Genomic DNA, 270,391 nt, shown 5'->3' with positions numbered 1-270,391 from the left:
GCCACTGAGCTGTGTTTTATTTGTTAACTTCATATTTTTCATTTCCTAAAACATTTATTTTCCTCTCATAAACAGTGTGGATCATTGAGACAGCGTGGCGTCCAGAGTCTTATCCCGTTTTCCCACTTCCTCTGAGGGACAGCAGGAGGGGGGGCATGAAGAAAGACCTGCACCAGCTTCATCCATGCTGGCGTTGCTGTTATCACTGGCTCAGTGTCATTTCATTTGACCAAATGTCTTTACATATACATTTAATAGATGTTATTATTATCCACCTTTTTGTTTTATGTCCTTTTATTTAAAACATTCTTTGAGACTTTATCTTCTGGTTCAAATTTCAATAAATGTAATTTGTATAATCACACTTTTGTCTTTATTCTACATGCAAATGTTAGAGATTCCATTCAAATATGTTGATTATTCATATCTTCCTCAGGCTAGGAATAGTATGTAGAGTTGTTAATGCTAAATGTATATACTTTTCTCACAGGATATAGAATGAAACAACACCGTTTTTATCCATTGTGTATGAATGCTTCAGCTCTTCAGACCAACATAGTAAGATGTGAGCATGTTCCTAATTGTGTTGGTATGCAGCCTAGGTCTGGTCTGTTTAATAAAGCAAATCTGCCACTTTTATATTGCAGAATTTGTTCAATTAAAGCAGTCTTTAATTGTTTGTCCTAAACATAGCAATATATGCTTTTGAAATGTAACATGTCTTTGAAAAAATAATAGTATACAGTTTATATTGTGTATCACCTTTAGCTTAAAAATACATAGATGTGTTTTTTTAATCTATAAAATAAATAGACAAACACTTTATCAATCCCAAATTGGGAAATTATTTAACAGCAGCAGTGTGTTCACGTATTACAATATTTAAAGTTGGAATAAAGTATGAACTACACAACACAAGTATAATGCACTGCAATCCATAAGATAAGTCCGATATGTTCATGAAAACTCCCCAGGAGACACCGACACTAACGTGGCCGAGTGGACTCCGGAGTTTGCTGCATGAGTTGCACTGTATGATCTGTGGTGTAGTGGGCTGTCACTCAAAAACTGAGTAACCAATGGGGACGCACCCCTGAAAGTCCCGCCCACCTGGGAGGTTTGTGTCAAAATCTCAAACAAAAAAATGAGGGAGCGCAAACGAGAGAGCTGCAGCGAGAGCAAAAGTCTGATCATTGAGAAAGAAGAAACAAGAACTGCAAACAAAACCTATGTTAAAACAAAGAAAAAAGACTTATAGTTTAAATAATTACACAAATGATTTGTTTGCAACTTATAGTTTTATTTTTGAAATTCATTTTATTTTGCTTGACTTAGTTTTTTTTTCTTTTAAACTCATAGTTTTGCTTTATTCTGAGAAAGTGTTGCTTTATCTTTATGATACAAAACTAATCCCATACAATAAATACCTGGGAATAAACCATCAGCAGAACACAGCTAGAAAATAACAAGTCAAATAATTAAAAAGTGTTTATTTCAAATTAAAGTCAATATCTTTGGAATTTCAACATTACATTACATGTTACTTGTTAGACGCTTTTATCCAAAGCGACTTACATACTCAATACTGTGGACAATCGCCAAAGGAGCAATTTGGGGTGAAGTGCCCAGGGACACAACGACATGCTGACTGCAGTGGGGTTTGAACCTGTGCTCCCCTGATCCGAACACCAACGCACTAGGTTACTGTGCCAGACACCTCCCTGTGCTTGTGTCAACAGACACAACAAGACATTTAAAATCATCACCTTGGACCTTGAGACATAGGGATTATTTAAATAATGTTCGGACATTTTATAGACGAAATAATAATAATAAATAATCCTGAGATTAGTCAATAATGGAAATGATTTTCAGTCATAATTTGAATCAAAATGGACTTATTCCACAAAACTCTTACATTTATTCTATCCAACTTTACCATGTTCAGAACCATGTTTTGTTTCAAAAACGTGTCCACAGTCATACCTTCCCTTGAAAGCTGTCATTTAAGCGCTGTGCTCATTGGTGTGATGATGTCGTAATTAACGCGCCGCCCCGAACGCACTTCCTGTTTGACATTGTGTCTGACATTGAATCTGGCGTAGACAAACGCTCAGAGGCATGTGATGAGGATGCGGGGAGAGGCTGGTCTAGACTCCAGGCGACACACCATATGATATTGATTATCTTTTGTTTGGCTATCTCTGCAGCTCCTTGCCCTAAAGGACTTAACTCACACTATTATTGTCTGGCATGAGGCTCCATTACTCCAATTTAGATCTCTGACCAGTGGTGAAGCGCTGCTGCTGACATGTGTCCTCTCTGAGGAGGCTGCTCAGGTTTATTGCTACAAACCTTTAGGAAAATGATCTTTAATCATTGAGAATAATGTGCCAGAGTTTGTCCAATAATGGGAAAACATAAACAAAAGGAATGTTGAGATGTAGGTCAGTGTTTACATACAAAACGGCACATTTTTCTAAAGGGGTTTCACCAATGGCACCACTTTTTTACATTTTGTATTTGATGACTATTTTTTACATCAAATTATAACTTCTTATATAATTATGAAAAAGTGATCCTGCGTTATTAAAATGTATGTATAATGTACTCAAAAAAAAAAGAAATTAGCTGCTTTAATAAAATAATCCCAATAAATGTTAGAAAATGTTGTTCAAAATGCAAATGTTTCCTTTATTTTTAAATATAATTCTACACTTAATTCATGCAACATTCTTTAACACTGAAAATATGATTCAAAAGGGATTTTCTATATTTACTTTTCTTACATTTTGTATGTATGTTTTGTGTGTTTCTTGCCATTACGTACGGGGTGGTGGTGGCGAAGTCCATAGGGACTTGGCTTGGCAACTGGAAGGTCACCAGTTCAAGTCCCGGAAAGACCAAGTGCTACCGAAGTGTCCCTGAGCAAGGCACCCTGGCTCAGTACTGCTCCCTGGGTGCCGTACTTAATGGCAGCACACTGCTCCTAACACTAGGATGGGTCAAATGCAGAGAAACCGTTTTGTTACATGGTACCTGTACTGTGTAATGACAATAAGTTGAATCTATCTATCTATCTATTACAGGTTAGTACCACACCCTAACAAATACTTTATATTTCTTCTTTGTGATTTTGATTTAGGTGTGCGAAACTAAGAGATAAACAAATAATAATATACTTGCACAAACGATCATGTTCTTACTTGTAATATAAGGCAGAATACGTCTCATTGACACTATCCATACCAAACAATAATCATCAAGGAAGTCATTAATATAGTTTGGATGCACTGTTTTGGTTTTGAACCTATTATAAAAGGCATGAAGGGGTCAGGACAGAAAATAAGGTTATTTATGATGAACAGAAAAGCAATATGATACACACAGCCTTCGTCTGTAGCTTGTCTTTTTAGATTTCCTTCTCTTCCTCTTTTAGCTGGGTTTCATAACATTATGTAGTGCAAGAGTTCAGCCAGACGAGAGTCTCTCCCACAGTGTTGATGTGTATGAGCGTGTGTGAGCCTTTGAGGTGATGAGAAGAAGCGTTACTGAGGCCAGCAGATTGTTTTCTTTCTTTTTTTCAGGCGACCCATTTTCTTTGAAACGCTCTGTGCTAGTGACCGAGGTCACACAAAACATGATCATAATCATGTCAGTGTAACATGCACTTTACTCACCAGTGCATCTGCCAAAAGCCATGAGAGTTCCAAAATAATAGATTTTACGTTTTTGACACCGGTAAATGATGACCTGCTTAATGTGCATTCACAGGTACAGAGATTGTTTAAGAACTGTCATTAGATAATATTATACATGAAAAAAATACTATAAAAAAAAAGAAAAATATATATTATCATTTTGTTAAAGAATATTTGTATTTTGAAAATAATACTAATGTCAATAAAAAAGGATTATGGATGCTGATCGAGGCCTTAAAAATGACGAATTAAGTGATGCCAGCAGGCTTTTTAATATCATAGTAAAAAAAGTCTACTTTATTAAGATAGACTTTTATTAATCCTCGTGGGGAAATTGTTTCTCTGCATTTGACCCATCCTAGTGTTAGGAGCAGTGTGCTGCCATTTTGAACGGCGCCCGGGGAGCAGTGTGGGGAACGGTGCCTTGCTCAGGGACACCTCGGTAGCACTTGGTCTTGCCGGAACTTGAACTGGTGACCTTACAATTGCCAAGCCAAGTCCCTATCGATTTCGTCACCACCGCCCACAAGATTGTGAATCTTTCTGTTTGTGTGATACCGACAGGGAGATTGAAATACTGTTTCTCACAATCCCGAGGAATACAGTTAAAATATATATAAAATATATATACATACATGCATACATACACACCTGTACACCCACCCATATTCCATGTTAGTAATGCATTGGAATATTATTGACCTTTTGCACATTAATATCCCTGTAGTGACGATTGTATTTCAGTATAATTAAGGTTAAGGTTAGTTTGTTTATATAGACACAGGCAATTCAAAGTTCTTTACATCAACATTAACACACAATAGTTAAGAGAGAAAACTAAAGAAAATAAACACAATAAATAAACACAAAGGAAAAACAGATTCATAAAGACCATTCATAAAAGAGATACAAAGAAGTTTAAAATCAACATTGTAAATACAGATGATGCTGCAAGAAGTGTAATGATAAAACAAGTTAAATGACTTCTGGTTAAGCAGCAGTGAAATCATTATTTTAACCTCAACTTAAAAGAACTTAGGGTTGGTGAGGACCTCAGGTTTTCTGGAAGTTTATTCCAGATGTGTGGCGCGTAAAAACTGAAAGCATCTTCGTCGTGTTTATGCAGGGTATATGCAGGAATCCTGAAGTCAAATGTAAGACCTTTTAAGGCCTTTTTTCAGACCCTTTCCATACATTTTAAGACCTCATCGCCACTTGGAGTTTTAACCGGTTACATTGGCGACACACTTTACCTCACATTTACTACAGTATGGATTGTCCTTCCTCCTTATCTTCCAACCATTTGGACGCAAACTTGCATTTCCCCATAACGATGTTGTTTAACAACCGGCGTAAACGGACTTTCGCGCGCTATCAAGCAGTGAGCGTGTGATGTCCTGTTCAGATGACGTCAAATCCAATGGGATGCCATAAGTAAACTACACATAATCACACTACACACCTACGCAATGATTACATTCAGGCACACTGTAGAATACAACCTCTTTGGACCATTTATATACTTATTGAAAACAAGCTAAAAAATGTAATACCTTGGAAAATGCAGTTTAATACCTTTTAATAGCCTTACATTTTGCTAAATTAATTTATCAACTTTTAATACTTTTTAAGACCCCGCGGACACCCTGTTATGTTAGTTAACAGTGAATAGTTATATCAAAGCTTTATTTACACCTTGTCTAATCCCCAAATAAAAGGTTTTTAAGGGCACATAATCTGATGGAGAGTTCACTGTTGGGTTTTAAATACAGGTGTAGAATGGAGATGAGCATGTGCCAAAACATAGCAGGTTATAATTTTGTAGACATTTAAAAAGTACCTGGGAAGAGTTAAGTTTAAAGTATGCACACAGACATGAGTAAATGTAGGTGACTCCTGGTGTCAGTATTTATTTTACTTTCTGTTTCACGACAAGCACTATTGACTTTCCATGCAACATGATTTCAGCTGAGGCAGCTATACAGACACTTATAACATCCAAAATAGTTCTCTATCTAAAACCTGCTTACACACCGACAGTACTCACCTATCCACTCGCCTCAAACACTCACTCAATATCTCACCCACCCCCACACTCCCTCTCTCCCCTGTCAGTACTGGGAAGGTTGAAATTGATATTGCCACTAGAACTAATAGCACTTCTGCTACTGTTACTGCTATTACTACTGTTGAAACTGACCGCAGTTTAATTGTTGATGTTTACACTGACAGAACTAACATCATTCACAAGGTCAATGTTGCACTATGGGAAACTTGGGCTGCTTGCAAGAGACACTTTAAATACTGATTGACCAAATAAAATCAGCACAGTTCAAGATACAGCGCCAGAGTTGGGTGTAACGCGCCACAAAGTAACGCGTTACTGTAATAATATCGCATATGTCGGTAACGGAGTATTGTAACGCGTTACTTTTATAATTTAGTAATCACACTACAGTTACTAACATTGCCCCGACACGCGTTACTTCGTTACTTTTATAAAATAATCACACTCACTGACAGACTAGAGGGGTTTCCGCCGCAGGTTTATATACATGTAGGCCTATGTAATCTGCGCGATTTGCGAGACCACATCTCCACGTGCAGTGCTGCATAAACATGGATGAGTCATCTCATCTGTAAACTCCCTCAACGGGGCCGCTCGCTCTCTTTTGTTGATCGCCCTCTCACGGGTGAACAGTTCAATGTCCCGCTTCATTGTAGGAATTATGCCATGTCTCTACCACTTTAGTTTGACCATCTCTGTTACTAAGTTATGGAATACTAAATAAATAAGTAATTAGATACCTTACCGTTACTGCGCTCATAAAGAATGATAAGAATAATGCGTCTTGAACTGGTTTCATTAATTAGTGTCTTGACGTTTCACAGACTGTTAGCTTGTTGTGGTAGGCTGGTAGCCTATTTTAGAGCATATAAAAAGAAATACTTGTGTTATGTCTTCCTTAATGCAATAGTAATTGTGGGTGCAAGTGGAGTCTCGCAGAGGCAAAACTGTGGCGCGCACACTGTAGGTGCGCCGCAGTCTGCGTGATCTGCCTGTAGGGAGGGGCGGGCCGGCCCTGCGAATAAAGTAACGAGTAAAGTAACGAGTAAAGTAACGAGTAAAGTAACGAGTTACTTTATGTAGAGAGTAACGAAGTAGTGTAATATATTACTTTTTTTTAAAGTAATATGTAATATATTACTTTTTTTTAGTAACGACCCCATCTCTGTACAGCGCTTAGTAAATACCTATATCAATTATCAACTTTGAAAGTCTACCTCCATATTGAAACACAGTTTTTTCTGTTATAATGTATCATTTTAGTGTTTAAGCCAAATTAAGGTTACCCTGATTAAATCATTGGGTCCTAATCAGCTATATTTATCAGCGTTGACAAAGCTTTGCTAAAGCCACAGAAGACCAACTTATAAATAGCCAAGCTACCATCAATAGCATCCGTCATTTTTTAATTCACTCGACGCAGATTTAATAGAATGGTAGCCCGGAAGACTACACAGCACAATTAACCACTGTTCTGGTTGCAGATTAGGGGTGTAACGGTATTCGTCCCGTACCGTCACGGTTCGGACGTCACGGTTCGGTGCATGCAGTGACAAATACGCCTTTTTTTACGAGTGGGGAAAAAGTCTGTCATTCAGGGCAGTATCCACTACACTATATGTAATCCAGGGGGCGGTATTGCGTCTAAAAGCTGTTTGCCAGCCGCCCTTAAACAACAAATGAAGAAGAAGAAGAAAACACAACAAAACCAGAGCCCTAGAGAGATAATCTCTCTTTTATATTATATATTTATATCAATATATATTTAATTATCTCTCTAGGGCTCTCAACAAAACGAACAAAATACAAGAAGAAAAGATCTGCCCCCCTGCCCGATCTGTACTGCGCATGTGCGAGATGGTCCGCCATATTGGACAACTCCGTAGGCAACCCAACTAGGACACTTGACACAGTGGTGTTTGGCAAAGCACACAAAGAAAACTAAAAAAACAGAGAGAGATGAGTTATTGTTATTACAATGTCACTTCACTATTATTTAACAACTCTTTTTATTGGGTTCTTTTATTTGGGGTTAAGTACATTGTCAGAATAAGTGAGAAATTGATTTAACTTCTGTTAGACAGCTATATGCCATACATTTTTGCATAGATTCACAGTAAATATTTATTCAGTATGATCTCTGACCAATTTATTTGAATACCCTCACACTCACGCAATTGTTTAATACTCAACAGAATTCTACAAAATAATCAGCTAACACAGAGACAATGGTCTTCTTTAGTATTCACTACGCACAAGAGCAGACAACAAACTAGTACAATTAATAGTTATTAAATGAGCAGCCAACAATCAAAATGATGAAGTTACTGTTTAAGGACATTACGGCTAAAATATCGTTTTCTCATGTACTGTACATTTTGGTCTATTTTGCTTCTATGTTTTCTTTCACTCTAATGGAAAGAAAACTTCCAAGAAACACATAAATGGTGTTTGTTTTACCATGTCTGATTTCATCTATAGACTTAAAGCTAATCTGCATGTAAACATAAAATGTAAGGGGGAAATACTGACTGGACGTAAGTAACTATCTGGGGAAGTTGTGAGGTGATGTGTTTTTTAGTTGTACCCTTTTCACCTGTGATGTCCTGGTAACTGCATGCAAATTAGCGCATTTGAATTAGGCCTAGTTAACACCTAATTTGCATATCAATGTAGCGATTGTGATGACGTTATTAGATACACATTTTACTGTATTCACTTTAAATGTCTCCTCTTAAGTACAGTACATTAGCCTGTTTGCCCATGATAAATTGCCTTAGCTAAACCTTGAGCTAACTTAGTGGTTCTCAAAGTGGGGGGCGCAGAGGCATGACAGGGGGGGCGCGAAAGACCAGGAGGAAAAATGGTTATTAAAAAAAAAAAGATTTAAAAAAAAAATCATATTTCGAAAAATTATTGAATCGAAAATAATATGATACAGTACAGTACTATTACGTCTGGGTCTCTGTGTTTCATTAAAGCTCGGCTCTGTGTGTGTGTGGAACGAGCCATTTTGTGTGTGTGCGCGAGCGAGAGAGAGATAGCGCACCGGTACCGGAGATCGTTGATGTTAGCTTCTGGTGCTAGCGAGCTACGCTAACAACAAAGTGGAGGAGAGTCCTCTCCTGTCAGACTGAGAAACTCAGTGAGCTAAAGGACTCTCTGTGTTATCTCAGTGGGTCTCAAACGTTTTGGTCACCATTAATGTAAACAATTATTTCCGAGGCACACGTTTATATGATCATTATAGTTATAAAAAAATAAGAGAATAAATTAAAAACAGGTATGAAATACTATATGACATTAAAAAATGTGAAAAGGGGAGTGATTTGTAAAATATCCATAAATAAATAGTAAATCTGTTTACAGTTCTGTGTTGAGAGATGTATCCATAGATCTCTTCATTTTGCTCTCAAAGTGCACCAGATTGATGCTTTTAACTTCAATATTTAAAAATAAATCTTCCCGGGGGAGCTTGCCCCCGGACCCCCTATGTGAGGTCCACACACCACCTATAAAAATAGCACTTTACCCCTGCTTACACCTATATGCCGTGAGCTGATTATCGAGCCTTCATTGTAACAGTCGCGGGTACATTGTGTATTTGCGTGGAGAATGTTGCAGTACAAAATTCAACTGTAGCGCCCGGTACATTAATGGGAAACCCTAAATGTTTGAGCACCCTCTATGAAACGTCAAGCTACCCCACAGTACCCCCAAAATAAATCTCTGGCGCCGCCACTGAGCCTGACTATTTGTGTTGGGGGGGCCCCGACTTTTTTTTTCCTCCAAAGGGGGGGCCTGACAGAAAAAGTTTGAGAACCTTAGGTCTAACGCCAAGCTATATGCCCGGTTAGTAGGCTACAATACTGAGGAGAGAGTATGAGAAACGCTTTCAGGAGGGACGCTCCGAAACTTCCAATGCACATTTGTCATGCTTTTAAGTGATTTACAAATGAGAGCCATGCTGGCTTTGTGAGGGAGACGGAGAGAGGGGAGTTTCAGTGAGAGGCTTTGTGTGTGACCCTGCCTACCCGCAGCATATAGATGGAGTTTGAAATTGTGTTTGTGCGTCATCAGTAGTCATTAAAACCATGAGATAGACCAGAGCCAACAGTTTGTTTATTACAAGACTGGTCATTTTATAACAATTATGTCTAAAGATGTTACCATCAAGTTCAAATGTAATATTGATACGCTTTTGTACTAGATGACAAATCTTATATATGCAGTTGGCAAATTTTACATACATACGGCAAGATTTCTAGGTCCTTCCTAAACTTTGATATTCTATTTCTACATAAAAACATGAACCCTAATGACAAACAAAGGGAACAAATCCCCTAATTAAGCGGTATTAACTTTATTTCTGTCAACTTGTTACGTTTAGGTACATCTTTTTTATAGTTAATTCATTGACTTACTCTTCACATATCATTTGATCGACATTTGACCTACTTTAACTGTGCCGAATGTATGTTGCTTCACAACGTTCAATAAAAAGACAAGAAAAATAAAAATAAAAAGTCATTTGAAGTTTGATAAGGGAGGGAAGGAAGGATGTTGGAGATAGTCTCTGTTTTTATTATTTCTCTATTGCACAAAGGGAAAAACAGCAGGTGATGAGGTATTGTAACACATTTCAACATCAGTTTTGCTTTTGTACAGCAGCGTATTGTTACTATGCCTGAAAAAGTTATTGTTTTAATATCATAACAAGATATTTCCACGTCGTTTTGACATACACACTTCATGTTATATCAAGAGACTTTCCTTGTAACAATTTACTATTTTTATATAAAGTTTTTAACAGTAGTGCAAGTTTCAGTATACAAATAAGGAACTCTAACATTTTGAATAATTAACTTTATTACACAGTTAAAAACAAACCACAAACAGTACCACACAGACTCAGATGGCCATATGATCTATAATGGCTGAAAAAAAGTTTCATCAAGCTGTAAAACTAAAAAGAATGTCTTGAAAATATTACAAAATAAATAATAAGATAGTGTTTCAATCACTTTCAATCACAATCAATAAAAGCCGGGGTCCTCTACTATTGCATACAGTAAGGGCGCAGCATAGCCATTTAAAAACATATGCCAAAAGCTTCCGTTATTTATTTTGGTCTCAGGCTTTCATGTCTATTGTCTTCTTAAAAACAGCAGGGATCAGCTGTTGAACTGCTGTTGTCTTTTGCCGGGCTCTGGTGATTGCCAAATCTGGGTGATACCTTCTGATATGATTTAGCATGTTTGGCGTGTGTTACCATTAGCATACCGCACCGCTGTCGAACAACGGCGACACACCGTCCTCGTCCGATCCACCACTAACACTCCATCGTTATTGTAGTCCACAGGGAACCCGAAATGTTCCCACACAGCTAATTTAAAAGAAGCAGGTGGGTTCTATCTGAACCATAGACTCATCTGAACTCGCAATACTAACTTTTCTTCTTCTTGTTTTTTGTTCGTTTTGTTGTGTTTTCTTCTTCTTAATTTGTTGTTTAAGGGCAGCTGGCAAACCGCTTTTAGATGCAATACCGTCCCCTGGATAGTGTAGTGGATACTGCCCTGAATGACAGACTTTTTTCCCACTCGTAAAAAAAAAGGCGTATTTGTCACTGCATGCACCGAACCGTGACGTCCGAACCGTGACGGTACGGGACGAATACCGTTACACCCCTAATCTCCAGTAAACACACTGGTGATAGTGTCTTTGCGACCACTTTTGACTCATTTATTATGACTGTGGCTCAGTGTGCAGGGGCGGCTTGTTTTAGATAGGCAGCCCTTGAACAAAGATGAGAGGGAAGAGAAAAAAGACAGAGGAAGAGGGAGGAGGGACAATCTAAAGAGCCACCCATCCCCCATCTCTCTTTCAAAAAAAAGAAGCCTGCCATGATTTCCTCTCTCACCTTCCTAAAAGAGGCCTGTGTTTTTCAACTCAAACTTTCCTGTTTAAGTCTCCAACATAATGCAAAACACTCAAGTGTATCCTGTTTCGTACAACTTTATTGAATCTGACCGAAATGTCTTTTGGCAAGTGTGCTGCTTGAAGCAACAGGTTTCTGTGTGTATAGGCAGATTCAATGTGCTAGTAGACCTACATATTTTTTTGTGTGGGATCCATGCAAACATGCTCTCCATGCGTACTCAATTCTTTTGGGATGAGGTCATAAACTAACACTTTTCAATGTCAGCTGTTTTGAACAAGGCTTCTGTGTCAGAGCTATTGTTACTGGCTGGAGGTGTGTGTGTGTGTGTGTGTGTGTGTGTGTGTGTGTGTGTGTGTGTGTGTGTGTGTGTGTGGTGTGTGTGTGTGTGTGTGTGTGTGTGTGTGTGTGTGTGTGTGTGCGTGTGTGTGTGTGAGATACAGGCTCGACTTTGCATAAGGGATATTGGGGGTGGGTAGGGTGTTTGTGAATTTGGATGGTGGTGGTGTTAGTTGGGGGGGGCTTTTGCTCCCCCTAACCCCCCCCCCCCCCCCCCCCCCTCCACCCACACACATTCGTCACTTCTGTAAAGTAAAACATAGATAGAGCTAATTACAAAGTGGGTTTGAGCACTTGGGGCAATACAAACAACAGCTGTCTGTGGCATAAGTAGCAAACACACAGTTGTGTACACACACACACCTTAGATATAATTAGCAAGATCAAGATAAGTGGAGGGTAGCTCAAGATGTCTGTGTGTGTTTTGTGCGCTGCAAAACTAGTATTTGTTAAGTTTCACGATTGCAGATGAATATGCACCAACTTTGAGGGGAAAGTGTTTTTTTTACCACAAAGCTGGTAAAAGCTGTATATGAAGTACCGGCACAAGGCTCTGTCACACTGACAACTACATTTGCATTTGTATATTAGTACTAACTGTCCATTTCATCGCCCAATGATGAATGTACAATATAGTGTACAAGGCCGACCATATGCATGTGTCTAACCAACAACCAATGAACAGCATGTGATAAACTCTTAAGCATACTTGGCATTATATCACATTTCAACACAGTATTTGTGGTCAGTAAGGAAGAGCTGAGTATGTTCCTACTACTGTTAGAGACTATTTGTTTTAGAGAGTTGACTACTCTCTGAGGACTACCAACCAATCAGTTTGGTAATCAGTTCTACATAAGCATTTAGAAAACTAATGAACATAAATTAAAATTAAAGGTGGGGTAGGTAATTTTGGAGAAACCAGCTTGAGTGTGCTAGAATTTGAAAATGCACAACCGGAAAAAATCAGCCACTTCCTCACAGAGCCCCTCCTCCAACATACATGCACAGATGGAAGACTGACAGGCAGGTAGGCCATCCAGTTATTTTAGCCAGGCCGGCTAAAATTATTAGTCGTGCTTTTTACAGCACTACGGCTTCTACAGATGAATTTTTTTTATGGATTTTTTGTCAAAGCACTTCAGATGCTAGGACTGTCTTAGGGAAGAAAGCTTTTAGATGTGCAGCTCCACTAACTTGGAACAGTCTGCAAAAAGAATGGAAAATTACCAAGCTAGTACCACTACATGTTTTTAAAGCTCGGTTGGATGCTACACAATCAGATGCTGTTGGTACCTGTACATGTGGTTAAATATGTAAATTGTAATCCCTGTACATTTTGCTGTATGATGTCCTTTTGTTGTTCTGTTGTTTATGTTTGTATGTCTTCTTGTGGAACCTACTGCTGCAGGTCTCCCTTGAAAAAGAGATCATTGATCTTAATGGGATTTTACCTGGATAAATAAAGGTTTTGAATTGAATTGAAGATATTCATTGCTATCGGGATGTTAAGAGCATTCCATGGAATATAACAAAAAGTGTATCTCGAGCCGGTTTCTCAAACTTACCTACCCCACCTTTAAGTTCCACTTGGTAGTAGGTGATGTGACTTGACTGATGTGGAACCATTTTTGTCTTCCTCACATTCTTTGCACTGCACATCTCAGATCTCTAAGTCTAAAATCCAAAAAGAGCCATCATTCAAGTAGGACATTATTGGTCTTAAAAGTAAGAAATGGAAAGTTAACAGAGAACTTCTGATACTGTAGAAAAGCTCTGGTGTTGAAAGCAAAATGTAATGATACAAATGGGATAATTTAAGCATTTTAAGAAAGGTTTTAATAATGTTTTAAGATCAGTTTGCCAGAACAAGTTGTTCTAGTTTTGAACCTGTTGTGGCCACCTGTGGAGTCTTCATGTTCTCCTTGTTCTGGCTTGTGTTTGATCAGCTTCTCCATTAGATTAATGGTGGACTCTAATGTGTCCTTTAATCTGCGTTTCTTCACAAGGCAGAACTCACTTTTGGTGGAAAATCATTTTGAGATATGGTTAGGGTTAGTGAAGCTGTCTTCAACGCAACACTTGTTGAAACCTATTATCTGCAACTAGGGGTGTAACGGTTCACATAATTCACGGTTCGGTATGTACCTCGGTTTGGGGGTCACGGTTCGGTACGGGTTCGGTACAACAAGAAAAAGCAAAAAAAAGTCCCAAATGCATAATTCCAGGTTTGTTTTTTATTTATTTTTAACAGTAGTGCAAGTTTCAGTATACAAATAAGGAACTCTAACATTTTGAATAATTAACTTTATTACACAGTTAAAAACAAACCACAAACAGTACCACACACACTCAGGCTCAGGCACGTGCACACATAGACATCAAAGTGGGCTTGAGCCCCTGCCCTTTTTCTTGCTCCAGAGAAAGTGCCCTTTTTCCCCCCTTTTTTGTATTTTTTATAAATGAATATATATCTACTGCTGTTTGCGCACAGTTTCCCTTTCCGAAAATATATTGATTGAATACAAATTTAAAATATCAGGTCGGGAGATTAGACTGTGAAGTTCCGTAGCTCTCCCTCCCTCCCTCCCTCCCTCCCTCCCTCCCTCCCTCCCTCCCTCCCTCCCTCCCTCCCTCCCTCCCTCCACGTCTCGCGCACAGAGGTGTGGACCTCGGCAGTCCCTTCAGACAGACAGGTAGACCTCCCACACCATGTAATGCCGGCTTTTCTTGGCTTGTTTGTTTGAGTGGCGATGAACACATTACTAAACTGCCAGTGCCTCGAGTTTACAGCTAATTAGCTAAAAGACAATAACAAATATAGTTAACTAAGGTAGGCTACTAGCTAATGGATAAGTTAACTCAGTGGTTCTCAAACTTTTTCTGTCAGGCCCCCCCTTTGGAGGAAAAAAAAAGTCGGGCCCCCCCCAACACAAATAGTCAGGCTCAGTGGCGGCGCCAGAGATTTATTTTGGGGGTACTGTGGGGTAGCTTGACATTTCATAGAGGGTGCTCAAACATTTAGGGTTTCCCATTAATGTACCGGGCGCTACAGTTGAATTTTGTACTGCAACATTCCCCACGCAAATACACAATGTACCCGCGACTGTTACAATGAAGGCTCGATAATCAGCTCACGGCATATAGGTGTAAGCAGGGGTAAAGTGCTATTTTTATAGGTGGTGTGTGGACCTCACATAGGGGGGTCCGGGGGCAAGCTCCCCCGGGAAGATTTATTTTTAAATATTGAAGTTAAAAGCATCAATCTGGTGCACTTTGAGAGCAAAATGAAGAGATCTACGGATACATCTCTCAACACAGAACTGTAAACAGATTTACTATTTATTTATGGATATTTTACAAATCACTCCCCTTTTCACATTTTTTAATGTCATATAGTATTTCATACCTGTTTTTAATTTATTCTCTTATTTTTTTATAACTATAATGATCATATAAACGTGTGCCTCGGAAATAATTGTTTACATTAATGGTGACCAAAACGTTTGAGACCCACTGAGATAACACAGAGAGTCCTTTAGCTCACTGAGTTTCTCAGTCTGACAGGAGAGGACTCTCCTCCACTTTGTTGTTAGCGTAGCTCGCTAGCACCAGAAGCTAACATCAACGATCTCCGGTACCGGTGCGCTATCTCTCTCTCTCGCTCGCGCACACACACAAAATGGCTCGTTCCACACACACACAGAGCCGAGCTTTAATGAAACACAGAGACCCAGACGTAATAGTACTGTACTGTATCATATTATTTTCGATTCAATAATTTTTCGAAATATGATTTTTTTTTTTATCTTTTTTTTTTTTTTTTTTAATAACCATTTTTCCTCCTGGTCTTTCGCGCCCCCCCTGTCATACCCAGACGTAATAGTACTGTACTGCAGGGTTGCCAACTTTGGGTACCTGGCTGGAGTGAGATTTTGATATCATGGGTTTAATTACACATACGCACAAAATGACTGCTATCGTGTCAGTAGCGGGACCTTAGCATATATACAGGATATATATACAATATATACAAATACACAATATTGGACAAAGACTATAAAGGACACACAGTTTCATTCACTAATGAAAGTCAAACACATGTTTGTTTCCACTGTTTTATTATGTGCCTGTCGCGATAAGCAATTAATTGACTTATCGTACGATAAATAAAAATGAACTCGATAAATTTCCATTTACATGAGGATGTGACTAGCAGTTTGAAAGGATGTACTTTTCTTATTATTATGTCAGTGTTCTAAAATGGTCATACAACGGTGCCGACAATAATTTCCGGGAAAATGTATCCAACAAAATTAATTGTCGTGAGAGGCCTATACATGAAGCACGCACACACACACAAACAAATCTACAGACTTACTCCAAACTGCCAAATATATTAATTAACACACTCTCACTCTCATACTCTTTGATCTATTTTGGCCTAGAACAATAAGCAGCAGACTTTTACTTTTTTTATAATTTCTACTAGATCTTAGATTTGCGCATGCGCAATACGGATAGGCAGTTGCGGCACAAGAGTATTTTTGTTGGGTAATCTATGGTAGGGCCCATACAGTGGTGGGGCTCAAGTCAGTATTTGCAATGTAATTACACGCTCCCCTTGACAGTGAAACGCCACGCGTGAGGGTTAGATTATTTCCCTGTCTCAATCCAAATTGAACTGTATGAAATAAAAAGGCACATTTGTCTTGTAGTAATTAAAAAGGGCGACCTGGAGCCAATCCTGCAATTTACCCACAGGTGAAAGAGTTAACATGCTGCAAATCCAACCCCTGCAGGGGGGTCTGGGGGGATTCTCCCCCAGGAGATTTTTTGAAATACTAACATAAAATACACATTCTGGTACTCTCTTGAGAAGAAAAATAAATAAATCTATTACTACCCGACATATTTAAAAAAAATGAATGCCATTTTAATGTTGTGTTACTTTGTTCTGAAAGCTGAACCTGCTGCTCCTCACAGAGGGAAGAGGATGTGTGAATTACTTTACATTTACATTGTTCTGTGTGCCAAAATGAAAGACAGCCCACACACCTATCAATCATCAAACCGTGGGGTCTTATTTCATTACGTGTTGATTTCTATCAACACGTAATGTGTATCGATGTATATAGAGATGTACTACAGCAAAAGTATTCTCCGTCGGGACTTCCTGCAACAACACCACGCCGTTATCTTGATTCTGAGAATCTTTTTTAATAACCATTTTTCCTCCTGGTCTCTCGCGCCCCCCCTGTCATGCCTCTGCGCCCCCCACTTTGAGAACCACTGCGTTAGACGCATGGTTATGGTCACTTAATAGTTATCAGGACGGTGGCAGTTCCGTGTGATTTGGCTGATTACAAAGTGAGCAGAAAGGATTTTTCTAGTTGTGAAATGATATGAGAGCAGAGAGAATGTCGGACTGAAATTCCAAAACAAAGGAGTCTTGTCCACAATACTAATCCCACAGGAACATTTTTTTGCCGTGGACTCGGAATTACTTTGTATTTCAGTCATGTGACGGGCCATCGAGCAGGGGGTTACAGCATTTGATTGTGTGTGTTTGGGTCTGAATGTAGTCTAAGCTGATGGCCAGTGGCAAGGAATTGACATCGCCACAGCCGTATTTTACAACGCCAGTTCTGAATGAAACAGTGTTTTGCAGCATGTTAACAGATCATCTCGTTTAAAGAAAAACATTTGGGGAAAGGGAAAAGGAGGGGGAGTTTATTTCTACCAATGTTTTCCATAGGTGGGAACAGTTTGAAAGGGTCACTAAGGAATCACCCAAAACATATTTGCTAGATATATCTCAAAATATCAACATGGCAAAAATATTTAGCTTTTTAATTAAAAGTATATTCATTCAAGCGATTACAGTGAGGTACTTACCATGAGTATTTCCATTTGACTCCATACTCGGCACATTTCAGATGACAATTGTTCTACTTTGAATGTACTGCACCTATTTGTCAGCTATAGTTTTTACTGGTTACTGAACAAACTAGGATTTGATCTGTGAGGTGGAAAACAATGTGTGTATCTGCCCAGTTATTGGATCCGCTCCAAAATTGAGTAGGATTTTCCTTGGACCGTGACACCATTTCACCTACTTAATGAAAATAGGGCTTGTGCTTTTTTTGTAATCCTGTTGACAAACAAACCAGCAAACCCAACTGAAAACATAACCACTTATTAAAAGAGATATTAAAAGAGTAACCCTTTGGTTTGCAACCTTTTTTTATGACCCCTTAAATATAAAAACAGTACAAAGCCTAAGGTCATGTCAAGTCTCATTAGATGTTAGCAGTTCCACTAAGAAAAGTGTTACAAATTGCATTCCCAAAATGTAATGAGTCCTTCCTCAGCCCATGCTACACCATTCCAACACTTTTCATGAAAACAGTTTTTACGTCATGCTGAAAAAACAGACAGTAAAAATAAACCGAACCTAAGACATAACCTCTAGGGTTAAAAATAAGTCTTAAAACTAATACACATGTGGGATGTAGAATGTATTTGTTCCCAATAATCATCTCAGACCTTTGTCAACAATTTGTCAACAAGCCTTGCACATTTAATTACATGATTAAGAATATTCAACCCTCCAATTTCAGAACAATGCTAGCTGTCAACACTGACTATATGTATGACTGTCTGCCTGCAGACTAGACAGTTATTACAGACACAAGATAAGACATTGGTGCCAGTTATCACATCACAGACAGTACACTGAGTAATCTGAGAAAACGGAACAAACTACAAAAAGCTGGACTTACTCTTTAGGTTTTTCTGGCCTATCACTTCTACTATGTGCTTATTTGTTACTCGTATTTGAACTCACACACTGGGTGTATGATCAAGCCTTAGATATCTGTCTACAGTAGGTTGTTGCTCTAACAGGAAGTTGTATTTTACTGTGCAACCTTCTGTGGCAAATACTTTCTTAAACACATTAGTGGGGTCTTTAGTGCTCAACAAAGAGTGGATCAGGAATGAGTTCTAAGTCCAGAAACGAGTCATCATTTTAGCACATCCTATGTCTCGAAACCAATAGATTTGTGAATAACTTTTTGGTTAAATGCCCAAAATAAGGTATGTGGTTAATACAAGCTTGCAAAATCTTTATGTTTTGTTGTTGGACAAAATATATGTAAATAAACAAACTACTGGTAAATGGCTGGTCATCACGCAGAACACAAGTCCGGCTCTAGCTTGCTGTTTCCATGACCGTGATGTAGTTTGTTTATATACGTACATTAGGTTAGCTTATTACTTCTGGCAATTGCATTTATGCTTCAACTGATAAAAGTGGTGTTAATAAGTGGAACAAAATGTGTAAGGATTCTAAATAATTGTTTGCCAAAGACCTTTTTTTGTCTGCAGTATTCCAAAATGCAATTGAAAAATCAGTTTGTTTTTATTCGGACTACAATAATGTGTCATACTACTCTATTGTCAGAGGTTCTTTTAAGTTGCTGCTCTTACAGGAAGTCATGTATTCTGTTACACTTTATTAGATACATTGTTGTGGTTTGCAGTGCTTGACAGTGCCAAGATGGATATAGCTAAAATGAAAACCTATTTGTGAAAAATACAAAATGTTATGTCTGCAAATTGGCTGCCAAGCAATTGTTGCCATCCTCACATAGAAACCTTGACAGAGGTGTAACACGTTGTCCGTGGAGGAATCATGTTACACAACCATTTACTATGCTATGAAACTCCCCGAGGACATGAAGCATGCTTTTTATTCTTGTGAGCCATAAAATACAGTGGGGAAGTCAGTGCTTTCAATTCACCTTTTTAGTGTTATCTCTGTCTTAATGAGACATATAAACACTCAATGCTAATGTTTCGTGTGTAAGAATGAGTCAGCTCAGCTTGCAAACTGCCAGGGAAATAAAGAGATACATCGTTCAGATGTTTTACGCCGTTTGATGAGGGGCGGTACTTCTTACACCTGACAATTGAAACTGATCCAGTGATCACATCTTCATAATTCACCCATAAATATGCTGCTATGAACATTTTATGGGGTATACTTTGTCAAAGGATACATTTAAATGTATCTCCGCACAAGGTTTCAACACCTCCATTAAGCGTCTGGCCTGCTCCCTGCAGGACTGCTATACTTCCACAGCACGCATAGTGAAAGCATTTCACTTTATTTCTCCACTTTGCTGTCTTTTGTCCCAACGAACGCTCACTCATAATACACATATGCACACCTCCGTTCCCACCCCCAGCACCACCACCCTTGTGTCTTTGTATGAGACCCCTGCTTCATCCCCATTGTCATGTTAATTGCCTGTTTGCTCTGTTTAGTTGGAGCCCACCATCCATCAAAGCGTCTCCCGGCCTTTCATCTCACACAGTGCATCTCCTACCTGTAATTAGGTTTGGTGCAAGAGAGGGAAGATGGATTTTGTTAGCACCCTGCAGAAGGAGAAGAAGACTTTAGGAAGTCTCCATAGCTGTTTTGGGAGCAGCCTTTAATGGTGTCTAATTGAAGTCCATGGCTTCTTGTGGCATAGAGCTGATTATCTTCGTGTGTCATCCTCGGTGCACGAGCATTACCTCAGGACTCTGGATTTTACAGTCCGATAAAGCATGTGTGGATACAGGTGTAATTATGTGCATCTGTGTAGGCAAATGTAACTGCACATCTGATGAGCTCTACACTTATTTGGCTAAAAGGTGGGGGATGGGATCCTTGTGTGCATTCCATTCAGGCACTCATAGATTAGCATTCACTGTGTTGCCGTGTGTACAAAGGGTGACTGCGTATGTGTGTGCTTTAAGAGTGAAGCTTGAGGGAAATCGATATGGACGATGAGTCCCAAGCAGGTGATGAGCATACTGTCATAATGCAGTAAGGATGGAGAGGGATTAATTTTTAAGAGTAATCTGGAGCCAACAGATGGCCGTTCATAAAAAAACGTTGAGGAGTGCGAGGATGAATTTATTTCCAGGCCAAGTGGTTATAATAACTGGTTGTATAGTCATCAATATAAGTTAATGTTATAACTAGTGTTTAGATTACAGCCTGTAAAAGTTATCTTACATTATTTAGGGAATAATTAAAATGCTTATTAGGCACTGATTATAAAGCAAGGAAAGAAGATAAATGGTTAGAATAGGGGGGAGGGGGAAACAGTTGTGTGTTTCAGAGGGGCAAGGAAGTACATTCCACTGAAACATGTTTTTAAGGTTTAATATGTGACATTTCTACAGTCTTAAAATGAATAGACCCATATCATATATATTTGGAGGCTGTGTTCTTACATTATCAAACATTTTCCCAACATGGTTTAGGCCTAAACAGTTTTAATTGTAAGTGCATTTCACTCTATTGCCTATTAATTTTGTGATATCCCCTTAAACCCTTTTAACTTCCGGGTAAACAAAGGAGAAAACCAGGTGATACATTAAGGATTGAAGAAAGTTTGCTCACTGGTGGTGAAGCACTGTTATTCTGTCTATTTTTTCAACTAAGTATCCAGTAGAGACCTAATTTATTGGCAGGATATTCAATATAGATTTAGCTAGCTCGGTGTGCTACAATACAATTGTCTAATGTGAGAAGCCACACGCAATGTAACATTAGACATTACACCAATGTTCAAGAAGCTCATTAAGTTTTACATTTTAAGTATAATTGTTTTGAACAAGGATAACAGCCATAGGCTAATCCTGATTGAACTGCCACATAGCGTTAGCTAGAGTAACTTTAGCCTATGCAAAGTTCATCCTTCTAATGGTTTGTATGCAAGTTAACATTATGTTAGCTAACATTAACTTTAAAATAACATAAAATGAATGAAAATGAATTAACGTAACATGACTAAAAATTGTATACATTACATTGTCCGTGAACATAATTTCTGCCGATGAAACATTGGATTGATTTAACTCGGCGGTTCAGTTGTCAACAGCTCCGATGATCACATGCTACTTCACATCAGCATCATAGTGCGTCTTTTGATATCGTTTGATTGATTTGATTAAATAGCTAAGGATCTCTTTTTAAAAAACTTTAATTCAATTATTTGTTGTTGTTGTTGTTGTTTATAACAAAAAGTTAATTGTGAGGTGTAGTTTCGTGCCTTTTTATGAAATAGCTGTTGAAAAGGAAGGACATATGCTATAATATGCTATAATTAATATGTGCTGGTAATTAATAATTGTACACCCATAAATGCCAGTGTTGTTTCCTTTACTTCACTTGTGCCCATAGGTGTCTTCTGTACACTAATGTAGGCTAAAGCAACACACATCATGTCATCTAAAGCATGTTATTAAAGAGATGAGCGATCAGATTACACCACTAGCTTGGAGCCACCCTGATTATATTACAAGCACTTAATCAGAAAATTCATGCCGATTAAAAGTGTCCCTTCGTGACAGCATAAAAACACAAACCTCTGTGGACGGAGCCAATGTAAAAAAAAAAGAAGAAGGATTTTCTGTTTACCTCCTCGTGTTATGTACTGTAGGGACGTCCATGCTGCTCTGCTGACCTTCAGCATGAAATGAAAAGTGTCTGATGCCTCTGGTGTGTTTGGAGGGGCTTTCTCTTTTTCCCGAAGATGGACAGCCATGCATTATTGATTACAAAACACTCCTGCAATGCTATTTCATCTTTCCAAGCACAACTGACTGTGAATTGGGCTTCACTTTATTTCAGATTGAATTTGTAAACATGTGCATACCTTTTCCTAATCAAGCTGCAAGGTTTTGTTTGTGTAATGTTTCCCCCTCACCCCCACCCTCACCTTCATTCCCTATATCGCCCAGTGGGAGGCTAAACGGTAGATATGCAGAAACAACTCCCTTATCGCCACGTCCCACTACACAGAGCGCTGACAGAGGATTGCACAAGACAAAAGACAAAAGGTAGGCAGAGACAATGTGGAACAATGGGAGGTGGAAATCACAACCTAATGATTATCACACCAACTGTCACACCTAAAAGCATTTAATTGACTTTATTTTGAGCTTCTCTGTAAGGCAGTTATTAATAAACGCATGCATACAAAGACATTTTGGGTGCATATCAAGCATCTGTCTGTGTACGTTCTTACCTCGTGAACATTTCATATGTTTGCATAGATTTAAAATCATTCTCTCCAACTTCTCTGTTTCACTGTCCTCATGTTGCACAACCTGCATAAACAAAAAATATCTCATTGAAATTCTTATTTGTTCTAGTGTCAATAACTGACTGTTAGATGTTGAATATTCATTGGCTGGCTTATTTATCTTTTATCTTTTTTCTGGCTTCCATTCGTAGATTCACAATTTCACAAGTTTTGAGGGTATTGTGTCTTGGATTTTCACAATAAAAGTAAGAAATCTTTTGTACAGTTAAAGGTGGGGTAGGTCATTTTGGAGAAAAATTTGAAAATACACAGCCGGAAAAAATCTGCCACTTCCTTACAGAGCCCCTCCTCCAACACACACGAACGCACACATGACCAATGAGGGCACGAGATAAGTTTGTGCACAGATGGAAGGCTGACAGGCAGGTAGGCCATCCAGTTACTTTAGCCGGGCCGGCTCAGATGATTGGTCGTGCTTTTTACAGTACTACGGTTTCCACAGAGGACATTTTTGTATGGATCTTTTGTCAAAGCACTCAAGATATTCATTGCTATCGGGATGTTAAGAGCATTCCATGGAATATAACAACAAGTTTATCTCGAGCCGGTTTCTCAAACTTACCTACCCCACCTTTAATTCGTATTTATTCTACTGTCAATTACTGACATTGAGATGTAAGATATTCATATGCTGGCAATTTATTCTTTCTGGCTCCTAATTTGTGGTCACACAATTTCATAATCAACAAGCATTACAGGTTGCATTACAACAAGCATTACATGTTAGTTTGAGTATATTGTGTCTTGGGTTTTCACAATAAAACGTAAGAAATAATTTGCGTTGGCAATTCTTATTCATTCTGGTGTCAATTACTGACTTTGAGATGTTACATTTTAATATGCGGCATTTTTTTCTTCTTCTGGCTCCTCATTTGTGGAGACACAATTTCATAATCAACAATGATATCAGGTTAGTTTGAGAATATTGTGTCTTGGATTTTCACAATAAAATGAAATATTTTGCATGGGTAAAAGCTTCCTTACTAAAGCAGAGCCCTGGAAGGCGGGGGAGTGTTGCCAAGCATGGCCTTACCTCCCCGGTCCCCCGTCGAGGTTGGTCACAGGGGAGGACGCCCATGGCGACCGCGGCTGTCAGAAGCTGTTTCCGTGATGCCGAAGAATGATTGGTTTCATGGATGCGGACGGTGCTCTCAGACAGCGCAGGGGGAGACTCTGCCACACCTGGGAGAAGCAGCACTGGCAGAATGTGAAATGTTACTGAGCAAGGTCATTCCATGGGGTCATTGTAAGACACCCGTCTCCCCACAACGTCATTGAGAAATTCTACCTGACTTGTGCTACGTATGGAGAATATTGTGTCTGAATTTATCCTTTGTTTCAGTCTGACTTATACAGACAACAAAGTCCTATTTTTTAAAAAGGAAACGTAAAAGCCAAAATCAGCAAGGACACCCTCCAGGCAATGGTTGTTTCTGTTGTAGCTGTGAATACTCATTAACCTGCAACAGAAGCTTCTGATTGCAGTTTTTCACCAGATACCTCATCTGCAAAGTGCTGCAAACAGGCACCACATTTTCAAGTCTGACTCATGTCTAGCCCTGTGGAAAAGTGCGACCAGTATCATTGATGTCTGTGCCGTTGGTGAGGCTTGTTAGAATGAATGACAAGACTAGAGATGTGACTCAACGACAGCAACTCTCACTCACTGTCGGTATGTTTTTCCACAACATGGCTCCTTCAGGAGGTGGGCTTCCTGACAATCCCACTCCCAGAGCCTGTGACAATTTGAATGATTGATCACCCTGCTCCTGACAGCGGTGAGAGGGAAGAGAGCCGAACCACAGAGAGAAAAGAAAAGGAGAGGGAGGAAAGAGGGGCGTGGACAATCCCACAAGGTCAGAGTGATGTCCAGTCTTTTGTTTCCAGTGGTGAGATCCGTGGCCTGTGTGCAGCCGCGAGGGGACGCGCGGAGTAACCGGCGGCCTGGCAGGAACAGATGTTCTTACACAATGAACATGAATGTGGTTGGCTGCTTATTCACTAGAAGTCTAGAGGCTGACTTCCCCTTTTATTGAAACAAAGAAAAATACAGGAAAGTGCGACGGCTTTCTACCTGTGTGCCTTTATCAGGCGAACATGTTTCTGAGGCAATGGGGCCCATATTCAATATGATTTATGTCCTGCTTAAGATACATGATAGGCATCTATTTATGGACATGATAATACAATACAATACATCTCTTATGTAATCCAGGGTGGAAATATGTCTGCGGCTCAACAAAACAGAAGACACAACAGTATATAAAAACAGCATGTCAATGTCTGCGGTTAGATCTCAGGGTATCGATGAAATTTGAGATAAATAAATGATACTTAAAGGTATATGTTTTTAGTGGCCAAAAGGACTCTATAGCACTGCCCGGAGCTCAAGAGCTCAAACTGGCTGAATAAAGGATGGGCGTTATCTGCCAGGATATACTCTTCTTGTCCTATCTGTTAACATTTGAGTCAAGGCCATTAAGGATTTACCAACTATTTTGCTTGCCATTGAGACAAATTTCAAAAATGTAATTCTTAGATCTGTGGTTTACATGTAGGTGACCAGGTAGGAGGGTTTAAAGTCAAAACACTCTTTAAATTGCACATAATCCTAAGTGTGTTTGTGTGTATTTGAATTTAATCATTCAATAAGGTCGAACTAGACATAATGTACATGTGTGGATTTGTCCTTGATGATTTCTTAAAGCATTACACTAAATACTGTATAAACAAGGGAGGGAACAAAATATTGATTTATGTTTTGTGATACAGTATGAGTTCTAAACTATTGACTTTTCATTAATAGTTTAGATTCAGAAAAATAAGTAATTTCAACCAATTCCATTTTATGATCGTTAGCAAATGATAATACTACTATGCATCCTCGTACAGGTACTTATACCAGTGTATAATTTGACAATATGATTACTGAGCTATGTAGGAAGGAGGTGAGCTTGCCATGGGAATTTCAAAAATATAGGCACCTTAAAGATGAAGATGGTGTCTATTAATGTATTCACTGTGTCGATGAATTTGGGTCGTTGACATATTTTTTAAGAACAATGTATTGTTACACTCCTAAAGATTACCTGACATTCTAGTTTTCCACAATCTAAAAAAACATTATAATATTTGACAAGTGACTTGACAAAATAGAATCAATCAATCAATACTAAATGAATATGCTCAGTGTCACTCTGGACGCCCATATACTGTACCCTCTCATTCTATCTTTATTTTAACACTCTGCCCTGCACCCTAATTGTTTGCATTCCATATATAGAGTAGGGCTGAACGATTAATCGATTTTAAATCGAAATCGCGATTTTAAATGATGCAATTATCAAATGCAAAGCCTGCGATTCTTTTTCTTTCTTTCTTGTGTGTCAGTCATCTTCACCAATCAGAAGTGCTGTGCTCCACATGTACCAGTCATTATTAACCAATCAGAAGTGGCCCATGATAGAAGTTGATAGACAGATTGATCCAATCACCTGCCAAGTATTTTTGAAATACTTTTCCAAATGGCTTCCAATGGAGCTTTCCTAGATGGTTTGGTGAAACAAACCATCTGAGTCAGGTTAGTGATGCTCCATCACATGTTTCTATTACAGGGTGAATCTTAAACTGAAGCTGGACTTTAAAGCAACCCAACGGAAGTTTCATCTAAGTTTAGTTCTTTCACTCGTAGCTCGGGCTGTGGGGGTGCTAGAGACGGGAGCACGTTGATACGACCTTCCTAGCCGGAGATATGGCCGCATTTTACAATAAACGTCTGTTGGGTCGCTTAAAAACAAATATCGCAATTAGATTATTTCCCCAAATCGTGCAGCCCTAATATAGAGTGCCTATTTGTGTCAATTGAAAGAATATATTCTCTTGGCTACTGTGTCCATATTACATTATAAACATCCAAGGCAAAAAATGATTTGAATTGAGTCAAGGATCTTATCTCAAACATTACCGAAGTCATCCTGTGTTTCTTTCTGTGTGTGAGCTGCCTGTGTGTCTTTCACTTGGAATGTAAGATCAGTTTCCAACTTTCCACTGAAGGTAGGCCATTCAACACATACCAATTTGCCGGGAGTAATTAACTCATTCAGATTCAGAGAAAATCGGTGTAAATGGTTCAGGAAGTAGAGATGAGTAGCACAATCCTAAACATGGAGGCGTGTGGTGCAGTGGGTAGAGAGCCTTGGTGTTTGGATCAGGGGGTCACAGGTTCAAACCCCACTGCAGTCAGCATGTCGTTGTGTCCCTGGGCAAGATACTTCATCCCAAATGGCTCCTGTGGGGATTGCCCACAGTATTGAGTATGTAAGTCGCTTTGGATAAAAGTGACATGTAATGTAATAATGTAATGGACACCACACCAGCACAGCTCAGCTTGTTGTCATCACCAGGAATATTGGCCCATAAATGACCTGAGCTATTCATAACTCATTGCCTCCCTCTGCTGGTGTTAATGGAGAGTAAAATCCTTTTAAAACGTTCTTCATACCCTCTTGAAAAATCAATATATTGCATAAAATGTATTATATAATATACTGTCTATGTCTCTCCGTTGTGGGTGCAAGACTAACATATAAAATGTATGTATGCATGATATGTTTATGTCTGACTTAAATTAAGGTTTGCAGAAGTTTATAGTCACTTTATGATACAGTATTTCATGATATATTTTTATTATCCTGGTAGGCCTATCTGTTATATCGCATGAATATCTCTAAAGGTACTTTGTGAGTCACTGGCAATCAATACTGAGTTTCATATAGTTTTTTTTATTTTCTATAGTATCCAGAGGATGTTACAACAAATTATCTTGATGCATTTCAGTAGGACTATAGTATGTTTGTAATAATATATAATCTGGTTTATTGAATGTGGGTTTTTTTGTTTTTGTTTGTGTGTGTGTGTGGTCTGGGACAGTGGTAAAATAAGGTGTAAAATAATTAATAAAAAACAATATCCAAACAAACTATGCTATATCATCACTTTTTTAGTTTTCTAATAGTTTGCTAGATTGTTACTTTTGGAATGATCGGTTTGCTGTTTTGTGTTGCTTTTTGCATGTCCACTTTCAAACGTTTACTTTTGTCAGTTTATTTAGTAGGCCTATTGTACCCCTACCAGGCTAGATTTACCAACTGGGTTTCAAAGTCAAATATGCTATCGGTTAATTTCCTGGTTAAACATAAAATGATTTATGAATGTGCACATTATGTTTAATGTATAGTAGATAGAGCAGGTGAATATGCAGCAATCATCTCTGGGGCCTTGTTATTTTAGTTATTAATGTGCTTGAGTTGTGCAGGTTGCTCAACTATTCCCTTTTTAATACCTCAAAACTAAAGACAAAACAATTTATGTGCAGGCCACATAATATTACACTGAAATGTAAAACAATTCTAAATAATGTAGGCTATATGTTCCTATATTAATTTACAATAACTGACAACAACAAACACAAGTTAAAAGTAATACAGCTAAACTGGCTTTGACGGTGTAGGCTTATATTTTAAATATTAACTGTTTGCCTAATAGTTTTTATCATAATTATGAAGTAACCCACTCCCTTATCAGTAAAACTGAAAAATTGTGTTTTTTGTGTGAACCTGAAGATGCATGTACAATGTACCTACCTAACGGTAGATGTCTCCCTACTCCGTGCAGCTGTGTGTCTTCATTGGGTACGATGCTGTCTACAGATGACCGAGTCGCCATTTTGAAAGGCAAACCGTTCACAGCACACCCGCCCTGAGTACTGGAACTATGCCGCGGGGCCGGCCTCGCAAACTGAGAGTTAAAAGCAACGACGAAACAGGTAATAAGTACCAAAATGCAACGAATAAAAAATACAGATAATGGCCTATCCAAATAACCGGCTATTATTTAGATAGGCATCTCTGTATCTTATATAATAACACTTCCATGCAGTGTATATAGTCCCCGGATATAGTATTGCGGGTGGGCTTTGCTTTGTGCGGCGAAGGAGTGATTGAGGCGGAATGATATTAATAAGGTTTCGGTGGCTCTTCTTATTGGCTTCCAGTCTAAATTTGGGTCCGCGAGGGGAAGAACCGCGGTCTCTTTCGTAGTGATAGTAAACGTACAATGTTGTCACTTATTTGTTTAATAGTAATTCGTCGTTAGCATGTTGTTGCTAACTAGCTCGCTCTGCTACTGCTAGCGTCAATGCTAACACGCCAACCTTTTGCCATTGTTATTTTGATAATGTGAAGCGTAGCGAGGCTCTCCTGCTACTGATGGATCCGTGCTGCATGACCAAAACAAGTCGTCATTTTCACGTGAAGACATGAAGTGTCGAAATGTGGTGTCGGAACGCATTCATGTGCTGGCATTTTGGTATTATCTTTAGAAAACTACGATAATATAGCCGAGGTACTGTTTTTGTGACATGTTAGCTGGATAACTTAAATGGTACGCTATTCAAAATCTCCCACAGATATATTTGAGCAACTACAATTCGGCAACTAAAACAAAACATTTGCTTTAAAACAGCGGTTACGTTTGTATTTCATAGTGGGTTAATATCAGTCAGTCACATACTGTAGGAATGCCTACGAGTGTGACAGCCAAGATGGATGTGTGGAATCAAACTGTTGAATATCAACAGGCTAACATGTTCACACGAACAATATTTAATATAAACTTTATTTACGTATCACTGCAAAAGCACGAGCTACGAGAGTGAAACCAAATTATTGAATACATACATTATCTTCTAGTGAGACAACTACAGTGAAACAAACTTAGAGACTAATACATTATTATATAAAGTACTATTTAAGAGTAAGTTAGGGGCTTTGTTGGTCCTAAGTTAGTTTACATTTGAGGGTTATCACTATTTTAATAGTCACATTTAAAATACTAATTAGGCCTATAGGAAAAATTACAGCAGGCCAAATTATAAACTAGTAGGCCTACGTTCATTGTTCTGTAATATGTTATTAATCCTTTATGTACACCCAATGATTGTAATAAACAACATAATATAAGTAAAAGTGATAAAATGAAAACACCTGTTCATGCATTCTTTGGCACTATTTCTTCATAGTTAAACTAGGCCATTCCACTTCTGAAATAGCCTGCCTTTCCCCCACAATGACAAACCATTCTACTATACCAGAACAAACATATTTTGTATATATACATGATATGCAATACATGTAGAAATAAGTATTGCATATCTAATTGAGTATGCCAAAAATACAGTAGCATTTTGCAGAAGTCCGCATGCTGTTCTCGCTAATCTCACCCAAAATCCTTTTCACAGTTGATATAATGAGCAAGAGGGTCATAGTTCAACGAGTGCAATGACTGAGTAGTATGTCCCAATTGTATGCATATACATACTGCATCTAATAGTACATTCAGTACTTTGTAAGGGCAGCTGTAGTACATAGTGGAAATCAAAATAAAATGTTTGCGATTTTCAAAACAGCGTATAGACTAGTACTATTCTTCTTTGGTATGTTCTAATGCTGAACTTTCTTAGTTTTAAAGGGAGTTTATTCACACAGTTATAGCTACCCTACTGTCTACCCATCATATGGGCAACATCTTCCATGAATATTTTTAAGCTTCAATAAAGTTAAAGGCCTATAATGTGCATGCCCCCCCCAAGTTTGATGAATGCTTGTTGAAGAAAGTTAAAGTTATATTGTCCGACACACAGAGGCTTCCATATTAAAATGTGCGGTTACTTTTTGACAACTCCGGGCACCTTTATATAAAAATACAGTCAGGATGAAAGTCTTTGGTTTTAGATTTTTTTTTTACATAAAACTACAAAAATAGTAGAAAATGCATCATATATTTATTCTATATTTGCACAGTAAAGCCTCTTTAACCAAATGAAGATACTTTATTGTTCTCTCTTGTACTCGATATGATGCAGATCCCAGTGGCGCTAAGGCAGATCATTTTGGGGAAGATGGAGAGCTCAAGAACAAGAAGTGTACAATTTGCGCCCAGATCTTTACCACGGAGAGCCAACTTCAGAAGCATCTCCGCGAACATGAAATCAACGATAAGGTACGTTCCGGCACCTGGTTAAGAGACAGTGAACACAGCTATTCAAAACAACATCAGTAGAGTATGTTTTCTCTCTATCATAAGCGTATTCTTACATTATTACACACACATATCTGGCAAGTATAACGAGTTCATTAGAACCATACTTTTGTATTATTGCTGTCAAAAAGCAGTTTCATATTATTGCAGTTTGGTACAGATGATTTGTGTAACAATGACCCAGCTACAGGTTGGAATTGGGCCAAGCAAGTGCCTTACCGTCAAAGCTCGAGGCGTCCTAGATTTTCAGCTCAGATGATTTTTCACAATGTGGAAGCTGCTGGTAGAGGACATTGTTTATTTGAAAAGTTCAGCACAGGTCTACCAATCACATTATTTGGTGGCAGCTGCTTCCAGAGCGTCTGCAATGTGCTATTACCAGCAGCATTGTTAGACATCCTCCTGGATTTCTAAATACAAAACACATCTGGCGTTATTTACTTATCCATATGCGACTTTGCATTAGAGCCCTAGACATGCTCAATTAACAGGGTTTTTGTTAATTCCGAAGATGTAAATGAGCACAGCTTCGGTTGAGCTGATTAAATAAACTGCACGGGAAATAGGGCTTGATGCTGGGCTGTTTAACTGAGCAAAAAAGCACTAAACATCGTCTGCTCCTGAACTTTGAACAGTGGAAACTATTGTCAAGACTCCATTCCGGATGAATGATAAATCAGTCTGTATGAATGGCTGCTTCTGTCATAGGACCATGTTTCTGGAAAAATACCTGAGATAGCTTACAGCAAGAAATTAATAATGTTTAAATCCCTTCTGAATTGTGCCATGAATACGATGTGAAAAGATAATTATGCAACCCAAGAAAGAAAGGGGATACAGTTGAATTCTAAGTCTGCAAATATATTTCACCCAAAAAATGAAATCCTGTATATTAAATCACTTTCTCTCGCTTATAACGATGCATGTGTGTTTCGCACCGGGATGTACTCACACAACAAAAGCGGCTTGCTAGACTATTTTAGCGCAGACTTATAGGGATATTGATCTCTTTTAATAGTCCTGGGAAAACAATGTGAAACGTGCCAAGGCAACTGCCACGTTGGTGTTGACATTGTGCGAGACGAGAGATGTAGAGTGTATTCACAGAAAAACTAAATGGGTGATGACAAACAGCGACTTTCTTGAAAAAGTTGAGTACCGTACTTTGCCTCTGTATATATATTCGATTGGACTTGCTGTGAGCCACTTTGGGGAAATATACATTTTCGTATGACAAGTATACGTACAAAATAATTGTGTTTTAATTCATGTTGAGTAATGCAGATTTCTGAAGTTATATTAGGCCTAATTGATGAGTTTTGATATTGGTCTTGTTACCCCTGAGTGCGCCCTCCTCTTTCCGCTCACCAGCTGCAAAAGCTTTTGCAACACACGTCTTTGCCCTATTCCCCCTTTTAAGATCCATTTACACTCCCTTTCTGTCTCTCTGCCTCTCCCTCTCTTAGCCACTCTCACACACACATTACACACTGAAGTGATGGGTGTGTCCACTCTGTTCTATTAGCAGGAATGTAAGAGTAAGGAAAACTTTGGTCATTTGATCCCCTCTCAACAGTCTCTTGGAGCATTAGCAGGCGATAACGGGACCCTCCGTTACCTGATTTACAGCTGCACCTGTGGTAGTGGTTCGATCTACATTCACTTAAATACGTACTCTCTCCAGGCTGAAGAGCAGCCGCCTGGAGGTCTGCCGCTCTGAGTCAGACTCACTGGTGTCTGTATTGCTCTAGGCCTTCATTGCAGTACTCTGAAATTAAGACAGTCGGCTACTCTAATATCATTTAATATTGGGGCCATTTCTTCCTCCCATCGGATATTCGTTAAAAAAAAATGCTTTTCTCCCTTTGTTGGTCTTTCTGTCACCCCCTCTCGCTAGTAAAAGCACAGAAATACAAAGATTATTTATCCCACCTGTTGTTTTTTGTTTCTAGGGGACAGTTAAGTTGGACGGGGGGAGGAGCATAGGAAGATAGCTTTACTGGTCCAAAATAAATGCAGTTACTTATCCACATACTGTAATTAATAGTGTATATGTCATGTTGAATCTCTTGGTACATGTTTTGGTCTTATCATAGTTGTTTTTTGTCTTTGGTTGTTTTTCCCTTTGTAGTCGTGTTGCATCTCTTTGAAGTTGCTTTGTGTCTTTTTGTGGTCATTCTGTGTCCCTGTAGTCACTCTGAGTGTCTTTGTAGTTGTTTTGTGTTCCTTTATTTGTAATGTTGTGATTAGTTTAGTTTATTTATGTATAGTGTCGTGGACAGTCCCCATCGATGAACTGTCACAAAAACAGTAAATGGTGCAGCTTTAGCCGACATGGCTAATTTCCAGCTGTTGTCCCCGGCCAGATGGTAATAGACACCCTTAAAATTACAATATATCAACAGCATTAGTTATAAGAAAATATATAAAATAAAATAAAACGGAGGAAGGTTGTTAAGCCGCTCTTAATAGTGGTTCCAAATCTCTTTGTAGATTCTTTGAAGCTATGTTTGCATCTCTTGTTAATTGTTTTGGTCTTTTTGAAGCCCATTTTCTTTGCATCATTTGTCTTTACAGATATGATGCGGGCCAGAGAGAGCCTTTATTAATGATACAGTGTTCAAAATGGTATGATATTGCCTTATACTTCCACGGGCTCGGGTGTCAACCACACGTACTTGGCAGCAGATACCGCATATGGGCCGCCAGCTGTAACCACTGAGCATTCTGCTGCCAGTTGTGTGTCTTTTCGTAGTTGTTTTGATCCTCTTTGCATCTCTTTTAAGCTGCGTTCCATCTCTTTGTAGTTGTTTTATGTCTCTTTGAATTGGTCTCTTTATAGTTGTCTTATGTTCCTTTGTGAGTCATTTGGAGTCTCTTTCAGGATTAAACATGCCTATTTGTATACATTTTTTTGAAGGTGAAGGTAAGTAGTACCCCACACAGTTAGACCCCTGGCATGTTCAGTAATTCATCCTTGTGCTCAAGTCAGCGAAGGTTGCACTTTAATTTACAAGGATTCCCGTCTCCACCAAAGAAACAGAATTGCCAACAAAAAGCATGATGCAGAGGGACACATTTGAAATCCTTAACATTCCCTTCCTTTCATTGAACTTTTCCTCTCTCTCTTGCAGCCTCATCGATGTGACCAGTGCCCGCAGACATTCAACGTGGAGTTCAACCTCACACTGCACAGGTCCACGCACACAACCTCTGACTTCACATGCCCCGTTTGCACTAAAAGATTCTCCCGCATCGCCAGCCTCAAGTCTCATATCATGCTGCACGAGAAGGAGGAGGTTAGTGAACTGACCCTTCCAACATAACACCATCTTTGATTTGATTTGAATTCACAACCAGTTACAAAGAAAGAATATATTTTTTCAGAATTTGATCTGTGTGGAGTGCGGAGATGAGTTCATTCTTCAGAGCCAGCTGACCTTGCACTTGGAGGAGCACCGCAAAGAGCTGTCGGGAGTCAAGGTCTACACCTGCAAGAGCTGCGACAAAGAATTCAAAACGTCCGCACACCTCAAGGAGCACATGAAGAGCCACGTCAAGATGAGGTCAGACAGGGCTGCAAGATGCCCATTTAGATCATTAAAGTGTGTCAGGTGGAAAAATGGACTCAAAGGGAAACATGAGTCTAACAGCTATCAAAAGTAACTGTCGGCCTCTTGTTGTAGGCAATTGACCACTCTAATATTGATATTGGGGTGTGTAGCTTCTATACCCACAAACATATCATATTATTTTCCAATTGATATGCCAAATGAATAACAAAGAGGCAGTGTATGTGAGTCACTGAGAAACAGCAGTTAGACCTGCAAGAGACAATCATTCTGCCAATAGAAAATATAAAAACAGCTATCTTGTAGGGGAGAAGATAATATGACAATTATTCATTCCACATTAATTGTTTTTCTGGTAATTTTGGCTGTGAAATATACTCACAAGCTGGAATGAACTTCAATCAAAAAGGATAAATTGATTTGCCATTCAACAGAGTTGGATTTTTTCTATTTTCATTGATTTCGCTAAGTGGAGGGCCACAGTCTTCAGTGCCGTGTGCAAACTCACTATAGAGTATTAATATTTGAAGGTTGACATTAGAACTAATGTACAGAAAGATCCGAGAAACAACAGCAGAAATAACACAGTTTGGGAGGATGTCTCTGGTGTATACAATGTAACCATTGTACTGCAATCCTGCAATACAGTACCTCTATTATGTGCAATGTAAAAGTTAAAATACATTGTGTAAGGAAGAATACTGAAAATATTATAAAAACACTGTGTCGAGGGAGAAATAACTATGTTTTTCTTGCTCTTTCATAACTTATGTTTTTATTTTAATGTTATTAATATTGATAATAATTTTAGTAATAAAACAAGGATGAATAGCCAAAACAATTATAAAACCAAAAGACAGTAGATGATAACCAACAAACTCAACTATAAAAGAGACTATTCAAAAAACGACAGGAATAGAGTATTATTAATTTAAAAAAAAAAATGAAATTCAATACAAAGAAATTGTGAAACTATCATCAGAATCAGGTTTATTGCCAAGTAGATTTACACATACAAGGAACATGCTAGAGTGTATGGTGGTACTTACACAAACATTGTATAAGGAAACAAGTTGTAAGAGCAGAAATATAACTATTATAAAAAGAAAATATAAAAAGAAAAAAGTAATATTTCTTCTACTTAATATTAAAAGAATAAAGATAATTATTCACCCGGAATATAAATATACAAAAAGCTATAAAAAAGTACAATGGAAATGTGAAAAACACAGTATATAACATGTTCAATGTTATCCAAAAATGTGCAGATATTCAGAGTGATACGCAGGGCTCACAATATTTAAATGAACAAAATCTTCTCACATGATGTGCAATTCATAGTGTCTATGTGGTGTGTATGTGACCATCTGTACTTGTATGTAAAACCAACTTGACTTCTGTTGTGTGTTTCCTCTTTCCACAGGCCGCTCAGCTGTAGTTCCAGAAACTACAAGAAGAACATCGACCGCAGCGCCTTCCAGAACAGCTGCCATCACTGCGGAAAAGCCTTCAAAAAACCCAGTCAGCTGGTTAGGCACGTACGAATACACACAGGTGAGTGAGGAGCTCAGAGAGGGGGTGACACCTTTTGGTAATGTAGGGGCACAAACAGAAGAGTTGGGGGTTCTGCTTCTCAAAAATGTAATTGATGTAATTATTAAGTATTATATAACTAGAGTCTCACATTTGTCTTTCTGAAATGGACTTACTCTGATTACATGTTCCTCGATTAGCTGTCTACATAACAAAGCACCTCTTACTTCACCCTCCCTTTCTTTCCTTTTTTTTGTTTAATACCTTTAATATTGATCAGTGCACATGAAAAGAGCAGATACCCGTTTAACGTTAAGTATCATAATAATTAAATTATATCTATAATTAAGATATAGAAAGAAAAGAACAATATAATGAAGTACTGTGCATCTGAATCGATCCAAAGAGCAACAAGCCATACTTTCTGCATTTCAAAGGCGTAATCAATCATACTCATCAAAGTTCAAAACAAAACAAAGCTAGATGGAAAAAAAGGTCTAATCAAGAAGATAAGAATTGAAATGTTCTCTAGCTTTAGAAAGGACATTTAAGCAGTGATCCACCGAGTGAATACATAATTATGGTTGTACTCTACTGGAAATCAAAATGAGGCAATATATAGACATTTATAGTTAGTCAGAATAAGTTTGTCATAGTATGAAAGCAGACATCATTATCTAACAATCATGCTTCTATTGGCTAGCACTACATCTCAAAGTGGTTGACCAATCACAACAGAGCCGGCCAGCTAACCAATCAGAGCAGACTGGGCTCTGGTTTCAGACAGAGGGTGAAAAAAGGTGCTGCAGTATGAGAAAAATGAAAAAGAGCTTTTTGAACATTAAAGCATGTAAACATGTCACAATAGACGTAAACTAACACAAATATGAAGATGGAAATGAGTAGGACCACTTTAAACAGTCCGTTCAAATGGCCCAGAGGCTGTGGGAATTTTGTGAAGAGCAGCATCTCACCAGTTATCCTCCTGGTTCAAACTCAGTTCACACTCCCAGGCAAATCCTTCATTTCTGAGGGATGTAGTACGCCCCCCACTCAGCTCTACCCAGAGTATGGGTAAAACAATTCTGTATTAATAAAACTAATATTCCAGTGTGGGTGAGCGCTTGTTCTGGTAAGCCTTCTGGGTTCAGGTTATATAGCCCGAAACTTCCACCCACATGTTGTTTACACATCATCCACTTGTTAATTTGTTTGGTAGCCTGGCTGGCTGCATGACTAATGACGGATGGAGTTTATTCCTCTGTGCTGCAAATCTCAAACAGCCCTCAAGCTGATGAGGTTAAGAGGCGCTTTGGGACACACACGCACGCACGCACGCACGATGCCTCATTCACTCACTCTCTCTGACGCACTCACCCATCAGTGAATAAGACTCGTCTTTATTTAGGCTAAATCCATGAATACAACATTTAGATTGATTTGATAAGTAAAAGTATTAAAGATGTCATGTGGGTGTCGTAAGGGTCTGGCGATATGGAGTATTTGAAATATCTCAATTTGTTAGACCAATTGTAGGGATGACTATTAGAACTTTGATAAAATATATAAACACACATAATGATAATTAAAACATCACATGACTTCATTGTAATGCAGCCTTAAAAAACACGTATGCCATATAAGTATATAACTGTATCTAAAATGTATTAAGATATCTAGTATCATAAAACAATGTCGATAACATAGAGATATATTGCCCTAGGTTTCATGTGTAATCATTTTACTATTTATATTACATTGCTAAAAATACAACCACTATGAAACTGCAATAGAACAAAATGATTTAATTCTGATATGTGTAAAATATAATATTTACAGTAAGTTATTGTCTATTTATTCAGTTTAAATAATGAAGAAAAGGTTTTAGTTTTTTTAATCAAAAAGAGTCACAATTACTTACTGGTCTAATGCTGTAACCTGCTTTAAAACCTGCTTTAAAACCTGCTTTAATGAATATGAGTAGAGTTAGATAATGATGGGTTTTAGTTGCCATCCATAGTCTTTACTATTTACCTTTTTTCCAAGTCATTCATATTGATTCCGGAAAATACCTTAGTAAAATGATCACAGGTCTTTGCCCTGACTTTACCCTTTCCTTTCAGGTGAGAGACCCTATAAGTGCTCACATTGCGGGAAGGCTTTCAACCAGAAGGTGGTGCTGCAGACTCACATGGTGCGGCACACCGGAGAGAAACCTCACCTCTGCATGTTCTGCCCAGCCTCCTTCTCCCAGAAAGGAAACCTGCACTCCCACGTCCAGAGAGTTCACTCCGAGGTAAGAGCACAGAGAAACACTCACACCGCAGACACTGTATAGGGAGATATCTCTGTGTAATGAGACACCCTATTTAATGAGCATGTACTCAAATAAACTACAAAACAGTGCTTTTATTTTATTTTAAGAGTGTAAAAGAGTTTTCCTATTCAAATTAAGCCGTGACAACAATAATGTACAAAAAAGACACAGGAAATTGGTGCAACCGTACAAACAATATTCACACATTCTTATCATTTCCGCACTTAAAAAGCAAACAAACTGACTGAATAAAAATACTCTCGCACCTCAATGTTATGAGCAGTCATGCTTATGAGAACTTATTGGAAGGCTGGTTTGCCCCATCCACCTGGAAACAATGTGTGTTGATAGATATTCATGTTCTCTTATGGGTTCGCTTCCTCTTATTTTACGAATGAAATTACAACTAATTGAAACATGGAATTTTATTTGTATTCTCCTCAACTTCTCACATCATTGTGTATTCCATACTAAAAGCCCATGATGGGGCCAGTTGATTAAATTACTTCTGGAAAGCCAAACAGCAGAGCCATTTGAATAATGCATCTAATTTTGACAAGTGTCCTTCAGCTTTCTGTTCCAGATAGAGTTAGTCCTCATGGTTTGACTGACTTTATGAATACATTATGGTCACGCATTATTCACAACAGATTTCATGAGCAGATGTGTACTCGGTAGCCAGGGGAGTAAAATGAACTTGTTTCCAATGTAATGAAGGGTTTTAGGTGTCTGTAGGCGTGTTGAGACAGCAATACTGTCTGCTCAAGAATTACACAAATGAGCTCCAGAATAAAAATCTAAAAACACCTCAAATGATTTCATGTGCTTTCAGTTATTTGAAATTCAACGATGACTCCTGTATATCTAAAAGTATTGTAACAGTTTTGGATTATTGCCTAAAATATGACTTTAGGCAAACATACATTTTATATACTTATACATTTTTTAAAGCAAGTTAATCTTCACAGGTGAACAGCACTTTCATGCTTTTTGTATTTTATTTTTGCAGAACACAACTTGAATCACTTAAGCTTGTGTTCACCAAAGAACGTTTTTAAATTTACCATCACCCATTCAAAAAGCCCATTAACTTAAATATACTATACATTCTGCCTTTGACTTTCTTTGAAAGAAAATATATTTCACCACTTTTTTAACACCCACAAATATCAATATCCGTCAACCACCAAATATGTTTCAAACTCACTCGCACAATCAAGGACATCAGAACCTTATACAAAAATCTTCTTCCTATTTATGATTTCCATCATTTCCCCCTCTCATATTTTTAGTTTAAAAAGGTTTCTAACTAAATTAAATTACCAGGAAGTATCTAAGTGCAAAGGACATATGCTTCAGTGCTCTTATCTTTCCTAGCATATGATACACTGGACAATCCTTTAAAGGAATGAATGCCATCGCTAAACTCCATGGCTGCGGTCAAATTTTCCAAAACAATTCTGGCCCTATGTCTTTCCCTCACCACTTTTCATTTAGCTCTTATCATTCATCCACTTAGGTTCTTCTGGCTCACCTCGCTCCGTTAGGAACCTGCCTAAGCAGAAAAAGCAAAAATAAACGACAGGACATTGTCTGAGCATAATTGGATTCTCTTCACACTGTAGTGGTCTTTTCCTAATGACATATTCAAAAGAAAAACTGGTTAGAAAAAGACATGTGATTGATTTGTTTTACTAGTGGACCGTAGCCATCATTTCTGTCTTGAACTTTTTGTTACGATTACCCCTTCAGTAAAAACACACGTCTTTGCCCCACAAGAAATGACCTTCTGTTCATCCCACACGCTTTCCCATACACACTCATTCTTTACCCTGTTGCCACATACATGTACCATCCTGATGGTGATTACTGGAGTTTCTTGATATGCCCAGACACCCTCACAAACTTGAAAGGCATCCTTTCCTATTTCAGCCACCTTTCCCTTACTTCCTCTTCTGCCTACTGACATCTTCCACTCACCAGTGGTTAGCCTCTCACGGAAAAGCAATCACCATAAATCGTGATTTCTTTTAGGCTCCGCACTCAACAGTCTCACTTGCTCGTATGGATTTCTCTCTGCTCCTACAGTTCTAATCAGTTTTTCAAGTAGCGTCACTTAAAACGTTGTTTTCCACCCACTTGCTGGCTTTTCAATCTTTTATGTCAGTGGTTCAATTGTCAAGTTAATTCCCCCTCTATAAGATCAGCATGTTACTCATCTCTGCTTAATTTCTAGGATTCTGTGATCATTTTAAAATGTACTCCAAATAACTAGAAAAATTAGCCAAACTTGATCATATTATCCCTGCACCTGATCTTGATATTTGCATCCCCCAAAGACAACAAACTCCACACTTTCTAAATTAAAAGTCAACACAACCTTCTTCCCATTTCGGATTCTGAATCAAATATCCACATAATCATTAAATACATCAAACAGAAAGCAAAATATTGCTAATGTCAAGAAACAGAGTAACATTCAGTGGCTGGAGCACTGTACACTACTGGAACTTAATACTTAGATTGGAGTTGGAGAATGATTGTTGGAGCCAATTAGCGCTCTGGGTTTAAAAGTAGGAACCAATGTTTAATCACTCGGGTTCCACCGGATGGCCAAAACGTTTTTGAAATGTCATTTTGTTTGGTGACGGAAGCTGATTCAAGTTTAATGGTAAAAAAAAGTGGAAAATAAATGGACTAAAGGTTCAACTAGAAAAAATGCTACCTGACTTTTATTCACCAGACGAGCTAAAGTGTATGTCCATTACGTCATCAAAGCAGCACCTCAGTGGCTTAAAGCATTGGCTTAGCTTCTACAATAATTCGTTTTGAACCCCCGATTATCAAAATATTATTGTACTTGAGATTGAAAAAAAAAAATACAACTCTACATGGCATTTATAAGGGCATGCCTGCTTTGCATTATCCACTTTGTGCTGTAATAAATCAGGAGCTATGAGGTAGTGACATTCACAAGAGAACACTTTCTTACTCCTACATATGTTATTATAGATCATAGTAAAAGACCCCCTAATGGGTGCAAGTACTCTAGATGTATACCTATGAAGGGCACACACAACAGCAGCATCATGCTTATGACTTATTGAAGTCAGACATACCAGTCGTATTGGATTATTGTTAAACAGAATACAAGGGAAAAGGCAATATACCCTCAAAACCTTTATTTCTTTAAAAATGTATTCAAATATATAAACAATAAATAAGCAGCTTGTATCATTACACAACAAACAAAAGTAAAGAACACCAAATGCAGTATCTTTCCATCTTCATTCTGAAATTATAATTTAAACTCATCACCGTGTGAAATGGTGCTCCGTAATCTTTATATATTATTTCCGAGGTTTGGCAAGCAAATAAATGATTCTAGAGTTCTAGCAGCTGAAATCAGCATCCCCGTCAAATTACATTAACAGATGAACACCTCTTACTCAATTCCCCCGGTACTGTGACAGGCGGGGATAATATCAGCATACATTTAATTGTGAAATGGAATACTTTCAGTGACTAGGTTGAGTCACTTTAGGGGAGCTTTAGCAGCAAAATAGCCTACTCAGCAGCCAGGGGTAATGTATTTGATGTGTTTTATATTCTCTTACAGACTAAAGGTGTACCGCTGTTCCCATGCATGGACTGCAGCTGTGTGTTCAAGAAGCTGGGCAGTCTGAATGCCCACATCAGCAAGATGCACATCTCTGTGATTGAGGTTCCCTCAGGCACTCCAGTAAGACACTGAATGAGCCCTGCTTTACTTTAGTATATTCAAGTTAATGTTAATTATTTTGACCCTGGTGAATAAGGTTAATACATTTAATACAGGTACACTTTAGACAGGTCCAGTTGAAAACTGAATCGAAAACCAGAATCAGGGTATTTGCCAAGTAGGTGTAACCATACAAGGAATGTTCTTGGTGTATAATGGTTATGTAATAATTAATAAAAGAACAGTGCAAGACTCTTTATATACACATAGCCGCATTTTGATTTATTTAATTGTCCTTGCTGCAAGATTAATGAAAGTATCAATGATTCAGACTGGTGTAGACACTACATTACATGTCATTTGTTCGACGCTTTTATCCAAAGCGACTTACATACATTCAGTACTGTGGACAATCCCTACAGGAGCAATTTGGTGTGAAGTGTCTTGCCCAGGGACACAACTACATGCTGACTGCAGTGGGACTCGAACTTGCTACCCCCTGTTTCGAAGTCCAGCACTCTATCCACTAATTACCTCATTCTTCAATAACGTCCTCTGATTTGTTCATTCATACTGCAGAGAGACCCTTCTAAATACTATTCAGCTCTACAATTTCGACCTGTCCTGATCTTGTGAAAAGCTCTATGTCTTTTTGCCCAAACCTTACTCTGTTCCTCTCCTCCTCCCCCCCTCAGGAGACAGAGAGCACAGGTCAGGGTCCCGGGGGGTCAGAGGCCGGCGAGGGGGTGACAGATGTCATCCAGCAGCTCCTGGAGCTGTCTGAGCAGGTCAGCGGGGACGCAGCGCAGCCCCAGCCTTCGGAGCCAGCTATCGCCATGGAAACTGCCATTAACCAGGACATCCTGCAGGTGAGCAAAGCACATTCAACCACACTACATCAATTGGGGTACAAAAAGTAATCAGGTCTTAAAGCTGACATACAAAACTAAAACATAACACAAAACTAAATAGATATCAAGATCGTACTTCTCATCTTCATACTTGGGTGTAATGATAGACTGTCTGCTATCCAAAGACAATTGAATATATCTGCAAAAATACAAACAAATACTTTATTTCCTTAACCACTTTTAAGGCGAGTAGACAAATTATTTTTGTTTTTAACATCTATGATTCCGATTACTCTACAGTATTACAATAATGCATGTTACAAGTGTTTGTCCACCGCTTTTAAATCAAAACTGCTCCACCGAATGAAAATCTCCTCAAAAATTTAAATCAATCAACTATAATTTCATATTGAGAAGAGCCAAAAACATTTTCTTGAACTATGTCCCTAACAGCTAATATACATTTTTGCCAATAAATCGGCGATCCAAGGACCCCAGATTTAATTAACTTAGACTTAGGAAGTCTCTATTGTACCAGTCCATAATACAATTAAATTGGAATTAGGACAAGAATCCTAGGATCCTGAGATTCTGACTTTTTTTCTATAAACTCTGACTTAAGTCTCAGAATTCTGTCTTTAATCTAAGAATAAAACAAATAAATAATAACTTTTGGTAAGATAAAAAAAATGTGGCACTCATCTTCTCCCATATAATTATTATCTAGCAGTGGTTCTCAAACTTTTTTCAATCATGTACCCCCTTTGAAAAAAAAAAGTACCCCCTTATCAGCGCAAAAACAATTTGTTAAGGAAAAAAAGCCTATATAAAGAGGTACAGCGCTGCACCATCAGTGTCTGATTTATTAAAACAACAACATGAGAAACACTTAAATGCTACATTTCAAATGTTTACAATCCATCACTAAATTCATGGCAAACCAATTTTAACATCATGCAATAACACTAAGACGACATTAGTTGCATCGAACTGATCTTTTTAATAAGTTGTACTTACAATGTAGTGAAACATGGGCTTGTGCTTCACTGAGGACCTTTGTCATTCTGACAGGGAGGCCACTGCAGTTATTACACTCTGCGTTTTGAAATGTGTAACTCTGTCAATATAAAACCCACACTGCTCAAACTTCGTTACTTTTCCTAAAATTGGTATATTTATTTATTTTGGGGCGTGGGGAATGAAGAGAAACATATATATGATCATTTTATGAGCATGGGATTTTGACCCCTCATATAAACATATGCATAATGCTGCGCTATACTTTGCGGCCACACGCCGTTGTCAAGCAACGCTTATTGTTTATGTCCTTTTGAAAAGCAGGCAGTCATATAATTAACTAGAACTAGCTAGATCTGATAGATTTGGACATAGACGCGAGTGAAGTATAACCGGACGCTAGAGAGAGATCAGAGCAGCTGCTGCTGACGGAGAACACGCAGCTCTGCATTATCACTGCTCCGCCGCTGTGACGGACCTTTGAGCCGAGCAAAATACACTTAGAGTTAGACCTAACACACTTAGCTAGTTTATCTACTCTGGAACTAGCTAAACTAGTTATCCATATACACTGAACAAAAATATAAATGCAACACTTTTATTTTTGCTTCCATTTTTCATGAGATGAACTCAAAGATCTAAAACATTTTCTATATACACAAAATAACCATTTCTCTCAAATATTGTTCACAAATTTGAAAAAATCTGTGATAGTGAGCCGAGATAATCCATCCCACCTGGAATATCAAGATGCTGATTAGACAGCATGATTATTGCACAGATGTGCCTTAGGCTGGCCACAATAAAAGGCCACAATGCCACAGATGTCGCAAGTTTTGAGGGAGCGTGCAATTGGTATGCTGACAGCAGGAATGTCCACCAGAGCTGTTGCCCGTGAATTGAATGTTCATTTCTCTACCATAAGCCGTCTCCAAAGGCGTTTCAGAGAATTTGGCAGTACATCCAACCGGCCTCACAACCGCAGACCACGTGTAACCACACCAGCCCAGGACCTCCACATCCAGCATGTTCACCTCTAAGATCGTCTGAGACCAGCCACTCGGACAGCTGCTGCAACAATCGGTTTGCATAACCAAAGAATTTCTGCACAAACTGTCAGAAACCGTCTCAGGGAAGCTCATCTGCATGCTCGTCGTCCTCATCGGGGTCTCGACCTGACTCCGGTTCGTCGTCGTAAGCGACTTGAGTGGGCAAATGCTCACATTCGATGGCGTCTGGCACGTTGGAGAGCTGTTCTCTTCACGGATGAATCCCGGTTTTCACTGTTCAGGGCAGATGGCAGACAGCGTGTGTGGCGTCGTGGGGGTGAGCGGTTTTCTGATGTCAATGTTGTGAATCGAGTGGCCCATGGTAGTGGTGGGGTTATGGTATGGGCAGGCGTATGTTATGGACGACGAACACGGGTGCATTTTATTGATGGCATTGTGAATGCACAGAGATACCGTGACGAGATCCTGAGGCCCATTGTTGTGCCATTCATCCACGACCATCACCTCATGTTGCAGCATGATAATGCACGGCCCCATGTTGCAAGGATCTGTACACAATTCCTGGAGGCTGAAAACATCCCAGTTCTTGCATGGCCAGCATACTCACCGGACATGTCACCCATTGAGCATGTTTGGGATGCTCTGGATCGGCGTATACGACAGCGTGTTCCAGTTCCTGCCAATATCCAGCAACTTCACACAGCCATTGAAGAGGAGTGGACCAACATTCCACAGGCCACAATCAACAACCTCATCAACTCTATGTGAAGGAGATCTGTTGCACTGCGTGAGGCAAATGGTGGTCACACCAGATACTGACTGGTTTTCGGACCCCCCCAATAAAGCAAAACTGCACGTTTCAGAGTGGCCTTTTATTGTGGCCAGCCTAAGGCACACCTGTGCAATAATCATGCTGTCTAATCAGCATCTTGATATGCCACACCTGTGAGGTGGGATGGATTATCTCTGCAAAGGAGAAGTGCTCACTATCAGAGATTTTTTCAGATTTGTGAACAATATTTGAGAGAAATGGTTATTTTGTGTATATAGAAAAGGTTTTAGATCTTTGAGTTCATCTCATGAAAAATGGGAGCAAAAACAAAAGTGTTGCGTTTATATTTTTGTTCTGTGTATGTATTCTTTACTGTCGGGTCACTTATTACAGGTTCAGCGAGCTGCACGAGACTGACGGGCTGTCAGGAGAGGGAGAGGAAAAGAGAGCACCCCGTTTACTTTTCCCATTTTATTATCCAGAATTACTGTAAACTTTTGAATAAAGTAGTTAATCTACTATTAGTAGTTTGTTTAAATGCATTAATTATGTTTTTTTTTTTTCATTAACATAAAATAAATCTCACGTACCCCCTGCAGTACACCAACGTACCCCTAGGGGTCTGCGTACCCCCATTTGAGAACCACTGATCTACAGCATATGATTCAATTATTATTTTATATTATATAAGAGCTCTTTATCTAGTGTTCTATTTTAGCTCCAATGCGACATGCACTCTTGAGGTTATAAACATGGATTAAAGAAATCCTTCTGGAAATCTATAGGTACTTACGTAACCCCAGTTCTCAGAGTAACATGAAGTGAGATGTCTCAATATGGGATGCGCCTCATCGCGGAGCAAACAGAAGCATCAATCTCATTACGCCAATCCTGATTGGCTGGTGATCTTGACGTCAGCGTCAGGGAATTCAAAATAAGCACCTCTTCTCGCTTCACCATAGCAAGGAGGGCCGTCTGGTGAGACATCTCACTTCATGTTACTCTGAGAACTGGGGTTACGTAAGTAACCTATAGTTCTCATTCATAACACTCCGTTCGATGTCTCACTATGGGAAATTGTAGCTCCCGTATTGTCAGACGAGCTTATCTCGAAAATCACCAAACCAACCAGAACTTAACAGGTAGAGCTCTGACTCAACCAGGTGCCCAGCACTGCTTGAGTCACACTGGGAGCAGAACGTCCAGCCTGTTAAGAGGCGGACAAAAGTGAGCGGCGAGGACCAGCCCGCCGCTGCACCAATGTCTTGGATGGGAGACATCCTGGACAGAGCCCTGGATGCAGCCAGACCCTGAGTCGAAAGAGCTCGCGGACCCGAGGGTGCCTGCGAACTCTGACTCGTATGGGCCCCAATGCAATTGCTTCCACAAACCAGTGGGAGAGCCGTTGCTTAGTAACAGGCTTGCCCATAAGGGTTAGCCCAGGACACAAGGGGTTGGTCATTATGACGAAGCACCCTTGATCTGTCCCTGTACGTGCGTAAAGCACGGGCTGGACACGGCAAATCCGGCCGCTGTTCCCCGGAGGAATACAGTGGCGGGGAGGATGCCTCAATGTCAAATGTGGTACCTGAACCAACCGCCTTAAGATAAAGGCAGGGTTGGGCTTCAACCACACTCTGTTTGCCCTGGGGCGAACTGAGTGCATGAAGACTGTACAGATAGTGCATGAGTGCCACTGGCTCGCTTGGCAGCTGCCAGGGTCAGCTTCATGTCACACTGTATTCAGATTGTACCACTCACGGGCCAGGCCCATAGAGCCAAGCGCTCTGGGTGTGCGTGAAAGATCGCCCCCCCCGCTTGGGACAGTATGTCCCTGCGTAGTGGGAGCTGCCATGGCTGCCCGCACAGCAGCTGATATATCTCCGCTAGCCAGTACATAGCTGGCCAGTGCGGAGCTATCAGGATAAGTGTGTGGCGTTGCTCTCTCACTCTGGCCAGAGTTGGGGTATCAGAGCCAGGGGTGGGAACGCGTACAGAAGGCCCGGGGGCCAATCGTGCGCGAGTGCATCCACGCCTAACGGTGCATTTAGATCGCGCATCGAAAAGAACAGCTGACACTGAGTGTTGTCTTTCGATGCGAACAGATCCACCGCGGCTCTGCCGTAATGCACCCACAGCTGGCTCACAATCCTTGGATGTAGAGTCCAGTCTGCATAAAGTGGTCCCGGTACGTGCGTCGCTCTCAGAGAGAGGAGACGTCTACCGCTCCATAGGATCAGTTTGCGCGCCAGTGTGTGTAACTGGAGAGAACGCAAACCCCCTTGGCGGTTAATATACGATATTGTGGTCGTATTGTCTGTTCTCACGAGGACGTGATGTCCCCTGAGGAAAGGCAGAAAGCGTTTTAGGGTGAGAAACACCGCTAAAAGCTCCAGGTAATTTATGTGTGCCCGCTGGAGGTCTCTGCTCCAGAGACCCCTCACCGGGCGACCTTCATAAATACCTCCCCAACCTGTCAGACATGCGTCCGTGGTGACCACTTTCCGTGAAAGGACAGCACCCATAGGCACACCTCGTACTAGAAAAGTCGGGTGCAGCCAGTGGCGCAGTGCCATTACGCATTTCACAGTAACCATCACTCTAACCCTTTGAAAACCCAAGCAGATGATGTGAGCATCTTCCACTGCATGCTCCTTAGAGCCAGTGGAGATGTCACGTCTCTTCCCCTCTGAGTCTCTATTTGTTGTGTTATGGGGCCCTCTAGTGTCTGAACACAGTGGTGCCCCTTTTCGACAATCCCCACCGACACTGCGCATGACGGTGGTGCCTTCACAACCCCAGCCGGCACTGCGCATGCGCGTGACGGTGGTGCCTTTAAAGCCCCAGCCGGCACTGCGCATGCGCGTGGTGCCTTCACAGACCCGCCTGTAATCCGCCTTTTACGAGATGCCGTAGCTGCTTTCAGAAGGGGAACAGTTGACGGGCTGTTTATTGGTTTTTATTGTTTTTTCTTTTCATTTATTTGAGCTGCGCCCTCGGCCTGAAGCCTGGATGCGTCAGCGGCAAATGTTTTATGACAGAAAAATCAACAAATGTGTGACATGTGTTTGTGCGGACTTGAGGATGGTGTTGAGGCATCTCTCGAGGCGGCGGGAACACATTTAGAGCTGGGGAACCATGGACTTCCAGCTCTGTCACAGAGGGGAGAAGGAGGGGCTGTCACGCCGCTCGCTTCTTCTTCCTCGACTGCTGGCCGAAATTATGGGTTGGCTGCGCCTGAGCTGCAGCCGGAACCGGAGATTTTCTAGGCCAGCTCGCCCTCGTCTCCTTGTCGATAGCGCCTCGGGCGTGTTCCAGCCCGAGGCAGGACGAGCAGACCTGGTGTGTGTCTGTGCCCGAGATCTTCAACCCGCAGCCGCAGAGTGTGAGGGAGAGAGGCGTCCATCTTGTTCGCCTCGTGGCGTGGAGAGGACCCGCTCTCAACAGGTAAATTGGGAGAAAAAAGGTGTTACCACTCTGTCCTTAATCCGGAGAAATGGACGGTGTGGGTCTTTTATTCCCGGAGAATACTGACTGGTGTGACAGTACGTATGGAGTCAGATTTGGGTCAATATTCTAGCGCGTAAAACAAGCTACTCACGAGCGGAAAATGTGCTTTTACACGCGCATAAAATGACCCTCGCGCGCAGATTAAACCCCCGCGAGCGGCTCTGCGCCCGCGAGCGGCTCTGCGCCCGCGAGCGGCTCTGCGCCCGCGAGCGGCTCTGCGCTCGTGAGCGAGAGAGACAGCCCTCTTGCTTGCTCGCGGGAGTGTCAGCCTCGCGGAGTCTGTCTACGTGCGCGTGAAAAGTTTCTGGCACTTTGGGGCGGAGCCACTGGACTTTGATTGACAGCTGCCAGGAAACCCGGGGTTGCCAGGTTTGATAAATGCCTGAACTACCAAGAGCCGAGCAGTGACGGCAGCAAAATCTAGGTGCGTACAGCAGACAGTAGCTAGCAGTTTTCGACGGACACAGCCCACTGAAAAATATATTGTTTTATATCAAATTAATGTATATTACATTACATTACATTTAGCTGACGCTTGTATCCAAAGCGACTTACAATAAGTACATTCGACCAGGAAGACACAACCTTGAAGAAAACAGAATCATATATATATATATATATATATATATATATATATATATATATATATTAGCTATACACTTTACGAATATAATAGTTTTTTATGGACAACTTTACCATTCAATCTCGTCCAACTGATTTTGCTGCCGTCACTGCTCGGCTCTTGGCAGTTCAGGCATTTATCAAACCTGGCAACCCCGTGTTTCCTGGCAGCTGTCAATCAAAGTCCAGTGGCTCCGCCCCAAAGTGCCAGAAACTTTTCACGCGCGCGTAGACAGACTCCGCGAGGCTGACACTCCCTCGAGCAAGCAAGAGGGCTGTCTCTCTCGAGCGGCTCTGCGCCCGCTCGCGGGGGTTTAATCTGTGCACGAGGGTCATTTTATGCGCGTGTAAAAGCACATTTTCCGCTCGTGAGTAGCTTGTTTTATGCGCGAGAATATTGACCCAAATCTGACTCCATAGTATGCTCCTTTAATCCTTTCCTCCTCCGTGGGGAAGAGAAAAGAAAAAGCTTCCTCGCTACCGTGGTGTCGATAGTGAGGGAGCGAGCTAGCAACACACCTGTTGCTAGCTTGAAAAAATCAGACCGACCTTACTTTCCGGGGAAAGAGAACGGCGAGGTCGATTTCAATACTAACTGGCGTTAGTATTACCGTCTTCCTGCAAAGCAGAAGGAGTAGCCGGCGAGCGCCCGTCGACCGAAATGGTTATATTTGGGTTCAGTCTGTGGACCATTAAGCTTGTCCGGCTACTATGGAGATGTGCTCTGAAGCGAGAAGAGGTGTTTGAATGACGCATGCGTCGTGGCGCAAGCTACTTATAGGGGGTGAGTTCCCTGACGCTGACGTCAAGATCACCAGCCAATCAGGATTGGCGTAATGAGATTGATGCTTCTGTTTGCTCCGCGATGAGGCGCATCCCATAGTGAGACATCGAACGGAGTGTTATGAATGAGAACTCTCCTCGTCTTTCTTTCTGTGTGTGTCTGAGCATACAAATCCTCAGCTCCACACACCAGCAGCTGCACCTCTTAAGACCTCAAGAAGTTACTGAAGCGATGCGGATGGAAGTCGGAGGACTCACAGTGGGAATAATATTAGAGGAAATTAAAAGATTAAAAAGTTTCTCAAAAAAGTCCTTGAATAGATATTTTCTTGAAGCTAACGGCCCGTCTACACTACAGGCATCAAAAAATCTTGAAGCTGGGCGTGTCTGAGGCTTGGCGATTTCTCGCGCCCAAGGCGACCAACAACCAATCCAGAATCTCCCGCCCGCCCCCGGCATACATTACATTACATTACATTGCATTTAGCTGACGCTTTTATCCAAAGCGACTTACAATAAGTACATTCGACCAGGAAGACACAACCTTGAAGAAAACAGAATACAAAGCAATAGCAATGTTAAAACGAAGTAAACTGGATATAAAATCCCCAAACAGGCGAAAACCTACCAGTTTCATCCACTGTCTCTGCCACCTCCCTCCATGCCTCGCTCCTCCGGTTTGTATCCCGGTAGATGAACAGAGACTGATCATACAGCACCGGGTGATTCACTACCGCTATAATGAATTTTCCCTCCATTTTTTTGAATATGAGGAAATGACCTGCTAGTCTCTCCCAGCATACACGCGGTTTGATTGGCTAGCGCTTGTACTGGCAGATTTGCATACGCAGGATTTGATTGGCTGTTGCCAAGCATCGAGCCTCAAAAGTTGAACATTGTTCAACTTTTGATGCTGATAGATGCTCGTGATGCTTGCAAAGCCATGCCATGCTCCCCACAATGCAGTTCGGCGAAGTTTAAAAATCTTCTACGTCACCCCATTCAAATGAATGGGCGAAGCGTTGAAAGCATTTTTCGATGCCTGTAGTGTAGACGGGCCGTAAGTGATCTGCGCATTCAAGTTGCCTTCCTTTTAAGGCCCGGACACACCAAGCCGATTTTGGCCGTCTATGGGCGTCAGGCCGACGATGAGCGTCGACACGCCCTACTCAGATTGGTGTGTCCCGCACCGTTGTGTCTTTTCAGCCGTGCCGACACCTTTTCGGCCGAAAACCCACCGATTCGACATGTTGAATCGGTGGGCAGTCGGCCAAAGGGAGAGATTGAAAGGCAGGATTCTGGTGCTTGTCGAAAAATAGCCCCACGCTGGGGGAACGAGAACCTTTAAGTTGAACACTACTGGAGAGTTTAATAGAGCCTTTGCTTTCATCCCAAGATGGTTTGATTATGACTGAGCTTTGTAACATTATTTCAAGCCATACCTCAAATGGTTGAATCTATAATAATAAATAAGAAAATATACTTAACCAGCTGTGTCTCCCTCTCCCCTCATACATAAACTCAATTGTCCCCCCTGGTATTGTGCCTAAATGTAGTGGGCCATAACATCGGGATGGAATTATTCTGCACAAGTTCTACTTGAAACTGAAAACAAACTTTTCTATGGTCAGTTTTTTGAGCCACTATACAAAGGCTTTGAATTGCACTGCAGCATGCCGAACACAAATACAGACTATAATAACACATTTAAATTTAAAGGCTTTATTTGTCACATGCACACAAGCTACAGAGCTGCTACTTCACTACCTCACACTGTAACAACCCTGTTGCTAGATGCAATTTATACTTTTTTACAATGAATTTATGTCATTAATGGCTGCTACTTTACTACTTTCATATGTTCACATATAATATGTTAATCTACTTCTTATTTATTTGTACTTGTATTGGCAATTTCTCTTTGCCATGACAATGTACATTTTCCCACTGTGGGACTAATACATGATTTTTGATTGTAGTTAAGGCTTGTTTTTAGCCAAGATGAAGGAAATAATTTGCAACCCCCACAGGCTGGTAAAATGGCGTGGCATAGGCCTGGCGGAGTTTATTATTCTTTAAGTGGTTAGTATTTAGGAAACATTCTATTGTAGGATTTGACCCGCATTACCCTTAATGTAGATTGTGTTACATGAAGGCGTTTTCAAGCTGTGGTGTTTGAGCAGTTTTTCTTATGTTCCTTTCGTAGCAAGCTCTGGAGAACAGTGGGCTGAGTGTGGTCCAGCCGCAGAGCGACAACACATCCAGAGAGAACCAGAGCACGGAGGGCAGAACCGGAGAGAGCAGGAGAGTTCAAATTCACGACAAACCATTCAGGGAAAAGAAAAGGAGCATTTTCAAGAAACCCATACAAATGCCAGGTAGGATCGGTATTACACGACATTCACAAAAGCATCTTATCACAATGACAAACTCAAATGAGATTTTGACATAGTGTTGAAGTTCAGTAGGTTTGTAGTTGCCTTTCAGTACAGTTATTAATTAATTCACGACTTGAAACTAAGACATTTTAAGTTAGATAACTAATAAATCAGTTCAGTTATTTATGAATAATTGTGTTAAAAATGTGCAGATAGAGTGAGATCATTTGAAGATGTGTTTGCAATATAAGGGTTTGATGTAATTATAAAAGGAATTTACTGTTTAAGGACTCTTAATTAAGTTATTTTACTAACGTTCAAAAATACAATTTAAACTGTCCTTTTCCTTGGAAGTTATTTGCATATATATGAAGTTCGTGGCATAAATGAAACATCAGTGCGATTAGCTGTATATAAATGAGCTTGCTTTTTATATAAATATAGTATTCATTGATTTATTCATATTTACAGTGGCCCTGAAGTGCAAGACACCACAGCATTTCACAAAACACAACAGCATTTCAGAAAACACCACAGCATTTCACAAAACACCACAGCATTTGTGACGCTTCGTGATTGGTCAACGCCCGACAGCGCAATATGTCCCAACCGGTCCCAACACATCAGCCGTTAGCACACACTCAGAGCTCACAGCTCCTCATATCTGTTCAGAAACTGGACAAAAGTTAAACATGTACAAACCACAGACTGTCTGTGTCATGGCGAATACAGTCGCTGCTTTATTTATGTCTGTATGACGTTGTTGTGAGTGTGGACGGAGCAGCAACAGGTTAGTTTAGCCTGATGGTTCCGATTCCATTCAGAAAACACGAATTTTAAAAGCTTTTCACTTGCCGTCTTGTTTGCAGACTTGTCAAAGCGTTAATTCATGGTTTTTACTAACCGTTATCAGTATGTAGTTACTTCGGCATCACTTTGAAACATGTATTACAATTAAATCAAGGTCAAATATGTTCATTTTGTTGTAGTTGGTATCTCCCTTAGGATTTACATGGAGATACGCCCCGCCCCCTCTCCAGCGCGTCTTGTTTGAATGACAGGAGCAAACACAGCTGACAGCCGCGGTGAAACTCGAGCGATTAGAGCGATGCGAATATTGAGTAGTCTACCATAGTATTTACATGGAGATAAGCCCCTTAAAAACCATGAATTAATAAAGCATTAATTCTGTGTTTACTCCTGTCATTCAAACAAGACGCTGGAGAGGGGGCGGGGCGTATGTCCATGTAAATCCTATCGGAATCGGATCGATCAGGCTAAACTAACCTGTAGCTGCTCCGTCCACACTCACAACAACGTCATACAGACATAAATAAAGCAGCGACTGTATTCGAAATGACATAGACAGTCTGTGTTTTGTATATGTTTAACTTTTGTCCAGTTTCTGAACAGATATGAGGAGCTGTGAGCTCTGAGTGTGTGCTAACAGCTAACGGCTGATGTGTTGGGCCAATCACGAAGCGTCATTTCTTGACTGGTAGCAAAAACAACCAATCACAGCAGTGCTTCTCTGGCTGGCTCTGTCCAATCACAAACAAGAAGTGTTCTCCCTAAGGAATACCCTTTCCGTCCAATGTGAAATGCTGTTGTGTTTTCTGAAATGCTGTTGTGTTTTGTGAAATGCTGTGGTGTCTTGCACTTCAGGGCCACCGTACATATTAGATGCATTTTATTCATAAAACTTTTTTTAATGTAATATCTGTATACATTGTCAGAGATTGGGTTGCGGATTAATTGCGGTTTAATGTTTTCAGGCTAGGTCTATTTCCTCTTCCTGAAAAAGTATTTTTTTATCGTCCCTGTTCATTTTCTTACTCTAAAAATCTGTCATTTTATTGACCAACGTTATACTAACTTGGTGATACATCAATGAAAAAGATGATCGATAATATCATCATTTAAAAAGCTTTAAGTTGCAGCCCCGAGCTATCGACAGTAAAATATGTCTGCTTCACTCTGCCTTCCCTCCAGGCTCCATCAGGGAGGAGAACGGCGTCCGCTGGCACGGCTGCCCGTACTGCTCCAAGGAGTTCAAGAAGCCCAGCGACCTTGTCCGCCACATCCGCATCCACACTCACGAGAAGCCTTTCAAGTGCAAACAGTGCTTCAGAGCGTTCGCTGTCAAGAGTACCCTCACAGCACACATGAAAACGCACACAGGCGTCAAGGCCTTTGAGTGTCAGTGCTGCCTCAAGTGCTTTTCCACTTCTGGCAGCATGAAGGTACACATGCGTCTGCATACAGGTGAGAAGCAGGTGCACTTCATGAAAGGGTTACACAAGAAGAAAAACTAACAACAATCAACATTTGCACTTTATTGGCTTTGCTGCATCTGAATGACAAACGTAATTTGTATCCATTAAAGGTGGGGTAGGTAATTTTGGAGAAACCAGCTCGAGTGCGCTAGAATTTGAAAATACACAACCGGAAAAAATCTGCCACTTCCTTACAGAGCCCCTCCTCCAACACACACGAACGCGCACATGACCAATGAGGGCACGAGATAAGGTTGTGCACAGATGGAAGGCTGACAGGCAGGTAGGCCATCCAGTTATTTTAGCCGGGCCGGCTAAAATGATTGGTTGTGCTTTTTACAGTAGGCTACTACGGCTTCCACAGATGACATTTTTTTATGGATTTGTTGTCAAAGCACTTAAGATATTCATTGCTATCGGGAAGTTAAGAGCATTCCATGGAATATAACAAAAAGTGTATCTCGAGCCGGTTTCTCAAACTTACCTACCCCACCTTTAAGTAGAAAAGAGGACGTACATGAGCTTTCAACATAATGTTTCCAGGCAGCCTTTTATCATTTAGTTATCAGCTATATGGTATAATAAATTATGCAGAGAGCGACAAAAGCTGCTAGACCTGTGTACATATATAGTGGTGCTGCTACAGCCAGATCCCTCATTTGCAATTATGTGTTTGCAATTATCCTGAATTTGCCTCTACTTAGTGAGATGGACCTAAACAAGCATCCCCATTGACATGAAATGTCAGCATTAGTGTGGAATAAAAAACTGTATCACTTCAATTATTATGTGCATCTGTGCATTAGTTGTTGTCTATGATTGCTATGTAATGGCACTTTTCTATGTTAGGTGTTTACTTTTTGTCACGTGTTAGCTCTAAGCTAAGACTTTTCTTAATGTTCTCAGCTGTGTTTCTCACTAAGGCTTGTGCGTATACAGTTTGATATCATTGTCACTTTTTCTTGTGCTGTAATTTTTCATAAATATATATTATATATATTGTCTCCTGCTAACTGCAAGGCTTGGGTTTTATATTATTTATCTAGATTTTCTTAGGGATAGCACATTCTAATATATTTAATTGTAGTTTATATCTACATGTCAGGATCAGTCTAATTCTCTAAATACTAATTCTCCAAAAGTTATTTTTCTTTCTTCCCAGGTGTACGTCCTTTTCCCTGTCCTCACTGTGACAAGATCTTCCGCACATCGGGCCACAGGAAAACACACATTGCGTCTCACTTCAAAAGTTTACAGCAAAAGAAGCACAAGTTTCCTCGCAAAGCCAACAAAGCCAAAGTGTCCAAGAGTAACCTACCTCTGCCCGACATCCCCCTGCAGGAACCCATCCTCATCACTGACTTTGGTAAAAAAACGTTATGTTAACGATTGTGAACAAACTCGCCTTCTAAATTGTTCTTGAGATGAAGTGAAACCCATTGTGCAGTTAACTACATTTCTTTTTTCAAATGGAACACATGTTTCTTGTTCACATGTTGCTTAACAGGCCTCATCCCATCCCAAAACCCCCGTTTGGCCTTTCAACAATACCTTGATGTGGTGGGCAGTGACCGGCCATACAAGTGCCAGTTCTGTAATAAGGCCTACAAGAAATCAAGCCATCTGAAACAGCATACCAGGTAAAGCTCTTTGAATAACATTGTCCAATACAGAATTTATAATACAAGTATTTTTTCTAATTCATGTACTGATAGTTGGTACAGTTCAATTATATTCTGTTTATAATATTGAATGATTGCTGTATAAAGATGGCATTTTTTTACTTTTAATACTTTGTGTCCCACTTGAAACTACTTATGGTCTCCGTGATGTTATCCTTTTATCATCCCAGGTCTCATACAGGAGAAAGGCCCTACAAGTGTCTGCAGTGCAGTCGGGGTTTTGCCTCCTCGGGAGTCCTCAAGGCTCACATCAGGACCCACTCTGGTTTAAAGGCATACAAGTGCCTGATGTGCGACACCACATTCACCACCAGCGGCAGCCTGCGACGTCACATGACCACCCACAGTGACCTGCGACCCTACATGTGCCCATACTGCCAGAAGACCTTCAAGTCATCTCCCAACTGCAGGAAGCACATGAAGACACACAGGTTTGGGCTTTCTCTGCACAGTTTTTTATTGCTGTTTGATCTTTTATACTTTTTTCCCCCATAGATCTAGGAGCATTCCTTGACAAGGAAGTCCACGTACAACATAATAACACCTCAATAAATAAAACTTATGTTCTGCCAAACCAGGTATGAATTGGCCCAGCAGCTGCAGCCCCAGTCATCAGATGACCACTTAGGAGGGGGCACGGTGGACCATGAAATGCAGGTGGAAATAGAGGGAGACTCACTCCATCAACCACCTGCTACCTCAGAAGAGCAGCAAAGTATGCTGGGACTGGAACAGACAGAGGTCGTGAATGGAAGTCAAGAAGTGACCTTGGAGGTCCCCCTGACTGACCAGACCCTTGTACAAGGAGAAGGTACGCAGACTCCGGGCCAAAGGGCTGGCCAGGAGTGGCACATCCCTGTCTGTATGGACTAACTGTTACCTTGCCTTTTGGAAAACCAAAACGAGTACATAGATGTGCAAAATAACTGTTAAGGGACGCAAAACAACTACAAAGCCATGAAAATGTCAGTTAATTAGGTGCAAAAAACTACTAGGTAGAAATGTAGAAGATGCTAATGACCATAAAGAGATACGAGGCATCTCATGTGGCCCTAACATTGACCTTTTTCAAGAATTCACAATTATTTCTTAAAGGTGGGGTATGTAATTTATTTCAGAAACACTTTTTGTTATATTCCATGGAATGCTCCAAGGAATATCTTAAGTGCTTTGACAAAAAATCCATTATAAAATGTCATCTGTGGAAGCCGTAGTACTGTAAAAAGCATTACCAATCATTTTAGCCGGCCCGGCTAAAATAATTGGATGGCCTACCTGCCTGTCAGCCTTCCATCTGTGCACAAACTTATCTTGTGCCCTCATTGGTAATGTGCGCGTTTGTGTGTGTTGGAGGAGGGGCTCTGTAAGGAAGTCTGAAGGAAGGGTCAGATTTTTTCCGGTTGTGTATTTTCAAATTCTAGCGCACTCGAGCTGGTTTCTCCAAAAGTACATACTCCACCTTTAAGCTCAGAGGTGCACTTTTAGTAGTTACTTATATATATTATATAATATATATATATATATATATTAGGGCTGTCAAACGATTAAACATTTTAATCAGATTAATCACAGCTTAAAAATTAATTAATCATGATTAATCACCATTCGAACTATGTCCAAAATAGGCCATTTATTTATGTATATTGTTGTGGGAATGGAAAGATAAATGAAAGAAGGCGGATATATCCATTTAACATACAGTATCTATGTTTATTATAACATTTTTCTGCATGTCAAAATGAAAGACAGCCCACACACCTATCAATCATCAAACCGTGGGGTCTTAATTCATTACGTGTTGATTTCTATCAACAGGGGGGGGGGTCGGGGGGCGCGGCGGCTAGTGGAGTACTTCGTGACCACAGTGTGAACGTTGTGATCAGCTGTTTTAGCGCAGTTCTCCAGTGAAGGGGGGGAGTCTCCCTCCGCCGCCGGTTGGCGTAGTTTTGGCACAATTCCGTTGTACAGACCTACGTTAACAGCAGCCCTGTCTGTGCACACAGAGACCGACTCTGTCGTCCGGTGATCTAACCGCCTTCTGGAAAAGCTTCACAAGTACGTCGGTACGCAAATGCGCTTTGTGACACAAGTGACGTTACGCATTTCAGATTACGCACATAACCTGCGTACCAGTTATGTGCACCCCTGTACTACAGCTAAAGTATTCTCCGTCGGGACTTCCTGCAACAACGCCACGCCGTTATCAAAGATGTTCTATTGAGAAGACGATCACTATGTATGTGACAAAAGTTTTCAAAACCGTGGCTACTGAAATCAATCTTACTAACTGCTGTCTGTGCAATTTACTCCGCGCGAGTTGGCGGACTATATTTTGCTTACTTTAACATCATTTTTCATGGTGGGGCTAAGCCATTTCTTGGTATGGGTGTAGCCTACCCCAGCCATACCCTGGCGCTGCCACTGGTGGCACGTATGGGGCGGGCCATTCTGCACATGCGTTAAATGCGTTAAATATTTTAACGCAATTAATTCAAAAAATTAATTACCGCCGTTAACGCGATAATTTTGACAGCACTAATATATATATATCATATATAGTTATCTAGATCTGAATTAAGCCTTCACTTTGTAATAAATTATGTTTATTATGTTTTAAATAATGGACCCCTTTTTACTTTGCAGTTGCCATGACAATGCATGATGGATTATGTAGTTAATATAAGCGATTATTTATATGCGAGACATTGTTTTTATGGATAATGACCCGTGGAAGTAAATTGGGTAAACACCACCAAGGTTCAGAAAAATAAGAGAATTATGACCAGAATAATTTAATTGATAGTTAAGATGCCATTCCTATCCATCTTAAACCTTGCGAGTTTAAGACTATCCTGCATCTTTTTTTTCTTCTGTTGACAGATTCGTATGTGACCACCCAACATGCTTTGCCTCAAAACATCAGCCAGTTTGAGACACCAGCACTTCCTCAGCCTTCCTTTGACCAGCAAGCTCTAACACAAGGTACAAACTGACATCTCACTGATTTCACTCATGCATGCTTTTCCCCCCAGAGATTACATTTGTAATCTATCATGTCTGTATTGCATGAAAAAAATCAATCAAATATGCGTTTATGTAGGAAAATGAAGTAAAAAAACGTGGTTACTTGTGCAACCCCTGTTTTCATGGTAGCATGAGTGAGATGTCTACATTGAAACAAATGCCATTAAGGAGAACTGTGCATACTGTCATCTCTCATTGTGTAAAACAAAGGTTTCTGATAGGAAAGCGACTAGACAATGAGCTGTAGAAAGTCCCTTTTCGTTCCAGTAATTTCCCCTTAGTTTTTTTTCCATTAAAAGTTAATTGTGCAATGTGCGAAATTGGCCTCAACAAACGACCTTAATAATAACACTTTTTAATTCAGATTATAATTAGAAAGACATCAAAAATGATTGATGAATTACATTTACTGTCAGTTTCACTCAATAATCAAAGGAGAAAAGTACTATACAGTTAATGTTGTAAAAGAGTTAGATGCTAATAGCCATTTTTTGTACTCTAGTGCAATGACAATTAAATATATATATAATATATAATCTAATCTAATCTGAGATAAACAAGAGATATAGAGGGACTTTCCCAGATGTTTTATGTTCTTTCTTCCCTTTCCATTGTGTAACTCTAAATCCAGTGTAGGGCTCTCAAATATATGGTTACTACTTTCACTCAAATGACAAACTCACAGAGTTCCCATCATGCCAACTGACTGTTTTGGCAGCCTGGATTGTGTGGATGAGAGCAGTGGGCATCATCGCACTCTGACAGCAAACATCTGTCTGGCAGATCTAGCCTTCCTGCTCTCTCCTGGGGCTCAACAACCTTGTTATCTGTCCAGAGCAGACCGGGTATTTCATCACTCTCATAAAGCAATTTCAATTTAATTTAGTATGGTCATAAAAGGCCCATTTGAAAAGGAAATTGTATCTTTGCATTTTTGTTTTCATCTACTTTAACAATGCATACCTATGTTGAAGATTATACTTTTGTGGAGTTACCTTTAATTTTCAAGTCTACATTATCATTTCAAGAAAGTCCCCTATGGCCTTCCATAGTTTGTGGCCTAATTGGTTATTTCAACCCCTTGGGTTTCATGTGCATAGTGTCTAGTATTCACATATGTGGAATTGCAAAGTTTAAAAGCTAAACACTTTTGAATTATTATTTGCCATTTGCCATTTTATTCTTCAATAAATTCTTCTTTGAGATGTGATGAATAGCTGGAGATACTGATTTCTCGTTGTCTTCTCCCCTCAGGCTTCACCATCACTGAATCTAGCTACAGTCAGGCCCATTTCTCCAGTGTCCAGCAGCTGCAGGACTCCAGCACCCTGGAGTCCCAGGCCCTGTCCTCCAGCTATCACCCCCCCAACCTGCTCCACGTTTCCAGTGCTGAAGTGGTGAGTCCTGGGACTATACCCAATAAGCCCTTACACTCACCTGGACTTAGAAAGCTGATCAGTAGCTGAGCAGTACACAACTATTGATAAAGACATGTTGGACTTATTTGTTTGTATGCATGCTTCATTAGGACAAGAAGATGAATACCACTCTCATATATGTGGGTTAAGTACACTACTGGAGATAGGGATTAATTAGCCTAGCTTAGCATACAAACTCGCAACTGGGAAAAAGTGCACCCAGCTCTCTCAAATGATTAAAAATACGCCTTAATAATGAAATACCCCCTGCAATGGTTTAATTGTTTCTCAATGTAATGTGCATTCATATTCTGGTTCACCTAGCTAAAACTGACCAAACTTCAACTCTAACTTCATATTCTAAACTGCATACAGGTAGGATTTCCCAAAATGTTGAAATAACCCTTTGAAGACATATCTTAAGCAGACATGAGACAGTTGGAACTAATAATGCCTCCTAAATATATTTATTTCTGCAATAAGGTGATTTTGTTGATTTATCTTGTGAAATCTAGACAAATGGACTTCTTCAGCAGAGCACTCAGGATGAGCTTCAGCTGAGCACTGAAACACAGGACTACCAGGATGACAGCGAGGACAACAGCAAGAGAGCCTACAGGTTTACTTCTGACTTACTTCTTGCTAAAACCTCTTCACATTTCTACTCCCAACCTTTTGTAAAAGCAACAGTAAGGAGAAAAAGATAAAAAGAGATTCCTCTGCCATCTATGCCCACCTTCATTTCTCAACGGAACTGTTATCTTATTTGCTTACAGATTCTTTTAGAATAGATATACATTACATTATTAAACTGCGATCCTTAGGTCTTAAGCCAGTGATATAATTGCTTTCACTACGCATATGCATGATGTCTGCTTGCGTCTGATCGGAGCGTTGGTTTTTACATCCTCAGAAATGAACACTACAGATCATCACACATAATCTGTAGTGCATTATGGCGATGTGACAGGATCAGGGGTCAGTAGGCACATCATCAACGACAACAATGGGGGACATTTTGGAAGAAATGCTACTGCTAATGCTAATCAAAAAAGCTGTTGACAGTATGATAAATAACATTTTATAATTTGACATAAAGGACGTAAAATGTAAGCAAAGTTTGGGGGAAATGGAATGTGGGCGGCGCCGATAGTGTGTTTTCCCCACCAGTCACAGGATAAGGTACCTTACTTAGCTAGGCATTTTATTTTTGTATCAATCCCCAGTTCACTGAGACACATTTTTCGCAAAATAATACTTTATGTTTATTGTTTAAATCATGCAAAACTGGAAGTTATGCAAGGTACAAGTTTTCTGGTGTCATTCAGTGGACATGTTCATCCGCATCTATGTGGACATTTCCGCTTAGGATGCTAGCTTTTATGTGAACTCGTGGTTAAAATAGCAAGCATAAGTCCAGCATTTACTGCGCCATTGAAGAACACTCTGTGACTTTGAGGAATCTGCTTCTGCTCTGTTCTTGCCTGATGGATTCTGGTTGTACTGAAAAGAGAATCTCTGCCTATTCTGATCGTGTTTACGCTTCCCTCAGAGTCCCCTGATTCTCACAGATCCTAAAACCTCCTTATGCCTTGATGCTGTCTTTTCTACATGATGCAACCATGCCATGCAAAAGTACCTGGTTTTCACCAAAGCGCTTGTCATTCAGGCCCAAAGAGTTCAATTATGTCTCTCCAAACCGGAATATATTTTTCAACATGCTCTCTACTACTTTGAGAGCAGTTCGGTAAACACCAGGTTACTCAGGAGAGGCACTCATTCCACCATTTAAGCTTGATTGCACTGCAATTGTATTCTGTCCGACAGGTCCAAAATCTGGACATAGAATCTGCTTGTCTGTTCTTTTATTTTTGTACCTTTGTCACGACCAAACAATCCTTTTTGCTAGTTGGTGCATTTTCTAATCATATTCCCCATTGATATCAAAACTGCAGAATTTCTACACATCTTTCGTCGGAGATGTAAAACCCACCTGTTTCCACTGCACCTTGGCCATTACAATCTTTAATACAAGTTTGACTTATTTGAAGGTACTTGCAGTATTCTTGCTGTTATGTATCTTCATGGTTAATTGCACTTATTGTGAGTTGCTTTGGATAGAAGCACCGTCTAATGTAAAGTTATATTATAGCTCAAATACCTATGAGAATTACTCTGTGATCATTGGTCACAGCCGCTACAATCTAGCAGCTCTTGGTATTGACGAATATAAAGATCAAATATTTATTGAAATGTATTGCTGCACAGGTCACCTTTAGCTCTCTTAAGAGATGGGTGATGTCATTTATGTACTTCATTATAACTAAGTACTTTTACTGTACTTACAGTAAACAGAGTTCGAGGTATCATGAGTATTTTCTGCTGTTTTATACTATATTTGAGTTTGTTTATCTGAACACCTTGTTTCTCTTGTGCATTAAGAACATGTTAGAGCATGATTTAACAATAAATAGGTTATATATACAGTATAAAATACCACGTACTGTCCGCCCTCCCATGCCACCCTGGCATGACCTCTTGCCCCCCCCCCCCTTTGCCACCCCATGTAAAATGTTCTAGAACCGCCACTGCCCAGGGATACACATTCAGGTTTGCCAAGGTATCAGGTCGAACCTACTCAAAACTTTTGTCAAAAGTAGAAACCAATTTGGCTTAAAAAAGAACCTAGTCCTCTGTATCATCCATCATTTCCACATTTTCCTTGCAGTCAGGATTTATCTCTTTTAATAAGAAGGGACCTTGGAGACAAAGCGCATAAAGAATTTAAATCATTCTCCCAGACTGTTTTTCTCTGACATCAGCTTAAAGCTGCATTCACATGACCAAATGTCTCATCTGACTCTACAGACTACTTAGCTGTTCTGGTCTCTCTGTTTATCATTACATTTGTTTCGTCTGAATTCAACAACAATAATGGGCCTTTCTTTTGCTCTTGTCAGGTGCAATTGGTGTAATAAGGGCTTCAAAAAGTCAAGCCACCTGAAGCAGCACGTGCGCTCCCACACCGGGGAGAAACCCTACAGATGTAATCTCTGTGGACGAGCCTTTGTATCAGCCGGAGTGCTAAAGTCCCACCTCAACACGCACACAGGTAAGCTTAGCAACCACCTCCTAAATTAATTAGCTTTTAAAAACCCAAAGCCTTTGTAGGTCATTGCCCCCATTAAATATGTTCTATTCCATTGCATTTAATTAATTTTTTCATCAAATTATTAAGATGCCAGGGGTACATTGTGATTTATTTGTATTACCTTATCTCCCAAAACCTGGTAATGCTTTGTATTCACACCACGATTACAAATGACTTAGTAATTCAAGATATTTAAAACAAAGGGGGGTAAATACCCATGGTGCCATGGGAACAAAATAGGCTTATGAGTAAAATGATTTATGAAGTATCTCAATTTCTTAACCCTCACATCACATATAAATGAATACGAAATGAAATTGATTTCTCTTTTCTACATTGCACCCAACTTACACTGTTATCCTACCCATGTTACACCATTATGACACCCTTATAACAACCTTCTTTTACCCATGTAAGACCCATATCACACACATGTAACACCTATACAACACCGTAATTACACTGTTGTTACACCCGCATTACATCCGTATTACACTCTTTTTACACCTATATTACAGTGTTATTAGACTCATATTACAGTGTATTTACATTGTTAATTACACCCATTTACCACATGGACACAGCCTGTCAAATGACTGTATCCCCACGATACTACTAAAACCATTCTGAGTCCGGGATGAGAACAAATTACAACATGTAATTTATGTAATTCAAAGCAGTAATAGGTGTTTTCGGGACTTGGAGCAAAACCAACAAATTAATTGGTAGTATCACAAAAATATATGGAAAGTTTTAGTAATACCTTATTCTTTAGTGAAATGGTATACAATGTTTCAAATGCAACGTCCTGAAACCCCTGCCTCTCCTCTCTCGCTGACAGGAGTGAAGCCCTTTAAGTGTAATGTCTGCGACGCCTCATTCACCACCAACGGCAGCCTGAACCGCCACATGATCATCCACATCAAGTCTTTCAAATGCTCCGTGTGTGATGACAACTTCAGGACCAGCCTGCTGTGTAAAAAGCATATGAAGAAGGAACACGCTGTGGAGGATCAGAGTAAGGAGGCCGATTACATCCCATTACTTAGAAATGCTGTTTGAAAAGTTTGAAAACAAAATATTCTAAAAAGATGAAACTTAAGGGGAAATGCTAAAATGCTAACAGATCGATTGTTGTATTTCAAATATTTGAAAGAAGCTGTTTTGTATATCACTGTCTAGAAAATGTACATTTCCCTTTGCCGAATTCTCTCAGTTATGCGTCTGGATGGAGAAGACATTGAGGAAGAGGAGGAGGAGGAAGAAGAAGAAGAAGAAGAGGATGAGGACGGGGAGCTGAAGTTAAAGAGGAAGGGTTTAGAAATCATCACATTCACCGAGGAGCAGACGGCCGAGCTGGCGAAAGATCCCGGCGAGGAGGCCTCGGTGTCGGAGCGGATCCTCGCCCAGTCGGCTGCGGAGAGGGATCGCATCAGCGAGATCAAAGACAAGGCCGTGGAGCTGGAGACAGAACCAAAGTTTGCCAACTGCTGCAATTTCTGCCCCAAGAGCTTCAAGAAGCCCAGTGACCTCGTTAGGTAAATATCACTCCTGTTTATTGGTCTTTAGGAGAAACATGACAGATTCTCACGTTCTCATCATGAAGCAAAAATTAAATGGAATGAAAGCGCTGCGTATTTTAAAACCATTGCTTTAAATTGGGTCTCTCAGGGTCAGGGGTTGGCAACCATTCTCTCGAAGCTGATCGGCCGACATCAATTAACACTTATTTTCATCCAAATATGTAATATAATGTATATTTCATTGATGATATTATTTGGAATAGTTTTCTTGTCCCACAAATTAATTTATTAAACTATATTTCATTTTTGTCTTATTTTATTCCACCTATATTAGTCCTTCTCGCTGTACATGATACTATAAAACTACTCAGATGTCATTTATGTCAATCTAGCTTTCCCCCACACCCTTAGGCTATACTTTTAACATTAATGTAGCCGTATAAATAACATATAAACCTCCTTGATCAAAGGTCAGTATGTTTTCCAAATTCCCCATTCAATTTGCACGTGCAATTATGTGTCAGACTTCTTGATTAAAGTGTGAAATGACAGACATCAGAAACACAATATATGTTTAAAATCTCTAGAAGCTGGCCCATGTTTTTGAAAGTGATTTTTGGCTGTTGTTTTGACAAAAAAGTGAGGCACATTTATTATTTAAGTTTTGATATTTGGAGTGACAGTGCATTTGCAATTTTTTTGCAAGCTCGTGTTACAACGGCACTGGGCACCAAAGGCATTAGATGGAAGAGTGCTCTTGGGCAGAAAACCCTGTCAATGCTCATGTGTCCTCTTTCAAATGTACCTATGTTGATCTGCTTCAATTTCTAGGCATATTCGGATCCACACGGGAGAAAGACCTTACAAGTGTGATGAATGTGGGAAGAGTTTTACAGTGAAATCTACCCTGGATTGCCACGTGAAGACACATACAGGTTCATGTTTGATCACTATATTTGGTTGCTTATTGTTGTTGAGGTTAAAATTGTTAAGGGGGATTCCTATGTTAGTGCAATTTTTGAAACATTGGGGTATTTGGATTAGTGTCTTTTAAACAAGGTTCTGGCAAAATTATTTCCCAAAACTAGGATAACAACTTTATTGGAACTTTGTTATGAATAATTGAAGAATAGTCTACAGTATCCACTGTTGTTTTAAACAACTAACTTTGATTATTGATTAGTTTTTTAGCTGTAGGAAGAGAGGAAGAAGAAAAAGTTTACAAGAACTCCCTGACCTGATTGCAGACTCTTTATGCGCTTTCCTTGAAATTTCAAAGCTGTTATGATTAGGACGGTTATATTACTGCCTTCTTACAAAATCCAAAATTCACAGAGAATAGAAGTAGAAGAACCCTCAAGTAACTTTCACTTTTTTTACTTTATCTTTGTAGGTCAGAAACTATTCAGCTGTCACATGTGCAACACCTCCTTCTCTACAAAGGGCAGCTTGAAGGTGCATATGCGCCTCCACACAGGCTCCAAGCCCTTCAAATGTCCCTTCTGTGAACTACGATTCAGAACTTCAGGCCACCGCAAAACCCACATCCAGTGCCATTTCCGTCCAAGCCTAGAAAGTCGCAGATCCAAGCGGTCTGCCTTGTCCTCTGGTCATGGTCAAGACCCAGGGAATGGGCAGGCTCTGGGGCAGGGCCTGAGCCAGCAGTCAGCCGCTTTAGATGCTCTTCAACCTGTGGGTCTGCTGCAAACTGGCAACTCTGACCCCAACATGTACCTCCCTGCCAGCCAAGTCCTGACAGGGCAGTTTGACCAGAATCTACTGCAACAGGGACTGGTGGGACAGGCCATTTTACCTGCCTCTATGTCAGGTAAGCCCTTTGAAAGGATCGCACAGAACAAGAAATACAATGAAATCAAAGAAGCTATTAAGAATGTTCTAAACAATCGTATAATAGACATCATTTTGTTAAGTAGACTGCAGTCATTCTGTTATTTGCAGGATGGCAATCTTTGGGCTCGGGTTTATCATGAGCCAAAACAGTGACATGATGTTGTAACCATATATTTTAATTGTAATAGGATTCATATCATATGTCATGTTCCTATATTTTGTCTTGGACCATTAGCTGCATGTCTTATGACCTTTGACCTTATAAATTGCAAATGCCAGATTCATAATGTATAGCTAAGGTACAGCTATACTGCTAACCTTAGCTTAGGTTACAGTTAGCTAGTTGGCCACCCCTGCCATGCATTGCGCTTGGCTAGTACAAATAAATGATTAGTAATGAGCTTTGCTTTGTTAGTATGATGAATCACGTTATCTTGTTAAGTAATTTCGCTGGCCAACTAACATCAACTCAGAAAGTGTGGTGCTAGCGATAACGTTAGCTAACAAGTAAGCTTAATCTACCCAGCTAGCTGCACAACCTTGCATAGATTGTTTTGTAACCTTAACTGATAAGGTAATTTGCTAATGGAAAGCTTACTAATTTACCAACAGGTACCCAAGAGTGTGGATACATTTGTTTATGTCCACTCAAGACAGTATTTTGCTACATTAGCTCGAACCGTGGGTTAGAGAGGCGTCCCGAGTCTCCTACATTGAAATTAGCCTACAGTCTATATAGGCAACCAAGAAAGTTCGGAATCTGTTTAAATATGATCAAATATTGGCAACACAAAGCGATTGACAACTATACATTGTTAAATATAGTACTTTACATAACCATGCAGAGTTGTAGATATGAACACCAAATGCATCGTTTTACTGCAATAGTTAAGAGCAGAGTAAGAAGAAGTAGTCTGGAAATCAGCTGTCTGTTTTCTTACAGAGCAAACCATGGTCTGCAGGCATAATTTCATGGGGATAGAATGACCCAACACCATGAAAGTGGAGTCACTGAATTGTATTAGTCACTATGTGTAATGGATGACCCAACAACACATTTTATTGACATTTGGCACTTACTCTGATCGTAATGTCACGCTGATGATACCAAGGTGTGCGTGTAGATGAAAAGCTTTACTTGAAATGCTTGCTTTGTAATCATTTGCCATTTGCTCCGGCCAAGATGAATGACATGGCCAGTGTTGGGAGATGAAAGGTGCTTTTTCACTTTCAGTGTAACCATTTTTCTCCAATCAAATCTACTATTTGATCATTTTGAACACAAATCAATTTTTCACAATATCAGAACTCCTCCAAAGAGGATGTTTATGATGTTTATATTCATCTTAGCTGCATTTATTGAGGCAGATAAAATATCCATGCTATAAGAATAACAACATTCAAGTACAGTACTTAGGGTTTTGAAACATGAGTTCACACTATAAGTCTGTCTTTGTGTCCTCTGTAAAATTTTGATAAAATGGTCTGGATGTTAAGGAATATACAATTGTTGAAGGAAATTAGATAAAGCATTGTAGAAAAAGGATTTTCAGAATTCCAGATTATTGATTCCTATCTATTCCTTTAGTGGAAGGTTCAGCCAACATTTATTGAAAAATGTGCACATTTACATACCATAGTTTTCTCAAGCTTGGAAATATATAGAGGAATATACCTTGTTGACAATATAGCTGAGTTAAACAACAACAGGAAATCCTATAAACACGGATAAGAAATATTAAAATTAATTATTTCAGCAGTTGTATCAGTCAAATAGAATGACATTACAAAATGTGTGTGTGTGTGTGTGTGTGTGTGTGTGTGTGTGTGTGTGTGTGTGTGTGTGTGTGTGTGTGTGTGTGTGTGTGTGTGTGTGTGTGTGTGTGTGTGTGTGTGTGTGTGTGTGTGTGTGTGTGTGTGTGTGTGTGTGTGTGTGTGTGTGTGTGTGTGTGTGTGCAGCTGCAGGAGACCTGACGGTGTCCCTCCCAGATGGCCTCACCACGCTGGATGGCATCCACCTGCAGCTGACTCCTGCCAACCTGGTGTGCCCCAACGTGCAGATCTCTGGCATTGACGCCAGCAACATCAACAACATCACACTACAGGTTACACACAAATACTACTGAATAAAATATGTAATTTTCCATGTGGGTCATCCTCTTGATGCTTAGGAAGATGTTATACATTAATGTTGATTGAGAACATTTTACCCTGCAGTTATTTCCTATTGAGGGGAATCAAATATCTCAGAGGAGCAACTACGAGTAGTAGTCTCCTTGTCATAGAATACTTCTAAAATACATGCTTTTATGAACCAAAAATAAATTGTGTAATGGTTAATAGTTACATAATATTTATAAAGAAACAGTTTATAGGTCAGAAACGTTTTAAGTACATTGATATTCTATGGACACATCCTGCCTCATTATTCTTACTTTAGTTTTTAATTAATTTCATTTCATTTCAAACCTTTATTTATACAGATAAATCCCATTGAGATCATTGATCTCTTTTCCAAGGGAGACCTGCTCAAGTAGTTCCACATGAAACATAAAAACATAAATAGAACAACAAAAGGACATCATACAGCATCATTTACATAATTATCCACATAAACAGGTACCAATAGCTTCCGATTGAGTAGCATCCAACCGAGCTTTAAAAACATTTAGTGGCACCAGATTGTTCAGTTTTCATTTAATTTGCAGACTATTCCAAGACAGAGGAGCTGCGCATCTAAAAGCTGTCTTCCCTAAGACAGTCCTAGCAGTTGGCACATTTAATAAACAGTTGGCACATTTAATAAATAAATAAATTAATCAAAATGGAATTTACTGCATGATTTCATTTTAGTCCTAAACTACTTTTAATTATACGCCTTCTACATCAGTTGTAATGTAAAGTCTGTGGCTTATTCCCCCAGTAACATCGGCAGGCTTTTAAACATTGCCTTTTCTTAATTTCCTTTAAATGAGCCGAGCACAATTTTAGCAGTCGATTTGGGGCGCATATCATTTTGTACCAACCATTTCATTAATTACCTAGTGTTTGCAAAAATTGTTTTTGGACTTGTTTATTCATCAGCTATAATTTTTGGCTAGAGTATTTGTTCATTTCAATACACAATTAGACATGTCAAACCACCCTTGTCGACATTGACTAATTAATTAGTCATTACCAACAGTGTTTGTTTTGTGTGGGAATGTATTCACTAAACGTAAACAGCAATGATGTGTTAGGAGGATTTCAACAACCATAAGTGAGTTGCTTTTTTCTGCAGCTGTTTTGCAATATAATGTATTTGCTAATGATGGTTTGTCCAGGGCTTAGCTTCACCATTCTAGAAGTCCATAAAGTTGATAGTGAGGGTATAAGCAATCTAGCGTAGGATCCTGCAATCCCAAATGAGCACCAAATAAGATTCAACAGAGCTTCTTTACATAAAGCCCATGATGAGTTGTCCATTTAGCTGTAAAAGTAATACAAAATGTAGTATTGACACACCTGATGTGCACACTAGGGTTCCAATCCAATTCGTTTTTTTATGGCTAGCTGAATCTTGATATTGGATTCTGTGTCAGATAGTGTTGTTTCTCATGGGCTCCATCTAAATGGTGAAACAACGTTTTTGTTCTCTCATCAGAAACTTGAGGCAAGGGGGGGGGGGGGGGGGGGAATGGTGGTTGATTCTCTAAATCTGAAACAATTCTACCCTCATGCCTTAAAGGGGCCCTTTTATACTTTTCTGTCGTGTGTCATATAGGTTTTGTGTGGTTTTTTGTCAAATGCACCCCCCCCCCCTGCCTGAAAACCCTCCATAGGACTCCTTTGTTTACTTCTGTAACATAGTGACATCAATATGTAACACTCACACTTCTATTGGCTAGCGCTTCAACACAACGTTCATAATAGGCTAATGGGCAGGACCTCTCTAAGCGGTTGACCAATCACAACAGAGCCGGCCAGCTAACCAATCAGAGCAGACTGGACTCTGTTTTCAGACAAAGGGTGAAAAGAGGTGCTGCAGCACAGGCAGTATGAGAAAAATTAAGATATTTTTAAACATTAAAGCATGGAGACATGTCACAGTAGAGGCACAACATACAAATATGAAACTCAAAATCAACATATTATGTCCTTTATAATACAAAGCACACATACTGTCTTTAGCAAGCAATCTAACATTGGCAGTACTTGAGATTGTTGGGTACTATTTAGAACACAGAGTAGTGAGTAGTGGTGCACTTAACGGCCACATTGAGTATTAAACAACACTACACACAACTACAATTTTTTTTTTATGTTTTCAACTGTTTTCCAGAGGAAGAGAATTTAGTTTTTCTCACTTGCCTCATGCCTTCCGTACAAACATTCACCCTAGAAAAGATTCAAAGTACCCTCCCTAAAAAGATATATGCATAGGAGGGGTCAGAAGAAGTATGCAGGCTAAGCATTTTATTACACATTTTCATCTTCATTCTTGGAGTATGTTTCAGTTGTGAAAAAATATCAAAGGGAGGAAACTTAACTTAATAACCCCGAAACAGTTTTCAAAAAGCAACCCTCTTGTGTTTTCGCTGTGTCTGTTTGATATACATTTATACATGCTACTCTGTTCTCTTTCCATCTGATCTAAAGTAATACTTTCTATTTCAGATCGACCATGCCCTCCTGCAGCAGACCTTTCAACAAGGTGGTCTCCTCTCTCAACCCCTGAGTGTTGACGCAAGCCTCATCTCCCACTCTGGCAGCCATCTCATGTCCACCTCCGACCCCTCGGTGTCTGCCAATGTGGTCCTCCACCCACTGACCAGCCTGGCCCTGCAGCCCTCCACCCTCACACAGGCCATCCTCTCTGAGCATGATGCTACAGGTTTGTTTGGCAGCCTGGAAACAGAACAAGAAGCTCTCTGTTAGGACCTGTATAACTGACCGTGTTATGGTTTCTACAGGTTCTCAGGACCTTAGCCATGTCATAAGCAGCTCAGGGCTGGTATCCGGAGGCCCCGGCGGTCAGGAGATCACGCTGACCATCAACAACTCCAGCCTGTCTCAAGCCCTGGCACAGGTTCATGCCCACGCTTCAGCTTCCAGCTCCAGCAATGCAGCAGGAAACCCTCAGGAGATCACGCTCACCATATCAGGTATGGTAAAAAAACATTCTGTGTTCAGTAAGCTAGTGCAGAAACATGCTATCCATAACAAACCAACAGATGAGATAGAAATCCCTTTGAGGTGTAATGCATTTATTGATTTCCTCACTCAGGCCATACTCTTGCACGCAGGAGAGACATAAAGCAGGCGCAATAATAACTCACAGGCGATAGATTCACTTTGAAGCAGCTTCCCAGATCAGATTAAAAGCAACAATGTTAGGGGTTATGAGCAATAGAGGCTCCTCACAACCCAATGTCTTCCTGTACATCATCTCTAGTACAAAGCCTCTCGTATATCAGCCGGGGAAATACATTGTATCCACAGCGTTGAGATTAGTTGTGGCTGTACATTTTTTTCTGAGCCTCTCCAGAGTCACTGTAAATCATTTCCTGCCAGCATGATGGTAACAGTCCGAGTATTTCCTCTCAGTTATTACTTGGACTGTGTTTCATTCAGCATTCTGATATATTTACTGGATTGGGTAAAAAGATTAAGGAGATAGCAAACCATTGTTATATATAGCATTATTTTTTCTCCCTTCCTTTTTTTTTTTCCTGTATGAAAACAAGGAGGGGAGCGTTTTTTCAGCACATAGAGGCAGTGGAAAAGAAGATCACAATGCATAACCCATGCATTGTGATCTTCTTTTCCACTGCCTTTTATGTGCTGAAAAAACGCAAAATGTTTCATGTGCTTTTCCCTCTGTATTAGAAATGTCTGTTTTTTTTTATCATCTGTGGGAACTATACTTAACAACAATAATCTTCTTCCACAAATGTACTGTAAAAAATCCACATTCTATCCTAACCTGATATAAGAAAAAAATACTAAAACATTTTCTTCTCCGTATTTATGCAGGCCAGGATCTACTCCCCCAACACAGCCACTCTAATGGAGTGGAGATGAACGGCAGCATCAGGCTCTCATCACCACTCAGCAGCCAGCCCAACAGCACAACCCTGACTATCATCAATGAACACCTCCTACCTCAGATCCCCGCCAACTCTGGAATGGCAGGTTAGGACCTCTACATGTTTGTCGTGTGATTAGGTGTAACTACATCTCAACTTAGTTGATTAGTCAGTGTATCAAAGGACTTCATTTTCTGATAGTAGGTTTCAATGGTAACATAAGTTGCCGGTGCTAACAGGACTGGTAGGCTTCCAATAACACACAAATTGATAAGGCTTTTTTTTATCAAAACCTTCCGTAAAATTGTAACAGACTTGCTTTTTTATTGTTTTCTTCCCTTTTGTCCCTATCTTGGAATTCACTGTCAACCATGCACCATCCCTTCTATGCTGTTGCTTGTATTATTTTGCCATTGCAATTACATACTGTACACACAAGGAAACAAACAATAGCTACTTCCATGAGCGTATTGTCAAAGTTAAAATGAACAAATGATTAAATAAACATAGTGACAATGTACATCGATTGCTGTTAAGGAGTTTTGTACTCTGCAAATGCATTAATATAATAATAATAATAATAATAATAATAAACATTTTGATGGGATGATAGAAGCTGATATAGGGTTGGCCAGTTTTTGGTTTAGTTTCTGTGCTTGAATTTTTAAAACAATGTGCAACACCATCTCCCTTATAATGAATCAGGAGTGAAATATGCCTGCCAATACCTGAAGAATTTTGCTTCGTCCCAGGGGTATATTAATTAAGTTATAATTTAATTTAATTACCATTTGATGACATCCCTTCCCTTCAAATATGATACTTCATCTCCTCAAGGCAACATTTGTTTGATATGCCTTCCATGACTACAAAGAAACCAATCTATTTTAGTCCACTTTGTTCCACAAACTTTCACTCCTCTTTGAGTTTTATAAATGCCCACAAATCCATCTTTGACCTGCATCAAGCCATCGTTAGTGACCTGCTCTACTCACTCATAACACCACTTGACTCAGGGACACCCCTTTAAGTCAGAAACATGGCAACAAAATAGGAGATTCCCTGCTAGCTGTTATCACCAAGATACGCCACTTGAGCAGAAATGGTTCAATTGTACCCCAGTGAGAGGACATCTTTGTGTATTTACCCCTATTGCAATCGCCCCCAGTCTCCAGTCCAATCTTGCTGGATTGAAAAACAAACAATGGATTGCAATAGCCCAAGTACTGCTAACCTTATAAATATAATTCAGCACAAGCCTTTTCTGTCTGTCAGAAATTACAGGTGAAGAGTAGAGATCACAGAATCTGTCGCTGCTTCAACTACAAAGGACATATGACCACTGAACGAGTGTTTGTAGTCCGCAATAGGAGCATGAATAGCACCAATATAAGGGTAACTGTAGTCCAAGTCCTCAGGTTCAAAATGAGCTTCTCTTGCCTCCAGCACTAGTGATAGATCCCAGAATAATACTAAAGCATTGATGGAGAAGCTCAAACAGTCTCCGGATGAATGCCCTTTTGATGAAATGGCATGGTGTGACCTCCCATTGTGGAGTCATCAAAGTGTATGTCAGAAGCTGAAATAACTTCAGGTTATTCAAGGTTCAGTAAGGCTCGTCCTGGTCCGCACATTTCACAGAAATGTCACAACCGCTTAAATGTCAAATGTACACAAAATGTCAGATTAAAAGTTAATTCAGTGATTCTGTATTGGTACTTAAACTTTACTTTTCACATATTTACGGCTGTTGTTTCGCTTGTAAAGCTTTCTAACTTGTACGCAACAGCTGTATACAATTGTGGTACATTTACCACTCGAAATTCATATTAATTTTCATACCATTTCTGGGTATATTAGTTAACACAGTAACGAGACAAAAAGTCCTCTCATTTCTAACTGGCAAGCGTCGATTTTGTCAGCCAAAACCCTACTTTTGGCCAGCACCAGTGTTCGCACGCTAACTAATTGACACTAACAATTAAGTTAGCTAACCTCTCTAGTTAATCATTTATTGTTTCATGCGGACTGTTTTTGTATTTGAACCCTGTAATACATATATGTTGTGGCTACATACATAACACAAATATAAAATGACAGAGGATTAAGCTACATTTTCCAGGAAATAATCTGTTATTCAGAATGAATTGCATGCTAACTTTTTCACTTCACTTTAAAGCAGCCACACACATTGTTTTCTCTATAAATCACAATTGTAAAAACTGCTAGAAAACAATACAACCCTAAAAGATGATTGTTGTATACTAAAAGGCACACTTGGAGAATCAATTGTTCGTGGAACGACAGATGGAAGATAATGAATGACTTGCTGTGGGCATAGAAGCCTATAAACAACACACCCTGATTTTTTATTTGGACCATAATCTGTGTTGCATGCATACTTTTAGTGCTATAAAACTAGTATGATGAAGTACAAATCATAGGTATAATGTATAGGCATCAATCAAGAAGATGTGCATTCAGAGTTTGAAAACGATATGTGAATAATAGTCACTTAAAAATGTTGCAAACCAATGTGTGAAAGTAAAGCGATTGTGTGAAGTGAAGTGAGCGAATATGATTTATTTTCTCAGAGATGGCTTCCTGATTGTTCTGTTTACTGGTTTGCTTTTCACCTGGAAGCTTAATCACAATTCTGGTCCCTCATACCTCTTCATTACCCTCCCCTCTCAACTCAAGGGGAAAATGTTCTCACCGCTCCGCAGAGAGCGCTTTTGTTGATTAGACTTGAGCATTCCAGTCACTCTGTATATTAATGTAGTTCAGCCTTTGCTCTGGCTGATAAACTGTATATGGGGTACATCGTGGCCTTCCTATAAAATATATTATTAGATATATTCACCGGTAAAATAATGAAGCTGCCTCCCTGGCTCAAAATTATAAATATGTCTTTATTATTTTTCAGTCAGTTAGCTAAGGGTTTTGGTACCAACGTTTAATGTACCAACAATTATTGGAATAATTAAACTGATGTGCTGTTGCTTCACATTCAAAAACACACCCACTGTTCTGTCTTTGAACTCTATGCTGTCTATCTCTCACTTATCAGTCTCTAGCCTGCCATGTAGCACCACCCTATCGCATAGTGCCGTGTCCCAGAGCCTAGTGATGTCACCAGGAGGCGTGGCAGGTGATGACAGCGTTACCCTGACCCTGGCAGATGCTCAGGGTATGCTGGAAGGTGTCACTCTAAACCTTAATACGCAGGTAAATGTGGACACATGAACAATGCACAACACTAATGTGGCATCATGTAGTTTGTCAGCTGCCTTACTAGAATACCTTGTTGAACTTTAGGGGTCAGACCTTTCCTGCAGTGCTGAATGACCCAGGACAGCCAACCAGCTCAGGCCAGCAGGTTATACTGGTCAGCCACCATTCCCAATCCACAAACGGAGCGTCTGACAATGGATACAATGGTGAGTGTGTTTGTCTTTTGTAGTAGTTTGCTACCCAGGGAGAAGAACTGTCAAACTAAGTTGGAAGTAGGTCGATGAATTGAGCAAATGCTTAAAAGGGCAACACGATAATCTACTATGATGGATCACTATCTTATGCAAGTTTCTACCAGTTGATTGTTATTACTTACTTAATCAGGGGCTGCCTCGAAGATATACAAAACACATGAATTAATCTCACAAACTTTCCAAGTGAAGTATGCACCATTAGTTTAAGATTGTAAAAGGGATAGTTGGTATGAGATACTTATCTGTAGTCAGTGGATCGATGTCGGTAAACCCAAAGTCTGCAGAAAACAACAGGGAGTACCAGCAAGAAAACTAAGCCATGTAATGCTGTGGAAAATGGCAACAGCAAAACATATTTTAGTCACATTAAAGAAAGTGCCACCTAACAAAATAATAATAATAGTTTTAGTGTACACTATATTTGAAATAGGTTGGCCTCCTAACCTTTCAGAGAGGGAACTGAAGCAGTTAAATCCATCTATGCTAAAGAAAACAGCCAGAAATATATGGTCTACTGCTGCATCAATTGTTTATTTGTTTGTGTTACTGTGTGACTTTGGTGACTTTGAGTCTGTACCCTTTGAAACACCAAAGTCACACAATACCACAAACAGACTAAGGCAGCAGTAGACCAGCAGCTCCTATGTTCTGCAAGATAAAATCAGTTTTTGTCAAAGGAGCCTGGTGTCTGAGAAGAGAGGTACTCTCTTAAAAAAGTAAAATGCTAATAGATACTTTCACAATGCTTGTGTAGTTGTGAGTTTTCAGAGTAATTGTAAATATGTTATTCACTAATCTTTGTGCGTTGATCCAGATTACTGACGATGGCCATAAGGGTGGGAAGGATGGCCAGATGGAGGCTGATACTCGGAACCAGTGTTACTACTGCAATGAGGCTTTCCAGAATGCCAACACACTGCGGCGGCACTGCAGACAAGCTCACGGCAAGGACCGCTGTCACGTCTGCACTCTCTGTAACAAGGCCTTCAAGCGAGCTACGCACCTGAAGGTAAAAACAATTTGTATGTCTAAATGAGTCGCAACTTATTCAATATTTCAGATTTTTGTATGAATAAATACAACTCCAGATTTCATTGGTGGGGAAATCACCTTTGAATGTTAGTCAGTGCTTCCATTTCAGGCTGGAAAATGAATGCTATCTCACAATATGAAGGGGGAAAAAATTGTTATTTGTTGAGTAGCATTTCAGAAAGTCTTCCACTCTCAATGTCAAAACAAAACACTTAGCAGCGGAATTAGGAAGAGGAGCATGTGTGCTTCTCTTTTCTGACGATCCTCTTGCATCTGTGTTTGAGACACTCATGCACACAAATGACGGCGCTCTCAGATCAGGAGGAAAAAGGGAGAAAGAGGATGGGACTTCTTTCACAAGCCCTTTTCCTACCATATGTAATATTTCTAACTAAAGGCCATTGAGCCTAAGGCTTTCACTTCTGTAAATGTGCCTCTGCATGCTGAACGGTAATTGTCTTTTCTGAAAGTAATGACACAGACATTATGTGGGTGTCAGAGTGAGAGTGACCAAGCTATATCCTCTCCAGATCCCCAGGCTGCTCATTAGTCTCAACAAGAACTCAGATGCTGAATTCGGCTTTTATAAAAAGCCCAGTGGTGAGAAAGCCAAATTGGTAGAGCTGTTATTTTAGATTTTGTTGGTCCGTGTATAATAATTTGCCATTTAATTATAGCCAGACAACCCAAAACTCTGGCTTTACAATTTTGAGAACATGGGATAAATATTTAATGATAACGTTTTATAATTGACTGCAGGCCCATCACTAGATGAGTTGGGAGAATCAGTAGACTTGCGCAGGGAAGGAAACGTATTATTTCCCCCATACAGCCTTCACAGCCAGATAAATGGGAGGGTTGGGCCATCAGCTACTTTGATAAATAACATAATGTACAGTAAGGAGACTTTCACAATTAATTAGTAACTTAAAAATACTATGTTTCTTATTTGTCGATGACATGTACAGTTTCTTTTAGGTATGAAACTTTTGTATATTCCATTTTAAAGGAATAGTTTAACATTTTGAAACTTTTTCTTGATGAGAAGAGTATTATAGCATAAAACTGGAAGCAGTGGGCTATCCTGGCTTGCTCTGTGGTTTATCCTAAGCTATACAGCGGCTGCTTTAGCTTTATGTTTAATATACAGACAGGTTGTTTTCCTCCTCTCAATTATTTATGTTCAGGAAAGCAATATAAAGTAAATAAATTGTTGAAGTATTGCTTTAAAATGACTACTTGACCAAAAAGCAACCTCTTCCACAACTCATCTAATTGCCAGCATGGGGCATAAGAAGCCAATGAAGAAAATCACCCTACTTCCCACTCTATTACTTTGAAAAAAGGTTTTCCTAATGACATTATGATAAGAAGTCATCTTTTATACAGAATGACGTTTTTTTGTAAATTATTTTCCCATTTAGAGTGAAATAGACGATAAAGCAGGGTATGCTGCAGGTGATAGACAGGTTCAAAGCCATAGTCCACAAATCAATGGCAAAGCTTGTTTTATTCAGTCTATGACCCTGAAATACCAATTTTCTGTGAGCATGAGGAATGAAGATTAGCCTTACTTTGCAATAGAAACTTCTCTTTTTTTTTTGTCCTAATGTTTTTCCTCAACACCTGGGGCACTTTTAACAAACACCCCTCTGTAATGAGCCCCTCTCCTTCTAGACTTTCTTATCTCCTTATAAGACTTGCCATATTTTCCAATTTACAGATGCTTTGTGTTGCAAAGTATCTTGTTACGGTTGAGTGAAGCAGGCAGGACCCAAATGCAGAATAATCGAAAAAATACTTTATTTCAAGGTCTAGAGGCACTAACACGGAGAACCAGTCAAAGACAAACAATGAACCAACAATGACAGACAGAAAAACCAGGAACTTAAATACACACAAGACTAATCACACAAACAAGGGCCACCAGGGTGGGTGGAGGGGGTCTGGAGGACGGGTTTTGGGCTGACAGCCCAGGAGCACAGCGGAGGACCCGGAAGGGATCTCGGGCGGACGGCCCGGGGGCAAGGCAGAAGCCGAGAAGCGGGACTCGGGCGGACGGCCCGGGGGCCAAGGCAGAAGCCGAGAAGCGGGACTCGGCGGACGGCCCGGGGGCAAGGCAGAGTCCAAGGTCGGGGGATCTCGGGCGGAAGGCCCGTGGGGCAAGGCAGAGTCCAAGGTGGGGGTCTCGGGCGGACGGCCCGGGGGCAAGGCAGAGTCCCATGGTGGGGGTGCTCGGGCGGACGGCCCGGGGGCAAGGCAGAGACCATGGAGGGGCGAAGGCCACAGCGGGCGAACTCAGGGGGCCGAGCATGAGGGCGAAGGCAGCGGCAGGAAGAGTCAGGGGGGCCGGGCCTCGAGGGCGAGGACCGCGGCCAGGAAAGTCAGGGGGGCCGGGCTCGAGGGCGAAGACCGCGGCTCTCAGGGGGCCAGGCTCGAGGGCGAAGACCTCGGCTCTCAGGGGGCAAGGCTCTCAGGGGGCCAGGCTCGAGGGCGAAGACCAGACAGCTCCAAAGGCCGGGCAGGAAGGCGCTGACGGGACAGCTCCGGAGGCCGGGCAGGACCCGGTGTCGGCCGGACAGGAACCGGAGCCGGTGGGACAGGCTTCGGCAGGATCCCCCACGGAAGAGGACCAGGAGTTGGCAGGACCCCCGGCGAGACAGGTGATGGCGGGACCTCCAACGGAACAGGACATAGAGTTGGCAGGACCCCCGGCAGAAGAGTAGTCGGCGGGACCCCCAACGGGACAGGACATGGAGCTGGCAGGAACCCCAGCGGAACCTCCAACGGCACAGGACATAGGGTTGGCAGGACCCCCGGCAGAAGAGTCGTCGGCGGGACCCCCAACGGGACAGGACACAGGGTTGGCAGGACCCCCGGCAGGAGAGTAGTTGGCGGGACCTCCAACGGCACAGGACATAAGGTTGGCAGGACCCCCGGCAGAAGAGTAGTCGGCGGGACCCCCAACGGGACAGGACATAGAGTTGGCAGGACCCCCAGCAGGAGAGTAGTCGGCGGGACCCCCAACGACACATGACATAGGGTTAGCAGGACCCCCGGCAGAAGAGTAGTCGGCGGGACCCCCAACGGGACAGGACATGGAGTTGGCAGGACCCCCGGCAGGAGAGTAGTCGGCGGGACCCCCAACGGGACACGACATAGGGTTGGCAGGACCCCCGGCAGGAGAGTAGTCGGCGGGACCCCCAACGGGACAGGACATGGAGTTGGCAGGACCCCCCAGCGGAACCTCCAACGGCACTTCAGTAGGACTTGGTAGGAACTTGAGTAGGGACTGGGAGAGGGAACTCGATGAGGGGACTTGAGAGGGAACCTCGAGAGGGAACTCGAGAGGTGACTTGATAGGGAACTCGAGAGGGAACCTCGAGAGGTGACTCGAGAGGGAACTCGAGAGGGAACTCGAGAGGTGATGGAGAGGGGACTCGAGAGGAACTCGAGAGGGAGACGAGAGAGAGGGCTCGAGAGGGAACTCGAGAGGTGACCTGGAGAGGGGAATCGAGAGGACTGAGATGAGTGACTGGGAGAGGGGAAATCGGAGGGAACTCGAGGAGGAGGACTCGAAGAGAGGGCTCGAGAGGGAACTCGAGAGGTAGACTCGAGAGGGGACTCGAGGATGCGTGGCTCGAGAGGGAACTCGAGAGGTGACTCGAGAGGGGAACTCGAGAGAGGGCTCGAGAGGGAAATCGAGAGGGCTCGAGAGGGAAATCGAGAGGTGACTTGAGAGGGGACTCGAGAGGGAACTTGAGAAGGGAACTCGAGAGGGGATTAGAGAGGAAACTTGAGAGGGGACTTGAGAGAGGACTCGAGAAGAGACTCGAGAGGGGACCTTAGAGGGAACTCGAGAGGAGACTTGAGAGAGGACTTGAGAGGGGACTCGAGAGGAGACTCGAGAGGGGACTCGAGAGGGAACTTGAGAGGGAACTTGTGTTGGTCGGTACGCCGACAGGACCGGGGGAGCTGGTGTCGGCTGGAGAGCCAACAGGAGACGAGGTGCTGGAGTCGGCCGGTACGCCGACAGGCCTCGGAGAGCTGGCGTTGGACGGTAAGCCAGTACTGGAGCCGAAACTGGAGTAGGGACCATGGCTACTGGGGCCGGCACTGAAGCCGGAACCATGGCTGCTGGGCCCGGTACTGGGGCCCGAACCATGGTTGCTGGGGCCGGGACCTGGGGCTGGAAACCATGGCTGCTGGGGCCAGAACTGGGTCTGGGACATGGCTGCTGGGGCCAGAACTTGGGCGGAACCATGGCTCTTGGGGCTCGGGCTGCTAGGCCTTGCGCCCTTGCGACTCCCTTCTTTTAGGAGCCGTTGGAGGCTTCGTGGACCTCCCAAAGCCAGACGAGGTTCCAAAGAACGGCTCCTGGACAGGAGCAGGACATGGGCAAGAAGCAGGGGTTGACTCCGGACGGAAACACACCGAGACGTTGTGTAGTCAGCAGGCTGGAATCACACACCCAGAGGAAGTTCAAACACATCCAGCCAGGTTAAAAATTCACCAAGCCTGGTTTCTCCATAGCCAACCGGTGGTCGCCTCTACCAGGCGGCCCCTTCTGCAGAACACTGGACTAACACGAGAGAACACAGTCAAAGACAAACAATGAAACCAACAATGACAGACAGAAAAACCAGAACTTAAATACACACAAGACTAATCACACAAACAAGACACAGGGTGAGGAGGGAGGAGAAAACACAGGGGGCACCAGGTGAACACAATCGGCGTAATTAGGTAGGAGGGAAAAACAGACAGACAGCAACAGGCAAGACAGGAGTTTGAAGACTTTTCAAAATAAAACATGAAACAAAGACAGAAAAAAGACAAGACCAAACACAACACAAGACAGATCGTGACATATCTGTCCTGAATACAGATCAACGCTGCGGTTTAAGTCTTAACATAAATATTCTGGGAACGTGTCTCTCTTTCAGTCCTTCATGAATTTCATAATTCAGTGTGAACCAAGGCCATTATTTTTTTCTGAATAATTCTCCGATTGAAAAGGATCAGTCTAGTCACTGAAAGACCGTTTCCGAGGGTCTGAACAACTACTGCCGGATTCTCCGTTTTTTTATAGTCCTTGAGAAAAAATGACCATTAATGGGTTTAGACCTGGCATTTTCTTAATGTAACTCTTAGAAGGCAGTGCCAATGCCAGTTTTTTATGTAGTATGTATCAGTCTCAAAAACTACTGATCTGCTGATTATATCAATCCGTTTTTTTGTGCATATAATTTTCAGAAAATGACACATTGTAATGTCCAATTGTCCAAAACATCAAATATATTAAGTTACCTATCATACATGTCTGAAATAAGCATCATTGCTTGTATTTTTTAGATGCTGGGTCTGGCAAATATGTGCTGTTTCGCTTGTTCAGTTAAATTCAAGTGTCAATATAGTTATTGACTATTCAAATAACCATTTTAGTTTTACAACACAGTACCAAAGTGTATAGCAGTTTTACCTGTTCTGACCTCTTGATCCACAAAGATTTGCTAGGTATCCCAACAATTACAATCTGAAGCCTGAAACAATTAGGAAACAAGACAGAAAAAAAATAAAGGTAGTCAATTCAATGTCTCTTTAGGAATGATTGCGTCTAGACCCTCCAGAATCTGTCTGTGTGGTTCAAAGAACCTGTGATTTCTGTAAGGAAAACATCTCTGTTCTATCCTATGCAGTAGAAGGACTTTGTGTGGCCAGACTGTAAACTGTGAAATTCATTTTTGGATCTGTCTACAGGAACATGAACGAGTGCACCAGCCGGGGCCCCTCACCCAGCTCCCCAGAAACCCAGAGTCTTTAACTGCTCTTCCTGCGTGAAGGCCTTCGCCAAGCGCAGCCAGCTGGAGAGACACAACCGAACACACACAGGTAAGAGGTTAAGGCAGTGGCTCTCAAAGTGGGGGGCGCGCCCCCCCCTGGGGGCGCAGAGAGGCATGCCAGGGGGGGCGCAAGAGACCAGGAGGAAAATCGTTATAAAAAAATAAATAATATGATGCAGTACACTACAGTACTATTACGTCTGGGTCTCTGTGTTTCATTAAAGCTTGTGTGGTGTGTGTGTGTGTGTGTGTGTGTGTGTGTGGTGTGTGTGTGGTGTGTGTGTGGTGTGTGTGTGTGTGTGTGGTGTGTGTGTGTGTGTGTGTGTGTGAGGTGTGTGTGTGTGGTGTGGTTGGTGTGTGTGTGTGTGTGTGTGTGTGTGTGTGTGTGTGTGTGTGTTGTGGTGTGTGTGTTGTGTGTGTGTGTGTGTGTGTTGTTGTGTGTGTGTGTGTGTGTTGTGTGTGTGTGTGTGTGTGTGTGTGTGTGTGGTGTGTGTGTGTTGTGTGTGTGTGTGTTGTGTGTGTGTGTGTGTGTGTGTGGGTGTGTGTGGTGTGACGAGCCATTTTGTGTGGCGGGCGAGAGGAGAGCGCACCGGTACTGGAGATCGTTGTGGTTAGCTTCTGGTGCTAGCGAGCTACGCTAACAGATATAAGGAGTTTTTTTCAACAACAAAGTGGAGGAGAGTCCTCTCCTGTCAGACTGAGAGGCTCAGTGAGCTAAAGGACTCTCAGTGGGTCTCAAATGTTTTGGTCACCATTAATGTAAACAATTATTTCCGAGGCACACGTTTATATGATCATTATAGTTATAAAAAATAAGAGAATAAATGAAAAACAGGTATGAAATTACGATACGACAGTAAAACAAGAATAAAGTTTAAAAGGGTGATTTGTAAAATATCCATAAAGAAAAAGTAAATCTGTTAACAGTTTCTGTTTCATATGGGTGTTGAGAGAGGTATCCATAGATCTCTTCATTTTGCTCTCAAAGTGCACCAGATTGATGCTTTTAACTTCAATATTTAAAAATAAATCTTTCCGGGGGAGTTTGCCCCCGGACCCCCCTAGAGGAGGTGAGGTCCACACACCACCTGTAAAAATAGCACCCCCTGCTTACACCTATATGCCGTGAGCTGATTATCGAGCCTTCATTGTAACAGTTGCGGGTACACTGTGTATATGCGTGGGGATTGTTGCAGTAGAAAATTCCACTGTAGCGCCCGGTACATTAATGGGAAACCCTAAATGTTTGAGCACCCTCTATGAAACGTCAAGCTACCCCACAGTACCCCCAAAATAAATCTCTGGCGCCGCCACTGAGCCTGACTATTTGTGTTGGGGGGGTCTCGACTTTTTTTTTCTCCAAAGAGAAAAAGTTTGAGAACCACTGAGCTAAGGGAACACATTTGCACAGTGCATAGTCATTACCAAAATCTAAATTGTATTTGATTATATGATTATCTTACTGTCCCCTTCTGTTTTAATGTTGAGTTTAATATGGATATGGATCAGCCTTCATAGAAAGATTTTTTATAAAATTGATTTAAATGCTTATTGATGAGATAGTTTCCACTTTAAAATAGTTAATGATAAAGGTAATTAGAGTCAGTTAAGATAGACTTGTCTTCATTATTTAATTTTTTGTTTTTTATACAATATGGTGGATGTAAATAGTTGCATGATGACATCATAAAATATACAAATTAAACGTAACGTAATTTATAGTAATGTAGCAACTTTACAAGCAGGCCATAGGTGCAGTCCAAATATTTGGCCACCTATTTTATCTGTCAATCACAGTGAGGCAAATAAAATCAACATGTATCCAAAATTATGTAGTTAGCTTCTTTTTTTTTTAGCAATTAGCCTGTTTAGCTCCCGTAACAATAAAGCAACTCATTCTGAATCAACCTTCAGCTGTTCAAGTTTTTTTGGTGATAACAAACAAATGTAACAAAGTAACACATTTACCAACACATGTTCTACGCCACTACATACTTACATTTAAATGTGTGCTGCGTCGGTTCAGCCATTCTCCGCAAGGGTTTTTTGAAATTGGTCCGTGCGCAAAGCATTGTGGGGATTTTAAGGACGCGAAGTCTACCCATGTGCAGCCTCGAAATTTCCCCCAAACCAAGGATGCGGCCTTGGTGGAATTCCTAGCATGCTGGAGATTGGAACAGTCCTTCGGCGGCACTCGATGACGTAGCATCCTTGAAATATTGGCTTGGAAGCCAGAATCCTCGAGATTGAGAAACGGCCACTGGGTTGCTACAGAAGTTGTCGAGGCCGTTGTACGTCATTACTCCCGCTAAGTTTGTTTCCCCCCGTGTTCTGCTTGAAAGCAAGTACCTGCCTCCTGCAAACTGTTCAAACAAACGCTTCAACTTGTACAATTTTGAATCTGTTATTTTGAATATGGATCTTAAGTTGGTGTTACGTTGAAGCAGCTACCCTGCTGTAGTTCATTTATAGCATAACATTAGCATTTTGCTTCTTGCGACTAGATTTATGATTGGAAAATTATAAAAGTAGGGTAGACATGTGGATATTATCCGGCTGAACAAAACGTGTCAACCACAGACCTTATTTCGAGCTATTTTCCAAAATCCTATTGAGAAATTGCATCGGTTTTTTGTCGAAGGAACCGGAAGGAGTTTACTTCCGGGTTTTAGGACGCGTCACTGTGGCACTCTATGGCCGTTTCTCAATCGCGAGGATGCTGGCTTGGTAGTCGCGTACTTCCAAGTCACTTCCTTCAGAAACGAAGCAAGTATACTTCCAAGCCACTGCTTCGGAAAACGAAGAAGAATGGAACAGGCTAACAAGTGTGCCACTCTCTCTAACGGTTTCAACATAAACTGTACCGAAAATAAATACCTCACGATGTCTATCTAATTATGAACTTGCTTTACTTTCACGGAACACATTTATGGTGGTAACAAATTTAACAAAGTAACACATTTACCAACACTACACATTTTCTACGCCACTACATACTATTTAAATGTGTGCTGCGTCAGTTCAGCCATTCTCCGCAAGGGTTTTTGAAATTGGTCCGTGCGCAAAGCATTGTGGGGATTTTATGGACGCGAAGTCTACCCATTTGCAGCCTCGAAATTTCCCCCAAACCAAGGACGCGGCCTCTGTGGAATTCCAAGTATGCTGGAGATTGGAACAGTACTTCGGCGGCACTCGATGACGTAGCATCCTTGAAATATTGGCTTGGAAGCCAGTATCCTCGAGATTGAGAAACGGCCTATTGCTTGAAATGTTAAGGGGAAGTGATCACCATAAATTATGGAGTCAGATTTGGGTCAATATTCTTGCGCGTAAAACAAGCTACTCACCAGCGGAAAATGTGCTTTTACACGCGCATAAAATGACCCTCGCGCGCAGATTAAACCCCCGCGAGCGGCTCTGCGGCAGCAAAATCAGTTGGACGAGATTTCCTCGGCTCTTGATAGTTCAGGCATTTATCAAACCTGGCAACTCCGGGTTTCCTGGCAGCTGTCAATCAAAGTCCAGTGGCTCCGCCCCAAAGTGCCAGAAACTTTTCACGCGCGCGTAGACAGACTCCGCGAGGCTGATACTCCCACGAGCGAGCAAGAGGGCTGTCTCACAGCGGTTTTAATCTGCACGCGAGGGTCATTTTATGCGCGTGTAAAAGCACATTTTCCGCTCGTGAGTAGCTTGTTTTACGCGCTAGAATATTGACCCAAATCTGACTCCATATAAATAAATACAATGTCACACACTCAAAAACTACATAAATAAATGCATAACAATTAAATGTTACACACTGATAAATAGATATTAATAAATGGTGACACACTATTATATAATAAAAACACATATTACATTTCTATAATTAAATTAATTAATGTCTAAATCATTTAAATAAAATGTTATGAAAACAAGCTTTACGGACTGATTATTTCACAATTTATTTGTTTATTTATTGGACCATCTTATATAAGTTATTCAAATACGTATTTTTTTTCATAATGTATTTTTTATTAATTTAATATTAACCATGAGGCCCCATCACTTTCTAGCTTGCTGTGTTATTGCTGTTATAAAAGCTGGTTTCATGCATCTGTGAAATGTGGGGACGTGAATGGAGAGAAACATTTGAGCACCATGGAAACATGTTGGTTAAATCTACAATACGTTTAACACTGCTGTCTACATGTGTTGTATCAGGGGTGTATGTAACTTGCTGTAGGAACTGCCTACTACTGTGTCAGAAATACCCATAGACTGTATATATAAATGGACGTAGGGTCCGTGACGTCACCCACAGGATTCTGCAGAGTTGCCGTGAAGCCCTTAGTAGGCGGAGTCGGCCACTAACGGCTCGACTGTGACGTCAGAGTCTAATCCCGCCTGCTCCAAATAAGGGCAAAGAGGCGGAGCCGAGGCGGGACCTGCTGCCTCCGAACTGGAAGTAAACAGAGCTAGCTCAGGCTAAGAAGCTAAGCTAACATGAAATACATGCATACCAAGTTACTGCTAACAGTGTAGTTCCCCTATATAAACGTTACATTCATAATCAAATGAGACGATCTGCAAGAGAATTAGCTATATGTTCTTAATGCTTGTCATTCACACGTTGAGAAAAGACGGACTCCACCGCCCGGAGCTAACGGAGCCGCAGTGGGCTAGCCCCCTGCGGCTCCGTTAGCTCCGGCGGCCACCACTGGGATAATCGGGTCCCCTATTAACATTTGCTCCCGTTTAGCAGTATGGGCGTCATAGCCATAGACTATAAAAGTCTTACCCAAGGCTGAATCATAAACTAAAATGTATATGTATGCATAAAGGGTTACGTCCTTAGCTGGCTAATAAGTAACAAGCTAAGCTACCAAGCACACAAACACCTGCGAACGAGGTTAACATGTATAATATTATCATTTTAGACTTCTTGGAATCTCTGTTAGTACATTCAAGCGCACAGCACGACATTTTAATTGTCTGGTATTTGTAACAATATTCCCTAAAAGGCACAATCACCACGAACACGGCTAAAGCTAAAGGGTCAAGTACAGTACTATGACTAACTAACGTTGTAGCCTCTATGGTTGTAGCCTAGCAGAGTGGACAAGTTGCTGTTAGCTGACAGTGAGGCATGTACGTGTCCATCAAAGTGACCACGCCCTAATTTATGCAAGAACTGTAAGACCTAATATAAATAAAAGGGTCGTGTTAGAAAACAATTCACTCACAGATTCATAATCATGAAGGTGGAATCTAACTATATCGATAATAATATTTATTGCATCCATGGGTAGAAACATGTTTTTTTCTGCTGTAAAGTTGGGCATTTTAACATGGGGGTCTATGGAAATTGCTCCTTTCTGCAGCCAGTCCCTAGCGGCCCATGTATGAACTGCAGTGTGTGGCACTTCCGTATTGGCGTCCCGGCTGTTCCCCAGAGTTTCAATATGGTCTAGCTGCGGCTGCGGCCGCGGCCAGTACACGGCGGTACACGACACGCCCACCTGACACTACGGTGGCTGAGAGGCATGGCAGATGAAAAGCGAATTGACGACAACTACGCCGCCTACGGTGGAGACCGTACATGGCATGTTATTGTAGCATTTTAAGCAACTAAATTAATAACCTATCCGTTTTAAGCAACTATTAGACACGCCCACCTGACACTACGGTGGCTGAGAGACATGGCAGAAGAAAAGCGAATTGACGACAACTACGCCGCCTACGGTGGAGACCGTACATGGCATGTTATTGTAGCATTTTAAGCAACTCAATTAATAACCTATCCGTTTTAAGCAACTATTACGCGTTTTAAGCAACTATTAGGCAAATAAATTAATAACCTATCCGTTTTAAGCAACTATTAGGCGTTTTAAGCAACTAAATTAATAACCTATCCGTTTTAAGCAACTATTAGGCAAATAAATTAATAACCTATCCGTTTGAGAACCCCTTGGAACCCCTTATCCCATTTTGATGGTTGACATCTCATTTGAACAGTGAAAGCCAGAATATTGTAAAAATGCTTACCAATGATGTATTAATAATGGGATATATATAGCGCCTTTCATGAGACCCAAGGTCCCTTTAAAAAGAAGAACAGGAGTAGAAACAAACATAACAAAAGGCAGTCAGACAAAACAACAAATAGATTTGGGGCCAAAGGCCTTGGCAGACAGATGGGACTTGAGGGCCCTTTTGAAGGCATCAAGCGTGGGGATGTTGCAGATCTCCGCAGGGAGAGCGTTCCAGAGAGTGGGGGCTGCCATACTGAAGGCTCTGTCCCCGAAGGATCGCAGGTTGGTGCGGGGGGCCAGAGTCTGAAGACCGCAGGTTCCGGGGTAGAGCATGTGGGAATTGTATTGATTGAGCCAGTGTTTCATTGTGTACTTTCAACTGCAGTATATGGTCAGGCAAGTTCAGCATTCACTGTGATGTATATAAAATATGACACTGATACCGTTTTCCTCAATGAACATTTATTGAACAGAACATCAAATGGAAAATCAGAGCTGGTCAACTTAAAAAAATATTGAATAAATAATAAACTCCTCGGAATCTTTCACAAGTCCTTCAGCCTTTGGTGCGCTTCCTCACTCATGTTCTTGGCGAGGTCATGAGAACAAAGTTCCATCTTACTGATAAGACTAGATGGTATAAAGAAGTCATATGTAATATTATAAAATCACATGCATCAGGGGTTGTACACTTTAATGTGTCCATTCACTAACCGACTCTTTAGGAAGGAAGCTGTAAGGCCTCTTGTTATAGGAGTGGTCCTCATCAGTGTCCAGGGGCATCTGTAGACAGTCAACCATTATTTTGACAGTGCTTTACATGCACGGTTTAACTCCTCCAAAAATGATCCAGGCTCGATTCAGAATGACACAGTACCACACAAAACAAATGTTGCATGTACCATAAGTTCTATGTAGTATGTGTTTTAGGAGTAGTAACCCATTCTGAAAACAGGCACACAGGGTCATAGATACGTTGAGCGATACACTGACCATGGTGCTGCTTGCATGTGTCCTTTACGACTGATCCTGAATGTACGTGGGACATTGTCGCTAAGGGTCGCCCTGCCTTCCTCACTATAGTGAGCAAACCTCTTTCCATACCTGCAATTAAGACACATTTTCTTCACCAGAAGGTTGAATTTTAGAGCCAGGTGTTCCCCCCAAATCTTCTTGATAATACAATTACAAATTCAAATGTTTTTGTAGCACTGCAGCATACCCTTCCAGTCCAAAGTTTTCCACCAGGATAACACACCACCTTCTCAGGAGAGACATGTCATGCTAAAGAAAGAGCATCAATTTTCATTAAGTTTGTTATAGCATTTTAATGTGACTTCTTTCCTTAATACTTACAATGCTGAAGTCAAAGCTGGCCTCCATGGCAAAATACCAGGCATACTGTAATGAGAATTTTATTAGCACATGCAAGACATAATGTACACGTGACGGCTGGGTGTGACCCGGTCCTTTCACAAAATGGACACTGGAAGGTGTCCGAGTCCAATTTGTTGAGCTCTGGGCGTGCTCCATCACGTAGTGTTGTGTTGTTTGTCTATAGGTGAATAAAATAGAATACAATTTAAGTGACTTTAATATTGGAAATAGTTAACTCCTTAAACAAGCAGCAATGGACTGGCCTGTATAATCCTATGGGACAAAGCTGGTCATACTTCCTCACTTTCAGAAGGTAACCCTTTAATGCACAAAACAACCTCTAGATTTCACTGTGGTTCGAACAGAAAGCCCTTCAGCTAGTTTAAATGTCAGGCCTACAGCATAAACCCCATCTAAAAACAGAGGCTCTGTCCTAATTACCTGATTGCATCCACCTGGGTTACTTGGCTCTACCCAATAACTACCATTTAACTTTAAACCACACTTAAAATAATAATTATACATATTTACATGTCTACAGTATAAGAGCTAATACATGTTTTTAAATAAAAAACATTCAAATGTGAAAGACACCTTCAATTAATATTTAAAACTTACATAAAATCAGATTCTTGTAAAAATTAGAGTACATGCATGTTCAGTTAGCATATATGCTAAGTTAACTGAACGTCGAGCATGTCAAGCTAAGATATATATATAGCAAAATAAACACAATTACACTGCGCTAAACAGCCACATCGACAAACAAACGAGAACCTAAATAGTATGTAATTATATCTAAAACCACAATACGTAAGTACCTGTACTCGGTGCGCCATGTTGTTTGTTGTCTCTAAACCTCACGTGTTGGGCGTGCTCTCTTCTGACCATATTTGGAAGTACAACTTTTCGCGGCCGCAGCTAGACCCTTCTCAGCCACCGTAGTGTCGTGTCAGGTGGGCGTGTCGTGTACCATCGTGTACTGGCCGCGGCCGCAGCTAGACCCTTCTCCAGAGTTTGCCGCTTGGAAATACCACAGTGAATGACTACATTAACATGCTTATGATAATATGTTTTGCTGGTTTGGAAAGAAGAATTGCAATTCTTCTGCACTCTGAGACCAACTACCCATAAAGTAGTGATCGACTAGTGCAGGGGTGGCCAACCAGTCAGAGGTTAAGAGCCACATTTTTTCTATGTTACTGCAAAGAGCCACATCAAACACACAGTCACTGATACCGCTTGTTTCAGTTTTTTGATTTCAACCACGTCACTTGTGCATTTTTGTGGCATTGGGATATTTTTTTTTTAAATCCTCTGGAGCAGAGAGAGGAGCTGTGGATTATTGTTATTGATTAATGCATCAGTGTTTCTTAGGGTCAAAAACACTAAACTCACAACTTAAAATGAAAGCGTTTAGTTTATTTAATAAAAGAGCACATGTTCAATGTGAAAAGTGACAGTAGTTATAGATTATTTGCAATTTGGTGCTATATATATATTAAAAAAAAAAAGTATATATATATATTTTTTTTAAACACCTTGAATTTCAGGGGGGCGCGGGGCTCCGTTGGCGGGGCTCCGTTGGCGGGGCGCAGCGCCCCTCCAAGACAATGGCAGGGGAAACACTGGATAATGTTTAATCAACGATAGGTTTCCCCCCCCCCCTCAAAGGTGATTGGTTCACTGCATCGCAGGTATTATTGTGATTGGCTCTTGGGCCACATCAAAATTATACGCGCTGTCATCCTCTCACACTGACACACAACATACATAACACGGGACGAAAGTAATGGAGCGATTTTATCCGAGCCCAAACAACTTTGACCGGCCAAATTACGTCAGAATTATCAGCATTCAATACTTAACAGATACTAAATATCAGGTTTAACTGTCAGGAGTAGCTAGTGTTGTCACGATACCAACATTTTAGTTTTGATACCAAGTCAAGAATTGCGATTCCGATTCTTTTTCGATATTTTCTTAAAAAAAGGGAAACGGTCTTAAATGTAATTATTGTGCTTTATTTCACACCAGAACCATAACACAAACGTTTAAATAATGAGAACAATAAATAAAATAAATGACAAGAATTCGTATTAAATACAATTAATAAATGTCTTACAGACAGGCCTCGTGGTGTCCGTAGGCTTGCCCTCACTGTCAGAGATATAGCTCAAATACTTCCAAATTTCGCTCCTGGCGTCTTTTTTGTCAACAAGCCGAGGCGCAGCGGCAGTTGCACTCCCACTTGCAGCCATGCTTCTCGTTTTCTCACATGCTCTGGCAGCTAGCGCGTGCACGAGAGAGGGGAGGCACTTAGAGCGTGCTTGAGAGGGGAGGGACTTAGAGCGTGCTTGAGAGGGGAGGGACTGCAGGCACGGCTGCAGTGCAGGGAGTGGAAGCAGAGTGCTGAACACACACGGCTCTTATTAAAACGGCGCTTTCTCACCGGAGTACTTTTCCCCGTCATTCTTAAAGTACCGATACTAATGAAACGGAGGAATCGTAACGTTTTTAACGGCAGGGTATCGCGGTACCTTTCAAGTATCGGTACACCGTGCAACACTAGTAAGGAGTCAGTGTCTCTCCCCCAAACTCACACATATAAAATTCGATATGAACTGAAGAGCCGCATGAAACTAGGCAAAGAGCCGCATGCGGCTCGAGAGCCGCGGGTTGGCCACCCCTGGACTAGTGAAACAAATAACTGTGTTCAAATTAAAGAGTTATGGAAAACAGAGTAAAATGAACAGAATATGAAAACATGAACACATAAGGTTTTTTTATAGCTTTCCCTGAGACGAAAAATAAGCATTCCTGAAATACCTCATATCTCTGTGAAATCCTAAGCACCCAGTCATACTTATTATCAGGTTTCAATGTAAATAAATGGACCATTATAATTTCTCCATTTAAAAACCATTAAGATACTTTTGTATTTTATCTCAAGAAGCAACATTTCATACCCATCATCATTCGGATTTTTTTCCAGGCATTTTCCCACCTTTATCTGTAGCCCAATGAATGTGCATTGAATACAAAATGGCCTTTAGCTGTGCAGCCAAGGATTACTTTTGAATAGGATCCCTTGCCTTCCTGGTGTATCTATAGATTATCAGGAATGGGTTGTAACGGAATACATGTAACGGCGTTACGTAATCAGAATACAAAAATCAAGTAACTGTATTCAGCTCGCGTTACATTTGAAAAACGAGTAATCTGATTACAGTTACTTTCGTAAACCTGAAGTGAATACATTTTGGATTACTTATTGGAATTATTGGTGGAAAGATTTCCTCACAACATTTAATATTCATTACTAAAGGTACAGCCGAATCATCACAGCCCACAAAACCTATTACCGCCGCAGATGGACCAAAAAAGCGTTTGAAAAAAAATCGCGGGTCCGCTCAGTGAAACAATAACAGCGAAACATGGAGGAACACAAGTCTGCGTTTAAATCGCGTGTGTGTGGTTAAAACACATCAGCCTGCGGTCGCTCTTTCTTTAGCCTTACTAATGATTATTTCTGAAGGTAAACACGGTGAAGGCGGTGCGTGAAAGGCACTGCGTGCTCGTCTTCTCAGAGGCTGAGTTAACCCTCCCGCTGCCTCCTGGTGCTGCAGAGATTTCATGAAGTGAAGGAGGTGTTCCTTCTATAAAACAGCTGCGGGCAGCAGATACTGTGAGAGTCACGGACATGAATTCATAGATCAAGGCAGACTGGTGCACACACTCTCCTGTTTTGCCAATCCGGTGCTTAAACAAATATAGCTCTACACCCCTGGCCGTAATGTCCTTAAAATGAAGTCCGAGTTTGACATTGTAATTCATGTCCTGCCAACACTGGCAGGACAGAAGGCGACACGCTCGTTCTAAGCCGTGTCCCTCACTCCTCACATCCCAAACTGCATCCCCAAAAAGTTAATTATGTTGTTACATCGTTTCAGATGTTGTGTTTCAGTTGTGCTCTTGATAAGCCATTAAAACAGTAAAAACACATTCCTTTTGCTTTTTGTGTCTCCTGTACACCAAAACATACCCATCTGTGATGGAAAAAGAAAGTAATCCAAAAGTAATCTAAAAGTAATCTGATTACGTTACTTTTTTAAGACACGTAACTGTAACTGTATTCGGATTACTTTCAGAGCCATGTAATCAGTAATCAGTAACTGATTACATTTACAAAGTAACCCTCCCAACCCTGTAGATGATATAGTAATTTTTAAACATATGATACAGATGAATAGTGTAGCTAAAGGTTCAAAGACAACATGAGGCAGTAGCAGGGTTTTCTCACAAAGGTAAAACAACAGAGGTTTGTGCATTTATGAGTAACACTGACACAGGAATATTTTTTTAATCAACACAATGTACTAAACGTGGATTTTAAAATGGAATAGCACAATTTCACGCAAATACCAACAGTGAATTATCAATAAACCTTTTTTTCTTTTTGTTGCAGGCGAGCGGCCCTTCAAGTGCAGTCAGTGCGACAAGGCCTTCAACCAGAAGAGTGCTCTGCAGGTCCACATGGTCAAACACACTGGAAAGAAGCCCTTCAAGTGTGAGGTGTGCAGCATCAGATTCACCCAGAAGAGCAACATGAAACACCACATGAAGAGATCCCACAGCTTCGGTGAGCAACTTGACTGGCATCGTCACTCAAACGACTAGAAATACTCCAAAAAACAGTAGTCATCCCTCTCTTGTCTACGGAATGGGATTAGGCCCATTTGTTTGTTTTTTAGATATGACCAAACGTTTTTTGTTCTTTTTTTAGTTCTGAGAAAAAGTCTAAATTAAGGACATAAAGTCAGGATTCGGAGAAAAAAAGTCAGAACTCTGAATGTAATCCTATACAGATTTGCAGAATAAGTCTTAGAATTCTTCCTTTTTCTCAAAAATGTCTCCCAGAAAAATGAACATGGCTTTTGGTCAGATTATAAAAAGAAAAATCACGTTGCTCTAATCCTCTTCCGTACTTGTCTCTCAATCAACTGAGTCCACTTGATTCCAAAAGTCTCAGGATGGATAAGCCTTTTATAATGAAGTCCACCTTGTTGTGTTTGTGCAGGTGTTTGTTGAGGTCTCGAGGGGCCATCACACATCCCTCATTACACAGTCCATGCACACGTGTCCCTGAGCACAGTGTTGAACGTTAACTATCTCTCTGTCTTAAGTCTCTTGCTGCTTTTCACTTGATGATCCTTTTCATTATCTGCTGAGAATGCCAGTCACCCACACACTCACCACTAATGTGCATGCACACACACGCTCTCCATCTCGATGATATTGTTGAAAAAGATGATGACATCGACTTTGATCGCCCTGAACGTCTTCCTTTTTGATGTCTGTAGAGGCTAATCATGAATGCAAAATCATTTCTGAGTGCTATGATTCAGGTTTAAGTTACGGCTCTCTAATGGTGCGTCCAACACACTCACACGTATTGTTATTTATTCCATTCTAACACCCAGCCTCGAGGCTGCCAGGCACTTACTGACAATAACCTGAGGAGGAGAAGATCTGTTGTATTTATTCAACACTTCGACAGAGGCTTCCACTCTCCCCCACTGGATTGGAGTACTTAAATTCAAAAAAGGCATGTCTTGAACATCAGCTTCTGTAAAGTCGATGGGAATAATGCCCAGATTTAGAGAGTTTTAGACACTTTTTCAGGGTTTTCTAAAGTCCTGGAAAAAAACAGCACAACCAAGAACTAATTAGAAAATCTTTGCATGATAACACGCTAGATGGAAAATTCTCCACTTTTCTTACAGGTTTTACAGCCAAGTACCTACCTCAGATTAGCATGATTAAACGTATAAAGGGAGGAAAAGTTGGTCATTAATGAAACTGCAGCGACTAAACCGTCTGCATAGTATATTTTTATAGTTTGAACGCTTTTCTTTACCTCAAACAAAAAAATATTCTTACGCACGGCTGAATTGTACAAAAGTCGACAAAAACACTGCAGAGGATTCCTGTTATATTACTAAGATGTAGCACTTTAAAGAGTTCCTATTATGCTTTTATGCTACGTTCACACCGGACGCGATGCGATGTTTGGGGGTGGCGCGATTACATGTAAAGTCAATGCAGAGACGCGGACAGATGCGAATTCGCTCCGACGGCGAGCATGAAGCGGTGGACGCGGCGCGAATCACGCGATTGAACTGTGCCGCGTCAAACGCGAGAGTTCAATTTTTTCAACTCGAGCGTCAAATTCACATGACGCGTTCTCGCGGAAGCCAATCAGCGGTGAGGATCTCAGCCTGCCGTTACTGACGTTCAACCAGAAAACATCAGCCATTAGCTGTTAGCAGTTAGCACACAGAGATCACAGCTCCTCATATCTGTTCAGAAACTGGACAAAAGTTAAACAAGTACAAACCACAGACTGTCTGTGTCATGGCGAATACATTCGCTGGTTTATTTGTCTGTAGGCCGTTGTTATGAGTGTGGAGTGAGCATTGGGTCGACCAGGCTAAGCTAACGTTTATATATATACAACGTTAGCTTAGCCTGGTCGACCCAATCTCCATTCAGAAAACAAGCATTTCAAAAGGTTTTTCGCCTGCCGTCTTGTCTGCAGACTTGTCAAGCATTAATTCATGGTTTTTACTAACCGTTATCAGTATGTTGTTACTTCGGCATCATTTAGAAACGTGTATTACAATTTAATCACGGTAAAATATGTTAATTTTGTTGTAGTTAGCTCCCGAGCCAGCGCGTCTTGTTTGAATGATGCGAGTAAACACAGCTGGCAGCCGCGGTGAAAGCGATTAGAGCGAAGCGAATATTCGCATCGCGTCCGGTGTGAACGTAGCATTATAGGCTTTCCTGGAGGGTGTTCTAAAGGTTCTGGTGCATGTAAATGGTCTGCAAATGGTAGAAATCCCAAAGTTCCCTCCACTGCCTGAAACACATCCATTTTAATCCTTTGTTCACTTCCGTAACATAGTGACATCAAACTTCTATTGGCTAGTGCTCCAACACTTTGTATGTGATACAGTAAGGGGCGGGACATCTCTAAGCGGTTGACCGATCACAACAAAGCCAGCCAGCTATCAGAGCAGACTGGGCTCTGGTTTCAGAGAGAGTATGAGAAAAATAAAGAAGTCTTTGAACATTAAAGCATGGAGACATGTCACTGCAATACAAATATGAACCTCAACATTTGCATAATAAGGCCCCTTTAAGGTTGGACTTTATCTACAATCATAGTCATCTTTCAGATCATGCAATATTCTTCTGTGCAAAAATGTACACAAGCACACACATGCTAAAACTCTAGGGATCGTGGAGGAATTTTTCCTGAGAAACTCAATTATGTTTTGACAGGAATTCCTGGGAAACCAGGATCTAAGAATTCCCTGTAGACTGCTCATGATTCCAGGCCCGTTTGTAATGTAGGATTTAGTAAAAAACATTTAAAGTAATCCTTCACATTTGTTGTATTTGTCTCTACAGTATGTTGCGTGGCTGTTCCGCTTACAGCTATTTCCCACACACTCATGTGCTTGCAACTTAAAGGGGACCTATCATGCAAAATGCACTTTGTGATGTCTTGTATACATAAATATGTGTCCCCGGTGCGTCGGGGAACTCACGCAGCGTCAGAAAATAAAACCCTCTCTCTTTTCCTCCGTACCCAAATCTTTTAAAAACGGGTGTACAACAAGCGGATACAGATTCCATCCGAACTGACGTGAATTTGGCGGCAGACCCACAAAAAGTTTCTATCGGAAACAATGCCTGACGTGTTTTGGACGTCTTTGTTTACATTAGCAAGCCTCGCTAACACTCAGAGCTAAAATGTACTGGATAGCACATGTGTTTTTAAAAAAGCAGGAAATAAAAAAAGGAATTCACCTTGTGATAAACCTGCAAGAGAAAAAACATTTGAGCTCCATACGGTTTCAGAAATAATCTTTGATGTGGTTTAAACAGGATGGCGCTTTATCACAACCGAATTTAACTTTATCTCCGGTAGAATTCTGATCAGGCATTAGCTCCGCCTCCTCTTCTTTATTTATTTCAAGCTAAGGACCCAAAATCTGCATTTCTCTAACAGGGCTTCAAAAGAGGGGTTTGAGCAGTATGAGGCATGGCTACAATGGGTGATCTGTTTGGGATTTTGAAAAAAAAACCTATATGTTTTATATAGGTATGGCCCTAAAATATATGTTTCAAATATAGCATGATAGGTCCACTTTAAAGACGGGTTTCAGATATAAGCAGCAACAGTAGAGGGAGATCATTAAAACACTCCCTCTGTAAAACTCTATTCAGTGCTTGGCCTGGAGCAGCAGAAAAAGATGTCTGAATCTCTCAGCCTTTTCCAAAGTGACTAATCGTGTTTTGTTCTCTCAATATTGTCAACTTAATAAGCACACATTATATTTTAAGCTCACAACGAGCATATTCCACAACTATAACGTCCTATTATGTAGTTTGTGTGTCATTTTCAGAGAACGGAAAATGTGAGAAATTAAAAGAAATGTTGGAAAACGAGGAGGGGGAATTGCTTTCTGAATAATGTTCTCATTTGGGTGACAGCCACTGGCAAATTGAATACAGAATCCGAGCTGCTGCACTGTAAATGCATTTTAATGGAATTGTTCCTTCTGGTTTACTAAGCACTTTTATTACATATCTCAAGGAGTGCACTCTTAGTGCACTCTTAGTGCACCCTTCTCATTCTTCAATTATTCCTCTTCCTCCCTCCAGGTCAGATCCATGATGTGACCCTGGGCGAAGAAGAATCAGCGTCTCAGGTGGAGGTGACGCCCGACCTCGACCTGGAGGTAGTTCCTGAATCATCCGGAGACTGGCACCATGTCTTCCCCTGACAACCCCCCCCCATTCACTGTTCAAACAGAAAAGCCTTGCCAAACATTGTCCTCCTACCAAAAGGCTTATTCGGTTAGAAAAATATTGAAGACTCCACTGTTTACCGTGGTAGCTGCCCCCGTTCTGTTCGTCCAAATTAGCAGTGGAGTGAGGGGAGTCTGGTTCCCTGTGGTGGGCTTAATGACTTTTATCTGTTTTGCTCTGATTGTCATCAATATGATAACCTCCGGAGAGCTTTAGCTCAACAAACAGAGAATTCTCCAGAAGAAGCAGGTCCCTATCGAGCTGACCCTATTGGACGGAGAGGAAACTCGATTCGGAGGAAAAGCTCCACATGGACAATTGTTTTTTTCATTTTGTATGTGCCCACAGGAACAAACAAAGCTACAAACAGCTATGTCTACAAGAATTGTGTCGCTTTTTTTACATATTTGTGCCGTACATATTTATATTTGAAGTAAAAGGTAATTTGCCGTTTGTTACGTCGTTGTTGCACATGTTGGTCGAGGTTCCCTGGATCTTATACGAGGTTTTTTGACTTGATGTCAGTTTGTTGTCTTGTTCATATCTTTACAACTCACAGCACTGATATTTTCTTTTGCTGTTGTTCATTCTGTAAAAAGTGTATTTAGATTGTTTATATTTTTTTGATGAACTGCCATAACATGGAGTGTTTGGAAGTATGTCATTTGAACATAATGTTGCATTTGTATTGAAGCTAAGCCAATGTACAGATGCTTTTTTCCCTTCTTGTTTTTGCAGTTGAATTTTCTATTGTTCATAATAAATTAAGAAGATTAAAGTAATTTTTCTACTAATTTCAACTTGCATTGGTTTTTATTATATTTTATTATATATATATTTTTTTTATTCCAGCCTGGAAGTAAGGAGAAACTGCGACCCTGACTCGGCACATGAAATCACTCTGAAACAGCCTTTCTTTCTCGAGTCGATACTCTCCCTTGCTCAACCATGCTGTAATTGTGTAAAGATATTTTACATAATATAAATAGTATAGTAAGTCTAAAATACGCAAAAAAGTAATTTTATATTATGTCAATATTTTTTGTTAAAACAACATAGTATATAATATGTCGAAAATATGCAAAAAACGACATAGTATTTGTAGCATGTATGGGCCTCGCACGTGGGCAACATATGTAGTATATATTGCTCGTGCAGATTGAATTATTTACGTAGTTAATATAACGTTTAATAAGGTTGGGGCACCACTCTACTAAGAGAGAAAATAGGATAGCATAATCAATTATTGTAGTCTCATAGTCTGAACAGGTGAACAGAGGCTGATTTACTTAACGCACACAACCACATAAACTGGTTCTTTATAAATGAAACATTTATTAATATATTATACTATACTATCTCGTTTTTTTAATATGTTCAACTTACTATACTTCGACATACTATACTTTGTCGCTTTTTGCATATTTTCATATATTAGTAAATATACAAAAAAACAATATATTATAATATGAAGAAAATATGAAAAAAATTACAGTATCGTTTTTTATGTCCTCAAAGTTGTGCATATCAAATACTACAATCTCTCCAAAAATCAACTAAAATGTCAGGTTTTACTGCATAAAAGCCAAAGGGGTGAATACTTTCGCAAGGTATTGTATGGGAGCCTAATACAAATGTGAAGCCCAAACATCTTATATTGATCTTATAACTTTACACAGTAATTCAATCATGTCTCAGTATTAGAACATTGTGATGTTTCTCAAACTGTCTTTTTCATCATGATTTTATTTCAAACCGGAGAGACGTGATGTAAGAATTACATATTTATTGTTTACACGTCATATGAATGAAATGATTGCCATGATAATACAACAGGAGAATGTAATGGTGTTTGGCGATTAGGCCCCGGTTTGCAGGATAATCATTCAGGAGGGAAAGCACCGCTCCGATGAAATCCCCGGGGTCTAGACACTGGTGGTGGTGATGAGTAGGTGAGACCGGTCTGAAGGAGGAAGGTTTAGCTTTGTCCTGAAGGAGACAGGAGGCGAGAGGGGTGGAGGCGGGTTGCGTGTGATCATCTGCAATGACAACTGACAGGGAGGAAGAGCAGGCATTTAAGGCATTTAGCATGTGCAGCGATTGGCTGCTGAGGGGTGACGCCCTCGTATTTCATGAGGGGGGAAGGGAGCCATAGAGTGACGTGTGAGTGACTCGAGTTAGGTCTTCCTTATTGAACTTGCGCTAAAGCTTTCATTTCAAACCGGAGAGACGTGATGTAAGAATTACATATTTATTGTTTACACGTCATATGAATGAAATGATTGCCATGATAATACAACAGGAGAATGTAATGGTGTTTGGCGATTAGGCCCCGGTTTGCAGGATAATCATTCAGGAGGGAAAGCACCGCTCCGATGAAATCCCCAAAACCAGTGAAGTATGAATACTGAGATGAACTGAGTTGCTTACCTTGTGGGGTGACTGGTGATCTGGGAAGGAGAGATAATAGATTAACACGTATATGAGCGACACTGTGCCGGAATCACTGCCGGAGCTTACTGGTCATGCTGAGACTCTGACTGCCGAAATCAGTGCCGGTCTTACCTGAAAACGACCTGCGGGTCGCATGCCTGGCCAGCAGGGCTTGACTACGCCGAGGAGCGAGCGGTTTCGTTTTGTAACGGTGGCCCAACGTCCACGACACCGAAGTGTACGGTAGCCTTCCGCTACGACACCGAAGTGTACGGTGGCCTTCCGCCACGCCTGACTTCGCAGGCTATATATATATATCTTTTTCTTTACTCTTTCTTTCTCTTTCCTTTGTTTTGTAACTGGCACCGAAGTGTACGGTGGCCTTCCGCCACGCCTGACTTCGCAGGCTATATATATATCTTTTTCTTTACTCTTTCTTTCTCTTTCCTTTGTTTTGTAACTGACACCGAAGTGTACGGTGGCCTTCCGCCACGCCTGACTTCGCAGGCTATATATATATATATATATTTTTTTTTTTCTTTCTCTTTCCTTTGTTTTGTAACTGACACCGAAGTGTACGGTGGCCTTCCGCCACGCCTGACTTCGCAGGCTATATATATATATCTTTTTCTTTACTCTTTCTTTATTTCCTTTGTAACTGACACCGGAGTGTACGGTGGCCCGAGTCCACGCGGACTGCAGGAAATACATTTTACACTGATACGTTTGAGCAAGGCCTGGGAATGAAATACCTGTGTGCCGGAGATGAAGCCCGTTACATGTGGTTGCAGCGTGAGACGAGACATTATTCACTGTGGGCGGGGCCCGCGGAATTAGGACAGGAATGCAGTTTTGAATATCGGGAACCTTAGTGAGACATGTATACTTGTGAATGTGTTTGAGCCACCACCAGTTATATGTATAACTACCATAGTTAGGGTCTGAGAGATCTTTGGGAAGCCCGTACGGCGCTGATGTCCGGACGAATGAAGGTTGTGAAGGCGGAGGAGGACCACCGTCCTAGTTGTTGTAGGGATGAGGTAGAGAGACCTTGATTAGCAGCAGAGGTGGCTGCACCTATCCTGAAGGAATGCCCCGGGTATGATATGGGTGATAGGCTGGATTTAGTGAGAACTTGCTTGAGGTAGAAATTGACGGGGCCATGACCCTGCGAACCACTCTCCCTGGAAGAAACCCCCCAAAACCCATGGATGGGCGGCATCCGTGAAGACCTCATTGAGTCAGAGGAACGCACGAGGCCATCGTAAAATAAAGTAATTCCGTTCCAGTGGGCGAGCAGGAGGGACCAGAACTGAAGGTCTGAGCGGCAGCCTTCGTCTAAGAAAACGCAGTCATGGAGGTTGTCGACCGCTGATGCTGCGTCCAGGAGGCGGGAGATGAACGAGCGCCCCTGGGGGATGACGTGCATGGCGAAGTTGAGGTGTACGAGAAGGGAGAGCGACTGTTGTTTTGTGATAACTTGTTGCTCGCAGTATGACTTGGTGATGTCCTGGATGCGCTGTGATTTGTCTGAGGGGAGAGACGCCTTCATGTCTATGGAGTCGAGGATGATGCCTAAGAACTCTAAGCGTGTGACGGGACCTAACGTTTTCTCTTTGGAGAGAGGGACACCTCACTCCTGAAGCAGTGTTTAAGCTTGGCCAGTGAGATCCCTGAGCTGTCCTGTGCGGGTTTATGGGGAGGAAGTCGTCCGGTAGGTGAAGGACGGAGGGGATTCTGACGATGTTCAGCAGGATCCAATAGAGCGCTTCCGAGAAAGAATTGAAGATGCAGGGGCTGCTTCTGCACCCGAAGGTCAGGCGAACGCGAAGATAGAGTTTGGACTCCCACTTAATACCGAACAAGTTCCACTGAGACGGATGAATGGGGATGATTTGAAGGCATCGGTAATGTCCGCTTTGGAGAGCCGAGCGCCGTGCCCTGTGAACTTGATCATCTTTATTGCATTATCCACTGAGGCATGGTGAAGGGAGAACTGATCTGGAGGGATGATGCTATTGACGCTGCAGAATGGGCCGGAGCAGGGAGCGGACAGATCGAAAATCAGCCTTTTATTTACGTGTGGCTATTCCGATGGGATTTGAACGGAACACTGAGAAGGGGGAGGAGCTAAAAGGACCGATTATATATCCTTTGAGAAGTTCTTTGTCGATGAGCTGGGAAACTATGTTGGGTTCTTTAGCGGCTGACTGTAAGTTTCTTGCTACGAAAGTCACTGTGGGAGATGGGAGGACCCCTACCCTGAAGCCTTGGGAGAGCCCTGACGGGAGATAGTCAACAAACACGGAATCTGTAGATAGCGCAGCTGCTAGCTGAGGGATGTTAATGGGAGTGGAGGGGTGATATTCCAGAATATTTTTTTTTTAAGTTATTTATTTATTTGTTGATGTTTCTGGCGCAGAGTCACTGTGACGGCCCGTCCACACGGTGGCGTGCGTTACGCTTCTGCCCATTCACTTTGAATGGGGTGACGTCACTTTTAGTAGAACTGTATTTTGGGAAGCGACGTGGAGCGTTTGCTGGCGTTGCTCGCTTCAAAAAGTTGAGCAATGTTCAACTTTTGGCGCCTCGGCGGAAGCCAATCAAATCCCATTTATGCAAATCTGCCGGTACAAGCGCTAGCCAATCCGCGTGTATGTTGGGAGAGACTACGCAGGTAATTCCTCATATTCGAAAAATGTGAGGGAAAATTCATTATGGCGGTAGTGAATCACCCGGTGCTGTATGATCAGTCTCTGTTCATCTACCGGGATACAAACCAGAGGAGCGAGGCATGGAGGGAGGTGGCAGAGACAGTGGGTGAAACTGGTAGGTTTTCGCCTGTTGGGGATTTTTTATTTATTTTTTCCAGTTTACTTAGTTTTAACATTGCTATTGCTTTGTGTGTCGGGGGCAAGAGATTCATGTGATTGGTTGTTGCTGCTGTGCGGACCAGTAGCGTAGGCAGAAATTTACTTTAGGGTGGGCCTGTAAAAATATAGGGTGGGCCAGATTTTTCTTCTGCGCATCGGAAACTGACCACGATCCCGCCGGTACCGGTGGCAGATTACTTTTAGAATACTTCCTTTCCTCTTCTTTTTCTTCCTGCCTCCTCTTCTTTTTATCTTTTCCCTCTTCTTTTTTCTTTCTCTTTAGAATACTTTCTTTTCCATAACAGATGGGTATATTTTGGTGAACGGGAGACACGTATTTTACTGTTTTAATGGCTTATGAAGAGCACAAACACAACATTTTAGTGTCATTCTGGACAGCTCTCTCTTCTGCACCACACATAAAAAGAAAAACTCACCCAGACTGCATTCTTTGTACTGTCTTAAAACCTTTCCTTGGAAAAGTTTATGCATTGTAAGGTGTCCTTGGGTGCTTTGAAAGGCGCCCCTAAATAGAATACATTATTATTTATTATCTGAAACGATGTAATCACTTTTAAAACTTTTCCCAGTTACTTGCCCCATGCATTCGGCAGCAGCAGGCCATTCAGTTAGATTTGATCCCGTTATGAATGTCATCATTTCGACAATAAATAAATGCTACATAAACGTTATCTTCCACGTTTTATCTAAACATCTCCGTTTCTACCTTCCAATATGTTTTGAAAGAGAACTCTCTCTCTCTCTCTCATCTGCGTGCGGGGCGGGGCCTCACGGACACGCTGCATCTCTCGCTCGCAAATACGCTGCAGCGCTGTGCACACGGTTCTGCCGGTAATGAATATTACATTGTGAGGAAACTTTCCACCAATCATTCCAATAAGTATTCACTTCAGGTTTACGAAAGTAACTGCACTCAGTTTACTCGTTTTTCAAATGTAACGCCAGCTGAATATACTGATTTTTTTTTTCTTTCTTTCTTTTTCTTCCGATTACGTAACACCGTTACATGTATTCCGTTACAACCCAACCCTGTGTAAGGGTCGAGTGCAAACGTTTTCGTTAAAACTAGTACCTGAGTGCAACGGAAGTTGAAGCTCCTGTGGCGGAGTCTTCCAGAGCCTGGAGGCGAGCATCGATAGCTATCGTGGAGCTAGCCAGGGATTGCAGGGAGCCGGCCGCGCTACTCTCCATAGGGGTGTGTGACGCTCCCGGACTGGCGAGCCTGAGAAGGGGTGGATTTTTTGGAGGGGGACGGGATCCTGGAGGGCTCGACTTCCTGCCCTTTTTTACCTCCGCGGCTGCGGCCTCGTCCTGCTCTCTGGGAAGCTGGCTGGAGCTGCTGCCCCGGACTGGGGAGCTACGCTGGAGACCTGGTCCGAGAGCTATCGCCGCTGAGAGAGAGTGAGGACTGGGGCTGTGGGAAAGCCCTGCTGCAGGAGCCGGGCGATGAGGAAGTCTTCCTCTGTTGATAAGCCGCTGTGGGGAGCCGAACCGGGATCGGAGACTTCCAGAGAAGGTTCGTGTTCCGAATTGTCCGAGTTGGACATCTTGAGCTAGTTGTTTCTTACGGTTTTTCTCACGAGAAGCAGTATTGTATTGCAACTACCATTGCGTGTGATCATCTGCAATAACTGACAGGGAGGAAGAGCAGGCATTTAAGGCATTTAGCATGTGCAGCGATTGGCTGCTGAGGGGTGACGCCCTCGTATTTAATGAGGGGGGAAGGGAGCCATAGAGTGACGTGTGAGTGACTCGAGTTAGGTCTTCCTTATTGAACTTGCGCTAAAGCTTTCATTTAAGTTGACCTCCCTGTGCTTAATTAGCAAGGAAGACAGTAATAAAACAAATGTATTTAAAGGGATCGTTGTTTGTGTTTCATTATCAGCTAGCCTTCTTTTTCATTTCCACATGCCATGAAAGTGCATATCCTTTATGTGATTGTACGTCAGCATGCATGGTGCTCCAACTGTTCCAGTCACGAGTCGCTCTCATAGCACTGCAGGAACAATGACCAAATGACTCATGAATTGGGGCTTTGTGAGAGAAACTACATGTGCCTGCTGTGATGCTGAACCAATAATATCATGTTCCTCCCCTTCCGTTTATAAAGCTAATTCCTTTGACCCCATGACTAAACACATACACAACATGAATAACGTTGGTTTTATCATTTTTTTATTCTCAGTTTAGTGGCTGGTCATGTTTAATTACACATACAGTAATGAAGAGGACCTTTACATTCATCCACCACAGGATCCATTCAGACAGAACATTTCATAGCACTCAGGAGGCTCAAGCACACACAGTGGGAGAGATGCTTTACAAGACATATGGACAATGGATGTTCTGAACAGCACAAGTGGTAGAGCTGAGCTTTTATTTCTGAGAAAACTTGCAACTTACACATTCCCAAAAAACACTTTATATTGTGTCACTCCAAAGTTAGTTACAGAGCACCTTTTTGAAATTGTGTTCTTTTATTTTACACAGGAAGGCAACACAGCACATTTTGTTGGTAGTCAGGAGGACAGGCACAAGGGTTTTTGTTGATTTAATTTACAGTTTGAGTGTCAGAAAAAAACAGCGACAACAAAGGAGAGACTAGTCCACACTAAAGCTAAAATAAAAGGTTCTGAATCTGACATCATGCTCTAGCAACAACATCACCTTTCAGAATAAGAGTCTGGCTAGTTGGACATGAAATTGTGGTTATACATGAAGAGGAGAGTTAGTGTATTATTATCTCATGGACTGAAAAAGAAATACATTAGAAATTACTAGTTTTTAACATTTAACCAAAGACAAACATAGATCGACATCACATTTAAGACAGGACACTTAACTACAGCTAAGACACAATGGTTTGAATGAAAACACATGGCTCTCCATGAGAATTGATTAATCAGTTCGGGTTCACAGAAAAGGTTTGAGGGAATGACAGACAGTGTGACGAGACATAAAATCGCTCTTAAAAAAACTAAAACACCCCAGACTTTTCGACAATCAGAAAGCGGCAATAACGGTCAAGTCAGTCGGACTTGCACCGGCCATAATCCTTCAACTGCTCTGGGTTTGCTTCAGTTTATCCACCTTATTTGTTAAAGAAACCATACAAGACGTCCACAATAAACTCAAGCACAAGTATAGAGAGCCATTGCAGATGTGGGGAGGGTCATTCGGGCTGCACATGTGAGCGGGATCAGCAAAAAGTTCACGCTAAGGATGATGACTTCACAGACTCAGCACAACGCATGCAGGGGGGGGGGGGGGTGGGCAACAGATTGTGTCGCTATCTACCAGCCAAAATGGGAAAGGGGGACATGAGATGAGGGGGTTAGCGAATGTTAGAGTGTTATCAGAGGTGGAGGGGAAGGTGAGTTTACGGTGTGACAAGATTTCCTCCTTTTCTTCCTCTTTTCCCCCTCTTTAGTGCCGTGATCTTGAACGTGCCATGCTGCTGTTGGAAGGGGTCCTAGAGGGGGGCTTCAGCGTTTCACTGGAGAAGCACTCCTGCTTCCCTGTTGACACACAAGACATATTTAATTAATATGTGGAAATGAAAGACCCTGGCATTTCAGGACCACTCTGTTTTTAAAAAAAAAGGCTTACCACTAGAACATGTTTGTATGCTCTCATGTTTGTAAAAAAGATGTTTCTAATACTGTCTGCTTTAATATGTATTCATCCTTCGTCTGAAATGCAAACTAATTTTGTCTTAAAAAGTTACTTTTTATTTAGTTTCTTTCATCATTATGACATTCAATCAATCAATCAATGTTTATTTATATAGCCCAATATCACAAATGTTACATTTGTCTCAGTGGACTTTACAGTTTGTACAAAATATCAGTATGACAATACGACACCCTTTTTAACACCATTAAACTTCATAATGTTGTCTTATGAAATCATAATCGTGATTTAAAACTTCTAACTTTGTTAGCATTTCGATGCTTACATCGTTGTTTTTTCTTGGCAGAAATGGGCTTCCAATGTTGCTCATAGGGGAGCTTTATTTTCTATAAAGTCTTTCTTTTCATGTACAGAACAATTGTCCCTAATTTATATGAATTCAATGTTATACATTTTTACCCAAAGTAAAGAGAAGAAGATAATTTGAAAGTTGGCGAGGAAACTCAGTCCATTTCCAATCTGTTTCAACAGATTGTGACTATATTATACTTTTTCCACCCCTCACTTTTATTCACATTGAAAGGAGACAGAAGTAAAGCGGGCTAGAGGCACACAGATTATACAAATGAGTCAAATCTTGATGGATTGCTTCAGGAAGATGAGCCATATTGTGAGATATTGAGACTGAGCCTTTGTTCTAAACTGTTCTATCAGCCATTTCAGATGAAATTCCTAATCTGTCATGAACGACAACAATATCTGAATGTGAAAGCTGAACAATGGGAAGAAACAAAGCATGAAACATTATTTAAAAGTTAACATGGATTTATGCTCACTTCCGTTTGGACTGTATAGCCCTGTTATGTTTGGTAGACGCGGATAGAGTGATGGCACCGTTTCAATGCTAATTAGCTGTATCAGAAAGACTTAAATAACATCCCAGAGTTTAGTGACAACAACTTACCCACTACAGATGAGGATGCAACCCATGGGAAATTAGAATTTCTTGTTCAGCATCAGTAATTGCTAAACTAAGTAATCTAAGGCACATTGAGAGGGTGGCAAATTAAAACGGGCAGAGCATACAATGCAACACTCTTTTTCATGACATAGAAAACAAATCAACTAAGAAGAGGAAAGTCAAGAAGTTGTGCAAACTGCAGTCTGGAGTAAGAGCTGATGAGTGTGTGAGGAACTGGGAGGATGCTAAACGGTATCAGATGGAACTTTCGGAGTGGGAGTTTGAACACCTCATTACACTGAGTCATACAGTACCACCTCTGCTCTGAGTAGGTTTGACATTAATTGTTTGGAGGCTTTTTTGGCCAGCAAAATAGTTTTTTGCGAGAGTGAGAAGTACTTCAGTAAACTGCAAAAAAAATATGTGTACTTCATTTTTTTTGTCCCAATTCTCAATGATTCTAGGGTTTATTTTTCACACACAAGTATGCTTTAAACAGAGAACCCATTATTTCAACACCGCTACAGCTGATGGATGCTAGCCAGTTTACTTTGACTCTCTTATGGTGACATTTGCACACTAGCGAACATTATGTAAGCTAGCATTAGCATACAAAATGATATTAACATATATGTAAAATATCAGAATTCCCAAAGACGTGACTATACAGCATTTATAAGAGCAAAATGGCACACTTTTGGCACAGTTGTTGTCAATGAATATAAGAAAGTATTAACATTTTTGTCAAGGTAACAGTTAGCAAATATAAGTTAAACTTCGGTAAATGGTTATGGATGCTTGAAACATGCAATAACATAGCTGTGATTGTATTTAAGCTCCTTATAGGTTGCCTATTTACATTTTGAACATTGATAAAGACCTGTCGTCTGACGTCTTGAACACACGATGAAGGTAGCATTCATTCTACTTTTGGCTCTGTTTTAACCTCCACCAACTCGGAAAATGTGTGTACCCATTAAATTATTCAGAATGAATGCTGGGCAGTTAGCAAGTGCTGTTGTTGGGGGGAAAGCCTATGCTAAGTGTATACTACTGCTCCAGGAAGATGCTCAAATGCTAGGTAGCACTAAAAGGAAATGCAGAGTTGGGAGTGATACTCGTTAGTCAATATGAGCCTCAAGTTTCACACTAGACAAAGTAATTGTAGGCAATGATATTTTGAAAGTAGTGATTACACCGGCTTTAAATGCAATATGTAGTGTGTAACACATTAATCAGTACCAGGATATTATTAAGTATTAAAATATTGTATTTAGGGATTATTAATAGATATGATGCTGCTATGGATGATAAGGATTGATGGCATTGTTATGTGTGCCTGATTGCAAGATGTATATTCTGCCAGCATTTGTGTGAGTTCTCCAAAGCAATCCTAGAAGTCAGTCATGCTTGATAAGTTATTGGCGATATTGCATAATAATGTTATATTATATAACGCGCAACCATTCCCCCCCCCCCCCCCTGTAAAGCAGATGAAGAATGTTAGCCAAAGCCCCACCGGACGCTCATCACAGCTGGATCTAACATCTTCGGCGTGATTATATCAGAGCGGGCACAAAGCTTGAAGCATGCACAATAATCAATGTCGTCTCTAAAAGCCTCTTATTATTCTGCTGCTGCCGCTGCTGCTGCAGGAGTAATGAGATTAGGATGTCTTCTCAGCATATCAATGTTGAACAAAAGCGAAGTGAGTTAAGCTCAAGTATCTCTCCATGACCAAGAAGTTACTCACTCTGCTGCTGATATCATCACTGAGGCAGAAGGAAGAAAGAGGGGCAAGAAAGTGATTAGGGAAATACAACTTGTTCTATTTGATTTGAGTTCCAGAAGAGAGAAGTAGTGTTAAGAAACCAGTGGGAATGAAAGGTGTTTGACATTCATTTATTTTACCATTTTGAAGATCCTAGTCAGGGTGCCTTTGCCGTCCCCTGCACTGGCCTTCTTGGCTTTAGCAGACTGTGACTTCTGGTCGCCCTGCCAGAGGGAGAGAAGGAAGCAGTGTGTCAAAAGAGTCTTAGAGACGTTCAGCAGGGGATTAACATGGGACTGACCTTTCTACAGCGATCCCCAGATTGTCATTATAGAGAGCAAGGAGACATGAGAAGATCAAATATCAGACCTCTTACTCCAGGGTGTACTCGGGAGTGACGGAGCGGCAGGCTTGACAGAAACCCAGAATATTGGAGGAAACCAGCTATTGATTACGGTGCAATCCAATTTGCCACATTTTTACAGTATATTTTTGTTGCATATCTGGCATCTTTTTACTCAAGGTTTTTGAGTGAATAATGCAGGAGTTGGACAAAAATATCTAGCCCAGCAAACTTTATCAAAAATATAAAAAAGAAAATGTCTCTGCTTGCATTTTTGTTGATAATTTAGAAACCACCAGTGGGTAATTTCATGCATAACCATTGACTTTTTAAATCTGGTTTTAGGTTGATACCCATACAAAAAAAACTCATATTTGACTTGAAACCTATGAATATCTAAATAATAGAAATTGGCACAATTCTATCTTCAAATAGTGGCCTAATTTAAACTATAATATATTCATGGAACTTCTTATCTGCGCCACCAATGTACAAATGAATAAAACTCAAATGCAAAGACAGAGCTGTTGTCTTTTGGGAATGCCAATTTATATGAACTATGGTGCAAAAGTTATTGCTTTTGTATTAGCTTTTGTGAAGGAAGGCTGAAATCAGATATAGACCAAAATAAGAAACAAAAGTCAGACAACTGTGCTATAGCCAAAAGAAAAAGATATACAGATTTTTCCTTTTTACATTTTGTCCTGCCCAAATCATTTCCACACGGTCTCTAGGAGAGTCTCTTTTTCTGAGCATAATCACACTTGCACACACATGCATGAGGGCACTAAATGAAGAGCTGATAACGTTGCCTATTGAAGCACAAGGCAGCCTCCCTTTAGTCAGCCACAGAGGATTTTTTAAAATAAAACTAGGCTAATTAAGAGCCGGACAATGCCTGTTTTTATCAGAAAATATACAATACAAGCACATGATATGATAAGTCAGGCTGCAAAGCTACAAAATGGGTATGGTTTATTTGGAAATGGACTGAAGTCGGAAGGAAATGAGGTCGTTATCGCTGATGTATGGACTGATTACAGCGGCTGAAGTGCTTGATGGAGACTAAATGAGAATAGAGGCACAGGCGTTACACTCGAAGGCTGTTGTTCGAGGGTGACCTCACTTGCCCCCTCGGTTTCATTAGGCATGATATGTGTTTCTTTTTAAAACACCTACCAGGCCCATCTTGGCAACTAGTCCTCTCCACTGGATGTGAAGCAAGAGACAAGAACAAAAGGTAAAAGGGAGAGGAGACAAATAGAAATGAGTGTCTTACTCAGCGCAAAGGCAGGATGGGATGGAGAGGAGGGTCCATCCAGGGGGGGGGGGAGGTCACAGGGTCACAGGGGGGCAGGAGCAGATGAAGAACAAAGGGAATGATGTGGGGGGGAGGAGAGAGGAGCGAGGCTCACATTGAAAGAGCACACATTTAGTGACATTCTGCAGACGTAGCACATAAAGAATGTATTTAATACCAGTCAAAAGTTTTAAATGCATTGTGTTCAAACATTCGGGTTAAATGTAAATGTTTGAATTTGAATGGTATTTGCATTCGTCAAACTTTATCCAAATGTGTTATTTTGTTTGCACATTTACAGTAAATGGGTTTCAAATAAAAAGTCTCATTACTTAATAATATACTCAAATCACAGTTACTGTCCTAGACCTGCAATATGATAATAATTAGACTTGTAGTCCTATATCCAAACATAATTTAGCATGGAATAGGATATGTTGCTGTTCAAAGAAATTAAGGAGTTTCAGTGCTATAAATGCTTAACTATATAAGGTTTATAAAAAATAAATTAAATAAAAATGTAGACATTTTAACTTTCTATAACACAAAATCCTGGAATTTCAGATTACACTATGTAAATTTGAGAAACCGGCTCGAGATACACTTTTTGTTATATTCCATGGAATGCTCTTAACATCCCGATAGCAATGAATATCTTAAGTGCTTTGAAAAAAAATACATACAAAAACGTCATCTGTGGAAGCCGTAGTACTGTAAAAAGCACGACCAATCATCTGAGCCGGCCCGGCTAAAATAACTGGATGGCCTACCTGCCTGTCAGCCTTCCATCTGTGCACAAACTTATCTCGTGCCCTCATTGGTAATGTGCGCGTTCGTGTGTGTTGGAGGAGGGGCTCTGTAAGGAAGTGGCAGATTTTTTCCGGCTGTGTATTTTCAAATTCTAGCGATCTCGAGCTGGTTTCTCCAAAATTACCTACCCCACCTTTAAGCTAAAAATCCTTGACTTTTGTTCCTTTACACATTTAATGTTAGTATTGAAAATACTGGTCTTCTATATTTTTGTTAGCCTAATTCACGTGTAAGAGAACATCTGGACTTCAATAGTAGCAGACTCACCCTAGACTTGGGAGGGGCAGGGGACACCTGAGAGGAGTTAACCACAGGGAGGAAAGAGATTTGACAGAGTTTGACATAGATCAGAGAAAGTGAAGAAACAAACATGGAGGGAGCAAAGGAGAGACTGGAGGGGGGGGGGGGGGTAGAGACACTGCAGATGCAGACTCCTCCTGTGAAAGCTATAGTGTATTATGTCTTGTATATTACTTACGATCGTGCGGAAGAAGCTGACCACAGCGTTCTCTGGTCCGCGCTTACGTGGGGCGGCGGCGGCTTTCTGAGGGGCTGGAGAGAGGGCTCCTCGGAAAGATCCCTGGGAAGGGGGAGGGGAAGAAACAACAGCCCATACGTGTTAATGCTAAGCTTAAGATAGCATCTGAATTCTTTAGAAATGAGTTTTTCCGCTTGTAAGAATAAATGCATCAAATAATACAGAAATGTGTGAAGGTCATCCTGTTGCTTGTCTAACTTACCGGTTCAAATATGATATCAAAATGATTCACTTTTAATAGAATTGTTGACAATTGTAGCTGGGTCACTTACCTGGAATATTAATAATCAGAGTTGAATAATGAATCTGTAGCTTATGTAACAGCTTCATAGTTATATTTAATTCATTTGGCCTACTATCACTCATGAAAGTTGATGCCAGTGTTGGCACAGAATAACATTTCTTTCCCCCTATAAACTCTGCAGTCAGTAGTGGCTGCTCAGGTGCAGATTTTTTTTGAAATGTGTCTGACTACTCTAAGTGGAAAGTCTGACTTCCATCCTGCTTCAGATATTTATTGAATTGGAAGCATTAACAGTAGCCTCACGTCCCAGACCACTCACATTTCACTCATCCCTAACCGGTAAAAACCTTTGGCCATGAGTCGTTGAAAACTAATTAAAATAAAAATGAGCAGTTGAGTTGTTGACAATGAACAAATCAATGCAGTTCATCAAAGAAAGACTTGACAAAGTGTGTGTGTTTCAAAAGGTAATTATCCTATACAAAAATTGCCTAGAAGTACAATATTATTCAAATGATTCGCTTAAAAAACCAAGGCAAACCCTTTTCAAATTAAAGAAGCTAGAGATCCTGACTGACTTATTATTGTACTGCAAAAGCCACAGATACAGGATATATATATATATATATATATATATATATATATATATATTTTGTTAACAGCATTTGATGTATTTTTTTTCTCATACTGATATTCTGAACAATCTGTGCTATTGTATTAGCTGTAAAGTGTCTAAATGCTATTTTTATTATATGTACAGCACTTTGGCTCGACCAAAAATCGTTTATAAATGTGTTATATAAATAAATCTTGATTTGATTTGATATTAATTGCTTTCCGGATGTAAAAAGTATTTTAGCAAATACAACCAAATTAATTCTAAAACACATCATGCGACCCGACCACGGATAAGCGGGAGAAGATGGATGGATGGACACATCATGCCACCCCAGAATCCCTTATTAACTTACTTTAGCACTGACATTAAAAAGGTGAAAAGTGTAATTATTTGAATACTGCAACCTCAACCTGCAGCCACTTAGTAACAGGAAATGGTGTTAGCTATTATGGTTTTAATCCATTATCTCACACCAAAGAACCTTAAGCTTACTAAAAAAGGGAAATGTACCCAATATGATAGATATGGTGTTGTCACCTTTACTGTCTTTTATGGGTTTTGTGAAAATGGACCACCGTGTAGGAGAGGAAAAGATACCCTTTTTATTTGACCTCATTTTGTGCATTTCAGCTCTACGACTACCACTGTGCGTCAACAGTGACCCTGTGATGTCCCGTTGAATAGGTGCGTGTCTCTGAGTGTGTTCTTGAATCTGTCATGATGTAAGTGATGGGAAACGGAGGCAGAAATGAGAAGGAGGGGAGAAAAATAGAGCAGCATTTGTGGTCGCTGTCGTGCCTTTGTTTGGGAAAAGGACACGAGAAAAGGAAAAGGTTTAGATCAAATAACGCTGGATGAATTCTGCTGGTACTGACTCAATTACCGCCAGTTGTCCCTTTGATGTGAGTGAGTCCCTCTGTAGGCTATGTTTCTCTTTTCATGTCGTGTTAAAAAAAGCTTCCTCTATCTTTATATTTTCCATTTCAAATAGCGTAAAAAAAGAGAGCTATCTCTTGTGTAACTGAACTCATGAGGTCATTTCCTGTGTCCTAATGCAAATATGGTTTCCATTAGCTCCTGGAATTCTGTAAATGATGATTTTCAAATCTTGAGCAGTGACACAGAGGCTTCTTTCAAGCCTGAGCTGTTATCAAATGTTTCTGTTCCTAAAGCAAAAGTTGTTCAGCTCTTTAACTTCCTCTCAAACTCTCACTGCAGGGTCTTTAAAAAACCAGAGGATCTCAATCAATGATCTTAGTTTGATGTCTGAGTTCAGATACAGTGTGCGTGTGCATGTGCGTGCTCTCACACTCCTGATGAATTAGAGCTTGTGTATTTTATGGAAATACACTTGTTTTGATGAAGCTATTAAACTAGGAAAAGGAGAACTTAGCTTAAAAGTAAGACAGAGCACCAAGGTAAAACAAATCTAACAGTATTACCCATGCCCATGCCATTACCCATCTTTGTAACGCTGTACTTTAGCAAAGCGGTGCTTTAAGCTACATGCTAACGCTAACATAGCAACATGCTTACAATGTGTCTAAATGTTTAGGTTTAAATTAGCACTAAGCACACGCTAAATCTGAGTCAGTTTTGTTGGTATGTTGTCATAAAACAACACAGAAAACTAGACAAATTAAAGTGATCACCCTCTGGGGACCATGAATATTTGTATACAAATCCATCCGAATGCCTCCATTTGTTGTTGAGATATGTTAGTCTGAATCAAGAAGTTCCAACTGATGAATATTGCTATCACTACAGCCATAAAGTTCGCAGAATAATATTACAAGTTTTAATTAATCTAAAAGATATTTATCAGTGACAGGCTGGCGGTTTTCCCTGGTTCCAGACTTAATGCTAAACTAACCTAAACATCTCTGCTCTCCAGCTTCGAAATAACCGCATATAAAGCAATAAAGAAGTATCCAGGGTCTGATCTTAGAAATACAACTAATAAGTGTGTTTCCTAAAATTACTTTAATTATTATGATGTCTCAAATGCTTAAGCTGTCATATTATGTTTCTTCAAGTGACATGGTTGGGTGAAATAAGGGAAAGTGAGAAATCCTGATTCAGAACACAGGAAGAGCTGCACATTATTCATGTGCTGGGGCTCATCCCAAAGGACTGGTTAATGATCACAACTATCTCCTCTGAGGTTAGAGGTCACAGCCTGGCCAGGGATCTGCGTTATTATGGATGATGTTTAATAATTCATCCTCAGAGGACAAGGCTGAAGATCATTTCTCTCAAGATATTTAAAAAATAGTCCCAACAAGCGTCAATAGGAGACTGGGAAGATTTGCGAGGAGATTTTGTAGCTAAACACTAGAAATCTGCACCCTGTAGCACTGAAAGAGAGGAAAGGTTTCTGAAATTCTGGAAATGTCAATACACAAACAGCTGCAGCTCGCTGTTCCCCTCCGAATCAGGTCCTGAGTCTTGAAAGATTAAAAAGGAGGCTGATTGAGCCATAATTGTGAGGAAAATTGTGGGGGAAAAAATACATTTTCTTAGGGAGCGTCAACAAATATATTATGGGAGAGCAGAGTTTAGGGAAGGGGAGGATTATGTTATATTTTGGGAAAGGGAAAGTAGTATGGCAATTGCTAATTCCACTTATATTAGAATAAACAAATATAACGTTTATATTGTACTATTTTGTTGTGCTTCTATCGTGGTAGCTGAACTCTTTATTTTGAAGGATTTGTTGGGAGTCAATTGTCCCTTTTTTCAAGTCAAGGAGAAGGTCCAAACATATATAATAATGTCCTATTATATTGCTCAGCCAACCTCCCCTGAAAAAACTTTCGTCAAGTCCTTTAAAGCCTAATTGCATCTTGTTTGCTTTGCAGCACATAACCCAATTTAAAAATGAAATACTTGAGCAGTATTTGTGCGTACATTTCTTTAACTCTGAGGCTATATCCACAAAGTTTCTGTCATGTATGACTGATAAGGCAGGCCTGGTTTTAATATTCAGGGTTAATCATTTGCAGCCGTCTTTTTTACATCAAATACAATTGTATCCCAGACTGTTTTTCATTTTGCAACAATTTTCTTTGCCGGGCTGACTTTGTTCTGGGTTAATCTGACGAAGATGCATAAACACATTTGTTATGCTTAAATAGAAATAAAAATAAGCCTGTGTCGACTGAACTTCTGATGTTTTTGCTTTTGTAATCCAATTGAACATGCTGCTGCTTTTTCAATTCACATATTCCAGGAAACAAGAACATAGGTCTTGTGGCGATTACAATGCCCTGCCCTTTTAGTGGGCAAACTGTGAGTGAAAAGAGTCAAAGGTAATTTATTTTTCTCTTCTTACCTTTTCACAGGCTTTCACAAACAAGTTCAGCCAGTCATACAGTACATTCGATTTTAATTATTTAGTGCACAACCATAGTACTGAATACTAACAGTAACTCTGCTTTCCTTTAAACCTTGTTTTCAAGTATGTATGACAGACTGTACTCTGGGATATATAGATTGGTTATATAGTCTATAACCTTAAAGGGTGGATAAACCCATTTGTTCAAAACATTTGTTTTACATTCTTGGTCACTTTTCAAAGTTCAAACAAACCAGTGGCTGGCTGTAACCAGTTGTTAGCAAAGCAGTATAAAGACACATCATACGTTGAGAAATATAACTAGTGTGTTGTTTTTAGACACAAAATCACTTGGTTAATAAAAAGATCCTGGTTAGGGCTACATTGAGTATGTAGGCTAAGTGACATAGTTATGTACCCAGAGTATGTTGTAACATGGTGATGTAGTAGCTGCAACGTTAGTAGTAATGTTGTTACGTACATAATTTAAACTAACAATCTTTGTTTCAAACTAGATATGAACACTGGTCTCGTGGGTGATGTTCTGTGTTTCTTTTTTTACCCAAAATGCTTTGTGGACTTCCCCACTCTGTAGAAAACTGACTTCCTCCTTTGCTTCGGCCATAATTACTGTGGCCACTAAAGGTCGCTCTCTAACAACAAACGTCAATATGGTTAGCTTTTTACTTCAGCCGATTGCATTTACGCTTCAAAAATCTTAAAATCCGTGTTAATATGTGGAGATGATTTCGCTGGACATAACATGTAAGTATCATAAACTATTGTTTTCCTAAGATCTTATTTTCTGCACTATTCCAAAGTCCAGGGAACCCCGACGATCCTAACATCTGGGTTTTCCTACAGACAATTCATCATCACTGCAGCACTCTATTAGCTTCTTTTTTGGAAAAGACAATTTTGTTAAAACAATATATTTCACTTTAACAAACAGAAAAAGAACCAAAAGAGACATGGAGCATTACAACAAAAACAAAGAGAGCCCTGAGGGTTGTTGTTAAAGAGTTTTAATCAAGCAGTAATTCAAAAAGCTTTAAAACAGGATTGGGTTAGGAACAGGTCGCCGGTCACAACAGGTCACAACAGATACAAACACTGCAAAGTTGAAGGCGTTATAAAACAGGGATCAGCACAGATCCACTGCTGGTTCAGACCAACTCTCTGACAGGTCGGGACACGTGAACCTGAGGTGAGCAAACTGATGTGAGGGGAAGAGGAGGGGGTGCTAACTCCCCCTCTGCATCCAAGACACTGGGGGTAGAGGACAGCATCACAAGACGTTTCACTGTGAGCTGAAGCCTGATCTGTACACGGTAATGCTGCACTGCATTTTAAACTCAATGAATAATAATAAAACACATGTTCTGTTCTTTATGAGTCTACATTTCTGCTGATGCAAAGTTAATTTCCCTCTAATTAGTATATCATCATCCAAGTAATTTGAAATAATCAACTTCAGAAAGCATTCCAATGGCGATTTGTTTTTGGGAGTTGTTTCATGTCCTGAGACTGGGGTGTTGGCGTCATCACAACTATTTATGAAGCACCTCCTGCTGACGTATTAGCACTTTCTCAAAGCCCTGATTGGGGCTTGGATTAAAGTCAAATCTGACAAAAGGACATGAATAGCAGAAGGGATGCGTTTGAATATGTCTCCACAGCTGCCTCAGCTGAAAACAACTCAGCCTTACGCAGATACACATGCATATTGAACAGAAAACACTGATGCAATCTTCTCCAAAACTACTGCCGCAAAGTTTACGTTAAAGGAGATTCTGAGCGCACTGACAGATCAGAAACAAAGCTTTGAAAATATCTTCATGATGTTCTCTTGCTGGAAAAATAAGCATTTGCAGCAGAAAGATAGCACAGCTTGATCTTTTGCTAGAGGCAACGGAGGTGGGGCGAACCTGTCTGTCATGAACACTCATCATTTGAAGGCAAACCCTTGGTGAATATACATAAATATATATATTTGTACAGCTTTGTTTTAGCAAACCTGTCATCAATATGCAGAGCAATGTACAATTTTATGGCATAAAGAATAAGAAAAATCAAACAAATACTGCGGTAAATTGTTCACTAGCCTAACGTTGAATGAAAGCTTCATAATTTCTTCTGTTGACATTATTCCCTGAACATTTCACGAGTAACATTTTCCAAAAGCAAAACAAACGTCTGATCAGCAGAAAGATTTGTAGCATACAGTATATATAAAATATGTTTTTGATCCTGAATCCTACACTGGACACCTTTTCATAGCGGACATAAGGCGAGGGGAGATGCATATTTCATGATGTTGCAGTAACTTATTTGCAATTACGTTGCTAAACCTGCTGATAAGAGTTCTACAGGGTTTGAACAGCGGGACAGAACCAAAAAAGCTCAAAAATCGAGGGGGGATATTTTTTGTCCTTCAGGATTTAGTGAGCTGTAGGAAACTCTCCATGTTTTTAATCAGAATGAGCAGAAAGTTGATATTGAAAAGAGAAAATGTTCCCTTTCAGCTTGTTGGGGGTTTTGGGATTTGGCTTCAGCGTGTGGTCAGTAGTGATCAACCAAAATATCCACATTTGGAGCTGAAGCTTCAAATCCATTTCCTTACTGCCTCCAGGCAGTGCGCCCAAACTGGTGCCAGGAGCACTAATGGAACTAAAGTGACACTCCAACTAAACCGGATCATTGTGGTGTTTAGATTTACTTTGGGTCAAAAAGTCTGTATACCAAAGAAACAAACAAAGCCTGGCAAGTACAAGTCATTCTAAAGCGATAATTCTGTATTATCACTTACCCGCAATATACCACAAGCCTGTTCTTACTTTATAAAATGCAGGCTCTTGTATATATTCCCAAGCAGGGGATGATAATATGCTCCTACTCTATTATATATATTTGATGATAATATACATCGTATATCTCTTTGATCATTTATAGCATAATGTGATCTGTTTACTTTGAAAGTGACTTAGCGGCTTGCTGTACCGTGCAAACAGGAGAAGTCCCTCCCTGATCACAGATCTGTAAAAGTACCACGGAGACAGAGACATCAAAGAAGCATTATGTACTCTGCTGAGTAAAAAACATCTAAAATAATGTCAGCTATTACATCTAAATGATACAGGCCCGTCTCTTACATCATCATTACGGAAAGTACCTAGAATCAGGGCTGTTCTTCACTCCAGTTTGACGTCCTCACAAACAAACGGCAAGCAATTCCACCAAATCACGTACACAACAGATATATTAAATGTAACCGAAGAGAAGAAATGCTACCAATGTCAGTACCATTCAAATGAAAGAAAATACACATAATAATATAGAAATGTATCCTTAAATGATTCAAAAAATGACAGCTCCTTGTAATAAGAAATAAAACCAACCCCACCCAAAGTCACTATCCAGTGTCGACTTAAGCCAAAGTGAATCATAGGACAAAGTCAGACTTTGGTTCACCATAAAAAAACAACGGTAATATCAACTATATGACTCTATGTTGCGATCAGGATCTGGTAAAAGAATCAGAAGTAAAAAGTTTACACGAGAAGGGCTCGAGTTTTCATCTCGCCTCTCCCTGCTTCCTCACCTTGCTCTTCCTCTTCTTGTCCCCTCCGAAGAAGGTTCCGATCTGATCCATGAGTCCGGGGGCCTTCTTCTTCTGGCTTGCGGATGCCATGTTATGTTTGTAGTAGTGGTCGGTATGTGTCAAAAAGTAGGGTTCGTGTTGCTCTCTTAAATGAGAGAGTGAAAAAATAGAGGCGGGAGAAGAGAGAAAAAACAGAGGGAGGGAGGGAACAAAAAATAGCTAGCCTAGTCTAAGTCCTGTTCGGGGTAGTCTGAGCCGCACTCTGAAGCTCCGCTGTGTTCCTGGATGGTCTGTAGCTCGTCCGATTCAGATGGTCGCTCTTTGAAGGTGTTATCCTCTCGGCCCGGGGCATCTCGGGAGAAGAGGCGGGCCAGGTGGGGGCGGGGCGTGGCGGCGTCAGGGTCAGCTGTGCTGGCGTCGGGCCAGGGCTGGGGGGGGCCCTCAGCACCCGTGGAGTCAGTCACCGCCGGCTTCTCCGAGACGCAGCCATTGTTCTGATCCGCATCTGCCTCACCCAGGCCTGCGCAGAAACAACAAGGGTCAACTATGGGCTCACACAACAAGCAGCAGCAGCAGCAGCACAATGGGCTCTTTTCACCAGAGCCTGCCCTTCCTGCTGCACCACAGACCAATTACAGTTCACTTATTAACTTGGAATAGTTTACCTGACCAACAGGAAATTGTATAATTGTAGATCAGAGAAACTACAAAGGGTTAATTTGATTCCTAAGCACTGTTTTGACTTTGGGTCAAAACAATGTAAGCAGGTGTTCCCAGGTTCATTAGAGAGCTTTCCGAATGTATGACAGCAAAACAGTTTAAAAGTGGGTTCATACCATTTTAATAATTAACCATCATCTTTCCAACATATTTAATAGAAAAAACTACAGACTGGGTTCGGCAAGAGTAAACTACTGTATACAATAAACCGTCATAGCAAAACTACATTTTTTCTTCTTAGGTTTTTGAAGTTGTTCAATTAATGTCTGGAAGAAAATGGCATATTATTCAGATTTTGGGAAACGTATAGCTTATTTGCAAAATGTGTTACAGCGTACCCCTACCCCCCTGAGAGTGTGTGACTTTAAATTAGGACCCGTGGCAAACATGAGCACATAAAAGGTTCCATGTATTTAAACACCATAGGTTGAATAACTTTTGGCTAGGTTCCCTAATAAGTTGGTATTATTAAAAAGCACTTTTTCAAACAATTATATGAAGTCATAAGGAGGTAATTGGATGTCAATGTCATTACAAATGGAAAAGATAGAATAAAGAACCTTTGAGATATGACAACAAAAGTACGTTTGCAGGATTAAGTTGAAAAATAATGGAATCTCCGTGAAATGCTTCACCACCTTGCTACAGAGTGAACCCTGCGTAGCGCATTAGCTCTTATCTCTCTGCATTATCATGGCTCATTTCTCACTTCGCCCATAAAAAAGCAATGTTCCTATCAGTTCCAGCGGGATGGAAATACAGCTGCTTCTCTAATGTCCACTTTGACAGCTATCCATTAAGTTAGCCCCGCTCCCACAGCGGAGGACATCCAGTGCATTCCTGCCTCCGAAAACAATATCCACACTGTACTGGCAGAAATGGTGTAGCACTACACCAGAGAATCTGCATGCTAATAATGGCCCGCACAGAGGCCTGTTGTGGGAGCTGCATAGTTATTACAGAGGAACAATGGGCCCAGTGTCACTAAAATAACTCCTATAAGTATGGATTTTCAGCCCAATGCACGTTGACACTTATCTGATTCTGGACCGAGAGCTGCACGGTCGCTGTCTCTGCGGGCAGAGCTTTGCACGGGGGAGATGCAGATTCCTTACAGTTTCACATGAAAATGTTCCTTAAAATATGCATCTTTAGCAGCAACACCAGCAAAATAATATCGTATTATTTGGTCCAATGAGTTCTTCAGCTTGATTTCCTTTAGGCGGATTTGAAAGTCATGAATCAAATGATACATCAGATACATTTCTGTTCTTTGAGGAAGGAAGCCCCGAGGAGCCACTATGTTTCATACACACATCATTGCTCATGGAACATTTCATGTGGTTGTTGCTTTGTTATCTTCACTGTTTATCACCAAGCCAGACTGAAGGGTGATTAACTGTCTCCTGCCAGACAGATACCTGCACTTTCTTCAGCTTTCAGTAGATACAAATGTTGAATGAGAATGGTTTGTCATCATTCTAAAGTGTTACTGTGAGTAATGTCTTATCTCAACCAAAATGTCACCAGCTGCTTGGTTACAAACAGAATGAGAAATGCGTTTCTTCATCTTCAAACTTTGTCTCCAACAAAGTTTGAAGATGTAAGGAATAGGGATGAGCAGATCTAGGATTTTCTTAGTGGACTGCGGTAAAAAACACATTAAGTAAATTGGGGTGAATTTCCATTATTGGGATAATTGTCAATATCCTTATGAGTGACTTAAAAAAGGTCTCTAGTTGGCTATTGTGGTAGAAAAGTGCAAATAAAGCTTGATTTAAATGTATTATTACAGGAATAATGTAAAAAAGAAACGCCTGCTTAAAGATTTGTGGCATATCGGCAATAAGTGTAAGGTAAGTGAAAGTAATTTAAAGAGGCCCTATTATGCTTTTTGTGGTTTTCTTTTCCTGCAGTGTGTTGTTGTGGATGGAAATGGTCTGCAAAAGCTGACATTGCAGGCACAACATACAGATATAATCATACAAATGAGCAACTCTTTAAAGATGTTTAACCACATCTTAATATGGTTGTATCACAATTATTTAGACATCAAATGCTCATATCATCGCATGCCTAAGTGTCTGTTTGAACAACTTCTGTAACTAGAGAATGCAATTCCTGAAGAAATTGCTAGTGGGAATGCTTTATGCTGAAAAGCTGACGCTAAACTGCTAAGCTGAAATGTAATGTGTAAGAAGAAAGTGAATCATTTAGATTGAAATTATACATGAACACTGGGGGCTTGAATGTGTGATAAGAGAAGAAAAGAAAGTAAAAAGGCTTGGAAAAGCAGCAGAATATTTGAACTGCAAACTTTTGAACTAACTTGATGGCGAATGATCAGTCGCCATGCCAACGGCATTTGATGACACCCCATAATACGCTTAGATGCGTTGATGGCTGCATCGTTACCAAACCTGTGAAGTTTTGGGGCGTTTGGAGCAGTTTCACTGAAGTTATGAGAAAACTGTGTTTCATGGCGAGCATTGTGTTGCCGTGGCAACGGCATTGGAAGAAATCTCAAAACTGTCCCGTAGATGTCTTCACGGCTGGACTGTTAGCACACTGCTATCTGAAGTCTGCTGCTCTGAGCATGTCAGTTGGAGTAATGACATCATCGTGTTCCATGACACAGGTGTTTATATTTGAACTAACGAGGTGTGCAGAGATCACAGGTTTCCATTGTTCTGAATGAGAGATGAACCTCTTACATGTGAACGTTTTGTGGAGGAACCGTAACAGATATCTGTGACATTTCAAAACGTGAAGCATGTCAAGGAAGTTGAGTATCTGAAGTGTAATTTTTGTGTACTTTCAGGTTAATAATGTGGCCTTTTTGGCAGTTTAACTAAAGGTGTGCGGCTGCTACCGTGAGGAAATATCTGCCTGAAATTACAATGGGCTTTAATGGAGGCATGTTGAACGTTTTTGTCACTTCATGCCCTCAAGAGGCATTTTGTTTAATTATTTTTGCTTAATTATTTGTCATTTTTCAAGCTACAAGATGTTTTCCTACATTTGTCATGATAAATTATGTCTCAGAAATGTAGGGTTTGGGAATTATGGCAGTTTAAAAAATATATATGAAGGCAAATTTCAAGATGTTCTACCCTCTAGCTGTGACATCACGCACTCTAGTTAATGTTAAAATCTGAAGAAAACCTCTTTAACAAGGTCTGAACAAATGTTAATATCTCTAAAAGTAAGAATCAGATTTAAAATTGGTTTTACACGAATAATGTCAGAAAGATGTGTAACATTGTAAAGTTGGAATGAGGTTTCTGAGTGAAAGTATGAAGGAACAGTTAGCAGTTGAAGTCGCATGAAGATTTGTTGAAGTCTGAAGAATTTCTCCATTGACTTCAATGGTTAAAAATGTGATGAATTATGGGATGTATCTCTGGAATTATGAAAGTTAGGAATGAGTAAAGCAATAGCCATCGATTCCCGACCGAGCTGAACGTTTTGATGTTTGAACGGAGTTTCTGCGATGTTCAAAGCGGGAGGAGAAGAGGGCCAAAATAAGTCAGCGGAATAATAATAAACTCTTCGTGCGTAGAATAACAGTTAGTTGGAATGCTGCTAACAGCATTCCAACTAACTAAGACATGGTTATTAGAAGGCTGTTATCGGGGTGGTCTCTTTAGCACAGGGGTGGGGAACCTTTTTCCTCTCAAGGGCCATTTCAATTTTTTCAACATCCTCCGAGGGCCGTACAAATGATTGACCTCTGCTTAAAAAAAACTAAAATCACAGCCCATTCATTTGGCCTTTCTTTCATGCTGTGCAAAGAAAAAAGCAACCTCTGAATCCAGATATCTTACCATGATGATGCATGCACATGCACAGTTGTGGCATGAACACCAAAACAGAATGATATGGACACAAGATGTGTGTAAATGTATTTAGTTCCCATCCATGTGCACATGATTTAAGTGGGGGGGGACCTAACCTCCTCTAGGGGCGTCCGGGGGGCATGCTCCCCCGGGAAGATTTTTTTTTTAAATGTTGAAGTTAAAAGCATCAATCTGGTGCATTTTGAGAGCAACATTAGGAGCTCTATGGATACATCTCTCAACACCCATATGAAACAGAACTGTAAACAGATTTACTTTTTCTTTATGGACATTTTACAAATCACTCCCCTTTCAAACTGTATTCTTGTTTATTAATAACAACTTTTTTTTACTGTCATATAGTATTTATACCTGTTTACTTTATTATCTTATTTTTTATAATAATGATCATATAAAGATGTGCCTTTACCTCATGGTTGTAGAAAAAAGCTTCTTATATTCGTTAGCATAGCTAGCTAACCAGATGCTAATAACAACAAAGTTATTGACTGTATGATCAGGATGACAGTCATGAACAGATCGCCACTGGGCTTTCAACTAAAGACACAGACACGCAAAAAAACTGCGGCATGTGGTGCGGCTCCTTATGGATACTGCAATGTTTGGAAGTGCCGGAGCGGCGTTCTGGTGCTCCCCGTCAGCACTACACCCAGGGGCGGCGGGTGCTGTAGGCTAGGGAAGGCTAAGCCTTCCCAAATATTTGTGTAACTGCATCCTGGTAAAAATACAAATATAATGTATAATGTGTGTGTCTTTGACATTAGCGCTGATGCAGCCACCAGTAAACTGTACGAAGCCAGTTCAACAGACCCTGGATATGTTTGAGTTATCTTAACTAACCCTAACAAACGAGATTTCGCTAAGTGGTCCACGAAGCTGGTTATCAACTCGGTAAATCAAGCCAGGGTTTCTCTCTCCAGCTGAGAACGCGTGCACGTGAAAGGGTAGTACTGACAGCGCAGCGTCATACTTCATTAATGAAAAGTAAACTAATATTAGACAAATATTAACTTTAAACATCCATGACTTAAACATATAATCCAGGATACGAGCCACATAGTTGCACCTGCAAGGAGAATACAGAACAACTGGTTAAAAAATAAACTACCGAGTGTTTGAAAACAGTTTTATTATACTGCCCCATCTAAAACACGAGGGGATCTGACTTTAATTACATTTGAGTTGAGTGTTTCGTCAACTTAATGTGTTGCTTAAAATAATACGTCTGCATACAGTATATGTGACAATGTAAGTGTTGCACGGCCAGATACGGCTCGAGAAGCTGACTCAGATAAGGAAATATTGTGATATTATATGATCGATGATCTGATTGATGATGTGATATCAGTGTGATATGAAAGATAAGTGCGACACGTCGGCGTCTTCTCTGCGTATACGGCAGTTTAAACTGTATTTCCTTTATCCTGTAATATGACTTGATAGATTTAAACTCCGCACACTGAGCTCTGATCGGTCAGCAGGCGGTGCTTTCACTGAGTTGATCTCTTTTCTATAGACGCCGGAGGCGGGCAGCGTCAGATAAAAAAAAAAGGTTATTTAGCCTTCCCAAACCTGAGACTCACGCGCCGCCGATGACTACACCCCTGTCAGAGGAGACATATACCACGTGATGATGACACGTTAGGCTCGTGTTGTGTACAAGGACCCTGACCTTGGCCAGGAAAAACAGGCACTCGCTTGTTTAATTTTTTTGCGGTCTAGATTTCTTTCATTTTTTTCTTTTTTGCGTGTGTTTATAAATTACCTCGAGGGCCGTACCAAATGGTCTCGCGGGCCGTATACGGCCCGGGGGCCGGAGGTTCCCCACCCCTGCTTTAGCACGTCCATAACCCCATCACCTGCACGGCTGCTGCATCCTGGCAGCACACACCGCACTTCTGTCAAAAGTACTTAGTGAAGTTGTCTCGCTCAGTGTGTCTCATTTCCTCATCAGTTCACCCTTGTCAAGGGAAAAAGCTATTTTACAGACAATTTTCAGACACTTAAAGTCCTCACTGTAAACTAATAAAATCCTCACAGGGTTAACATCTGCTTTAAGCTATAATATGCATCAAAGACTTTCTCTGAGCTTCATTTCTCAAAAGCAAAACTTACAACGAATATTTAATGTTTACATCATAACGTGACAACCTTTCAACCTTTTGTCTCCTTTTGCTCGAGTCAAATATATAGGGGTTTAGGGGATCAGAGCTTAAAAAGAGAAATTCACCCATTTTTCTGTGGATGTCTAATCAGTGATGATGTCGGACAACTATGTTTTTCCATGGTCCTGAACGCATCAACATCAATGTAAATAGAGTCTGTAGAAATAACAGGAAGCAAATAAAAAAAGAAGAATAAATGAATTCTGCAGCACATTGACGTGTTCTGGACGCGGCTCAAAAACAGAACCTCCTTGTTCCCTTGGTTTATAATGCAAACTATTTATGTGCACAAAGGTGAAAATTGCATCCCATAATTTTCATCTGTATTTATTCAAGCAAGATTATACAGAACAAATGCATGCGAGAAGGACTACACTTACCATCATCTCCGATGAGACATCCACATGACAGGTGGCACATTTTCCCTTCAAGATTTGATATTAATCTAATAGGTCCTGAAATCAACAAAGTGCCTTATAGCCGTTGAGCACTGCAGAACACATCTCTCCGAACCATATGATGATCCAAGAACATCTATATGCTCTCCCCTGGGTTCCCAAAACTCCTAAAGCTGAGATGCAATAACAGTAAGTGGCTCTGGGTTCAGCAGGAAGCAGAGATTTCTCGATAATACATTCCCTTTGGCATAGTTTGTTTATTACGTCAGCAGGTTACATTTTATGACTTTATTGGCCTTAAATTAAATAGCGTATCAATCTTCTTTGTCGACAGTAAATATGTTTAATCACAATGTTGTCGCCTCTCAAGAGGCTGTGGCTGTTTTTGTTACAGAAAAATGTAGAACAAATAATAGAGCTGTTGTTTTTCCTGCCATGACTCCTCTTAAATAATGTCTATTCATCCATCACCTGTTGCTCGCTTTTCTGGGCCCAGCGGGGCTAGCATCCACCGCTAGAATACTAATAAAATACAAATTAGAGAAAAGGACATCTTGACATGGTTGAACTTTTACAGCCCTCCAAAGTCCACAACACTGCAGCATAATACTGAGTGCACGTCCACCAAATGTGGCTATTCAAAAGGTTATATGCTGATGAGTGACTCCCTCTTATAAGGTGGGAGATAAGTTATTAATGGTGCAGTGAGTAAGGGTTTTAGCTTTCCATTGCACAATCTGACTGGGTGATTGATGGGACTGATGATCAATGGCAATGACTCCGCTATGAATGAGTTTACAATTCTGGCACACGCTCGGATCCGTACTCGTTCGTGGGAAAACACAAAAAAAACCTCACCCAAACATTTTCGTAATGCCTTAAAAGGAAGGATGGTGGACGAACCAAGTGACTCAATCCCCATGTATTGCACACAACACTGTGGTCTTATTATTCTGGGATTTATTCTGTTATTTGACTTTGTAGTGATTTCATTGGATCTCTGCTTGGATAAGATTGCGTACTCATCTGTATAGTAGAGATAAGACTGACTGATTGGTATCTATTACCCCCCCACCTGCACACTGGATCAGACAGCGCCCGGTGTTGTTGATATACTGTGGTTGCCAATAAACGTCCATTAACAAGAAGACGACTTGGTAATGATCCTGTTATTGCTGCTTGTGATTGTCTTCAGCTGTTTTTTCTAGTGAATGCAAAAATAATCCTCCATTCGGAAAATATGTTGTTTGTAAAAATGGACAAAGGAGCGTCAATATAAACTTCACTTGGAGAATGATGTATATTTGAGGCATGATTATTTAATATGTGGCTACATGAGCTAACTGCGATGGAAGCATTCTAATGTCTAGTTCCCATTGGAGGGAGCTGGACAATTGCCACAGTGTCCTGGTGGACAATAACTTGCAAGAGAGAAGCCTGTGGAACTGCAATCAGTGTTATACGGCAAGCTCAGAATACTTAACACTGGAGCTGGGAGGAAAAGATGATTGTGTTAGTCGGGGTTCTCATTGCCTTATGGATATCAGCATAGATCGAGAGATTGATATTCAGTAAAGTTATGGACTATCCACCAGAAGTACTACAGGGAGTTTTAAGTATGATAGTTTATGCTAATGAAAAGTGATAGAAGATGCCCAAAGTTGTTCTTTTATCGTCATCAAAATGTCAGCTTGGGCAATAAAAACTGCCATTTTGCACTTAGGGATTTAAGAAGAAAGAACACGTTAAAATAAACAGAGCAGAGTACAGTGTGCAAACATTTCTTTTACCAGAGAAATACACTTTAAAAAGGTTCTCATATGTTTTGCATTCATTGTGCAGTTTGTATGCATAATAACATGTCTGCTGCAAATCTCTCCTCTTGTAAATCAAGGCAGGAGACTTTTCTGTTTGCAGTTGCCTTTTATTAAATCATTATTATTTTCTATTAAAATGCTGTGAATTTAATTAATATATTGTCTGTCGTACTGTATGGTACTTTTATCTTGCCTCTGTCAATAATTGTATTCAACTGTTGTATAATGTGTTTATTTTGTTCTTTGTTTAATATTTTATGAAGCACTTTGAATTTGCCTTGTTTGAAAGTCGTATTAATGAACTTGCCTTTTTTTATTGTTGTTTTTTGTATTCAATGTTCAATTAAATATATTTAACAAAAGACGGTCGAAAACGTGCTTTCCTTTCTCTTCTGCAACAAGCAATTTTACTCACAGCAATTTGTGACATTTTAACAGTGTATTGAACGCAACAGAAAGGCAGAGCTGAGTACTTTTTAATATCTGGATATTAAGGGCAGGTAATAACATTTTTCAGATACAACAATATCATGCAGAACTAAATGTTTTATTACAACACAGTGTTGCATCTAGAGAGGATGTACCTACAAAGAAAATAGCCTCAGATGCAACATTTGAGTGCTGCCTTTCTATAAAATACGTTCCCTAAGAATCTCTGCTCCTGTTGTAGTGACTTTTTAAATTGGGCCGCTACTCAATGTCTAAATTACAGTTGATCGCACAGTGACTTACTGTCATGACTGCATTTCGCCTTTGGTTTAATAACAACTGCCATGGTTTAGGCAATAAATCAGCACCCTGCCGAGCATAATAATACCCTTGGCACACCTAATCCATTTTTCAATAACTGCAACGGTCAGTGCTGCTCTGACACCTTAAGCCCTGACGTGTGCTCTGACCGCTGTAGAAACTGTAGAAAAGACAGGTAGTCATTTGTTTTTTACTTCTCTGCATTTTGATGACAAAATATACCTCACGCAGATTCTAGCATACTGACGGATATGCAGTGTATAATTTGGGCTTCAGACATTGTGTTTAAAATACCATCTACAAGCTGATGCCGACAGCCCCGCTCCTGCCTCTTCACCTATACATGTTAGTTATTTCACTCTCTTTCACTTAAATCCTAAAAACTTAGATCTTATATTTAAAACTTTATCCAAACCTTTCCCCTCTCTGACCTCTCGAGGTTTATCAGAGGGTAACAGGTTGCAGAGAACGCCTAGCCCGGCCGGGGAGTGTGGAACTGACCCACTCCTACCTCTGACAAATTCAGGTTCCAGTGGGGACCTTTCTCCCTGTGTGCCTCTCCACCTCTGTTTCCTACTTCTTACTTGCTACCCTTTTCCCTCAACCTATCCTAAGGGAGTGCATGCATGTAGACACGTTAGTTTAGCTGCTATAGGCTTGGACTGTTGGGGGGGGCACCTTACTCCGTCTTTCTGGCTGTTTGTACCTGTGTACTCTCATGTTCCGATTATCCCAGTTTCCCCCAAATCTCTTTTTTGTGTCCATATATACGCCGGGATCCTGAGTCGAGGCTAATCCTCTTGCTGTGGTCGTGTGTCCTGGATCCTCTATCCTGAGCACTGGATCTGAGTCCTGGACTTCGAGTCGTGGCTGAACCTGTCTCTGCGGTCTTGCCAGACTCTCACCATACTACTTCCCTGATGGCTCCCACAAGATTGCTGACATCCTCGTGGATTCATCTTCCTATTATACACACATGCATTTCCAAACATTTGGACTACCTTTGTTGTAAATGTATTATCTCTTCGATTTACACACGGCATCTATTGCACGTCTGTCCGTCCTGGGAGAGGGATCCCTCCTCTGTTGCTCTCCCTGAGGTTTCTCCCATGTTCCCTTTAAACTGTGGGTTTTCTTCGGAAGTTTTTCCTTGTACGATGTGAGGGTCATGGACAGAGGGTGTCGTATTGTCATACTGATATTCTGTACACACTGTGAAGACCATTGAGACAAATGTAAAACTTGTGATATTGGGCTATATAAATAAACATTGATTGATTGATGGTGCTTGCTAGCTGCGCTAACGGATATAAGGAGCTGTTTAAATGAAAACAGAGTAGCGACATTTCGCCGACAACTGCGCCGAGCACTTAACTTTATGCAGGTAGCCAGACAGTGGGGCATTGTACGAAAAGTCAGCACACTCAGCACGGGTAGTATGCCTTTTCACACACACACACACACACACACACACACACACACACACACACACACACACACACACACACACACACACACACACACACACACACACACACACACACACACACACACACACACCACACACACACACACACACACACACCCACACACACACACACACACACACACACACACACACACCACACACACACACACACACACACACCACACACACACACACACACACACACACACACACACACACACACACACACACACACACACACACACACACACACACACACACACACACACACACACACACACACACACACACACACACACACACACACACACACACACACACACACACACACACACACACTTTATTATTTTATTATATGTTCCAGTTTTAATTGATGCGAATATTTGTAATGTTCAGAGGTTGTTTGTTTTAATATTCATGAGAATATTTGTCATTGTTCAAATGATAATAAACATTTGCATAAAGCATATTTGTCCACTCATATGTTGATAAGAGTATTAAAAACTTGAAAAATATTCCTCTAAGGTACATCAGTTAGCGGAGTTTCTTCCCGTTAAATGAGTAGGACACATGAATAGTTTATTACATTTTAAGAAGCCCTGAGACACAGTTTCGTGAGAAAAAAAACGGGGGAAAAAAGCCCCTTAACAGGTTAAATGGGAATTAAATCATTTTATGTAATTTTGAGTGTTTCCAAGCCCCGGTGTTCTGCAGTTTGTGTGGGCCTACTGTACTGTTGCACAGTTTATACTGTAGAAACTATGTCCAGGACAAGGTGTTTGGAAGTTTTGGAAGATTCATTGCTAACCACACTGAAGAATATGGAGGTATTGATCAGCCTTCTCATATTTTTAAGCCTCAATTTGTCCTTCTTCCCCCCCCCCTCTAACATCACCAGAAGTCATAATGTAAGGGGTCTTTTCACCATTTTTTTTTACCGGGGGAGCAACCCCCCGGACCCCCCTAGTATTGTTTGGTCACCATTTCCACAGAACCACCTAAAATATTTTCCACCAGCCGCCACTGGGTTTAGAATATAAAAAAAAGAAGGGATAAGCTGGTAAAATGCGCAGAATACAGCTGGGTTAAAAGGCAAAACATGACGCTGCATGTATCCTTTTCTTCTCTATAGTCTTATAATACATTAGGTTATGAAAAGAGAACTTGTACACAACACTAATGTCCAATTACCCAGTAGTCTGACTCATAACGCTGTAGAGACAAGCAGGGTTCAGCTCTTTGTTGTGCCTCCTTTATACATAATAGATGTCTTCATGAGTTGAAATCCCTAGATAAAGCCTATCCATCACTGGTTTTAGCAGAGGAGTCCTTAAGCCACCAGAAGAGAAGACAGTAAGGTCATAATCTGCTGCGCTCGCTCAGTCAACCACATACTGGCCTCATTCAAAATATCTTTTCAGTGCTTCTTATAATGTAGCAAAGATTATATTTCAGTCTGAGGGTGACAAGAAAAAAGCCTGTTGCCTCATTATGATTAATTCAACATAACAAGTCGAAGATATTCAAATGACCAATAAAGCAGCAAGATGGATACATAAATAGGATCATTGGTTCTGCAAAAATGACCATAACCACAGATGTCTCCTGGGTTAAATTGTAAGGTGCAGACAGTAAAAACTGATGTGTTCAGCAGAGATATTCAGCGCCCTGGAAGAGGGGAAAGATCAGCCTCCACATAGGAAGAGGTATGCAGGGAGTGGGACTTGATCTCCTCATACTTCCTCCTCTTCCTTGTTGTGAAGAGAATGTGTAGCTAGCTTTTGTGACAACAACAAGGCTTGTGGTGGGACAGAGGGACAGAAAGCATTCCTCTGAAAAAACCTCCATCGCTATGTGGCTTTGTACCAAACCTCCCAGCTGGGGGCGAGAATCCTTCTGCTGCTGCATTCATGGTGGATCTAAAGCACCCACAAGCCTTGAGGAAAAAGCCTCTCTCTGTTTTTGGAATCACAACTGGCATTCAGGCCGTTAGTCCTCCACAGATTGTTCTGGACAAGATAAGAGCCACTCCCTTCTTGTAACCCTGGCCATGGTCCTGACCTTTAGTCCTCACAGAATGTATATCAGGAATGGACATTTACATCGTGACCTTAACCAAAGGAAGAGGTCAACTTTGTCATGTTGGACAATGCCACCTTGTTTTTCAGGGACCAGAGGCTGAATAACATAGAGTACTGACTGTAAGACGAAAACACATTGTTTTCTTGGTGAACACCAATAGAGACGGACAACACTGTGGTATCGACCTGTCAATTGCTTCTTTCTCATCTATTGCATTCCTAATGGGACCTTCATTTACTATCTATTGTGACCGTACATGTATTAATGTTTACTGAGGTCATAGACCTCTATACAATCAGACCCATTTTTGCAACCAGAGGAGTCGACTAAAGTGTTTTCAAAGCCATTTAAAAGAATAACACTTTGGCATTAGCTTTTTTTTGCAAAACTGAAACTTGCCACTTGTATTCCAAGTAAAAAACACCACTCTACTTCTGTTGTGCTGATTCAAGAGGAGTCTACACGTGATTTAGCTCAACATCTCTTATTTGGCATGTCAAAAACAAAACAATGTGGATTTCTCAAGCAGCATGCTGAGAATTGCCTCGATTAGTATTCTTTGAGTGTTGGAGGCTCCATCAGATACACAGAAGAGCAAGAGCTGTAAAGCAGATCTGACACTGCTACTGTATTTAAGAAAAGCCCTGGCATCTCACCACCAACAGCTCTTAGATTTGATTGATGTACAGGCAAAGCTTTTTTGTTTTGTATTTCAAATCCCTTTTTGTATTCAAATTGTTTAAACACAAAACATCAGCGGTTTCACTCTAGACATTTTACCCCTATTTCTATATTACAAAATACTTGACAAGAGAGTTCCTTATGATGTGCCATATTGGCTTGTTGTAAATTCTATAGATAATATGAGCAGGGCTAACTAGTAGCTAAAGTCACACTGAATAAAACATCTGCTTTATTCTGTTTAGAACTAACAGAAAATAGTGAGGAAAGCCATTTCCATACACAGAAAGTTAACATGTTTAAACAGCTTGCCATCTACCAATGGTCAAAACCTCATAGATATTCAAATACATATAATATAAAACAGGGATGGGGAGCCACATTTCACATTTTATAGTGAAATGTGAAATGTTGTGAAAACCATTATGAAAACCATTATCTTTTTGGTTGATATTAAGCATCATTTAAATTATTCAATTATTCCATAGCTGACTGACACTCATACAGTTTTGTCTACCGGTACTTATCAATTTGTTGATTATTCGGCATATCTGTGCAAGAGCAGCACTTTAAACCTTGTTTACCAAAGATGGGCTTTTACATTTCTTGAAAATCAGTCATTCTGTATAAAAAAACATTAAAAACAGACTAATGAACTAAAGGAATCTAAGTCAATCTGACCAATTAGTCAACTAATCGACGAAGGGGGCAGCACAACTCGACAAATGACTAGTCTCACTGTGATTTATGGATTAATGGCAGTAATACATTTGACTGTGATTTGAGATTAATACTTTTCTCCAAGCTCACTAATGAATCTAAACTTCAGTTCAGTCTGCTTTATTTGTACAGTACTATATCTCTGTAATGACAGAAGTGTTTGTGGAAGAGGATGAGGTATTTATTGGCAGTTTTATGAATGGGGGGTCCCAAGTGGGACAGCACAGAAGAAGAATAGAGCTCAACATGGGCCGATGCCATCTGTGTAGTGCTAAGGGATGTTTCCTCACCCATGAAGACACGAGAGGCCGAAACACATTTTATACACACTTCAACATGGCAGTGGACATGATGTAAGTCAGCCGGATGCTTGTGTCAAAGGCTCTAACTGAGACATTACACTTTGTTTTATTCTGCGTGACCACTGGCACAGGAAACGTATCATCCTGGGAGCATGAGTCCCAACACAATCTGAAACATTCTGCTCTGTCAGGCTACCAAGACCGTAAGAAGGTTTCTCAGAAGGATTGTACGTTGGTAAATCAGTAGTCTAAATAAAACAGGATGGTTCAAGCCTACAAAGCTCTGAGCAGCTCCCTGAACAAGATCTAACAGAGTATTGGAGCACATGTGAATAAAGTATTGCTGTGGGATACCATTTGCTGGTGGAAATGGACTGAGGTGGATTCTGATACTGCTGGGTTGTTCACATTGGCACTGGAAATAATCTTGGGCAATATGATGACAAACAGAGAGAACAGGTGCACAGAAAAGGCACTGAGAAGGCATTTTGTTCCAACACCAGTATCAGAAATGCTTCCAAGTCTAAATGCTGGATAGGGTATCTGTGATTATGCAAGTCAATGTACCGGGCTGATATCACTTTATCATATCATTTACCGGTCCATTTAATCTACAGAGAGGCACAGATGTCGCTCACTATCTTTGTGGATGATAGCAACTACATCACAGCTTTAGACACCTGCTGATAATGGAATATATAAATATATACAAAATATATATATATATATATTACAGTCTTACTTTTCCAACGCAAAAAGACCCAAATTCACACTTTTCTGATAATCAATACATATCCGATACACTCAAATGCATATATTGGCTCAATGTAAATAAGGTAATTGAGATGAAATGCTCAGGCAACATTTGGCAGTGGTCAAGGCTGTAGGTGATCACATACTTGTGTCTGGTGAAATTAGGAATACAAATGCATCCCTAATTGCACGGAAGGCCCACTTGGTCAACTGTGCTCATTCAAGCATTATAGTGTATTATAGTCAATAGTCACAGTGGTCTCTCCCAGCTGTGTTAAATAGGCAGTTGATGTTTCTCTGTTTGGCCTCTATCAGAGTGTTCCCACAGATACAACCAAACGTGAGCAGTGAAGCAAAGTTTGGGCGCCACTTGAGAAAGAATCTAATGCCAGGTGTGAAATGTAATCTTTCTCAACTGGATCTTCATAATCTGTATGTTTCTGGATAGAACACGTGGGGTCTCAACAGATGCCACATTAAGTTGTTATCTTCCGACAGGGAAAATGACTCCAATTCATCTTGTCTGACATATGGGATGCAATGGCTAGGGTAATACTTTTGTACTCTGTTGGTTACCAATCATCCCCTCCCCTTGGACCCCTGTATCCACAGACGCAGCTGCTAACACACATACACACTCAGTGATTGTGCTGCCAGATGGCTGAAGCAAGATGACGTGGCCTCCTGAACTCATGGCAACATCGAGGCACAATCTCTTACAACATGGCACTAAGACATGCCCAGATACATGGTGTTGGTTTGTCATCAAATCAATAAGATGCAGACCATAGGCAATGCACATGCCTGTTTATCTAGTATAGCATAAATAAATAAAAATGTGCATGCAGTACATGTTTTCTTGAATCTTGAGAATGATCCATCCATTTGCAAGTTAGAGCAAAAGCCAGTAAGAAAGGGAAATAGATAATAGGCGAGAGTAAGAGGTGAGAGGGGGGAATCTGAACAATGGTGTGGTCCAGTGATGGAAGCTGCCCTTTAACAATCAGGGCTTTTGAGAGGAAGGAGAGGAGGTGCTTCGTGTTGGCAGTGCCAGGGCCCGTACCAGCAAGTGTAAGCATCGGCCACTGAGACAAATGACTGAGCCACTGCACTTATATTTGTGAACAGCTGATAGACAATTGCACAGCAGAGGAACACACTCATACATATTCTCATTACTGGTTTGTATGCACTGTCAGCATTGATTACACAATCCCATTCAGAATTTAGAGCACATTTACATAGTTGAAAATCAGCAAAAAGGTTTCTTTTTGAGTGTGGGTTAAAATGACCAATGGATTTTGAGGGTTTATTAGAAGTCAAACAAATACTTGTGTCAGTCCGAAAGCTTTTAAATGGGATATTTCAATTCAATACCAGTCAGTTTTGTATATATTGATTGTTGTGTTTTTATTTAGGTCTTAATGTAACAATGTTTCTTTGACTGTGTGTATATACATATTTGCACACATATATTTATATTTTATATACATTTGTTTTTATATTCGGGATTGTGGGAAACAGTATTTCAATCTCTCTGTCTGTACACAAACTGGAAGATTGACAATAAAGTTGACTTTGACAGTTTTAGCAAAAAGGGCCATTGCTGACTATATAAGTATGAACTATATGCTCAATATAAATAAACCATATTTTATTATAAGAGTATTTTAATCATTAACATGCCATGTTGTTTAAACTTACAAGACTCTACAATTACCTTCAGCTCTATGGAGCTTTTTATTGTTTTTAAGCAAACATTTTTGTTTTTACTGCCTGCACCTTTACAGCTCAATCTACCCGATCTGGTCATTACTGTTTAAGAGACCTGTCCAAGACCAGTCAAGAGACCAGGGATAATAGCAACTAGCTGGTGAACGTAGTGTAGCATTGAGCGTAACTGCTAAAGACGCAGTTGGTGAAGACCAAAACAGAACTCAAAGGGGAATAAATACAGGACTTGGAGTATATTCTACGGGGTGGATGTAAGTAGGAATCCTAATTAATTATAATGTTTCAAGCTTTAAAATGTGATAATATGTCTCTGAAATGACAACTGAGGCATCTACGATGATCACCCACGAGAATTGCGTTTTTGATGGAAAGAGTTATTGCCCTTAGGTGACAAAGCGCATAATAGCTTGGATTTATATAGCGCCTTTCATGAGACCCAAGCTCGCTTTACAAAGAAGAACAGGAGTAGAAACAAACATAACAAAAATAAAAGGCAGTCAGACAAACAGTCAGACAGACAAAACAACAAATAGATTAGGGGCCAAAGGCCTTAGCAAACATATGGGACTTGAGGGCCCTTTTGAAGGTGTCAAGCGTGGGGATGTTGCGGATCTCCGCAGGGAGAGCGTTCCAGGGCATAAGATTGCAGTAGCTATTTTTTGTGTGTGAAATCACCAAATTCATCTACAGGTCTAAACTGCTGCTGTAAAGACTTCTCTTTCTCTAAGGAGGTACAGGGATAGAACTGGTTTGTTATGTAAAAAGAGCAGTTTGACACTACCCACTTGTATATGATAAAAAGCTTGACCTGATTTTTACTACCTTTAAATCCGGACTCAATGCTCCACTGCCTGGATTGAATGTTCTAATTTACATTTCCAAGCATTAAATGGATCCCCTAATGTATTTCCTTTTTTTAATGCAATGTTTAAATCAATTTGATTTGCCTGTATGTTTTCAATATATTTAAAAAACAACTCCCTGTTGTTGAAGATATGCTGCCTTCTAATCATGAATTAGTTAGAGTGTGAATGAATTATAGGCCAGTTTAAGAAAATTATCTTTATATATTTTGGTTTTATGAAAGTATAAAATACCTTGTAACATACAGTATTTAACTGTTCAATTTTGAATAGAAATAGCTCATCTGTGAGCCTTAGGGCTTTTGTGTCTGTGTCTGATTAAGATATGACATTCAGTGTTTGAAGTACACACACACACACACACACACACACACACACACACACACACACACACACACACACACACACACACACACACACACACACACACACACACACACACACACACACACACACACACACACACACACACACACACACACACACACCACACACACACACACACACACACACACACACACACACACACACACACACACACACACACACACACACACACACACACACACACACACACACACACACACACACACACACACACACACACACACACACACACACACACACACACTTCATTAAGACAAATCTAATTTCCCAAGAGCAAGATCGAATTCAGTTTTCAGAAGCTTCAGGAGATGGACTCTTTAGATCCTCGAACTGCTAATTCTCGGCCAGTATCAAGGAATTGAACCGTGACTAACCCCAGCAGGTTCTGACCAAGTCAATGCAGCCTGAAGAAGCCTGACCGGCCCTTAAGATTACGAGGTTAGCCTGTAGGTCTCTAAAGCAATTTCAAGAGAAGCAGATAGTGTATGAAATAAGTGATAAGTGGCTCACACCAATATCGTTCAATATCACTGATAGAAGCTCAAGGGTGGCCTAAAAAAATTAATCCAAAGTGTCCTATCGTGTTGTATGGCTCTGCAAGTCGCTTGCTTTTTCAGATTTTCCATCAACTGCAGTTACGTTCAGAAATGTTGAAGCTCTTTTGATTTTGAAAGACGGGGAAGAGAATCCAATTAACTTTGTTATGTGCACTTCCCAGGGGTTGTGAAGTGACACTACTGTAGCCCTATGTGCAGAACATTTTCTCAATTATTTTGATATAGCCAAAGCTATTAGGTGCTAATGCAAATGCTGTATAAATGCTTATTCCTGCTTTCTTACAGTGCAGACGCTTTTCTGCTTGCTCTTGCCTCTGTTTACTTTTTATGCTGATTTTCCTACTTTTCTTTTCTGAAAACTTCGAGCAGCGGCTCCTGGACATTAATTTATCACTGGGACAGTTATTCTTTGTAAATAGATGAAGGGTTTCAGCCATATTTCAATATTTTTATGATGACCACAGTCTTACAGTAGTGTGGCTAGCAACAGCTAAAGCCTGGTACTGCATGCTATTTAGCTTAAGCTAGTTAACAGCAAAATGCCTCCGTTCTCTACAGATGACTTCCACAAACTTCTACAGAAGATGGCCGTGTTGGAAATGAAAATGCAACGGTTGGAAGTTAACGTGGAAGTGAATGGACTAGGTTGGAATGACACCACTTTACCAGTGTTGCAAAAGAATGGACAAAGGCATGCTAACTCACAAATAGTTAGCAGCTCCAAGGATTCCAAGGAACAGGAGGGCTGTGTACCGGGTAATACATCTACAAGTGGTAGTCCTCCCTGGAACTCTCTGGGTGCAAAGCCTAAGAGTAAATCCTTTCCATGGGATTTGGGAGGACGGATAACAGGCAGAGCCCAGCGCTCTGAAATCTGTGATGCGACCGGCTGGCCTGTATTGTTATCACCCAGGGAGAGCGCCTCTTCAACCCCTGTTCCTACTAGGAAACAGCCGTGGACAGCTGCTAAAGGGAGAACTACAAATAATCCTCCTAAACCACCAAGTGTGCCAATCCAGAACAGATACGCTCCGCTGAACCAGAACCGGAGATCTCTTTCTGATGACCTGGATAACCTGTCCTTTTCACACAGCAGGGTAAGGACCAATAGCTACTCCAAAAGAAAAAGGCTAGAGGGAAAGCTAGCGACTGGGCCTGAAACTCTGATTGTGGGTGACTCTGCTGTAAGAGATGTAAAAGGTCTGTGTAGTAAGAACAACACCAAAGTACTCTGTTTTCCCAAGGATATGGTCTCTGACTTGGCTGAGAAGATCCTGCATATTAGGGCTGAACATCCGACTGTGAAAAATGTGGTACTGCACATTGGAACAAATTATGTTGTGAAACAACAGTCAGAAGTGCTGAAAGAAGACTTTAAATGTCTGTTGGAAACTGTCAGCTCTCTAAATGCGGAGGTGTTCATCTGTGGCCCTCTACCGCCAGTCAGAAGAAGAGTGGAGAGATTCAGCATTGTTTGCACTGAACACGTGGCTTTCAACTGCCTGTACTGACCATTCTGTCCATTTTATTGACAATTTTAACTTTTTCTGGGACCGCAGACATCTTTTTAAGGCAGATGGAGTTTGCCTGAACAAGTCAGGAGTGAAATTGTTTATCTTTAACATATTCAACTGCCTGCGTCATCAATCTGTTCCCCCCAAGGACAAGCAACAAGAGGAATCAAAACAAGAGAAAGACACAACACATCGCGCAGAAAACCTTGAAGAAGTATCACTGCACCTGCCTGAGGAATGTCTTGATTATGGGAGGCCTATGACACAAATGGAGGAGTCTCCATCGCCCTTCACCCCCCCTATCACCTTTGAGGATACTCTTCCTTCACCCCCCAGCTCTCTCTACTCTCCGTTCACCCTTTCACCCTTGCCCACCCTCCTGGAGTTCGACCACATGAAGGAGATACAGAGGGTTGGCACCAAGTCCTTCCTGGAGATCAATGACCGCACAAAGGCGATACGCAGGGTTGGCAGCATGTCCTTTACCCCCGCCCCCTCAACGACGGCCACCACAATCACCATCTCCCCCGTCTTCATCACCGTGCCTACGTCAACCACCTCCCCCCCCTTCAAGACAGCATCTGCGGTCTCCGAAGCCTGATAAGAATGTGTGTGTACAAAACGCAGCGAACTCTAACTGATATGTGCTGGGTCCAGGCTCAAGGGCGTATGGCACTCTCAACTCTTTCCAGGACAAGCCGGGGCCCTGCCTGCCAGTAGCTTTGCCGATATCTCTGTTGATAGGTAATAGATTAAGAGCGGTAAATCAGCTTAGAAACAGGAAGCGCTCAAATGTTTGTGTGAGTTTATCACATTTAGCAGTGATTCCATGTCAGCCACAGCTTGTCACAAAACATCTGACTGATAGTATATTTAACAAACTTAAACTAGCTTTATTAAATGTCAGGTCTTTGGAAGGAAAAACGTTTTTAATCAATAATTTTATCACTGAGCACAATCTCGATTTTATGTTTTTAACGGAGACTTGGATTGAACAAAATAACAGTGCAGCTGTTCTTATCGAATCAACACCTCCCAACTTCAGTTTTATGAGTCAGGAAAGAATGCAAAAGAAAGGGGGTGGAGTTGCTATTTTGTTCAATGATTCCCTTCAATGCAGGAAGACATCTTATGGGAACTTTGCTTCTTTTGAATATGTGGCCCTTCAGCTGAAATGCTCCTCTCGAGCTCTGTTCCTAAATATCTATAGACCACCCAAATACTGTGCAAGCTTTTTTGATGACTTTACTGAACTGCTATAGTGTGTATTGACTTTGACCGTCTAGTCATTGTTGGTGATTTTAACATCCATGTTGACAACCCCCAGGACAGAGGGGCTAAATAACTGTTTTGTGTTCTTGATAACTATGGACTGACTCAGCATGTGATGGAGCCCATGCACAATAAGGGGCCCACTCTGGACTTAATTATTTCAAAGGGTCTGAATTAGGGCTGTCAGTCGATTAAAATATTTAATCGCGATTAATCGCATGATTGTCCATAGTTAATCGCGATTAATCGCAAATTAATCACACGTTTTTTAACTGTTCTAAATGTTCCTTAGAGGAATATTTTTCAAGTTTTTAATACTCTTATCAACATATGAGTGGACAAATATGCTTTATGCAAATGTTTATTATCATTTGAACAATGACTTTTTATTATATTAAACACAACAACCTCTGAACATTACAAATATTCACCTCAATTCAATCTGGAACCTCTCTCATACAATACAAGTGTGTGTGTGTGTGTGTGTGTGTGTGTGTGTGTGTGTGTGTGTGTGTGTGTGTGTGTGTGTGTGTGTGTGTGTGTGTGTGTGTGTGTGTGTGTGTGTGTGTGTGTGTGTGATGGATCGTTGGAGCTATGTGCAACTCAAGGCATATGCTCGAACGGGAGCTGCCTGGACGCTTCAATCTTGTTGCGTGCACTATCCGTGCTGTGTGTGCTGACTTTTCGTACAATGTCCCACTGTCTGGCTTCCTGCATAAAGTCAAGTGCTCGGCGCAGTTGTCGGCGAAATGTCGCTCCTCTGTTTTCATTTAAACAGCTCCTTATATCCGTTAGCGCAGCTAGCTAGCACCAGATGTTAACAACAACAACAATACACGTAAGGTCTCTCTCTCGCGCCACACACCCTCCCGGTCCTCCCGATGGCCAGTCGGTGCCTGCCGGTGAGCGTGGAAGTGTGGTCTGCCGCAAGCGGACGGCAGGAGCGGGGCTGTCAGCATCAGCTTGTAGATGGTATTTTAAACTCGATGCGCTCTGAAACTACGGGGCGGCCGAGGACAAAAAATACACATGCGTTAATCGCGTTAAAATAATTAGTGGCGTTAATTTTTTTTAACGCGTTATTAAAAAGTCTGAATATCTCAAAGGTTGTGGTGACTGATGTAGCACTCTCTGATCATTCCTGTGTTTTCTTTGAGAGCTCTATTTCTGTTCACAATTTTTTTCAAAAAGAGGTAACCACAAAGCGATATTTAACTGAAAATACTAGGGAAATGTTTACTTCCACACTTGCCCCTGCTAACATCTCAGTAAATGAGCTAGTAGATCATTTGAATAAAAAAATAAAAAAATGTATAGATGCCATTGCTCCAACTAAGATAAAAGAAGACAATATTGCCATGGAGAAAGGCTATGAGAGTGAAAACAGAAAAAAGAGTGTCGAAAAGCTGAACGCAGGTGGCGAAAAACTAATTTCCAGGTTCATTTTGAAATCTATAAAGAGGCTTTTATAATTTGGAATTGAAAATTGCACGACAGTCTTTCTTCTCTGACATCATTGCTAACAACAAAAACAACGCACTTGTTTTCTACCGTTGACAGACTAACAAACCCCCCAGTGTCAGTAGCCTCTGAATTTCTATCCACCAGGGCCTGCAATGAATTTGCCTCCTTCTTCACTGACAACATTCAGAAAATTAGACAAGCAGTCAGTGCCTCTGTATCAGGTACAGCAAATGTTTTGTCCCTGTTTCCACTTAAAATCAATTCAAACACCATGACACAATTTCATCAGATTAATGATAAAAACCTAGAGTACATTATTCAACTTCTGAAATTCTCCTCCTGCTGCCTTGATATTATTCCAACAGGGTTTTTCAAAAAAAATGTCATTGCATGGCCTCAGATCTACTTCATATAGTAAACACATCTCATTATGAAGTAATTTCTTGCATTTAAATAACTGTTTCGATGTGTTCCAGTCAGGCTTTTGTCCAAACCACAGCACTGAGACTGCTCTTGTAAAGGTCTTCAATGACATCCACTTAAACACAGACAGTGGCAGAACTTCAGTGTTAGTATTATTAGATCTCAGTGCTGCATTTGACACTGTTGACCACAACATATTACTAGACCGACTGGAAAACTGGATGGGACTTTCGGCAACAGTTCTAAATTGGTTTGAATCCTACTTAAAGGACAGAAATAACTTTGTTTCTATAGGTAAATACACATCTGAGTTGACAAATATGACATGTGGGGTTCCTCAAGGCTCCATCTTGGGGCCTCTTCTCTTTAACATCTACATGCTACCACTGGCTCAGATAATGAAAAACTACAAAATAAGTTACCATAGCTATGCGGATGACACCCAAATCTACATAACCATTTCACCAGGAGATTAAGCTCCAATTCAAACACTGAGTAAGTGCATTGAACAAATCAATGACGGGATGTGTCATAACTTTCTCCAATTAAACAAAGATAAAACTGAGGTAATGGTTTTTGGAGCCAAGGCAGAACGTATAATACAATGTTCAAAACAACAGATAAAGCCAGAAATCTAGGTGTAGTCATGGACTCTGACCTGAGTTTCAACAGTCACATTAAAACAGTTACTAAATCAGCCTACTATCACCTAAAGAATATATCTAGGATTAAAAGACTAATGTCGCAGCAGGATTTGGAAAAACGTCATGCTTTTATCTTCAGTAGACTCGACTACTGTAATGGTGTCTTTACAGGTCTGACTAAAAAATATATTAGAAAGCTGCAGCTAATTCAGAAAGCAGCTGCTCGTGTCCTTACCACTAAGAAAGTGGATCACATCACTCCTGTTCTGAAGTCTTTACACTGGCTTCCTGTGTGTCAAATAATTGATTTGAGAATACTGCTGCTGGTTTATAAAGCATTGAATGGTTTAGGCCCAAAATACATTTCTGACCTCCTGCTAAATTATGAACCATCCAGAACTCTCAGGTCTTCAGGGACTGGTCAGCTTTCTGTCCCCAGAGTCAGAACTAAACATGGTAAAGCAGCGTTCAGTTATTTTGCCCCAAATATCTGGAACAAACTACCAGAAACCTGCAGGTCCGCTGCAACTCTTACTACTTTTAAATCCAGGCTGAAGACTTTTCTTTTTGCCGCTGCTTTTAATTGATATATTTATATCTCACACGGCACTGTAACTTTTATTAACTTTGCTAATGGAGCCTCGCAGATTGAGGTGCTGCAGCCCCGTCAGCACCCCCCCCTTCCCGCGTCCATTCGCGATGTCTCGCTGTCTCGCAGATCCCACGCAGCAAGCAGGAAATGAACCCTGTCACACTGTCTGCTCCTCGCAGCAGCGAGCCGCACAACGTCCCGCCAACACGGCACCCAGACCCCACGCAGCATTCTCATCTGTTTGTCCTTACTGGTGTAATTTTCTGGTTGCTAACGCCATTGTAACACATAATCACTGATGTTCTGCTGTAATGGTGATGGACTCATCAGAACAGAGTGGGCTAGCTGACCAATCAGAGCACAGGGGGCTCACAGGGAGGGGGGGGGCAGGAGCTCCAACAAGGCGTGTAGGACAGAGAGTGAATACAAATACTATACAGAGATGCTGTAAGAGAAACCAATGTGAGTTTGGAAAATTGCACAGTATAAATCTATTCTAGTAGACCTCAACAATGGAATTATGATCAGTAGTAATGGCCATGACATGGGACCTTTAAGATTCTCATTGCAAGCCATTTATAATACTCTCTATGAAATCAATCTTTCAGCGTAAGCCATTTAATATATTTGCATTCTCTCCATCACATATGAAACTTTTCAATGCTGCTGTATAGTCATTTCCTTTTTTCCGTCAGTAATTAAATGCTTCCATTGTTGCAATATTGACAACAACCGTGCATTCAACCAGTTGCTCTTTCGAACATAGACAGGGTGTATATGGAGCATACAGCACACCATTTATATTATTATAGTTAAATGGTTGTTGAAATGGTTTGTGTACTACAGACTTTAATAAAAACAACATATTGTATACAGTGTATAACAATACAATACATAGCTTCTATAACTCTGCTCTTTTCAAGATATTAAAGTATAAATCCTGTGAGAGAACGAAAAGTTATTTTACCTTTTGCCACTGCTATTTTTCAAAAGAGAAAATAAACTCAGAAGAGAACTGACAATATCAAAAAAATCTTTTGATATCAGGGAGCTATGTTACAGTTAAAGGCCCCCTATTATGCACATTTCCAGGTTCACATTTTTATTTTGTGCCTTTATTTTCTCATACTGCCTGTGCTGCAGCACCTCTTTTCACCCTCTGTCTGAAACCAGAGCCCAGTCTGCTGGCCAGCTGTGTTGTGATTGGTCAACTGCTTAGAGATGTCCCGCCCCTTAGCCTATCAAGTACAATGCGTTGACATTGTGACATCACTAAGTAAGACGAGCAGTTACAGTGGTGCAAAAAAGTATTTAGTCAGCCACCAGTTGTGCAAGTTCTCCCACTTAAAAAGATGAGAGGCCTGTAATTTTCATCCTAGGTACACTTCAACTATGAGAGACAGAATGGGGGGAAAGAATCCAGGAAATCACATTGTAGGATTTTTAATGAATTAATTGGTAAATTCCTCGGTAAAATAAGTATTTGGTCACCTACAAACAAACAAGATTTCTGGCTCTCACAGACCTGTAACTTCTTCTTTAAGAGCCTCCTCTGTCCTCCACTTGTTAACTGTATTAATGGCACCTGTTTGAACTCGTTATCAGTATAAAAGACACCTGTCCACAACCTCAAACAGTCACACTCCAAACTCCACTATGGCCAAGACCAAAGAGCTGTCAAAGGACACCAGAAACAAAATTGTAGACCTGCACCAGGCTGGGAAGACTGCATCTGCAATAGGTAAGCAGCTTGGTGTGAAGGAATCAACTGTGGGAGCAATTATTAGAAAATGGAAGACATACAAGACCACTGATAATCTCCCTCGATCTGGGGCTCCACGCAAGATCTCACCCCGTGGGGTCAAAATGATCACAAGAACGGTGAGCAAAAATCCCAGAACCACACGGGGGGACCTAGTCAATGACCTGCAGAGAGCTGGGACCAAAGTAACAAAGGCTACCATCAGTAACACACTACGCCACCAGGGACTCAAATCCTGCAGTGCCAGACGTGTCCCCCTGCTTAAGCCAGTAGCTACATGTCCAGGGCAGGCCCGTCTGAAGTTTGCTAGAGAGCATTTAGATGATCCAGAAGAGGATTGGGAGAATGTCATATGGTCAGATGAAACCAAAATAGAACTTTTTGGTAAAAACTCAACTAGATGTGTTTGGAGGAGAAAGAATGCTGAGTTGCATCCAAAGAACACCATACCTACTGTGAAACATGGGGGTGGAAACATCCTGCTTTGGGGCTGTTTTTCTGCAAAGGGACCAGGACGACTGATCCGTGTAAAGGAAAGAATGAATGGGGCCATGTATCGTGAGATTTTGAGTGACAACCTCCTTCCATCAGCAAGGGCATTGAAGATGAAACGTGGCTGGGTCTTTCAGCATGACAATGATCCCAAACACACCGCCCGGGCAACGAAGGAGTGGCTTCGTAAGAAGCATTTCAAGGTCCTGGAGTGGCCTAGCCAGTCTCCAGATCTCAACCCCATAGAAAATCTTTGGAGGGAGTTGAAAGTCTGTGTTGCCCAGCGACAGCCCCAAAACATCACTGCTCTAGAGGAGATCTGCATGGAGGAATGGGCCAAAATACCAGCAACAGTGTGTGAAAACCTTGTGAAGACTTACAGAAAACGTTTGACCACTGTCATTGCCAACAAAGGGTATATAACAAAGTATTGAGATGAACTTTTGTTATTGACCAAATACTTATTTTCCACAATAATTTGAAAATAAATTCTTTAAAAATCAGACAATGTGATTTTCTGGATTTTTTTTTCCTCATTATGTCTCATAGTTGAGGTATACCTAGGATACAAATTACAGGCCTCTCATCTTTTTAAGTGGGAGAACTTGCACAACTGGTGGCTGACTAAATACTTTTTTGCACCACTGTAACTGCTCGTCTTACTTAGTGATGTCACAATGTCACGGAATTAAACAATTTCATACTAATTTTCAATTCATGTGCAATGCTTGTTTACATGCTGCTGTGATGGACACATTTCCCAAATTGAGATCAATAATGAACATCTATTTTAATATCGATTCTAATAATATAGTTATATTTTCTTTTGGGTCTGAAAATTCCCCATCTAATTTTGTATTTGCATGTCCTCCTTCATTTAGTCCTTCAGCTGCTATAACCAGAGAGCATTACCGTATTATTGTGTGCAATGTGTATTAACGGAGTCACAAAGACCCTCACTGACAGTATGCAGTTTCTTCGCACTGACAATGTGAGATGAGGCTTAAAATAAGGAGTTGTCACTTTCTGACTGATGCAGTCAATGGTTTATCTCTCTTTATATCTTCACTCTTTTTTTTGTGGTAAAGGCATACTAGATTATTGGGGGAAATGTGCAATGAATCACATTTCCAAAGCTACTGTAGCCCTTTTTCCTATATTACCGTCATTTTTGGGATGAGAACTGATGTATGCGACGTGTGTGCTTAGGTAACCCACATTGATTCATCTCAATAAAGTCATGTCCAATGAGGGTGGGAATAGGAAGAGACTGGAGCACAACAACAGGCTAATTATAAGGAAAAGCCTATCTTTTTAAACCAAGAGAAGCCATAATCCTTTGTGTACTTCCTCCATTGAACTAGTTCTCTTTCTATGATCCTGAAAATGTTCAGCAAAAAAGGGTAATGAGCGTCTGTCCTTGAATATACCTTGTTTACGTTGACAATGCTAACCATTTTCTAAGGCATCTTCCGACATTGACATCAAGTCAATATCCAAAAGTCAAAAATTATGTTATAGCATTCACAGTAGAAGGAAGTACACATTTAAGAAGACATATCAGAGAGGATACCAGGTAGATATATTGTTGTTTTGTTAACATTCAAAGGATGTTTTTCATCCAGTAGTCGAGCCCATCAATTTGCAGCTACCCCAGACAATGGGTTAAGGGACTGGCAAACAGGCTTTGACAATTTGAGCCTAAAAAAAACAGGTAGTACTTTTTATTTTGTGTTGCTCAAAAACCATCACTAGGAATCAATCAATCCTGCTTTTAACTGTTTTTTGTTGGTCATTGATGGTGCTGTTCGTCGTACTGAAGGGATCTATATACGTGCAGAGAGAACAAGGTTTCTAAGCCTGTTGCTTTGGTTGTAAATAGACTTCAGACCTTATTCTTTTTCCAGAGAGCCGTTTTTATGCCCCACATATAGCCCTTTCTAGCCTTGCAAATGGCCACTTTCAAGCGGGCAAAGAGCTGTTCCTTTTTGGCGCATATAGCCTTTTTAAGCCCAGCATAATGCTTTTCTTTTGTGAGGCAGAGTTTTTTAAAACCTTATAAACAACTGTTTTCTTGCACTATATACCACGCAGTGCATATAGCTGTTTCTTTGTGCTGCACAAAGCTGTATTAAGCCCATACAGCTTTTTCCAGCACCTCATACAGCCTTATCTACACAACACACATAACTATTTCAAAGTGCCGCATATAGCCTTTATTAAGGCTTGCAAACTGCTTATTTCTACCAGCGTATAAAGCCGTTTCTACGCAACGCATACAATTGTTTCTAACCCTTCATATTGCTGTTTCTACACATTCTATATAGCCGTTTCTAGCACAATTTTTGAATGTTATTAGCAGTATACATGTGCATAATAATGTATTGGTAGAAACCAATCTTTCATATGTCAAATCAGACATTCATCAACACAAGCCTCTGGGTTTCTATCCTCAACTGCTGTTCATTTCTCTTCACTTCACCCTGTGATGCTGCGAAAACAGTGACCCAGATAGAGTCAGGACAGAACAGGCAAACAGGCAGATAGAGGGGGTCTGTTTTGCTGAGCGGGGGCCTGCTCGCAGCCTCGGTCAGGTAATGGGGTCGTAATGGGCTTTTAAGAGCCGCACAGATGATGGTGGTGTTTGCCCTTCAGTGGAAAAGCAGTGCAAACAGGAAGTGTCGCATGGAGACATCCCCAGACGCTGGACAGGCCGGGATGAGTCATGACGCCTGCTGATGACAACTTTACCAAAACAGCCTCTAATAAAGCAAAGCTAACATGCCCGTCATAAAACACTTAAACTATAGGCTAATTTGTGCCAAAAATGTGTCTTTTTCTTTTTTTGCCTGCAACCTGAATCAACTCTAATGGCTCTAAATTAGTTCAGCCTGGGTGCACATGTAAGAGGGCGGTTTTAAATGCATCCTAATAGCTATTTTCCCCTTAGCAAGAGTTATAAACTGATAAGAAAATGGGATTTTTAAATACTATTAGAAAGCAGTGCTGACTGAGCAAATAACCGGTTAAACATTAAGCATCAAAGTGGAATCTATACCGCAGTGCTCTCAAGTAGTTTGTTGACCAATGGCTATCAAACTAAATACACACTATGATAGAGCTCTGATTTCCACTTACCTCTATAACATACCTAAATCAAGACAAACTGCTCTTTAAGTTTAGCCTCTAAGCTTTTGCTCACGTCTTCATTTACCAAATGAATCAATCTTAAACCTAAAGGAGCGTGGCAGACACTGCATTCAGATCAGTAGTCTTAGTCTTCTTCTTATCCAAAGGACACTATGCACCTCTATTTACAGAGACAGGGGCAATGTTTTTTGTTGTTGTGCTAGACCTTCATCGGGCAAGAAAAGAGAGTACCTGGTGACTAAAACAGAACTAAAAGGGAGTAAATATAAAACTGACAATTAACAGACGGATGTAAGCAGGACTGTTATTGAATGCTAATGTTGCTCTGTAAGTAAATCAAAAAATGGTTTGCCTACAAGATTGTGGTATCAAGTTTAAGAAGGATTTTATTTTACAAGCAACACTTTCTTCAATGGTTACCAACAACCTGAATTGCATTTATTTTAATGCATTTAATATATAGTGGAGGTTTGAGTGACACGGATTGGTTGATAAAAAACTGCAGGTATAAAATCAAAGCAACAGTTTATACTTTATTTGGAGGTTTTCCGAGCTAGACTTTCATCTTGCAAGACGGAGGTTTATTTGCAGCTCTCTTCATACCTCCTATGTAAAGCTCTGGTTACTTGATGTGGCATCATTATTATACGTGTTCTGATTATGAGCTGCCAGAAGCAGAAACTGAGGTCCATCAAGAGTCTAGTGTGGGAGAAAATAGCAACAAAGCAACATGTAACTGAAGTAGAAAGCCTGGTCATAGAGTAACCTATCTGACATACATGTCGATTCATTTAATGTCTTTGCTTGGTAACCATGTAATCTACAAAGGTTAAGAGTAATGTTGTGTTGCGTGGGAGGCTTCATTGAAGTATCACTTGTGTCAGTGGTGGATCCTCCATGTCTGATCAATGGCAGGTGTTAAACACAAGGCACATTAATTAACTGCAGAGAACAGGAATCAAGTGGCTAACAGATCAATCCTATGAGGCCTATGCAAGGTATTACTTTCCTGGCTATCTGGTAGTTTCCCTATGCATAAGAAGAATGCACACTCAAACAAGATGCCCTGACATGACATCAATATAGCAGCACACAAATCCAATCATGCATGCATGCACATGGACACACAGTTCAGGCTGAGAAATTGGTTTAGCATAACTATGTTGACTGAAAAATAGAACTTAAACTGATGCAAAACACACTTGATTTATTTATCAGTAATATGTTTTTTTCGGTAAAGTAGTGAAATATGCCTTCTGATTAATTCTACCTACAGTATACCTGCTTCGTAAGTTTGCATGTGATATTGTGTGAATTCAGACAAACCCAGTGGCGAGACGTGACTTTTATACCAGGCCCTCTTAACCCTTCACATTCAAACAGAAACTGAATAGGCAGATTCGAAGGATTTATTTCTTTGGAAATGTTATTTTAAAACTAATGAAAAATATAACTTAAGAAATATTTTTTTAATGTTTTTAAATATGATTTTGTAGAATATCTTAGGCCCTCAGAGAGCTCGCCACTGGACTAACCCTTCAAAATGCAGATGAAACACAATAACACACACAATCCAACCGATCGATGCAGCAGTGGACCAGCAACCCTTGTTTTCCGAGAGGTAGAATTACAGTTTTTTGTCAAAGGAGGCTGGTGGCCTTTAAAAGAGCAGAAATAATAGCTTAATTTCCCCATCGCAAAGCGCTGTCGTGTAAGAGTGAAAACTTAAACTGTTATTGATTTTTTTGGTCGAGTCTTTCTTTTAGACGCTTAATATGTTTCAGCACTTCCTCTGTCCATAGAGGTACATTGCTTTTGTCCTATGCCATGCAACATGCCGACCGCAATCTACTTGAAGTAATAAACTAACTACCCATAAGCACCTCAAACAAAAGCACTTCAAGCTCTTTGGACTACCCTTTCAAACTACTACAAGAAAGTAATATTTAATATCTCTTGGGATTAGATTCTATCTGCCAGTGATGATTGAGAGTCGCGGTGAAGGAGAACATTCTGGAAAAAGGGAATGATTGTAATATGTTGGACTTTAAGCCAGTAGCGTAGGCAGAAATGTACTTTCGCCTGTAAAAAATAGGGTGAGCCAGATTTTTCTTCTGCGCATCAGAAGCTAACAACAATCCCCGCCGGTACCGGTGGCAGATTACTTTTAGAATACTTTTGGAATACTTTCTTTTTCCATAACAGATGGGTATGTTTTGGTGAACAGGAGACACTTATTTTACTGTTCTAATGGCTTATCAAGAGCACAAACACAACATCTTGGTGTCATTCTGGACTGCATCCGGACTGCATTCTTTGTACCGTCTTAAAACCTTTCCTTAGAATATGTTATGAATTGTAAGGTGTCCTTGGGTCCTTTGAAAGGCGCCCCTAAATAGAATGAATTATCATTATTATTATTATTATTTATTATCTGAAACAATGTAATAACTTTTAAAACTTTTTCAAGTCACTTGCCCCATGCATTCAGCAGCATTAGGCCATTCACTTTGATTTTATCCCGTTATAAATGTAATCATTTCGACAATAAAGAAATGCTACATAAACGTTATCTTGCACATTTTATCTAACCATCTCCGTTTCTAACTTTCAATATATTTTGAAAGATCTCTCTCATCAGCGTGCGGGGGCGGGGCCTCACAGACACGCTGCATCTCTCAAAATACAAAACACATACAACATTAATTAAACTCGATATTTGTTCACTTGAATTTCACTTTGAATTCTTGGATATTCTCAATGGGTGAATACATTTTTTTATAATAATAATAAAATAATTAAAAATTAATAAAACATTTTTTTTTTAAATGACACCGAAGCTTTCTCAGGGTGGGCCAATGAGTAAACTGGGTGGGCCTGGGCCCACCCTGGCCCTATAGTGGCTACGCCACTGCTTTAAGCCCTAAAATGGCTATTTAGAGATACAAAATACTGGGAAATACAATTGGATGTACAACGCCTTTGAACAAAAAAACTCCAAATAAGCAGTTACAAGCTTAGTATTATGTATTTTGCGTTGGCTACATTAGTCAGAACACATGGCCAAATCCTTCCCCTCTAGCATTTCACCTCAGCTCACCCTGGAAACAATCAAGACTGACACAGAAAGGAGAAAACAGGCCACACTTGTCTTCTGCTGTCTTCCCATCTTGAACATTCTTCCCACACAAATCGGTCAATGTCTTGAAGTTTTGTTCTCTTGCGGAATGAACAACCAACTTGCCCTCTCCCAAAACGTGTACCTCTCCTTGTTGCTTTGCGATTACTTTTTTGGCATACCAACAAGTCGCAGCAGGCATCTTTTGAGAAGCCAACACACTGTGATTCAGTGAAGTTTGGCTCTAGGCATTTGCTGCAGTACATATTGTATGTGAGAAAAAAATTATATTCCCTTCACCCAGCGAGGTTGCATCTTCTCTCGCCTCCAATTTCCAACGTTGACAAGAGGCAACGGGAAGCCTTAGACATGGTGATGGCTTCATTCCAAGCAGTAAAAACATTTTCATTGGGGATGATTTAATGGAAAAACTTTTCTTCTTTTATGGAAATATCTTTCTTTTGAATAGACCTACAACTTCAATTTTCTTCTGGCCTCAGCTTAATTCACTTTATCCTCATTTGTAATATCATTTAAATCAATCGACCTAGTAGAGCCAACAAACTCTGCCCTCATCTGCTGAGCTGCAGTATTACAAATACTTTTTTTTAACCCCCCACATGTCCCAATGCATGATACAGATGGAGAACTTCTCTAAGGACTAAACTGTAAAAAAAAAAAAAAAAAAAGTAAAACTTTGGAGAGCCTGGAACTCGCCTCTTGTGACATTTTACGATGAACAGTTGGTTTTCACGAACCATTAAGTATTGTTCATCATGGTCATTTATCACCAGACATGCTGCATAATTCCCACAAATATCACGCCGCAGGATTAGCAGCTTCTGGGTTGGTGTTGCAAAGCAAAAGCCTTACATTGTTGCCAAAAATAAATAAATGGATATTATAGATGGAGTAAAAGGAGCTCCATTGTAAATTAGGGATTGAAGGCTGATTTTCCAGGTTCGACAGGTTTCTTTAAATAATTCAGTGCTTCCCCCTGTGCTTTATGTCTAAGGCCTCATAAACTACTAATGATAATCTACATTTAATTTCATTCTCAAGCTTTTGAACAGAAAACTATCCTTAGCTGATAAGATGTGCTCTCAAATTCAAAATGTAGCTTTTTACACAGTTCTCACAATCTTACAGCCAGATTTGGCAATTGCAAATTAAAAGTGTGATTGCATTGTTATATATTCACTTAGCACTAGGGATGGGAATCGTTACGATTTTATCGATACCGATACCGGTACTGCTTATCGGTATCGATACTTTTCAATAATTTGGTCCTCAAAATGATAGACATGAATACAAGATGTGAAGATTAAACAGTCATTTTATTGTAATTTTCTTGCAGAAATAACTGTATAACTTATACATTAGCTTCTCAGAAGCAGACAAAAATAAATAAAATAACTTAAAGGGGCCTGGCTTGCCCTATCATGCTTTTTGGGGTTTTCCCTCAGACAGAGGATGAAAAGAGGCATTTTTTTAAACATTTTTTAACATTTGTAAATCAGTTACATCTTCATCCAGACATTTCAAACTGACAACCTAGCTCGACATGAGATCCTTAACACATTGTCCTACAGTGACTACTGTAAGTTTAACTGGTTTATAAAGCATTCAATGAAAGGCCAAATTATTATAGGTGTAGGAGCTCACATTAATACACTGTCAGTGTTAATAAACTAAAAAAAGACAAGGTGATGTGCCTGCAAGACTTCACTCAGGAAAACAAAACATATAACCCGTGCGTGGCAGCTAACCTGCCTGCGAGCCTTCGTTCAGGTCACATTTACACACGGCGCGGCTGAAGCCCCCTAGCACTAGAACCGAGACTGCAGTAGCAGTATCACTAGCAACCACATTGTTTAGGCTGTCAAATACGCTGCACCGTTTTAGATTCAATGAGTGTCTAGTTTGCAAATGCTTCATTAAGTTGCTTGTGTTACCCCCTTTACAAGCAACTAATTGAGTACATAGATTGCACCTTGCACTATCGCAACTACATTTTTTAAAGTGCACCCAGACCTTCGATCGCTTCGCTCTGTCCGCCATGCCTGCGGGAGTCTCACAACAATAATAAGAGGCTGTTGAGAGAGATGACGAGTGGCATTTACAGTGGCCAATCAGAGGGTGATTCAGTAACACATACCGATAGCAGCGCCGTTTGTCCAGCGGCTTAACGGTATACCGATACCGTCCAATCAGGTACCGCGTACCGGTATTGACTTAGTACCGGTTCGCGATACCCATCCCTACTTAGTACCAATGCTCCTTTGCATTGAGCATAGATTTGCAGTCCAATCGTTTTTATTGATAGTTTAAGGCCCCGTTTACACGGAGACGGAACGGGTGTTATCCCCTACAGTTCTCTATTGTATGGACCCGGTTCATTCACACGAGGCCGTAACGGAACCGCGGAAACGGAGCCCTCAAACGATAACGGGTCCCAAGGTGGGTAGATCTGCGGACGGAACGCTCTGGGGGGCCAAACGGCTCCATGTGTACGCCCGATACGCCATAGCCCCGCCTCTCCCCACCTCTCGCTTATTGTTTAGGTGTCCTTTGACACGCAGGCAGTCATATCATTAGCTAGAACTAGCTAGATTTGATCGATATGCACAGAAACGCAAGTGAAGTCTAATCGGACAGGAGAGAGCGATCAGAGATCAGCTGCTGCTGACGGAGACACACAGCTCTGCATGATCACCTGTAGCTCCGCCCGATGTGATGGAGCGGTGAGCGGAGCAAAACACACACTTCAAGTTAGATCATCACACTTAGCTATTTTAATTACCTCTCAAACTGCCTAAACTAGGCCATGGTTCTCAGCAGGAAACCGATGGACTGTCCACTCCAAGTAGGGAATGAGTCCTTACCCCAAGTGAAGGAGTTCAAGTATCTCGGGGTCTTGTTCTCGAGTGAGGGAACAATGGAGCGTGAGATGGGCCGGAGAATCGGAGCAGCGGGAGCGTTACTGCAGTCGCATTACCGCACCATTGTGACGAAAAGGGAGCTGAGCCAGAAGGCAAAGCTCTCTGTCTACCGGGCCATTTTCGTTCCTACCCTCACCTATGGTCATGAAGGATGCGTCATGACCGAAAGAACGAGATCGCGGATACAAGCGGCCGAGATGGGTTTTCTCCGCAGGGTGGCTGGTGTCTCCCTTAGGGATAAGGTGAGAAGTTCAGTCATCCGGGAGGGACTCGGAGTTGAACCGCTCCTCCTTCGCGTCGAAAGGAGCCAGTTGAGGTGGTTCGGGCACCTAGTTAGGATGCCACCTGGGCGCCTCCCTAGGGAGGTGTTCCAGGCACGTCCAGCTGGGAAGAGACCAAGGGGTAGACCTAGGACCAGGTGGAGGGATTATATCTCTTCGCTGGCCTGGGAATGCCTTGGGATCCCCCAGTCAGAGCTGGTTGATGTGGCCAGGGAAAGGAAAGTTTGGGGCTCTCTGCTGGAACTGCTACCCCCGCGACCCGACCACGGATAAGCGGGAGAAGATGGATGGATGGATAGACTGCCTAAACTAGTTATAGATATGTTTATTCTTACTGTCGGGTAGGGCTGTACTCGAATATCCGAATATTCATTCGCTGGAGTACTATTCGGGTTTCAATTTCGTTATTCGGATATTCGATTTTTTTAAATTGATTGAAATCTCCAATATCAACGTAAGAGCGTGTGCCTCTTCAGGGGTGCTAACACTTAACCATAAACGTTATTGTTTACTTTCTCCGTCTTTATATGTAGCTATGACTTTTTCTTCATTAATCTCTGTCACGTTGTTTCCATAGCAACAACAACTTCCTGTCAACAGCGCTAACTCTCCTTCAAAATAAAAGTATGTCCATACAAATAGGAAGCCAAGCCAAATTACACTTAAGACATATCCAACTGCAACGAAAGTAACAAACACAATGCAATATCCTTTTCAATTTCAAAGAACACAAATTGGGTTGTATACATTAACAAATAACTATAAAACAACAATACTGTAGAAGAACCAAATGAATGCCGTAAATAAACCGAAATACACGTGTTGAAGCGGTTCGCTGCTGATTACTACACATCCCCCGCGCGGATTACTACCGAATATCCGGAGCCCGAAAAATGGTGTTCGGGACAGCCCTACTGTCGGGTCACTCATTACTGGATCAGTCAGCTGCATGAGACGAATACTGACGGGCTGTCAGGAGAAGGGGAGGAAAAGAGAGGCTCCGTGTATTATTCTTATATTATTATATAGAGTCGTTATCAATTTGTTTTAAAGCTCAATAAATAACAAAGAAGACCTTTGACCGGCACTTTTCTAATTTTGTAAGGAAGATTTAAACTGTAACGGACATATTGACCGGCGGAAATAAAAATAAAAACGGAAACTCTGCCGCACGGTTCCCTCGTCCCTTGGAAGAGGCGGAGAGGTGGGTGTTTTTCATCTGCTGGTGGACTACTGGGGAGATTGAACGTCCTGCTCGGGAGCCAGGCTCAGAGTTAGTGGCAGTGGGTGCGGTGCACCTGCCATTTAAAGCAGGAGCACACGCTCACCTCGGGGAGGGAGAAAAAAAGAAACCGAGGCCGCCGAAACAGCCAGAGCCCTGCCTCTCCCCACCTCTGCTGCTCACCCCCGCGTCAAATCTACAGCTCCTCTACCACAACCATCAGCAACAAGTGGACATGGAGAACTACATGTTGCTAAATCCACCGCGGATAATAAACAGAAGGGCAACCAGGCAACCATGGCAACCATGCGCGGGAGGTCTTCTTTGCTGCTTTTGGAGTATTTTGTGGCGGAAGTACAGCGCCACATACAGGCCCGTCATATGTACTACAGCGTCTCCAGCGGGTCGAGCGGCCTTGTGTGGACGGACACGTTTATTGAGCCGATTGCGTGTGGACCAAACCCCCAGGAAGTGCGCCGGAGTCTGATAAGAATATTCGTGCTGGTCAAACGGCGGTACTACACTTCCTTTAGGTTGCTGCGCCCGGAAACACTTTTTCCCATTGACTTACATTGGGAAAGAGTGGTCTGTAACTCGTTGGATAATTTTTTTTAAACTAAATAAACAACCCAGTATGAACACTTGTATAGCCCTTATTAAAAACATTTGTTCCTCAAGTTGTAAAAATGTGCTAATAATGTTATTCTGAGAGTTATTTCCCTCTGCATTATGAATCTAACCCACGGGACCGCGCCGCCCGGCACATTCATGTTACGTGTTCAGTACTACATGAGTTTCTCTTTACCCATGGATGCACAATAACAACGGACCCATATCGCCTTACTGCCAGCCCACGGAGCTGTAATAATGGATATATTGCACATGTTTGCTGTAATTCATCATTTGTAAAATATTATACTACATGGGCTGTATGATGTAAATCTTGTACCGTAAATGTTGTATTAAATAAAGTTAATATTACTGACGTAAATTAACGTTCCTGTAGCTTCTTATTGCACTTGCAATTGTTTTAGTTACTTGTGGGCTACTTAACATGAATAATCACAGTTACTATCCTTTTACTCCATCACATTTCAAAAAGAAATAAGCTATTGTTATTTTAACTCCACCACAGTAATCCATCATCAGCTTTACTTTTTAGATAAAGTTTTAACTCACAATTGATCATAACAGGCTTCAATATATACATTTGTATATATTACCAAGTGGTTTCATGTACAACCCACACAAGTATCATGCTAAATGAAGCTCTGTTGCTTGGATATCACTAGATCCTGATGTCAGCGTAATATAAAAGTACATAACGATTGATGTGTAACTTAGCATAATTTACTAGCTAGCTGCTAACTGCCGCCTCGTTAATATAAATCCAGTACCATGCTGTCATGAACGTGCGGTGCTGTTACGTGTACGCAAATTCACGTGCGTAATGTGAACGAGCCTTTTGGGCGGCGTGGTTAAAGTTGCGCATGCTCTATGAGTGCACATACGGGTACTTCTCAGGCATGCCGGGTAATCTGTGACGTTTCGCTCTCTCAAAAGTTGGGCCATTTTGTCATCATGCGCCATTGAGCAACTCTCATAGGAATGAATGAGGCCCCGCCTCCCACGCTGTATCCAGTTCTTATTATACATCCATGGTGTGGACAGAAGACTTTTTTGATATCGAATTCTGTTCGTTTTTGTTTCCGTGTAAACAGGGTCTAAGAGTAGAGAGTTGTGTTATGTATTGAAATTAAAGATGTGTTTGATCCTCTTACCAAAGACTTCATCTTGTGGTTCTGGTTCAGGTTCTGTTTCAGGTTGAGGTTCTGGTTCAGGTTCTGCTGCTGCTACTGTTTCTGCTGCTGCTACTACTACTTCTGCTGCTACTGCTGTTGTTGTCAGCTCTGCTTCAGGTTCAGGTGACGGAGCCTTCAATGGGAACACAAAAACAGATTGAAGAGGTGAGACGCTGAGGTGCCATGGCAACAGAGCAAAGACAGAGACCAACAGAAGGAGAGACAGAAAAAGAGGATGACGGGGATAGATACACCTATTAAGGCTTTATAATAAAAGCAGAATTATTCTCAGATTCATTAATTTATCATTCAAATTAGGGTGGCACAATGGCATAGATATTAAGGTTCGCCCTCTTTGATGCCAATTCTAGAAAAATATAAATGTCATTAATCTTCTTTTGGACATAAGGCAGGAAACAGTCTGTAACAACAAGTGGGTTAGACAAAAATCATTAGTTATTAAATGCAAAAAGTGATATATCATTGATCCTTTTATATACATATTCATTTAACTGTACTTATGGATGATCATTGTGGTCTAAACCTTTTCAGCATTCAACATTTAATTGCCATAATGTTATGATTATAGGATTAATCTTAATATATTATAATTCTGAATTCTATGCTTATGTCCGTTTGTGTTATTTTCTTAAATATCTCCTGGAGTTTAGGGTGAGGGTTTTCCAAGAGCACATAATACGTGATGTCCAACAGTATTTTAGATTTGTTCGAAATGTGCTTTTGTAAGTCTCAAATTCACTGTGTTAAAATGAGGCAGTTTATCAATATCAACAAGTAAGTCCATATTTAAATCTGCCATCTTATATCCTTGAGGTTAATAGGCTACTGTACAGAGAAGCTGTTGCAATGGTTACGGAGCAAAGCTGTGATACTGTGACTAACTAGTCCCTTGTGTAAGCTGGCATAAGAGCTTGTTATCTCTCCTTCAGAAACCAATTTGATACGGATCTTAATACAAAGCCTGTGATTCAATTAAAATGTTTTGCATCGTGATCACATCTGTTCAAAATCCCAATAATTGCTTCTAAGAAAATAATTTTCCAGCAGGTGTCACACACAGCAGATCTTTCCAGACTCAAGTTCATTCAAAATGCCAAAGGCAGACTCCTTAACAATTCTAACAAAATACTTGATATAATCCTCCTTTTAGCTTAACTACACTTGCTAGCTTTTTGAATGTAAGATCTTGTTGAAATAATAAATCAAATAAATCAAATAAAACATAAAAATATATTTTATAGTAATAGTTATATTATAGTTTCTACAACCATTGCTTTGTTTGAAAATATCTCCAATGTGGCCCTAAAGGTGATCTTTTAATGATCAAAGATGTAAAAACAAAGATATTTTCAAAAAAAGCAATGGACGTATTAACTATAATATAACTATCACTATAAAATATATTTTTATAATTTATTATTTCAAGAAAACATCTGGTATTAAAAAATGACAACCCATAGGAAACCAGGAACTAACAACAACTCGTATTTATTTTCTTTGTCATTACATTTACCAATTATTTGAGATCAACAAATGTAAAAACTTGTGAAATATTTCAATCCCAGTTTCTCAAAGTCAAAGACAATGTTTTTAAATGGTTTTTTTGTCAGCCCAAAACCCATATTCTTCCATTTAAAACTATTCAGCGATTAATCAATTATACAAACAAAAGCTCACAGTGTTTATGTCTGTCAATTAAAAGATGAATTACTGCAGCCCTACGTCTACATTACCTCAGAGAAGCTTACATTAAGGCAATATAAAGACTAAATGTTACCATTTAATGTTTGTTATTAGGCTTTCCAGATATATCAAAGTACTCAGCTGCCTGACATCTCGTCTGATTCGGGATGTTTGAGTATAAGGTTAAGATTATGCAAGCTCAATGAATATACCCACTGAACGGGTACTTTTGAGTCATTGGGGGCGACAAATTAATCTAAAAAAAGGCTTAGTCATGTTCATTTCTTTTTATATTGCTATTCACAACACGTAAAGTTTCTTGTTACTATTTCGTGTCTCCAAGAGCACTGAATAACTGCGTTCGCTAATCCTCGCATATTATAAATCCTCTTACTGATTCCCTCAGGGGTGGATTGGGACTACAAATCAGCCCGGGACTCTCGACCGGCTCACTTCGGTACCGCCGGCCCAATTCGGTACCGCAAGTAATTACCACTAATTACCAGCCCACATCGTCCGACCGGCCCACTTCAGTACCCGCCCCTGGATTCCCTCCTCCTCCCTGATGACAATGTGCACTCATATCCCCAGCTTGCACTTCTGAGTAGGCTTGCCAACATGGGAAATCAACACAGACCTTCAAAAACTCTTGGCCCCATGCAGGCATGCACTGCCAACCATCACTATTGCATGAGCAACTGTACCACAGTCCTGTGATCTGGAGGTGGATGAGTGCGGTGAGCAAACACTCACCGATGCAAATCACGTAAATGTCAGCAAACGGCCTTGCATTTTTATGTTTCATTTGTCTGCTAAATGATGTACAAACTAATTATATAAACTTCTTTTGGGATGAAGAGATACATATTGCATGAGAATCTCAATACTGGATTTAATTACAAACAAACAAAGTCCTGCCTTCCAAGAGCTCGATGATGAATCTGCATAAGTAAGGTAAGGCAAGGCAAGGCAATTTTATTTATATAGCACTTTTCAGCACGTGGCGATTCAAAGTGCTTTACAGATTAAAAGCAAAAGACATTTAAGAACAAATACAGCATAAATACATTATTAAAAAGGCATTTAAAAACAGGCATAATAAGCAAAGGTAATGAAATAAAATAAATAAATAAACACAGCAGGTACAGAATACATGACTAAAAAGGCATACTGTAGTGTGAGTATGGGCAGCTCAATTAAAAGCAGCGGCAAATAGGTGCGTTTTTGCAAGTAGTTCGACTGTAGATAAAGGCTGTTGGTTATCGTATCAAGTGGGCACTGTCTCTACCATGACTCCTACTAATACATACATATTCATATGTGACTGAAATATGATGTTACATTTAGGAGAACTCTAGAGGTTTATAAAAGACCCAGAAAACCATTTTGTCTTGACTGTTAGCGTCCTTTAGGTACACACTTTTCTGCCAACCTTTTACTCATTTCCTTTCAGATGTACTATATTTCTTGTTTTCTCTGAAGTCTTTTCACTGTTTTGATGTCAAAATGTGTGAATACAATTTGTCTTGATCAAGCTGAAAATTTGCTTTTTTATGTGAAACTCTCAATAAATAATACGTCAATGTGTATTTCGATTGGTAGTTATTCAGTCATGAAAACCTAACGATACAAAGAGATATTTGCAAAGTTAAGTACATTTTAAATACCTAAGTTTGATAAATATGGGCTCTAAAATCTTTAAGAATTAAACTTACGAGCACTATAAAGAACAAGCAATAAGACAAAATGTATCAAGTAACTTAAAAGATTGAGATGTAAGTTAAATCAATAATTTTATTAGCAGATGCAAAGGAATTCATCAAGATAACGAACCGGTGCAATCCAGGATATAACCTCAGCATTTGTGTTTTTTTATTGTCAAGTTGTTGTATTATTTGTCTGGCCAAATAATTTCCTTTTGGAATTATCAAAGTTATATCTCAAGTGATCTTATCTGGCCCTCACACATGGGGCATTGGGAGAAAAGTGGAAGAAAAAGAACATGTGGGCAATGGACCTGTGCAGAGGATTAAAGCTGGTCGTGGGCAGCTGCTGTCAGGCTGACCTGACACCTACTCACCACTAGTGTCTCATTAAAAATACAGAAGGTCTTGTTAAGTGGAGTTTATGTATAGGAGAAAGTGAAGCATCACCTGACCCTGGGGCATATAAAGGAGATCAGGAAAAGAGCTCAATTAGGTTAAAGCTTTTATCCCATTTACCTATGTCTTCCAAGTGGCTTCCTGTTAGCCTTCACCTTTTAGCTGAGCACTATTTACCCATTCCTCCCCTGACAATAAGGGGGTGTAGAGCTCTTACACCTGTCAACAATCCCCACAATAAAAAGTTGAAACCAGTGTCTAAGTATCTAAAGATGCAGTTCTTCTAATAACTGGTAGATAATAATCTCACTTGAATTGCGTCCTTCTTCAATGTGATGCATGTAGGCCATCAAATGCATATTTTGGAACCCCTTGACATTTGGATAAGACAATCAGAATCTTAACTATGGTAGTAGTAGTTAGTAGTTAGTTAAGATTCTGGTTTTAAAATGAGCCACATGGAACATAAAAAAGTTGGCTGCTGGTAGCATTTTCAAAAAGCTCACTGAGATAGCGTTAACGATGTTAGACAGCTAGCATGAAGCTGATCAAATCTACCAATTTCAGTTGTGATATTGGCTATAAATCTGCATTTGTTTACCTGTTGGAAATCAATGACCTTTTGTTTCATAAATGTGTAGAATTTCAAAATGTGCCACCTTCTTTTTTGTATATGTACCTTGAGAATGGAAAGCTTGACAGGTATAGGACCATTGTCCTTAAACTTATTTGATTTGCTTCGCTTTTTGTACTGTAGGAAAATATTAACCCTATTTGTAAGCATGTTTCTTCTGAAGATTTGAACATTCAGCCCATAGTGGTTGATGCCTCAGCTCCACTCAGCCCTATGATCTTGGTTCAGCAGTAGATAACCGTATGCAGTTCAAAGGACCACTCAAAGGATAGCTCTCATTCAATGCAGTAGTGAGAGGGGAAGGAGAGTGCAGCCATTTCAACACCTTCCAGGTCTGGGCTAACATTTTCTCATCTGGGCCTCGGCGATAGCTTTGTCCTTCAGAGTTTCATCCTGTTCACACCATTAATCATCTGACCTTTTCACTTAGATAAAAAAAAAGCACAGGGCGGCTCTCCACAGTGTGGCTCTACCTTCAGAAGGTCGGATATAAACTTTAATGAAATTCAGCAGTATTTCAATTTACCTGATGAGGGCCAAACGTCTTTTGGACAACAATGCTTTATTGACATTACACAGTTGGGCTGGACTCTTATCAAAACTGGCTTTTGGTACCAATTGATTTTCTCTATTCAGTTTTCAACTGAAGATAGTAGCCCCCCACTGTAGGGGAGATTCTGCAAAGAAACGGTATGTGAAACTGCCTTACATAGTCTTCATTGCGACCAGTGTTGGGTGCAACGCGTTACAGTAACGTAACTACTTTTGCCGGGTAAAAAGTAGTGTAACGCGCTACTACGGAAAATGTGGTAACGTAACGTAGTTTCTTCTTCAATTCGCCGCAACGTTACTTTTCCAAAGGACGAGTGACAGTGACACTGCCTACTCAGCTGTGTGCTTAAACCGTGATCGTTTTTCTCGCGTCCAGGAGAGAAGCTTAAACAGGAGACTACATGGAGTCTCTGAGAAGGTTCAAATTGTACTGTAATTAAAAAATATGGCGCGGTAATGTTACAAACAGGATATTGTTCAGTCAGGAGAGAAAGGCTGCAGCTTCCTCTCCTCTCCCAGGTGCTGGCCGTGCCGAAGAGACACAACAAGCCTTCGTCTTTCCCGCTTGCTGGCTGTTCGCTCCTCCTCTCTGTGAGCTGTAGTGCCGTAGGGGACTTCCCCCCTCGTTCGTGTCCGATATCGCGTTAAACAGAGGATTTCGACATTTTACATTCATTGCTTACTTCCACTTGCCTTTTCTCCTCCTTATTTCTTTCAGAACTTTATATGTAATACATGTTAACGGTGTCAATAGCCACTTTAATGATACTAATGGACGGTAGTCCCGGATGTCGTCATGAAGGATTTTCAGAATAAAAGCTTGGTATTGAGAACTTCCGTTTTTTTCCAGAATAAAATAGCATTTAAACTGACTGATTGATTGATTGAAAAGTTTATTAACAGCTTGTATATTGGGTACAGTAGAGTACAGCTCAAAACATACAATTGTTAAGGGGATGCAGACCAGAGAAAGACTTTCGTCTTGTTTACATCAGGGTCCCCCATTTGACGGTATGTTTAAGGTACATTATGCCATAAAACATTGATTTTAATTTCTAACATTACGCATTAGGCACGAGCTCTCATTCCACACTGTACGACGTGATAGAGGCTGGTCGCTAGTGGTGGCATGAAGACTGAAGAGCAGTGATGGCAAGCGAGAAGCAGGCGCAGCCAACGCTAACATTCGAGGGATGGAGGTATTCCCATTACTTCAAACTTGTTGAAACTAAGGGAAAAAATGTGAGTAAGGTGTACGTTGTGCCCTGGCCAGAAACTTGTGTCCACTGCCGTTAACTCTACTGCCAACCTCTCCAAGCATTTGAAAGGAAAACATGCTAGCAGGAAGCTAGTAGCTCAAGATCCCCGGGGAAATGATGATATTTTGAGTCCAAGCCTATTTAGTAGCCTATTGATATGATTTGCACTAGCTTTGCACCTATTTTGGGGCTAGCCTGTAACCCTTAATGATTATGATTTTATATTGATATTGTTTGATATTATTGTTTAGTGGTGGTGTTGACGCCTATAGCCCAATGTTTTGTTAAGTGCTCTGTGGCATTTTTTTTATAATAAAGAGCACAAAAGACATATGTTATGTCCTCCATAGTAGAACTTTATGTAAGCCTACACATTTAGGAACAGAGATGGGGTTCTGCCCAAAGTCGAGCAACATAAAAGTAACGTAAAAGTAATGAGTAACGTAAAAAGTTACTTTCCTTGGAGGGTAACTAAGTAAAGTAAGGGATTACTTTTTTAAAGAAGTAACGAGTAACGAGCAAACACTACTTTTTAAAAGTAACTTCCCCAACACTGACTGCGACACACCTTTTATATCAAAGTATCAGAGTCTACACAATATACCACATGGTATACAACGTTGTTTTGCTAAGATTTTGCCAGTCTACAGTCACAGAGAAAAAAGAAAAACGTGTTATTTAAGGGATACCTTTTCATTGAGAATAAGAAAACTGGAAAACAATATTCATATTATGAAGCAAATATACTGCAACTCAAATAAAAGGTACAGTGCCACACAACAATATTACACAAGTAAAACAACGTCTTTATAGTACAAGCATGATCAATAAGAGGACATCTGTCATCTTAACTTGAGGATAATACAACCCTTTCACCCTAAAAGGTATCCCAGTTTTACTTTGGTGGTTGAAAGTTTAACAGATCAGACTGTGGGTGGGACAGATAAGACTTGAGGTGGGAGAATTGTCGTTGTAATTCCGATGTGGGCTGATCTCACACAGAGGAACAGAAAAGACAAGGACAAGACCGCTGGGCATGTCACAACACAGAGAGTTCTAATTGGGTACAACCATCCTGATGAGCCACAAGCTCCCTCATCTGGAGACTTCTGGTTGTCAATTCAGTATTTCAGTAATTGGAATGTAACACGGCCAGGCACAAAGAAGGGGTAACATGATCAACCCTCTTTACTGAAAGGCACAATTACTTAGTGTTTCAAATATAGAACCCCTTTTCAATAGATTTGAATTGGTCTGCTGAAGTTTAAGACATTGATTTCCCTCTCCATATGTTCAGTATGTTTGGTTTTCTTTTCCAGTGTAGCCATAAAGGGTAAGATAATCCAGTTTCTAAACCAATTCACACTTGAGTACACGTGGCCCTTATTCAATGCAAAATAGTTATTTAAAATGTTTTCCCTAGCAAGAGCTGGAAAGACAATCAAGTGCTTAAATACTGTTACCCAGAACAAGTAAAAACACCTGTTCCTTCAGTTCTTACTGCGATGGTATGGACAACACGGCAGTTGTCAATCCTTGGTATGTAAAGGGGTTTGAGGGAATACAAGTGTGAGAAATGGAATAAACAGTGTGTGTTTCTTCCTTTATGTTTATGTCCAAAGCCAAAGGAATTACAGTTGAGATATTGTTCCCTCCCATCAGTTATTTCTTAATGCATTTGAGTATGTAATGCAGACTGGAAGTATATTTTCCTTGGGTGGCACCCACCTTTTACTCAATGCGCCTTACCTAACTTTTCTTCAACAGGTTATTTCTGTATTGTGCAAGATAAATAGCATGCAACCTAATACCTTTTCATTCTTCCACCTTATTATGTGAACAGTAGGTTCCTAATGATAAGATATTTACTCCGCAGCTAAAGTAAGACAAATAAATGTTTCACATATCTCAGACATCCACAGTGAACATCACCAGATGGTGTCAAGACCTCATATTTGTAGATGCACATTTTCCGCCATAATATTTTCTAGTGATACTGAATAATCAGAGTGAAATCTATCACACCAAACACATGGATCAAAGTTTCTCAACTGTCAATAACCTGAAAAAACCCGAATGCAATGCAGGTTGTGGATTTTACTAAGCTTTTAAAAAGAAAAAGTTATTCTTTCTGGCTCTTGCTACACCATTACTATTGCTGTTCCCAACTGCTATAGAGTATATCATACTCTCAAGCTGGCCATTCTTCTGCAATAACACCCCAAAAGGGTCATAAATGCATGGTTCAATGCAAGTTGATACTTATTTAAACAGTGGTGGTTGAATTCATTTTCCTATTTATAGTGTCAACCCAAAGAGATCAAACAACACACAACATACAAAATGACTATTTGTAGAATGACACAAAACTATTTATTTCCTGAAGGATTTGCTGGCTTTGAACGAAGTCATAACCAACTCTTGGAAGATCTCGACAACTGTTTGCAATTCAGTGTTGACACATCGTTCAATGGACCAAAATAAATCTCCACCAATCATTTAAAAAAACTGTCTGCTTTTTTTTCTATTTTAGCAAAAAACACATTTAGAAGCAGCTGTTACCGTGGAGTAATTCCGAGATGGATTTAAGGCTTTAAAGGTCCTATGTCATGGCCATTTCCACTGATCATAATTCCATTGTTGAGGTCTACTAGAATAGATTTATACTGTGCAATTTTCCAAACTCACATTGGTTTCTCATACAGCATCTCTGTAAAGTATGTGTATTCAGCAGTATTCACTCTCTCCACTAAACGGCTCGTTGCAGCTCTTGCCCCCCCCCTCCCTGTGAGCCCACTGTGCTCCGATTGGTCGGGACCAGTCAGGACGTTGTGAATCGCGCTGAACTCCGTGGAGGTGTGATTTCCTTGTTTAGCGATACACAGCCAAACATAGCCAAACTCATCCTGAGCACACACAAAGTCACAGCCGAAGTAAAAACAATAAGTGTGGCTTGATATTGAGTAAGAAAAAGGTTGATAAACGCTGTGAGAATGGGTCTGCAGAGAGAATTTCGCCGCGATCCCAACTGTTTGTTATCAGCCTGCAGCCAGGGAGGAGAAATCAGCTGAGCTGCCTGCACTGAGTGTGTGTGTGAGGAAGTCGTGGATTGGTCAATTTGGACCAATCAGCGGGGGCTTAACATAACGGCTCCGCGGACGTAACGTAACGGCTCCACGGATTGGTCCATTTCGTTCCGGGGACGACATGACATCATGATGTACCCGGAAGAATCAAATGGACAGTGACGTATCTCCAACGAGGCGTTTTGGGGAGGTATTTTCTGTGTTAGAGTTTACTCGCTACATGGTGTACTTTGAGGGTTTTGACTCTGCACACCGTTTACATGCATAAAAACCTTCATAACCAGGGCTGCACATAACTGGTGCGCATGCGCACCTCTGCCAAAAAAAGAGCACCGGGTCATTTGAAACATATGAACCATGATATGAACTCAGGGCCGGCCCGTAGCACTGGCTAGATGTTCGCCTAGGGCGCCAGATCTGGGGAGGTGCTGCGCTGGCAGTTCTGGGAGGGAAAAAAACATTTTGACCGTTGGGGCTCATCCTAACAATATTCATAATTAAGTAAATGTAACACCCTTTTCACCCCGGTTACACGTTTCATTCGCCCTGTACGATGGGCGCTGTAAGTGATGAAAATGGGGGATGTTGGCTTATCTGGCGCCCGCAGCTCACAGCCAAAATGCGAGTGAGCGAGGGAGGGTGCAGCGCTGTTGTTATTAGAATCTGGTGCCGTGCTAGCTGCTCTAACGGATATAAGAAGAAGATGTTTCTACAATAATGTGGAGGGAGAGTCCTCTCCAGTCAGACTGAAAGGCTGATAAGTTAACTTCAGCTCAGTGAGGTAAAACACAACCAGCGTTACTCTGTCACACTCTGTGCCTGCTTAACTGTCGCTATGACAACTGGCTCTTTTGTCAGAAATTGACTTTTATGTCATGATTATCGTGCCTTAAGCAAGAGAGGCAAACAAATGATGGAGATAGACAGATATACAAAAAGGCCACAACACACCAGGGACGTGTGCCTAAGGCCCTTATTGTGAAAGGAAAATAAAAAAGGGGATTTGTTGTTATTTGTCCCGACTACGGAGACTACTATATTAATGTTATTATCCTCATAGTGTATGTTTTTCATGTGTCTTTTACAAACTGAGATTCTTTGATGCTTTTATTGTGAAAGAAGGTAAGGAAGGAATAGATCTGAATGATTTAGAGGTGTAATAAAGTTTTCTGCCTTTTTTTAGACAACGGTTCCTCTTTAAAGGGGCCCTATCATGCTTTTTGAGGTTTTCCCTTTCCTGTAGTGTGTTATAGCTTTTGTGCATGTAGATAGTCTCCCACACCTAGGGCTGTGCAATTTAATCGATCCTGCGATATATATCGATATTTTGAGATTCTTTGATGCTTTTATTGTGAAAGAAGGTAAGGAAGGAATAGATCTGAATGATTTAGAGGTGTAATAAAGTTTTCTGCCTTTTTTTAGACAACGGTTCCTCTTTAAAGGGGCCCTATCATGCTTTTTGAGGTTTTCCCTTTCCTGTAGTGTGTTATAGCTTTTGTGCATGTAGATAGTCTCCCACACCTAGGGCTGTGCAATTTAATCGATCCTGCGATATATATCGATATTTTGTTTCTCGAGAAAGTATCGATATTTCAGCCGCGGGTATCGATACATTAAGTCCCATTCAAATTCCCCGTGTTCGGCTTGGCACTCTGCTCCCTGCCCATTCCCCCCCGTTCGCTTTGCATGAAGAGCGATTACATCAGCCAGCCGAGCCGCTATTGTCGCTGTAGAGCATTTCTAGATACACACGCCGGTTTCTTCTTCTCGCAGTGAGTGCGAAGCGGTTCAGGAGAATTGCGGCACACATTAACCCAGCACCTTCGTGCTTAAAAGATGTGTGGGAGCACTTCGGCTTTAAAAAGAAGAAGGAAAGCGACAATTTAGATAAAACTATGGCGGTTTGCAAGCTGTGTCACACAAACGTGAAATACTCTGGAAATACCAATAACCTACGATTCCACCTACAACGTCACCACCCGGACAAGGTAATGCTAACTCAGGAACTCAAGAAGCTGCGGCCGCGGCGTGACCCAAAACAAACCGTGCTGGACAGTGATGGCGGTTGTTCCCACAAGTTCCCATCTACTTCACCAAGGTCGCAGAAGATTACAGAGTCCATTGCCTACTTTATTTGTCAGGATTTGAGACCTTATTCCGTGGTGGAAAACATAGGCTTTCGGCGCATGGTGAACGCGATGGAGCCCCGCTATCCTGTTCCAACCCGCCAACACCTCACCAAGGTTTGCGTTCCCAGGCACATGCTCAGACAAAGGCACACGTCAAAGCCTCCCTGGGCAAAGCGGAGAGAGTTGCCCTGACGTGCGACGGGTGGACCTCGCGAACAACTGAAGCATATGTCACCATCACGGCCCACTTTATTAACGAGGAATGGGAGCTTGTTACGTATGTATTACAAACCAGGGACATGCCCGAGAGCAGGGTTGGGAGGGTTACTTTGTAAATGTAATCAGTTACTGATTACATGGCCAAAATGTATTCACTTCAGGTTTACGAAAGTAACTGTTATCAGATTACTCGTTTTTCAAATGTAACGCGAGCTGAATACAGTTACTTGATTTTTGTATTCTGATTACGTAACGCCGTTACATGTATTCCGTTACAACCCAACCCTGCCCGAGAGCCACACCGGACACAACCTGGCAGAACATCTAAGAAAGGCCCTCGCTGAGTGGGAAATCACAGAAAAGGATCCAGTAATTGTCACTGACAACGCGTCAAATATGACAATAGCAGCTGAGGAGGCAGCGTTCACACTTCACGTCAAACGCTACGCACACACCCTAAATCTGGCTGCACAACGTGCCCTCAAAATCACAGCAGTCGCACGCCTGTTGGGAAGAGTGAGACGCAATGTGAACTTCTTCAGACGAAGCACCACAGCCAACCACATGCTGAAAGAGAAACAGAGGCTTCTACAACTACCAAAGCACAAGCTGATGATGGACGTGGTTACAAGGTTTGTGCGTAGTTACTTTTCAATTGTTCATTTTGTTTTTATTACTAATTTATTTTGTCATTAATAAATACATTTAAATAAATCTATAAATAAAGTTTCTTACTTTTATTTAACTACAGGTGGAACAGTGCACACGACATGCTGGAAAGATTCCTTGAGCAACAACCGGCCATCTGTGCAGCCCTGCTCTCGAGTGAGGTGAGGAAGACCGAGAAGGATCTGTGCACACTGACTGAGTCAGACGTGACAACAGCTGAAGAAGTAGTCAGCGCACTGAAGCCCATGAAGGAGGCTACACAGTACATGTCCAAGGAGAAGACCCCCACGCTGTCAGTCATCGCACCCCTCCAGGACACACTGATCAATGGACTGAAACCGATCGAAGGTGAATCTGCAGTCATAAAAGAGATGAAGGCTGCCATGTCTGGGGATCTTCAGAAGAGGTACATCGACCTCAGGGCAACTCTCCATGCATGTTCAGCAATGGATCCAAGATTCAAAAGTCTTCCCTTCCTGACTGAGAACCAAAGACAGGAAGTTTATGATGGACTGATTGCAGAGGCTCAGGATCAGCCAATGCCATCAGAGGTAAGGCAATGATGGTACTGCTAGGTTTAACCCTTGGCCTTGTATCCTATGTAACATCTCCTGGTGAGAGTAAGCATAGGCCTAAATAATACATTGTTCAACGTTTAAAAAGGCAAATCCTACAACGCTAACTGTTTAAAATGCATACATATTAAATTGTTTAAAAAGCATAAATCCTACAACGTTAACTGTTTAAAATGCATAAATATTAAATTGTTTAAAAAGCATAAATCCTACAACGTTAACTGTTTAAAATGCATAAATATTAAATAGTTTAAAAAGCATAAATACTATAATGTTAACAGTTCTAAAGGCATAGATTTTAAATACACTAATTAAAAGATTTATTACAGTGAAAGCTCAAGAATTTCATTTCATGTTGACCTATTTCATTTAGTTGTCCCTTTGGAGTGTGGTCGAAGAGGGCACAGGAAAATGTAATGGTAGCGCTGATGATGAGGGGATGGCATCCGAAGAAGAGACTGTAGATGATGGTGTGCGATTCAAGGAAGGAGAGAGCAGTCAAGGTCAGTATCACCCATTGTTATCCAGTGAAGCACACTGTGTTGTCTGAACCTCTGAGTAGGAATTATGGAATGTGATTAACTATAAATAATGTGTTTTTGTTTTTATTGTTTATTTATTTGAAGGTCAGCATCCTCCACCCAGGAATCCAAAGCCGTCTTGTCCACTGGCTGCCCTTCTTGGTGGTGAACGATACGGTGGTGGAGCACAACCCAAGACAAATACCCAAGAGCACCAGGCCAAGGAGCAGATGACCCGCTACAAGGAGGCAGATCTCTTGGAAGTGAAAGAAGATCCACTGGTCTGGTGGAAGGAGCACCAGTATGAGTATCCACTCTTGTCACACCTTGCTAAAAGGTACCTGTGCATCCCTGGCACTAGTGTCTCCCCGGAGAGGGTCTTCTCTACCGCCGGAGATATCGTCACTGCTCAGAGAAGTGCACTTCTCCCAGACCACGTTGATCAGATTATATTCCTGAACAAAAATCTGAAGAGAATGTAGATGCAGTTATGTAGAGAGGAGCCTTTCTGTTTAGTGTTTTTGGCTTAAATGTTACTCCTTTGGACTTGAATTATTGGCAGGTACATTTTACATTAAATGTTGTTCTTAGTGACTTGAATTATTGGCTACCTCATATTCTGTGTTAAGCTAAAAATGCTGTAAAAGAATCTGTTCAGTAGTGCTGTAGCGACGCGTCGACGATGTCGACGTCGACTTCAAAATATCGTCGACAACATATTTCCGCGCCGACGCGTCGCTACACACACGTGGGTCACCCAAAGCAACAAGCAGTTCGCAATCGCACTTCAAACACAATGGAGACTGAAACGGCTACCACCTCCTCCTCACAGGATTGCGCACGAAGCCCCCAAACGAAAACATCTCGCCCTAGGTCTTCAAAAGCATGGGAATATTTTAAAGTTAGTCCAAAACGCAAAGATATTTATATATTTATATCTCACTGAGACTGCTGCATAGCCTAGCAGAAGCAGCAGCTAGCTGTGGTGGCTACCATTAGCAGCTAGCATTTGCTCTCCGATTTTTACATAAAATGGAATTATGGATTATAAATTCAATCGTTTTTTTATACATAGACGTTAAAAACCTATGGATTAACCGATTCAGCCGCGTTTTTTCTCATTTTAATGCCATTGAACACGTCTTTTGATCAGATTACGGTGGTGAGACGATCTCCCGAGAAGCTCTGTGAAGGTACGTGTTGTGATGACTGTATTTGCTTCCCCTGCCGCGAGTCCGGATCACTCAGTGATGATACTATATACCTACATAATCTGTGGAGTCTCAGCTTTAATCGGATATATTGTATGTGCAGCTACGATAAGTAATAAGGGTACTTTTATCTTGAGTTCTGTGCCAATGTCCGTTAGCATTTTTCGCTCAGGGGTCATTTAGATGCTTCTTATGAGACTTGTGTTTTGTTTTGGTAAACATGGTTTGTATCGTCAGTTAGCTGAGATTATTTCCGTTAATCTGGTATAACACATTAATAGGTTCTTAAATATTAAGATCCCCTGAGACACAGTATCGTGAAAAAAAATTTTTTACATTACGTTTTTTATGAATTGAACAACAGAAAAATAATCGTTAGATTAGTCGACTAATCGATCAAATAATCGCCCGATTAATCGTTTTCAAAATAATCGTTTCCCCCCAGCACTACTGTTCAGAACAGGCCACCTGCTGCACCTTTTAATTGTCCATTGTGATACTGCACTTTATGTACTTACGTTTCAAAGGCTTGTAAGCTACAGTTTGCACTGTTTCAATAAATGAAACTAATTTTCTCACCACATCTTTTGATTCATTTTGTCCAGCATTTGCAAGCTGTAGACTCTGTCTAGTCAGAGCCATATATTGTATAATTGATGCTTTCAGTTTTTAGTTGAATTAATTCAATCCAAGTCAACTCACAAGATGTCACCAAAATTACACTGTCCCTTTAAAATCTTTCAGAAAATGATGTAAGTGTATCGAATTATATCGAATCGTATTGTTGGCTGAATATCGTGATATATATCGTATCGTGAGCTGAATATCGTGTATCGTATCGTGAGATTAGTGTATCGTTACAGCCCTACCCACACCCCCCCCCCCTGTCCGACACACCTCTACTGGACTCCTTTGTTTACTTGTGCAACATAGCTATGTAACATTCAAGCTTCTATTGGCTAGTGCTTCAACCAATTGCATGTGATTGCCTAAGGGGCAGGACATCTCTTAGCGGTTGGCCAATCACAGAGAGTGAAAAGAGATGCTGCAGCACAGGCAGTATGTGAAAAATAAAGCACCTTTTGAACATTAGATAGACCCTCCAGAAAAACGTGGGCAAAAATCCTTGATTATACGATTAAACATGCAGGGTTTTTATGTGATTTTATGCGGTGAAAATGCGGGAAGTTGCAAAATATGACACACACACACACACACACACACACACACACACTTCTCCGCCTCATTGTTTTCATTTACTTGTTCGTTATTTGACCAGCTTCAATCTTGTAGGCTACTCACCTCGTTTCTTGTAGCCCTCGAAAGGGTTTTGGAGGTTGATGCCTCGGTGAACGTGAGTTGTTTGGCTTTCTTGTCCGCAGCAGCAGAAAGCATTTTCGAATGTTTGAATGAATCAAAGTGGGTCGTCACCGTCGATGTTCTCTTATGCTCCAACACACAGTTGCACGGGGTGCAGAATAGTTCCCCCCCCCCCACTTTCGTGCAAGACATCGGGGTACTGCTTTGCCCGGTCTTTAGCAGAAATGTTCGTCGGTATGTTAGATGGATTCGATTTTTTCATCTTGGTGTTTTCTCACTCGTGTGAGCTCCACACGTTCACTCTACGGTGTTGTTTACCTTCTGTGATGCGCGAGCTGATGACGTTGCGTCATCATCATCATCACGTCAAGACGAGTTAACTTTTTTTCTTCTCAACTGTGTGGAAAAATGCGGGGATTATGCGGCCTTTTGATAAATATGGGGCCTTTTAAAAATCTGCGCCATTTTGCCGATTATGTGGTCAATTCTGCGATCGCAGAATCGCGTTTTTCTGGAGGGTCTAATTAGAGCATGTTAACTTGTCACAGTGGAAGTACAGATTACAATTATGCTCCTGAAAATGAGCATAATATGTCCTCTTTAATGTTGTTGTCATAATCTTCATAATTTATGTTTTGAATATATCCTTTTTGCACAACTTGATTGGTTGATGCTTTTGTTTTTGCAGCGCAAAAGCTCACATTGTTACGACAGAATCACATTGTTTTCTCATTGCGTAATAGATCTGTTTTGAAAGAGTTCATGACATGGACAACAGTTCGAAAAATGTAATGGATGTAGGATTAATGCACAATATAGCGCCTGCGGTGTTCGAAGACATAAAATCCAAAAAACAACAACAATGGAGTAATGGCTTTGGTGCAACATGCTGCCCTAACACCTCTCTTGACTGCTTCACTTGCAAATGTAATCCCATTCTCTTGCTCCTGCTTCTTCTCTCTCTAGACTAGAGTGTGCTTAGCAGCTAAGGAAACAAATCATCTGTGGGTTGAGCCATTAGCCTTCCTGCTGGTTCGGTCTCAATCCGCCTATTATAGGCACCAGCCAGGTATTAGGCGGTAAACCAAAAACAATGGCAGACCTCAGGTCTTTACACTGTTGCCCACGGAAACCAAATGCTACTAATCTTTCAACACCTACTTACTTAAAGTCGGGCTCACGCAACCTCTTCAAATCTCACAATGTCATTACATGTGATGTAATTTTTAAAAAGCTGTGACAAAAAGGGACTTGAGCAAAAGCCAAGGTTAATAACTTGTATTCATTAAATTACATTACGGTCCCAGTTTAATCCTGATCCTCCTCCACACTTGGCATACTGTATGGGAACAGCGTCTGGCCGGTAATTTCTGCACTCACAGTACTGAAAAGAGTAAAAAGACGAGACCAAAAATAGAAAATCTGTCAAACATATATGCTATATTTAATTACAGCCTATTAGAGGTGGACATTTTTCATCATGTGGTAACCCAGCATAGCGCCACCAATTAGAAATAATCATTGGGAGGTGCTCAAAAACTTTGTTAGAAAAGAAAAAGGCTAAAATTGCACTTAATTTGTTGCAAGAACATTCAAGCTTCTTTCATATTTTGCGATTATACTATAGCGCTGATTTAAAAGGCCTTTTATGTCGACCTAACCCACTGATCCATGCAGATGTTTTACAGTGTAATTATCACTCCTGCCAACTTGTTGACAGAACGGAGTCGTACAACATTTCACACCCATCAGTTCTGCTTGAATAGAAAATCCAGTTATTTCTAAATGGACTCCCAGGGTGACATTGTTGATGCTGTGGGGATAATGATAGGGTCTAGTGCTGCTATATGGATGGTCAATTATCAATGTCAGACAGCTGAACTTTGTGAACGTAGCCAAACAGAGTCCCGATGATCACCGAGCCAAAGCTAATGGTTAGATGAGATGTGTACCTGGAGAGGTTTTAGTGTCAGCCTTGATGGCCACAATCATCTATTTACTTTCTCCGGTTCAAACAGGTTCTCTTTCGCATCATTGTTAAAATGAGGGCTCATGGTTTCCAGGGGGTTATTATAGGGCAACACAAGAGCCATCATGCTTTGGATATGGCCATGGCAATAAGGCTCTATTAAGAGTGGGACACAGAATACATGACTGTCTAGAAAGCAGTGTGCAAAAGAAAGTCTAATAATAAAAAGTCTAAACTCTGAAAGAGTTTCCCAGCAATCCCATCTACGCAGAAGTATTTTGAAAAGGCTGAGTATTCAAAAATAAGGTTAGTTTGGATTTACCAAAGACACAAATATCACAAAGGATCTAAAGATTTAAGCAGACGACCACCTTGTATTGGCGCGATTGCGGCTGTGAGGTAGTTTGGTTTTCTTTCAATTGAAAGTTGAGGGTTCGATGCAGTCAACATGTCGATGCATCCGTGGGTAAGATACTTAACCCCAAGTTGAATGTGTGTGCATGTTAGCTGTTCTTTGAGCAAGGGGCACAATACTCTGTATGAATGAGGCGTGAATGATGACTTTTAAATGTAAACTGAAGCGTCATAAAGACTGGATGAAGCGCTAAATAAATACAGTCCATTAAACAGTCCATTTGTATTTTGGTAAAAATAAGGTAAAATGTGTGATTTTGTCAATGAAGTCTGTTGTGTTTGAAGAGAGCAAAAATCCAACTTATAGATGGATCAAGAAAAGATAAAGCAATGAAATTATGTTTAATGAAGCATACACTTTTAGTATTTTTTTGTTTTCAAATCACCACCTACTATAAACCAAATATGGATAAGTATAATTACATCTTACATCTTTTGAGTAAAAATTACTGAAAAAATAAATGTAATGACTTAATGATGAGGCTAACAGGTAAACAATGTTGTTTTTTCAGTGAATGGGAATGGTATTCAATGTATAATAAGCAACAACTATGTAAGTCTTACAGACAAGGCTCATGCCAATTCACCAGAAAAACACTGTTATATTTACTGGGTTCAAATGTATTTTTGTGTTGTCCTGTAAATTAATTTACATTTGTATTGTATTTGTTACAGAATTATTATGGCAACCACAGCTGTTTCCATAAACCGGTGAGACATACAGTGAACCTACAACCCTACCTCCAAACATCCGAACTATCCTTTAAAGTCAAAGTACTGCATAGGTTATGAAAGGATATAAATGAACATCAACTCAAAATTTGCAAAGTCATCTCCACCTCATCTCTCCACTACTCTTTGCAACAAAAATCTGCATATGAAGCAACGAGATGGTGCATTATTCATATCACTGCGTCTCACTACATTTGAGATATGATTATGAGGAGTTGGCTGTGGCAGTGCCATTATAGAAAAACCTGGATTCAACGTGAGGGTATAACCACAAACACACAGGCAGCTCACAAATCACTTATACAGATAAAAACACATTCTATGCATCGATCATAGAGATGAATCCACATCCTGAGGAATAACAGATAGACTTGTGCACTGCAAAGCTGAAGGTGATAAATCAGAATGACTTAACAGAGTCCAAAGTCCTGCTGATAAAGGCCAGTGTTCACACAGGTGCCATTGGAGAAACTAATCCAACACATGCTTCATTGCTTTGATCACATTTGGCAAAAAAGCCTGAATACATTTTGAAGATATTGTTATTCCACAGGCACGAAACAAGACTCTTACCTTGCTGTCGGTGGGAGCCTCTCTCTTTCCTAGATGCTGGCCCATGCTGCTGACAGAGACTGGAAGAAAAACAGAGAGAAATAAGTTTACACCAGCAGGAGACCGTAAACAGCATATTTATCTGAAGATTATGCTCTCGTCCTTGTCCAAAGTAAGGCGGGCTACCTCGTATCATCATCATCACACACACGCAGCTATAAAAACACTGGTTTGTCCACAAGTGTAGCACGCTGTGTTTGGGCTGGTGTGAGAACGGATCGGGTTGTAGCGCGCACCAAAAAACGGGTCACTCTGGTGTCAGAAGAGACAACTAATTATTCGCATTAATAAACTGCCAATCGACAGGCGATAACACGAAGTGGTCGTGGACATCCTAAGCAATGTAGCAGTTGCACCTCTAGTATGAGACTCGGGAGGGCAAACAGGTGTTCAATGCATTCCCACTTTTTTAAACATTTGAGTTGGTTTTGGTCAAAAATATTATAACTTGCCATTTCATATGCAGTAGTATAAACTTGTTTACCAGAGTGCATTGTTCATGCATTTGGCATTTTAATTTTGTTCTCTCGATGTAAGTATTAACCTCAAAATGTACACACATTTTTTTCAAATAGTGTTTGCCCCCGTACCAACCTAGAGGTTCCAACTAAATCCTGTGGGAAACACTATTATATGTTTTGCAGTATAAACTAAGCTTTATAAGGGTGGGTATGAGTAACGTCTCTATACTGCAGGAAATGGCACTTTAGGTGTTGATTGAGTGGCATGCCATACATCCCCTTGTCTTTTGCTTTTCCTACAATATTGCACTATAACTTGGAGCCCACTAGTTGGCTGCTAATCACAGGGTCAAACAGAGTCTATAAAAATCACTCTCCTTTTGGAGCTGCATTGGTCCAGTAGCTTGGTTTGCACTGAATTTCGAATATAACCTTTCCCAAGAGCCCAAACAAATCCAATAAAATGGGCAAATGCAACTGAATTTGCTTTCAGTTCAATATTCTGATGTCCTGTGGTGATGAAACACTGGTGTAAAAACACAGCCTTCATTAGTGTCATCCCCCTTGAATGTGACTCTCCTTTTTAATAACTTATTATGTTTAATTAATCTCGCAACCTTTCCACTATCTGCTACTATGCCATCGGCTTAAATGTGTAATGGTAAGAGAACAATATCAGTGCTGCTTTTTATTCAAAATGCTGCTCAGTTACCAGCTTTTATGATTCGAGTGATTAAAAACACAAAATCCTTGGTTGTTGTGCAGCATCAAAAAGTGAGTGGCAATGTGTCTCAATGCTGTTGAAAACAGTAAATGTCAAATAAAGTGCAGCAGCAATAACTAAAAAAAACAAACAGGTGTACTACAAAGTGTCTGAAAAGAACAAACATGTGCTGAAAGGTTTATTCCCCTCAAGGGAAAAGGAGAAGAAGGCAGAGCTCCACATGTGACAAATGTCAGTGCAATAAGGAGAGCTATCAGGTGTGTTAGCTCAAAGATCACAAACTAAAACTAAAAACTGTCATACTCATAAAGACGCGAGAAATGAAACATTTGATCTGAAGCAAATGAGAACTGCCATTCACTCAACTATTTGAGGTGTGAGTGAGACAATGTGTAAACAGTGTTTATCCTACAGCAGTGCTGAATATGGTTTGAATCAAAAAACCTTAGCCAGCCCCCATCACTTAAAGATAAAAACGTATTTCCTCTGAAGGATCTTTCTTCTGTACTTTCAAATACTCAACGCATGTATTTTTGGCTTTAAGAAAAATGTCGTAACCCTCAAAAAAGGCTTCCATAACCCTTGGGAATTTGAATAATTCCTTTTCTGGACTTTCCCAATGTTATAACAAGACAAAACACAAAAAATGTTAGGCTACATTTTGTGCTTTAAAACGTTTGCTGATGTGTTCATTAGAGGGTCCATTGATGGTCCAAACTGATGTTGGCAAAGCCTGCTAACATGTTGGCCGACTGCACAGCCAACAATGAAGGAAACTCTACCAATGCCAACACAATGTTTAAAAGTGGCTTAATTTAGCATTATTTTTCAAAACATTCCCTATTCTCAGGTCAATCAGTCCAAAGATTGTAATATATGTTAATACAACCTTTGAGCAATAATGATCCAAAAACAAAACATCCACCCAAGTCAGCAATCATACACATTACATTTGTTAGACGCTTTTATCCAAAGCGACTTACATACATTCAGTACTGTGGACAATCCCCACAGGAGCAATTTGGGGTGAAGTTTCTTGCCCAGGGACACAACTACATGCTGACTGCAGTGGGACAAGAACTTGATACCCCCTGATTCGAAGTCCAGCACTCTATCCACTTAGCCACAGCCGCCCGCACACACCAAACTAACACCTATTATCTAATTAATATAAAGCCTTGAGAAGTGCAATACATCCGTTGTCCTCTGAACAAGGTGCCCAGGGGAGCAGTGTTTACCACTAGCAGCAGTTTTATTATTGCTCTCAGGGAGGAATGCAATTAGAATATAATCAACTTGAGTTCAAGATGTTTTATCACGACAATATAACTCGAGGTAAAAAGCTCTGCACCCAAAGGAACAGAATTTGCACAACAAAAAAAAAACTAAAAGAGCACCTTAAGCAATTAGATATTCTCCTAGGGACTGGAAAACACTTGCACAAAATAGTTTGTCCTTTGAAAATCATTCTCATTACGGCCCTGATATATCTCAAAGGAGAGGAGGAGCTATATCTGAAAATAAGTGTATTAATGAGGGACATTTAACAACCCTAGGCAATTTGTCTGGCTACTTGCAAGACAAGAGCTACCTGTAGATTACAGTATAAAGCTGACATGTTGTATCAGTTGCCACATTCAGCAGACACAGAGCAACATTAGCATCCATTCAGTCGTCATTCACCTAAAAATGTAAACGCTTCACAAGCTGTGCGTCAGACAGTGGCTATTACCACAGCAGTTAAGTACTTAAACAGCAAAACAAAAACTATGAAATCTCCAAGTGACAAAAATTAATAGTATTAATAAATCAAATGTACTAGAAGTGGTAAAATGTTAAAGGAAAGAATAGGATTGACTGATAGAGATTATGCAATGTTTTAGTGTTTGTTGATTGTTATGTACCTGCCTAAGGACTGCAGATGGAAACTAGAAAATGCATTTCCTGCTGAAAATGCGTGTGAATGCTGTAAACTATGTACATTTGTTGCTGAATTTAGCTGAAAATGCAGAAAAAGCTGAATATGTTATTAGTTGAATGGTCTCTGTAGTACGGTGGCCCTGAAGTACAAGACACTACAGCATTTCAGAAAACACCACAGCATTTCACAAAACACAACAGCATTTCACAAAACACTACATCATTTCACAAAACGCCACAGCATTTCACAAAACTTTTCTTTAAAAGCTTAATATTTTAAAGAAAAGGTTTAAAAAAGGTATAAACAACAGCCTCAATGTCCTGAAATAGCTGAATAATGTAATAGTTGAATGGTTTCTGTAGCTGAAAGTAGGCTGACAGAGTTAGATATTAAATGTAAGTAGTAGTGAATTAATGTGTATTAAGAAGAGAAAAGAAAGTAAAAAACGCTTTGAAAAGCAGCAGAATATGTTAACTGCAAACGTTTGAACTAAAACCAAACGTCACCAATAATGTATAAAATATGTGGAACATGTTGAAGTCAGTATGAAGTCGCCATCAGACAGAAAATATTAGGCTGAGACAGTCTGTGTGTTTGTGTTTGAGGTGACGACGTTATCAAACACCTGTGTGTGTAAGCCCAGAGATCAAAGGTTACCATGGTGATGACGTTATCAAACACCTGTGTGCAGATATCAAAGGTCACCATGGAGATGTGCAGTGAAAGAAGAGCCTTTCCATTGATCTGAATGAGAGATAAACCTCTTACATTTCTAACTATAGTTTAAAAACTGTAGCTGATATCGGTAAAATGTAAACGCGTGCAGCATGTCAGGACCCTGACGAGCGTCTGAGTCTGCTGTTTGTGTACTTTTGGTTCAATAATGTGGCATTTTTGGCAGATTTACTAAATGTGTGCAGCTGCTGCTCTGACGAAAGATCAGGCTGAATTTACAATGGGCCTTAAAAGGTAGGTAAAAATGGAGAAACCAGCTCAAGTGCGCAAGAATTTGAAAGTACGCAGCCGAAAAAAAAATCTGCACCTTCTATCAGACTTCCTTACAGAGCCCCTCCTCCAACACACACAAACGCGCACATGACCAATGAGGGCACGAGATAAGTTTGTGCACGAGATGGAAGGCTGACAGGCAGGTAGGCCATCCAGTTATTTTAGCCGGGCGGGCTAAAATAATTGGTTGTGCTTTTTACAGCGCCACAGCTTCCACAGATGACATTTTTTAATGTATTTATTACCTTTAATGGAGACATGTTAAACGTTTTTGTCACTTCATGCCCTCAAGAGGCATTTTGTTGTTCTCATCTCTTTTCTGAGATTAATGTGTCTGTATCAGTCTGTATGCATGGTCCTTGTTCAAATAAATACATAAATTACATGTTACTTGTTAGACGCTTTTATCCAAAGCGACTTACATACTCAATACTGTGAGCAATCCCCACAGGAGCAATTTGGGGTGAAGTGTCTTGCCCAGGGACACAACGACATGCTGACTGCAGTGGGGTTTGAACCTGTGACCCCCTGATCCGAACACCAACGCTCTATTCCACTGCGCCACAGCCTCCTAAACAAACATCTGAACACAACTTTATTCTCCACTGGACTTCCATCATAAATCCAGCCATGAGATTAGTGACACCATTTTCTAGCTACTTTTCTAAATACGTTGGCAATTGCGGTAAATGGGATTTTCCACAAAGAGGCCCTGTACTTTTGGGGGTTTTCCCTTTCCTGTAGTGTGTTATATAGGTTTTTGTGCATGTAAATGGTCTGCAAAGACTAAAATCCCAAAGTTCCCTCCAGAGGAAGTTTCTCTCCCACACTGCCTGAAATGCCTCCATTGGACTTTGTTTAGTTCTGTAACATAGTGACATCAATATGTATACACTCACACATCTATTGGCTAGCACTCCAACACATTGTACGTCATAGGCTAAGGGGCGGGACATCTCCAAGTGATTTACCAAACACAACAGAGCCAGCGAGCTAACCAACCAATCAGAGAAGACTATGCTCTGGTTTCAGACAGAGGGTGAAAAGAGGTGCTGCAGCACAGGTAGTAAACATTAATGCATGTAAACAAGTCACAGCCGAAGCACAAATACAAAACATAAACCTAAAAATAAGAATAATAGGACCTCTTTAAAAAAACTAAGTATAGGATCGTTATCGAATCTGGCAATGAAACTATAGTTTAGTTCAGCAGGCAGGGCTAACTTTAGATTGTCTTCCTAATCTACATCCGGCAAATCATTCCCATTCACCTTTGAAATACATTAGCGCTGAAGAATGAGATAGATAGAGACTAAGTTTGGGACTGAAAAACTCCCAACTACTTCCTTTTAAACTGCTTTTGTGAATGTGTTGAATCTTATCTGATTGTGCTGGTGGCTGATCCATAACAGTCAGAGAGAGCATAAGCAAGTAGCTGCAAAAGTAAGCAGAAACTCCCCTTTGATTAAACAAAATGAAACACTTATAGTGCCGGTTGATATGCGTTCAGTTGAGCGTAAAAGCCGATATCCACGACGCCACCAGGATTCTGTGCGACCGAACGTGAGGCCTTGCAACCAGTTTCGCTCTCCATGTTACACAATCAGATCCTGCGAGGACTTGCAAAAGACTGTTGCATAATAGAGTGTGAATTGCAGAGAGGAGGAGGGGGCTGATACAAGGCTGAAATTAGAACTCGGCAGCAGTACTTTTTGCAAACACACTTGTTTGCCTGGCCTTTACTTTTTCCTCACACATCGCCCTGTAATTTACAGCGATAGGAAGGCGTTGGAAACGTGCAGTGAGAAAATGTTATCACTCCTACCCAAATTAACCCGTATAAGTCGCTGTTAATTGCCAGGTGTTCTGAGTGCATCTGTTGAAAACATTTCTGTTTGCCTTTTAGGATGGAAAAAGCTCTTATGATAGGCCAGCACCTGGAAGAATCCATTACCACTTAGCAGAGTCTGCAGCACGTCATATGAGCAATTATGTGTCGGATCTGTCCATCACCTGAGGCTATTACATCCTCGTTAGCAGCTGATGTTTTACATGGCTTTAAGCAGATAACAAAAGGAGCTCATTAGTTTAAAGGAACTTGGCATTTAAACAAACCTCCTACGAAATGTATTTCACTGACTGTAGGTCTGTGAATATGAAAGGGATATTGCCTTTTTGCAACATAAATCTTCCTGTCCTGTGCAACTGCTGATAAAAAAAGAGAAAGTAATACTTTATGACAAGCATGGCAATAAAACCCTTGGGAGCAATCAGCCTTGGAAACAATATATTTCTGCACAATGAGGCTTGCTTTGTAAGTTAAGCTTTGCTTTCATGTTTGAAGAAACAATTACAAACAAAGCCAAAATAACAAATGGATTTCACACCACCGGGAACGTCTGAAGGATTCTTCCTCAAAGCGAGGGTCGCAGAGCATAAAACAGACTTTTATAGGACTATGACTCAGAGAGAAGATGGATGTAAGCAGCCGAGTGAACAATGTGCTGTGTTTCTTTGTGTTTAGCTTGTTAGTACATCAAAGTGTCACAAGCAACAGTGAACACATTCAATAACTACTTTCCCACAAAAGAAAGCATCAAAACTAGTATATTGAACTAAAGTAAGTAATTAGGGAGCGTTTGGTAAAATGTGGACTTATTAGCAGGCAACTATTAGAAATTAAAAAAATAACTTCCAGTAGATCAATGAATACACTTTTGCTGCTTGATGTTGGCAAAAACTCCTATTGTGATATATATTTTTAAGTTTTTGTTTATGTTCAGCATCATCCTTTACATAGCCCTAATCTTTTCTATACTAGTGAGGCTGCGTTTCTTATTGCAACCAATTTTTGTTTTAATGTCTTTTGTATCCTGTTCTTTGCTTATTGGATGTAGCAATTGTCGACTAGCAGGGCTAGCTTTGGTTGTTAGAAAAATGTTGTGATTAGTGGTTCAATGTGCAAGCAGAGCCCGCAAGAGCATCAAAAACTAATTTTCTCCCAGCTCATAAATCATAGTAAGTTATGTTCTATTGGGTAGACCTCTTCTGAAAATTAGTAATGTTCTTTTTTCTTTCAAGCAACAAAATGTTTCAGCATGGAAGTTAATTTGTCTTACTTGTCATTTTTTTTGTAACAAACAAATTGTATTTGAATGGATTTACATTATAGCCCTCCCAACACTGGTCACTGAAGCACTTCACACACAATAGATGTACTTCACTGTAACCACTGCATGCATATTTGATTTGCTAAGAAGCCTGCCTGGCATTACACTGCACAACATGCTGATAAAACCATTTCTCAGTCTACCACTAAAAGTGTAATTGGCTGGAACAAATGTGCCTCTGTTTGTCGATGTCAGATTCCTTTGTTTCGCTTTAAGTTTTCTCTTGTTCGCACAATGCAACAACTTGTCTTTAACCCTCGGGCTGCCCTCAGTGACTGCACCGTGTTGCACTCTACTGAGAGTCAATTACGTAATAAATACAGAGCATGTGTGTGAGTGTGTGAGAGTGGATTGGAATCGAGGGGGGCACAAGAGAGAGTGATGAGATGAGAAATAGTGATAGAATAATACGATGCCTAACAGGGAAAGTCCTCTCCTCTGGACAAGAGATTTGAGGTCGAAGGTCAACATCTGTCCCTGAGGGAAGACATCAGCTCTAGCAGTGATGAGTGCTCGCTGCAGGAAGCCTCTCTTCCTTTCTCTTCCTTTGACTTCCTTCTGGGATGTTGCCAGAATAGGCCTGCCTTGATCGAGGTAAAGGTGAAAGGGTAACAGTGATAGATGTAAAGAGTTAGTAGTGTCTTTTACTAGCCTTTCCAGAAGCAAAAACACAAAAGCAAAAGTGTAAGGAATTAATTGAATGGTGTATTTATCCACCTTGCTATTGTTAGCATTGTGTTAAAGACATACACCAATTTGTGTTCACGTTGTCACAGTGGCAATGTATTTGTCTTGGGTTGAGACGATCCCAGATTAACACGAGAAATACAGCGTTTACGTACAAAGTAATCCTCCAGGAATTACACATTCAGATTCAATTAAACATGTTTCCTGACCACCTTGCTTTGTTTTGCTGGTTCCCCAATGTGTTGGCATCCTTGCTGCATGAGACAAGCATTCAGATGAATGAGAGGGCTGCGTTTTTGATGCAGAGTTGCAATTGGTCTAAACGTGGCCTTAAATTTGACCATATAAACATTCTAAAGCTAAGAGTATCTAACAGTACCCTGTAATTCAAGAACAATGCTGTATCTTTTCTCCTTTGTCTTCTATATTTAACATGAATTGCAGTGCCAGGAAAATAATCATTGAACCCATCTGCTATCAGTCGGATGACAATATAACCTCATGGGCAATTGGACAATATTCCAGGTTTTTTCTTGTAATGGGCCTAGGCTAGATTCCCTCTTTCGAGTGCCGGTCATTGGGTACAGTGCAATTAGACACTTGAGACTTGACAATGGAATTAGAATAGAGACAATGCATACCACAGTATTGTACGTCTATTATCTTCATTCATACACAGATATCTGTTTTTATAGAGCAATACAAAATGTAATAATTTTCAGATGAAAGAGGGGAGAAGATTTGATCCGGCCAATTTGATCCGGCCAATTCTCACCGCTCTCAAAATTGATTGATTATCTGCATGCAATTAAAGCCTGTTTAAACGTGATTAGCTTTAGCATCAGTCTTCTCGCAAAGTATTATTTCTGCAGCTATCAAATGTATATTAGAGTCCCTTTTTTGTCAAATGAAACCATTAAAAAGTTAGCCATTGACAGAATGTTCAACCAAGGGTAGATTAATAGGGTATAGTAATAATAATAATAATAATAATAATAATGGGTTCCATTTATAAAGCACTTCATATTTGATTTCAAATCCCGAAGTGCTACAAGTTGTGAGCATGAACAGTATAAATAAACATTACACAACACGGTAGAATTAATAAAAAGCAATACATTTTTTTTTTTTTAAATAGCTATCTAACAGTACCCTGTAATTCAAGAACAATATACTAGAACTAGAACTAGTATAGCTAGTGCATACATCTGAAACTGTTGTCATTATCTGCCTGGAAATGAGAAGCCTTTGTCTGTCCACCATTCTTTTGTTCCTCAGATTTCTGGTTTTAAGAACAGAGAACAGAAAGCTTTTCAGGCCAAGCATCAGTAACTTAAGAGAGAGGGACTTCGCTAACGGCTGGTGACTTTTGATGCGTCAACATTTTTCTTAGAAGAGGATGTTTGTACCGGCAGGCAGGAAAGTGACAAAAACAACTAAACAGGAAAGACAAAAACAGCTGTGGTACTAAAGGTATCTGCAGATTGTTAAGGACTTTTTCAATTGAGTCATCTCAGAAATATTTGTCTAATCACTGACAGATCGAGCCCTGCGTTTGCATCATCACTGCTATTAGGACACAATCGTGAAAACTCTTAGATAACAATGCCAGTCTGGTTTGAAGTCAACAATGTAAATAAGTGAGGACAGTCATATTTGGGACCAGGCTAGAAGAGAAGTCAGAGTTGTGTCAGCTCAGTGACCGTTCAGCCGTGAAGGTCTGTTTGCCTGTGGGCTCCAGCTGCCTGTCTGAACAACCAGGGCTGCTGCTATCTAACTGTAGCTTCCTCTCTCATAACATGAGTTAGTTGTGCTTCCCATGTCATTCTTGCGCACATACTCAGATGTTGTTTTGCAGGAGGAGGAGGGGTTGGTGTACAGACAAATATTCAGCTGTTATTCTTCACAACTTCTTTACATTTTTGAGAGGACCGCTGTGGGACTTCTCCCTTGAACAAGCACATATGGCTCTGAAAGAAAATTACCGGAAAAACAATAGTCCCATGGGTCCAATGCTGTGTATAGATATTTGCTTGGTTAATTATATTTGTTTTGCTTTGTTATGCATGGGCACCTCCTGTCAATCCCTGGGGCGTTCTAGTGATATAGCCCTGGGACTGAGGCTTAATCTCAATACTCCTCAACAGAGATGACACAACCCACAGCCACCTGGGGTTTCCTATCCAATAATCCAAGCTACAACCTCTTCACTTAGATCCGGAGTCAAAATATTCAGCTCCACCATCTGCTGTGATCCCTGTGAGAACACACTGCAGGCAGGGAATGACACCACGGATGACGGGGTAGCACCTGGAGTTGACTGGCAGCACCACACCTTGGAGAACTCTGACAAATCTCTTGCGTTGCTGTAGAAGGGCTGTTGATAGTGAAGCAGGTAATGCATGTGACTCAACCTGTCTGCCAAGAATAGGCGCAGACAAGAGGGGAAGTGTGATAAGGGAGGAAGTGTGTTAGTTTGTGACAACGGAAGTTGACTAACCTCAGTGTATCACCTGCACAACACGGATATAGCTTACAGTTGCACGCACATTTCTTAAGCAGGGTGGAAAATCTTACTTTGTATTGAATAACTAAGGCCTTCAATCAAAATCCCTTGCTGTTTCTCTGCCAAATTACACTTCTAGGGACTAAATCTACATGTTTTAGTGTGAGTTGTAGAGAGATCGAGATGTCTGCCTCCTCGTATATAACAAAACGAGATTGCACTTGGCTTGTGGTGCCCAAAGTGTCAATAAACATTTGAAAAACTCAAAAGCAATGTATTTTTTCAGACCTAGTTACTCAAGATAGTCAACAGACCTTGTTGTGAACAGTTTCATAAAGGAACTATTTTCTTTCTACTGAACTACACACACAACAAGTAATGATGAGCCTCTTGTCCATGACTAGATGCACTTTCCTTGGGAAGGGGGGTGTAGTTTAACACTCTCTGTAACTAAAACCGAAACAATTCATTTCGATAAATAGCAAATATGTATTTTACATTTTTAGGGAGAACTGTATCTTTGCAGCCGGCTGGTATAAGCATGTCTTGTAGATGAAGACAAAGGAATGCAGAGTGACACAAGCGACGGCTGAGCATACCTCTGGTATTTTCTCTCTTGGCTGAGCCAAGGCAAATCCAATGAAAATGTAAAGGAATGCATTCCTGCAGCCTTCCCAGCTCAGGTAGTCAAGGCAAGCAGAGGCTTCTCCTCAAACTATGCGGCGGTTACAACTGCTGGCATACCACAAACCAATACTTGACATGCCACAACATCAACCCAAACAGATGTCTATCACTGTCTGTGTCAAATAAAACAAATTCAATCATGTTAGTGTGACCGTGTGCACCTGATATATTGAAAATGAGATATCACACTCAGTGTTTCAACTAACACGGTCTACTTTGTGTTGTGTTTTTCTCAACTCAAGGTGGAGAAAAAAGTTAAGGGTTAAACCTGCATGTAGTGTTTTATCAAATGGAGCCAGAGGTTACCTTTGTTGAGTGTTCCCTGGCTAGAGGACATCCAATGCTGCATGCTTCAATAAATCACTGCAGTTCAGACGTAAGCAGCCACTCATGTGTGTGAGTTATTTATTTATAGACCGTACATAGCAGCAGCATTAAATAAGCATATAAACGCTTGGACTCACTCTTTTTTTCATGAAACTTACTATGTGTAAAAATTACACTCTGCATCGTGTCATATTGGGTCCTATGCTGCTGTTACATCCTGGAATTACTCAGTGCATAGGTAAGTTATCTTCAGTAAGACCAATAGAGCCTGAAGGGTTTCTGTTAGGGACTTTAGTGTTTTGATGTAAAGTAGAGTAACAAGTGGAGCTTGCTGCTTACCAGGCCCTGCTTAGGATGAAGAATTATGTAATATTTAGTGTCCTCAAGGCTTTTCAGTGCATGTTTTCAGCTCCTAAATGCTGGCTATTAATATTTCTACAAGCAAAGGAAAACCTACAATATATTGAAACCATAGTCTCTGACATATTCCCTTGTGATACAGCAATTACTGTACTGTCAGGTAATCTCATAAACGCGCAAAACTCCGTTAAAAAAACGTACACATTTAAGAATAAATGGTTTGGTGCATATTTTCCATGACTCGTGAAATATAAAAAACACTTAACAGAAATACTTGTGATCGTGTGGTCGATTCGGCATATATATGACACCTGCATTTAATCCAGTTTAAACTAAACAATGGGTTTCACTCTTGCACCGACGGTAGAATGCTACGAAAACAAACCGGGTTTTCCGGTGGTAAATTAAGGGGCAATTACAAAAACTCTAAATTGTATTAGGTTAAAGTCCAGCTTGGCCTTAGGTTTACATGCCGAATTGAAGAGAACACTCTAGATATTGATATAATGCCTTAAGTCGTTTTTAGAACGGCGTGTTAAGCTTCCACTGAGCAAATACTCGTTAAATTGCTTTGCCTGTTAACTATGTTCGGTTTCAAGGAGAGAAGGCAACAGGGAGGGTGGTGGTTGTAGTAGAGGTGGTGGGGGGCGACACTGTCAAAAGCACATGACAAAGCAGTGACACTGTCTGCTGGCAGTGATGCTTTCTTAAAAACACTCACTACTAATAGTCACACAGGGTTTAGGTAGACTTGGACGGGCAAAACAATATGACATGCCGTGCATATTGTCCTTGCAGATTTCGAAACGAGCGGTTGTAAACAAGTCGACGTGGATAACATGTTTACTATCGCTACATCGCGTATCCTGCGGCAGAAAAACCCCCACTAATGCGATAGTAATGCGTCCACTACATGTGTGAAACTGTCTTTACACGGGCTTTATAGACTTTCATTTGCTTTTTGGTTAATGTTACGTGCACATACCCTTCTCCGGTTAGTCTGTGTCAAATGCATCCACAGCTGAGCCTTGTACTGGATGTAACCAACTGTCAGTCTTCTTTCGACGGTGGTCGTCAACAGCATCAACAATAACGCCTTTTCACCCTTTATGGTTCGCCGTTGCCTTGTTCACCAAAGTGCCTCCGTAACACAAAAACGAGAAAAAAACGTGTCTCGGTGGTGCTTCCTGATTTAGGTACAGTGGGGATGATGTTGTTTGTAAGGGGTGGGGCGGTATGCAGCTCGAGTCCGCCAAGAAATGTCGGGCTAAAAAGCACGTTGGTGCACGTCTGTGCATGATTAGTAGCTCGTGCTTCATGGTAGGGAGGGTTCAATTAACGCGCGAAACAGAGACGTGATTATGAAATACAGAACGTGACTCAAACAGCTGCAGGATAGCAGAGACAGTGAGCTAAAGACGTCTTATTTCCTGCACCATTTGTATCCATGTTCACTGGGGGCAGTGCATTGCTCAAGAGTTGAGGAAGAGGTGTGGCAATCGCTGCAGTCATATTTCACCCAGTGCAGGGATTTAATACCACTACAGCACCCTTGCACTACTTCCACTATAGGAATAGATTTAGAGGCATCAAACTGTTCAGAGGTCCCCTTTCTAAATGCCATTTGTTAGGTTACATTGGGGCTGTATGTATACCCAAAAATATTTACCCAAAATGTATACTATTTTATTGTATGTATATATCATTTTCATTTCATTTCATTTCAAGCCTTTATTTACCCAGGTGTATCCCTTGAGATCATTGATCTCTTTTTCAAAGGAGACCTGCTCAAGTAAATTCCACATGAAACATAAAACAACAGAACAACAAAAGGACATCATACAGCATCATTACAGGGATTACAATTTACAATAACTATCCCCAGGGGCGCCGTAAGGGGGTAAAAAGTTAGGACGATTCTAAGGGCCCGTGACTGACAGGGGCCCAAACAATTGTAGAACATTAAGAAAAAAACGTTTAAGTAACCAATAGTACCCATTTATAATCTGATTAAAGGTGGGGTAGGTACATTTGAGAAACCGGCTCGAGATACACTTTTTGTTATATTCCATGGAATGCTCTTAACATCCCGATAGCAATGAATATCTTAAGTGCTTTGAAAAGAAATCCATAAAAAAACTTCATCTGTGGAAGCCGTAGTACTGTAAAAAGCACCACCAATCATCTGAGCCAGCCCGGCTAAAGTAACTGGATGGCCTACCTGCCTGTCAGCCTTCCATCTGTGCACAAACTTATCTCGTGCCCTCATTGGTCATGTGCACGTTCGTGTGTGTTGGAGGAGGGGCTTTGTAAGGAAGTGGCAGATTTTTTCCGGCTGTGTATTTTCAAATTCTAGCGCACTCGAGCTGGTTTCTCCAAAATTACCTACCCCACCTTTAACTCAAATAGTTCAGTACTACAAACATAATTGCTTTCACCTTTAAAATCTAAATTCAGTTGAACCAACTTAATTTTAATCGTAAAGATGGAGTGATATTTAGTTGCATTTTGTTTAATGTAAGCTATTGTAATTTATTTATTTGAGTCCATACTGCTCAAAAATGTCCATGCAAATTGTTACCTTAATTTGTTTGAGTATTAGAAACTAATTTCTTTGAGTCAAAAATAATATACACATTTAAGTTCCACTTTTTAACATTTTAAAATGTTCTTTACACAATGAACTTTTTTTAACAAATGTTATATAATTAGTATGCTATGCATGCTACAGTAGCTTAAAAACAAGTAGCTGATGACTACCTTACAGCTTGTGTTACAATGTATATGCAAGCAGCTGTTGTAAATGAAGCTGGAAAAAAATGGCTACTTACCAGGTAACTTGATAGATTATTAGGTTAAAATTCTGTTGTTGCACTGATATATAGAGTTCTGCTTCCAGGATGAATGCAGATTGCTCCAACTCAACATGCGGTCAGCAAAGTCCGGGCAAGTCCAGGCGTGTGTTCAGTTTTGAAACTAAATCGTTGAAACTCAATAGATATGAGTTACTTGAGCAATAGCTCACGATAGGCCGTGGTGTATGCTCAGTATATCACAGCTAAGGGGCGTGGTTCGGCCCGACGCGAAGCGGAGGGTTGACAACCCAACTGTATACAACTGTATACAACTGTACACAACTGTCCCAACTGTATACAGTTTTTCTCAGACGCGGAGGGATACTGACTTGTTGTGAAAAGTAACTACAATTCTACCCGTGGTATACGCTCAGTATATCACGGCTAAGAACCAATCAGATTGCTTGATTTGACTTGTCCATTTTATATTCTAATGTATTACATGGTTTAGTTGAATACTCGATTCTGATTGGTCAATTCAGAACATGTGACACGTTGTTAATCCAGAACAGACAGACCGCTGTCAAGGATTTATTGACGGTTGTTAAGGACGCTCACATCTGCACAAAGTCCGGTCGATTTAACTGTATACAGTTTGGCTGAAAAGCAATCTGCATGCAGATCAAACTGCATGCAGATCAAGATCCTGATCTGCCTGCAGGGTGTTCTTTTACCCATAATGACCGCCTCGCTGCACATTATCCCTACTTAGTATATCCCTATAGTTGAGTGAACAGACATATTTTTTTCAAAATCATTACATTTGTAAGTTACATTTTATTTGCTCTTTTTCAGTTTGACCAACTTATTAAAATGAGTTGTAAACTAACTAAAATAAGTTGAGGTAAAAAACAAAAATAAATTATGTTGAAAAAGTATTTAATTTTAAGTGGAGTCTACTAACCCCATGAATCGTTTTTTAGAGTGTACTGCTCCTCCTCCCTTATTGGAACACCTACACAATGGAGGCTAGGCTATATTTGTATTTGGCTTGACCTGCTCTATGGCTGATGTAGTTAGGTACATTTACAATGTCCTCAACTTTGATATTATATTTCAAAATATGATGCAAACACTGTTAATCACTGTTTATGATGATGCATCGTTGGATAATCAGGCCTTCTACGCACATGCCGGGCCAAGGCAGCAGTGAAAAGTGATTAGTCATATTTATTGTGTTATAGCAGGGGTCTCCAACCTTTCTCCATCTGAGAGCTACTTTGAAAAAATGAAAGTGGCCAAGAGCTACTTGCATCGCATCACTTCCATTTATTCACATAGCACTCATCAGTTGAATTAAGCTACTTTTGTACATGTGTGAAATCAATACCCAAAGCTTATCACAAATCTTAACTTCACATCAAGGTCAAAGAAAACGAAAATCTCTCACATATTATTATGGCCCACATAGTGAGTACATCACTGAAAATTCACATAACTGTCCAAGAAAAAAAGAAAATATTTGCACTTCTTATTATGGCCCACAGGGCCGTTTCTAGCTATTTGGGGGCCCTATGCAAGATGCTGTTTGGGGGCCCTCGTTTTGACAGTTTTTTAACTACAATGGGGGGGATTCCGAAGCCTTTAAGATGATCTGTGGAGATGCATCAATCTGTTACACTTGAATAGGAAAACAGGCTAATTTCACGAAAACCAAGCAATTGAAAATTACAAAAAATGATATTAAAAAGGTTCCTCTATGTCAATAAATGCAGCATTTTCTCAACAATGTTTAATTTACATTTTTCATCTTCCTCAGACTTTATCGATCACTATCGATCACTATTATGCATTTATTGTTTTCCTGCCCTAACTTTTATTTATTTTCTCCTGTTTTCTTTGTACTCCTTCATTTCTATACGTTGTTGACGCAATAATGCCCCTGTATTAGGATGATGCACGGGAGGGCTACTTTCCACAAGCTATGCTTCAGCCCTCCCGCTTCTACTAATTTTGTTCATCTTTGTGTGTATGAATACAACTTTTTTTTCCGGATGAATAAAAAAAACAAACAAAAAAAACGTTCAGCTTGGGGGCCCCCTAGTGGCCGCGGGGGCCCTATGCCCCCGCATAGTCCGCCTATAGGAAGACACGGCCCTGATGGCCCACATAGTAAATACATCACCTTAATCACCACCGTAAAAGCATCTTATGGCACGTGTAAAATAAGTGCATTCACTATTTTTTACAGTTAGTGAGATGACTGGCACTGCATGGAGTCCACCATACAGAGGTGTATGCTGGACCCAGGGGCGGCGCCAGGGGGTATCTTGGAGTTGCTGTAGCAACTCCAACAATTGGCATAGCAACGGCTTAGCAACCCCATTGTTTTGCACTCAGATATATTGCTGCTTACAGATTTCCTGTGTTCCAGCTTAAAGCCTTCTCCTCGCATTCAGGCTGTTTCTGTGCGCTGGTGAAATGTCTGCTCTCAGATTTCTTCTGTGCGCGCTCGGATCTTTTGTGCAACAACCCTGTCAAAATCCCTCAACCAATAGGAAGCCAGGTGTCCTTGCGGGTGCGTTCGCTTTACTTATTAGAGCGTCCCGTAAGGGCGGTTACTCTTTGGTTTATAAACTACCGCCCTCCACGGCTTTATAACATAACATAACATAACATAACATGTACTTCACTTGTTTGATTTACAACTTTTTTGGGGGGAAAGCACAGTTAGTATATATATACCAGCACCTTACATAATAGCTACGTTCAGTGGCGCACTGGGACTAAAAACGTGTACATTTGTAAAGTTATTTAGGCAATGTTGTTGGTGGGAGTAGAGACCGCCCCTTCCAGGTGTGAGTGTGGAGGGAGTACGAGACGGTAGGAGTTGTGTTCGAGTGTGGGGGAAAGTCATAATGCGTGTTATACTATTGATTGGTTCTGTAAGGCGTGGCTGTGGCCGTCAATACCAGAAAATAAAGAGAACGTTTTCGACATTGAAGGCTCGTGATCTGTGATCTTGAATAGCGGTGAACGAACGCTACAATATGAACAGGCTCGTGCTTGGCCCACTGGTATGGTTTTGTTTATTTATTTTGAAAATTAACTAGCAACGCCGTGCTGTCATATAGCAACTGCTAAGCTACTGCAGCTAACAAATCCTGGCGCCGCCCATGGCCGGACCCACTTAGGTTCACTCTAATAGAGTCATTTACATGTTCATCAGTCAGTCTTGTTCTGTAGTTAGATTTAATTCATGTCAGAAAAAGCTGCTTCACAAAGGTCTGTAGAGCCAAATAAAGCAGACATGTTCAGTGCTGCTTGGTGAATGTTCTTATAGTTTTCTGGGTCTACAAGGCTCCAGAAATGTGAGTTTTGCTGAGACTTAAGTTGAACATTATTTTGGAGATCTCCACAGGATTGACACTGAACAGTTCAGCCATCTTTTTCTTCTTCTTCTTCGTGTTGACATGAAATTATAAACCATAATAAATCAATTTCTAGCCTCCCTATATCTGTGTGTGAAATTGTTCCATCCTCAAAAACAAAAAACAAATGCTTCTGCGGTCTAGCTGCAGCTTCTAGTAGCTACGGTCTTCTGTTAAAAAAAAGGACACTGAATGTCTTGAATTTGGCTTCACACACATGACTTAAGTCTGAACACAGCAGACAACAGGAATATTTACAACAGGATTATACAAACAAAAATAGTGCATGTGGGTGCACACTTACATTCTCTGTCTTACTGTTGCATAAATCCCATGAATGTATGAGAGTAAATTAGCTTCATCATATCTCAATCAGTGATTAAGTGAATAATAACGTTTCTATCGGGTCACTATCAGCCTGTCACTCATTATTTTTCAGGGAGGGGGCGCGGTTTGGAGGAACAGAGAGGAGACGGTGATCACGGAAGCTTTCCTCCTGCCTTCACAAACTTTACATAAGTATTTATCAACTGAAAATAGCAAGAGGACATTCATACTCTCCAATCCAAGACTTGATTAAAGCCACCAAAAACCTGACATGACGATAACGAATGTTTTTTAAAAACACAAATCCCTCCCTGTGTGTCTCTGAGCCGCAGCGACAGGGGCCTGATTCAGAGCGGGTCATTCTGCTGTTGGTTCTGGACGGGTGTTGCTGGAGAAAGCAGACTGCTCCGTGTGTGGTGTCGCTGTGCCGCTGTCACGTCTGTTCCTTGATCACTGCGTCACCGACCAATTTTATATTCGTATGACAGAAACAATTCTAAAATAAAAAAACTTTATTGTCCAGCCGCGGACGAAAAATCAAGAAGCAACCTTACTACTATGGCGTTATATTTGTGCCTCTATCCTGAGCACGCAATGAAACATGTTGAGCATAGAAAATGCTATTGAGCGCGCACTTGAAAATGTTTGAGCACAGAGAAATATATTTTCTCTCGTAAAACTCCTGCTCCGTGCGCAAGCAGACCGCTGCACGCGCTCTCTCTCCCCCACTCGCTCGACCTCTCCAGCCTGCGCGCGCTCAGCTTTGCCTGCGCTCGCTCAAGTTGTCACAGCGTTACAAATGTGCCACAAAACCAACCAATCGGAGAACTCGAGAAGGTCAATTCTGATTGACTGGTCCAGCGCCATGTAGAGAGAAGAGTTGCTACAGCGGAAGTCCAAAATGCTTGATCGTCACGTGGTTCAGAGACTCAGAAAGTTCCCGGAAGTTCGTGGCGGGCCATTTGAATCACGATTTGAATGCATTAATAACAGGATAGAAATGCAATTTTTGGTAATTAGTGGTCAATAAAGGTTTTGATTTGCAATATTTATACAACATATCGATATGTGTATGTAGTTACATCAATGTGTTTTTAAAAAAAAAAGTGCTAATATTTGAGGATTAAGATAAAATAAGAAGTAGCCTACTTTATTGATACCAATTGGGGAAATGTTTACGCTGCAGCAGCAAAAGACAAGGAGGCATTGTACATTAGACAGTTAAAAGACTATAATTAAACAATCGAAAATGTAAACATCTTAAATAGAAATAACATAGCATTACAACGTAGAAAATATACATAGTGTGAACAGCTATCTTACCTGTTAACATACATGTTAACAGGTTGCCTTGGTTAAAGAGCCTGTTGTTTATTGCTTTGAATTCTTTAAAACAAATATTATCTTCTTAAACCTGTATGGTAGTCAGGAGCATCACATCCTAATGTTTGATATATTTAGAGGGAGGGGATGGGAAAGAAGGTTTCAAAATTCAGATTAGATTCATTTCTACCATTTCATTAATTCATGGTGGTTTCAGTAATCCCCTGGTAATTGAGGACACAAGTAATCTAAAGTACTAATTTAATCTTTATGACTTTCAGAAAGGACAGGAGACCCACAGGTGCCTATCAATGATTGTCAACTGACAGCACAATGAGTCAAAGGACTAGCAGCAGCAGCATGATGATGATGTTAAATGTGTTGTTTTTGGAACATCCATTGTAAATAAATGGAATTCAATAAACATTGAATAGCATATCATGCAGTTTGTCTGTGCCTTTTCCTCCGTGTTGTCCGGCATATAGTCTCCCCCATGGTTTGCTGTGCTGCCTGGGGATGTTCCAAGCGCTCAGAGAAAGGAGTATGAATGTAAGGTTTCCCCACTGACACAGAGAGGAGGAAAGAATGGCTGGCTCAAGTCAGCAGGAGCAATTTAACTATCACAAAAGACAACAACAGCAACAACATATGTGAGGTAATCATATTTTTCACAAAACGAAGACCACACCATTGGGAAGCTTAACGTCTGTTTAATCAAAATAAGGAACAGGGAGAGGCTTGCAAAACTCTGGGAGTTGAGACTCAGGTGCAGGGTGAGGGTCTCAGTGCAGGTCTTCATGCTCCATTGAATCCCCCTGGGGTTCTTGTGCTGAGAGAGCTAGACAGGAGAAAGGGTTAGATACATCTAGCAACCTATAGGATGGGAAATTGCTGACCTATTTTAAACGTACCTTGTGTTTTCACTCTCACTTAAGTCCCTCTCCCTTTGCCATCAATCCAACATCAGCTGAGCTGCAACATAATACAGACGGGTAATAATCAACAGAATCACAAAGACATAATATGACTCTGCTAAAAACACTCACCCGTAAGTTATGTTTTTGTTTACTGTTTAGAAGTCTCAAATATCCACTCTAAATCCATATCAATAGCGATGTATCACACAAATAGCTCTCTTCCTTATTATTGTGTAACGTTAACTATATTATACTAGCTGGAACTCCAAAATGGATATCCTCATTTCACCTCCTCCACCCACTACAATCACACGCCCCAATGTTATATTTAACTAATATGTAACTCCCTCCACCCCGGATAAAAGCACGTTAAGAAGCCCCTTTTCTCTAATTCCACAACGTTGGAAGAAATAACATTAAGAGAACGGATTAATAGGCTGTTCGTGGTTAACGTGTGTTGCTAACTTTAGCCGGTATCCTAGCCTCATCTGTCCGGTTGAAAATTAACGCAAGCTCTATGCCCATTGTAGAACAGGAAACAGAAGTTGGTCCAGGTTCTGGTCAACCCAACATTGTGATAGAGAGAGAAACATGTTTTGTCATTCTGCCACCTCTAATGCTTACAGCAAGTAATCAATACCTCAGAAGGGTTCATGTACATGTAGGCAGGGCCGCCCCTGGCCAACTTGGGGCCCCAAGCGACATTGTGAGATGAGGCCCCCAACCGACAGTTGTTTTTGGAAACAAAGTAGGCTACTTTGCAAATATAATTCCTGTTTATTATTATTATTATCAACACAGTTACTTTTGTATACAGTGAGGTAAATGGTAAATGTGCATGTATGTCGTTCAGTATGCGTTTACAGGTGAATACGTCTGCATTTCCTGCCAAATACTAGCCTCAAAAAGATTAAAATATAATGAATGCAAATAAACTACTTCTACTAATAATAATAATCATAATCAATTCAATAATATAAATACTATATTATTTTATTATAATATAGTTGTAGTATAGTCAAGACAAAACATGCTTATGACATGCTCAAAAACTTAAATCTGTATTCAAATGTAGTTCCCTCTGTCAGCAATGTATCAACAACTACACACACATTTCTATCAGTATTTCTCTGTGTTGTGGTTGACATGATGATGACTGTTAGGAGTAAAAGTTTACTTTTTATTCATGTATTTTTTCTTTTAATGTTTCTTTTATTATCTTTTACTGTTTTTAAATGCCTTTGTCTAAATGTCTTTCATTTTTGTAAAGCACCTTGAATTGCCTTGTGTTGAAAGGTGCTATATAAATAAACTTGCCTTGCCTTGCCTTAAGGGGAGAGGCTGAGCATCACCATGAAATGTGCAAATTGACATAAAAGGGGAACAAATTCTCCATGTTTTTTAGGCTGCAAACTTTAACTGTTATGTAAGCCAACTAGACAGACAGTGTATCACTATTCCTCCTGTACATTAGCAGATAAAAGGCATAACATACTTGAATGAATGTTAAATAAAGAATGCTGGAAATAACTGCATCTCCATTAGCCTGTTTATGCTCTGCAGAGACTGCCTTCTTCATGTCGTGAATTGCAGCTGATGTTTTAATATGGCAATTTGACTTATACAACATTCGCAAGTTGTACATTTGACTCATACAATAACCCACCTTCGAGTGGTGCTCTAGTTTCTTCATGTTTTGTTTTTTTCCCCCTCTTGCTTGCGCCGGACTGAAACAGTCTTTTCGCCGACATCTCTTCACCTGCACTTGGCCGTATCAAAGCCGTGATTGGTCAGATGTCGATTCATTGCAACGGTGTCGGGTTACAGACCTGCTCCCCTTTTCACCTCTCTCTCGCGGGGGGTGCGCGGAGAACTGAGCTGAGAACTGCGCACAGCAGCTGAGGCCCTCTGGGCGGGGCCCCCTGCGCAAGGCGGGGCCCCATGCAGCCTGCGTGATTGGCCTGTAGGGAGGGGCGGCCCTGCATGTAGGCTACGGTTTGTTAGCGGTTTGCTTAAACTACCCCTATAGCTATGTTGCCGGCTAGCAAACTCAGGCATTGCAAACAATAACGTGATATCAGAAAACTAGAAATGTATAACTCACCTGACACTGTGGCGTGCTATTCTCTTCATTCGAGTCTGTCATGTCCTGTAAATGTCAACGATATATGTGTAATAAGAACGTCAACAGCCTGATGGCAACCGAAAATCCCTCTCTCAGATAGAAGATATGATTGGAGACGACCAGCCAATCAGAATTGACCTTCTCGAGCTCTCCGATTGGTTGGTTTTGTGGCACATTTGTAACGCTGTGACAACTTGAGCGAGCGTAGGCAAAGCTGAGCGCGCGCACAGGCTGGAGAGGTCGAGCGAGCAGGGGAGAGAGAGCGCGTGCAGCGGTCTGCTTGCGCACGGAGCAGGAGTTTTACGAGAGAAAATATATTTCTCTGTGCTCAAAACAAAAAAAAAGTGCGCGCTCAATAGCATTTTCTATGCTCAACATGTTTCATTGCGTGCTCAGGATAGAGGCACAAATATAACGCCATATACTACGCTATAATCGATAATCGAGCGGCGAGCTACTGAAAAGCTGCCCGCGAGCTGAGTCTTGGAAGAATTAGAACCTGCAACAAAATAAATTGCCTTTCGTTATTAAAATACTTTCAATAGGAAATTATTTTAAGAACACAAAGCATAGGTTCAACTTCCTAGCAAGATAAAAAAAAAGTAATTGGATTCATTTTTCAAAACCAGCAAAAAAAATTAAAACACTGCCTTTGTTAATGCATTTTTGGAAAATCTACTGGACGGGCCAACAAGACACATGCCAAGGGAACAAGGCAGCAGGGGCCGCTAAAATACCCCTTGAGGCAAGACTTCATTTTTGTATTTGAGTGGAATGCAATTCATACTGTATACTGATAATGTCAGCAAACATTGCACCAAAGTGCTCCTAGTAGGAATGCAATTTAAAACGAGAGGTATTTTTATTGTGTGTACTCATGTAAATATCCCATGGGCCTTGTATTGATTTGCTTATTGATATTTTCTTTGTCGTCCTTGAGAAACATGTTCCCAAGTAATATTAACATAAATCATTTCCACACCATGAAAGTGTCTTTTTGTGATGTGAAAATTGCATTTTATAGTGCTGTTTAAAGATCAAAGAATCCTTAGTTGTACTTCACCGCGTAAAGGCCCGAAGGTACAGACTTATATCTTCTCAGAGCACCAAAGCAAAAATGCTAAAACTTCCATGACTTTGAAAGTCCAACTCTGAGCAGATATTAAAGTTGAAACTCTATTTTGATCTATATTTTATTGTATTTTTATTTTACTTTGGTGCGATTACATTTTGAGCTTTTTGTTCAGTCTCCTTGCGCTCTCAGATGTTTTATGTCAGGCTGTGATTGACAAGGTTATAATAGAACATTGCCAAAACTACAAAGGCATCCCATTGTTGTCATTCCTTGTTTGCCTAAAATCTGTTCTTTTTTTATAAGTTTCCATAACTGACTTTGATTAATTGTTGGAGAATTATTTTTATTATAGAAATACAATGGGTTGTCTTTTTTGCTGCAGAGAAAGATTGAATAAAAAAATATTTTATAAAAATATTATAAAACATTTTTATAAAAATATTATACAAACATATTTTATTGATTTATTGATTATCAGTCTGAAAGACATTTAATTTTTCGCGTGCCGTGAGTTATTACAGTGATACCTTTTTCTGAACCAGCCCAACTCATGGAAAACCGCCCATCTGGCAACACTGTCTGGACTCTGGAACGTCATATAACGCTGTGATTTTCATTTGGATTACTGGTCTGGGGGAAGCTTGCGAGTGTGTGTGTGTGTGTGTGTGTGTGTGTGTGTGTGTGTGTGTGTGTGTGTGTGTGTGTGTGTGTGTGTGTGTGTGTGTGTGTGTGTGTGTGTGTGTGTGTGTGTGTGTGTGTGTGTGGTGTGTGTGTGTGTGTGTATTTTTGCGTGTATTGTGTTTGTTTCCCGGGGAAAACACTCAAAAGTGCAAAAAAGGTTGGGGACCGCTGCCTTAGCTGCCTTAGTGGACGCCTAAAATCCCATGAGTGTGGACTTTAGGAATGGGTCAGTTGGCACCAGGGAGTGAGGGGGTTTGGCACCAGGGAGTGAGGGGTAGCATAGGGGTACTTGAAAGGGTTACAGAATCAAGGGAGATAAGACAAAGGCAGAAACAAATTACTCCACGTTGTCAGTCATATAATAATAACCCATTAGCTTTGAGCCTGGACTGATTTTAGACAGAGATACAGTAACTAGTTGTCATGGAAATGGCCAGACCTCAGTTGAGGTAATGGGCCTAAAACAGCATGGATTATCCATCACAGTAACTCAGGGGAAGGGGGGTTGTGGTTGTTTGTCATCTATGTATCTGTGTTGAAGGACGCAAGTGGGTATTACCTAGCAAAACGTGCATGCTCATAATTTCCTCTACTCAAAACTAGAAACCATAATATCCTCAGTTATTGTTTCAAAATCCCCCATTGATCACAGGGTGTTCAAGGCAGACGAGGACAGATGGTAATGTAGCGGGCCTGCAACAGACGCATCGTCCTGATTTCATGTTTTCATGTATGACTGGATGTTTTGCTTGATTACATGCCGGAAATATATCCAGGTGTCTTGCTCTCGACCGTTTTGTTTCCAAATGTAATTAGCTTGATTGAAAGTCCTCATGCATACAGCAGCAGTATGGATTTCCTCTCATCCTCAACTAAAGGGTTATTTTGTTAGAAGATGTTTCAGCTATATGTTTAGATTGTACAATCTCATTTTCTTCTGGTTTGTTTATAACAGAACCACCAATAGGCCTATAGTTGTCAGGGGAAAATGGCCTCACTGTTAAATGTTTATCTTCATGTCTTCTTATCTTTCTGTCCCCAGAGTCAGAACTAAACATGGAGAAGCAGCGTTCAGTTATTATGCTCCAAATATCTGGAACAAACTCCCAGAAACCTGCAGGTCCGCTGCAACTCTGACTACTTTTAAATCCAGGCTGAAGACTTTTCTTTTTGTCGCTGCTTTTAATTGAACTATTCATATCTTAAACTGCACTGTAACTTTTATCCATGTATTTTTTCTTTTAATGTTTATTTTATTAGCTTTTCTTTTTAATGACTGATTTTAATGCCATTTTCTTAATGTCTTTCATTTTTTGTAAACTTTAAATTGCCTTGTGTTGAAAAGTGCTATATAAATAAACTTGCCTTGCCTTCATTCTAAAAAGCTCTCATGTATGAACTATATAGGGCAATAAGGACATAATAGGTATATAATAATAACCAATTATATTTTGACAATTTGTACATAATAAGCCTCTAAATTAGGAAGCTAAATGTGAACTTCATTAAGCGAACATATCTTAACATTTCTTAATTAACTTAGTGCACATCCATACTGTACAGCACCTCAGAGTTGCTTAGCAATTACTGAATTTTCGGGTAAGATTTCTAACAAATAGAGATAATGATGTGAAATTACTCTGAAACACACAAGGGCCTCATCTTGTAATCAACACATTGTACTCTTGCTTTTGCACTAATACTAAAAGTGGATGTGGCTCCCATTTGTTTGTTGACTATGGCTGTGAAGTTTGTTTTTTGGCCATCGCCATCTTTGTTTTTTGGTACAACAAGACGGTGCAGCCAAGTAACACGCTGAATGACACTGGTTGTTCAACCTAAATATAACAATCACATTTGCAAGAACATAAAACACATATAAAAGGACAAAGGGCACACCCAAACCAGACAACTTCACAGAATGAACCTGTTAATCACAAGGTAGCCATGCCTGAAAGCATTTGCTGCATACTAATCTATTTTACTATAAATGGGACCATAACTTACAAAATGAACTTCATCAACCAGCAAAAGGACAGTAAGCTTACTTGGAAATTGCTTACTGGGGTTATAAATCAAGTGAGAAGTAGGGGCAACAAAAAACTGTTCATTTATACACGTTGGTTTGACCTTTATATTCAAAGAAAAATATGTGTTCCAAAGTTAGTATTATTATTAGTTTTGTTATTTATGCAGTTAAAAACGAGAAATATATGATCACATTAAGCTAATTAATTATTGACATAGGTTTTTGTTGATGTACGTTAATGTTTTTTTCCATGCGATTTAAAATCTACCCAAATGCGTCTATTATAAAGTTGTCTAGATGTTTATGATGATGTAATCATTTTAAAACAGTTTTTCGGTAAGGTGTCATATGAGTTGACCACGCTCCATTATCTTTTTAGCCTTTCAGTCTAATCCCGTAGTTCCATAATGAATTCAGCTTTAGTCCTGCTTTGAAGTAATGTTGGCTTGTTGGCCTTCCTATAAACAACCCATACCTAGAAATAGGTTTACGTGTTAAAATGTATAAAATGCAAAACAAGGTTATGAAACAATGTTGAACCGAGGAATTGCTCTGATTTTTCTGTACGAAAGAGACTCAAGTAAACACCTCAAGCAACGTTAACAGTTGCCAAACATGACGCAGGGAAAGGAATTGTAAAATTGGAAAAGTAATTTAGACAGTGACCTCAGTGAACATGCATAAATACCAGTTGTTTTACTTCAAAATGATTTCTCAGTTTACAAATTCAGTCTTAATGTTCAGGGTTATACTGACAAAAAGGTACTTTGGGATGTTGTTGGAGCAGTTGCACCTTATCTCTGCACATTTAGCTAATGACCTACAAGGGACCTGGATATTAAACATCACCTGGTTTCACTTTTCACGGTTTAATCGCGCAGAAGGGGGGAAAAGCAGAGATAACATCGCAAACACCGAGCGAAGCCACAAGCACTGGCAGACAGAGCAATACATACAAATCATTCACACAAAGACTCTCATCTCACACTGGATTTAACTGGTAAGGCTGATACAGTAGATATGACAGTATGGTAAGGACACAATGGATTTGTTGTGCTGATGCCCAGGATGGCTACACATTTCACCCCAGAATATAACAAATTAGCTCTACAAAATAGAAAATGTAGATCCTCTGAATTTCCTCTATCACTGTTTACTCTTACTGATAATGGTGACACATGGAAGTAATACAAATACATTATGAAACAGCCTTTTCATTTTTGACTTTATCTGGCAAAGCAATGCACTAATGGCTAGAACTGACCTGCTTTATCTTTGTGACAGAGAATGTGCAATAAAGCAAGTCTGATTCAGTTATGCGATACTCACAAAACAAAAACAGCATATTATTCAGAGAATAGCATACCGTGCTGGAAGAAATCCATTCAAATTTCTGCTCTGTGGTGCAAATCCCTACATTTACCACAACCTTCTAAGGGCATATTCCCAATGTGATTATGCATCCTCAAATATTGGAGCTGTATCTGCAATTGTTATTTGGAACCCCAGAGCTGCTTGACTTTGCTAAATCAAATTGGCCTGTTCTCATTATTTCCACTGATGACCCACAAAGAGGGAATTAGTGCCAGAGACAGTCGTTCAGCTGGGCCAGGACACTCGAAAATGCACATTTGGCTAACAATAGACTCCCATCACGTCTGCATTTTAGTTCCTAAATCAATGTCCTTTATACAAATTAGCCCCATCTAGTGGAAGATATACATAAACTATCCGTAGAAATTAAAAAAGAGAAGATAACAGACTATTGTAAAAGGCTGCTGGTTGGTGTTACAGTCAATGCGATGAAGTTATTTTGAAAGAGACAATATATTAGAGATACAATACCATTTTAAAGGAGCACAGCCTGTTTGTGTAGAGTCTTAGTGAGCTTTCTTAAGTCTGAGATTTAACCCTGATGTCACTACAGATTTTCTTCGAGAAAGCCTGCACCAATTTGGTCATGGAGTTTAATGGACATGAGTATTTGCTATGGACAGAGTAAAAGAAGTGGACTAAGTTACCAATTTGTCCCCCAATGGTTTTGTGGATTACGATTAAGTGTCTTTCGCCATTTCGTTTTTTTGGAGCCAAAACTGACACGAAAGGGACGATCTAAGTACAAATTAACAAGACATTTCAGGTGACCAAACACTGTGAGAGGTTTAAAGAACTACGATGAAAATACGTACAACTGCAAAACACTGCACAGCTACTAGTCCATCATTATTCAATATCCAAAAGGTATTTATATTTAGTATTATGTCATTATTAAAGTGAGGAGACTAATCCCCTAAAAAATGTCAACCTTCTGTATAAAAGGATAACAGTTTTCATACATAAAAGACAACAAAATATAGACGGTTTTGGAGATACACGTCTATAAGCAGATACTTTTTTCACTATTTCATTTGAAGTAAAATGTTTTTTACAACCATCTATTGGGAAAAAAATAGACAAATAAGAGTTGTCGAAAATGCTCACGACTCAACGTTGGGGTATCTCAACAACTAAAACTTTTTTTGGCTTTTTCCTCTACTATACTGTAAGTGGAGTTGTTCAAAAAGTCAATGTACATTATGTTCTATCTTATTATTGTAGAATAACCTTTTATTAATGTAGCTTTGTATTGGTTGTTGTTGTTGTGCGTCTGACCTTTGAATGACAATTCAATTGACCATTTCGAAACTACATTCAATCTAATCATGTCCAGATGGATAGATGGATCTTGTGGTGTGTGTTTTCTCCACTCGGCCTTGCCTTCTGTCAGTATACAGTTTATTTTTGCTTTAGCAGAGACCACTGTATACTGTACTGTATACTGTATACTGTATACTATACTGGCCATTCCTCACCTCCGCCTTTCAGCTTAGTGGCCATCACTGCCTGCACTCTTTTCTTCTAACTCAGCTAGAATCTAATGGGACACAACCCTATACAAAAGATGTCAGTGGAGGAGTAGGAAGGCAAACAATGGACAGCGAAAATGAGCGTGCTTTCTGAAATGGAAGCATTCACTGCCCACAAGGAAATGCCCTGAGTGCTTCTCTCTGATGCGAGAAAAAAAATGGCCTGTGCCATGAGGGATCAGGCAGGAACATAAAATGAAAAATGGATGAAGAGAGTTCACATCCAAAGGTGTTATAGCAGTTTGCTGTAAAGCTAGATGTAAGCCGGTAAGGAGTGTTACTACAGGTAAATACGTTTGAATGTTAGAAAAGTCTTTATTTATTTGCTATTTTGCACACATTAGATTTCTGAAGCTGAATTCTGAACATTGGATAAAACTTGGCATATCTTTGGCACATCAGAGTCAAATATTTGTACCTGTATTTTTACGGAGGGACTTTTGGATATCTCTTTGTATCACTTAATGCATTTGAAAATATGTCAGCAACTTAAAAAAAAGCCTGTATATATGTGTTTGGAGTAAATGCTATATAAATCAGACTATTAATGACATATGAACATGCCTCTGTAAACAACATCAGAATATAGATACAGTAGGAATCAAACTGTAAAAATGTGTGTTTATACTGAATAGGAGAATTTTGGAGTATGTGAATAAAAGCTTGATTTATATATTTTGCAAGGCACCACAATGGAACAGTGATCCTATTAACCACAATTATTTCTGAAATGTTATGTATGTTAAAAATATGCAAATGAGACATTGATTCATGCTTACTTTTGGAGAATTTAGGCGGGAGCTAAACATGCTAAACAACAATGTAAGAAAAAATAAACACCACAATGTGAATTGCGGTTGTTTTCTTTCTAAGAAATGTTATGAAAGCAACATAGGCCAAATCCTCAACCTCAAGACCAGTGCATAAAAAAACAATTACAATCATAGCTCTGCATTTTAAACTGTTGCACATGATAGTATGAAACAATGATATAACACAACGTATGCATTTAAAAAAAGCTTTAGGATTTTCTATAGTTAACCCTCTCTGTGTACTGTTTTTCCTCCTGACAGAAATCCCGTCTAGCACACAGGGAGTGCTTTGTTTACCATTTCAAGATTGGTCGGACCAAAAAAGAACTAGAAGGTTTGAAGCAGAAAAAGCAGTGATAACCACTGAACCGACACAAAAAAACACAGCAGCACCAAAAACAGGTTAGGAACCAGAAATCTGTTGATGGTGACCAAAAACAGAGCTGACGGAGCCCACGCACAATAAGGGGCACACTCTGGACTTAATTATCTCAAATGGTCTGAATATCTCTGAGGTTGTGGTGACTGATGATGCACTCTCTGATCATTCCTGTGTTTTCTTTGAGAGCTCTATTTCTGTTCACAAAAATGTTCAAAAAGAGGTAACTACAAAGCGATATTTAACTGAAAATACTAGGGGAATGTTTATTCAGAATTGTACTTCCACACTTGCCCCTGCTAACATCTCAGTAAATGAGCTAGTAGATCATTTTAATTCAAAAATTAAAAATGTTATAGATGCCATTGCTCCAACTAGGGTAAAGGAAGTGATTGGGAAGAAAATATCTCCATGGAGAAAGGCCATGACCGTGATAACAGAAAAAAGAGAATGTTGAAAAGCTGAACGCCGGTGGTGAAAAACAAATCTCCAGGTGCACTTTGAAATCTATAAAGAGAGACTTGGCCTTTATAATTTGGAATTGAAATTTGCACGACAGTCTTTCTTCTCTGACATCATTGCCAAAAACAAAAACAACGCACGTGTCTTGTTCGCTACCGTAGACAGACTAACTAACCCCCCAGTGTCAGTGGCCTCTGAATTTCTATCCACCAGGGCGTGCAATGATTTTGCCTCCTTCTTCACTGACAAAATTCAGAAAATCAGACAAGCAGTCAGTGCCTCTGCATCAGGTACAGCAAATGTTTTGTCTCTGTGTCCACTTAAAATCAATTCAAACACCATGACACAATTCCATCAGATTAATGATAAAAACCTAGAGGACATTATACAACTTCTGAAATCCCCTCCTGCTGCCTTGATATTATTCCAACAGGGTTTTTCAAAAATGTTTTTCCTTGCATGGCCTCAGATCTACTTCATATAGTAAACAAATCTCTTCACTTAGGTATTTTCCCACAGGCCCTGAAAACTGCAGTCATTAAACGGCTCTCAAAAAAGAATAATCTAGATGCTTCAGTAATGAATAATTACAGGCCCATATCAAACCTCCCATTTCTAGGTAAAATCATTGAAAACGTAGTCTTTCAACAGTTGAGTAATTTCTTGCATTTAAATAGCTGTTTGGATGTGTTCCAGTCAGGATTTTGTCCAACCACAGCACTGAGACTGCTCTTGTAAAGGTCTTCAATGACATCCACTTAAACACAGACAGTGGCAGAACTTCAGTGTTAGTATTATTAGATCTCAGTGCTGCGTTTGACACTGTTGACCACATCATATTACTAGACCGACTAGAAAACTGGGTGGGACTTTCGGAAACAGTTCTAAATTGGTTTGAATCCTATTTAAAGGACAGAAACAACTTTGTTTCTATAGGTAAATACACATCTGAGTTGACAAATATGACATGTGGGGTACCTCAAGGCTCCATCTTGGTGCCTCTTCTCTTTAACATCTACATGCTACCACTGGCTCAGATAATGAAAAACAACAAAAATAAGTTACCATAGCTATGCGAATGACACACAAATGTACATAACCATTTCACCAGGAGACTATTCTCCAGTTAAAACACTGAGTAAGTGCATTGAACAAATCAATGACTGGATGTGTCAGAACTTTCTCCAATTAAACAAAGACAAAACTGAGGTAATGGTCTTTGGAGCCAAGACAGCAGGGCCGGCCCTTGGCATAGGCAGTATAGGCGAATGCTAAGGGCGCATCAAGCCAGGGGGGCGCCGAAAATTGTGGGAAATATTTTTTTTATTAAACTTTTTTTTTTTTTTAATTGTGATTTTTATTTTCTAAATAAAACAATTTCCCGATTTTGGATCAACAAAGTACATCTTATTATCTTATCTTAACAGAACTACGCCTATATTGCGTACAGCGCCCATACACTATGGCGCCCCACCCAAAGACGGTAATAATTAGCATGTCGAAAAGAACAAAGTTATCTGGAGCCCGGGGAAGAAAGAAAAGAAAAGAGGAGGAGGACAAACGGGAGAAAGACAAAGGTACAGTAACGTTAATGTGATGATGATTAAACAAAGTCAAAAAATTGATTGTAGTTACCGTTGATGGAACAGTTTTAACTTGCTAGCTTACTTTTAGACGATAGCAAGGTCGTTTGTTTGCTAATCAATAGTTACATTTAGAGTTAACGTCAATTATTACCGTTACTCCCACCTTAAATTCAGGGACATTTGGAAAGAGTTACATCACCTGCTCATCTACTATATCTGTTGAGGTGAGCCAATGTTTGCCCTGCTTCTAGTAATAGGCTAGTAGTAATAAATGATAGTCATTAAAATGCTATTCCTTTTACATCCCCCCAATAATTTATATTTGTAGGCCTTTAATTGTATTGCCTTACAGTTTATGCTGTTTAAAGTATGTTCAATAATCAATAGTGTAACGTTTACATCAGTGTTAAAATGCTTGTCACTACTGTAAATACTGCATACCTTAGCCTTTATCTTTAATATGCTATATTACAATGTATGTAGCTGCTTCTTTGGTATCTGGTAAGTCGCAGAATCTGCAGGTGCATCTAAAAGAATAACTATATCATAGAACTGTTTTTCTTTAATTTAATAAAACAAATTAATCATATATTCTAGATTCATTATGCATGAAGTGAACTATTTCAAACCTTTTTTGTTTTAATTGTGATTATTACAGCTTACAGATCATGAAAATAAATAATCCAGTATCTAGTATAATATTAGATAAGGATTTATAATACAGATATTTCGATCTTCTGAAAAGTGTATTCAAATATGTACTCAATACTTGGTCGGGGCTCCTTTTGCAGAGATAAATGCATTAATTCTACATGGAGGCAATATATTCCATGATATTCTAATTATTTTGTGAGCTGCTCCTGTTTTCTGATTTCTATAATATGTCTTAGATCTAGCAAATATAATGCATCTCTTGATGGTCACATATACTTATCTTCTCTCTCCAGATGCACTTTTGAAATTTTTTGGGCCTCATACCACCTCAGCAGAGCCCAGCACTGCAGCATCAAGCGCTCCTATCCCCTCCACCTCAGCAGAGCCCAGTGATACAGCATCAAGTGCTCCTGTCCCCTCCATCTCAGCAGAGCCAAGTTACACAGCATCAAGCGCTCCTGTCCCCTCCACCTCAGCAGAGCCAAGTTATACATCAGGGATAAAGGCTTCACCAATAGACCCTGCCGACTGGCCATCTGTTCTTACTGATAATGACAGGACAGAGTTTGTTCAGAGTGGACCATATCAAATGAAACCTAGTTTTATCTTTCCCAAACAAAAAGACGGGAGAAGGTGTCAGCAGGACTATTTTAACAGAGTCTTAATCAACGGAGAAAAAATCAAAAGAAGCTGGTTGATGTATTCAAAAAAGAATGATAGCTTGCACTGCTTCTGCTGCAAAATGTTTTCACAGAGAAATTACAAACTCAATAGAGAAGGACTAAAGGACTGGAAAAATGAAAGTCACTTGCTCAAGGTACATGAAGAAAGCAAGGAGCACAACACAAACATGGCAACATGGAAGGAGTTAGACGTCCGTCTTGCCATGGGGCTTACAATAGATATGCAAGAGATGGCCCTTGCTCAGGCTGAGAAAAATAGGTGGCGCGACGTTCTCACCCGATTCGTGGCAATAGTTCAGTCCTTAGCAGAGAGAAACTTGGCTCTGAGGGGGTCCACAGACACATTAAACCAACCAGACAATGGCAACTTTTTAAAAGAAGTGGAGCTTATGGCCAAATTCGATCCAGTCATGAAGCAGCATGTTGGTAGGGTGGAAAGTGGAGCTGGCAGTCACACATATTATATGGGCAAAATAATTCAAAATGAACTGATTGACTCAATCAGCTCTAAAATACTGGACACAATTGTGGAAGAGATAAAAATGTGTAAGTATTTCTCCATCATTTTGGATTACACTCCTGATCTGAGTTATAAAGAACAACTCTCTGTTATTGTCAGGATAGTATCGCTAGAATACAAACCACAGGTTAAAGCATTTAAAGAACATTTCCTGGGCTTTCTTGTGGCAGAGCAGTCAACAGGGGAACGTTTGACATTGCTCATTCTCAAAAGGCTGGAGGAACTTAACATCCCCTTTGAGGACTGCAGAGGACAGTCATATGACAACGGTGCCAACATGAAGGGTAAGAATAAAGGTGTTCAGGCTAGGTTGCTTCAGCAGAACCCAAGAGCTTTTTTTGTCCCTTGCGGTGCTCACACCTTAAATCTGGTGGTAGCTGATGCTGCAAAGAGCTCACCAGATGCTATAGGCTACTTTGGCTATTTAACAAAGTTGTACAAACTCTTCTCGGCCTCCACGCATAGATGGGACATCCTGCTGAAACATGTCAAAACAACCCTGAAATCGCGGTCAGAGACCAGATGGGAAAGCAGGATAAAAAGCGTTGAGGCAGTAAAGTACCAGGCTGGGCAAATCAGAGAGGCTCTTCTGGAGGTGAGGGAAACAACTGCAGACCCTGTGGTGAGAGTTGAAGCCCAGTCTTTGGCTGAGGAGATTGGATCTTACCGTTTTATCATTTGCACAACCATATGGTATGACATCCTCTACAACAGGGGTGGGGAACCTCCGGCCCCCGGGCCGTATACGGCCCGCGAGACCATTTGGTACGGCCCTTGAGGTAATTTATAAACACACGCAAAAAAGAAAAAAATGAAAGAAATCTAGACCGCAAACATATTAAACAAGCGAGTGCCTGTTTTTCCTGGCCAAGGTCAGGGTCCTTGAACACAACACGAGCCTAACGTGTCATCACGTGGTATATGTCTCCTCTGACAGGGGTGTAGTCATCGGCGGCGCGTGAGTCTCAGGTTTGGGAAGGCTAAATAACATTTTTTTTAATCTGACGCTGCCCGCCTCCGGCGTCTATAGAAAAGAGATCAACTCAGTGAAAGCACCGCCTGCTGACCGATCAGAGCTCAGTGTGCGGAGTTTAAATCTATCAAGTCATATTACAGGATAAAGGAAATACAGTTTAAACTGCCGTATACGCAGAGAAGACGCCGACGTGTCGCACTTATCTTTCATATCACACTGATATCACATCATCAATCAGATCATCGATCATATAATATCACAATATTTCCTTATCTGAGTCAGCTTCTCGAGCCGTATCTGGCCGTGCAACACTTACATTGTCACATATACTGTATGCAGACGTATTATTTTAAGCAACACATTAAGTTGACGAAACACTCAACTCAAATGTAATTAAAGTCAGATCCACTCGTGTCTTAGATGGGGCAGTATCATAAAACTGTTTTCAAACACTCGGTAGTTTATTTTTTAACGAGTTGTTCTGTATTCTCCTTGCAGGTGCAACTATGTGGCTCGTATCCTGGATTATATGTTTAAGTCATGGATGTTTAAAGTTAATATTTGTCTAATATTAGTTTACTTTTCATTAATAAAGTATGACGCTGCGCTGTCAGTACACTTATCCCTGTTTGTGATTGGTCAAATGTAGCTAACCCCGCCCCTTTCACGTGCACGCGTTCTCAGCTGGAGAGAGAAACCCTGGCTTGATTTACCGAGTTGATAACCAGCTTCGTGGACCACTTAGCGAAATCTCGTTTGTTAGGGTTAGTTAAGATAACTCAAACATATCCAGGGTCTGTTGAACTGGCTTCGTACAGTTTACTGGTGGCTGCATAGCAGCGCTAATGTCAAAGACACACACATTATACATTATATTTTAATTTTTACCAGGATGCAGTTACACAAATATTTGGGAAGGCTTAGCCTTCCCTAGCCTACAGCACCCGCCGCCCCTGGGTGTAGTGCTGACGGGGAGCACCAGAACGCCGCTCCGACACTTCCAAACATTGCAGTACCCATAAGGAGCCGCACACATGCCGCAGTTTTTTGCGTGTCTGTGTCTTTAGTTGAAAACCCAGTGGCGATCTGTTCATGACTGTCATCCTGATCATACAGTCAATAACTTTGTTGTTATTAGCATCTGGTTAGCTAGCTATGCTAACGAATATAAGAAGCTTTTTCTCCAACCAGTGAGGTAAAGGCACATCTTTATATGATCATTATTATAAAAAAATAAGATAATAAAGTAAACAGGTATAAAATACTATATGACAGTAAAAAAAAGTTGTTATTAATAAACAAGAATACAGTTTGAAAGGGGAGTGATTTGTAAAATGTCCATAAAGAAAAAGTAAATCTGTTTACAGTTCTGTTTCATATGGGTGTTGAGAGATGTATCCATAGAGCTCCTAATGTTGCTCTCAAAGTGCACCAGATTGATGCTTTTAACTTCAACATTTAAAAAAAAATCTTCCTGGGGGAGCATGCCCCCCGGACGCCCCTAGAGGAGGTTAGGCCCCCCCCCACTTAAATCATGTCCACATGGATAGGAAACTAAATACATTTACACACATCTTGTGTCCATATCATTCTGTTTTGGTGTTCATGCCACAACTGTGCACGTGCATGCATCATCATGGTAAGATATCTGGATTCAGAGGTTGCTTTTTCTTTGCACAGCATGAAAGAAAGGCCAAATGAATGGGCTGTGATTTTAGTTTTTTTAAGCAGAGGTCAATCATTTGTACGGCCCTCGGAGGATGTTGAAAAAATTGAAATGTCCCTTGAGAGGAAAAAGGTTCCCCACCCCTGCTCTACAAGATCCAGCATGTGAGCAAACTGATGCAGTTAGATGTGGCTGTCGACCTGCTGAAGAAAACAGGAGATTCCCTCACCTGCTACAGAAGGACTGGAATTTCTGATGCACAGACAACTGCAAAGGAGATGTGTGAGGAGATGAACGTGGAGTCTGTTCTCAAACAAAAGCGGTTGAGATCCACAAAACGGCAGTTTGGTTATGAGTCTCCAGATGAGCTTATTGATGATGCACTTAAAAAAATGGAAATCACATTTTTTAATGTGGTTGTGGATACAGCCCTCTCTTCACTTGATGAGAGATTTCAGCACCTTGAAGAGGTAAATGACAAGTTTGGAGTGCTCATCAACTTTCCCACCACATCAAACGAAGAACTGCCAAAGCACTGTCAAACCCTGAGCTCTGCTCTGATCCATGATGGACAACCAGACATTGATGGCAGGGAACTTGCTGCAGAAATGCAAAAATGTTCCACATTTGACATCAAAGAAGATGACAAACATGTAACTATTGACCTTCCTTCATGAGAAGAAGCTGACAGAAATGTACCCCAATGTGTGGGTTGCTCTGAGAATCTCTGCCACTCTTCCTGTTACAGTGGCTGCTGCTGAAAGAAGCTTCTCAAAGCTCAAACTGGTCAAAACTTACCTGAGAGCTTCTATGGGACAAGAACGTCTCAGTGGACTATCCATCATAAGCATCAACCATGTGGTCTCAAAACAGCTGTTTTATGATGATGTCATAGATAATTTGGCTTCAAGAAAGGCTAGGAGAGTCAGGCTAAGGTAAGGTGTTGAGGTGTGAGATTGAGGCCTGAAGTATTTTAATGGTTGGATTTTGGCTAAATCTTGCTTTTAACCAAGACTGAAGTGATTGATAGCAAATATTTCGCTACCCAGAAATAGTATGTTTAAGTGTTCAGCAAAGCAGCTTTTGTTTTAAATTGATGGACGTTAGTAAATTAGTAAATGTTTCTGGGTTGTACTTCTTACACATCCAGCTCTTAAGGTGAGGCAATTAGTCTCTCACGGACTGTATATCAGTACAGGTGGATTGTGTGCCTGTCAGCAGAGGAGCAACTTGTTGCCCTGTCTGACCTCAGCAGGGAGCAAGTGGAGGGGCCATGTGTGAATAGGCCTTTATAAAGCACTGGTGTGTTGGCGAGGCTGCTGACTGCAATTATAGGTTTTAATGTTGTATTTGTGTTAAAATAAATAAATCTCCCAAAAAACGTATACAGCTTCTGTGTGATTTTATTAACATTGGAATTATTTTTTTTTGGCAAATTGGTCAGGGCCGGTCCTGCAAGGCAGAACGTATAAAAGTTAGCGCTGAGCTTCAGTCTGCAATGTTCAAAACAACAGATAAAGCCAGAAATCTAGGTGTAGTCATGGACTCTGACCTGAGTTTCAACAGTCACATTAAAACAGTTACTAAATCAGCCTACTATCACCTAAAGAATATATCTAGGATTAAAAGACTAATGTCACAGCAGGATTTGGAAAAACTTGTCCATGCTTTTATCTTCAGTAGACTGGACTACTGCAATGGTGTCTTCACAGGTCTCACTAAAAAATATATTAGAAAGCTGCAGCTGATTCAGAACGCCGCTGCTCGAGTCCTCACTAACACTAAGAAAGTGGATCACATCACTCCTGTTCTGAAGTCTTTACACTGGCTTCCTGTGTGTCAAAGAATAGATTTCAAAATACTGCTGCTGGTTTATAAAGCACTGAATGGTTTAGGTCCAAAATACATTTCTGACCTTCTGCTAAATGATGAACCATCCAGATCTCTCAGGTCTTCAGGGACTGGTCAGCTTTCTGTCCCCAGAGTCAGAACTAAACATGGTAAAGCAGCGTTCAGTTATTATGCTCCAAATATCTGGAACAAACTCCCAGAAACCTGCAGGTCCGCTGCAACTCTGACTACTTTTAAATCCAGGCTGAAGACTTTTCTTTTTGCCGCTGCTTTTAATTGAAACTGAGCCGTTGTGTTCATCAGTAAAGTGGAACTTCTGTGTGAACTATTCATATCTTAAACTGCACTGTAACTTTTTATTCATGTACTTTTTATTTATGTATTTTTTCTTTTAATGTTTCTTTATTATCTTTTACTGTTTTTAAATGCCTTTGTCTGAATGTCTTTCATTTTTGTAAAGCACCTTGAATTGCCTTGTGTTGAAAGGTGCTATATAAATAAACATGCCTTGCCTTCCCTTGCCTAAAAGAGTTTGAATACTGGATTTATATTCACAACGATGTCGCAGAAACAACTCAGATTAAAGGATCGTGTTACTACATGCCTGCTAGATTCATAAATGAGCCACTGTTTGTTAATAAGTTCACCATAGCAACCTAAACAGTGAGAATATGACAACATTGTGTTCACAAGTGATCAACCACTCATTCCAAGAGTCACACACCATCTGTCATTGCAGGTTGCAGAATTGAAACATCCTGGTTTACCGTTTAATCATTACTTGGCAATCAAACAACACAGAAATGAGCCCCAAGATGGAGCCAAAGATAAATCAAATCAGATATGATACAGTGCTTGTTCAGAGTCTTTAAACCTATTTGCAAGTCTTGGTTTTTAATGAGAGCAAATTGTAATGAATGGGCTATGGAAATTAGACCTGTTCACAAAGTGAGCATGAGAGTGCACACAACTCTCATGGCTTTATCTCTAAGCAAAGCAGACTCCAGCACTGTTTACAAGTGTTTAAGTTGCATGAGATTAAAATGTATTTTCCACATTATTACAATGCTACTATTGACAGCTTGGAGTGATGGAAAGTAACTAAGTACATTGCTTGAGTACAATTTAGTTGGACTCGAGAATGCTACTTTAAATATAACATTTAAAAGGCAATTATTGTGCATTTTACTCCACTACATTTATTTGAAAGCATTTAATACTTACTAGGTTTTATTATTATCACATTTAAATAAGAACATTTGAATATATTATTATAGGTTATGCTATTTGGTAGCATAAAATAATATTTAAATAAACTGTCTTGATCTGAAATGGAAGCCCAGTCTGCTCTGATCAACTGGTAACAGATAACCTATAGCCTATCACGTACAATGTGTTGGAAGTACACTAGCCAATGGAAGCGCAAGTGTTAGATAGTGAATCCAATGGAGGCAATTCAGGCAGGGGGGGGGGAGTTGTGGGGGGAATATATTTGGATGTTAATACCTGATAACTTTTACTTGAGAAATACAGTATATAAAATGTCGGACTTTTTTTCTACACTGTGGTAGAATACTTATTTCACAACTACACACACAACAGAAGTACTTGCTTTATATACTTTTCCAGTTATACATTTTTTTTTGGAAATCTTATTTCTGCTTTGGGATAAAACAAGCATGAAACTCAAATAAGGCAACCATAGCACGACAGCCAAACTAGATTGTTGTTGGTACACAATGTTGCCAATTACAGTTGCACACGAATACAAACTGAATGACAAAATGTATCCATTTGATGAATGTTCCCTATTCCATGGGAGGGTGGTGTACTGGGTGCTGACGTGAACGCCTCAGCCCTGCCCCTTGCTATAATGTAAAGGGGGAAAGTCCACACTCAAAGAGGCAAGGTTTCAGAGCGGATCAGCGCGGACGGTGCGCAGACGCATCAGGTGCGCACCAGGAGATACTCCAAGACGCGCAGCAGCGAGACAATGCATGCTTTACAGCGAATAAAATACTGTTGTTTAGAGGTGTTACTAATGTGAGGCGTAAGAAAAAGGGATATAGCGAAATCTTGAGTAAGATGCAAGAAAGACAAGTGTGTTGAGGAGCGCGCATGGAGACGCACCGGACAACAAACCTTTTCCCCTAAAACCTCTGCACAGACCTAATTGAGATCATTTTCAAGTTAATATATAGGAGAAAGAATACATCATGAACGACTCGGAGTCTGTGTGGCTCTTGGAAGAGCAGTGGAACCGCAGCAGAGCGGAGGAAGAAGGGGAGAAACTTTTCGGCATCGGCGCGGATAATTTCATAACGCTGCTGGTGTTTGGACTCATCTTTATGCTCGGTGTGCTGGGCAACTCCATGGTGATCACCGTGCTGGCCCGGAGCAAACCGGGGAAGCCACGGAGCACCACCAACATCTTCATCCTCAACCTGAGCATCGCAGACCTGTCTTACCTGCTCTTCTGCATCCCTTTCCAGTCCGTCGTCTACATGATGCAGTCCTGGGTCCTGGGCGCATTCATTTGCAAATTCAGCCACTATGTTTTCACCGTGTCAATGCTGGTGAGCATCTTCACCCTGTCTGCCATGTCCGTGGACCGATACATTGCCATTGTGCACTCCAGGAAGTCCTCCTCTATCCGTGTGGCGAGGCACGCGCTGATCGGGGTGATGGTGATTTGGATACTCTCCCTGGTCATGGCTGCGCCCGTCATGTACTACCAGAACATTTTCCGCATGGGGGATAATCAAACCTACTGCTGGGAAGGGTGGCCAAATCAAACTCTGAAGAAAGTCTATGTGGTGTGCACGTTTATTTTTGGTTATGTGTTGCCTCTGCTGCTGATTTCCTTCTGTTATGCAAAGGTAAGGAAAAGCTTTCCAAACCGGTCGTTTAATAATTATGGACTTTATTTTAAAGACATACAGTTCACCTCTATTTTCTTGCTTGCAGGTTTTAAATCACTTGCACAAAAAACTGAGAAATATGTCCAAAAAGTCAGAGGCATCAAAGAAAAAGGTATGTATTCACACCTGTTTTTTAGGGGTCTGGGGTGTTATTGATTACAGCCATATGTTTCTGATTGTAATCACAAACCAAAAACGTATAAACACTGGATTGCAGATACAAATATCAGTTGACTTACTGAGTGTTGCATTACTTGCGTGAATTCAATAAACATTATGACAGAGATATGGTCATGTATTAGGTTCATAGTTTGTCTAACAATCGTATATTAATAGCCAATAAATGGTGTAATATGTTCACCAAGTCTCCAGTAGCAAATAGAAGGTTACAATCTCAGCTATAAGTACATCAATGTGCATGGATAAAACCAACTTCTAAAATTAGTTGATTAGTGAATCCATGAATATTGTGCATATTTGCCAGCAAACACGAGTTAAAAAAACAAAAGATATGATAAGAAAAACTGCCAATTTTTAAGGAATAAAATACCACAGCAAAATTAAACATTCCCAGTGCAAACCCTAATCACCATTGACCCAATTCAGTGTTGAAATTATAGCTTATAGCACTCATGTCAGACTTTAAATCTTACATCGAAATGTAGCAGATTCCTATGGCTAATACCTAGAAGTATCATTTTTTAAGTTTTGTATATGTTTTGTCCACGGACCCCCTTTCTACTTAAAGGAAAGCCATAAAGAATCTTGACTTTGATTCATGCTTTAACATAGATGATTGCAGGTCAGGAAAACGAACATTTCTGATGTTCCATTTTTGTTTCTGTGACCTTCAAAGAAAATGAAAAATGTCCGTGTTCCAACCGGCCCCTGTTGCCATTTAGCAAATGATGATTATAATGAAGGTTAAACTATGTCACCCTTTACAAAATGCCCTTTTCAAGAGAAGAAACACCCAAGTAATTAATGAAATTACCTCAATATTTCTGGATCTGTTCATTTCATGCTAAAGCAGGAGCCTTTTCGTCTGTCAACACTTTGTTCCATTCAAATTAGGGGTCAGGGTTCTTTGCCTTAAGGAAGATATAAACCACAACTTCAAGGACCCTCACATTATTCAGCGAGGGGCTACAATCCCTCTGCACCAAATACACCATCAGAGAAAACAATTTCCCTGGTTTCTGCTGTTCCTTAGGGTCAAAATGATTGAGATGAATAGAATGTTCTAATGCTAACTGGTAATGGCACACTCGAGCAAAGTGGCCGAAAGGGCTATGTGCAACCAAACCCCCATTCAGCCTTAATTATGGCCGTAATTCCGCTTCCCTGAGAGACGGTTATCTGCTGTCGCCCGCTTGATTGTCTATCTGTCTGTCGGCCTCTTCATTGTCCCTAACATCGGGCAGGTTTCAGTAGCAAACCCTTTAATGACGGCATTGTGCAACGACACCAGGATGTGAGGAATTGATGCGTTAATGTGCACCTCTCTACATGCATGTTTTGTTGCACTAGGCTCAAAAAGGAAACTTCCACATATCCTGATGATTTACTGCGCTCACTGTGCAGAGTACTGGTCCAGAATACACACAGGGAATGTTACACTGACAGCTTTGTGACTAACAGTGCATTAAAGCCGGGGCTGAGACATAAATTACCCTGGCAGGAAGGCTACTGTTAAACTCTGATGTCACAACAACGGACTGTTTGCACACATAATAAATCTGAGTGAGGTATCAACAACTTCAGGGATTCATTTCATATTGGACGCTGATTTTTCTATTAATATACAAGCATGGAGCCATTGCCAAAATCTAATTTCTTGGCAGTGTGTCCGTTTCGTACAGTGTGTTTCAAGGAGAATGTTGGAATGGAAAGAAGACTAATGTGCAGCCAAGCACTGTGCAGTATGTCGCTTGTATAATTAGTGGATAATAAATTATACATGCGCTAGGTAAATTAACTACTGGATAGAGTCACTGAAAAACACGATTACAAAATGAAGGAATAATATACAGGGAAAATGTACATTTCTAACCACTTAGAGAGCTTTGAAATTATTAGCCATAAACTGCACTTAACAAGCTATTCTCAAAACTGCTTTTAATTACTTCCATTGTAACCCGGCAGGAGCTGTCAAAGACGCTACAGTGTGTTCTAGCAGCTGTCACCAATGTCAAGCAGTCCTAAATCTGTCTTTCATTCCGTAAAGCTTATATTTAAATGAGTAGTCCAACAGTTTTTCAACTAAGCTTTTTTGCCCATTGTTAGACTAGGAGATCAATACACTCTTAAATCTGTACTTTAAATATGAAGCTACAGCCAGTAGCAGGTTAGCTTAGCATTACAAACTAAACCACTGCTAGCCTGGCTCTGTCCAAAGGTAACAGGACAGGAAGGCTGTGGCTCAGCAGGTTATTCCCTAATTACCGTGTCCACATTCTGAAGTGTCCTCAACAAGACACTTAACCTCAATTGCTCCAGATGTCAGGCCGGTGCTTTGCATGGTGGCTTACTGACATTGATGTGTGTGTGTGTGTGTGTGTGTGTGTGTGTGTGTGTGTGTGTGTGTGTGTGTGTGTGTGTGTGTGTGTGTGTGTGTGTGTGTGAGTGAGCCAATTGTATTAAAAAAAGAGATAAAAGTGCAACATAAATGCTGTCTTTTGAGTATGTTTTACAATATTTTAACAGACTCTCACCACAAATAACCCAATAACACATCTCAATCTCATAATATTGAACATTATATCTTCTTATTTTACTCATGTTCTGTGAGTGAATGGCAACCCTTTAAATAATAAGTTGTGACAGATAATGGATGGATAATAATGGAAAACATTTAATGTAACAACAACATGTATTTTGTTGGTTTACAGACAGTTATGTAAGGGTATTTCTTGACCGGGAGTATTGACTTGGCTGGTTGCCTGGTAATCTAATGATAAGATATGGAAGTAAATGCTATACTTCAACTAAGAGGGAACAAATATGTGACATATGGCTAAACTATACAGTTTATTTTAACCCTGACGCGGTAAACCTCAAGCAATCCCCACAGGAGCAATTTGGGGTGAAGTGTGTTGCCCAGGGACACAACAACATGCTGACTGCAGTGGGGTTTGAACCTGTGACCCCCTGATCCGAACAACAACGCACAACCCACTGCGTCACACACCTCCTATATGAGAAAATTACCTTTATTCTCACTTGTTTTTTACCTCAGTTACCATTTTCTTAATGGTTATGGTCTCAATCACTAGTTTCAAGTCTTCATATATACAGCTCCATATTTATTTTATACATTTAGTTCCCATTTCTTTATCAAGCAGATGATAAAAGAGGGTTTGTTTTATATAATGTGAGGTAACCTGCCTTTTTCAACATTTGGACAGAGCCAAACTTGCCATTTACCCCTGCCTCCAGTCTTGGCTAACTTTTATCTGGTTGTAGGTTCATATTTATCGTACAGATATGAGAGGGAAATCAAACTTTCATCTAACTCTTAGCCAAAAATGAATAACCAGATCTCCCACTATGTCAAACTATTAATTTAAGCTTTAACTAAAGTGTCTCAAAGGTTGGAGTCATGTTTGTTGGGGTCAATGTGCATATTATGTGCTCTCGTAAAGCATTAACTGATATGCCACAGGAGCATGGGTGCTTCTCAGAAAACATCAGGTGAGACAAATCAGAAGATTGCAGAGGGCTACAGAGTGCCCTTGGAGAAAAAGGGGATAATTTGTACAAATAAGTGTTTAATCAATACTGTGCGGTTCACTTGGGTCTGCAGCTTAACACCAGGCCTGTGAATATCATGTCAGTGACAGCTGTAAAGAGCAAGGTTATTCCCACTGCTGTTCCGACAAACATCTTATCACCCTCAGTAGGCATCAGACAGCCTGTTAAAGTCATGCAGACACGCACAAAAGCCAAATCTCAAAAAACAACATCAACCTAGCAGTACATCTTTCGTAATCTTTCCACAAGTCCTGTGAGCATAAATGTGACATATCCACTTTTAATAAATCTCTTTCTCCCCTCTGGTTTTTATGTCGTGTTCAGATAAAGAAAAGCTGAATATGTTTATTTATGGCTCACAGTTTTATGGTCTCGGTAATGAATACCAGAGTTTATTTGACTTGGCAAACAATAATTCTTTTAATGGCTTCTCAGAAGTTAAAATGTAGTAATTAACAATGTAGGTTAAGGATTCTTTCTTAGGGATATGAGTCAGTCATGCATCCAGACTGAGCACACACAGATGGTTATAGATAATTAGGAATATGAATATTTAGCCAAGTCGTCTTGAAATTATTTTAACAGCATCTGTAAAGTGAAACAGGCACAGCTAACTACCCAACCTCTCACATGTGACAGAGATGCTCATTACCATCCTGAACTGAGTGTTGTTATGACACACTCAACATCACTGAGTCACATTTCAGTGGCTTTAATTGTTATTTAGAGGAATATTAAAGGAACATTTAGGAATAATTAAGATAAATATATTCATCAAGAACTGTATTTCCCTAATAGTGCTTTACATACTAAAAAATGCAACTTCCACCCACATTAGGGTCGATGTCAAGATATGGAACCCCAAGGCCAATAGGTGGGTCCCCAGGTGAAGTGCTAATTGCGGTTAGCAGCCTTTCTTATCCTCTAAAACCTTTTTAAAACAGAATTTGAAATCATTCTTAGAGTAAACTCCACATTAGATATTAAGTATCTTGAATATAATGTTGTAGGAGTTAGCTAAATATAGTTTTATAGTATGTAAACTGTAAAAGCGTTTCAGCTAAATAACACAAAGTACATCCTGGCTGATACTATGTAAAGGGCAGGTAGTGTTAGCCTGTTTGAGAAGCTAGTAGTATAAAGACCATGTAAAAATGATTGTTATATCTGGAATAAAATATAAATCTATCCGAGGACGTCAATAAGTTCAACAAACACAATTGGCAATGTAAAACAATGTAAAAACAACAAACGTATCTTATAAGACCAATGTTAAAATACCAATTTAAAAAGAAACATAACACAATGACACAAATACAGTTAGAGTACAATAAATACAATTCCATAAAATGAAGGGTCCATGAGGATGTATAAAAGGGGGTTTAAAACCAGTCTTAACTGTACGCTGTACTAAAAAGGAAAGTCTTTAACCTACTCTTAAATGTGTGGACACTGTCTGCCTCCCTAATCGTCACTGGAAGTTGATTCCAGAGGAACGGGGCTTGGTAGCCGAAAGCTCTAGCACCTGACCTTTTTTTGTGGACTCTGGGAACCACCAAGTACAATAAGTGTGTTACCATTTACCCGTTGTAATGCACAATTTCATTTCGTCCATAAACAAGCACACATTTGCAATAGCTAAGACCATGCACACACATCAAGCATTCAGACACAACAACGTTGTTGTTATATTATCCCAGTGTGTCTCACAGGCTTTTTATATCGAACAATATTACTTCTATATTGACTTTCAGCTTTCTAACTCAGATATGAGGTCTGCAGCTGAACTTCCAAACCAAATCAGTCTTATGCCTACAATGCATTCTGGTCTATTGAAAATGTTGTCAATACAAACCAACCTTGAAGAAAATTGGCACCTTGTTCCCATGATGCATTTCTTCCCCTTTCATTCTGATATCAAAATCTGATGATTACCAATGACGCTTTACATGGCTGACGTATTTCCTGCAACAGTTTTCAATTCAGGTGAACTGGTAATACCTCCACAAGATTTGCTGTTGCCATTTATTATGGAATGTATGGATGAAAAGGCGCCTTGAATTGCAGAGAACATCATATCATGATAACCATGTTTGCCTTTAAATGTGTTGTTAGTATGTACTTTTTCTGTCTGTCTTGTGTCCTGATATCCTGGTTTGCCTTTCATTAGACACAAAGATGGATCATTGCAAATATAAAATAGGAATGTCAAAAATACATATTGACAGGTTTTAATCAATGGTTGGATGCTTTCCAGGGAGCAGCTAAACCAGCATGCAGGAGAATATTTGAGTAGTTGTGTCTTCCTGTGATGATGCTGCTGTTTATATTAGCCTCTGACGGCTCTCTGGGGGATGAGTTGAAGACATGAATATGTTATGGAGGCTATCCAAACAAGGCAGTTATTAACAGTCTGCTCTTTGGGCAAACTCTGGTTGGTTAATGTCTATTTGTATGCGTTTGTGTGTGTATAATGGTCTGGCTGATATCTCTGGCCAATATTTACCTTTCTTTTCGATTTGTCCATGATCCACTCAGAGACATTTATTTCTCATAGGAACAATATGTAAAACAGATCGACGCTGCATTCTCTTGGCTTTGGGGAGTTGACATTCTTCTGTGTTCGTTCTGCTAGAATCATTTTCATGTTGTATAAATTCACCTTTCACAATGGTGTATTTTAGTTTAGGTGCTATATAAATAAATTAGATATCCCTAAATTGAAACAACATTGATGCAACCTTTCAACAGGGAGAGATGTGGTATGGTCCCTTGATAAATATCTAGTGCATTCACGCCTAATATTCCGCTTCTCTGGTGCGCACCAGACCACAGTTTGTTACATTGTTTCATTTTTCAGAAGGTTCGGTTTGCGTTCACACGACACGGGCAAAACTCAAATGGACTATAAATTTTAAACACAAGTCATGTGCACGGAAATGCTGTTCAACCATTGGTCAGACATTAAAGGGGTAAACACGCAAATCCCGGCAATTTCTACCGGAGCCTCCGCAATGGAGCATCGGCACTTTCGGCAGGTTATTCTCATGCTGCTGTTAATCTGGAGATCAACAGACACTAGCGGTCCGCGCATATGATTATATAATCAGACAACGTCCGTTAAAAAACATTATAACACATATAATGAGAGACGTTCTGCAGTAAGGAGGGGCGTTTCACAGACAACAGGTGTTCTTACTTTTATGTAGGCTAGCTGACGGAGCATTTTTACTTTACACTGTTCAACACTTCATTCTGCTTCACTCTTTAACTAAACAACCGCGGATGTCTTGAAAGACTCTTTCGCTAAAGATTTTTTGAAGACATCCGCGTTCTTGTGACACGTAAATGCTACACTTCCTATGTTTTGGTGCGGACTGCGTTCACACCAGCAATGAACCGCTCCAGAGTTCGCAAGGCAAGCGTTCCGAGATTTTAGCGGACCAGAGTCCGGTTGTTTAGTTCACTTAAGAGGTCACGTACTGTGTTCACACCGACCCAAATGAACCGCACCAAGCGGCTAAACGCACCAGGGTTCGATTCAACCGGACTATACAAGGCAGGTGTGAACGCACCCTTGGCAGGTGTGAATCAAGGCTGAGGTCGAATAGTCCATTTAGCTTAGGAACCTTCCTAACGGAGTGAAATTACCCGGAAGTCCCTCAGTGGCAGCCATGATAAGTGCCGTTCGAATTCTCTAGAATTATAGGAAAGGAGGTTTCAAACGTCCTTTATAATCTCCTTTAGTTTAGGAACCACTGGACCTCCCTAACAGTGACGTCAGAGTTCAACTCCCGCCTGCTCCAAATAAGGGCAAGGCCGGACCTGCTGCCACCGAGCTGGAAGTTCTAGAGCTAGTTGAAGCTACCAAGCTAAGCTAACATGCTCCCCATCTGCACACTGCCGTAGCATTTTACGTTTCTAAGGTAAGCGGACATGAAACTATTCAGCAAAACTATAAATAATGATCTAAGTTATTGAGTTTTAGCATAATACTTCAGAATCTTAAAATCCCTTAACGTTTGTATGCAATTGTGCTAAATTCAACACTGGAATCAAGCAAATATTAATATGTTTGCATGATATTATTTATTTATATTTTGATATCACTTAATTATACGTTTAATACATTTAGGTCAAGCTAAGGTACATGTGATGGTAGTTAGTAAGTGCTCTTACCTGTGAGGCCTCCTCCAAACAGCATAATAAACAGACTGTATCATTAAAACTAAGTACCAGTTCTAGATCCTTGACTTTAGACAAACAATTGAAAAGACAAAATGTATTTAAAGACCAATCTTTATTTGAATGTGCCTCTTAACCTGATATATTAGTTATACAGTAATAGTATTGACAATCTAAAAAAACTGAGCAACTCAACAGTCAACTATATATTTATTATTATTTTCATGTTTCCCCTCTCATATTCAGTGTGTACGGATTAAGACAGCGTGGTGTCCAGAGAGCTGCAGAGACTTCAGGGAGAAACCTATAGGTTACTAACGTAACCCCAGTTCTCAGAGTAACATGAAGTGAGATGTCTCACTATGGGATACGCCTCCCCGGGAATGCCTCAGAAGCATCAATCTAATTACGCCAATCCTGATTGGCTGGTGATCTTGACGACCACGTCAGGGAATCCGACCACCCTTTAAGTAGCTTGCGCTACGACGCAGCGTCATTCAAAATAAGCACCTCTTCTCGCTTAGCCTCAGCAAGAAGGGCATCTCACTTCATGTTACTCTGAGAACTGGGGTTGCGTTTAGACCGCGCATTGAAAAGAACAGCTGACACTGAGCGTTTTCTTTTGACGCGAACAGATCTACCGCGGCTCGGCCGTAACATATCCACAACTGACTCACAATTGTTTGATGTAGAGTCCAATCTGCATATAGTGGTGCACCTCTGGACAACAGATCCACTCCGAGGTTCATCACCCCCGGTACGTGCGTTGCTCTCAGAGAAAGGAGACGGCCGCCGCTCCATAGTATCAGTTTGCGTGCCAGCATGTGTAACTGGAGAGAACGCAAACCCCCTTGACGGTTTATATACGATATTGTGGTCGTGTTGTCTGTCCTCACGAGGACATGATGTCCTTTGAGAAAAGGCAGAAAGCGTTTTAGGGTGAGAAACACCACTAAAAGCTCCAGATAGTTTATATGTGACCGTTGATCTCTGCTCCAGAGACCCCTCACAGGTCGACCTTCGTATATACCCCCCCAGCCTGTCAGACATGCGTCTGTGGTGACCACTTTCCGTGATAGGACAGCACCCATGGGTACGCCCCGTACTAGAAAAACCGGGTGCAGCCAGTGGCGCAGTGCCATTACGCATTGCACAATGACCATCACTCTCCGTGCGCCATGACGCACGGGGTCCAGTCTGAGGGCAGCTACCCAGCGCTGAAAATCCCTCATGTGTAAGCGGCCCAGTCGTACCACCAGGACGGCTGACGCCATGAGCCCCAGCAACCGCAGACATGATCTGAAGAGAACATATTTGCGTGGCCGGAAATGAGCGAGGCAGGCTCTGAAAGCTTTCACTCTCTCCGCTGACAGGCGGGCTGTGAAGGGCACCGAATTTAGGCATAAGCCCAGGAATAGTACAATCTGGGCTGGGGATAACATGCTCTTTTCTGTGTTTAGTACGAAACCCAGGTCGAGGTGTTTCACGAGGATATTCGTCTGCGTAATAGCCTCCTGCTCTGACTGTGCAAGAAGGAGCCAGTCGTCTAAACAGGTTGCCAGGCGAATGCCCTGTTGTCTCAACGGGGCGATTGCTGCCTCCGTACATCGTACAAACACCCGTGGACTGAGAGACAGGCCGAAGGGAAGCACTCTGTACTCGTAACAGACACCCTGCAAAGCGAACCTTAGATATTTCCTGTGTGGATAATATATTGGGATGTGAAAATACGCGTCTTTCAGGTCGATTGATGTGAACCAATCGCCCTGACGCACGAGACACAGCAGAGATGCGTGAGTGAGCATTCTGAACTTGTATTTTCGGAGGTATTTGTTCAGAGCCCTTAAATCCAGGATAGGGCGAATTCCGTTCCCTCCCCGTTTGGGGACGAGGAAATACCTGGAATAAAAGCCGCTCTGACTCTGTTCGGGGGGCACTATATTGATGGCCTTTTTTTTTCTAACAGCGAGAAAATCTCCTGCTCTAGAATACGGGCCGACTCTCCCAGGCCTTGTGAATGCACAATGCCCAAGAAGTGAGGGGGGGTGACAGCGAATTGGAGTCTGTAGCCCCGTGATATCGTCCTCAACACCCAAGCAGAGCTTGTGAGCGCTTTCCACCTCTCGCTCATGAGAGTGAGAGGAGAAGTGGCCTCTGCCCTGCTGTCGGCTCTCTGTGCCTTTATTAGTTGTGTTATGGGGCCCTCTAGTGTCTGAACACGATAGTACCCCTGACTGACAACCTCGGCCGACACTGCGCATGCGCGAGGTGATAATGCGTTGACAGACTTGGTTACCGTCCGCTTGTTGAGAAAGGCACAGTCACCTGACTGTTTATTGTTTTTCTTTTCATTATTTTTGACTGCGCCCTTGGCGTCAAGCCTGGAAACGACAGTGGAATATGCTTTATTGAAAAACGTGGACATGTGCTTGTGTGACTTAGTAAAGTCCACGTTCCCCATGGCGCGAACCGGATGTCGTTTGGACATCACACGAGGCGACGGGGAGTTGGGGGCATGGATGGCCTCCGGAAGCACAGTCCAGCGCAGAACAGGTGGAGCTGGAGAACAGGGAACTTCCAGCTCTTCCACCGAGGAGAGGAGGGAAGGCTGTCAGGCCGCTCTCTTCTTCTTCCTTGCCTGATGACCGAAGGTCTGGGCCGGCTGTGCCGGTGCAGCCGCTGTCGGAGCTGGGGACTTTCTTGGCCAGCTCGTCCTTGCCTCGTGCCTGGGTGGGGGACCCGGGGCGGGCTGTGGCTTTTGCCGTTTTGGGATCTTAAATTGGGAGAGTCGTGAGGCAGCCTGAGCGAAGGTCTGTCGCGGGGCCATCGGAGGTGACGGCTGGACCTTCCGGGGAAGACAGAGCTGGAGAGCCTCGTCTTCTCTATTTTTTAGTCTCACACCGCTGCTGCATCGAAGCCAGAGCAGTGCCAAATATGCCTTCGGGGACAATTGGCATGTCCAAAACGTCCTCTTTCTCCCGGTCTGGTAGGTTCGTCAGGTTAAGCCACCTGGCTCTCTCCTGCACCACCATCATCCCAAGCGACTTACCCGTGGCTTGGACCGCACAGTGCTGCACGCGGAGGCAAATGTCCGTGATGGCGGTAATTTCATCCCACACAGCAGGCTCAGGTTTATTTGTCATGTCTTCGCACAGCTCTGCTTGGTAAGCAGTCAGCATCGATGAGACATTGAGCGCCGTGACAGACAAAGCCGCCGCTTTGTAAGCCCGTTCGGTCATTGCTGACTGAAAACGATCTGCTTTTGTCGGCAGTGTGGGGTTCCTGTTAGACGCCGAAGACAGCCGCGGTTGGAGGTGGGCTGCAACAAGCGGCTCCATAGGAGGCATGCGAAGCAAGCCGAGTTTCTCCATGCCCTCGAAATCCAAAGAGGAAGCTCCCTGGATCGAGGACTTACTGTTGAACGGGTGGTCTCTCCACGAGACAGACACCTCGTCTAGCAGCTCTGGAAAAACTGGGAGAAGCTGTCTTGCCATCCTCGCAGCCTGGGGCAAATTGTTCCCCTCGTAGCGAGACCTGGTGGTCTCCTTTGCTACTTCAGGCCAGGTGATGTCCAGCCTGGACGCAGCGCGTTGACACACGGCTTGCAAGTCCATGCTGAGACGGGGCGAAGCTGGCATGCATTCGCCCGGAGGAGCAGACACAGCATCAGGCTTGGCAGCCTGAGCGGATGAGACGAAGATATCATCCTCGTCTAAGTCTGAGTCGGATAAGAGAAACTCAGAGGCACCCTCTTCGTCTTCTTCTATATAATCCAACTCCAGGACATCCTCCGCGAGCGGAACCACTGTGAGGTCCAGCTGGGAGGTCCAGCTGGGAGGTCCAGCTGGGAGGTCCAGCTGGGAGCCCCAGCTAGCCTCAGCGCAAGGCTCAGCCTCCGCGGCGGCTACCTCCATGTCTCGGTTGCTGGCCGGCACATCGCCAGACATGAAAGGATCTCCTCCCGATAGGCTAGCTTGGCGCGCTAGCCGTCGGCAGAGGCTCTTGATGGTGAAGCGGGCAAAGTGTCCGCACGAACCGGGGGCGTCGATAGCCTTCCGGGCATGTTCCAGCCCAAGGCAGGACGAGCAGACCTGGTGTGAGTCCGTGCTCGATATTTTATACCCGCAGCCGCAAAGTCGAGCCTCAGAGCCTCCGTCTCCTCTGGTGTGAGGAAGAGAAGGGTCCATCCTGGATAGCCGGAGTGCCGACTTGGAGGGACGGAACAACAACTGGTATGTTACTGTTCAATATATAAAAAACCCTTACCGTTAATAAACGGCGGGGAAGAATCGAGTATTAACTGGTGTGTTAATATTTGAATCTGCGAAGCAACAATAACTGGTATGTTACTGTTCAATAATCAAAAACCTTACCGTTGAAAAAAAAAAACGGCGGGGCAGTATTGAGTATTAACTGGTATGTTAATATTCTAATCTTATGCGAAGCAAGTGTAGCCGGCAAGCGTCCGGCCACCGAAAGTTAGCTTAGAGTGGTTCAGTCTATGAACAGTTAAGCTAGACAGGCTACTACAAATTTAGAGATGTGCTCCGAAGCAAGAAGAGGTGTTTGAATGACGCTGCGTCGTAGCGCAAGCTACTTAAAGGGTGGTCGGATTCCCTGACGTGGTCGTCAAGATCACCAGCCAATCAGGATTGGCGTAATGAGATCGATGCTTCTGAGGCATTCGCGGGGAGGCGTATCCCATAGTGAGACATCGAACGGAGTGTTATGAATGAGAACTCCTTGTGATGGACGTCCTGTCTGTTGGTTTGGAGAGGAATGAGGGTCTTTCCTCAGCGAGGAAAACCAGGCCTGATGGAGGAGCCCATGCTGGGCAAAGCTGATACCAACTGCACAGGCCTAGTCACGTTATTTGACTAAATGTGTTTACTTATACATTTAATAGGTTTACACCTTCTGTCCATATGTGCTTTTTATTTAAAACATGTTTGATTAACTTTTGGTTCACATTTCAATAAATTGTATTTGTATTGTCACTCCTTTTGTCCATTATTCTTACTGAAAATGTTAGATTACACATTCACATCTGACTGAAGATTGGCCCCATTTATTTGTGATGTTGCAAACTCTGCGGTACAAGGCACAAGTGATGTGAAGCTCATAAAGTGAGCCAAATAGAAATAATCAGCTGATGGAGTGTAGATATGGAAATAGCTGCATTCGATCAGCTGACTGTGTTTTCACAATAAACGTAGTTTCTTAGTGAATGTCCTGTACTGGTCTTAAAATCTCATAACATCAGCTTTTAATGTTCTTCTTGGATGTTCTTCTTGACCCTCAGAGAAGGAGAAAATGTCGTGTCTTTCAGGCATGTCCTTTCCTAACAAAAATTACAGGAAACATAAAACATATTATTGCAGAACAAGTGTGTTATTTATGAAAGCGGTGTGTTTGTGTGTTTAGGGGCTGAATGAACAGTATGAAGTTCATCAACATTGAAATATAGGTTATTATCAAAATAATATTTAACTATTATCAAAACGTAGTGCAACTGTAGAAGCTTGCTCTGTTGTCTCACTGAAAGAATAACTTTCACCACGTTTTTTACAGACAATATTGAGAGATAAATAGAAGCAGTTCTCACTATGTGTTAAATATATTTGCCTTCAATACATTACATTAGAAAGCTGACAAAGTCATATTGCTTGTTAACATCTAAATATAACTTTTTGCATGGAAAAACCCCTCAACTTAACTGATGTGTAGGTGATCTAGTATTTAGTATTGTTTATTGTAATGTATATCAGTGTATTAAAGTCAATACTTCATTAATTTAAACCAATATCTTTCTTGATTCTTTGTACCTGTGCTGAAGTTCACCGCTGTGAGGAGTCCAGTTCTGTCTCTCACTCTCTGGTCCAGCCTGTCTGCATCACCTGGACACCTTAAACAAACAGATATATATGTAAAGTACCATGTGTACAAACAATATAACTTATTCTCTTGGATTGTGTATTGTCCGAGTCAGGGTCCTTTTTATTTTACTGTAATTTTGGAAGTTGTGTTGCCAATGCTTACTGTTTATTTGATACCAATTTGGTAATGCAATTAATAAAAACAACAAGGTTTGGGTTCGTTCTTCAGATATGACTGACGTTAAATTGTAAACTCAATAAGGAACTCCAGCTCAACCAACTATATTGTAATATCTAAGTAATCATCTTGAAATATGACATTAATAATTGTAATATACACACATCTTATTGTGAGGTTGATTTCACATACACTACTTCGACATTAGCTTGTCTACATACTTGAGCATAGCAAATTTAAATTAACCTTAGCGATGCATACAGTTCCTACCTACATAATAAAATATCTCTCGAAGTCACAAGGATGACCATATTTTATTAACCTCAAACAGAAGTAGTTTGTTCTACAGTATTATCCCAATTAACGCTTAACACTTGTCTATTTTGTTTCAACCTTTATATAGGCAGTCTATGATTTTAACTTGGAGGCTACGATTAGCATCGTTAGCACCGATGTAGCTACCACTCGCTTACACGCTAACCCAAGCCTTAACATTCATTACGTAGCTGATTAAAATCATTAACACATAAATAAAGTACTCGAATTTCACTTACCGCAAAACCGCATTCATGCACCGTCTGTTTCAACCGCAGAGCGAGTCACAATAGTTCGATCCGATATAAGCATGAAGAACAAACAAACACGGCCGGGGTCAAGTTGTGTTCCCTGGATGAACTGAGCAGGCAGAGTGCCTGTAGCTTCACAGAGCAGCTAGCAGAGAGACAAGAAGCTAGCAGCAGCATTCACTTGACAGAGCTGTCACTCAATGTGAGCACGCCCTAATTTATGCAAAAACTTTAAGACCTAATATAAATAAAAGGGTCGTGTTAGAAAACAATTCACTCACATATCCATAATCATGAAGGTGGAATTTAACTTTATCCATAATAATATGTATTGCAGCCAGGGGTAGAAACATGTTTTTTTCTGCTGTAAAGTTGGGCATTTTAACATGAGGGTCTATGGAAATTGCTCCTTTCTGCAGTCATCGCCTATCGGCCAATATATGAACTGCAGTGTGTGGCACTTCCGTATTGGCGTCCCAGCTCTTCCCCAGAGTTTGCCGCTTGGTGACAACATTGAATGTTTTCCAATAAATTAACCAGTTTAATTGAGGATCTCTGAGGGGTTTCTTTTCCCCCTCTCTCTTTTAATTTTTCAACGTAATTCGACTCTCATTTGAGCTCTGTGTCGGCTTGTTGGAGCTCCTGCCCCCCCCCCCCCTCCCTGTGAGCCCAGTGTGCTCCGATTGGTCAGCTCGGCCACTCTGTTCTGATTAGTCAACCACCAGAGAGGCTCCGCATTTTTCGGCTCTGAGTGGAACATAAGTTTTACAATGGCGTCGGTACAGCTGTTTTGATTGATTGAAAAGTTTATTAACAGCTTGTATATTGGGTACAGTACAGTACAGCTCAAAACATACAATTGTTAAGGGGATGCAGACCAGAGAAAGACTTTCGTCTTCTTTACATCAGGGTCCCCCATTTCCAATTCATCATGTCATTTAAGACATATAAGACATATTTGACATACAGATGGCTTATTTACAATTTACATACAGGTGGTTTTTTTACATACAGATTGCTTGTTTACAATTTTCATTTTAGATTTCGTTCTAATACATCCTAACCGGACATTTAAGACATACCAAGTCTACAGATATACAGTTAGTAACAGAGTCTAAAATGCGAGTATATACATAGATGGCGGGGGGGGAAGCTGTCCATTGAACGACAGGTTGAGATTTGTACCATTACCGGGGCCAGTTTTGCAATGCTCTCCCCCGAAGGTGCTCTTTGAGAGAGGTTTTGAAGGTAAGTATAGTTTTACTTTCCTTTACAGTTGTGGGAAGAGCGTTCCACCTTGATGTGGCATAATTGCGAAACGTGTATTCCCCCTTTTTTGTGCCAAATCTGGGTTTCACATGATTTGTGGAGCTCCCTCTGGTGTTATGATCATGGTATTCCTTGACCTTTGGGAAGAATTTTGACATGTACATGGGTACCATAGAGGTGTAGTGGATCTTGTAGACCAGGCCCATTGCAAGTAGCTGTACTCTGTCGTCTACTCTAAGCCATCCTAGGTTGTCAAAGTGGGCAGAGGTGAGGTGGGTTCTAGATGAAAGGTCAAGCAGTAGTCTGACCAGTTTATTTTGCGATGTTTGAAGTTTTATTTTTAGCGCCTTGGAGGTGCTATGGTACCATGACGTGCAAGCATAGTCATAGTACCCTTGAATGAGTGCTCCTGCCAGAGTTTTCAGGGTGTTTTTGTTTACCAGAGAGGAGATCCGGTATAGGAATCTAGTTCTTTGATTGACTTTTTTTATTACATTGGATGCCATTTTGTCACTGGAGAGGTTTGCCTCAAGAATAGATCCTAGGTGTAATTTCCTTCTTACTTGTGACAATAATGTCGCCCACTGCAACTGAGAAGTCGTCGGATTTGCTGAGATTATGTTTCGAACCGAAGAGAATGGACTCTGTTTTACCCAGGTGTAATGATAATTTATTATCGGCGAGCCAGGTGCAGATTCTGCCGAGCTCGGAGCTGAGGGTTTTTTTCAACCTGCAACCTGTTCCTGTCAGAGACCAGCAGGGCTGAGTCGTCCGCGAACAGGAACAAGTTGCAGTCACATGCTGATGACATGTCATTTACATAAATTAGGAACAGTAACGGACATAATATGCTTCCTTGTGGAACACCACAGCTCACTGGGAGGGGGGGGGACAGAGTACTGTTTACCTCCACCATCTGTTCTCTCCCCTCCAGGTAGGATTGCATCCAGCTCACCGATAGTTTATCAAAACCAATTGCTTTTAGCTTGTCAATCAGAATGGGGTCATTGACAGTGTCGAAAGCCTTTTGTAGGTCCAGCATCACCATGCCGCAGTACTTGCCCTCGTCCACCTCTTGTTTGATGTGGTCACTCAAATAAAGAAGGCATGTGTCAGTGGAGTGGGATGTTCTAAAGCCAGATTGAAATTCATAGATTAGTTTATTTTCCGCGAGGTACTTTTCGACCTGTTCATATACTATTTTTTCCATGACTTTCGAGATGGAGGTAAGTATAGAAACAGGCAACGGGCGGTAGTTGCCTGGGTCCAATTTGCTGCCCTTTTTGTGCAGGGGGGTTACTCTTGCAATTTTGAAGTCTTTGGGTACTTTTCCCTGTTTTATGGAGAGGTTAATTATGTGAGCTATGACTGGTGAGATGGCGGTTGCTGTGTCTCTGAGGAATTTGGAGGGGATATTGTCGTGGCCAGTGGCCTTGTTAGGTTGGAGGGCGCTCAGTTTAATGAGTACCTCTGCTGTTGTTACCCTTGCTAGACTGAAATCATCTTTGCGTACCCCTAGGTTTTTGTAGCAGGTCATGATGTGATCTACTCCAAAAAGCCCTGAGTGGGAGGGTAATTTATTTACAAGAGTTGTGGCTATGTTTGTGAAAAAAATGTTCAAGTACTTGGCCACATCCAGTTTGTCTGTGATGAGCCTGTTATCTGTCTTTATGTTTAAGTTAGAAAATCTCGTTTTGAGTTTTTTACTGCAGCCAAGCTGGTTATTGAGTAATTTCCAAAGTTCATGGGGTTTATTTTTTTTTTCCTCAGTTTTGACATTGATGAAATTCTTTTTGGCAGTTTTGATCATGGAGCTTACGTCATTTCTTAGTCTGTTTCTTTCAATTTTGAGTTCAGTCACGTGGGCCTGGAGTTCACTGCTCGTGCTTTTGGAAAGCATTGACTGACTTTGTATATGTTTGAACCGGAGTTCGATCCTGAAAGTGAGACAGACCAACGTGATAGACCTGATCCACCGTCCCAAACTAGACTAGAGCAGACGGTTTCACAGTGGAAAGTTTTTATTTAGTATCGCCCTTACATTTCAGATGTTAGAACTGCATCATTAATCTACATCACAGTAACAAGTTTGTCCGCTAACTAACCGAACTGTACCTACAACTGTTGTTATTTAGGTGTACTTGTGGAAACTGCGCCATGATGCCTACCAAAGTGGAAAACGTCTGTTGCAAATAAATTAGAAAGGTAGCCTAGCTGACAGTTACAACATTATGTAGCCAGCTAGCTGAAAACACCAACAGTAGCACACAACATTATATGCCAAGATATACACCATATATTTGTCAAGTCAATAGAGTCGACTATTATTTGCCCTTTTATTTCTTCCTTAGTAATTGAATGTTTATTTTGTAAACCTTGCCATAGTTGGTTTAATTGCTAAATGTGTTATGTTACAAATATCTTACCTTCCTATAGGTTGTAACTAGGGTGACCAGGTCCCAACAAACCAAATGTGGGACAAGGAGTATGTTTGTGTGGGACAATGTGGGACACCCTCTCAACAGCACACACACACACACACACCCCCCCCCGGAAAAAAAATCTCTATTTATATTCTGTTTCATTTGATCTATTCAACAGCATCCAATAAACAATGACAGAAAGTCAAGTCAAAATGCAGTAAACAATTTAGTATCCCCCCCCCCACACAGTGTGTGGGCTATTTTGCCACCTAGAGCCACTGGTGTCTTTAACTCTGCCAAACAACTCTCCACAGAGGCAGGGGCAAGCTGCTTTTGTATGTCCACATAACATTTTCTTTACTATCTCAGAGTCTGGAAAAATGGTCGGCGCTAGCTTGTTACCACAGTAATTTGACCGGTATGATTGGGAGTGTTGCACTGTATGGTAAACACTGGTTATTTCTGCTACTGTTACCTTGTCTGAGTGGCCATCATTTTTTGTTTTGAGTAGGAATGTCTCCATAGAGTGGGATGTCTCTTTTTGAGCGACACGTTTCTTGTGAGAATCGCATTCTCGGTGTCTTTTGACGTCGTATTCACTGCCATGTGAAATTGTAAAAATTACTCTTGCAAAGATTGCAAAAAACTCTCTGAGAGTCACCCTGCACTGGCTTCACCCACGGATAAGTGTCTTCCCAGTCTTTGTTGTATGTGCATCTTCTTTTCTTCTTAGCTGTAGTTTCAGTTTCCTCCATTTTCCAAAACCTGCTGCGTCGCCTGCGTTATTGACTGACTTTTGTTGTTGTTGTTTGGCGGGGGGGGGGTGGGGGTGTGAGTGAGTTACTCTCATTGGTTAACACTTGACCAGCACCCGCAGTGTGTTACAGATTGATTGACAGCAAACACACCCCAGTGATGATAGCCTTCCCTGCTTTATCAACAGCCATTGGATAAATCTGATTTTAAGAAAAGCGTTTTAGCCAATCAAAATGAAATATGCAGGACATCGTCTCAATTTGTGGGACGCACCAAAAGTCGTGAAAATGCTGTGCAGTCCAAGCCCCCATGAAGTGCGCCGGAGTCTGATGAGAATATTCGTGCTGGTCAAACTACACTTCCTTTAGGTTGCTGCAACGGAAACACTTTTTCCCATTGACTTACATTGGGAAAGAGTGGTCTGTAACTCGTTGGATATTTTTTTTTAAACTAAATAAACTACCCAGTATGAACGTTTGTATAGCCCTTATTAAAAACATTGGTTCCTCAAGTTGTAAAAATGTGCTAATAACGTTATTCTGAGAGTTATTTCCCTCGGCATTATGAACGTGCATCTAACCCACGGGACCGCGCTGCCCGGCACGTTCAGGTTACGTGTTCAATACTACATGAGTTTCTCTTTACCCATGGATGCACAATAACAACGGACCATATCGCCTTACTGCCAGCCCACGGAGCTGTAATAATGGATATATTGCACATGTTTGCTGTAATTCATCATTTGTAAAATAGTATACTACATGGGCTGTATGATGTAAATCTTGTACCGTAAATGTTGTATTAAATAAAGTTAATATTACCGACGTAGATTAACGTTCCTGTAGCTTCTTATTGCACTTGCAATTGTTTTAGTTACTTGTGGGCTACTTAACATGAATAATCACAGTTACTATCCTTTTACTCCATCACATTTCAAAAATAAATAGGCTATTGTTATTTTAACTCCACCACAGTAATCCATCATTAGCTTTACTTTTTAGATAAAGTTTTAACTCACAATTGATCATAACAGGCAATATACATTTGTATATATTACCAAGTGGTTTCATGTACAACCCACACAAGTATCATGCTAAATGAAGCTCTGTTGCTTGGATATCACTAGATCCTGATGTCAGCGTAATATAAAAGTACATAACGATTGATGTGTAATTTAGCATAATTTACTAGCTAGCCGCTCTGCTAACTGCCGCCTCGTTAATATAAATCCAGTACCATGCTGTCATGAACGCGCGGTGCTGTTACGTGTACGCAAATTCACGTGCTTAATGTGAACGAGCCTTTTGGGCAGCGTGTTAAAGTTGCGTATGCTCTATGAGTGCACATACGGGTACTTCTCAGGCATGCCGGTTAATCTGTGACGTTTCGCTCTCTCAAAAGTTGTTGCCATTTTGTCATCATGCGCCATTGAGCAACTCTCATAGGAATGAATGAGGCCCCGCCTCCCACGCTGTATCCAGTTCTTATTATACATCCATGGTGCAGTCCCGCGCAAAGCCTATAGGCCCTGACTGCAGCACGCGGAATGGGGCGTGGTCAGATGTGGGCGGGGCTGGACGTCCGATGGGCGGGGTGTATGGATATCCTAATGAGACAAACAGCATCATCTGCTGGACAACTACAAGAAGTACAAATACAAATATGCACTCGACTAAATATAATTAAAAAACTAAATATAAAAACTTCATACTAATTAAATACATGAATGTATTTAAATATACCTTTTTATACCACATGTGCAATGTGGTATAAAAAGTCATATTTTATATATTAGTGTATTTAAGTTCATTATTTAATATTTGTTTTAATTGATTATTCATTTAGTCAGTTCTGTGCATACTCATATCTAGTCCATATAATTCAAATGATACATTGCACTTCATTTCATAGAATGATAGAAAAAGCATTTATTATTTACAACATGTATCATATAACAGAACAATCATTAAGATAACAGAACCGAAAAAGCAAATACAGTAAATATTTTTAAAAAAAACAAGTATATAAAAAAAACATCTATACAACAGTGAAAGGCTTTGCTGATGCAAACATTCAACCGCGCTCTTCAAAACAGGCATGAACCTTAAGGTTTTCTTTATCAATGCACTGCTCAAAAAACATTAAATAGTCCGACACAAAAGACAACAACAGCAACAACATATGTGAGGTAATCATATTTTTCACAAAACAAAGACCACACCATTGGGAAGCTTAACGTCTGTTTAATCAAAATAAGGAACAGGGAGAGGCTTGCAAAGCTCTGGGAGTTGAGACTCAGGTGCAGGGTGAGGGTCTCATTGCAGGTCTTCAGGCTCCATTGAATCCCCCTGGGGTTCTTGTGCTGAAAGAGGGAGACAGGAGAAAGGGTTAGATACATCTAGCAACCTAGAGGATGGGAAATTGCTGACCTATTTTAAACTTACCTTGTGTTTTCACTCACTTAAGTCCCTCTCCCTTTGCCATCAATCCAAAATCAGCTGAGCTGCAACATAATACAGACAGGTAATAATCAACAGAATCACAAGGACATAATATGACTGCTAAAAACACTCACCCATAAGTTATGTTTTTGTTTACTGTTTGGAAGTCTCAAATATCCACTCTAAATCCATATCAATAGCGATGTATCACAAAAATAGCTCTCTTCCTTATTATTGTGTAACGTTAACTATATTATACTACTACCACTAACATCCTTTAATACACATGTGTAGTTAATTTGATTCAGATGTTCTGATAATATCCGCAATATAAATCTTTAAACGTCTTCTTACCTTTAAACGTCCATCACGAACGGTCTATTATGCTACAACTCTACTGCGCTGCTAGCCGCAGATCCTCTCAATAGTTTCCCGGAAGTTAGCAGCAAGCTAACTTCCGGGGAACTACTGAGAGGCTCCGCGATCCGCCATTGCTGTAAAAAAACTGGTCCATTGGAGTGAACGGAGATGTCGTAACTCTTCTCTGGGTGGGGTCGGACATCCAACCCCGCCTTTTATCCGACCCCGCCCCATTCCACGTTCCGCAGCGAGGACCTTCTCCGCAAAGCGGGACATCTGGTCACCCTAGTTGTAACACGAATGAACCAAGTCCCAGCACCTATTATGTGCATGGTACACCACCCAGGACTAGAGCCAAACTGTCTCAACCCATACACCCTGCAGAACCTCCATAACATGTACAGATTCGATTATGGACCCGTAGAACGGAAGAAGAGTAAGTTATTCTTACCTGTAATAAACTACTACTGTGTTTGATGAAAAATCAAATCATGGTTTGCTATATATGAATGATATGTTATAGGAGCAAATAATTCAGGGAAGAAAGGCTACTAAGTATTTCCATCAAACTTTATTTTTAGAAATGTGCAAAATGTACATATATACACTGTATATCATCCATTCCTCCCCTTATAGGCATTTTCGGCATCTTGCCTATCGCAGCTTTGTAAGCTGGTGCTGTGTAGAGATGGCAAATCCGGATCATTTTATGGACTCGGAGTCTTCTGAGTCAATCATTGAAGAGATCCGGATCATACGAGTCATTTGAGTCATATGAGTCAGCATGACCAAGACCGTAGAAATCCTACCGGTGAAACCGAAAAGTTGTTGCATTTAACCAGCATATTAAACTAACGTTACATTAACCTCCGCTACACAGTGTCTTTTGCTTTAATAAAACATGTGTGTTTGTGTGCATTTTTAAAAATAAGTGTTTTGCATTATATGTATATAGTTATTTTAATATGTTCCTGTACTTAAGCTAATTTTGCACAATTGTGTTTTCATTTAATAATAATAATAATAATAATAATAATAATAATAATAATTGTATAATTACATTTTATATATTCTAACTGTTTTGCAATTTTCTATCATTTGTTTCTTTTTGTGTGCCATGTTCAAAATAAACGAGTTTCCAAGTAAGATCCTTATTGGAAATGCAGATATTATTACAGGAGACTGTTGCACAACATGACCATTTTGTTAGAAGTCTACACTGAAACTTAATTTAGAGCCGGAAAAATCGCGGGATCCGTGAATCCAGGTCAATGATCGAGAGAGACCAGTAGCCTACGAGGACTCAGAGCCGTAACATATAGCAGGCAGCAGATCCAGAGATCCAGCAGACTCGTCCCCATGCACGAATCTACAGCAGACTCAGCCCCTCCTCCGGCTCGCGCGAGTCCCACGGCTCCCGCGAGTCCCACGGCTCCCTCGACGAGTCGCAGCAGACTCAGAGATTTGCGGACTCACGGCTCACTCACGGCTCACTCACGGCTCACGGCTCACTCACGGCTCCCGCGAGTCCAACGACTCATGGCTCACTCACGGCTCACGGGACTCTCGCGGGAGCCGGAGGAGGGGCTGAATTTGCTGTTGATTCGTGCATGGCGACGAGTCTGCTGGATCTCTTGATACAACAACGTTGTAATGTGATTGTACACGTTATAAAGAGAGTAAAGAGTGACGCAATTTATAGTTTTAATTGTTACGTCACATCAGGTGTAGGACTCAAAGGACTCGGGTTAATCGAGAGGGAGACTCGTCACGACCGGCTCATTACTAGGATCCGGGTTAATGATCCGGATGAATCATGACTCGCCCATCTCTAGTGCTGTGGCTTTTTAGGACGAGGCATCAGAGTGGTCATCCCGTTATGTGTTGGCCGCCGCCGGATACGCAAGGAGTTTCCTGATCTGGCTGGACGAAATCAAATGCAAATCACAAAATATTAGAGAAACTTAGTTGTTTTAGGTTCGTTAGCTTGCCAGCTAGATTAATATGCTAACCTACGTTTGCTAGTTGTTCAGTGTAATATGCCAACCTACTATGAACAACAGCTAGTGGTTCATATTAGGCTAGCAAGAACATGTTTACAATTGCAATCTTATAGGCCTACGGGTAGTCTGCTACGTTCGGTCATTCATTGTGGCTGGCATAAAAACAATGTTTTCCCTAGCAAACTCATGTCTAGCTCTTGGTAGCCTTCTTTTTTAGCTCGGTAGCATACACGCTAGGAACGCCAACTATAATGTAATTAAGTTTCACGACAGACCGTACGGTAAATTCCCCGGAGTATACTGTCTATGAGTATTTCATGTGTGAATGCAGACATTCTCCTGCTATGAGATACATGTAAGGCCATCTGCTGACATTGGAGTTGATATATGAAAACGCTAGCAACTTACTTATGGCGCATTTCCACTGCAGCGGGTAGCTCGCCTTAAGTGTGCCGAGCCGTGCGGGGCCCGTTTTTGGTTGCGTTTCCACTTGGCCTAGTACCGACTAGCGGGTCCTAATTCACAGTTTTTCTGGCCCCATAAAATCGTGGTACTAGGGCCAGGAACAACCAGGCTGAGTCGGGCTGAGTATGCTAAACTAGAGAGAGAATCGCTGGCAAGGGGGCTACAACTACAACAAGATGAACATATTTGACCGTGATTTAATTGTAATACACGTTTCAAAATGATGCCGAAGTAACAACATACTGATACCGGTTAGTAAAAACCATGAATTAATGCTTTGACAAGTCTGCAGACAGACGGCAGGCGAAAAACCATTTTAAAATGCGTGTTTTCTAAATGGAGCTTGGCTAAGCTAACGTTATATATGCTCCGACCGTCCACACTCACAACAACGGCCTATACAGACATAAATAAACCAGCGACTATATTCGCCATGACACAGGCAGTCTGTGGTTTGTACTTGTTTAACTTTTGTCTAGTTTCTGAACAGATATGAAGAGCTGTGAGTTCTGAGTGCTAAGAGCTAACAGCTGTGTTGTTTTTCTGGGGCTCTCATTGAAGATGACGTCACGGCTTCGCCTACACTGCGTTACTATAGTAACTACCCCAGTTCCTAAACTGTAATGGAAGCGCAGCATTAAAGTGAGCCGGCCCTAATAAGGCCTAACCAAACCGAGCGAGGCCTGCAGTGGAAACGCGCCATTAGTTAGCCCAGTTAGCACTGAGTCCAGGGGCGTCCATCGGGACGTTCGGGACGAATCCTGATGGGCCGGTACTGAAGTGGGTCGGATAAGTCATTAGCACCCCCCCCCATTGACAATTAACTAGCGGTAATTACTTGCGGTACCGAAGTGGGAGGTCGAGAGTCCCGGGCTGATTTGTAGTCCCAGTTCGCCCGAAAAACGTTTACCCATTTAAACAGTCGTGGGAGATACCTTGTTTGTTTTAAACATCATAAATACACAAACAACAATGAATACTTACAGGTTGTGTACCCGAATCTCCCGCTGGTCCAAACAAAGTAGGAACAGCATCGTTCTTCAGTGGAGATCCACAACATCCCCACACTTGACGCCTTCAAAAGGGCCCTCAAGTCCCATCTGTCTGCCAAGGACTTCGGCCCCAAATCTATTTGTTGTTTTATCTGACTGCCTTTTGTTATGTTATGTTTGTTTATACTCCTGTTCTTCCTTGTAAAGCGACCTTGGGTATTATGAAAGGCGCTATAGAAATCCAAGTTATTATTATTATTATTATTAATACCGGCTCGAACATCTGAAGGAACAGTGTTAAAAATACATTTCAACCACTGACTTTGTCGTGGTTCTGCCCTCGGTAAGGCATGTATTGAAGATTTCCCCTCACAATACAGGACACAGACCCTCGTTGGCATGACTGGATACAATTTTGAACTGAACCTGAGCTTCCAACAGTATATGTTCTGCTGGCAGAGGGTGTGGACTCTGGGTGTTCACACGTCACAGTACCCAGGAAGTAAACAATGGAAAATGAGAAATCTCCAACGAGGCGTTTAGGGGCAGCATAGACAGGTCTTTTCTGTGTTAGAGTTTTACTCGCTACAGGGTGTACTTTGAGGGTTTTTGACACTGCAGACCGTTTACATGCATAAAAACCTTCATAACACACAAGGGGACGGGTAATAACCGGAAAAGCATGACATGGGCCCTTTAATGGTGCATTTTCGTATATATTTCTGCTCAAGGTTTTATTCATTTGGTCTCATTATTATCAGTTAGTTTCTAGCAAGTGAACATGGTGGTTGATTTAGTTTCTAAAAAGCTGGATATGTTTTTCAGAAGTTGGTAAATAGAGCTAAAAGAAGAGACAATATCCGACCTACATTTACCAAACTGTCTGAAATCAAAAAATTACCTGTGATGAAATTTAAACTAGGACTCGTATCAAAGCATAAGACATTTGTAAATGTTTGGAGAATTTACTACCCAGCTACAACTATTGCCATTTGTATGGAAATATCTCAACATGCAAGGGCATCCCATAGAGCTAAAAAGGTAACAAGCTAACACTGAGAAATTAACAAACAAGCATGGTCATTTTGATTTTCATTTAAACCTAAGTACAAATGTTGATTCTCTGAGTAATGTTGTTGCCGTTACCTGACTAAATCTCTCTCTGTATCCCCCATTTGTATCTCCCAGACTGCTCAGACGGTCCTGGTGGTGGTGGTGGTGTTCTGCATCTCTTGGCTCCCTCACCACATCGTCCACCTGTGGGCGGAGTTTGGGGAATTCCCACTGAACCAGGCCTCCTTCGTGTTTCGGGTGGCCGCCCACTGCCTGGCGTACAGCAACTCCTCTGTGAACCCGGTCATCTATGCTTTCCTGTCGGAGAACTTCAGGAAGGCCTACAAGCAGGTGTTCAAATGCCAGATCGGCGACTCCCCGCTCAACGACCTCAAAGAGATTCGCAGCAAGGCGGACACCCCACCCTCGACTAACTGCACCAACGTCTGACATAGGAGGTGGGGATGGTGGCTCAAATTGAATACCTACCATCCCACTGAAACTCAATGTAAAGTCATAATGAAAGAGCCATAGGACATGAGTTGGTGTGTGGACCTTTTGCTCTAGGTAAGTGTGGTTGCTTGGATATTGCTGCAGCTATATTGTTCCACATAAGCGCTGTTCATTATTGGACCAGAGGAGATAAAGCCACTGTAGCTGCAGGGCATGATTACTCTTTGATTACGTCTTTGATCAGTGTCTGTGTCTCTCTTTCATAATAAACGGTGGAGTCCTTCACCCACCAAATAACCCTCTATCTAAATAAAAATGACTTTGATTGGAGACAGAATTTACTAAAGGTCAAAATACTATAGGCCTACCTATGAGGTTGTTTTACTTTCGGACTTCAAACATATTGAAAATGTAAATTGGCAGTCTTCTTTCAAGATTATTATTGCATTGTATATATATATATATATCAACTCCAATGTCACAGCATCATCATCTGCTGAAGTAAAAACTGTTGTTGGTCTTTTCTGTGTGAAGAACAGTGTTTTGGGCATTACTCAGTGAGCTTTTACATAATTGTGTTCTTTGAGGTATGAGTAAGAGATCACAATTGTGTTTGAACAGGACCAGTTATGACCAGTGGCGTCGCCTGGCTTTAGCGTGAACCTCATCATGACACAAGAGAGGACGGCAGGAATGTAATTTCCCGTGTTCAGTGAATGCAACAGAGGCATGACACCAGACCAATCAGAGAGTTGCATGGAAATAAACGTGTGCTTGTGCTTGTGTGTGTGTGTGTGGCAATAGCGCATTTAGAGAGAGAGAGAGAGAGAGAGAGAGAGAGAGAGAGAGAGAGAGAGAGAGAGAGAGAGAGAGAGAGAGAGAGAGAGAGAGAGAGAGAGAGAGAGACTCAGGTGAGCTCCAGGACTCTCTGAGTGTTTAGATCAGGGGTGGGGAACCTTTTTCCTCTCAAGGGCCATTTCAATTTTTACAACATCCTCTGAGGGCCGTACAAATTATTGACCTCTGCTTAAAAATACTAAAATCACAGCCCATTAATTTGGCCTTTCTTTCATGCTGTGCAAAGAAAAAGCGACCTCTGAATCCAGATATCTTACCATGACTCGCGTATGCATGCACGTGCAGAGTTGTGGCATGACCACCAACACAGAAAGATATTGGACACAAGATGTGTGCAAATGTATTTAGTTTCCTATCCATGTGGATGTGATTTCAATGGGGGGGGCTAACCTCCTCTAGGGGTTAGCATGCTCCCCCGGGAAGATTTTTTAAAGTTAAAAGCATCAATCTGGTGCTTTGAGAGCAACATTAGGAGATCTATGGATACATCTCTCAACACATATGAAACAGAACTGTAAGCAAAATGTTTTTCTTTATTTTATTTTACAAATCACTCTCCTTTCAAACTGTATTCTTGTTTATTAATAACAACTTTGTTTGCTGTCATATAGTATATTTTATACCCGTTTACTTTATTCTCTTATTTTTTTATAACTAGGCTATAATGATCATATAAAGATGTGCCTTTACCTCACTGGTTGTAAAAAAAAAAGCTAAACCAGATGCTAATAACAACAAAGTTATTGACTGTATGATCAGTATGACAGATGAGCAGATCGCCAGCGGGCTTTCAACTAAAGACACAGCCACGCAAAAACTGCGGCATGTGTACGGCTCCTTATGGGTACTGCTTGGAAGTGCCGGAGCGACGTTCCGGTGCTCTCCGTCAGAACTGCACTCCTGTCAGACGAGACATATACCACGTGATGACACGTTAGGCTCGTGATGTGTTCAAGGACCCTGACCTTGGCCAGGAAAAACAGGCACTCGCTTCGTTTAATTTGTTTGCGGTCTAGATTTCTTTAATTTTTTTCTTTTTTGCGTGTGTTTATAACATTACCTTGAGGGCCGTACGGTTTGGTCACAAATTATTCAAAAGATTATTTCCACGGCACACCTTCATATGATCATTATAGTTATAAAAAAAAAGAGAATAAAGGAAAAACAGTTATGAAATACTAGCTAGCTAGATTTCCAAGTTAAGAGAGACGATCGTTAACAGAGAAAATCGCCACTACTGGTGAGGGACCAGCAGCCATTTAAGCCATTTAAGAACACACTATATATTACAAATTCATGCACTGCATTAGTGTGTTCACAGTGTACGACATGCAGTGTATTAAGGGAAGTATACAAATGTGTCAAACTGCCTAGCCCTCCTTGCTTTAGTAGGATGAAATCTCAATGTGACCAGTAACACGACTGGCTGGCAAGACAAGGGCTAGGTTATTTAGCTAACTTATCAATAAGAAGTCATGTTTCTATTCCATTCTCAAATGCGATTGAAGTGCGTTTTGATCAAATTACTTTGCAAATTGTAGTTTTGTCAGATATTGTCGGACTTTTCACTTGGCCCATAAACAGAGTAGATGAAGTAATGTGCACATTGGAACAAAACAACTCACCATGGCCATCTAACCAATCTACAATAGATACATGCCTTATTGAACCCCTCCACACAGGTTGGTCCCTTGTTAAACTAACACGGTTTTTTATTTCTACACAAGTACAGAAAATGCTACGTGTATATGTGGAGTTTTGGTGTTGTCAAAAAGTATAATGGTAATGACAGTAATGTATAGACTAATGGATACAATGTTAAATAAAATAAAAGTTTTATGTTAATTGCCCAACACTGCTAAAAAAAGGTTGCATCTGTAAATATGGAGAAAAAACACCATACCATTGCCATTGCATTAAAGCCTGTATTTTACATTTGGTTGTCATTACTGAGTACCAACGAAGCTGATTTTCACATATGCCTGTAAAAGCTTCACTATGCTATGCTAACAGTTTTCAGATTGTGTTGTGCTGTATGAGCCGGAATGTTGGGCATATAAGGCTCCATGCTTGTTTTGCACCCTTTCTGGTAGCCATCTTTCCGACCATAAAAAAAGAGATCTTGTGGAAATAAATAATTCTGATGTTGCTTTGTGTATGTGATGTGCCAAGCCTCCACGCAGCAGCTTTACCTCAGTTTCACAACATCATTATAACTATGTGAGGCCTTTAACCTGGACCTACAGTGTCACATATTTTGGAAGTTGTGGACTTCATTTTTTAATTATTGTTGCTGAATGGTGTGAAACCCAAATTAAGTGTTGTGTTCTGAGATATAACCACTTAAAGAGCACATGAACAACATATTTTTTGTTAGCAGAACACTTTCAATTACATCTCACAGATTAATGTAATGTATTAACCATAGGAGGTATCAGTATAATATGTACATATAGGGGAGGAGGACCAGTTTCAGCTCTTTTAGAGGGACTTAGAAATAAATAACCTATTACATTAATAAAACACTTGATATGGAAGCCAACAGAGGAAAGAGAGAAAACAAATCCTGTCAACCATATCTCTGTAAATAAACAAAAAATAATGTTTCTTCTCTACAGTAAGGACTTTTTTCTTCTCTTGGTGTAAGGACTTTTCTACAGTAAGGACAGGTGAAAAACATTTTTTTTCACAAGGCTAACAAATGACAGTTTTCTTTGGTTCCTTTTAATGTAGTAATGGATTACCCATTTTCAATGTTTGTTGGGTTAAAAGGCAAGACAAATTTAAAATAAAATAAAACGAGTTATGGTTAAGGTTATCATTGGTTTTATAATCATAATATATATACATCTTTGAACTTTCAGATTTTTTAAATAATTTTTGTTCTTACTGACACACAAACAATAAGTCTATAGTGAAACAAAAAAGAAAATACAGTATGTTCAAATGTAAAAATCTCTTAATAACTAATACAGATATATTCTTCACTGCCCTTAATTCCAAAGTGTTTATTTAAACTTTTCCAGTGCAACTTTCACGACATCATTTGACTTTGGGTGAAAATATTTGTACAGCGTTCAGTGCTTTATGTGTTTTACTGAGGTGGTCCTGGTGTGTCTTTTCAACCTTCTTTCCTGTATTGATTCAGTGTGTCGTCTAAATCAAATTATTTACCAGATGTTTAATCTGTTTATGCTTGAAAATGTAACATGTAAAACACTTTGAAGGCTCTGGATGGTATTTTTAAATATATCAAGGCGATTGATTGTGTCTTTATGCAGTGCTACTGATATTAAATGATTGTATTGACCTGTCCTGCATTTTTTTGAAGGAAAATATTTTATTTCTTTGTCACTATCTGCCTTTTTATTAATTCCTCTATTTTCTCACGAATGAAAATCTCAAAATACAACTTATTGAGGCTTTCACTTCTATAAAAGGAGCTTTTCTTCAGCCTCACTGACACATCAATCCTCACCTCCCTCACTCTCACAATGGGATGTGAAAAAAGAAAGAAAATAGCACGGTAGGTTCCCACCAGTTGGGTTCCCCTCTGAGTTTTTGTGTATTACATTTCCTGGCATCAAGTCAACCCAATGATCTAAGAGGCCTGAGGAAACAGCATGTCCCATGGTGCCTTGCCCTGTACATGTCTATAGCAACAAGGGGTCTTTTTCAATTAAATTAGCAAAGAATGGATTATAAAGATTAGATTATTTTTACATGGGAAAGATATGAACCAAAGCATATATGATGCTTTGGTTCATAGACGCAGCGATGGTATGCACATCCTCCTCTGAAATACAAAAACACAAGGGACTAGAAAATAAAGGATATGGTGTATGATGTGTACCTTAAATATGGCATGCATATTTATTAGGGTTGCCAATCGATAAAAAAATGTAATCCCAATAAATGTTTTTGATTGTCCATTGTCGCGATTAATTATTTGTTTTGTAAATGGACATTTAAGGGATATTTTTTGTTTTTAATACCCTTTTAAACATGGGAGTGGATAAATATGCTTTTTTCTATAGAAGATTAATCTTTGTCTGTCCTCCCCCCTTACTTTAGCAATTTTGTCTTCATACGCATTCTGTATCTTGTTCGCAAGGGTCGCCCTCATAGGCGGTTCATAAGCGCAGTCATTGGATGTGATGTGAATAGGCGCTTTCACACCGGAGTACTTTTCCCAGGAATAGTTCCGATAGTTCCAGGGACTTTCCTGGGGAGAAAACATTTTCCAATTTCTGATTGGCTAGGCGAATTGCAAACCACGCCCCGTACAACTCTGAATTTTTTTTTTGAAGCCACCATTTTATTTGCTGGCATTAACATTATTAGCATTAGCATTAGCCCAGCGCACTAATGGAGAGAGACTAACTTATGGCAACACAAAAGAAAAACATAAGCGGTGGAGTGATGAGGAGGTGTCGGCGCTTCTGGCGATTTACTCGGAAGGTTTCAGTAGAAGCTGCTGGGAGTCTTCCCAGCAGTGGTGTGTAGTGGTCGTTGGATGCGGGGGATCGCCGTTCCCCCCACTTTTTTGAAGCATGATTTTTTTTGAATAGTCTAATAAATATAAAATCATTGCCAGTGTTATCAGTTGCAAGTGTGTATTTGTTGTAATAATGATGAAAACATAATGCATTTCACAGTATTAATAATAATAAAAACTAAAAACGATTTCCTTAAAAAATGATGATTCGTCATCACGCTCGTGACCCCAGCGGTGACACCACCAGCTCGCCGCCTGCCAATTTTGCAGCATCTCTTTCCCTCAAGAACGCAACGAAACAGCTCTATAATGGCAGGCAAAAAAACGTTACTTGACTTATTTTCTAAAAAGAATATCATTCACGAGAAGAAAGAGGCTAGCAGCACCGAAGCTAAATAAGTGAATTCAGGACAACTTTGGGAATTTTGTTTGTTATGAGTTTTCAATAGATTTTGAAAGTGGAGAGAGAGAGAGAGAAGCAGCGCTGTCTGCTTTGTTGCAATACTGTAGCTCAAGCATTTATGCAACTTAGGCCTATACATTGTTTATGTAACTTATGTGCCGGTGTGTCCCATGGTTTTGAGTCTGTGGTGTGTTGAGCGGCCCGCACCGTCTGCTTTTTGCAGTTCAGTAACTAAAGTAGGATTAAGCATAGGCCTACCGGTGGTTTCTACCTGTCTGCCCGTTTTGCGTGCGCACTTGTGGCATTGCTTGGGATGACCTAATTAAAATAGCGTCCACCCAGTAAAAAAATACACCACTGCTTCCGAGTAAATTGCCAGTCCCCAACTCCGGGGACTTCCAGCCGGGAAGTTGTTTGCGGCCTGCCAGTAAACCCAAAGCAGAAGAAGAAGTAATGTCAGCGGCTCCCTCAGGGACTTATTCCGGTGTGAACGGGATCTACTAGATAGTTCCGGAACTAAAGATTTCCGGGGAACTAAGTTCCGGGAAACTATTCCTGGGAAAAGTACTTGGTGTGAAAGCGCCACATGATTTCAAGCAGACCCTCGTCCTTCACAATGTTAATATGCCTAAAGCAAGCCATTTTGCTATTGCTGTCAATAGGTTGTTGCTTGTGAAGTTGTCTCCATTGTAACTATCCAGCATGGTCTGCCATTGGTGAGGAGGAGGAGCGTTCTTTGCGTAAGCAACCACTTTTTTAAAGATGCCTTATTCTGCAAATGTTCAGGTTCATATTCGTATTTTGTGCCTCTACTGTGACATGTTTCCATTAGGTAACGGTTCACAAACATTTCGGTTCGGCACGTACCTCGGTTTTGTTAGGGAAATAATTATCATAGACGCCAAGATGTGACATACAGGACAAACCTTGACGTCTGTTTACCTCCTTTAAGGACACAGGCTGCTTCAGCCAATAATGTTATTATTCCCATTCTGTGACCGGTCAATACTGGGTCACAGATGGTCTGTATTGTGGGTACACTGGGACACTTCCTTCTCTGTTGTCTGAGGACTCCAGGGCATGACATATGCAAGGCCATAAGTGGCGGAAGCTGGTAACTTAGTGTGCCCAAACTATCTAAAGCTATCTTATCAAACATGTTGATGACTCTCTGTGGAACCAGTTAAATGGGATAGCAAGAGACAGGCTCTCCAGAATTGACGTGGCAACCCACCCGTGCAGTCTCAGCGTGACTGCCGTGACTTGTGATGTGGAATACTCTGGCCAAAACTCCAAATAAATCACAGTGGTTTGACATCAAAGCTCCGACTCTTCCCGTGTCTCCTTCCTGAGTCCGTGACTCTACAGCATTGCTACACAGAAGTTTCCTCTACAAATTGGCGTTGTCGGCAGGATACCAACACATTTTCAGAGCTGGTAAGTGTGATTTCAAATCTACATTTTGAATTGCCTTGCCAGACTCTGTGATTGACGGTATCCTAAAATTACCTGTGAGACTGAGCAGCTGCGTTTCCTTTTGGTTAATGAACATTTGGGGATAGTTAAACCCAGGGAATCAGTGTCTGGGGACTCAGTCCTGGCTGATTTCCTCTGCGTATGCTGCTCGGGACGGAAGTGCCATACAAGCATGCACAGCTCATGTTTAAAGAGACCTTAAAGAAGGGCATCAGTGAAGTGGAGCTTCTGTGTGTATTGAAAGCAATGCAAAAGATTTGTACGGGACAAATCGCCGGATTTTGAGGGTCTGTAGTGGCCAGCACAGCAGTTGAAAATAAGCAGCCAAGAGATACCATACTGTTATCACCTCTCTGTAAAAACGGCTTCCGGCTGCAGCCTTGGGAGTGTGTGTAAAAATACCTCCCCCGTGTTTGTGGAGCTGGGGCAGTATAGCTGAGAGGGAGAAAATCACAGTTTTTTTGTCTAGGCTTTAACTCACGGCACCGCCGTCCTTCAAATGGGACGGTCTAAAAGCACTCGTTGTTTAGGACCGCTTTCTCATAGTAAGACGGGCCAGCGCGAAGTGCGTGCACTCCCGATGCGCCACGGTTCTCTGGAGCAGGTGGCGGTCAGGAGTGCATACATAAAATTATAGGCTAATTGATCAGAGGTGTGTAGTGGCAAGCAAGCATAGGCAAACTGTGTTTCACCTTGAGGTGAACTCGATAGCAAGTATAGGCTGGTCGTACGGACTACAGTCAACTGAGCTGTTGTTTGGATAGAAAGGGCAGGGAAAAAAGTCTGTGGGCTCCGATCGGGGGGGCACAGCGCCACTAGAAACAAATAGCCTAGTGGTTGTCGCAAGAGGATAAGCTAGTTATCGCTCTTGGACGGCTTTCAGGCACCGATAAATCACTTGTATACAAGGTGAGGCGTGAGAAGACGCCCTACTGGAGATCATTCCCCACCCCCTCTAAGATCTCTCTTAAATCCGGACTAATATTGAGTTGAAGAGCTTTGCTGTCACCCTGGTGTTTATTAGTGAGCTCCATGTTTGTTTGTCCAAATTGCAGTGTTGATCTTCATGTACTAACCACAAAATGGGTAATCATCTGTCCACACCTGAGCCGGTTGTTAAAACTAAACACAAACATACGATAATCAACCATCACACCTACCAAAATTTGCAACAGACAAACAGAACTACACACAACCATTTTTTCCCCCTTTCCCCAAATATGCCGTCTGGGATAGTCGGCAGAGCTGTAGGCTGGAATCATGTGAATGCCTTTACAGCATTGATGTGCGAATTCTCACAACAGAACAATCAGAGAGGAGAACCCCGTTTGACTGGCTATACACAGGCACTTTTGAATATGAGTGTTGCTGCGACAGGCTTCTCAGATTGTAGATGATGATCCTAACCCAGCTTGGGACCAAGGGTACATGAAACAAAGCGTGAGAGCGTGGGATGTCTGTGGGTAAAAAGAGTGAAAGTGAAGGTGGATATGAATGGGGCTCTAGTGAACTCAGAAGACTGCTTGATAATGTTTTCAAATGTGTTGCAGGTTGTCACTTACTCAGCTTACAAGCCGCTTTTGACGTCAGAGCAGATATCATGTCCAGAATAAGAGACATGGCAACGATGTAGCAGCCGTAGCTAGGCTATAATGTTTGACTGGCTTAGGCGCCAGGGCAAAGCGCCCCTCCCGTCCCAAGTGATTAGCATCTTGACAGACGCAGGGGTCCCAACTAACACAGAGCATTATCAAGGAGCACACTGTAACTCTCTGCCCAAAGTAATCCCCACCACAGAGACAAAAGAAACAAATCATATTGCCAGGAAACTCAGATAACGACTTGTTGGAGGTAGTTGCAGCTATCATACATCAGACAGATAGAAGTGAAGAGGGAAATGGAAATGGAACGGGAGCAAGAAATACTTGACGCACACACAGAGCGAAAACGCAGGTTTACAGGAAATGCAGATTACAGGGGCGGAGGTTGAGGCTTCTGGTATTCCAGGTGGCCAGTCTTCAGCAGAGACAGGGCCATCTCCAGCGCAAAGCCCCCTCCCCCTCCTTCTTTTTCTTCATTCTCTTCCTCTCCCCCTCCTCCTCCTCCCTCCTCCTCCTTCCTCCTCCGCTCAGTTTAGAACCCAGCAGAGCAGCACACGACACCAAGCCAATTCCACATCTAAGGAGATAGCGGCACTCAGGGGAAAATTATCACAAGAAAGGCTCACAGGCTACGCAAGAGCAAGAGACACATAGTGGCATCCCAACAAGCCCAACAAGCGCAGCCGCCAGTGAAGCACACAATGCCGCCCCGAAAATCCTGATAGGAGAAAGTCCCGGTATTCTACACCATGGACTCCCTCAGAGGTTATCGATGTCACAAGACACGCCCCCAACCCCACTAAAAACCCAGATGAATATCTGTCATGGCTGACTAATGTGTGTATGGTCAATAACTGTTTGGAGCATGATGTTAAACAGCTGATCGTCCTCACATACAAAGCCGAATGGCCAACATGCAAAGATGAGTTTACATTTCCAGTGTGCACAAACGCAGGAGATTGGCCTGTAACACAGTCCCTCACTCAGTGGCTAGAAACTGACGGAGCTAAGGCTATCAAAGCATGTGCTAAAACTCACACTGACTTTTCCCAAGTGATGGCTTGCATACAGGGCCCTACAGAAACAGTGCCAGATTTTATCCAGAGATTCATAACAGTGTGGGACAACAATGCAGGCATTAAAAGAGAGATCAATGATTTGTTTGCAGTACAGAGCTTATTGCATAACCTTATCCCGGAGACAGCTCAAGCTTACATGTTAGCCACCCCTGATTGGCAGATAAAAACCTGGAAAGTTACTATTGCCACCATGCGAGCCCTACACAGAAGCCAGATTTTTCTGATTCCCCGAACGGCCCAGGTGCTGCAACATCTTCCTCAGAGCAGCACACAGGCTTATCAAGGTCAGAATAACTCCCAGCAGACTCAGGGACAAAACCGCCACACCACAGTATCAGGAACCAAGGGACAGTCACAAGGTTATCAAAAACAAGAACAGTCACAAGGTTATCAAAACAAGAACAGGCAGCAGCAAAACAGGAACCCCCAAAAAAACAAATGCAATGCCACGTCTGCGGCAGCACTGATCATTGGGCAGGGAAATGTCCTAGGAGGTGGGAAGCAACAGCAGCACACACACAATTTGCCTTGCCCTACCCCCACCCCTGCAGCCCCGCACTGCCACCTCCCCCACCACCCCCACCTATGTCCAACAGCCACTTTCCACCCCTATGACAGGCAGGCCCAGCAAGGGGCATATGCCGCAGCACAGGGTGGCTATAATGAACAATAGGGAGGCCATGGAGGAATAGGATCAATAACACAAAAAATCCCCATTCAAGCAGCAACTATTCGCCTTTCCACTAACCCCCGCGAAGATCCAATGATGCCGGTTGAGGTTAATGGCACAACTGTTGACATTTTGGTTGACAGTGGTGCAACATTATCAGCTCGTAACGAACAAAAGAGCAGGTGGTGTAAAGCAACTAACAGTTTTGTTACCACTGTAGGCGTTTCCCGGCGTTCCAATAGCAGAGCCTATTTCAGAGAGAACTAATATTTCCGTTGATGGATCACAGGTGCAACACTCTTTCATTATCTCAGAGGGCAGCCCAATTAACCTAATGGGTTTATACATTGCACACCAGACGGGCTGTATTTGACAATACCAGACAGCAGAGTATATCAGGCTGTTCAATTCATACAATCATCTCTAAACAATCTTTATTGTTGGTCATTTCCAGATTTCCAAATGCTTTCCATTTTTTTCCACAGAGGGAATTCAAAACATTGCTAGCATTTCCCCAGCTTAGCTGTCTATGCTGTTGTGAACGACTGGGAAGTCTTAGAAAGCCGAGCGTTGCCCAATGGCACGTCGGCTCAGGCGGCAGAGTTGTATGCTCTACTCAGAGCGTGCATTTTGGCTAAAGATAAAGTTGCGACCATTTTCACAGACTCCAGGTATTGCTTTCGGGATATGCCACGATTTTGGAGTCCTGTGGAAATGCACGGTTTCTTAACATCGGCTGGTAAGCCTATTCAACATCATGCGTTAGTGGCTCAACTGTTAGACGCTATCCTGCTCCCAGCACAGCTAGCAGTAGTTAAATGTGCTGCTCACACACATTCTGTTGATCCTATTTCACACGGAAATGCGTTAGCCGACACGGCAGGCTAAACAAGCGGCCATTTCCTCTTCCTCCATGGTGCTCCAATGTCCCTCCACACAACCTGCAGAACCCATTTGTTTGCCTTCCTTTAATGATGTCGCGGACATGCAAGCCCCGCGCTGATGCTAGGGAGAAAGACTTATGGCTGCGCAGAAGTTGTACACTTGACGCAGAGTCCCGCTTGTGGCTTCCACCAGATGGCCGAATGGTCTGCCCCCGCTCGTTTCCTCCATGTTTTGGCACATGTTGCTCATGGCTCTACACATGTAGGAAAAGGAGGGATGAATGGGATTATACAATCACAATGGTTTGCCCAAGGCATCACACTAGCGACACAGGCCCTAGTAGATAGATGCATGACATGCCAGCAGACAAGAAAGAAAAGTGGCCCAGTCCAACACGAACACCTGGTACCCCCGTCGGGGCCCTTTGTAAATATGCAAATCGACTTCTCACACATGCCACCATGCCAAGGTTGCAAGTATCTCTTGGTAATAGTGTGCCAGTTCTCCAAATGGGTAGAGGCATACCCAACCAGAAAAGAAGACGCTTAGAACAGTTGTAAAGTGTCTTCTCAAAGATGTTATTCCTAGATTTGGTGTGCCCACAGGAATGAACAGTGACAGAGGTCCAGCATTCGTCTCTAAGATAACCCAGAGTCTAGCTACAGTGTTAGGGGTCAGATGGCAGTTGCACGTTCCCTATCACCCACAGAGCTCAGGCCAGGTTGAGAGAATGAACTTGACCATAAAGGAGAAACTCACCAAGACAATGTTGACCACAGGATTGAAATGGGTAGATGCACTACCACTAGTCCTGTGCTCCATCAGAAACACACCAAATGCTACGACAGGGCTTAGCCCCCACAAAGTATTGATGGGAAGGGTAATGTCCACAGGGTCCAGTCCCCCAGTAACACCCATAAACTTACTCTTTTGTGGACAGATGATTACATGACTAACTATGTCAAATATCTGACCGACATGTTGAGAAAGTTTCACAGACAGGTGGCTGACAGGCTCCCTCAGCCTGGAGAGGAGCCCACCCACCCTTTTAAGATTGGTGATAATGTGCTAATCAAGTCTCTTGAAAAAGATGCTCTGTCTCCCAGGTGGAAAGGTCCTTTCCAGGTGTTAATAGTGACCAGAACAGCCCTAAAAGTCCAAGGTAGGACAGAGTGGATCCACGCTTCGCGATGCCGCCTGTCTCCTCCACCGATTAGAGGGGAGGGTCAGGGTGCTGGCGTGTGATGAATGTCCTCATACTCCTTGGTCTGGGTCTACTATACCTGGCCAAGGAAGCCCCGCCAGATGAAGCTGAACCAATCCCGATGACAGGTGGCGAGGGCTCTCGCCCCTCAGAGGGGAATATAAGGTGCTCTTATCCAAGGGCGCAGGCAGTTTGACCATTCAGGGCCCAGACCCTGAAGGCCAAACCACATCAACGGGCACATCATTGCCTAGCAACAAAATCAGGTTGTTTCTAACCACCACACAAACATTTAAAAAAAGAGGGAGAAGAAGGAGGAAAGTGGGCCCAGAGATAAGGCCACTCCCTCTCCCTGCTCTTGTCATTCCTAAACAGGATTACAGAATATTTCCTTGAATGTCCGACTACACACTGTAACTCACATGACTGTGTTGTTGTGTTTCCTGTGTTTTCAAGCAAAGGCTTGTGGGCGTGGAATGTCTATCCAGAGACGGGGTACCAGCGGTTCCAGGTCTCACAGCAGATGGTAAGAATAACACTCAACACCATTGCAAATGTACCCCCAGAAATGTGGTGTTTCACTAAAGGACAGTTAAAGAATGATCCTATGTGTACCACATGGACACCCAATTACAGAGATCCCAGTACAGGGGTCACTAGATGCTCAATATGGAACCAGGTCCAGCTGTAAATAAGTCACCAGGAAGAAGTGATGTAGATTCTTTAAAGAGTGCCCACATCACTCCACCTAAACAAACTAAAACCAATTCTAATTCTGCAATAAGTTTAATGATAGATTATGCACATGAACGCAATGTTAGCAACTGTTGGCTGTGTCAAAATATGCCAGAGTCCATGCGCTCTCCCATGTTCAGCCCAATTCCTTTCACAAAACCTGACTACAGTTTAGTTAGCTGGAATGATATAGCATCCCGAATTAGCGATGAGACCGATGATTGTTACATCCCTTCTTACCCCATAGACTCCAAGCAACCTTTAAGGTACAAGGGCTTAATCTCGCTCATTGTTGACACAGTAAATAAGGATTACCTACCAGACGGTTTCAAACGATTGATGGTCCTAAAACTTATATATGTGAAGAAGTACCTTAACCTAGTTTTTTGAATACAGATTCCAATCAGCTCTAGTCCAGGACTAATTGTTCAGCTAACTATACGGGGCCAACATGTTCACCTCAACCACACACACCATCTTTGTTGGTTGAAGCCTTGGTAACAGTCGTACCCTGGTTTGGGTCCCGAACAGTGGACTCGATTAAAGTTAAAATACTGACTGCTCGCTGCCATTACCCCTAGGTAAGTCCCCTACACGTGACTGTTCAGTTATATTCCCCCAGTTGTGGTGCATTGAGTGGAAGAATGTGTCTATCTGCTTTCAGAACGGAGGAGCGGTTTCTACCCTCTCACGATGTGGGCCACAGCGACTGTAACAACCGTAATAAAGGTCAAATTAACCAATACTCCCCTCCCAGAGAGAAGTTTACTTGGTTTGTGGAGACAGAGCCTACAGTTGCATGCCTTATGACCCTTTTGATGGCACCTGTTATCTAGCCTATCTAATCCCTTTGATCCGTAAAGTAGAGACTGATGAGATTGCAAGCAATACTCCCCTCCCTACACAGAAATCGTAGGACCATCACAAACAGGTCAGCAGCTGGCTAGCGCTGTCCTGCCCTGGTACGGCATTTATGTTTCCCAGCAGGAAATCATAGCCCTTCCAAAATAGTGGGAAAACCACCTCAATGTATCCAACACAGCCATGTTGGCTGAACACAAAGAACTGCAGGAAGTTAGAACAGTGGCATTACAGAATCGCATGGCACTGGATCTTCTGCTAGCAACACAGGGGGGCACGTGCAAGGTGATTGGATCTGAGTGTTGTTCTTTCATCTCTGATGCTACACCTGAGGTCATGGATATGGCTTATGATACTGCTAGGGGAATAAAATAATTGCACGAAACTCATGGGTTTGCATTTGGGGATTTATCTGGAATATTTGTGTGAGGAATTGCAGTATCTCCTTCTCCTTTTTTCTGTTTGTCTGTCTTCCTGGCTGGGCGTGGTTGACCTACTTTCCGTTTCCCGCCAACTCACCTCCGCTTCTGTTTCTCATCATCACTGATTACCACTACTCACCTGCTGCTGCTTCAAACTCCGGTTCGATCATCAGACTTCGCCAGTTCTTCGTATACTCACAGTGAAACTCCATATTCCATTCCGTCCTGCCTGCCACGTCCAGCCCAACCTCCGTCTCAGCCCTGCTCCACGTTCTTCCCACTCTGAGAGTTTGCTTTGTCTCCTGCCTGTTTTTTGAGCACTTGAATAAATCCAGTCTTTTTGACACTTCACCTAAGTCTCCGTCCCAAGTGTTCTTGCATAGCGGGTTCAAGTTTTGAGTCTCTTTACGAGGAGCGTAACAGAAGAACTGGCCAAGAATAACCCGCAGGATCCGGAGCGGATTCTACCCCAATCCTTCATGCCCTGTCAAGTCAGGATCCCTCCTGGGTGAACACGAAAAGCTCATCCGAGTGTTGGTTGAGAGTAACCGGTCCATGGCTCATCATGTCTCCGAGTTGGCATGCCAGATCTCCACTCTCACTACCTCGACGGTAGCATTTCAGGCTACTCCCAGTCCAGTCCCTTTGCCTCCTCCTCGCCAGGATTTTCCTATCACCGATCCTGAGCCATTTCACGGAGATGTGGAGAAATGCAGAGGTTTTTTGTTTCAATGTAACAAGGTTTTTCGCCAGCGTCCTGTTGCATTTGCTGCTGAAGCAACGAGGATTCATTTTGTTTTGGGGTTGCTCCGCGGGAGAGCTTTAACCTGGGCAGAGGCTTTAAACTCTTCGGTGGATTTTGACACTCTACGTTTTGAGGGCTTCTCTGATCGGTTCTCAGCTGTTTTTGATCATCCCAACTCCTCTGGCTCCGCCGAGAATAAGCTGCTTAGCCTGCAACAAGGAAGCCGGACAGTGGCTGATTACTCCATCGAGTTCACACACTCGCTGCAGAGGCTCGATGGGACGAGACGGATCTCAAGCGGCGGTGTTTTTAAGAGGATTAAGTGACCAGCTTCGGGACGAATTGGCAGCACGAGACGTTCCAGCGGATCTCTCAGAAGCTGATCTCCTTAGTGTCTCGTTTGGACGGTCGTCTACTGGGAGCGCCGAGCTGAGCGAACACGGAGGGATTCACCAGTCTCACTCAGTAAGCCCAGTTTTTCCTCCTACTCTGCTCACTCGGTGTCTAGACCTCCATCTTTTCCTCTGCCGTCCAGCGTGCGCACCTCTTCTCAGGAAGAGCCCATGCAACTGGGTCGTGCTAGACTTTCTCTGGAGGAGCGTCAGCTGCCGGATAGGTGCAGGCCAATGCCTGTATTGTGGAAAGAATGGGCATAGCATTCCCAACTGCCCAGTACGTCCAAACTGGGAGGCTCGTCAGTAAGATTGGGGGTTCTGACGAGTCCACAGCAATCATCTCTAACCCCATCCTTGACTCGTTTTCTTATTCCCGCCAAGCTCTGTGTTAGTTCTATGACATTGCCTCTCCAGGCTCTCATTGATTCTGGTGCGGAGGATAGCTTTTTGGACCAGGAGCTAGCTGAACAGCTGGGACTCTGCTTGGAGCCGCTAGAGGAACCGTTAACTGCCTATGCTCTAAATGGACAAATCATCTCCTCAGTCACAGCACAGTCACCCCTTGTGACTTTAATCACCTCCGGAAACCACCGTGAACTTATCCAGTTTAAGGTAATATCCTCTCCTTCTACACCTCTGGTTTTGGGTTACCCGTGGCTACATACTCACAACCCAAGATTGGGCTAAGGGAAGGATTATTGAATGGGATCAGCACTGTCTCGCTAACTGCCTGTATTCTGCCATACCTTCAACTTCTGTTTCCCCAAATCCTGTTGTCTGCCCTGATGTATCTGTAGATTTGACTGGTGTTCCTACTACTTACCACGACCTGCGTTGGGTCTTCAGCAAAGAGAGGGCCCTCTCTCTTCCTCCCCACCGACCCTACGACTGCCCAATTGATCTGCTCTCTGGAGCTCCTCTGCCCTCCAGCCACCTCTACAATCTGTCCCGTCCTGAGAGGGAGGCTATGGAGCTTTATATCACGGACTCTGTGGCTGCTGGTATTATTCGTCCCTCCTCTTCTCCTGTGGGTGCCGGGTTCTTCTTTGTAGGCAAGAAGGATAAGTCGCTACGACCTTGCATAGACTTTCGGGGGTTAAACAATATCACGGTCAAGAACAAGTACCCATTACCCCTTCTCACCTCAGCTTTTGAACCTCTCTAAGAGGCAACCCTGTTCACCAAGCTTGACCTTCGAAACGCCTATCATCTGATCCGCATCCGCCAGGGGGATGAATGGAAGACAGCGTTTAACACTCCATTGGGCCATTTTGAATATCTGGTCATGCCTTTTGGTCTCACTAACGCCCCAGCAGTTTTCCAGGCTATGATCAATGATGTCTTGCGTGACTTCCTTAACCGCTTTGTCTTTGTCTACTTAGACGACATCCTGATTTTCTCCAGGAATCAGGAGGAACACGAGGACCATGTCCGCAGGGTCCTACAGAGACTGCTGGAGAACAAGCTCTATGTTAAGGCGGAGAAGTGCGAGTTCCACCAGAACCGGATCAGCTTCCTGGGCTACATCATCAGCCAGGGCAAGGTGGAGGCAGACCCTGGAAAGATCAAGGCAGTGGTGGAGTGGCCAGTCCCAACTACAAGGAGGGAGCTCCAGAGGTTTCTGGGATTTGCCAACTTTTACCGTCGCTTCATCCGGAACTTCAGTAAGGTAGCTGCACCTCTCTCCAGACTCACCTCCGTCAACATCACATTCTGTTGGACTCCAGAGGCTAACAGAGCTTTCATCAAACTCAAGTCCTTGTTCACCTCAGCTCCCATCCTTATTCAGCCAGACACAGAGAAGCAGTTTGTTGTGGAGGTGGACGCGTCTGATACTGGAGTAGGAGCAGTTTTGTCTCAGACGGCTGGTCCCTGATAACATCCTCCATCCCTGTGCTTTTTTTTCACGTCGCCTCTCTCCTGCGGAGCGGAATTATGATGTTGGTAACAGGGAGCTTCTGGCTGTTAAATTGGCACTAGAGGAGTGGAGACACTGGCTCGAAGGCAGCAAGCAGCCTTTCCTGGTCTGGACGGACCACAAAAATCTCTCCTACATCCAGTCGGCGAAGCGACTGAATTCCCGACAGGCCAGATGGGCGCTGTTCTTCTGTCGCTTCGACTTTTGCCTCACCTTCCGCCCTGGCTCCAGGAATGTAAAACCCGATGCTCTGTCTAGGCTATACTCTCCTGATCCTCCAGATGCTTCAATCCTTCCCAAGAGTTGTGTAGTAGGTGCCCTCTCTTGGGAGATTAATAACACCATCCTGGAGGCATTGAGAGAGCAACCAGACCCAGGCAATGGTCCTCCGAACCGTCGGTTTGTTCCTGATGCTGCCCGCTCCAAGGTTCTACAGTGGGTCCACAATTCCCGGTTCTCAATCCATCCCGGAGGAAACCGCACTCTTTCTTTCCTGAAGAGACATTTCTGGTGGCCAACGATCAACAGGGACACTCTGGAGTACGTTTCTGCCTGTCCCACGTGTGCTAGGAGTAAGTCCTCCCACCAGTCTCCTGCAGGGTTGCTCCAGCCCCTACCTATCCCTAGTCGTCCCTGGTCACACATCGCACTGAATTTTGTTACCGGCCTGTGCCCCTCCCAGGGCAACACCACAATCCTCACTATTGTAGACCGGTTTTCCAAGTCGGCTCACTTCGTT

The 270,391-nt window shown here is 41.0% G+C and overlaps 4 protein-coding genes and 2 long non-coding RNA genes across 15 annotated transcripts; 3 read left to right on the top strand and 3 right to left on the bottom strand.

Annotated features, from left to right (window-relative positions):
• The first annotated feature begins 28,915 nt into the window (after positions 1-28,915).
• LOC117555106 (zinc finger protein 236-like) lies at positions 28,916-101,829 on the top strand. Its single transcript, XM_034229836.1, is given in 33 exon segments — positions 28,916-29,041; positions 31,139-31,275; positions 34,449-34,613; positions 34,702-34,880; positions 36,310-36,440; positions 38,543-38,715; positions 42,356-42,478; positions 43,153-43,326; positions 53,228-53,399; positions 55,392-55,664; positions 56,838-57,041; positions 57,183-57,315; positions 57,528-57,788; positions 57,936-58,168; positions 60,238-60,339; positions 61,636-61,778; positions 62,315-62,418; positions 64,760-64,911; positions 65,792-65,968; positions 66,167-66,488; positions 67,305-67,408; positions 67,867-68,301; positions 70,284-70,429; positions 72,981-73,197; positions 73,277-73,468; positions 74,340-74,498; positions 77,463-77,620; positions 77,712-77,831; positions 78,695-78,889; positions 84,673-84,708; positions 84,711-84,804; positions 96,615-96,788; positions 100,886-101,829. Coding segments are annotated over 33 exon segments (5,562 nt in total). The 5' UTR covers positions 28,916-28,989; the 3' UTR covers positions 101,008-101,829.
• Positions 91,215-91,713, bottom strand: LOC117555115. Its single transcript, XR_004570359.1, has 2 exons — positions 91,484-91,713; positions 91,215-91,390 (listed from the first exon to the last, which is right to left on the bottom strand). It is a non-coding gene; the product is annotated as an uncharacterized LOC117555115 (long non-coding RNA).
• On the bottom strand, positions 91,799-93,177 carry LOC117555121. The gene is made up of 3 exons (XR_004570361.1): positions 92,968-93,177; positions 92,126-92,324; positions 91,799-92,053 (listed from the first exon to the last, which is right to left on the bottom strand). It is a non-coding gene; the product is annotated as an uncharacterized LOC117555121 (long non-coding RNA).
• A 6,688-nt stretch (positions 101,830-108,517) lies between the features above and the next one.
• On the bottom strand, positions 108,518-196,255 carry mbpb (myelin basic protein b). Of its 10 annotated transcripts, XM_034229781.1 has the most exons (7): positions 123,517-123,884; positions 115,656-115,757; positions 115,445-115,471; positions 114,247-114,276; positions 112,865-112,948; positions 112,707-112,725; positions 108,518-109,877 (listed from the first exon to the last, which is right to left on the bottom strand). In XM_034229781.1, exons 1-6 carry the CDS (start codon positions 123,604-123,606, stop codon positions 112,723-112,725), a joined length of 336 nt encoding a protein of 111 aa, XP_034085672.1. In that variant the 5' UTR covers positions 123,607-123,884; the 3' UTR covers positions 108,518-109,877; positions 112,707-112,722. The 10 variants fall into 10 exon arrangements, 7 of the variants coding, with proteins under 7 accessions (XP_034085672.1, XP_034085663.1, XP_034085704.1 ...); XM_034229772.1 differs by lacking the exon at positions 112,707-112,725 and having other exon boundaries at positions 123,517-123,886; XM_034229813.1 differs by lacking the exon at positions 114,247-114,276.
• LOC117555059 (zinc finger BED domain-containing protein 1-like) lies at positions 175,426-177,536 on the top strand. The gene is made up of 4 exons (XM_034229745.1): positions 175,426-175,768; positions 175,888-176,356; positions 176,754-176,883; positions 177,007-177,536. The coding sequence occupies exons 1-4, from the start codon at positions 175,533-175,535 to the stop codon at positions 177,381-177,383; spliced, it is 1,212 nt and encodes a 403-aa protein (XP_034085636.1). The 5' UTR covers positions 175,426-175,532; the 3' UTR covers positions 177,384-177,536.
• A 27,875-nt stretch (positions 196,256-224,130) lies between the features above and the next one.
• On the top strand, positions 224,131-252,680 carry LOC117554100 (galanin receptor type 1-like). Its single transcript, XM_034228352.1, has 3 exons — positions 224,131-225,087; positions 225,176-225,241; positions 251,585-252,680. Exons 1-3 carry the CDS (start codon positions 224,425-224,427, stop codon positions 251,897-251,899), a joined length of 1,044 nt encoding a protein of 347 aa, XP_034084243.1. The 5' UTR covers positions 224,131-224,424; the 3' UTR covers positions 251,900-252,680.
• The last annotated feature ends 17,711 nt before the right edge of the window (positions 252,681-270,391 follow it).

The sequence above is a fragment of the Gymnodraco acuticeps genome, unplaced genomic scaffold (assembly GCF_902827175.1).
Source record: "Gymnodraco acuticeps unplaced genomic scaffold, fGymAcu1.1, whole genome shotgun sequence".
NCBI classification, from domain to species: Eukaryota; Metazoa; Chordata; class Actinopteri; order Perciformes; family Bathydraconidae; genus Gymnodraco; species Gymnodraco acuticeps.
Note: the sequence above shows the minus strand (reverse complement) of the source record. Positions and strands in the feature narration are given on the sequence as shown.

Coding starts and splice junctions, on each gene's coding strand:
- mbpb (XM_034229772.1), bottom strand. CDS start 123,606: ATGGCATCCGCAAGCCAGAAGAAGAAGGCCCCCGGACTCATGGATCAG. Junction 112,949..114,246: donor TAGTTGCCAAGATGGGCCTG/GTAGGTGTTTTA, acceptor TCCCTCTGGCAG/GGCGACCAGAAGTCACAGTC. Junction 109,878..112,864: donor TGACTAGGATCTTCAAAATG/GTAAAATAAATG, acceptor GTGTGTCAACAG/GGAAGCAGGAGTGCTTCTCC.
- LOC117555059 (XM_034229745.1), top strand. CDS start 175,533: ATGACAATAGCAGCTGAGGAGGCAGCGTTCACACTTCACGTCAAACGC. Junction 176,357..176,753: donor ATCAGCCAATGCCATCAGAG/GTAAGGCAATGA, acceptor TATTTCATTTAG/TTGTCCCTTTGGAGTGTGGT. Junction 176,884..177,006: donor GGAAGGAGAGAGCAGTCAAG/GTCAGTATCACC, acceptor ATTTATTTGAAG/GTCAGCATCCTCCACCCAGG.
- LOC117554100 (XM_034228352.1), top strand. CDS start 224,425: ATGAACGACTCGGAGTCTGTGTGGCTCTTGGAAGAGCAGTGGAACCGC. Junction 225,088..225,175: donor TTTCCTTCTGTTATGCAAAG/GTAAGGAAAAGC, acceptor TCTTGCTTGCAG/GTTTTAAATCACTTGCACAA. Junction 225,242..251,584: donor CAGAGGCATCAAAGAAAAAG/GTATGTATTCAC, acceptor TGTATCTCCCAG/ACTGCTCAGACGGTCCTGGT.